This window comes from Podarcis gaigeae, assembly GCF_964106915.1.
Source record: "Podarcis gaigeae genome assembly, chromosome: 11".
NCBI lineage: Eukaryota > Metazoa > Chordata > Lepidosauria > Squamata > Lacertidae > Podarcis > Podarcis gaigeae.
This window is the reverse complement of record NC_139687.1, coordinates 35,885,148-36,093,906: the sequence shown is the minus strand read 5'-3', so window position 1 is coordinate 36,093,906 and position 208,759 is coordinate 35,885,148. Positions and strand designations below refer to the sequence as shown.

At 41.5% G+C, this 208,759-nt stretch overlaps 4 protein-coding genes and 2 long non-coding RNA genes across 17 annotated transcripts; 4 read left to right on the top strand and 2 right to left on the bottom strand.

Annotated features, from left to right (window-relative positions):
* The first annotated feature begins 65,605 nt into the window (after positions 1–65,605).
* POC5 (POC5 centriolar protein) lies at positions 65,606–100,936 on the top strand. 7 transcript variants are annotated; one of them, XR_014556283.1, is made up of 14 exons: positions 65,606–65,722; positions 68,029–68,129; positions 71,589–71,691; positions 75,870–75,980; positions 76,828–77,024; positions 79,187–79,363; positions 81,181–81,297; positions 81,902–82,081; positions 82,954–83,116; positions 87,581–87,786; positions 88,414–88,527; positions 89,188–89,364; positions 92,308–93,090; positions 93,250–94,895. XR_014556283.1 is itself a non-coding variant. In XM_083703221.1 (14 exons), the coding sequence occupies exons 2-14, from the start codon at positions 68,046–68,048 to the stop codon at positions 100,630–100,632; spliced, it is 1,779 nt and encodes a 592-aa protein (XP_083559347.1). In that variant the 5' UTR covers positions 65,606–65,722; positions 68,029–68,045; the 3' UTR covers positions 100,633–100,936. The 7 variants fall into 7 exon arrangements, 5 of the variants coding, with proteins under 5 accessions (XP_083559347.1, XP_083559344.1, XP_083559346.1 ...); XM_083703221.1 differs by lacking the exon at positions 93,250–94,895 and adding an exon at positions 100,618–100,936 and having other exon boundaries at positions 92,308–92,442; XM_083703218.1 differs by having other exon boundaries at positions 92,308–92,442; positions 94,525–94,895.
* On the bottom strand, positions 93,583–123,215 carry ANKDD1B (ankyrin repeat and death domain containing 1B). Its single transcript, XM_083703228.1, has 15 exons — positions 122,791–123,215; positions 119,472–119,575; positions 117,448–117,546; positions 116,279–116,377; positions 116,080–116,184; positions 114,763–114,861; positions 113,537–113,635; positions 113,253–113,351; positions 112,111–112,209; positions 108,151–108,249; positions 106,482–106,580; positions 102,205–102,300; positions 97,891–98,089; positions 95,729–95,860; positions 93,583–94,708 (listed from the first exon to the last, which is right to left on the bottom strand). The coding sequence occupies exons 1-15, from the start codon at positions 122,972–122,974 to the stop codon at positions 94,650–94,652; spliced, it is 1,671 nt and encodes a 556-aa protein (XP_083559354.1). The 5' UTR covers positions 122,975–123,215; the 3' UTR covers positions 93,583–94,649.
* A 2,221-nt stretch (positions 123,216–125,436) lies between these two features.
* Positions 125,437–156,642, bottom strand: POLK (DNA polymerase kappa). 3 transcript variants are annotated; one of them, XM_083703200.1, is made up of 15 exons: positions 156,487–156,642; positions 147,253–147,422; positions 146,372–146,491; positions 144,347–144,499; positions 142,615–142,734; positions 141,151–141,304; positions 139,172–139,294; positions 137,567–137,691; positions 132,730–132,896; positions 131,716–131,748; positions 130,508–130,601; positions 129,515–129,686; positions 127,409–128,281; positions 126,914–126,965; positions 125,437–126,603 (listed from the first exon to the last, which is right to left on the bottom strand). In XM_083703200.1, exons 2-15 carry the CDS (start codon positions 147,385–147,387, stop codon positions 126,519–126,521), a joined length of 2,406 nt encoding a protein of 801 aa, XP_083559326.1. In that variant the 5' UTR covers positions 147,388–147,422; positions 156,487–156,642; the 3' UTR covers positions 125,437–126,518. The 3 variants fall into 3 exon arrangements, with proteins under 3 accessions (XP_083559326.1, XP_083559324.1, XP_083559325.1); XM_083703198.1 differs by having other exon boundaries at positions 142,603–142,734; positions 156,487–156,628; XM_083703199.1 differs by lacking the exon at positions 156,487–156,642 and adding an exon at positions 153,583–153,605 and having other exon boundaries at positions 142,603–142,734.
* Positions 156,643–157,154: 512 nt separating this feature from the next.
* CERT1 (ceramide transporter 1) lies at positions 157,155–208,318 on the top strand. 4 transcript variants are annotated; one of them, XR_014556285.1, is made up of 19 exons: positions 157,155–157,290; positions 165,618–165,752; positions 177,231–177,347; positions 184,630–184,737; positions 184,974–185,112; positions 186,411–186,494; positions 190,892–191,049; positions 191,883–191,975; positions 194,018–194,104; positions 194,626–194,718; positions 195,252–195,329; positions 199,208–199,303; positions 200,104–200,236; positions 200,340–200,410; positions 202,139–202,267; positions 202,516–202,645; positions 204,945–205,099; positions 205,144–205,460; positions 205,875–208,318. XR_014556285.1 is itself a non-coding variant. In XM_083703223.1 (18 exons), exons 1-17 carry the CDS (start codon positions 157,195–157,197, stop codon positions 205,070–205,072), a joined length of 1,875 nt encoding a protein of 624 aa, XP_083559349.1. In that variant the 5' UTR covers positions 157,155–157,194; the 3' UTR covers positions 205,073–205,081; positions 206,261–208,318. The 4 variants fall into 4 exon arrangements, 3 of the variants coding, with proteins under 3 accessions (XP_083559349.1, XP_083559350.1, XP_083559351.1); XM_083703223.1 differs by lacking the exon at positions 205,144–205,460 and having other exon boundaries at positions 204,945–205,081; positions 206,261–208,318; XM_083703224.1 differs by lacking the exon at positions 205,144–205,460 and having other exon boundaries at positions 204,945–205,081; positions 206,189–208,318.
* LOC310827409 lies at positions 168,192–174,811 on the top strand. Its single transcript, XR_014556357.1, has 2 exons — positions 168,192–170,392; positions 170,910–174,811. It is a non-coding gene; the product is annotated as an uncharacterized lncRNA (long non-coding RNA).
* LOC310827408 lies at positions 198,104–198,890 on the top strand. The gene is made up of 2 exons (XR_014556356.1): positions 198,104–198,304; positions 198,679–198,890. It is a non-coding gene; the product is annotated as an uncharacterized lncRNA (long non-coding RNA).
* Positions 208,319–208,759: the final 441 nt, after the last annotated feature.

The window sequence follows — 208,759 nt, the reverse complement described above, 5'->3', positions numbered from 1 at the left end:
GTTAAAAAGATGTAATTCCACATTTCCTTCCTACTGACACTTCAGGGTGTACACTGCATATTCTTGTTATCTCTTGCTATGAATACTGAAATCATGAAATTAGTAACTCCATGGTATAAAATAATTCTCTCTGTGACATTGGAATAGGGTTCCTTATCACCTGCTTCTTGTTCATTAAGCAACACAGGCATAGACAATCTGTACACTTTTTGAAATTGGTAGCATATATATCCTTTTAGTAGCCTCAGTGAAACATTTTCCTATAGCTTAGATTCTGGGTGGATTTGTCTTAATCTTATATGTGATAAATATGCTAATCTAGGCTAACAATCCTATGAGATGGAGCAAAGTCTTCTTTTTAGCAGAAGACGTGAGACCAATTAGAAAGCCCACTTTTTATTGGCGTTGCTTTGATGTACTTAACTCTTCCACTGAAACCAATGGAAGTAAAAAGCGCTTAACTTTGGTCAAATCATTAGCCCAACAGCGTAGAAAACTCTCTTCAGAATTCAAGGATTCTTCAATCAGCAGAACTGTCAGAGTTGAAGTGATGATGGCAAATCCTGTAGCGTATCTAGTACTACATTTATAAAATAGGACCGTTCTCTTCTCAAGCTGTTTCTCTCACCCTTCCTTTAGACATGTCCATTTATCTTCCTACAGTTTTTGCTGAAGCTAAGCAGGTTGGGATCTGGTCATTACCTGAATGGGAGACGCCTCGCAACCGTACCTTCACTGATTCAAGTTCCATCAAGGCAAAATAGAAATCTACTGAATTAATAAGTAAATGAATGAAAAGAACAGAACAGAATAATTGGAAGGGACCACAAGAGTCATCTAGTCCAACCCCTGCGATGCAGGAATCTTTTGCCCAACATGGGGATTGAACCCATGACCCCTGAAATTAAAAGTCTCATGCTCTACCAACTGAGCTATCCAGCTATTCTAAATGGACTTTTATTAATTTTTTAAAAAGAAACTTTCATTCTGCTCCCTGCACTAAAAAAAACCAAAACCTGGAGTTCAACGTTCCTAATTGCAATTTTTAATATAAAAATCATTTAATACATAAACCAGTCTAAAAATACCACCCACATTTTTATATTAATTCTAGCTGAAATGAATTAGAGCTGTATTAAAAGCAACAATACTACCTTTTATGTGGTGTAGATAATGCTCCTGGCCTTCATGCATTTAGGATGCAATCCTGTAACTACTTACTGGGTAGTAAGCTCCCATTAAACATAGTGGGATGGGCTTCTGAGTAAACAGGTATAGGATTACACCATTCCTAATCTCTCAGCAGGACGAATAGGAAGTTGATCTGAATGGATGGAGGATAAGAGAAGCTCATAAGTACTTTGACGGAGGTCTGTATTTTTCATTGCATTTAATCCATTGTTTTTCATAGTTTTGTGAATACTCCACAAGGATGCCCAATTTTTAGCTTGCATGCTGAAGGACATACTGGAGTCACAAATTAATAAAACCCAACAATATTTTCTACCTTAGGTTGGGGCAATTACCAGATCTGTGCTTCCTTACAAAAATGGGTGTCAAGCTGCTGCATGCCAAAATTTCCAAAGGGCAGAACTTTCAGTGGAAATGTATTAACCACATTCTAACCTTCTTATCCTATTCCTTCTCTGATTATGTTTCCATCTGAATGTACACCTAATTTGCATGTCCAAAACCATAAACAAACTGAAATGCAACTTTCCTTTGAAATTAACGTTGGTCCAAGTGGTGCAACACAGTTCTCCAGCCAAACATAATGCATACCCAAAAACAGCAAATAGTTGTGAAAATAGCATACCAAACAATGCATTATATATGGGGAAATTGCTTGCAAAATGTGTATATTTGGCAGATGTGTGTACAAAAATATATTAGCAAAATGTCCATTCCTACTAGTGAGGATAAACAGGCAGGGATACACAGCAGCCCTGATCTCTCCTCTCTCTTCCCGAGGGAGTTTTGCCAGTGAGAAGGGCGCTTTGCATCCTCCAGTTGTACTATAATGTGTACTTTGATTTTCCCTAAGATGATTTTGCACAGACACTTTAGCTACTTGCTGGTAGCTTACCCAAGGGCCTATACAACAATTCCATAGACTAACAATTCTTTTCCAATCATCTACAAATATTCAAGAGGCTTTCCCAATGACTGTATTTTCAGAGATGGCTGTGCCTTCCCCTAAGTATGCACATAGAAAAACAATCTCAGAATCCCACAATTACATGTGCTGTAGCAACGTTATGTTTCTGCCGGCTTGACCTAGCTACAGAGATATGCACTTCAGGCTCATCATGAAGAAGGGATCTGCTGCATAAAATAGCCTTCACCAGGAAGCCCTGGCTTACTCCGAATCTATGGGCACTTGATATCTGTGTTGTAAACAGGCCATTCATTGTGTGAGGGCACTGTGCCATTCAAACATATTGTGATGAACATCACTAGCCAGAGAGTCCTGCTATGAAACACTAGACTGTTGGCTCGTGGCAGAATTCCCAGCCAGGAAAGACTATCGGCCATCTGTTCCATTGGAATCAGTCGGTGTCTAAAGAATGGCCTGTCACTCATCAATTACTTGACGTGGGCACAATCCCTTGAACAACCCCCATTGAAATGAATGAGAGGTATGCAAAAGCTGTTACTACTTTTTTGCAGCTGGCATTCATTTCAGTGGCATTCAGTGGAAAAGGAGAATTGCTCAACAGCTTTCACCTTATCTGTCCAAATCTGCTGATGCATCATCTGTTGGATATTGTGTACTCAACAATGTATGCAAAGGTGTGTATTAGGAATGTTTATTAATATTGTCATTGTTCCACCTCCTTTCTCCAGCAGTCTCCATTTCTTTGCACATTGCATTTTGGGATTTAACAAGTCATAGGGAAAGACATTTGCAAATGTTCCTTACCAACATTAAGAACCTCATCTATTCATAATTGTCATCAGCTCCACTCAGAGCAGCAGCAGCTTGGCTGAGCCAGCACCATTAGATGCAGAAGCTCCCAGGCTCCAAAACCACACCTAGGTAGGGATGTAAAATGCACTGGGGTTCATCAGTATGCGGATAATACCCAGCTCTACCTCTCTTTTAAATCAGAACCAGTGAAGGCGGTGGAGGTCCTGTGTGAGTGCCTGGAGGTGTTTGGAGGATGGATGGCAGCTAACAGATTGAGGTTGAATCCTGACAGGGACAGGCAGGTGTGGAGGACTCCATGGTCCTGAATGGAGTAACTTTGCCCCTGGAGGACCAGGTGCACAGTCTGGGGAGTCATTTTGGACTCACAGCTGTCCATGGAGACGCAGGTCAATTCTGTGTCCAGGGTAACTGTCTGCCAGCTCCATCTGGTACACTGGCTGAGATCCTACCTGCCCACAGACTGTCTCACAAAGGTGGTGCACGCTCTGGTTAACTCCTGCTTGGACAAAGGTGACTCAGAAACTACAATTAATCCAGAATGCAGCAGCTGGATTGGCGACCGGGAGTGGCTGCCAAGACCATATAACACCAGTTCTGAAAGACCTACATTGGCTCCCAGTATGTTTTCGAGCATAATTCAAAGTGTTGGTGCTGACCTTTAAAGCCCTAAACAGCCTCGGCCCAGTATGGCTGAAGGAGCGTCTCCACCCCCATCGTTCAGCCCGGACACTGAGGTCCAGCTCCAAGGGCCTTCTGGTGATTCCCTCACTGTGAGAAGTTACAGGGAACCAGGCAGAGGGCCTTCTTGGTAGTGGCACATGCCCTGTGGAATGCCCTCCCTTCAGATGTCAAGGAAAAACTACCTGACTTTTAGAAAACATCTGAAGGCAGCCCTGTTTAGTGAAGTTTTTAATTTGATGTTTTATTGTGTTTTTAATATTCTGTTGGGAGCTGCCCAAAGTGGCTGGGAAACCCAGCCAGATGGGTGGGTATAAATAATTGTTGTTGTTGTTGTTGTTGTTGTTGTTTGAATGATTGTATTCACTTGACTGATTTCTGTTCATGAACACAGATAATTATGCAAGCTGCTGCACTTCCCACTTGCTTGTCCACTTAGTGTCGAATTCTCTGACTTCCCCAACCTGGACTTGTCAATCAGGGGCCCTAAGCCAAAAATCTCTACAGTGAAACCTCTAGTGATTCCCCTAACCCCTTAGGAAATAGCCTCCTCCACACCAGGCTGACCCTTCCCCCATGTCTGCCTGTTAATGTAGGCAACAATCCTGGAATGAATTAAGAAAAAGGAGGTGAAGGACTAGGCTGCTTTGCGGCTTCCTCAGGGAAGAGATGGAGCTTGGGAGGCAGGGCTGGCCTGCCCATGAGGCAGGCTGAGACAGCTGCCTCAGGTGGCAGAACCCCAAGAAGAAGCACCCCCATGATCACCCCACCCCCTCTGCCAGTGGAGAAGCGGTGGCAATTCCCAGTGAGATCTCATGAAATATTGCAGAGTTCACAATATTTCCGTAAGATCTTGCCAGAACCTGCTGCCATCGCTGCTGCTTCATGGGTACTGCCACACAACCCAGGTAATGGAGGCTTCAGCAGGGGCAGGGTAGGGTGGGACAGCACCTTCCTGTTTCACCTCAAGTAGCAAAACAGGGTGCACCACCTGTTGGGAGAGTTGATTTGGTTAATATGCCTCACGTCATCTGCAAATCCTGTTGGAGCAAGCTGCTCATTTGAAGGTATCTGAGGTCGTCGACACATATCCCATTGTTTGGGTGGCCATGTGTCCTATTTTAAAGAGTGTACTTTTCTATTTGAAAGGGGCTTTTATTTTAAATGCTGACTGATCCAAGTCCAGTTTAAAGATATAGAACCTAGGAAGGAAGAGTAAGATGCTCCGAGCTGCCCATTGAAAGCTTGCACCTGGGAAACAGACTGAGCAGGAATACAGCTCTCCTGGTCACATCGCTATTGTGAGATATATTGTATTTCTATTTAAATTATAGTAATTGTTTCTAAATGTGCATCCACACATGTGTCAATCAGCATAAGTAAATTTGTGTCCTCTTTTGTTTTCATTTTTTTAAGGTATGAATTTTCTCCCTTTGTTTTGGTAGTACATAAGTGGCCACTCTACTCAATGAGGTCAGAACAGAACAATACTGTAATGAATAATGTATACCTTATAGAACTGAGATAAAGTTAAGAGACATAAATAAATTTTCAGTGGGGAAAAATGTTATATCTTCTTGATAGCAAAATTATTCTTCAGATCCCATTGTGGGGGCAAGAAAGCACACTACAGCATGATGTTTTGCCAAGTTTCTGATTTTCCCCATTCCTGCTACATTTTAAAGCAGAGCAGAGATCTCTAATTATCTGTAGCTGCTTTCCATTTGCACTGTGAATCAGTTTGATGAGAATTGTTTAAGAGCATAATCATTTCATTGAACTGCCTCAAAAACAGCACACACTGTTTCACAGCTAATGAAAAAGGAACTGTGTACACTCCTAGTCTGAGTCTTTCTTATTTGCCATGACTATGGATTAAAAAATATTTAACTATGAAGCATTTAATTAAGTTTCAAAGGTATTATTTGAAAACACAATACAGAACAGTACCTGGGTCATTATCAAACTGGTAGATGGTGAGGAAGGGAGCATTGGGACCTTGTATGACCTAAAACTAAATGCCTCCGATTATTTCACTCTTTGCACTTGGAACACTTCCAAAAACTATCCTAGGCCTACACAATACAGTTAAGCAGTCATGGCTTCCCTGAAAGAATCCTTGGAGTTGCAGTTGGTTAAAGGTGCTGTTAGAGAGTTGTTATGAGACCCCTATTCCTCTCACACAGCTCCAATTTCCAGAGTTTCCTAAGAAGGAGGACCAACTGATAAACTACTCTGGGAATTATAGAAAAGGAACAACAGCTTTAGTTTTTGTCCTCTTTTTCAATAGTTTATATCATCTTTTTGGCAATGTGTAAGTATCCCCCCTTAATTCCATATATATATATATTCTCCCAATAGTTACTCTGCATTTTTCTTCAATTCTCCATCAGTTTTTTCCACCTCTTTTGTTTAAAAAAAGATTTTGCTGCTGCTTGCATTTCTTTCACTCTTCCCATCTGTTCCCAGATACACTGTATTCAGCAAAGCCAAGATATATACATCACTGAAGTCTAACAATGTAAGTTTTAAACAGTGGTGGCCATCCTTTTTTTCAAATGTTCCGTAAGTCAATTGTTATTGGCATCTTTCAGTCTTGGGAGACAATGGAGGAGTATGCCTTTGGGGGTTAGGTCAAACTATTGGAAGGCTGCAGCGCCTGCTGTGTCTGTAGAGACTGATACGGGAGAGACATGTTTTGTTGCAGCTGGGGCAGATGAGGGAGTCCATTTGTGCTGCTGCAGATGCACTGTGGCATTAAGTCAATGTTGAAGTAAAAAACTGCTTACCATGCAGTACAGTATACTGTAATGGACAAGGCTAGGAAGACTGTTGCCCTCTAGATGTTATTAAACTCCAACTCTCATCAGCTCAGCCAGCATGGCCAGTGACCAGGTATGATGAGAGTTGTGGTCTGGCAAAATTGTTGTTGTGATGCTCAGTCCACAATTATGCACTGTGGGGTGTGTGGGGTGGGGGGAGAGATACCACTGAAAAGGTCTGCTATTTTGTTGTCATCCTCCACACCTCATTTTGAGTGGACACATGGAAAAGTACTTCAGATGACAGAGTTTTGGTTAGATTCATATGGGAGAGATGATCCTTGAGGTAATTGGGTCCCAGGCTGCACAGGTCGAAACTAGCACCCTGAATTGGGTCTGGAAGCCAGCTGGCAGCTGGGCCGGAATTGGTGTAAGAAATAGGTACCCCTCCAGCGGGAAGGTAAACTGCGTTTCCGTGTGCTGCTCTGGTTCGCCAGAAACACCTTAGTCATGCTGGCCACATGACCCAGAAGCTTTATGCCGGCTCCCTCAGTCAATAAAGCGAGATGAGTGCTGCAACCCCAGAGTTGTCCGCAACTGAACCTAATGGTCAGGGGTCCCTTTACCTTTACCTTTACTCAGACTACCTAGTCCCAGTCAACAATCTGGCTGCTAGATTCTGCTTTAGCTGCAGTTTCCGAACCATCTTCAAAGGTAGTCCTATGTATAATGCATTGCAGTAAACTAACCTAGAGTTTACCAGACCACAGACAACTGAAGCTAAGCCTTCTCCATCCAAATAGGCCACAACCACAGTAGTGAATATAGAAGTATCCTTAATCTGCACACCTGTTCCTAAACGGAGGGTGGTCCCATCCATCTTGAATCCCAGTCATCCCATCCAGGAAACCACTAACAGTCCTTGCTGTTGCCTCACCCCTCTCTCTCCTAGTAATATGCAGCAACGCCATCATGGGAGGCCAGGTAAAGGCTGTCACTCCACCCCACTGACCACTGCTGTTAGTTGCTATAACCCTTTACTTTCCAAAGACATTTAAATGTCCCATTTGCAATGCACACAATGTTGTGATGCAAGGTACTATGATGCACAGAGTGGGGGGGGAAACCTTATTAGGTCCGTAGCATTTCCAAGATGCACTTTAGAGATAAGGACCCCTGACCATTAGGTCCAGTCGCAGACGACTCTGGGATTGCGGTGCTCATCTCTCTTTACTGGCCGAGGGAGCCAGCGTACAGCTTCCGGGTCATGTGGCCAGCATGACTAAGCTGCTTCTGGCAAACCAGAGCAGCACACGGAAACGCCGTTTACCTTCCCGCTGGAGTGATACCTATTTATCTATGTGCACTGTGTGCTTTCGAACTGCTAAGTTGGCAGGAGCAGGGACCGAGCAACGGGAGCTCACCCCGTCGTGGGGATTCGAACCGCCGACCGTCTGATCGGCAAGCCCTAGGCTCTGTGGTTTAACCCACAGCGCTACCCGGGTCCCACTTTAGAGAGCTATGTGCAAAAATGTGAAAGTATTTCAAAAAGTTATGATTTCTTTCATTCACAATTATAGCATTAAATTTGTAACTCATTTTGAATTATGATGGGTTCAGCTTGTTCCATATGTAGTTTTAAGACCCATTGTAGGCTTCATTCCTCATGGATACTCAACCAACTGTATGTTTTAATCTCTTCCCACCTAACACTCCACTTGAGTCAGGATTCTTGTGTTCCTGCTGTAAACAAAGGGAATGTTTTCTCTCTCTCCTACCACTGACATGGACATTTTAAATCAGTAGGGGAAGATTATTATTGCCTTATGCTTATTTTCCCCCCCTTATACAGCTAAGTCTTGTTCTGACTGTGGGCAGCCCTGTTCTGTTTTCGGAGGAGATAATTCTGTCTTCCTGTAACGATGAAATGTTTTACCTAACACAAATCCTCACTGGAAAATGGCTGAAGCAGAAATCTAAGAAACCAACCATCAGGTCCTGGCTACTAGCCAAGGAAACATGTGCTCCAGTGCATTAGGCAGAGAGGTTCTCATTGTGTATCTGATTAAGTTAGCATGGCTGACTTCAAGCTAAAGAGGGAAAATTAGTATTGCAAAGCATATTGGTATAAAGGGCTGATTACTGGTTGTGGGATGTAATTCACAGATGAGAGCAATATCCCGTTGTTGTGATACAATAATGGTTCAACAAACCAGTATTCACAGAACTGGAACAATGCAAAAGCCTTTTCTTTTGAAATTAAAAAGCAACAAGGATGTATTTGATTTTCAAAGGGGGGGGGGAGAGCTGTCTTTCTACCAAAAGAAAGCACTAATCCATTCAGTGTACTGTTCCTTTCTTGTCCCAGAGGATGGGTGAGCAAAAGAAAAAAAGGCAAATTAACAATATATTAACTACTGCACATGCACTGCATTTTGTAAACTCTGGGGCAATGCATGGATTAAATTCTAAATACCACTATCTCCCATCATCTGCTCTAAGACCTGATGCTGCAACACTTCTCAATAAATCTTATTGCCATTGGAGATTGCCCCCTTCTACCACCCTTCAGCATAAAGAAATGCCCAAGGAGTCAACGCATTGCTTATGGGAAAAGACATTTACTACCAAGAAAGAGACTTGGAACCTTTAACAGACATGCACCTAATAAACTCAATAGCTGATACTTATTATTCAACATCAGCCATGAGGGAAGACAATGATGAATCTGAAGTGTCAAGTAGATGTTAAAATCAATTCTTAGTGTTGCCCGAAACAAACAGTCGTATGCAGTTCAATTTATTGCCACAGGACACTCAAAGTCACCATCTGTTGGCTCCTACTGGAAAAAAAATATTGCTGGTTGAGACAGTCCATAAAACTGATAAGTTTCCTTCTTTTAAAACAACTGCATTATATTTTAGCCCCCCAAAACAATTTAATGTTTTAAATAGGCACTTGTTAACTTACCAAAAAGCACACAGCAGTGGGAAACGAGTACTCAGAACTCATTTCACTTTTCCTCTCAATATGGTAGATGTAAAAATGAAATAATTTTATTTTGTAGAAGCTGTTTTTCCCCCCTTTTCCATTACAGAGTTAAAAATGTTTCTCAGCTAAAGTATTAGCTGCTAATGGAAGCTTTTAACACTCAGCCCTGGCAAGCTTCCTAGGAGACAATAATGAGACATGAAAGCTCTAAGATTTATTTGAAAGGAGACTTTAGAGTTGACTGCTGAAGACCTCTTTGCTCAGAATAATGGAATAAATAGCAATGCAGTTTCCCCAGCTTTGTTTCAGTCACGTTGGACGCATTCCAGTAAAGATATCTGCCTGCATAAAAGCAGCTGACATACTGAATAAAACTAATGATCTCCATATCTTATGGTGCCATCTATCAGCTGCATTACTTAACATTTTACTAGCACTGGGGGAAGTGGAAACTCCCATTCACTTCAATAGGAACTTTTTTCTCTATGCAAATTGCAGTCATGGTGCCCTTAATTTGAACACAGGTTATGGGGGTCAAATCCAAATGCCCTTTACCCTCCACTTTAGGCTCCTGATCTGGAGGAGGAGGTCCATAGCTCTGTGACAGACCATCTCCTTTGTATACTTAAGACCCAAGGTCCAATCCCCAGCAGCTCCAGTTAGGGCTGGAAGGGCCTCCTTTCCCAAATCCCCAGTAGCAACCACTAGTCAGTGTAGACAATCCAGAGCTCAATGGCTCATTCATCAAACTCGGTATAAGGTAGCTTCCTCTGTTCCATGCACTGGCAATTTGTGTCAACCCTACTCTCTACTATGCAGCTATTCTGACATGTCATTTGGCCCTCATCCATTGCTGTGCTCTGTGATTTTCCATGCACTGCTGCTAAATAAACTCCATTGATCTCGGTGGGACTTGCTTCCAAACAATAAGGTGGGAGACAGTGGTTTATATGGAAAATGTTTGTATCAGTGCTTTCTTCCAGACAGGATTGTCCCTGCACTTTAGAAGCAGGCTTCTACATGCAGACCTCCTTGATTATTTGGGTAGCATAGGTAGGAAGGAGGAAGTTGCTGCTTAAGATAAAAACTCCATGTGCAACAGGTAAACATTTGTGGCACTACCAGAGCTTCATTGGGCTTACACCCACAGTCCCTTTGCATGGTCAGTGAAATATACTCGGATTCCTGTAGTGATTTCATGCTCCACCTTTGCAGCTTGTAAAACAGTGACTGAATTGCCCCCCAAACCTCAGGCTTTTATATACATTATTTACACAATGAGTCCTGTCTGATTGGCTGATTCTGCTTCCCTCCTGGAGCCTGATTTGTCTTTTCCTGTAGGCCAATCAGTTGTTGCATTCTACGATCCTACCAGCCTAATAGGCTGATTAACTTCCTTCTGGAGCCTGATTTGTCTTTTCCTGCAAGCCAGTCAGTTGTTGCATTCTAAGATCCTACTTGCCTATTGTTCTAGGATCCAAGCTTAGTACGTATCAGTCAGGTTTTGACAGCACTTACTATCTGTGCAGTCCAAACCCAAGATCCACCAGGATGATCAAGATTGGAACAGGTGGATTTGGGGCTGTCCCAGCTGAGCTGGGGCTTAGCCAGGCCTACACCCCAATGACTCCTTCAACCTGTCTGAGGCATAGGTCCAGAGGTCCTGTGGGCAGTGCAGGGCCAAGAGAGCCTTACACAAAACCTATTTCAGCTCCGGCATGTGACCTAACAACACAGTGGAACTTATGCCAGCATAACAAGGGCTGCAAGTCAAATTCTATTTTAAAGGTTTGTTTTCCCTCTGTGTCATGAACTGGCAGGAGAGCAGGGATGAGGAAGAGGATTCTGGTGAGGGCTGTAGCCATGACTGAGGCACACCAGCTGGGGATGGAGAAGGAGAGGTTGGTGTAGAAAGTACTCGCAGGCTGATGGAGGATGATGTGGGTCAGTGCACACACAGGAAGCAGAGCAACAGGACCCCTCACCAGAGCCAGAGGGGCCCCCTCTCCTCAAACACAGCAAGCTCTGAGGTGTAAGGAGCAGCGGGGGGAGAGGGCAAGGCTCTGGGAGGCTGAGGGCCACAACCCTGCTCATTAGCTGGCCAGATGGGGCTCATTACTTCCAGCAGGAGGTGTGTGATTCCTCAGCTGGAGGAGGCTCAGAACAGGTGAGGGTCACCTGCTACGTCAAGCCCAGATGCTGCAATCAACATGCAAGATATGATAAAAGGGAAGCAGAGCTGAGGTGCTGTGTCTGCTCAACTGCCCATGTTGGTTGGACCACAGCCTAGATGTTCCAGGGAGCTTTTTGGGACTGTGCATATATGAGGTTGACTTCTGGATCAGCAGCAGAGATGGGAACCTAACCCTGGCAAGACTTTGGATCCATTGGCCTGCCAGACTGCATGCTAGCATCTGCTGTGGGATCGTGCACTCCAGCAAGAGTTGCTGCCAGGTACCCTGTAGTTCAGGACCCTCTATCAGGCTGAGGCTGGTTCAGTGGGTAGTAGCCCTGCTCCTGAATGGAGCTTGGAAATAAGGATAACTTATACCAGTTTCCTATACTTAGGAATTGCTCTGTAATGGTTTGGGGAATAATGGCTGCTGCTAAAGCTGGCTGTGTGTATCAATGGGCACAACCGACTGGTGTTTGCACAGATGTGAGGATTGGGACCCATGTACTTGGATGTGATATATATTCACTTGGGGGGGAATGCTTTAGTAATAACAAGACAAAATAAAACAATCTTATTTGACCTGAAACATTTAAAATGTTTTGCTGAAATGATCTGGCACCTCTATATGTTGGACATATCTATTGATATTTGACAGAGGAATCATGGAGAACAGGTTTTGGTTTCAACTATCCTGTAAGAGAAAAAAAATCACTAAAATTTGAACCTGATAATAACACCCTTCCTGCAAATACAATCTATTTAACTGGTTCTGTGATGGTTTGCTGTTACTGAGACCATGAGCAACAATTAGAAACATTTATTGTACAGTACTAATCAATTCAGTTGACTTAAAGCTATGAAAATGTAAAGTTTCCCCTCTGTTTAGTTCTGTATGTCAGCCATATGCAATCCATAGAAGATGCAGTGTGGACATCAATCTTCCGTCTCACTTTGCAGTGAGCAATTTGACAGCTAGTCTTTTGAAACAGTGCAGCAAAAGAGATTATTCTTGTTTCCCTTGTATAATCGCAAAGGTAATCTTCCAAGCGCAGCAGAGACCGAATGTTCCACTCTTTGTATCCTTAGCAACACAAGTTCAGTCCTCTGCATCAGAGTTCAGTGGAACCCAAATGGGTCACATATTTCCCAAAGGGAAAAGTATTGGTGAGTCAGCCCTACAATATAGCGAACACAGGAAGGAGGTGAAGGAGTTCAGCAAATCATTCGAACCGTGCGCCACCTCAGGAGAGAGAACAGGAGGTACACTCCTCAAATCTATCAAACTGAGACTCCATGCATAACCTATTTGGTGATGTCATGACAGCTGCTGGTGAATAATACTCTATTCAAGTTTGACATAGAGGTGTAACACATGATATGCATACGTAGCTGTCACCACGAGGGATTGGGGAGAAATTCTGTTCAGTTTACACTTAAAGGTGATTTCCAAAATAATATGCAAACTGACAGTCATCCTTTGGAACTTGCACTTCTCTGAACTGGGCAATGCCGTTTTCCAGCAACGTTGTGTATAAGAATGTATATACTAAAGTGTGCATAAAAATGCATACAGTATATTAGTGATCACTGCAGATGGTGACAGCAGTCATGAAATTAAAAGACGTCTGCTTCTTGGGAGAAAAGCAATGACAAACCTAGACAGCATCTTAAAAAGCAGAGACATCACCTTGCCACAAAGGTCCGTATAGTTAAAGCTATGGTTTTCCCAGTAGTGATGTATGGAAGTGAGAGCTGGACCATAAAGAAGGCTGATCGCCGAAGAATGGATGCTTTTGAATTATGGTGCTGGAGGAGACTCTTGAGGGTCCCATGGACTGCAAGAAGATCAAACCTCTCCATTCTGAAGGAAATCAGCCCTGAGTGCTCACTGGAAGGACAGATCCTGAAGCTGAGGCTCCAATACTTTGGCCACCTCATGAGAAGAGAAGACTCCCTGAAAAAGACCCTGGTGTTAGGAAAGATGGAAGGCATAAGGAGAAGGGGACGACAGAGGATGAGATGGTTGGACACTGTTCTTGAAGCTACCAACATAAGTTTGACCAAACTGCAGGAGGCAGTGGAAGACAGGAGTGCCTGGCGTGCTCTGGTCCATGGGGTCACGAAAAGTCAGACACTACTAAATGACTAAACAACAACAACAACATATTAGTGAAAATGGCATTAGAAATGCATCATATTGGGGAATATATAAATATTAGGGGAAATAAGTGTTGCAAAAAAATGTGTATATTGGGAAAATCTGCATACAGGTATTTATTAGGAGAAAGTCACGCTAAAATATTAATAAATTTCCGAAGGACTTTTAATGCAAACCAATGTGGAAAGGTGGAGAACTGAAGACAGGAAAAATTAGACAGGTTCATCCATCTGAAGTCACCACATAGCATCCTGGGGCAGCTACCAAGGCCTCAGCAGCTCAGCAATGCCCACTGCAGATATCTTGCCCGTCAACTCATTACAGCATGGAGGAAGGGTAGGAAGCTTGCGGTTATGTTTTGCATATTTTCACGGAATGTTGATATTCCCATTAAAATGTCGTTATGTGGCCATTTTTGCAATTAGACAGGAATTTTCTTCCATCAAGAAGTCTCATTTATACTCAATTATCTCAAGGAATAAATTAACATATGGGAGAGAAGGAGAGGTAACAGCCACAGAACAGGTTCTCTGGTTAAGAAATAAGCAATATTGCCTAAAGCGAACAAGAAGGAAGAGCTTTTTGACATTTGTGGTTTAATATTCTTTCTGCATGCTTGGAATACTGGCAGCACATAAACAAAAAGCTATGGATGCTTTGAGCAGAGTAGAATTGTTTTCTTTTCTCTTCCCATATAAAAAAGTAGGGTGTATAGGCCTTAACAAAAGGGAGACCCAAAATAAATATGGATTCTAAAAGTTCTGGGGAGTAACTTCAAAATGAACCATTTCTTTTCTGGTCTGTTTATTCTAATTAATTTTTTGTGTTGGACATAATAAAAAAAAATCAAATAAATGCACAATAGCAATCAGAGACCATATCCAGAAAATATAAAGATTTAAGGGGAAGGAATGCCATTGGTCAAAAGGGATATTCTGAACCTTCCTTGTGGAAGCGGGAGTGTATGTGATACAGATAGTAAAAGAGGAAAAAACCATGTTAAAACAATTTAACTCATTAATAATTATCTAATTATGAGCCTCCTACCGAAATAAAATAAATAAAATGTAAAAAGATGGGGGAGCAATGTAAACCAATCTGATTGGTAAAATATAGGCAGGTTAGGCCATAGTTGGCCACAACTGTGTACAAAAAATAAGGTTTAACCCAATCTCTTGACAGTTAACATTTGTGGGTCAGTTTCTCCAGCAGGACCAGATGCCACACACTGTGAGTTCAGCTCCCAGGGTTCTTTAAATGCATGGTCTGGATGTGACCAGGATACTAACCCTTTAAGCAGTGCTCTTTTTCTAGACGAAGAGCCGCTGGAGCTCACTGAGAATTTCTCCCTTGTTCTCTTAGGATGGCAATGGCACCCACATGAGAGATGCTGGAGCTGAGCTCCAGTGAGCTCCATTGGGGGTGGGGGCATACCTATAAGTTGCATGAATTTGTCACTTTCAAAGCTGTGCAGTTTCCAGTGTGGTGTTGTGGTTGTGCAGAGCCAGTGTGGTGTAGCGGTTAAGAGCGGTGGACTCATAATCTGGTGAACCGGGTTCGGTTCCCCGCTCCTCCACATGCAGATGCTGGGTGACCTTGGGCCAGTCACACTTCTCTGAAGTCTCTCAGCCCCACTCACCTCACAGAGTGTTTGTTGTGGGGGAGGAAGGGAAAGGAGGATGTTAGCCGCTTTGAGACTCCTTCGGGTAGTGATAAAGCGGGATATCAAATCCAAACTCTCTTCTTCCAAGCATGCAGCAACCAAGAGGGAAAATTATAAGATCCTCACATAGAACCATTTTGTTCACCAAAAATTCACAGGAGCATGGATTTAGGAATGGGTATAATGATTTGTTGAATCATTTTAAATACTTACCAATAATGCTGATTCTGAAAATTTGAAACTGCTTTGTACCTCTACAACATCTACAAATAGAAGCCTCTGCCATTAAAAAACACCCTCTGTCAAGTCCTGGGAAGGATGAGCCACACGAGTCTGCAGGAAGCAGGTCAGGGAGACAGAGCAGAGACTGACAAGCAGAGACAGTATTCATGCAAAGGTCAAAAAACAGGGTTAGAAAGCAAGAGCAATCAGGTCCTTCAGAAAACTAGAGTAGCAAACCCTCTAAGTGTCCCTATTTTCCAGGGACGTTCCTGATTTAGAGAAGCCATCCTGGTTTCTGATTTGATCCTGGAATGTCCCTCTTTTCCTTAGGATGTCCCTATTTTCACCAGAGAATTGTTGGAGGTTATGGACCCCCGAGCCTTCTGAAGGCAATCCTGTTTAGAGACGTTTTTATGTTTAGTGTTTTATTATGTTTTTATATATGTTGGAAGCTGCTTAGAGTGGCTGAGGCAACACAGTAAGATGGGGGGGGAGGTATAAATAGTAATATTATCCTTATGGAATGTTACATCCCTATTTTCATCAGAGAACTGTTGGAGGGTATGGAGTGGTCCCAGGGAGGAGCTGACTTACCGTATTGGCCTGATATAAGCCACACCTTTAAAATTCAAGGTGGGGGGAGAGAGACAAAAAGACAGTACCTGAATATAAGCCACTCCCTTGAAATTCCACAGGCACTCATACCTGTTCCATTTTACTGTATATCTATTTCAGCAGTGATATTGCAAAAACCAATTTTTGTAAGGTCACAAATTTAAGACACACTTTAACTTTTCACAGCCAGAATTTGGGGGGGTGGCTTATATTCGGGCCAATATGGTACTCCAAAAGTGTTGAGTGCAGTAACTACTGGTAAGTCCTTACACAGTCCCTTGCGTTGACTAGGCTTTCAGGCCCCAGTGGCATAGCGTGGGGGGTGCAGGGGGGGCCGGCCACACTGGGCGCAACATCTGGGGGTTAGGTTTAGGGGGCGCAAATCCACAGGTTGGGGCGCAAATTACTTGCCTTGCCTCGGGTGCTGACAACCCACACTACGCCACTGTCAGGCCCTGTCCCCTTGCTGGACATCAGAGCTCCTTAAAGAGCTAGGTCCTCTGACCTAGAGCCTGGTGATCCATCACCTTTCAGTTATCTCTTGCTGGGCACACCACCAGCTGGTGAACAAACTCAGTGGGACATGAGATCATTGGAGTTGAGGATGCTGGTCCCTTGATGGTGTCTGGTTCAGAGGTTGCAGAAGCTGGGAGTTCAGTGTCTGAGGTCTTGCTTGAGGGTGCTAGACTCAAGGTTATTATCAGGATCAAAAACCAGCATCTCTGTAGGTTGAGCTGCTGGGTCTTCTGACTTGGTGGCCCCCTCTCCCTCTGAGTCACCATCCTAAGTCACTGCTGGAAGCCTGATCATCATGGCACCCACCAACAGAGTAGGAATGACATTGTGCTTATATGGCTTAAGGTACAAAAAAGTACATGCATCAATAATGATTCTCTTAACACCCGTGGAAATGGACCTGAATTCCTGCTTCCATAAGAGAGACCAGCAGGTGGGTTGACACATAGGCTGGATATTCTCCCACCACCGTGTAGGTTGCTAAACTGGACTTTAGATTTATTTGAAGTTAAAGTGCTTGCTGTAGTATAGTCTGGTTTGTCATAAGGCGCCTGATTATGTGTATCTAAAACCAATTCATGCTGTGTCTGATAGACTTTTTCAGAATTTGGGCCACGGTGAGTGGGTGTCTAATCACAAGTTGCAGGAGACCACCCACAATGCAGAACTTGAGTTCCATATTGTGCCTGTGAAGCATTTTATTCACAGTGATGACCCTCATATGAAGGTTATTCCTAATGGCTATTGCCAGTGACTCAACAGAGACTGCAGACAGGAGCAGTGAAAAAGGCATCCCTGCTTGGTGCCTCAGAACATCCTACGTATAAGCTTTGAGAATTATAAAAATGAAAAACCAAATTTAGGAATCTTGGGTTATCTCATTTTTTTGTATTCACATCAGCTAAAATGGCCATTTCAATTTATCAAATGCTGGAATGTTTGTTTCCAAATTCAAAAAAATTATGATTAAACAACACCATGGACCTATGCATTTGATAATATCTGTACCTCCAATACTCACTGCTGCCCCAAAGGAACTCTGTAAACCCTGGCACACTTAGCCCTTTTGTGCCTGGCAATATCATTTTTGAATGTTTCCCTTGCTGCTGTATGTTTGTATTTTATAACAGCACTTGACTCGTTTATGCAATCACCTCTTAGGATTATCTTCCTAGCATCCTAAATTAAGGCTTGCAATAAAGTGGGACAAGTGTCGGTATTAAAACAGTCCTGGATTTCTTGTCTACCACTATCTGCCTATATAACAGAGGAGAATTCAATCTCCAAATAAAGGTGGCAGGTTAGGCATCGTGATTTTTAGGTGAATGATCTGAAACAGCAATCAAGCCAGTGTTTGAGTCCATTATAGTCTTGGACAAGGTATACAATGTCGGATGTAATCTTTTTGGAAAGCATGTGCCAGACCCAGCTGGGTGGAACATAAAGCCCTGTACTTCAGAAGTAAAGAATCTCTAGGCATCAAGAAAACAGTATTTGCCCAGGATTTGGGAGAACTGCAAGGAGTGAGGTGGATGATTGTGGCTATCCTTTCTCATCCAATTTGCTGCCCAAAATAATGTTCAAGTCTCCCTCATTCTCCCAGCAACTGCTTTCCCAATTGAAAGGTATCCAGTTGTCCATGTTCATTTCAGTAATGGTAGCTGTGCAATAGATAGATAGATAGATAGATTATATATCATCTCCAGTGTCCCTTAAAATATATTTAATCTCTAAGTGGAATTGCCTAGCTAAATTTTTTTCTGTTCCATGTGTTTGAGGGTCAAGCTAAACATGGCATAATTTGCACAATTATGAATTGTTTGAATGTTTCCTTAAGCAGCAGTTGGGGGGGAGCAATGGATTTAACACTTTCCCCCATACATCCCAAATATAGATCAAGTTCCATTGAGGCACTGACTTCACCCCACCCCAAATTTTAAATCATGCACACAGTTGTAATTGCATGAACAGCATCTTCTTCACCCCCTAGCAGGAGCTGGGGCTGCCCTCCAAACTATGGGTGTATTAGCAGTCTAGTAGCTATCCTACAAGACAACTAACATTGCTGGAGAATTAATCTGAGTCAGCAAGGATCTGTCCTCTCCTGGTCCCAACAAGGGGCCCATAAAGCAACACAGTGGGATAGTTCCTAGTGAGCAACTTGTTCTGACAAAGACTCACCTGAGACCTATAACTTTGGGTCTCCAGTCAACTCATCCCACAGTCTAACCCCTTTGCTCAAAGAACAGACGCCTGGTCTGAAGATGGGCACTTCATTCCACAGCTCCCAGCTGGCATGTCCCAGCACAACTGGAGAGAGGAATTGGGTTTCTTCATTGCAGGTGAAGGCGCTCATGAGGATCTTGGCATAGGTTTGGCAGGCTCTGGTTTGGCATCATGAGCCCTGGCCCAGCTCTTCAGCTAACAGCGCAACTGCTTCAGGCTGAGCCTGTCCAGGCCTCCTCCTCCTCCTTCAAGTTTGTGACTGGGGCTGTGACATTATCTTCTTGTTTTATGTTGTAAAAGAACTTTACCCAGTTAGATGGCCTTGCCTTCATGTTCACACCAGAAAAATGGGAAAACAAATGGGAACAAACAGTGGTGTGTGGCACAATGGATCAGTGCATCTACCTCTTAATCAAAAAGTTGGTGGTTCAATCCCACCCAGGGATGGCTGGAAGCAGGATTTCTGCATTGCAGAAGGTTGGACTTAGATGGCCTTTGGGGTCCCTTCCAACTCTGCAGTTCTGTGACTCTATAATTCTATACCTATTTTTGGGAGGAGGGACCATTGCTTGCATTGCATAGCTTCTAATCGAAGAAATGTGAAGATCCGTTTTGACTGAACTGTAGATAATCCAAACTTTAAGAATGAATAAAACTTTTACTGAGATCCAAAACAAACAAAAAAACAACAACCACCCTCTACTTAAAAATGCAATTGTAAATGAGTATACACATTTGGTGTAAGTTTAGCCAAATGTATTGAAAAATAGTATTTCTCTCTACTGCATGCTGTCCAGAAATCAATACTAGACTTTCTTTGAAATCAATATGTATTATAGTAACCCAACAGAGTAGACATTTATTCTGGAATGGCTCCATCATCTTTTAATGTAATTCAAAGAAGGTTCATTGATTTTTTTTTCTCATTATTATCATTCTGTAGTTAAGGGGTGAATTTCAGTATCTCTGTGCATTTTCTTTCTCTTGGATGAATAAATGAGCGAAACACGTAGTGTGGACACATTTGTGAAAAATTACAGTGTGGCATTTCTAAAAATGTGAAGTTAACCTGTGCAGCATAATCTTCTATTGTATGTCCTTTTCGGTTCTGCTCTAAGGTCCAACCAAGGAGGAAGAGGCACTCCTTTGGATTGCAAGCTGGCACATCAAAATCACTGGTGGAAATTCAATTAGGAGATGATGTGCAAAAGAAACAAAATTTGTTGCTGGTGCTTAAGACAACTACCCACTCTTCAGCAAAAGTTTCATGTGTAAAGAGTAGCACTAGTACAAGTACAATTGTACATCAGATTGATGTGGAGTATATTCTGTGCTATAGCAAACACCATTCCAAGAGGACATCGACACCAAGTACAGTAGCTGGTCCAGAATGAAAGGTGAACCCTCTGCTAGTGAGAACATCACTTCCAAGCAACTGGAAGAATCCTTTATAAGGGTGGGATGATCTGTCCATATCAGTTCCCTGCTTCTCATTTTTCAAATCCAAAAGTCAGTTCTTCACATTTCTACAGTGCTTTGCAATTAAAAAACAACAACACTCGTGACAATTCTGCAGCATTCTAATGTGCAAACTCCTCCTAATACAGTTTTGTATGCAGTTTTGACTAATGCACAAAATTTTGCAAGCCATTTCTCCTAATGTAATGCATTTTTGTATCCTATGTTCACTAAAATGCTCATTTTAATGCACGCTTTCACTTGTTGTTTTTTGAAAAGCTGGTTGGAGAACTGCAATGCAAAATTCAGCTAAGTGTGAATTTGAAAGGATGGCTGCCTTTTGTTCCTCATATTGTTTGACATTTAATAGATTCAGCTTTAAATGCAAAGTGAATCATATTCCCCCCCCTCCCCCAGTACTGTACAATAGGTTCATAGCCAGTCTTCAATAGATTTTTCTTATGATTTCAGCAGCAATATTAAAACAATTGAATGGGCAGTGAGTAGCCTGGATTATAGAAAATTGTCTCCAAAGCATTTAACTATGTTAAATCAGTATCATTAAGGCCAGAGCCACCCCCCACCCCGATGTAGGATGAAGTGCCCACCTTAGGCAATGGAAGTGCAAGAGGCAGTGCTCTGCCCACCTGCCCCACTGCTGCTGCCACCGAGAGGGAGGTGTTCCAGTGGGTGCCAGTGCCACTGGCCTTCCCTGCCTCCAGGTGGATAAGCCAAGCAGCAAGACTTGGAGAAGTGTCCTAGCTCTTGCTAAGAGTTGGGGCACATCAGTACAGTGGTACCTCGGGTTACATACGCTTCAGGTTACAGACTCCGCTAACCCAGAAATATTACCTTGGGTTAAGAACTTTGCTTCAGGATGAAAACAGAAATCGTGCAGTGGTGGCACAGTGGCAGCAGGAGGCCCTATTAGCTAAAAGTGGTGCTTCAGGCTAAGAATAGTTTCAGGTTAAGAACGGACCTCCAGAACGAATTAAGTACGTAACCAGAGGTACCACTGTAGCGGAATTGCAGGGCAGTAGGGGGACCAGAAGGCTACAATTCCATTTTCCCCCTCTAGTGATGAAACAGGACAGGTCGCCCCTGATTAAGGTACCAATCCTATTTAGTTACCTGGACACAATCCATATTGAAAACAGTGGGGCTTACTTCCAAGTAAATATGCATAGGCTTGCACTGTTAGGTTCCAACAGTGTAGGAGTGTTAAGTCCACTCCTAAATAGGTTTAGTAAGACTTCAGTGGAATTTGGGATTGCAGTCTTATCTGCATGCAAATCAGTTTTACACACTGAAATTGAGACTGTATACAAAATATATGTGATTAGGAGTGAGCATCTAACTTAGCAGTCATTTCCATTGGGGGGGGGGGCATAACATGCTTCCAAGAAAAGATTGTTAGGGTGATGGTATCAATGCACTGCCTTCTTAAGTGTGGTAGGAGAATGTAATCTTTTGTGGAAACACTCCAAGAGTTCAGTGATTAATGACTTCAGAATTTCTTGGACCAGGAGAGATAGTACTGTATATTTTGCAAACTGAAATACCTTTGGGGACTTTCGTTTCTCATTCCAGCAGAGCTGTACTCCAGATCATTTCATTTGACATACTTGTTGCCAAAGATGATTCATGAGCAGTAGAACTAGCTAAAGGTTATTTCCTGGAGTTTATGGTGCTCAAAGCATCAGATGGAGATAGATTTTTACACTGAAACTCCTCGTATTATTATACAAAGGAAGGTGTTTTTTATCCAGACTTCAGTTATGCCGACTTCAGTTAGCTGTGCTTCATTTGGACTTGACACATATGTAACCATGTACCAAAAAATAGACAAAGATCACGCCACTTTTAATAACAATAATTTTGTTGGGTTTTAGAAATAAGGAACATAAGAATCATAAATGACATGAGAAGACATGGTCTGTTTATTTGTATCATTTGTTGATCACATAGTTCAAATGGGCAGCTATCAGTGCAGGGGCATCACTTTAGTTTTCACTGGATTAACCACCAAACCAAAAGTCTTTTAAGAGATAACAGAGGGGAAATGTGAGAGAATCCTGCAGCTGCCTTAAAGATTTATATAGTTTTACAGTGCAGTTTGATTAACGGTGAAGTCCTCCTTGGGCTCTAGCTGGCTGACACTCAAAGCTGTCATTATGGGAACTAAATTAATAGCCAACACTATGATTGAGAGCTCCATAGCATGAGGCTGTAATGCGCGCACACAGGTGTTCCATGGGAATTTGGGTTGACCCATCCCCTTAAGCAACAGCAATAAATCTGCTAGCACATTTGCAAAGCTAAGCAGGGTCCAGTATGGTTTCAAATTCGATGGGGGGAACTGTATGTTGAGATCCCTGCATTGTAGGGGGGTGAACTTGAAGGACCCTTCCAGCTCTAAAATTCTATGATTCCACCATCAGAAAGGATGTAAGTAGGAAGAACAATTTGGGCTGTTACTCAGTGGGTTACAGCTGAGCCTGTGGGAAAGCTATTCCTTGAATTAGCTGAATACTTTTATGTACCAATATAATTTCTGACTGTTTAAAAAAGCTGTGACCTTCCCTGTACCTCTGACATAGGTTACAGTAAACATGCTGGTGAAAATAGAAGTACAATACTAGTCTACTGGTGCTTATATTTACTTGGGAGGCAGTAATATGTAGCAGGCCTTCTTCTAGTAGGTGTAAATTGTGAGCTGTTAAATGATTGGCATCTGCTGAGACTTTGATTGCTATTTTGACACCATTAATGTTTTATGCAATGGTGCATAAAGTGGCAAATGCTTTTGATGAGACCCATTCCTCTGCTTATACATCTTAGGGCTTGTCTTGGATTAGCCCAATGCAGAGGTTTCCAGGGCTGAACTGATGAAGTGAAAAAGGAAATGAATACAAAAATGTGTTGTGATTACTTGACATGCACCCTTAGAACCTGACCTCCCAGACGTTATGGCATAATGGAGTGGACTGCATGGGACACTCTTGCAATCTAGTTTAAAGCAAGGGATACAGATAGTGAGAAAGCAGTTCTGGGAATCGCAAGTGGAGAGAGTGCTGCTACACTCAGGTCCTGCTTACAGGTTGCCCAAAAACATTGCATGGAAAGGACTGAGGCATAGGGAAGGACTATAGGCTCAGTGGTAGAGCTTCTGTCTTGTAAACAGACTCTTCCTGGTTCAATCCTTGGTGTCTCCAGGTAGCACTAGGGAAACCTTCCATCTGAAACCTTGGAGAGTCAGAGTAGACTTTACTGAACTAGATGGACCAATTGCCTGACTCACTATAAGACAGCTTCCTATGCCCCTATATGGCTGGCCACTGTGAGAACAGGATGCTTGACTAGATATGTCTTTCACCTGATATGGCTGGAGAAAATAGCATATTGGGGTCTATATGGTGACTCCAGATCTATGAAATGCCTTCCCAAGGGATATACCGTGTTGGTGTAATGTGAACAATGGGTTAAATTACACAATGCCTGGTCTCACTTCTTGACTGGGAGCAGGATATCTCTGAATTATAGTAAAAAAATTATTATGTATACCCCACCCATCTGGTGGAAGACTCGGTTGGGGCTCTGCATATTCAGTCGATACATCACACTAGCTGAGGTGCAGTGAACTACCAACTGACTTCCACAAGTAGCTTGTTAAGGGTGCTGGGAATTGCTGCTGTGAGATCAGTGCTCTTAACAAACCACAGTTCCTGGGACTCTTTGGGGGAACTCATGATGCAATATGCTGCATAGTGGGTTCCTTCTGAACATTATTCAGAAACTGCAGCCAGCAGAAAACATTGTTGCTTCAATTGCCCCTCTCCGCTCCTCTTTCCAATACACTTCTTAATTCTGAAAATGGAAAATGAAGTGATCCTTGAACAATGACTGACTAATAGGTTAATTTGAAATTTCTTGTCTAAAATATATTTAATCATTTTCCATGCAGCCCATGGTGCAGTCCGTGAGAATCTATCTACATCACAGAACTAATTAGGGAAATCATTGATTCAGCAGAAAATCCACAGGAATCATTAGTAATGTCAAGTCAGGCGCAGGCCTTTGAGATTCACATGACACAAGCAATGGGACATCCTGGCTGGTAATGAGCCGCCATGGTTTTATAATTTCAGAAAAGAGTTTACTAACAAAATACACTGAAGCAAGATTGCATGGTGTGGCTGAAGTACAACAGCTATAGAAAGTGTAAGAGACATTTGGAAGGAAAACACAAGTGCTTCTTTGGGTGTCTGCCTGTACTTGCAACAGTGGGGGCAAATGGATGCTAAACACCATCTAAACTGAAAGCAACCTCAATGCAAATCTACCAAAACATGGTACATTTTCATGCTGATATTATGAAGACTGTTTTTGAATTCACCATCAAAAAGTCAAGAATGACGATATCCGAATATTATTGGTTGTTCTGTTTGTTGAAGCAGTGAACTTCATTGTCCCTCTATATTATATTTTTAAATATATGTATATTATCATGGCTGCCAGACTGCTTTGTTGTTGAATTCTTTCTAACATAAAAAATCCATGCAGAAATGGGGGACAGGATTGTTGTGTCCTCTTCACATAATACACATCACAAAAGGTTCTGTAAAAAATACCTACTTGTACTGTCAAACCTGGCTTCTTGTGGAAGCCACCTGAATGTTGAAGAATTTCATTGTTGACTAATCTGAAATATTTATTGTGAAATTCCTAATATGGGTTTTGTATATGCAGGTATACACGTTTCCAAGATTATTTTGCTATTTGAAACTCAAAGAAGCATCCTTAGCTAATACAATGCTTTTGCTTCCTCAAAACAAGTGGTTTCACTGAGATGGATGCCACTCAAGCTTAGTTTGGGTTTTGTTTCTAAACTGGGCTCAGTTTGCAGCATCAAGGCCAAAGTGCTCATGTCCCATTTATGACAATGAAGTGAAGATGTATTTGAGAAAGCTTTTGTGGTTAGAGACTCCCTACCAGACAGCAGCTGTGTCAAGATTATTGTTTTTCAGAAATGTGAAGGAGTGATGATTGAGCTAATGTTGATTGTGAATATTCACTTTCATTTATTTTCTTGTCCTCTGATTGTCTCAGAACTAGAAAAGTCTACAAAAGCTGTTTAGCCAGAGATGACCACAATAGTTCTATTATACTTCCTCCAGGTTTCTGAAAAAGGTAAAGGTAACGGTAAAGGACTTCTGGACAGTTAAGGCCAGTCAAAGGCAACTATGGGCTGCGGCACTCATCTCGCTTTTGAGGCTGAGAGCCAGCTTTTGTCTGCAGACAGCTTCTGGGTCATGTGGCCAGCATGACTAAACTGCTTCTTCTGTGATGGAAGCCAGACTGCATGGGAACACCATTTGCCTTCCCACCACATTGGTATCCGTTCATCTACTTGCACTGGTATGCTTTCGAACTGCTAGGTTGGGAGAATCTGGGACAGAACAACGGGAGCTCACCCCATCGTGATTGGCAAGCCCAAGAGGTTCAGTGGCTTAGACCACAGTGCCACCCGCATACCAAGTGGTGCTGTGGTCTAAACCACTGAAAAAGTATGATTCAGATATACCCAGCCTTACCATAGAGCTGGTGTTTAGTATTAGATAGGGATGAACTTTAACTATTCATTTCCCCAATCCTTCAACTCTCCTCCAGCCATTCCCCTACAAGTCTACATTTCCAAATGTGTACTGTCACTGCCTTCCTGGGCCAGTAATAATATTATTTATTAGATTTATTACCTGTTCATCATAAGGTCCCAGGGCTGGTTTTAAAAATACAACATTAAAACCAATTGAAACAAATGACAGTGAAGAGAATAGGGTGGATACTATAATATTTTTGCATGCTACTCCAATCTCCAAGCACTGTGAGATTCCAGAGGTTCCAGGCACTTCACTTACCCACAGTTCAGAGATTGTGGTGTCTTTACGATATATGGTTTGTTTACACATATATGCAACCTGAGCCTACGATGGAGGGGCTCACAGCATTAACACCCCAATAAGTCTTGCTTCTCCCATAGCCAGCCTTGGATTCCAGCAGGAATCAGGCATGGCTCTGTCTCTCAGCTGCCCAGCCTGCAGCCTGCTTCTAGCTTCCTAGCTCACATACCCCACTCTCACCTTTTGACTTTCTAACTACCAGACAGTTGGGGGGCACTTATTTGTCCTGTTGTGCAGAGCCGCTTCCTTTCTTACCTTAACGACCCATACTGGGGGGGGGGGGCATTATGGTACTTGCCTGGCTAATCTAACAATTGAATCCATGCTGGATCCAGGAATTAGAAGGGACTCAGGCAAGACAGCCTAACCCTGAACCCCTAAACTCACAATAACATTTATTTGAATTCAGATTCTGCCCTTCCTCCAAAAGGGACTCAGGCTGGCAAACAATTAAAAAATAAAAGCAGATATAGATGAAAACATTTAAAAAACAATTACAATTAAAAAAACACTTCTCCCCAATGATCTTGAGGTTGCCAGAAACGATATTCTTCAGCAACAAAAATGCTTGGGTAAACAGGAATTGTTTCCAAATTCGACCTGAAAATTAATAATAATGGAGGCAGGTGCACATCACTAAGAAGGGCATCCCATAACCGAGGAACCACCACTAAAAAGGCCCTATCATGAGTCAGCACTAACCAGGCAGCCCCTGGTGGCAGCACCATCAACAAGGCCTCACCTGCCAATCATAGGCTCCAAGATACTTGGTACTGGGAAAGGCACCTTTTTAGATACTTTGGTCCCAAGCAATTTAGAGAGTTAATTGCCAGAGCTAACACCTTTATTTTGGCCCAGTAGCACACTGTCAGCCAGTGGAGTGCTTTCAGGGCTGCTGTCACATGGGCCACATGGACTCTTGAAGTGGTGCAGTAAGGTTCAGTTGGGCTGCTCTTACGTTATTATAACTGAAGGAAGAAAGAAAAACCTTCTCTATTCTGAACCAAGTGCATGCAGACAAAAAGCTAAGTGAGTCCATTTAGAACTTCCATTACAATCCCATGTGAACTGGGGATAGGCATGAAAAACTATTCAAAGCCAAAGAGTTGAATATAAAAAGCACCTTGTAACCAATAGCTCTCGCACTGCTGCTATAATGCTATGCTTTGATGAAATAAATCTCGCTGAGCCCAAATCATGTACCTGTCATTTATACTATGGCTTAGAATCACTAAACTATTACAAATTTGTGCCTTTGCTTTTAATTGACAGCCACAGATACTACTACTACTTTCTTTAAAGCCAATGCTCACAATGCACTCCTAGAGCGAGAGATGAAGATCACAGACGTATCCATACACTTCTGGCAGTTAGCTACAATGGCGTGTTGAATAGTGTGCTTCGACTCCCCCTAAAATGAAGTTTCCTCACTCTTTACCATTCCAATTCTTATCCTTTTCAGAAAGGATGAGAAAAGATAGAGCTTGCCAGTGAGAGCTAGGTAACAATGGAACTGATCAATTGTCACAATTAAGTTATTCATTATTCACATATAGTGTGGAATCTTAATAATAAAAGTTTGATTCTGAGGTTGGCACACCTGGTAGGCAAAGAAGAGAGAGAAACTAGTTTGTTTTGTATTTTAATCTTGTCAGCATCCGTCTGTCTCAAGAGACAATGGAGGTGTGCCTCTGGGGATGAAGTCAAACTGCTGCCCTCACCCAGTTTAGCAGGCCAGTCAAAGCTGTTCTTGTAATGTGGCCGCTGTCACATGCTGACAGCTTCTAGGAGCCACCTGTGAGAGCCGTGTGCAATGCTGGACAAGGTACCCCAGAAGGGGAATGGCATGTCCCCCACCAGAGGTCCCCCACCCGTAACACCCCACACACCCCACACACTCTACAGTTTAATGTAAACTTACCTAATTTTTACTTCCCAAACCAATGTGTGGACCATGATGAAGGTATCCTTCAAAATTAAGGTAAAGGTAAAGGTACCCCTGCCCGTATGGGCCAGTCTTAACAGACTCTGGGGTTGTGCGCCCATCTCACTCAAGAGGCCAGGGGCCAGCGCTGTCCGGAGACACTTCCGGGTCACGTGGCCAGCGTGACATCGCTGCTCTGGCGAGCCAGAGCCGCACACGGAAACGCTGTTTACCTTCCCGCTGGTAAGCGGTCCCTATTTATCTACTTGCACCCGGAGGTGCTTTCGAACTGCTAGGTTGGCAGGCGCTGGGACCGAGCAGCGGGAGCGCACCCCGCCGCAGGGATTCGAACCGCCGACCTTTCGATCGGCAAGTCCTAGGTGCTGAGGCTTTAACCCACAGCGCCACCTGCGTCCCTTATCCTTCAAAATTATATGCATGCAAAAAAGGTATATTTTCAGGGAAAGTGCGCACACACACACACAAATTATTGGTGAAAATGGCATTCAAACATGCAATATTAGTGGAATTTGCTTGCCAATGTGCATTAAAATGTGTACAATTATTTTGCGAGGACTCTTACAAGGTGATGCAGAAATGGGGGGAAATGAACTTATGATGGGGGAAATGAGGAAATGAAACTGGCAGATTTATCCATCCCTACTGTTATATAGAGGGACGCGGGTGGCGCTGTGGGTTAAAGCCTCAGCTCCTAGGACTTGCTGATCAAAAGGTCAGCAGTTCGAATCCCCACGGCGGGGTGCGTTCCCGTCGCTCGGTCCCAGCGCCTGCCAACCTAGCAGTTCGAAAGCACCCTCGGGTGCAAGTAGATAAATAGGGACCGCTTACTAGCGGGAAGGTAAACGGCGTTCCGTGTGCTGCGCTGGCTCCGCCAGAGCAGCTTCGTCACGCTGGCCACGTGACCCGGAAGTGTCTCCGGACAGCGCTGGCCCCTGGCCTCTAGAGTGAGATGAGCGCACAACCCCAGAGTCTGTCAAGACTGGCCGTATGGGCAGGGGTACCTTTACCTTTACCTTTTTACTGTTATATAGAGGGGTGGGAAGGGTCTCCTGTAAAGCATTGGCTTCCTCCTTCTACAGAGAAACTAAAACTCTTTTCTGAACTTTCTGGTCTCTCTCAATTTTCATGCAGCAGGGACTGCATAGCCTGCCAGCTAAAGTTAGCTGGAGTTTGTGAAAAAGCAGTGGAAATAAAAGCAGTGGAAATGATTTTCAAGGTTTATCTGTGCACAACTGATTGTTAATTTTAGGTTAATGAAAACAGCCACCCCTCCAGCTGGTCTGCCTCTGTCCTTTTTCCTAAAGGAAGGAAGCACTTACATTCTGGAACCACTTTGAATAAAATCTTAGCAATTTCAGGTTCTGCAGGCCAAGTTTCTCATAAATAGGAAATTTAAATATTTCAGCAGTAAGTCAAGGAATTCACCAACTATACTCTAAAATTGCCACTGCACAATATTCCAGGAAAGAATTGAAATCTTTCTCTATTTTGCAGAATTGGGCAAAGATAAATTACAGTCTAGGAGGCCCTGCCTTATAACAATAAGAGGGTCCAGAATTAATGGTAGCAGCTGCTACTTTTTCCATGATGAGCATGTCAACCTTTAGTTGTTAGAGGTGATTCTAGAAGACCTTTATAGCATTTATTCTTCCATTAAGGCACTGCAGACAAGGACTCTGGAATCAAATTAGAGTTTACTAATGTCTTTATAACTGTTCCACACAGACCTGGATTCCTGCAAAACATCTGACTCTCACTCCTCTAATCTTTTGTGGATTTGTAAAAAAAACCTGCAAAAGAAAAATAACTATTTCAAATTTTAAAATGCATCAGAAACTTTGAACAAAGAGAATTAAGAGGACAAAAGAGAATGGGTGAATTACCAGGAGGATGGAATGGATGAAAACAATCAAGACAATTTATCGTAGGTCAAAGAAATTTCCAACAAGCAACAATAGAGAACAAGGTATCAAGAGAGCAGTCTTTCAATAGACTCAGTTGCAACACATATTGTTTGACCTTCAGATTGTTTCATTTAGTGGATCAATGGATACTGTAGAAAAAGATTGTAGCTACCTGCTCCAAAAGAAGCAACAAAATGTCACAAGAAAATGTGATCTGAGCATGGGCATGAAAACGTGCTTTGGCATAACCCAATGCATATGGAAGGGACGTGGGTGGCGCTGTGGGTTAAACCACAAAGCCTAGGACTTGCCGATCAGAAGGTCAGCGGTTCGAATCCCCCCAATGGGGTGAGCTCCTGTTGCTTGGTCCCTGCTCCTGCCAACCTAGCAGTTCGAAAGCACGTCAAAGTGCAAGTAGATAAATAGGTACCACTCCGGCGGGAAGGTAAACGGCGTTTCCGTGCACTGCTCTGGTTCTCCAGAAGCGGCTTAGTCCTGCTGGCCACATGCCCTGGAAGCTGTACGCCGGCTCCCTCGGCCAATAAAGCGAGATGAGCGCCGCAACCCCTGAGTCGTCCGCGACTGGACCTAATGGTCAGGGGTCCCTTTACCTTTCCCTTTACTACATATGGACACTGGACATATTTCAGAGAACAATCTCTTCCTCTGTTATATACATGAAGGAAGTCCATTCATTGAAAGGGGGAGCAGTACCATTCCATGAGCCCCTCTCCAGTTCCCATCTCCATTCTCTTGTATCCCTGCATTGGGCATGGGTGTCTAAGCAGCAGAAGCTTTCATTGATCACTACAGGGTGAGTCTTTTAAAAGAGGCCCCGTGGAACATGTGTACTCTGTATCCACGGGGCCTCTTTTAAAGGACTCACCCTGTACATGCATAGGCTTCCAAGGGAGCTGGAACCTTGATTGTGCAGGGTTCCAGCTTTTGTGAAATCTGAGACATATAGAGGTCTATGTATTGCAGTTCTGATGAAAATCACTTCCCCCACCTGACCCCAGCTGCTGCACATTCGGAGAGGAAAGCTGCCATAGTCAGTGCTAATCACTGACCATTAGCAAGCAATTCAGAATGCAAAACATGGTCAAGTAATACCTTAAGTCCATTAGGACAGTCTTCTAAATTCTAGTGCCATAGCAAAGCTCCAGGAATAGTACAGTGCAGTCCTACCTGGGAGCCAGTGTGGTGTAGTGGTTAGGAGCGATAGACTCGTAATCTGGGGAACCGGGTTCGCGTCCCCGCTCCTCCACATGCAGCTGCTGGGTGACCTTGGGCCAGTCACACTTCTCTGAAGTCTCTCAGCCCCACACACCTCACAGAGTGTTTGTTGTGGGAGAGGAAGGGAAAGGAGAATGTTCGCCGCTTTGAGACTCCTTCGGGTAGTGATAAAGTGGGATATCAAATCCAAACTACTACTACTACTATTCTTCTTCTTCTTCTTCTTCTTCTTCTTCTTCTTCTTCTTCTTCTTCTTCTTCTTCTTCTTCTTCTTCTTCTATTCTTGCTCTACTAAGAAGTAAGCTCCAATAAGAATACAAGAAGAGCTCAGCTGGATCCACCTCGTCCAGCATCCTCTTCTCACAGTGGCCAACCAGATGTCTAAGGGAAGCCTGCATGTCTCAAGTGAGGGTAGTGCATCCCCTTTTGCTGCTTGAGGCCTCTCTTACATGAGCAAGATCTTGCCAGAAACCAGTGCTGCCATCGGTGCTGCTTGTCCACTGATGGTCAAGGCAAGGTGCATACCATCTCTTGGGGTTCTGCCGCTTGAGGCGGGCATCTCACGTTGCCTCATTAGTGGGCTGGGCCTGCGTAAGACTTGCTTCCTGGTATGGGATTGCAGCTTTAGCGCCACAGATCTCAGACAATATATGGAAATACATTGCATTCACTGCACAAGTAAGTCCTTTTGAAAATGTGCTTAAGTTCATGGTGGCAAAATTACTTCCACTTGAAAGAGCTACTTGTGCAATGAAGTCTTGTATTAACACAGATCACTTCTTCTGTGCATTTGTATTGATATGAAGTTGGGAATATAGCAGGGCATTATAAATCCATTATGTTGGGTCAATGGGACTCACAGAAGCAAATCGAGGTCAATTTCCTCCTCTCCCTCCCCGCCTCCCCCCTTGCTTTCAAATGAGCATAAAGGATTAAGCTTGGCCACACTAACTTTCTATTGAATTATTAATTCTGCCTACTCGGTTGGAGTAGGTGAACAAAATGTCAAGGCATGAGATAACAGTAGAATACTGTATTGAACAGCGGCGCATACTGGGAGCCCATGCAAAGATGGCTCAGTGATAATTAACCACAATTTAGAAATTACCAGGGAAGTCCAGCTACAAAAGAATTCACATCCATTTGTGTGTGTGTGTGTCCAAAAGTGACATTTGCAATTTTGCCATTGTTTTTTTAATAACTCAACAAAATGACAGCCAGTAAATTACAACATTGTATTTTGATAAATTACAGCCAGCTACAATAATGATTATAATTGCATCCCATCAATTGTGTCACTCGGGAGCCTGTGAAGAATGAGCCAACTTAACTGGAAATGTTATAAACGTACCATTCAGTGTATATCTGACATCCCAGCATACCACTTCCCACTACAACCAATGGGCACCTGCTCCCTTGGTTGGAAGACAAAAGCCACAGGCAGCTAAATGGTCCATGTTGGTTCCTGGTGATTATGATTATTATTATTAGCTGCCCTTTGTCCATAGATCTCAAGGCAGTTCACAACATAAAAAATAGTAGATCAGGCTTCATGATTCTTCTGTCTTGCCATATTTTAAAACAAAGAAGAAACTGTATCTTTATTAGAAGAAATTTAAATATATGAACTGTTCTCTTCTAATAGTTAAGATCACTCTTACTGAATCAGAATAGAGTGGGTGGCGCTGTGGTCTAAACCACAGAGCCTATTGGGCTTGCCAGTCGGAAGGTTGACGTTTCGAATCCGCGTGACGGGGAGAGCTCTTGTTGCTCTGTCCCAGCTTCTGCCAACCCAGCAGTTCAAAAGCATACCAGTGCAAGTAGATAAATAGGTTCCGCTGCAACGGGAAGGTAAACGGCGTTCCCCTGAGTTCTGGCTTACATCATGGTGCCCCATTGTGCCAGAAGCGGTTTAGTCATGCTGGCCACGTGACCCAGAACCTGTCTGGACAAACACCAACTCCCTCGTCCTGAAGTGAGATGAGCGCCGCATCCCATAGTCATCTTTGACTGGACATAACCATCCAGGGGTCCTTTTACCTTTTTACCTTTACTGGGGTTCAGCTGCCAGCCTAACAAGAACAGATAGAACTGCTACTGTCACTGAAGAATAGGTAACTTGTGAGGTTTTAATAATGGCTATAGAATTCAGCTTTTATATGACGCGATTTAAAAAGTTTGTGTGAGTGTAGATGCGACATCATTTGTGCAATGAGCAACTGCATTGATAACTTTTGAGTGCTGGAGCACCAGTTCCTGTGACTGAGCTGTTTTGGAGCCCCTCAATATTTTTGGGGAAGGGACCGGGGCATCCCAATGCAAAGGGAGTGGAGGCGGCTGAGCATGGAGCTGAGTATGTTCCCGAGTGGGGCACAGCTCCCATGGCTGGCTCCTTCTCATCCTGCTGCTGCTGCTGTGGAGATGAAGGAGGTTAGAAGCAGTCTCCCACCAGTGGCACTGCCAGGAGGAAACAGAGGAGGAGCCACTGGCCATTGAAGCCCTGCGGCCACCACGTTTGGCTCCGCCCCCAGCACCTCCCAGCACCCTGACATCACACGGGTGACGTTGGCCCCCTCCCAATCGCAAGCTGCCACCTCTGTTTTAGTGACTTTCTAAAAGTAAATTGCAAGTGGGGGGAGGGTTTAACCCTTTGCTCTCCACTGCAGTCCTGACTCAGACTGGGAGACCCGTGCATGTTGTTGTATTGGAAAAAGAACTTTCATTCTCTCCAGCAGGAGGTGTCCCCACCCCACCCAGAGGCCTGATTCAGACTGCAACGTGGCCCTTAGCATGTGGTTCCTTAAGAGTCGCAAATGTAGTTTAATAAATATGGGTTCATGGATGTGAGTTTACTGTATGAGTCTGTATGACAAGTGTGAGCCTATATGACAAGTTTTTGGTGGTTTTTTTGAAAACATTATGCTCTTTTGTGGTGAGACACTTGCTAGGCATCCCTTCCCAGTTCACCTGATCAGCTGTGCACTGCAGAGGCAGACTCCATCAGTGCTCTTAAATCATGGAAACCTTGAAAGAAGCAGAGGTTTCACAGAAGAAATATGCTATGGATTGTCCTTTATGACAGTGACAGCAAGAAAAACCAACAACAGTTTTTAATCAACATAATTTTTATCTTGCTTTTCAGATGAAAAGATTGCTAAATAGTAATAAATCTTAAATATGATTAACAAAAACAAAGCCTGTGTTAATTAGGTTTTCAAATATTAAACTATGTATTCTCCTGATAATTTGGCTATATAAAATGACCAAAGGGAGCAAACGTTGCAATTATCAGACAATTCCCCACTTTTAAACATGTATTTTGGATTCACTAAAAGAAATAATGAAAAGGTAGTATTTCATTGGCTTTATGGCACCATTAATAAATGCTTGACTTTTGAGAAAGTGGTAATTTTGGAAATGATAAGTGGAGGCTGCTCACAGTTTGTTTGTTTGATTGCACTACAATTGCTTTTAAGCTATTGAGATCAAGCTGTGCATGATCGCTTTAATTCTCATAATAACAAATAATGCATTATTGCTTTGCTAACACAACGTGGTATAAAGCTAACATACTCGTGTTAGTAATAATTGACCATAATATTAGTTCACCATAATCATGGAGTTGCATGAGCTACCTTGGCTAAAATAAAATAAAAGTTCTCTTATGGAGCAATCCTATACACCAATTATGCTGGAAGAAGATATATGCTGCCACAATGGCCAATGGAATGGTTGCTGCATTGTGTAATCAGCCAGCCTGGGAGGGAAAAACACACAGCTTGGAAAACCTCCCAATGGTAGAAAAATGGTTGATGGGCCTCCTTTTTACATAGAAACACTGCCAAAGCCCACCAATCAGGAACTGTGCTGAGGAGGCTGCCCACACACAATACATTTGAAGCTTTCCTGTACCACTTTAAACAGCCATGGCTTTCCCCAAAGAATTATGGGAGATGTAGTTTGTTAAGGGTGCTGAAAGTTATCAAGAGGTCACTGTTGGCATTTGATACTTCTTTGTATCTGAAGAAGTGTGCATGCACACTAAAGCTCATACCAAGAACTAACTTAGTTGGTCTTTAAGGTGCTACTGGAAGGGGAAAAAAATTTGTTTTGACTATGGCAGACCAACATGGCTACCTATCTGTAGCGTTTCTGTAAACGGTGTTTCCATGCACTGCTCTGGTTCGCCAGAAGCGGCTTAGTCATGCTGGCCACATGACCTGGAAGCTGAACGCCGGCTCCCTTGGCCAATAAAGCGAGATGAGTGCCGCAACCCCAGAGTCGGCCATGACGGGACCTAATGGTCAGGGGTCCCTTTACTTTTAAGGTTCAGAAGCTCAACTGAAGCAGGATGTTTAGCATCATTGGCCGCAGCAGAGATTCAGCACGATCCTCACTGCTAACTTTCTATGAGGATTCCCCCCCCCCTCAAAAATGCACTAAGTGCTGTACAGTGGTACCTCAGGTTACAGACGCTTCAGGTTACAGACTCTTCTAACCCAGAAATAGTACCTCAGGTTAAGAACTTTGCTTCAGGATGAGAACAGAAATCGTGCTCTGGCGGGACTGCAGCAGTGGGAGGCCCCATTAGCTAAAGAGCAGACCTCCAGAACAAATTAAGTTCTTAACCAGAGGTACCACTGTAGGAATGGAAATAAATTAATTTTAGACTGGAAAACTAAGTAACAGAGAGAACAAAAACTGACATTGCATCCATCCCCATGTACAACTTGGAGGATGCATAATAAAATCCCATCCCGCCCCCATCTTGATTTACGATTTCTCTCTCATGGTTGTCTTTCTGCTAGGAGACCAAACTTTCAAATAACAGAAGAGAAGGTTTAGTGATATGCTGCAGTGTCTGTCAAGAGTACAGAGCAGAATAATGGTACATATAATTAAACTCTGTTTAATGGTTGCTAATTCCACCCACAAAGGACCTCTGGGGAGGATCTCTTTGTGTTGTTATCACAAATGCAATCAGTTTCCAACTGGGGTTTGTTTCTGCAAAATGTCCACCCACCTAATGCAGAATCTTTGCAGCACTTTCCAAATGAAAGTTGGCGGCTCTAAAAAGAATTTTGTGGAGAATGTAAAGCTCAGAAAATTTCCCAGTAGACAGCATCACGAAGCAGCTGATCACTGCAAATGAAGCACACAGGAGGTGTGTGGACCGACATTGTTCTGTTTTGTATGTCCTGCCGGTGGAAATGGGAGCAACTGCATAAATACACTGCAAAGTGGAAGAAAGGATTTTGGGGTGCAGCCAAGTGTCTACTCCTTGGTCTGTTTTCAGTTCAGCGTAAGGCAGGAGAGCTGAGCCTATAACAGAACATCTGCACAAACTTTCAGAGGGCAATTATGTGAAGGAATGGGGTCAGGGAGCATTGACTGGCCCAGGGCTGAAAGTGCCTCTCAGGGACTAGCTGGCCTTATGAGCACAGCAAAAAAACCACTCTGAGATACTCATATGGGTTACTTGCTTTAGACTTTGTTCCTTCGATGGTGTTGGTTCAGAAACACGTATCAGTGCCTAGAATCGTAATACCAGGTTAGCTAGTTGTTTGGTTGAGTTTGACATATTGAACTGTTCTTCATGGAGGGAAAATGTAATTGAAACAACAACAAGCCTTCTTCAAGCTCAGCCGGTTTTATGGCATATGCCAAAGCTTCTTCAGGATTTGTCTACCAGTAATTTCTGAACTCAATATGGAACTAGGGACCAGAAAACAGACACAGAGTAATCATGTAGAGCTGCTTTTGTGGACTCCACTGCAGGGGTAGCGAAGGGGAGTAGATCAGTATGGCAGAGGACCTGCTTTGCATGCATTTCTGAACATGGCTGGGAAATATTTCTGTGTGGAACCTCAGAGAGCTGCTGCCAGTCAGTGCACACAATACTGGATCAGATGGACCACAGATATGTATCTATATAAGACAGCTTCCTGTGTGCCATATTTTCATTCTCCTTCAGGTTAGTAATTCTGCCTACAGTAGTAAACTAGTCAATCAAAGGGAAGGATTCTAGACTGATCTTCATGGGATAAGAGGATATCATGGTTTATATGCATTAGAGCCTTCTTGATATGTCTCCATATGTACTTTGAGAAGCAGGGTACAATATTCCTGTGATCATACTTTATTTTAACTGTTTTAACTGTTTTTAATATTGAATTTTAATTCATTGCAACCCACCCTGGAACCTGCTGGTGAAGAGCAGGTAATAAAATGAGTAATAATGATAAGTTAATATACATAAATGAAATCAGTTTTAAGACTCACATGTCCCCATCATGCAATTATCATTCATGTTGTCCAGAATAACAGAATTGCAATGCTGCTGCAAAGTCAAACCTGACTCTTCCTCCAATTAAGAAAACAGAGAGAATAAAATGGTCTACTGTGCAGCTCTCCTAAACATGTCAACTCAGATGTAAGTCCTATTGGAGTTAATGGGTGTTTTATAACTACTCCAGGCTGACTAGCAAATCAATCAGCATTCCCCTTGTCTCTTCCCCTATCTTTTACCCATCCTGATCCAATGCCGCTTATGTACTTATGCTTCTGCTCTTCTTCAAAAGCACACTGTGGACCAACAGCATAGAGGTTGCAGACTGCAGGTGGTCCACAGAACAAAATTTGGGACCCCCTGATTTAGAAGCTTGTGTTTAACTACTACTTCTTCTACTAGTAGTAGTAGTAGTAGTACTTAAATCTACTTAAATACTACTTAAACTTAAATCTTCTACTACTAATAGTAGTAGTACTAGTACTACTAGTAGTAGTAGTAGTAGTAGATTTAAGTTTATGTCCTGCACCATCCTCTAAAGGGCAGAAATTACATTCGTACTTCTACTACTACTAAACTTAATTAATTAATTCATAACAAAATGTTAATCTAAACCTACTTTTTTTTAAAAGAAAAGCACAGAAAAAGACACTCCCCCATTTTTTTTTTAAAGCTAAAAGCTAAAAATGTGAGCAAGGAGGGAAAAGCATTCATCATACTGTCAAGCTTTATCCGGAATATGCTGGTGGCACCAAAGCTCTGCCTTGAGTTATCAAGCAGAAAATTATAAAATGCATTCTGTTTGTTTAGCGCCAGTAGGGAATCACAGTTAATCAGCTCTGAATATGGCCCACTTTAATTCATAGGTATTTCTACAACAGTATGTATAACTTAAGCCATGATTCATCTCTGAAATCTCTCCTCCCTCTTGCATAAAGAATAGTGAGGTAAGCAGGGCCAGTGCCAGGCATTTTGGCGCTTGAGGGGAAATGCCTGCTGCCACCTTCACAGCCTCCTCCATGGCTGTGACCCCACCCCCCACCACAGCCACAACCCCCATAGCGGGGAGCCCGGCTGCAGTGCAGAGGAGCAGGAGGATGAGGCAGCAAGCATCCAGCCACTGCGAGTGCCTGGCGCAGTGAGCACCACCCCACACTGTTCCCCACCACCACTTACTGCTCCTCCTCTGTATCCATTCTTTCACTGCCGCCAGTGAAATGGGGCTTCCCAGCAAAGGGGGGAGAGCTGTGGGTGTGGTGGCTACAGCAGCAAACATCTGGTGGGGGCAAGCAACTGGAGAGCCAGTGCAGTGTAGTGATTAAGAGTGGTGGACTCGTAATCTGGTGAACCGGGTTTGCTTCCCCGCTCCTCCACATGCAGCTGCTGGGTGACCTTGGGCTAGTCACATTTCTCTGAAGTCTCTCAGCCCCACTCACCTCACAGAGTGTTTGTTGTAGGGGAGGAAGGGAAAGGAGATTGTTAATCGACTCCTTAGGGTAGTGATAAAGCAGGAGATCAAATCCAAACTCCTCCTCCTCCTCCTCCTCCTCCTCCTCTTCTTCTTCTTCAATTGGCACTGTGTGATAGATACATAGCAGGCATGCAGTGGTAGCAAATCATGGGAGGTTGCCTCCCTGGGGCAACTCATTGGCAGGCAGGCCCTGAAGTTAAGACAGGGTGATGAAGAGTGACAGGCTCAAGCTAATACAGAGAGGAATCTCTGGCCCATCAGCCAATTCTGCCGGGAACTCACTGGTGAAGCAGACACTTGCAGCTTAGCAGGATTGAATCCTCCACTCATCAGTTGGTGAGCACAGTGTTTCACCCAGCTGGGTGCTGCTTTGCTAGTACAGTGGTACCTTGGTTCTCAAACTTAATCCGTTCTGGAAATCCATTCCAAAACCAAAGCGTTCCAAAGCCAAGGCGTGCTTTCTCAAAGAAAGTAATGCAAAATGGATTAATCCGTTCCAGGCTTTAAAAAACAACCCGTAAAACAGCAATTTAACATGAATTTTACTATCTAATGGAACCATTGATCCATAAAATGAAAGCAATAAATAATGTACTGCAGTCACACCATCAATCAATCTGTAGCTGAACTGGGTTCCACACAGTGACACACCCAAAAAAGAACTGCAAAAACAAAAACACAAAATAAATAGCAAAAACAGACAGACATCAGCGTAACACTTAAAATGGAAGTGTGGCACTCAAAACAGAAATGTGGCATTCAAATTGGGAGCATAACACTCAAAACGGAACACGTTCGGTTTCCAAAAAAAATGTGCAAAACCAAAACACTTACTTCTGGGTTTGCAGTGTTTGGGTTCCAAGGCGTTTGAGAACCAAGGTACCATTGTACATTCCCTGCAGGGAATATTCTGGCAAAGCATTCCCACCCAATCACATAAGTCAAATTTGACAGGTGGGCAGGAGCACGCACCTATCAGTCAGCATATGATTGACAGTTGGGTGGTCAGGTCCACCTGTTAAAGTTGGCCCATGGAGGTGGGCAGGGAGATAAAGATCTGGCTCGCTGGGCCAAAAAAGGTTCCCTACCCTTGAGGTGATGGAAGTATGAGTGGAGATTTAATCTATTTTCTGTCTTTACCCACCTCTTACTGTCAATTCTCATCCAAGTCAACTAATAGCCTGTTTCTCCCTGTCCCCCACCTCAATTTATTACCCGCCTTCACACTAAGGTCCCAGGGCAGGTTTCAACCATTAAAACGCAACATTAATATTCAGAAACACAATATTCCACAATATGTAAAAGATCTCTCCCCAAAGGTGGACAAACTAAACCAGAAGAAACATGATGTGTCCCCTGTTAGAGGTACTACCCCTCCCCTAGGACCTCATACACCCTACTAACATGTTATATGAATGAAATTCACTGTTGCTGCATCTATCCAAGTAGCAACTCTGACTCTGTGCTCTGAAAGCGCTTTACAAATGCTAAGCATTACTTGGACGGATGTTGAAATTCTGATTTCATACTCCAAAATCTATAACCCACAAGTGATATACAGTACACATATGTATAATCCAAATGACCCATTGCCATGTTTTTCTCTCTGCAAATGTGGCCAACTAATGCAGGCTCAGATGGCTGATTAACAACAAAATTTGGATTCAGCAGTTAAAATTTATCAAATGAGATGAGTTATGTAAATTTACACCCCAGGTGGCATATTTTTATAGATTCTTCCCAACTAGCCTTGCCAGGCAATGAGAAATGGGAATTTTTTCAAACAGAAGTACACAAGTACATTTTACTGCATATTGTGAAGGATCCAAACTGCAAAGTTATTTTGGAAAGCTAATTTGAACTGAATATAATTATCTCTTAGAAATCGCCCCCAAAGCCAAGGTATAATAGCATCCCACGCTCTTTCCACACCATTGAATATTAGGTAGGATGGTTCAAAATGCCCTGAAAATTAAATAACGTTGAAGGAGGCACTCTCAATTTGATTTATTGAGATGCTATAAAAGTTCAATCCAAATTTGTTGCCTTAACATTCAAGGAAATTTAACTAATCGATGTTTCTTTTGCAAAGAGGCAATTACATTTAAGAAAGTTTTGAAATCTGGTTACCAAGCAACTGTATCCAGCCTACGTGTATTGTCTATTCACAATCTCTCGAAAAGAACAGAAAATGACAGGCTGTCACGGTGCAATGGAGACACATGGAATTATAACATGTCTCTGTTCTAGTCCTAGTCTGTGTTCCTCCTGCAGGCAAAAGATCCTCCATATAATGGTTAGGTTAAATACCACAGTAAGTATAAAATGTTAGGGTGTCCGAGACAAAAGCATGAACAGTGGAGAAAAGCTCTGAAGAAAATAGCCAGTATCAGTACAACACTTTCACTTCCTGTGTTATTTTGATGGCACAATGTCTCAAGGGTGGCTTTTACTAGTAAAATAAGCTAAGGATGCCTGCAACATGCTAAGCCAAATATTCCCTCTGAAAGACCAAGTCTGTAGCTTGGAAGTCTTTCTAGACCAGTGTTTCCCAACCTTGGGCCTCCAGCTGATTTTGGACTACAACTCCCATCATCCCTAGCTAGCAAGACCAGTGGTCAGGGATGATGGGAACTGGATGTCCCATCATGGGACAAAAACAGCTGGATGTCCAAGATTGGGATACACTGTTCTAAATGGAACAGTCTCCAACAGCTTAAGCTGATATGCCCACTGTGACCCTTTCAGGAGATGGCAGATTCTGCTAGTGATCTATGCCTTGGCTACAACCAGCCTAGACTGTTGCAATGCAACCTCTGCTCTACTGGGAGGTTGTGGGGAGGGGCTGGCATTCTTGTTCCACCTTCCAAAGTGGGTGGAGTTGAGGTACACCAGGGAGAGCCCCCTCCTCTAACCACCGTCAGGAGCCGTCCTACTCTTGAGTAGGACCCTGGTAGAGACACATGCCCAACTGGCATGTTCTCTCCCTCCTGGTCGATCGTTCAGGAGCTTCAAAAGCTTTCTTCTGCCCGAACATCACAGTGATTGATGCCAACAAACATCAGCACACTTAGAGATCCACAGAGTCTTCGCAGCTTGCATAACAGACCTCCGCAACTCAGCATTTTGGCTAATCTACTTTATTTACATATAAAACACTCGGAGCATTCTGACTTAGCTCCTTCCTCTTTCTCATCAGACAGCAAAGAGAGAAAGAACAAAGGACAATAGTCCCACTTCACGGAACACAGTAATACCAAAACATCCTGTCTCCGTCACTTCCCACACTGTGGAATGAAAACATACACCGTCGTGTGATAGACAACAATCCCATGACTGCAGACATGGGGAATGAATCTCCAACACAATCCCTCACTGTTTCTTCTTCCTCGTGCATCAATCCACACCCAATCCCAACAGTGCTGCGGGGCTCATGATTGGTGCTGCCCTTCCAAATAAATAAACTTGGGCAGAAAAGGGAATTTCAGCAGGTGTAACTTGTTATTCAAGCTGCTGCGGAACTCCACTTTTCTACAAACTATGAAAAGTGCAGGGACCCTGCCTTCTCTTGTGCCTGGCCACCTTATTTAGGGTTTATAAAATTGTGCGTTGTGTGCAGAAAGTGATGAGATAATTTCCCTTCCCCTCCTTTCTCATAACACCAAAATCTGGTCTCACCCATCAAAGCTGATAGGTTAGGGAAGGCAAGATTGATAAATCTTGCTTCAGACACTGCATAGTTAAGCTGTCGTGTTGCTGGCATAAGTGGAGGGGAGACCACTAACAGAGATGGCTTCAAAAACAAATTAGAGAAAGTTATGGATAGATATAAAATGGAACTAGATGGTTTAGAAAAGGGATTGGCTTAAAGAATGGCTGTCAGCGGCTACTAGTAGTGATGGCTCTTTAGACTCTACATGCTCTAAATACCAATTGCTGGAAGCAACAGCAGGAAAGGAGAATTGACTTCACATCTTGCTTATAGGATGCCAGAATAGATAGGCCTTTTGTCTTACCCAACAGGTCTTTTCTCGTTTTCTTATCATGGAATTTAGTGCAGAATGCACTACCATCTTACACACTTCCGTAACAAAACAGTTGTTCCAGAAACTACAAGCCTGCACACATTAATATACACAACTAATTGCACAGTGTTCTGTCATTTATGTATTTATTTAGAATTGCATACCAACCTGTACTCATACATCTCAGGGCAGTTCACAACATAAAATTACATTTTTTTAAAAAACACCATAATGAAAACTAAAACAAGGACATCCCAATACCCCTACCTTCCGCAACACATTTAAAAGGGCATTGATATCAATCAGCCAATGGCCTGGTTAAAAAGGAACGTTTTCTCCTGACACCTAAAGATGTATAATGAAGGCATGAGCTGAACATCATTCCATACAAAACAGCTAAAACAGTCCGCCTTTTTTACAATGGTGTCCTTAACTGGTACCTGGGGCAACAAGAGCTTGTCTGTGTACAGTTAAACTCTCTTACAAATCCTGCAGTATCATGTAAAAAGTAATTGTATGCAATCTAGGATGATGATTGCAGTGTTCATTGACTGTACCACCCCATATAGCTGCTTATAACATGGTGGTGCAGTCAATGAACCCTGTAATCATCATTTTAGATATAATATAGCAGTTCAATAATTACAGAAAAACCTAGGGCTGAAGCAGTTTAGGCCTGCCAGTTTTTTCAAATAGTATTTTTTTTAAAAGAGGGCCAAGGTTACCTGGCTATGTGCCATTGTTATCTGCAGCTTTTGTCAAATAACATGCAGAGAGAGAGAACATACTCTCTGCATAAGCATGCCCACTGCTCCGCAAGAACATATGAAGAGTTCTGCAGGATCAAACCAACAGCATCCTGTTCTCACAGTGGCCAACCAGATGCCTGTGGGAAGGACACAAGCTGGACCTGAGCACAATAGCCCTCTCCCCGCTTGTGTTCCCCAGAAAGTGATGCTCAGAGCGATACACCTTCTGATACAGGAAGGAATACACAACCAATATGACTAACAGCCATTGATAGTCCTATCCTCCATGAATTTGTCTAATCCTTTTTAAGATGGTCCAAGTTGGTGGTCATCACTATGTCCTGTGTCAGCAGATTCCACAGTTTAACTATGTGATGTGTGAAGAAATACACCCTCCATTGCATGCTCCAAAATTCTAGCACTATGAGCGGGGGGAACGACTATTCACTTTCTTCACACCAGGTATAATTTATACACCTCTGTCATGGCCTTTATACTCAATTTTTTTCAAAACCTTTTCTCATAAGGAAGTTGTTTCAGCCCCTTCATCATTTTGGTTGCCCTACTCAGCATCTTTTTCATCTCTCATATATACCTCAAGTTAAGAACTTAATTCGTTCTGGAGGTCCGTTCTTTACCTGAAACGGTTCTTAACCTGAGGTACCACTTTAGCTAAATTGGCCTCCTGCTGCTGCCGTGCCGCCGCCATGCGATTTCTGTTCTTATCCTGAAGCAAAGTTCTTAATTTCAGGTACTATTTCTGGGTTAGCGGAGTCTGTAACCTGAAGCGTCTGTAACCAGAGGTACCACTGTATATATATTATTTCCAACTGCTTTCCTAATGATCCCTGGCATGTATCCTTCATCTGTTTTACAGCATCTTCATTGAACTATACCCTGAGACCTCAGTGTCTTATTCGTGGTCAGTCACTGCTAGTTCAGACCCCGATAAGTTTACATGTGGGATTAGGATTCTTTTGCCCCAACGTGCAATGCTTCACACTTGCTGACATCAAATTACATTTGCCATATAGAGAGTTCCTTTTGCAGCTCTTCACAAACCCTTTCATTTCAACTACCCTAAACAATTTAGTATCATCAGCGAATTGTGCTAGTTCACTACTCATCTCCAGCCTGCAGAATAGAGCTTTCCAAACTTTCCATGTTGGTGAGACACTTCTTAGACGTGCATCATTTTGTGACACAGTAATTCTTTTTTTACTAGCAAATCAGAGGTTAATTTAACCCCTTCCCAACCCCAGGAGGAGCGTGGGGAACGTTCGTGAGGCACACCTACACACTTCAGCCAATACACACTAATGTGTCACAACACAGTTTGGAAAGCTCTGCTGTAGATGTTGAGCAGGGCTCAGGGGCACAGCCTGCTGCAACAGAGCTGAAGAGAAGGGAGGAGACTCGCCCTCCCCCCCAGGAAAAAAAAGTGCATGCTTCCAAGTCAGGAATGCTCAGTAGCTGGGAGCATCAGTAGCTGAGCCTTCTCATCTCTGCTTAGGAGCTTTGCAATAAGGCAGGGAAACTTGCTGGGACAATGCTGCAGCTCAATGCAGTCTTGGACTCTTGGGCTGGATTTATTGTTGCTATTCCTCTGTCCTATAAGACCACCAGGACTAGATTATGCTCTTTCCTAGCAGCTGTGTTTGTGCTATTAGACTGCCAAAACAATAGTTTACAAAAGTCATCTGGTTTGGGATGGGAGCCAGGACAGGGACAGTAGTCAAAGTTGCCTATTACAATTGGTGTTCCCTCTTTCGGATACCTCCTTGAGCTCATTGCTCCTAACAAATTCCCCATCCCCATCTCACTCTGTTCTCTGAACTAAGCCTAAGTAGGGTTGCCATATTTCAAAAAGTGAAAATCCGGGCAGAAAAGCTTGGGGGGGGGGGGGACAAAGTTGTTGAGCTGCTTTTGCCCCCAAAAAATTTTTTAATGGTTTCCGATGACCCTAAGTAAGTCCCAGGGAAAAGGGGGTTGTTACAGAGAGCTGAAAATGTTGCCCTAGCTAAGCCTAGCCCAATCTATTGCCTTTCCTAGTCATACCAAGATGAAGATCAAAAATGACCAGGCACAGATCTCAGTTCCTATACTGTCCAAGTAAAAAAAATGGACAGGGGGCACCCCAAAACAATAAAACAGCTGAAGAAGAGTTACATTTTCCAAAAATTCCTTAGCTCGTAGAGAGCAGATAGCACACACTGAATGAGCCTTTTGTTCACTCAGTGCTGATCTTTTCTTTTTAAAGGTTGCTGCAGATTTCAATTACAGAGAAAGCCTTTTCTCCTCATTATGTGCAAGTTAGCGGTGTGCATCAATAGCAGCTGCTACAGAAAGCTTTTTTCTTATTTTTTATTAATGACTGTGCAGCAAGAAGAAACATGCTTCCCAGAACAGCCTTCCTTGTTTCGGATGCCCCCTCCCCCTTTCTGTCTATGGCTTGGATTTAGATGTAGAAAGTGAAACTGTCCTTTGCTTATTCATGTGTAATGTTAGCCCTGACAATGATCACTGAATTCAAAGGAACATTCTTCTGAATGGATATGGTTAGGATTTTAGATTTAAAACATTTGTGGGATAGGAGCAAACGTTTAAGGCTGCTGTCTCAGCCATGCCTAGGATTGTATTGTTAGGATTGCAGCTAATCATACAATTCTTCGAAATTTTACAGTGAAGAATTACTGAGCGGAAAGAGACCAAAGAGGTCCTCTAAACCAACACCCAAAACTTACAATAATACATTGTTGGAGCATGACATTGAAACACCTGCTGTAGTCCTCTTATTTCAATTGTTTTATTGTCCATAACTTAGATGTGATGGTTTTTCAGAGGATAATTTCAGTCACCACATATAAATTTGCAGGGGTACCAACTTGAATAATCCCTGGAACCAATTGCAATGAATGTGATCCACACCGATTTTGAAGTTAGGCCAATTTAACTATACCAGTTTCCAGTTTTCTAAAGTCCCCCAAGTCCCATTTTAAGAAACTTGTGTGCTGGTGTGTGCATATTTAATGTCCTTGGGCATTCATGTATGCATTTGAGACAAATTTTAAACTACTTTAATCTCTTTCAACTCTCATGTGACCTCTGAGTTCCTTTGCAATAAGCCCATTTTCTTTTTAATTTGAATGCAATGCCTAGATGTTTGCAACCCTTCAAGTCTACCCACATTAATTGTTTTGCTCTACTTACTGTACTCATAAATTGTTATTGTGTGTAGGTGCAGTAGGGGAATAAAGAAATATGTGGCATCCACAGTGGAAACAGTTGATAGAAAACTATCATGAAATATTTTTAGGGCAATGAGCTGAGTGGATGGTGCAAGATGATATCTTTTAATGTTTTAGGCCCTAAAACAAGCTATGCAGGGAGAAGAACGGTCAGCAAAAGATTGAAAAATAAGAAGCTGTTGTGTACACAAAGCCTATGGACATTTACCACTTGTGAGCAGAGCAGATGGGGTGGGGTGGAACCTAAAGAACACCATCCAAAAATAGTGTGGAGGCACCTGGGCAAAACTGCAAGACCTGCAGAAGGTAACATGGCTTACTTAATTGTTAACAAATCATATATAATATGGTGGTGGATCTCTGTGGGCTGCTGAACATTTTAGGGGTGAGAAGAGTCACCCCACCTCTCCCCAACCTTGCTACTCTTGTGGCTTCAGCCAGCAGTTAGGCAAGTTGGCAACTTCATGGTGCCCATGTGTGACATCATCTGAGGGTGCCAGAGTTGGGCCACACCATGGCTGGGAGGGAAGATGTTGGTGCTCCCTAATGGCCCACTATACTCCCATGTTTCTGCATAATTCTGTGAAAGCCATTTCCCATCCCCAGGGAGATGACGTTGCAGGCTGGGAGCAAGCCCTCCCCACGAGCATGGGGCAGGATAGCCCCTGCGCCATTGGTTGGTCCTCAGACATGTCATCCCAAGGCTGTCCAATCCGGACGGTTCAGGGGCGTGGTGCAGGCTATTTAAACTGACATGTTCCTTTTCTCCCTGCTCGGTCTGTTCTCCTGCCCTCCCTCCCTTAGGTTAAGCTCTTTTTCTCCTGACCTCGCTATTGACTTCGGTCGGTCGCCTATTTTTTAACAGGGGCCTGGTAGGAATTTTTTCCACTTGGCAAATTGGCACCGACCATTTGGTTTTTCACCTACATTGTAGCAAATCATCACAACTTTGTAAGGTTTGGTGATTAGGCATTGGAGTATTAGGTTGAAGGTGAGGGGAGGTAGTGGCCATTATCTACCCCTCCTATTTCAAGGGTATTCTGTTAAAGGAATCCGAGGGGTGTGGTCTCTGTCAGAAGCCGCAGACAGGGGGCTAGGGCCCTGGCACGACCCCTAGCGGTGACCCTGGGGGAGTTCCTAGTTGATGTGCATCAGCAGGGCTCCCCCTTCTGGTGGTTAATCCTTCCAAGACTCCTGCAGACGGGCAGGAGTCAGATATAGTTGTGTGGTTTCCAATGCCTAAGCCAATACCACTCACATTATGTAACCAATAAAGTTGTGGCCTTTTTTGCCCATTAACCTCAAATACTGTTTCATGTGTCTCTATTCCACTTCACTGGTGGGTTTGGGACCTTGCTAAGCAAAGAAGTTGCAATAAGACAGATCTAACTACTTACCTCTGTAAATTGTACCCACTTCAGCCTGAAGGCCAGCTCTTCAAATCTTGGCTCATTCTTTCATCAAATGGAATTATGTTATACCTTTGTGTTGTCCAAAATATTTCACCTTGTGCATTCTCCTTCTGCTGAGCAGACAATAAGAAGAAGCCTGCTACATTTAAAGTTGGATAATTCATACCCTTCCTGAGCAGAGTGTCACCTAATGTATACACAAAAGAGAGGATTAATGCCCTTTCTAGTCCTTGGGAAGTAACTGATCATGAAAACAATTCACTTGACAAAAGGAAAATGAAATGGTACCATGCAATAAGATGGCAAACTTGATTAAGAAAAGAAATGTCATGTTAACCTTCTCCAAAGCTGTTATTTTGTACTCAAGGGTCAATACAGAGCCCAGCCAATAACAGAGAAGTGTCGTGGGAATGATGCCACAGAAATAAAAGATGGGTGTAAAGGCCAGAGATAAAAATGAATTGATCCAGCATTATAGAGCTCAACCATGACAATACTATCAAATGATATTGTAAATGATTATATAATCCTAAACATCTCTTATTGGAAGTATTTTTTTGCCAATGGGAGTTTTACCCAGGTACACTGGTGCCAACTCAAGGGGCCTTGGGTACCTGGGCACCCACAAAAAAACCTTCTGGGTCCTGTCCGAAGCCTTGAGGGGCCTTGGAAGCAGCATCCTAAGCTCTGTGAGGCCTTCCAACACCACTTATGGTTCCTCGCCAAGAACCAGAAGTGGTGTCGGAGACCTAGGATGCCACTTTCAGTGCCCTGCAAGGCCTTGGGTACTACTTTCAAGGCCACACTGGTCCTAGGACACTGCTTTCAAGGCCTTCAAGGCCTCGGATAGGACCTCCAGTTCCTTGCAAGGTCCCATAGGTCCTGCCTGGGGCCTCACGGGGCCTTTGATGTAGCGTCCAAGGTCTCAGGGGGGCTTGAAAATGCTGTCCTAGGCCTCGCAGGGCCTCTGATGCCACTTCTGGGGGTGATGTCATGTTACCTTGGAGCCGCTGGACACCCATGATCTGGGGCCCCATTCAGCGCCCCTGCATTATCATATGAATTTGTTCTTTGACCTATTTTCCAGGTCAAAGACCACATTCCCTTAGAGGCAACCTTCTGTGGGTTGCATCCTAGCAGTGGGTGTGGCCATGGGCAAAAGTGGGTGGAGCAATGCATATGACTCTTGGTACAGTAGGCTACGTTGCAGCTCCACAAAAGCCAGAGGTTTCTTCACATACATCCTCATTCTCCATCCAGACAAGCAAGCAGCTTTGTCACAGTTCAGCCAGACGAAAGGACCAAGTGGGCACAGGGCATAGCCAGTGAGGGGCGTGGCCTGAGGAGTTATTGGTTGCAGCTCATGGTTAGTCTGGAGAGAGCTTCTTCATGGACCCAGGCATGGCTGAGACACTAAGACATGGTTTGGCTTATATCAGTGAAGTGTGGCATCCAACCTCCACCAGGAGGGAGCAAAGCAGCTGTCGCTCCTCTCCTGAAGTCCACATGCTTGCATATGCACACTAAACCAGAGCTTGACATGTGAATATGGCCAATGCCTCAAAGCCTTTTGTCATGCTCTGTCACGCCCTGTCTCCTCCTCAGTTACTTATCAAATAGGCTGTCAGTTTGGAAAATTCTGGCAATGGCAAAAGCATATACGATTTTTAAGGTTCAGGTATTGAAGAACATTGGTGATTCTTTACCAATGCCTTGTACTCTTTTTTGCTAAGTACAAGAGAGTTCAGAGCTATGAGCCTGCTTTCCCTCAGAAACAGATGACACTTATCTGCAGAATCTGACACATATTAATGCATAGCCGGTCTCACTGTGAAGCTTTATTTTTCAGCAGGGATGCCAGGGTTTCCCTTAGTTTCCATGCAGCCATCCTGAGGAAGAAATATAGTTTTCTTTATGCTTGTGCTGTACACATAAATCAGATTGCGAGCTCTATTTCAAACTCAAATAATATCCTATGACGAACTAAAGGCATTCGCACTTTGAATGCTATAACTGCATTAGAAAAGAGTTTCTCCTTTCGTTCAAAGCAGGAATATATTTGGCTGACTTCTTTATGATGTTTCCTCCTTACCTTTTCTTTCCCCCCCCCCACCCATATCCACCATTGCTAGTACATATTTTGTGCCAGAAGCTGAAAAGGAAGCTTTCCATCAAGAAAATAAAGATGTCAGAAATGCCAGCTCTCACACTTCATGAAGTTAATCAATAAATTTCATGTGCCTGAATGCAAATGATGAAAAGGGCTGGGATTTATATTCACGACTAATCCGTAATGCCCTCGATGCTGGTGTTGGAAGATATTAGCCAACACATGAAATTTTGTTGTAATTTTTATGTTTAATTCCAGTTGAATTTGTACGCTTTAATCTAACATTATTATTTTTTTAAAAGAAATCCTGTTTATTTTAATCTCCCTTTTAAGTTTTTACCTCCTTTATTTTACCTCCTTTATTCCAATTAAGAATATGACTACAGCTCTGGGATCTTTAGCATGTAAGTCATGTTGAATATGTGAGTTGTTCTTACCATCTCAATTTGTATTTTTTCTTTTTCTTCTTTTCTTTTTGTTGTTGTTGTTTAGTCGTTTAGTCGTGTCCGACTCTTCATGACACCATGGACCAGAGCACGCCAGGCACTTCTGTCTTCTACTGCCTCCCGCAGTTTGGTCAGACTCATGTTTGTAGCTTCAAGAACACTGTCCAACCATCTCGTCCTCTGTCATCCCCTTCTCCTTGTGCCCTCCATCTTTCCCAACATCAGGGTCTTTTCCAGGGAGTCTTCTCTTCTCATGAGGTGGCCAAAGTATTGGAGCCTCAGCTTCAGGATCTGTCCTTCCAGTGAGCACTCAGGGCTGATTTCCTTAAGAATGGAGAGGTTTATCTTTTTAGCAATATTTAAAAGTTGGAAGTGAGTAATAATTGCAGTAGTTGGCGTAAGAGAAGAAAAAGGAGTCAGAGAGGACCACATGGTTCAGAAGCTGCATCTTACTTCACCAGGGATTACCTCCACTGCGCAGGAGAGTGGTAGGTCAGCCCTCCCCACCCTCCAGCATCTGCCGACTGAGTTGTTCTGACACTGCCCAGTGGTAGACCGGGTCCTATTAAACTACCCTGTCACCAGCCCAGGTCGGGCTGGCCAACCCAAGAGGCAAGGTGAGGTGAGTGTCTCAGGCAGCAGGATCCACAAGGGCAGCAGATCTGGCCTCCAAGGAATGCATTGCCTGTTGCTGCGGTGCAATGGCTGTAGCGCACTCCTTGGAGGCCAGAACTGCCACCTACTTGGCAGCTTCCCCATGCCACAGTGGCCTCACAGCAAATAGGGAAGTGCTGCTGATCTCCTCCCACTCCTGGGGAGGAAATGGTGGGGGCTGACTTCTGGAGTCTCCTGGGTTCTGCACCTGCCTGGTGTGATGATTCAGAGCAGGCCCCTTTCCCTCCAACAGCCTTTCATTCCCAATTCAACTGCTGGGTAAGTTTGGTTTGATTTCCACCACTCCTTGTTCCCGATGTAGATCTTGCCTCCCCTCTTGTTCCTGATGTAGATCTTCACCTACACCTTCTTCTCTGATGGAGGCAGGGGGAGCATTTTGTCATTCGCCTCAGGTGCCAAAATGTCTTGGGTTGGCTCTGAGCCCAGGGGAATCATCAGTGTGGGTTCAGGAAGCCCGGTGTTGCAGCAAGCTATCTTGTAGAACTACTGCTTTCTGCTGGGTGATAAAACAAGCAGCAGGAACAAAGGATTTCTCAGATGCTTGTGAGGCTCTACTGTGTATATATAGCATGCTTAAACTAGACTGGGAAGCCCTAATGAAGAAAGACAATGTGCAAATATTATTCTTATTTCATCTGTGGGACTATTTTAGAGATAAGTGTATCATGCGCAAGAGATAAAGATGGATTTAAGACCCTCTACATATGTGTAGATGTATGCATGCAAAATTCATATCGAGAACAGGGAATGACACAGAGTGGGGAAGACAGCTTTTGTTCCTTCAAGTTGGCTCATGCTGTTTCAATCAGTACCGGCATTCATTGTACACACACACACAATCACTGCTGCAAGAAAAGCACTTAACAGTCTAATATGAGTAAGGAGCAGACCAAACTTGTTGGAGATGAAATGTTTGTTTGAGAGTTAACAGTCATTCTTTGTTCTTTATCATTCAGCCACAATGGCAGTTCATGGTCAAGGTAAATGAACCATTATCTGCTAGGCTCAAACCATGACAAAAGGTTGAGCTACCACCAATGCCTCAAGCATTTGGCACCACAGAGAGCTTCTCCCCACCACACCGCATTTTGCGGCCCCCTGCCCCTTTCCACCCAACCAACCATTCTGTATTGGTCCCACAGCTTAAAGTAGAGGTGGGAAACATTGTTCAGATGAAAGGCTGCATTCCCTTCTGGAAAACCTTACAGGGTGGTGGAAGGAACATCAAATGTGAATTTTGCAGTACGCTGGTTTCGACACATACTCACACCCCGCTCTCTATTCTCCATCCAGACAAGCAAGGGACATTGTCAGAGTTCAATGACACATTCCAGCCAGGAGAGGAGGACTGGTAAGAGGTTTTGGCCTGGTTGAGGGTGTGCGGCTGAGAAGAGGATGTGGCCTGGGGACAGTCCAGAGGCCAAACAGAGAGGTCTAGTGGTGAGTATGAGGTTCCCCACTCCTAGCGTAGGGTGAATAGTGAGTCTTCAAAGTGGTCTTCCAGATCTCAGCTTCTGCATTCCACGGCTACCCTATTGTCTCAGTAAGTTATGGGCTGTAATGCCTGAGGCGCCAATTGGCTATTCATTCCTCCATCAGAATGTAGTGCTGTTCTGATCCCAAGGGTTAGTTAGGTACCCTGCACCTTTGGAGACTTCTAACAAGACACCCTGTTACCACGGAGGGCATAATATATTTAATATTCTAAATAGCTGACTGTCATTAAAAAAATGACAATGAGAGTATCAATTAATAGAACAATTGCTATTATGTGTGGAATAACCAGCCTCATATCGCCAACATGCTTCTATCTAAATAATCCCTGAAGGAGTTAAGACCATAGAGTAAGCTATCCTGCCAGGTTTAGCCCATATTGGGATGGACTAGGCCAGGCATGTCCAAAGTCTGCTGTCTGCTTTGGGGGCCTAATCCAGCCCACCGGTTGGTTTAATTCTGCCCCTGTGGCAGTTTATTTCCTGGGGTAAAATCCTAAAAAAAACTCAACAACTTCAATCCTAAAAAAAGGTCAGCCCTTTGGTCGGCCCTCACGCATGTTCACTTCATCAAATCTGGCCCTCTTTGAAAAAAGTTTGGACACCCCTGGCTAGGTAATCAGGCCTTTGTTCCCCTTTCAGTCTACCCAAGAAGTTTAATATGTGAGCTGGTTGCTCCAAGCTCAGACCGCATGGCTCTTAAAAGCCATTATTTGGTTCCATATCAATAATTTAGGAATTTTCACCACTGTAACTAAGCCTGTGTTTTCTGACTGTTGTATGGAAAAGCACATGAACTTTAACGATGTAGCAACCAAGATGTGTACTTTTCTCACATAAATGTTATTAGCACATTTTTACATCCATTCATCTTGCCACTGACACATGCAAGAACATCTGATATTCTAATAACACCTTAAATATCTTGGTAGATAATGCACACTGAACTAAATTTAGCTCGTAGTTTCTTGCCTCCAGTTGATAGAGTAATGCATCTCAAACCAGGCAAAGTTCCAAGAGCCTTTTATTTCCCTCCCCAAGCCCCAGAAACAGTTGGTGCAGCAAAGGTCTAGTGAATGGATTGTTTGTGTTGTCGTTTTTTTGTCATTACCTACCTCAAGGCTGAATGGATTCAATGCAGTAAAATAAAAAATAAGAACACAGAGAACAAACAGAACCAGGACTGAGAAAGCATTTATTCAGGTTCACGGTAAGGTAGTATTGTATATTAAATGCCTTGTGGTTAAAGTCTTCACTTAAGTAGACGTAGTCAGAATATTATTTGCAAAATGTTTTTTGCTCCCTTTTGTTCAGAAGTGGCGAATTAAAGTCAGAAATTGAAATCTATTTATATATAATAACCATAAACTAGGTATTATTCTGATACTGCTTTCTGGTAATAAAATACATATGTTCAGTCATAGTCACTGGACTCAAAGGAGCCCCAGGAAGTTGTCCAACTCAAATTCTAATCCCATGTTTATACCAAGGCCAAGCAGGAAACCCTCAACCCAAGGAAATGGCAGCACATCCATCAAATTTAAGGACTACATGCACCAATTCTGAGATCAGAACAGGATAAAGTTCTGATCTCTTTCAGGATAAAGTCCAAATTGCCTTAATTTGGATATCTCCTTTGCTCCCATGGGGTACCCCACTTGTACATATATTTGGCACATATTTGGAGCCAACTTTTAAAAACACACTCTTGAACAGACAGCTGAGTAAACAACCCAGCCAATATAAAACTGGTGTTCAACAGATCTGAGAGTCAGTGTTTGTGATGTGAAGATACTTCCCATCTTCAATTCTGGCTACGCTGAAGCATCAAAGACAATTGTAGACAAAAGGTGGATGATTGGTTCTTTTATGACTGTGCCTCAGGCTTGTCTCCCACATGATAATTTTCCACAAACCACTACCCATGACTAAAATCCCATGATGAGATGGATTTGTGAAGGAGTGACTTTGTCAGGTTTGCCTTCTGTGAGCCCCTCCAATGCTACAGGGGAAATCTGCAAGACCTTAAGGAACTACTCTTATAAAGTTTAATATTTATATGTTTCTCAGCTTGCTTTTTCCTGGTGAACAAGTTTTACCTATTATAAATACCATGATTAAACTAAGCAAATAGGCAACAGCACTGGATAGTAAAAAATCATATTTATGTGAAGCTGCTTAAATGGATATTTAAGATGAAATATCTCTCTCTCTCTCTCTCTCTCTCTCTCTCTCTCTCTCTCTCTCACACACACACACACACACACACACACTCCTACAGTATCAAATGTAACTGGGAACAAAGACTACAGGGAACAGAATTTAATGGATTGTGATTACTGTTCTGGAACAGAGTGAACCTCTTTATAGCCCATGAGAAGATGATGTGAACTGAATTCAAACAAAGGACTGATAATGGATTTTACTGCATGCTACATGGTGTTGGTTTTTTGTTTTTTGTTTTTAAAAAAGATGTTCCCATAATCTCTTTATCTCTTTCTGTTAACAGAGACTGGAGGTTTTCTTAAAAAAAAAAATTAAAATAAGAGCAGTGCTGTTTGGAAAAATACAGAGGTATGTTTTTCCATTTCTTGTTGTTTTTTATCTTCTTCCTGTGTAAGAAATGCTGGTTACCTTCCTATTTCGGTGAACATTGTTATGTTTGGATTATTTGATGTTAATTTAATTTCATCTTGTTCACTGAAGTTGCTGCTCTTCCTTCCTCTACACACCTTCCTATTTCATAATAAGGCAAATCAATTGTACCTCAGCCAATGATTTAAAGAAGAGGCTTAATCTGTGTTCCCTCTACATCCTGTTATTTTTCACCTCACTCCAAATCAAATGTTCAGGCATTATGTTCTTCTCTAATCAACAGGGTGATGATGAAAGAAAACATGATTGCCTTATTGCCTCCCTGACCTCCCTGAGGGCTGGTGGAAAACATGCTGGGTTGAAAGGCCCATTGGCCTGATCCTTCAGGACTCCCCTGGTGCTCTAACAATGCATCATGTAAACATGCCTACTTATTTTCAATATTCATATACCATGCTGTAGCAGAAGGTTTGCATGAAAAAAGAACAGAAAAACAACAAATTATAAAAATGCGACGAAAGGGGGGGGAAATCTAAAACAACAATTTTTGCAGTCAAATAAAACCAAAATAAAAGCAGCAGCAAAGAATAACAGCTTTAACAAAGTACTAAAAATATTTAAGATTGAAAATCTGAAAATATTTAAGGAAGATCGGGTGAGCCTCTATGGGAAGGATATTCCAGGACCTGGGTGCCAACTCTAAAAAGGCCGTGTCTCTAGTAGCCAGTTCAACCTCATTTGGCAGGGTACCCAGAGAAGAGTCTTAGAAGAAGCAGTAGCTCTGTGTAGGAGAAAAGCAGCAGCAGTGGCAGCCCTCCAGCAGTGCTGAGTTTGGGTGGAGCATGGCAGTGGCAAGGTCAGGGGAGCTCCCGGTTGGCTGCCTTGGTTTCCTGTAGGCATGCATACATCTGCAGGATGCCAATGCCACTAATCTGGGACTCTTCCCTACCTTTCCACCAGCCTGTCTTGACAAATGCCACCGCTGCCACCGCTGAATCTCTCTGCACTCTCCTTTATTGCCATTGCTGCTCAGAACATATACGTGAAATGAGGTGATCCTTCAGGTAACCTGGCTCCTGAAGGAACTTTCAACATGTGGACAACAACGTTTGAATATTCTCCTGCCCATGATACCTTGAGGTATGTTTATTACTGAAGACTGCTTTGGTTGTCTTCATAGGTTGTTTCTGAAATAGAAAGATACATATTCCCCTAAGCAAACATGATAAAACGGACAGGTGCACTATGGGGTTTGCACAAGAGATCTTTCTGATGGATTGTGCTTATTGATAGATTGAGTAGGAAAGAGGCAGAAGATAAATTATTTCAGGCCATGGTATCTACCAAATGTCTCTCCTAAATAAATCACACGTACATTTTTCTTATTGTGATATTATTGTTGCTAAGCTGGGCGTTTTCTGACTAAAATAGAACTATGGTATTTTGCTATTTCCTGAGTAGCCATCTGTGTTTCAGTCAATTACTATAAACAAATTAATTAAGCACTCTGTGCTGAAGCAGGCTGCTTGGTGAGCTGATGACTCCCAGTAGAGACCACACCACAATATCTCTGTAATGGTATCTTCTTGACAGAAGCTGTTCATGGCAAATGGTTCTGGAGCAGTCACTCTGTGACTGTGTTCATGAATGGCTTGATCAGTTTAACCCACCAGATTCAGGATAATTGTGAAGAACTTGGTCTCTCTTTCTGCACAGCTTTGTATATGGGGAATAGTTACAGCATGGTCGACAAAGGCAAGTTAACATTTTTATCTACATAACAAAGAAGGATAAACCATCGGCCCTTCAATCAGCGTCCCCAACATAAACAAAACCAAAGTTCTTATAATTGCACTTCTACACATGTATTTTTGCACACATTTATCCTTCACTATTTTCACTTCTTTCCCTTCCCTTCTCCCTGCTTCCTTTCTCCCTACAATCAGGAACTCCGGATTGCAAGTGTCTCAGGGCAGAGATCTTCCTTTTGCCTGGACGCTGGTCTGTGACCGTATTAATAAATTCATTCATTCATTCATTCATTCCTTTTGCCTGTGTACGGTATAAAATGTCATATACCCTGGTCATGCTATAATATCTCAATATCATATATATGCACAAGGCTTTTTTTTAATGCTGCACAAGATGAAAAACCGTATCTGTAAAAAGCAGCTGTAGTTTTTCATAGCGTCATGTGTTAATAAAACGTGACAACCCAAATGATGGTGAATTTGTCATACTCGTTGTCACGTTAACATTTTTCTCTTACAACTGGACTAGGTATATCTCCTTTTCCCTTGAGTCTGCATGCTCTTTCACTGACGCCTACACTCCCTTAGATTATTCTCTCTTTTTTTGTACTCTGCCAGCCTAACAGACATTTCTCGTAGAAAGACTCATACAATTACCTAATGGTGCAGAACAAGCACGACAGTCCTCTCTGCTGCGTGCCCCATTTCAGCAAGGATATGTTCGGTATGACTCAGAATGAATCAGACTGGAGAAAGAGAACTGCAGCCTCACAAACAATGGATGGCAGTCTACAATTTAGAGCCAGAATACTGCACTGCCTAATCAGCGTTGCCCAACCGCCAATTGTACTGTTCACTGTGCGTCCGTAATAGAATTTGTGTGTATACCCACCGTGGTGCCCAGGTAAAATAAAAGCTGCTGATTAACAACAGCAAGTCCCAAATCACTCCTAATCTGTGGGTATGCAATTGTCTGCGCAACTGAAACCAAATATTAATTATATAAATGAAATCAAGTTCTTTGGGCAGCCTTTAGGACACGGATTCTGAATGAGCAGGGGAAAGTTGAGAGGGGACAAAAAGGGTCTTTGCCTTCACATGTCACAATCGGCATCAAAGAAGCACCATCCTAAGAAAAAATTAAGTGTGCCATTGTAAGGATACGCTAATCCCAGTGTTTTTAAACTCAACTCCCATGAAGCGCTGTGATCAACAACAGAAGGTCCCCTAGCATAGATGCCAACTCTATGGAGCCCTGGCCCCTTCGTCCCCCTAAAAATATTTTCTGCAAGTTGGTGCCTCCCTCCCTAGGGCACCCACCTTCCCAAAAATCAAGCACACACACACAGACACCGCTTTTCCTGGCTTACCTCCTGACTTTCAGCACCATTTTGGGGGGAGGCAGGCAATTAGGAGAGGTGAATTGTAGGGGGGGCAGGAGGTAGGCAAGCACATGGCCATAGCCAGGGGGGGCAGCTCCCCCTAGATCCACAAATATTAGTGAAAATCATTTTGTGGGGGGGGGTGAGAGGTGAACGGGGCAGGAGGGAGGGGAGGCCCGTGTCCAGTTGTGTGTGGCAGAGAAAGGTGCAGGAAGTGGGGGGAGAAGTGTGGGTGGGGGGCCCCAATATTTTGTCTAAGTTGGCGCCTATGTCATTATTGTGGTTAACCAGACCTACAATAACATTTTATTTTTTCTTTTGTGGTGTATACAATTTCTTTCTTGATTCTGCTTTGTTTTCTACTATTTCTTTCCTTTTCTTCTTTTTCTTTCTTATCTTACTCTGTGCCCTTGTAATTATGTACTTTTTATTTTTCAATAAAGAATGTAAAATAAAAACAGTTGGCACCTATGCCCCTAGATACTCAGACAAGCAAGCAAGCCTGATCCAGAAATTTTATTGGGTTTATCACTTGATCTGTGGATCAAGTTGCAAGGACCAAAAACTTCCATCATCCCAAAGCAGCTTAGCCAATCACTACAGATGGTAGGAGTTGTAGTCCAACAACATCTGGGCTCCCTGGAGGGCTGCTGCCAGTCAGTGCAGACAACACTGGGTTACATGGACCAGTGGCCTGACTCAGTCTGAAGCAGCTTCTGGTGTTCCTAATAAAATTGCACCAGAACTCTGTTAGATCTTCTGCTGACAAGACCTTACAAGTGCTTTACAACTACATTAGCTAAAATAATCAGTCCACAAATCGGAACTTTTAATATCAATTAGTTTCTCTGCAAGGAACATTAGCTACTTATCTTTATCAAAGCATTAGCACAGTGAGCCACTGTAGGAGGAGTTACAGAACTGCTATAAGAGGTAGTACTTTGATAGTGTGCAAAGCAAAGAATAAATTTGCTTCCCTAGTTAGTATTTGTTCTTTTTTTAAAAAAAGGAGCCTTGAATAAAAATAGGTTAATCTACATCAGTACAAAGCCATATTGCACATGTTGATAGAAAAGGAAATGTTGTCCACTGTTTATTTATTTTATTTTATTTTACAAAATTCATACCACTTGAAACTCTAAAGTGGTCTACAAGAAATATTAACATATATCAACTGAAAACAGTTTGAAATTATTTTTTTAAAAAATTAAATTTAATTAAAATTAACTGTAAAAGAAACTAAAACGCATCAACGTCCGTGTGTCTGCATAGGCCTTCCTAAATAAGTGTGACTTAAGGTACAGGTAAAGGGACCCCTGACCGTTAGGTCCAGTCGTGGACAACTCTGGGGTTGCGGCGCTCATCTCGCTTTATTGGCCAAGGGAGCCAGCATACAGCTTCCGGGTCATGTGGCCAGCATGACTAAGCCGCTTCTGGCAAACCAGAGTAGTGCACGGAAATGCCGTTTACCTTCCTGCCAGAGCAGTACCTATTTATCTACTTGCACTTTGACGTGCTTTCAAACTGCTAGGTTGGCAGGAGCAAGGACTGAGCAACGGGAGCTCACCCCGTTATGGGGATTCGAACTGCCAACCTTCTGATCGGCAAGCCCTAGGCTCTGTGGTTTAACCGACAGCGCCACCCACGTCCCTTAAGTGTGACTTAAGTGGATGCCAGGAAGAGTACAGGAAAGCTGTCGGCCTGACGTTAAGAGGCAGGGATGCAATGTGGAATAAAGTCGCTTCTGAGGCCCCTCTTGGATTAGGGGCCCTGAAGCTTAAGCTTCACTACTTTCATAGGAGATCTGCCCCTGTCTAAGCTAGTTAGCCTGATGATAAGGTGAGAGAGGGTGGCTTCTTTTGCAATGTTCCTCCCGATTCTCTTGGAAAGCTGTTCTCCTCCCCCACCTGCTGGCCAGATCCAAAAGTGGACAGGACTGCTGCATCTTTTAGTTCTGCAGAAGCGGAACCTTCAGTAGGCACAGCTTGCATGACACAACTGTTAAATGTGTGGGTGTCCAATCCTCTTTTTCACCTAGCTGTGTGGAGAAGGACAGGAAGCATGTGGGAGAGTTAGGCAAATGGGAGAATTCGAAGTTGTGTATTCTCCCACTGCCTCCCTAGGAGCAACCTGGAAACCAAAGGCCTGATTCATTTAGCATTTGGGGATCTCTTCTGCATTTTATTTGTGCTGCAGCTACTGCAATATACCAATTTGGCCGCAGCCTTCCAAACAAAGAGGGCTTGTGGTCTGTTTTTATTGTGTGTAGTATTCATGGCATTATAGACTGAGAAGCTTTTTACTGCCATCCATTTAGCTTTCCCCCTGCTTGCTCTTTATCATGTTCTGGATCTTTACACTGATTCACATCCCTTATAAGAACAATGTCTGTTTGACACTACTCAGGAATCTTTATTACCTCCTAGTAAAATCCAGTTTATAGCTGTTTCCCCTCACAATGTCATATGTATTCCAGTCACTCCTCCAGTCTTCACAAGTGATCATCTGTCAGTTCAGTGGTGCCTGAACAGTATTATACGTTGCCATCTGCTGTAGAAGTGATGGAAATTTCTTCAGAGAAAGAAAAGTAACACAGTGGTGTATGTCCAGCTCAGGCAGTGACTAAATCAGTGTTTCCCAACTGGGATACTCCAAGGGGGGCACAGGTGAAAATTACGTAAATGGGGGGGGGCACAACATGATGCTAGGGGGCCACAGAGGGAAGTGAGAAGAAAAAAAATCTTTTTAACAAAATCCTGATTGGCTGGCTATCTGCTTGGGCAGTCACAAGCAGGTAAGGGGGCAGCCCAGCGCTTACCTTTGGCACGTTCATTTTCTTTGAGCATTCCTAGGTTGTTTGCAGGTGGAGAGAGTGATTGCTGAGGCTCCCAAGTGCCTGGCCGAGCAGGGGTGTCTGGACCTGCTGATTTGCATCTAGTAAATAACTGTTTACTCTGTCAAAAGCTGCACTGAGTTCAGTGGGCCTTACTCCCAGGTAAAGGTGTATGGGGCTATAGTGTTTTATCTAGGCAGCCAAGGCTCCTCCGGTTGACAAGATCTTTTTATACCAGGTCAGTAAGGGCCACTTGCTTTTTTAAATTCTCCTATATATAAAGAACTCTCTGTGCTCCTTTTGCAGACCCTCCAAGTATCCCTATTTTCCAGGGACAGTCCCTGATTTACAGAAATCACCCCAGTTTCTGATTTGATCCCGGGATGCATCGCTTTTCCTTAGGACGTGCCTATTTTCATCTGAGAAATAGTGGAGGGTATGGTAGGACGTCCCTATTTTTATCAGAGAAGTGATGAAAAGAGATTTTCAGTGTGAGGGCCGTATCCCAGTAGCTTCACTGCCTACATAAACTAAAATAGCCATACTTACTCACACATGTGTTGGGTTCTGCCCAATGGGGGGGGGCAGTGTGCATGTGTGATGTCACACAATGGGAGGGGGCCTGCTGGGGCCCACCGTAGCCACGGAGAGGCCCGCTGCAGCTGCAGAATATTGAGGGGGCCTGGCCCCCTGCTTGAAAAATTTGGGGGGAGGTCTCGGCCCCATGCCCCCACCTATATGGTGCCCCCACTTACTCATGTGTGAAATCCAAATGGGAGGGGCTACTATCATAGGAAGAGTCCAATCAGAGAGCACTTTGCTAGGGGACCCATGAAACCTGAAGCCAGTCATCATCTGTCAACATCCATCTCTTTGGAGCAAGATGTGATTTCCATCTGGCAGCTCCACTGTCTACTAAGTGCACTTTCTAGTGGAGACTCAGTTCTGCGCGCTTAGTAGTTATTTATAAGGATAAGCTTCATAGTAGTTCTGTAATTTGCATTGTGGAATTGTCCGTAGGCTGCCTTTAAAATGGTACATCATAGACTGCTGCAAGCAAGAATGGGAAAATAAAAGGCTTCATTCCTCACAATTTTGAATAATAGATTTCAGCAGAACCCTCAGTTCTAGCATGAGAGATGCCTGATAATGTGCACTTTATTGTTCTTTACCTCTGGATGCAGTGGAAATTCATAGCGCTGGAGGCAAACTATGTCATCACAAATATGTTATTGGTGTACACATTGCCATTAAGAGATCTCTAGAAATGCTGATCTTTTGAACTCATTTCAGGAGGCTTAGCTGATTACCTGATCTCTTTCATTTTGACAGCATTACTTTTACCTTAGTACAGTATTAGTCATTTGTCAGCTGATCAGAGATATTCCACAATGATCTTTTATTGAGAAGGTTAAACAAGGGGGTGGAGAGGCAGGGAAGTCTTCTTTCTAACCAAGTAGGACCTGCAGGAAGATACTGCAGTGTGGAGTGCAACAGTGTTCTGGACAGCCAGCTCAATCCTCCTTATTGGACTGATTTTGAATATGTGCTTCACTTATTATTTCATTTAGTATTGTAGCTTCCCCAGGCCTTTTGACACCTCCCCTCTTGTGTGTAAAAATTATGCAGTTTTGGCTGCACAAAAAGCCAAACGTGTATAATGATGGTTGTTAATATGTACAGGGATGTGGGTGACGCTGTGGTCTAAACCACTGAGCCTCTTGGGCTTGCTGACTGGAAGGTTGGCAGTTCGAATCCACGTGACAGGGTGAGCTCCCATTACTCTGCCTTAGCTTCCGTCAACCTAGCAGTATGAAAGCATACCAGTGCAAGTAGATAAATAGGTGCCACTGTGACAGGAAGGTAAATGGCGTTTCCGTGAGCTCTGGCTTCTGTCATGGTGATCCGTTGTGCCAGAAGCGGTTTAGTCATGCTGGCCACATGGCCTGTAAAGCTGTCTGTGGACAAACTCCAGCTCCCTCAGCCTGAGGTGAGATGAGTGCTGCACCCCAGTCACCTTTGACTGGACTCGTCCTGGGGTCGTTCACCTTTTAAAAAAAAACCAAGTATGCTATTATTGTAAATCTTTTTTTAAAAAATCCCTTTAAGATTAAACATTAGCATCTTTATTTTTGTAAATGTGCTGAGTAATTTAAGTTGGAACTGTTCTTTGGAAATTAGTATTGAAACTGATACTCTTATTGTCAAATGCAGTGTTGTTCGCAAGTCCTCATATTTTGTGCATATGGGGACCGAAGGCTGAAGAACAATGTCCTAATTTGTCATAAATGCTTTTAAGATTTGTTTAAAGCAAATCTTAGTGGCTTTCCATTTTGGAGGTTTAAGTTATTCACATGGGCTTTCCACTGGGCTAATGTCACAGAATGGAAATTCACCTTCCTCTGCACTCCCCTGGAACTGTCCATGCATCCTCAAAATGTGTTGATTTGTACACCGTAAGAACGTAAGAGACTGATGGATCAGACCAGCGGCCCATTTAGTCCAGCATCCTGTTCTGATAGTGACCAACCACCAGGTACCTATGGGAATCTCTCAACTGCACTCCTAATTATTATTATCATTATTAATTATTTATTATTTATTCCCCAGCCACTCTGGGCGGCTTCCAACAAAATATTAAAATACTACTAACTCTTAGCAAGTACTTCAGCCTCGCTGGCATTTTAAGTATTCCCCAGTGTCTTTACTATAGGAAACTCCATTATTTGTGAGGAGAGGAAAGGCAAACGTAGCTTAAATTTTAGTGAAATAATCTGCTAAACCTCCGCAGTACAGGAGCGACTCTTGGTCATTATGCAAAGCAGGAGAATCCGGAGAATGCAGGTGCCTTCCTGTCTTCCTAGGAATTTGTTTTCAATAATAATAATTTATTATTTGTACCCCGCCCATCTGGCTGGGTTTCCCCAGCCACTCTGGGCAGCTTCCACAGAGACCAAAAATACACTAAAATGTCATACATTATAAACTTCCCTGAACAGGGCTGCCTTAAGATGTCTTCTGAATGTCAGGTAGTTGTTTTATAATAATAATTTTTCAATCCCACAGCTTGGCTTTCTTCAGCCTAATTTTGTCAGGGAAAGTATTTTCGTTGCTGCTGCTGTTACGCAGCTGGGAACGAGAAACCCTTAAGAACTAATGCAAATCATCAAGGGATCTTCCAGAAGATCTTTCTGCCATCCCCTAGACCAGCCGGAATCTTGATCAAATCAAACACCTCCAATTCCCTCTTATCATTTAGACTGCAATCCTCTGCACCCTCAATTCGGTACAATCCCCGCCTCGCTTAAAGGGGGCTCGCGCGGTGCTTCTGAGTAACCACAACAAACCCTCCAGCTCCGCCCCGCCCAAGCTTCGTCCCTCAGACGCCTTCTCCCGCCCTTGTCACGTGGCCTCCTTACCCCTCAACTGCCTTCTCGCTACCCGCCTCTCGGGCCCGGGCTCCCATCAACGAACCAATCAGCACGCGGGAGACGGCCCGGTCTGTTACGTCAGAACTCACGCTCTGGAAGCCCTTAAAAAAAAAGAAAAAATCCCTAGCCTAGCCGAACTGCCCTTGCTTCTGGGGTTTTAATTGGCCTTCGTAACCAGCAAAGCCCCGCCTCCGAATGCGTGTTCGGAGTGCCGATTGGCGATCAAGCGGGCTGCGCGACACTACCCTGTCAGCGGGTCTTTAACAAGAGGACGGGGACCAATCACAGGCGCCCTTTCTTTCCGGGCTGGCAGTTTGAAACTGTCAGGCTTCTCTTGCTGGGGAGGTGAGGAGCGGAGGAGGCTGCTCAGGTGAGGGAGGCGGCTTTCGGGGGAAGGGGCTGCGGGGACCTCGAGCGAGCCGGGGGCAGGCTGGAGAAGCACCGGGTCGCGGAGGCGCGTCACTTTCCTCGCGTCCTGACGCGCAATAGGCTCCATTCTAAATTCTGCATCTGCCGGTTGCCTAGAGGGGCGAAAGCGTCTCTTCCCTTCTCTCCGTGCAATGCACGCTTCGCAGCACTTCCTTCTAATTGCACGCTTCTGCCTGGCGCCTTCTAAGGCCTGTTGGCCCCTTTCCGACTCACAGTGCATGCACTTGTTTGTGCCTACTCAGAAGTAAGCCCCGTTGAGTACAGTGGGACTTTACTCCCAGGTAGGTTTGTAAGAACTGCGGCTTTCCTGTACTAGTGTCCCTAGCGACGCTCTCTTTTGGGTTGCCTAGAGGAAAGCAGGAGTTAAAGGAGATGGTGAGCGTGAGAATTGAGCCCGTGTGGTTGGGCTGTACAGGAGAGCAGGCTTCATCATCCCGACTCGATGGGTGGCCTTGGTCCAGGCATAGGCAAACTCGGCCCTCCAGATGTTTTGGGACTACAAGTCCCATCATCCCTGACCACTGGTCCTGTTAGCTAGGGATCATGGGAGTTGTAGTCCGAAAACATCTGAAGGGTAGAGTTTCCCTATGCCTGGTCCAGTCACTCACTCTCTCAGCCTAACTTGCCTCACAGGATTGTTGAGAGGATGAAATGAGGATGGGGAGAACCATGCAGGCTGCTTGGATATCTTTGGGGGGGAATGGCGGGGTGTTAATGTAGTGAGAAATAAATAAGTAATCAAAAATAATGTTGCCGCTGACTGAAGACCAATACAATAAAAAGAAAAAAACCATATGGGTGTGATTGTCAGTCCAGTAGCCTTACTGCTACAAAATGCTTGCTAACATGCCTTTTACACTACTGTTGTTAATGCGCACAACGTATGTTTTTTCACAGCACTTTAATTCACATTCCGTGAACATGAGCAGACCCATGCTTGAAGGTGCATGTGTGTGTTTTAAGTCTGTTGGGTTGCCTAAGCAACCTGGTTACCTACTTTTCCCTCATGGTAGCTCCGTCGTTTCTTACTCCCAACCTAAGCCTAAGCCATATGAGCTGACTTAGTGACTATAGAAAAGTTGCTGTCTCCCTCTCTTATGCCCTTATTTGAAATTTGGAGATGAGCTTCTTTGCAGCCTTCTTGTTACTGTGCGTGATATGCTTTAAACACTCTTTAAAGTGCTATAAATTGGCTACTTTGCACATTTTCAGGACAGCTGGATAAAATTGAAATATGTCCGCCTTAACCTCCTGTGTCTGCATCTGTTGTGCATTAGCCTTAAGCAACACTTTAGAGCTGATTAAGATAAAAGCTTGATTGAAATAGCAGCTGAAAGAGTATTTCTGCATGGTGTTGGTACCTTTACTTGAGTAATGCTTCCCCAAAAGCAGTAAACTACTCCATTTGTCTTAATCAAGACCTGCAGATTCTGCTTATGTGACCTTAGAAGACTCTTTACAGTTATTTAAAACAGGTTCTTGCCACATAGGCTGGATCTGTCTTATAACCTGAAAGAGTTTCTGGCAGGCTCCATATTTGGAGGGTGGAAGCTTAGTGTATGGTATAAAGAAGGTGATTATATAGACCAAATTAGGTTATTCTGCAGTGCAAGCTAATTTGCTTCTAGTTTATCTGTGAATATGTGTTAGAATGTTTTATGATGGTCTGTCTTAACTTGTACATTGAATTGCAAAAGAAAAAGAATGGTATAGAGACAAGGTGTCAGGCCATGTTTTAGATTTTTGTTTTACTCAGTGTTCTAATCAATATTATTTCTAGTGCTTATTTATATTTTATTGAATAATCCCACTTTTCTTTTGAACAAAACTCCAAGTCGTTACCAAACAAATAATTAAAATCAATATCAAAACCTATGAACAGTAAATCAATAGTAACAAAACAGCAATATCACTCCCCAAAAGCAGGGAAAGCAATAAAATCCCTTATGATTTTATTCAATATAGTATTCTAGTTAGTGTAAATAGGAAGTGCAGATTCTTCTGAGAAAACCAGCCTTATTACACTTTTTTGGAAGAGAGTAGCAAGTAAGGAAGTACTCTGCTTCCTAGCCTAAATGAACCACAAATATTGAACTAGAACTGGTTATGGAAAAGTTTGTGACCCCGTAAGATTACCTGCCTCAAGTTTGGAGCCCATTAATGATTTAGAAGAACGTTTGGCCAATATGAAGAAAAGTGATTTGGATAAAAAATGAAGTTCACCCTCTGGATTTTTTTTTAAAATAGGTATACCTTAGTGTGGGATGTCATCATCTGAAGAGAACAGCACAAGTCCAGTTTTGCCAAAAGACTCTGATCGAGGGAGCTCTGTTTCTTCAGAACTTCAGGTAGGCTAGAAATAGTTTTTGGAAATTGTGCAATGTTTTTTAAAAGTGCATGTCTTAAGAACTGTTAACTTTCATTTAGATCCTATTAACCAGTAAATCTAGCAAAATGAAACAGTACAAAATGTCTGCAGAGAAGAATAAGTGTAGTACAATGTACATCTCCGTAAATAAATGCAGCATGTCGACCTTTTATAACGGCCACAATCGGATGCTCAAATTTCTAGTCTTCTGCTATGTATTTTCATCTAAGGGTGGGCACAACTCTGCCACACTAGGCTTAGGTAAGGCTGGCAGGTGGACCAGCAGCCAGGGCTCTGAGTGGCACTCTGCACATGTTTGTTCAAAGCGTGCTGTTAGGAACCAGGAATGTTGGCACATTTGGACTACAGATCAGTGGGTCTAATCCTCCTGATGGCTATGCACAGGCCCAAGTTAGCATAATTTGAATGCTGGCTGCTCCCTGACCGTAGCTCTCCTGAGGAAACCAGATCCTTAGCCCATCAAGAAGGCACACTTTCTCAGTCATGAGTGGGCGCTTGGGTGTCAGCCCTTCAGAGAGGGAGAGCCACCTTGTTGATTCTGAGTGTGAGTACTTGGGTGAAAAGGTTGTCTGTTTCAGGATGATTGCTGAAGTGGCTTCTGAGTGGCAATATTGCAGAAGCTGTGTCATAAGTAATATTATTAAATTTCTGTCCCACCCTTCTTCCCAAAAGAACCCAGGGTGGCAAACATCAAAATGACTGAACAATACAATTTAAAAATAAATAAATAAGAAACATATAAAAATATTTAGAACATCTAAAACATTTAAAAGCTATTGTATCTCACAGTTCCTAATGTTAAGGTTGCCCTGGCCAGTATCTTTTAGCCATCAAATGTTGGTAATAAACAGGAATGTTCTAAACTGTCTTCTGAAAGTCAGTAATTAGGGAGGTGGGTACACCTCACCAGGGAACACATTCCACAAATGAGGAACCACCACTGAGAATGCCCTGTCACAGGCCAATTCCAACCAGGCAGCAGCCAGAGGCAGCAGCACCAACAAGGTTTCCCCTGCTGATCATAGGCCCTGAGGTGGTTGAAGTAGTTACCGTAATAGTGTTGCCTTCTCTCAGTAGCTTTGCTATCAAGGACTAAGCTCAGCAGCAACAATTTAGAAGACTTGTGAGACACGTCTTACCATCTGCTTACCAGTTGCCACCACCAAAGAGACAGAAGCCCTGTGAATCCAACCCTCCCCCTAGGTATTATTATTACAATTATTACTCCTACTATTAGATATTATTGTCAACATCCACTGTTGGGTGCAAAACCAGCAGTGATGTCCATTGCATGGGTATTTTCCATGAAGCCACTGCAGGTGGCGGGTTCTTTCCCTGGTGGTTGAATGAAGGTGAGGCTCTGTATTCTGATCCTTGTCATCAGATCCCAGAGCCCTCACTTTTGGGATAGCTAAGAAAGGACTTAGGTTGGCCCAGGTAAGAGAGGAGGTTGAGATGCTGGCCCCACAAGTGCACTGCGTACTTCTTACGTCATATGAATTTCTTGGCAACTATATTCTGTCCTTTTTAAATGTGCTGCTTTTCTGGTGCTTGATACCTAGTAAGTGTGCTTATGGTCACAGTATTATTTTTTTGTGTTAGGTGAGATATGTGTTTTACCGTATTTTTCTCTCTATAACATGCAGATTTTTTCTCCTAAAAAGTAAGGGGAAATATCTGTGCGTGTGATTGAGCGAATGTGTGGTCCCTGGAGCCAACTGGCGCGAGTGCAGGGGCAAAAATCAAATCGCGCGTCAAGGAGGAGGGAAGCCTGAAGAGAGGAAGCTGCTGCTTTCCTGCATTCTGCCTCAGGGTCTTACTGCCCACCCACCTCTGTTTCCTTGCTGTGTTTGCTCAAAGGGAACAAAGAGCAGGGAAATCCCCTGCCCTGCAGGCAAGCAGAGGGGAAAGGAAAGGATCACGTCCGTCCTTCTAATTCCTCTCCGTGCTCTAATGCTTTCTAGGGACTCGCAGGCAGCCAGAAAACATGCAGGTGGAAGGGGGGGGGCTGGCTTGGGTGGGTGGGGGGAAACTTTTGCCTTCCTTTCCTCCCTCCCATTAAACCCCTCTCCTGCATTCTTAGCCAGCTGCTTCTCTGCACACCCCTCTCGTGCTCCTTGTTCCTTCTGTGTTTTTCCTTCCCTCCCCACTTAAAACGTTGTTACAAAGCACGGATCCATATGGATCCTCAGGATCTTTGCATTGCGTCACCCCAAATTCACCATCAGATCGCATTACATGTCCATGGCTAAAGCCTGCACCAAAAAAATCACGCACCCACTGTTGCCTGGGGCCACAATGGTGCAAAAACGTGGTTACAAAGCACAGATCCACATGGATCCTCAGGATCTTTGCACATTGGGTCACCCCAAATTCACCATCAGATCACATAGCATGTCCATGGCTACAGCCTGCACCAAAAAATTCATGCACCCACTGTTGCCTGGGGCTGCAATGGTACAAAAACGTGGTTACAAAGCACAGATCCACAGGGATTCTCAGGATTTTTGCATTGTGTCACCACGAAATTCACCATCAGATCACATGTCTGTGGCCACAGCATGAAGCACAAAAATGATACATCCACTGTTTCATTCAGAATCCCCCCCCCCTTGTTTTCCTCCTCTGAAAACGATGTGCGTGTTATGGTTAGGTGCGTGTTATAGAGGGAAAAATACGGTAATTAGTTCAGGACTAAGTTTTTACTTTCAAAATACTCTTATGGTGTGGTAATTATGAACCTATTTATTTTGAGATTGGTTTTTCATCAGTTACATTTTGATGAATTGTTTAATGGGCTGTTACCATGTAATGCCTTAAAGTAGTACCTAATTTTGAATTTGTTTGTGTGTTTGGTGATGCTGTGGTTTTTTTATATATATGATTTTGTCAGTTTTGTTGTAGTCTTGAGCATAATATGTGTTAATACAGTAACTCAATTTAAATATTGGGAATGTTTGAAAAACCAACAAGCTATCACAGTGGGGGGGGGGGATAGGAGGGCTGAGCGGTGGCAGGATCCCAGAAGCCATGTCTTTCTCCATTCAGCAACTAAGAGATTTGGCAAGCAGGGAAACCTTGAGACCAGTAGCCTGCTTTGTATGGGAAAAGCAATGAGCAAGGATGGAAATAGAAAGAGAGCAAGTTAAACTTCCCGCATTTTGAACTTTTGATTTGGCATCAAATTTTGCAATTCTTTGCGTTACGTTACGGCCCCCTAAGTGGTAAACAAAATATTAATGCATAGAAAGATACAATAAAACTACAATGAATACATTAAGACAATTTCCCAAACAATATGAGATAGCAAAAGCAGAAGGCGTGATAATAGCCTTCCTACACAGTAAACTGGCACAAACTGTCGCACTCAACCCAGTCGCTCCCTTTGACATTCAGTCTTGTGGTCCTTTTATGACAGGATGAATATGAAGAGCTGCTTCGTTATGCTGTAGTCACCCCAAAGTTTGAACCAAGTGTATTACGGCAGTCGGATCGCATAGAGGTTCGCCAGCAGTCTGCAGGTAACTTGTGATAGAAAATGGATATTTATCAGGAGATAAGGAGAGATTTGTTGTTGTTTTTTATGAAAGGAAGTTATCTCCAACTCTCTGGAATGCCAGTGCAGGAAAGGGTGTTACTAGTGATTAGAATGAAGGCCCTCCCATGCCTTATACAGTGGTGCCTGGCAAGACAAAATTAATTCGTTCCGCAAGGCTTTTCGTCTTGCGAGTTTTTCGTCTTGTGAAGCACCGTTTCCCATAGGAATGCACTGAAAATCAATCAATGTGTTCCTATGGAAACCGCCTTCAGACCAAGTCCGGGGACAGTCTGTCCCCCGACCTCTTCTGAAGGCCGGCGGGGGGCGAAAGTCTTTGCTTCCCCCCCCCCCGCCTGCCTTCCCGGGAGAGCGGAGACTTCTCCGCTGTCCCGGGGCGATCTTAAAATGCTGGCGGGCGGCAGCGAAGGCTTCGCTGCCGTCCCCCAGCATTTTAAAAGCCCCCGGGACAGCGGAGACTTCAAAAGCCATCCGGGATAGCGGGAAGCGCTTCCCTGCTATCCCGGACTGCTTTTAAAATGCTGGCAGTGGGGTGCAAAGCCTTTCGGCTCCCGCCGGCCTTCCTGGACCTCTTCTGAAGGCCGGGGGGGGGGAAAGGCTTTGCTCCCCACTGCTAGCATTTAAAAGAGGTCCCCGGAGATTTCCCTATGGGCTTTCTTCTTGCGAAGCAAGCCCATAGGGAAATTCGTTTTGCGAAGCGCCTCCAAAACGGAAAACCCTTTCGTCTAGCGGGTTTTTCGTCTTGCGAGGCGTTCGTCTTGCGGGGCACCACTGTATTTTGAAATGGATTACCTTGACTGGTATGTGAGCATATTGCAAAGGTTGGCAATGCTTTATTTATCTGCACTGTATTCCCAGGATTAAACCTGAACTCTTTTTCATGCTCAAATGCTCTGCTACCAAGTAAACCTCATAACCCAGATGAGGATGACTTTGTGTTGTCCCACATGAAATATACCTGATCTTCATATTTTACCTGATCTTCAACGAAGCATTCTAAAATTATTCAGAGTTTCCCATTGGCATGATATCTAATTCATGGTAACATGTTAACTCATAATATGATTTACTTCAAGGAGATTTCATAGCACATATTCATTTGTCAGTTTATATATGTGCTATATTTTTATACGTTTGCCAAGCAGAGTAGACTAGTTCTGGCCAAGATGAACATTTAATTCTTCCTATCTAGTCATTATGTTCCTATAATCTGGCGCCTTGTGATATTTTTCTTTCTTGGAAGACAGGAGTGATTGACTTTTAATGATTTGTTTCAGACATTGTTTTTAGTTAACAATATATATCCTGAGGCATTTTGAAAAGTAACATTTGCATTAATATTGTTTCCTTTTGAAAATGTGAAATAGTTTTAATTCATGTTAATGCCTTTAATCTTTCAAGGCATTCAGAAAGTATGACATCCCTATAGTTCCAATTTTTACAGGCATTTATTCAAAATTACAAAAGTTTGTTTATTTACTTTGCAAGAAAAATAAACTAGGGCAGTTTGAAGTGGCAAGATTTATAGAATCTTAAGAGATGCAGCAGTTCTTACTAGGACTTGGTTTTACTCATATATACAGTGGCTTCAGGAACTCTTATGATTCTTACGTCTTCAAATGGATGCAGTTCTGCTTCACTATCAGCTTGACTAGTGATATGAAGGTCTGGGGAAAAACTGGGAAAATAGGGGGTGGACCTGCCCCCTCTGAGCTGAGGCAGGTTCCTGAACTTCCACAGTTTCATTTCATAGACAACAAAATAAAAGGTTTAGATAATGATGCCGTCTTGAGTTTTTACTGCAGGGTCTGCACGTGGAAACATATTTTACTAGCCTTGTATGCCAAGCGAGGGAGAAGCACTTGAGGGTAAATTGGTCCTTTTGTCTCTGAGCAAGCATGAGTCTGAAGACCTTGCACAAAATAGACCTTTAAACAACAAATTATGTACAGCAGCAAAACTGCTAGAATTCAAATTATTGCAAGACTCTAGAATTCTACAGTAGTTCTAAGAGCAGTTGTAAGATGGTCTGCTACTGGATATGTACCCACATCCTTAATGGGGAGGGAATACTTTTGCAAGCTAATATCAGATTAGCTGCAGTTGTAGTAAGCCCAACCTGTATGACGAAACACCGTTAGGAATTTCTCCTCCTCCTCAAACCATCTGGAGATCACAGTGGCTTTCCTACTGCTGAGCTGCCATTGGAGCCTAACAGCGTCTTGCATGAGCCCAGCTCATTCTTCTCTAGTGAGTGTGTCTAGTAGGTGATGAAATTTCTAGTTTTTGCCAGCAAGACAATTACCAAGCAGGCAGCCTTCACATTAGATCATGTTCATTGAAGAAGGAACTGACAAGAGTTTATAATAGCCATCTAGTTCACAGGTGGAGTTTAATTTTGTGGCTGAAGTACATTCTTGAATGCGTATGCAAAATGGCCCCTTCTAAAATATGTAGAACAAAACCCTGGGTTGGATCCAGTGAAGTCACTGAGGGAGTGAACAACTTCAGCTTCCACAGCAGAATTTCCCCTCACCCACTGCATCCCCCAAAATCTGATCGGGGTTCCCCAACACATTGGGGAACCAGTATGGTGTAGTAGTTAAGAGCAGTAGATTTGTAATCTGGTAAACCGGGTTCGCGTCTCAGCTCCTCCACATGCAGCTGCTGAGTGACCTTGGGCTAGTCACACTTCTTTGAAGTCTCTAAGCCCCACTCACCTCACAGAGTGTTTTTTGTGGGGGAGGAAGGGAAAGGAGAATGTTAGCCGCTTTGAGACTTCTTTGGGTAGTGATAAAGCGGGATACCAAATCCAAACTCTTCTTCTTCTCTTCTTTCAAGCTCTTCCACTCATACAATGACTCGGCTAGATTCAACCACCTGAAAGTCACTTCTGCAGTCCTCTCCTGTTTCAAGGGCCCTTGTGTCTGAGAGTGTTTAACAAAGGCATGAGTATCAAGCATAAAACCAGTCTTGAAAAGGATGGCCATATTCCCTTATCATGGGATGTCTGTAGGTGGAGTGCTTTTGTGAACTCCCACAAATAAATGCATAGAAAAAGGGCATGAATTCCCAGGGATTTGGGCATGTAGGTATGGATACTGCAACCTGGACTGCCATATTTCCAGCTTTATGGAGCCTGGTCATCCAAAGCAGCAAGTATGTAGAAATGTTCTGGGAAATATTGACCTCTTATTTTTTATCTGCCTGGTTTTACCCAGTACACATCTGCTTTTCATTAGAATTATGAACTCTGCATTTGGGATTGCCATCGTCTCATAAGCTGTAGAGTTTTAGTACTGTGAGCATCCAGAAGAGTTGATGCTTTTGCAAAAATTTCGAACTGAAAAACCTGTTTTGTGGATTAAATCTAGTATGCTTTGGTGGGAGAACTCCAATTACTAATAACAAGCCTTCCTTTGAAATGATAGATCTAAGGATAACAATTATCTTCAAAGAAGCTTCCTGTCCTATAAAGAAGAAATATCAGAATAAAACAGGCTGCATTGTTAAATCTAGCATTTGAATGGTTTAAACACTAAAATTTAATTTCCTGTCCTGTGTTATCTGCTTAGTTAATTAAATCTGAAAACTTGTAAGACTAATGCAATAAATTACTGAGCAGCAGTGACTCATCTCCAGGCGGTTAAGTGCTGGTTTCTCCTAAGGTGCTGGTCCTCCAGTATTGAACTGTTGCACTTCAGTGGATCTGTGTTAAAGCTGACTTTATCTCTTGTCTTTGAAAATATATTGCCAAACTTTCTACTGTGTTGTTAGCAGCCCCTTGTGATTTTCTAATGCTTGGCATTTATTTTATTTTTCACCCAGTAAATCTAGCATTTAGTGAAATTTCCCTTTCAGCGGGAAGTAACAGACTTTGGAACACACACAAATAAATTGCTTGTTCTTCTTCCTCAACTCAAAGGCTTTGGGGAGCTCTAGCGCATAGTTAGTTACACCAAGACTGCAGTCCTGCTACTGCTTGCTTCCATTCTAACAGTACTAGGAGAGCATATTGGGACCATTTTGTTAGTGTTGCAATCCTAGTTTCAGCTTCCAGCATAAGATTATTTTCATTAGTGGTGTTCTGAAGTGCCCTATACCAGCCTATGCAAATCTGGTCAATCCTCATATTTGAAACAGGAATAAGTCCAGTAATGGATGAGCGCAGACATGAAACTGCAGCAGTGAGACGGAGGAAACAAGGGAGACCTTCTGATTTTGCTACATCTACTCGGACAACAAGGATAGAAGGTATAACTTAACTGGGATGAGAAATAAAATGTTGACTCGTGTATCTACTGCTTAAAAACTCTCATTAAGGTTCAGTTTACAGATACGGCACATAGGGGTTTCATGCTTTTCTTTTTCAAATAAATGCTGTGGTTATGCTGAAATAGTGTCTGGCCCAGGCTAACTTGATGGGTGCCTAGGGGTTTGAACTGACGGTTAACACACAATTTTACCTGCAAGTTTGCTCAGTGTCCAGCCTATGGTCTGTCGAGTGTATGTATTTCTAGAATAGCTACTATGTAGAGAAGCATGAGGGGTGGTCCTTACATGGAATGGAGCATTGCCTCTTCCACCACCACCCCATGATAAATATCCCTTCCGCTTAATCTCAAAACTGCCTCCCCCCCATTTTTTAAATAGTTTCTGTTACCATTGGGGGAAGGTGTAAGAAATGCTTTGCTGTGGAAACCATCTTTGTTAAAGGGGTTCTTTATATTGTGGTTCAACTATGTACAGTATATATTAACTATGGTTTAGCAAATGGCGACTTCCCGGGGTGGGCTTAAGGTATCAGTCTCTTAAGGTCAAATAGCTTGCTTACAGTGACCAGCGAAAGCTTTCCAAGCAACAACTGTGCTAGTCTGTTGCTGCAACATAAGGTACTAAGGCATCTAATGAAGTCAACTCTAGTCCAGGAAAGCATACCCTGTAATAAATTTGTTTTCCAATTAAGATGCCACAGTACTTTTTGCTGTGTTGAAAAAAGCCAACACTGGCTTTGTAAACCTTTTGTTTGACTTGCACCAAGTAAGTTGAGTGATAGGATGTGGAAAATCTAAATGCTCTCTTCCTTTTTTCATTTTTTCAGTTTCAACAGCAATAAAGGAGCCGGCTCGTACGAACGTGGGGGGTCTTTGTCCAGTCCGTTCAGAAGACAGCTCTTCAGAAGGGTCCTCATCTAGTCAAAGAGATATTCAAGAGTCAAATGTGACTGATTTAAGCCTTTCGGATGAAAGAGTGACCCAAATAGAGAGCATACTTGATCTCTGGAGTGGAAGTCTTAAGGTATTTAACTTTGCATTAATTATAAAATCATCTTGCAGATAGCTTTGTCTTTTGCAACATTTTGAATATTTAGTGACAAAATGTGCATGGGAAATGCATGGTGAGTGCTTTGGCCAAGTAAAACAAAGTGGTGTTTTCAAGAGGCTCTAAGTCAATCCTGTACTGTTTGCAGGGCCTTGACCTACCTGAGCAGTACTGAGCCACATGGCTCAGGTGGCAGATTGGGAGGGGTGTGGCTCATGCTCCTCCCCATATGCCACTACCATGGCTACTCCTCCCCACTGGCCACCACTGCTGCCTATCCACCCAAGCCCCTCTTCATGGCATTGATCTTGCCAGTCCTGTGTGATTGCTTGTGAACACTCTCCGCAAGAAATGCCTCTGCTCACTCAGAGATACATATATACAGCCTTTATTTTACATATGTACAAGCAGCACGTTACAATCATGCATCCGAATCCTCCGGCTCAGATTCTTGGAGTGTCTTACACCCGCCCCTTCTCCAACAGAAAAGACGTGGAATTTTCATGTGATGTCTCTGTCCCCTCCTCTTTAACACTCTCCTTTCCTGGGCGGACGGAACAGGCATTGCTTCACTGTCTGTGCCAGAACTTCCTGTGCGGTGTTGAGGCTCTGTTCCAACATCTGTGAGCTGTCCCTCCTCCTGGCTTTCCCTTCTTTCCTCCACCGCCACTTCCTGCCCCCCTTCCTCTGCCTGTCTCTCCTCCTCCCCTTCATTCTCCTTCAATACCATGACATCCTGCTACCACTAACACAGTGGCGATGCAAGGTAAGCTGGAAGCAAGAAGAGATGGTGCGGTCTGCCCACATCAGCTTGTGCAACTTCTTGTGCCAGCCCTCGGAACAAAATCCCCTGTTCTAGAAATGTTTCCTTTTATCACTGTTTCTGCTGGGTTTTTTAAGATTAAAGAACCAACCTTGATTGAGTGGCATTTGAACATATCTTTCGTGTGGAAAAAAAAGATCTTTTGATTTCAAAAGTTAGTCATGTCAGAAAGGTTGTTCCAAAAGGAAAGCAACTGAGAATCTGTGTGTAATAAACCCCAACGAAAGATATACTGTGCTGTTTTTTTAAATAGCAAAACCGCTTCAGAAGCAGCAAATTTAGACTGTAGGAATAGGTGGGGGCAGGACTTTTTGCCTACCCATTGTTTCGCTGTTCTAAGACACCCAGCCCCAGCTGTTCTTCCCCAGTGGAGCTTCGCGTGCAAATAGACAAGAGGACTCTGCTGCTCTAAATTCTTCTTCTAATATTGCTTTTCTGCTACCACTTTTTTTTTTTTAAGTGCTGTAGTCTCAGTGGCTGTGCATCGTGTCTAGTTAGAGGAAGGTTAGTCAATATGATATCCTCCTGATGTTGTGGGCTACAGTTCCCATCATCCACTTGATCACTGGCCAGCCAGCTGGGGCTGATGGGAGTGGTATTCCCAAATGGCACACATTGATGTCCGCTGAGAATAGAGCCTAAGGCTCCAAGTCCCTCTGAACAGAAAACAGCCTGAACTGCAGATTAGAAACCAAATTCCCTCCACTTGGAACTCTGAACAACAGCTGTCAAAATATAATTACACTCCTGCTTTCTTAAGATTGGATTACCTGAGTGAAACGTATATGAAAAAATTGGCATTTGAATGAGCTATTTGCATTGGACTCGCATATCAAAGCAAGTAAAAAAACAAAACCATCTGCCTTGTGTTTCTGTGATACTGGGCTCTTGTGGTCCAATGTTCTAATTTAACTGCTCTTCAGAGAAGGCCCTGCATAGGTTCTATGGATTCATGAATTTAGATGTTCAAAGCTGACACCTAAAAGTGAGCCAGCCATTTGAATGATTGTTCCATACTGCTTTTATATTGCTGTGCATCACCCTGATATTTTGCGGAAAGGCAGTATATAGATACTTTCATAAACAATAAATAAATGTCATGTACCAAAGAGCCTGAATGTGTGTTGTGGCATGTGAAAAAGATATGCTGTCCTCTTTCTGCTCGTACATACTTCTTAATGAAGCATTATCGTTTAACTTTTCTGTGGAATGTGGAACTACTTTCTATAATAGCAGTGTTACACTTCATTGTATGTGTTTGATGGGCTAGGGTTAGTTCAATTTCTTCACTAAACTTCCCCCTTTAATTCTTCAGACCAATGTTCTGACTGAACTGAGGAAGTGGAAGCTTCATTTCATTGAACACCACACGCTAGAATTGAGACAAGAAAGAGAGAAACATGCAGCCCATGTGAGACAACTGACCAATCAGATGGAGAACCTGAAGGAACTGCTGCATACATATGAAATTTCAATAGGGAGAAAAGATGAGGTAACACTTTTTGCTAATTTATTGTAACAATTCCTACAGTGTTGCAGATTAGCTGCTGGGCTAAGTTCAAGGTGCTGGTTTGGGTGCATAAAGCCCTATACAGCTTGGAACTAGGAATCTGAAAGATCGCATTGCCCCTTATATACCCAGTCAATCACTCTGTAGGTGAGGGTCTCCTGTGGACACCATCCTTTATCTTTATTCATTCCTTCATATCCTGCCTTTCCCCCAGAACTAGGACTCAAGACAGCTCACAAACACTAAAACAAATACAGTCGTACCTTGGAAGCTCCTGCAGCCAATCAGAAGCCGCGGAAGCCCTGTCAGGCGTTCAGCTTCAAAAAATAGTTTGCAAACTGGAATAGTCACTTTCAGGTTTGCAACGTTCGGGGCCAAAACGGGAACTAAGCTGTTTGACTTCCAAGGTACAACTGTACAGATAAAACACACATGGCTAAAAACATATAAAAGGTTATCATTAAAAAGAAACTATGTGAAAAAACCCTTTTAAAATGCAGATAGAAAACATGCATATTCACACTGAAACAGCAACAGTACAGCACACTATCAAGAGTTCTTTCCTTAAGAGCAATTGATTCCCCAAAACCTGCTGGAATAAAAGTCTTCACCAGCCAGCGGAAGGACAACAAGGAGAGGTCTAGCCTCTCTAGGAAGGGAGTTCAAGGCCTGGGAGCAGCCACTGAGAAGGCCCTCTCCCACGTTCCCACCAAACATGCCTGTGGGCAGATTCATGTGAGAGAATATGGTCCTTCAGATTGCCTGGACCTGAGCCATATAGGGCTTTATAGGTGATAAGCAGCACTTTGAATTGTGCCCAGAAACAGACTGGTAGCCCTCAGAGTTGTTGCAACAAGGGAGTTGTGTGCTTCTATCAGGTCTGTTCCGCCCAATGCAGGAATCAGGCCTTTAGTGTTGTGGCCCCTCCCCTTCAATATTGTACAGGCACAGTCTCAGCCCCTACTGAAGACCTTCCTCTTTCAACCAGCCTTTTGAGCTGAGATCTTTCTTGGTCTGCCTCAATATTGGAATTGATTTTAAGATGTTTTATCAATTGTTTGACACCCTGGCCTCCTTTGGGAAGAAGAGTAGAGTAGAAATTTAATTAATTAACAAGGAAAGGTTTACCTTTAGGCTGAATCCCTTTTTCCTCCTTGGCTGCTGAGATGATTCCTAACACCAAACCATTATGTCTTGTTCAGTTAATGTATTTGTGGGTTGCCAGCCATTTTCTTACTATTTGCTTATGCCACCATTGAATGGTGATTGGCATTGGGTGAGATGCCTGCTATGAAAGGGAACTGCAGGTAGTGCTTTAATGGCACTGTCTGTCAGATTTTTTTGGATCAATTTAAGTAAATTACTGTGTAAAGTAAAGGTAAAGGGACCCCTGACCATTGGGTCCAGTCATGGCCGACCCTGGGGTTGCGGCGCTCATCTCGCTTTATTGGCCGAGGGAGCTGGCGTACAGCTTCCGGGTCATGTGGCCAGCATGACTAAGCCGATTCTGGCGAACCAGAGCAGCGCACAGAAACGCCATTTACCTTCCCGCCGGAGCAGTACCTATTTATCTACTTGCACTTTGACGTGCTTTCGAACTGCTAGGTTGGCAGGAGCAGGGACCGAGCAACGGGAGCTCACCCCATTGTGGGGATTCGAACCACCGACCTTCTGATCGGCAAATCCTAGGCTCTGTGGTTTAACCCACAGTGCCACCCACGTCCCTAAAAATTACTGTGTAGCAGCTGATAAATGTCCTCTATGCATTTTTCCCATTTTCTTCACTTTGCTTTGTTTAGATAATTGCCAATTTGACACATGCAATTGAGAAACAAAAGGACAGAATAGAGCTAATGAAGAAATTCTCAAAGTGGCGCCTTCAGCATTTCATGGGCAAACAAGATGCCAGACATGAGGTAAACATGAATGTTGATAGTTGAATTTCTAAGGATTAGAACTCCTGCAGGGCCTGTCGATGAAGAATGTCTTGATTCTTTTAAACAAACAAACAAAATCCTTCCTTTAAAGTAAGATGAATAAAAAAACTGAACAAATCTGCAGTTTTCAGTCTGTCTTCTTGGAAACTGGTGCCCTCTTTTCCTTGAAGCAACTAACTGAGCTATCGACAGGTGGGGCAATGCAAAGGTAACATCTTGCACTGAAAAGATTATGCTTGGATCTTGTTCCCATGAGGCAATATGCATGGAAAAATTAAAAGGTATTTCATTAACCCTTTTTGCTACTCAGTAGCAACTAAGCATCTTTGTCTGAATTCTAACATGACTTAACACCAGCACATCCACTAGCCCAGCACTTGTTAGGCAACGCTGTGGGTTAAATATGGCAATATATATCCCAAAAACCTCTATCTTGCTTTTACTGCACTAGAAGAATGCTGGAGTGATTTAATCACAGCTTAGCCAGAGCAGATGAAAACCTGTTTTGTGCCCTGTTGACATAAGGCAGCTGACTAATGAATAGGAATTTCAGACCTGACACTGATTTTCACTCCTTCTCTAGATGTACACAAATAGACTGGCTGATCGGTTATATGAAATGGGTTTATTGAAGAAAGCTTGGGCAACTTGGCGCTCTCGCATCCATGTAAAATGGAAAGAAACTGTGGAAAGGGCTTGTCAATCAAGTGCTGAATCTGTACGTGTTTCGCTATCCAATACCTATGAAAGTCAACTTCAAGAGGTAAGGAAAATTCTAAAGGACTATTTTCCTGATGAACCAATTTTTAAAAAGGCATCATTTCTCCAGTGGAGCAGGAAGCAGTGTTTGTCCATACAGTGAAAGTATTTTAACTATGAGGGTTTACTATTTATTTTTAAGCCTTTGTTATAGTAAGCAGTATTGATGCCATAATAAAGTCAAACAGAAATTGGTCCTAGCTTTGGATTTTGTTATGGCTTCTGGTGCTTTATTTTGTTCAAAAGCAGATCTGATGAGACTGAGGAATTTAGCTTCAAGTGAGTTGTAGTAATTAAGTGTGCTGAGATTTCATAACATCCAAGTAGTGAGGAAAAGTTGAGTGATCAGCCTGAAAATCAGAGAGGCTATAAGGAATGTAAGAGAGACTTTGCTACCACAGAAGCATATATTCAGGGAGTTCACTGTAGTGTTTGTGGTCAAATGCTCAAAATAAACAGCTATTTGCTGTGTTGAAATGTTGTTAGTCATTCCAGGCAGTGTCATTTCACAGCTTTTAACACCAGCCTTGAAATGACAATTCAGAGCAAGGTGGTCTGCTCCTATGTTGAATGCCTATAGCCATCTCTCCCACCCCTGTCTCCATGCCACTTCTGTGCTATCGAGTTGCCTCTTCCAGCTATTTAAAGCTGCACCTGGCAATGTGAGTTGCACTCCAGTCCTCACTGCAGTTTCCGAGCATTAGCCTATTTTAAGTCTCTAATGGTGGTGGTGATATAGTTCTCCCATCTCCTTTTTGCCACAAAGGGGCCAGTACCCTGCAGTATATGTACCTAATCTCAATATCTCTCAAGACTTTCTGTAAGAGAAATGGCCCCCCAAATACACTTGTTAGACATCTTTTGTTTCCTTGCTAGTTAAATATTGCACTGGAGAAGTCGAAATCTGAGCTCATGGAAATGCAGAACAAAAGACATGATTATGAAGATGCTATGAAGAAGGCCTTCATGCGTGGAGTCTGTGCATTGAATCTGGAAGCAATGACCATATTTCAGGGCAAAGAGTTCAAATTTGACCATGGTAAGCATAACAAGGAAAGCAAATACTACCAGCTAGCATCAGCATGCTAGCATCAGGAAAATTAAAACAAAAAAAATTCCTTCCAGGTATCTGAAGAAGTGTGCATGCACACGAAAGCTCATACCAAGAACTAACTTAGTTGGTCTTTAAGGTGCTACTGGAAGGAATTTTGTTTTGTTTTGACTATGGCAGACCAACACAGCTACCTATCTGTATCAGGAAAATTAAGTTGATTATCCAGTCATACTGGAGGATAAATGGTTGAATCAAAACTGCAACACTGCATCAGTTCAGTTATTTACTATTGGAGGGCAGTGAAGGGAATGGGAAAGCCCATGCAGAGAGAAGCTCCATGTTTATATTTGATTATAAATGTGTAAACAGTTTAGTCCTTAAAGAATCAGTTCTCTAACAAAATGATCCTGTCTTAACAGCCCATAATTTCTGTTTTCCGCTTTCCTTTCCTCTATATGACCACTTCCTTCTTGCCTCCTTGAAATGCATTTGCAAAAAGCAGTGACTCTCTTGCTTCCCTCTCACCCACCCCTGGTTATTCCAAAGGAATTACTGTTTGCTGTGCTTCTAGAAGAAACAAATGTTAAGATGCCGTGATTGCACGTTTAAATCATCTTAAGCTAGTAGTGTGGCTATTAAAAAGTATTGTCATGGGACACAGTGATATCTAGGGCCTTCAAAAAGCCTGCAGCCACTGAATCAAGCCCTTTTTGTTATTCCACCTGCCATTGGCAAGGAAAATGAAGATCTGAGGGAGGTAGGGCCTGAGACACACCTTTGAAAGAGTGACTAGTGACTGGGTGCATTGAAGGGTCTGGAGCAGGTATGGAAAATCTCTTTTTTGGTCAAGGGCCAAGTTCCCACACAGGAAACCTTTTGGAGAGGGGTGGGTCACATGGCAGTGGTAGGCAGAGGCATAAGCAGATGGATCAGTAACTGTCTCTCTTAACTTTTTTTTTTTTTAATAATATTTATTAAAGTTTCAAAGAATTACAAAAAGAAAACAGAAAATACAAAATACAAAGAAAAATAAAAACAATTAAAAACAAATCAATCTTTCCATATCTTATCTTTCATTTACTTGTTTCCCTGACCTCGTCACACCTCCCTTTTTTGTATTATAATTCAGTTAGTTATTTCAGCAAATGCTTTCCATTTTTGCTTTTATCTTAATAATTTATTGTATCTTTACATTCTCACCTATTCTTTATCCAATTTCACTTAATTCTATAACATTACTGCAGCAGGAACAGTGGGGAGTGTGTCCTGGAGAAGGAACTACTGAGAGTCCTGAGGGCCTGATGCAGAAGCTTAGAGGGCCAGATTTGGCCCCCGGGTCTAAAGACTGTTTTGCCACCCACTTTCCCCAAATGAATTATGAACAGACTAATCATGAGCCTCGTGTTGGTTCCTAATGTTAATCCTCAGATTCTCAAAATGTGTCAGCTTCTCCTTTCCTTGGTTTAACAGAGCATATACACAACCCCTGATTACAATGTTAATGTAAAAGAGGCAAGGCTCATCCGTTCCTGGGTCATCTGACAGCTTCTTGTCCAATTTCAGACGGTTGCTGATGACCCAAAGGGGTTGGGTAACGTCTCTCTCTTCACATGACGGATATACATTCCTCCTCCTGCTATTTCTTGTTGCTAGATTTCCTTAAATAAAGGAGGTTGCTGTTTTCCTTTTCTTCTCAAGGACCACCATCAGAATACAGTCATATCTTGGCTCCCCGAATGAGAAAAACCGGAAGTGAGTGTTCCAGTTTTCGAACCTTTTTTTGGAAGCCAAGCATCCAGCGCAGCTTCCGCTGTTGTTTCCGGCTTGCCTGTACAACTGGAAACCAATTGGAAGCCGCACCTTTTTTTATTGAAATTTTTTATTGAAATTTACAATCACCAAATGTTCCAAACTTCCAAATGTTTTGGAAGTCGAACAAGCTTCTGGAACAAATTCCGTTCGGCTTCTGAGGTACGACTGTAGTAAAGGTAAAGGTAAAGGTACCCCTGCCCGTACGGGCCAGTCTTGACAGACTCTGGGGTTGTGCGCCCATCTCACTTAAGAGGCCAGGGGCCAGCGCTGTCCGGAGACACTTCCGGGTCACGTGGCCAGCGTGACATCGCTGCTCTGGCGAGCTAGAGCCGCACACGGAAACGCCGTTTACCTTCCCGCTGGTAAGCGGTCCCTATTTATCTACTTGCACCCGGAGGTGCTTTCGAACTGCTAGGTTGGCAGGCGCTGGGACCGAGCAGCGGGAGCGCACCCCGCCGCAGGGATTCGAACCGCCGACCTTTCGATCGGCAAGTCCTAGGTGCTGAGATAATTGAAATACTGTAATTATTTTTAAATCTGATGTACCTAGCTTGCCACAGGGTGTCACTCTAGTCCTAGAAAAAGCTTTATGGCAAGATTAACCGGAAACATTGCGTGTGTCTGCGGACACTTTCCAAGGTCCTCACCAGTGCTGTTTCATTTTTATGTGTCCCTTTGTCTCATGACTGCTTTATATATTAGCATTGGCCATAGAGTGACTTCATTTCTTGCCACATCTGTTTTCCCTCTGTTGATATTGGCAAACGTATACAGCAAGCAGGAAAGCCCAACAGCTCATACTACTTGCAAATGAACTTACTTGTGGGAAGGCATGCAAGTTTGACACTTCATTGGTGAAGCTTGAAGAGGACAATGCTTTCTCATATTCCAGATATTATGAGGAATGGGGGTGGAACTTAATTTCCCTGGGTAGTATGGTTTTGAACTGAACTTCTAAATAGAAGGCACAACATAACACAAGGTGTCGCTGTTTGTGGAAATATTTCTCAGGAAAAATAGCTGGTTGCACGTCCTTGAACAAGAGCAACTGTATTTAATCTTCCATTAGTTCCATTTCCAGTGATTAAAGGCATAGTTGGGAACAACTGATGGCCTTTTGATCCTGCTGAGTTCTGGAATAAGTTAGTCTGTAAAGTATATTTCCAATAGGTATGACGGCTCTTGCATTAATGTGTGTGTCACTGAACAAAACTCTTTTACTTCCTTAAATTTAAAGAATAGTTTCTGTCCCTCCCTTCTAGTGCCCATACACCACTTAGAGATCACAGGTAAAAGAAAATAAACCTAGCTTAACAGGCAAAAGTTTCCTTGCTTGCCCCTTTTGTTGGGATGTCTCTCAATAATTATTGCATACCACTGCCTCTCTCTTTGTTGAAACCCTCATCACAAAACCTTCCTCATATTTGAAGCAGCTACCATGTGAGATCATCATAGAACTATAGAGTTTGAAGGGACCTTATCTAGTCCAACCCCTTGCAATGCAGGAATTCTGCCCACTGCTGTCCCTGGGTGGGCTCAAACCACCAACCTTCTGGTTAACCAGACACCCAAGCCCATTGTGCCACAGAGCCCTTGCTCTTAATTCTTCACACACACCCCTGAAACTAAGCCTCAACTATGTATAACTACATTTTTATCTAGATTCAGGTAGGTAGCCGTGTTGGTCTGATGCAGTTGAAATAAAAAAATTGTCCAGTAGCACCTTATAGACCAACTAACCATGCACACAAAAGCTTATACCAGAACAAACTTAGTTGGTTTATAAGGTGCTACTGGACAATTTTTTAAATTTTTATTTCAACTTCATATTTATCTAAAAATAAATATTCCACCTTTTGGCCAAATCTGTTCTGAAGGCATTTTTACAGTTCTTAAAAACAATTAACTACTGTATTAAAGAAATACAAAATGTACTTCAGAATATAAAAGCAGTTCTACAAAGGGGAATGAGCAAACAATATACTTGGTAGCAGAAGGGAAAGGTAGGGGAAATTAAAATGTCAGTTTGATATGCCAAAAAAAGTTACAGCTTGGTTGTTGAGGGAGTTCTATAATCGGGGTGCCACAATTGAAAAGGCACTGCCCTGTGATTTTTGCCAACCTGATGGGGATGGTACCAAAGAAGGCTTGCACATTTTCTTTCCCTTTGCTTACTTCTGTACTTTCCCCTTTGTTCAGCTGGTCTGCAACTGTCATGGGGACCACTTAGAAAAGCATTTACCAATTGTGACGGCTTATAGCTTTTAGCAATAAAGATTTCATTCATTCAACTATCACGGGGAAAGGATCTGGATTTTTTAATGTATTGAAGTTGCTTGGTAAATTGCAATATTTATAGAGATAACAAATGATCAGCCTCTGTCTTAGAAGATCCTTCATCATATAGTTTTGTTGACAACGGAAGCTAAACTGAAGTAAATATGCTGATCTCTTTTTGCTGTGTCTCTAAATTGAATAGCACATATTAAGCAGTGTATGTAGTTTTTGAAATCTTCATACAGCTATATGGCTTCTGTTGAATTCAGTACAAAATGCAAAAATAAATAAATCACAATTTGTGATTTAACTCTTTCTATGCAATTCAGTTCTGAATGTTTGCATGCAATTTGTTTATAGTGGTTGAGCTATCAGATAGAACAGAACCTGGTGCTGGCACTGGTAGTTCTGGTGGTCCTACAGCAAAGCTTCCTACATCTCACTTTGATCGGCATTTACCCCCATCCTCCTCCTTGCCGCCGCCGCCGCCACCACCACCTCCTCCTCCTCCTTCCACTCCTCGTCCTCTAACTGCAGCTCCAGGCTCTGCTCCTGTAGAGGATCTGGTAAGTAAGGAAATGCAATCTATAACTTTGCGCAGGAGCAAACTCCTAGTTTCAGTAATTTTAGACATGTTTAAAATTTGGTGGACAATATAGGAAAAAGATCAGGAAAAGAATCAATCAGGATGGGTTATGCTAAGGTTATGCTGGTGATACAGGGCTAGGTAAAGGGTAAAGGGACCCCTGACCATTAGGTCCAGTCGTGACCAACTCTGGGGTTGCGGTGCTCATCTCACTTTATTGGCTGAGGGAGCCGGTGTACAGCTTCCACGTCATGTGGCCAGCATGACTATGCCGCTTCTGGCGAACCAGAACAGCGCACGGAAACGCCATTTACCTTCCCACCGGAGTGGTACCTCTTTATCTACTTGACGTGCTTTCGAACTGCTAGGTTGACAGGAGCTGGGACCGAACAACGAGCGCTCACCCTGTTGCGGGGATTCGATCCGCCAACCTTCTGATCAGCAAGTCCTAGGCTCTGTGGTTTAACCCACAGCGCCACCCACGTTCCGATACAGGGCTAGTCTCCTACAAAACAGGTTAATACATTGTGGAGATATTTCGGGCTAGGAAATTGGAGATACAGAACTTTTCATTGGACGGTTGCAACTTTCTCCCATTGCTTTGCAGTTTTCTTCTCACCACGGTCATGCAGTCACCTCCCAAACCAGATTAGACTCCGCTGCTATGGTATTGGCCTCTGGTGCTGCTACAGGGTCAGGCGTGGTGTCCATTCCAAAACTGGTAAACAAACCACATTATTAACAACAGAATGTACACTTTGAATGTAAGCTTTATGTTTGTATGTTTTATATTTGACTTTCTTAAGTAATATTTTATTTTGGATTGTTTAATTTGATGTTTTAAGGTAGGTTGTTAACTGCTTTGAGATTTTTTTCTTAAAAGTACAAAGTGGTATAGAAATGAAATGTATTATTTTATTATTATTTATTATCACTAGATATGCCAACTCAGAAGTGAGTTCCTTTGAGTTCAGTGGAACTGGGGGGTGAAATTCAGGAATATTAAAATACCCAGTGGCAGGCAAGAGAGGTGTGCCCTATTGCTAGGGCAATGCCCAGCCCTCTTTTTAGTCCTGTGTAGTGTCTGCCACACAGCAAAACAGTATGTGCCCTGTTGAGGCAGCATGGCTGCCTTTGAAATAAATTTGGCCCCAGACTCATGTAAACTGACAGTGAAACATTGAAGTCATCAGGTAATCAACTCTGGTTGGCTTTGCCACACTATGGCATCATGCTTCCTACATGAGATCAGATATTCTGGGGACCAAGCTACAGGGTAATAGTGTTTTTTGATGCACATAGCTGGTAAATAGTATCTGACTGTAAAAAGCACTGTGCACTATTCCCTGTGTAATTAAGATTTGTGTGTTGTCTGTCATAGTCCTCGGGTCGAGTTGTAACTTCAGCACAACAGAAGGCTGGAAGGACAATCACTGCTAGAATCTTCGGCCGGTCTGATTTTGCACTAAAGAATCGGATTTGTAGTAACCTAGACGTGTTGGGCGTTTCTCCTCCCATGAATTCTGTTGTTGTGGAAAAACATCATCCAGTCACTAAAGTAAGTCATGTAAAGTTTAAGTAATGTGTGCCTTTTTCCTTTTTTTTCTTCTGTGATTTAAATTTGGATTTCCTGTGTTGGTTTGAAAGATCAAGTACAAAATGTAGCTAGAGTGATCCCGTACACAAGCATAGATTATTTTAAATTTTGTATGGGAAGCAATAATATCCCTCTGTTTGTAGACACCTGAGTTTTCTTGATTTGGAAGCAAAAGGGACCACTTTCAAATAATGGTTTGTTACATAATTCAGGGAATACCCCAGGTACTCGGAAGTATGATTCTGTATATTAAAAGTAAAGGTGGGGATTAAAAAAAACTGGTAATGCTCACAATGAACAATTGTTTTTTCAATGCTCTTCAAGTAGATGGCATTTCTGATCTCGGTATAATTTACTTCTAACCCTTCTGTCAAGAGAGAGTGGCATGATCCACCCATTCCAATCTAAGCTATACTTTGCATCTAGTGCCTTCCCTGCCCCCCCACACTATATGCTGGTTTTGAGAACTATTCCTCTTATATTTGTGGTAATTCGAAGTAGCTGTTTCCTGTCTCTACTAAAAGCTAGAGGCAGGACTAGAATCTGATTGTTAACTGCTAGAGGTGACCATATGTTTGTTTGGTGTCTGGTCTGATTAGTACACCAGCAGTACTATGAGCAATTGTCTTGGGACATGGCAGTCCCTCCATACCTGTCCTGAAATCTTGTTGAACTCATACATACTCCCATTAAACCAGCTGTGTTTTTACTATATTTTAATCCTTCACCATGGACAGCAATCAGTCAGCCATGTTCTTGCATGATCAAGAGGTGATCCATAATGGTTCTGGTGAACATCTTAAGCCTTGTTTCCACAAGCAGCAAGAAGGTGGGAAGCCTCTTCCAAAGTGCAGGTGGGGGCTTGCATGTTGGAATGCTCCACAAAACCAGCGTTTATAATGCTGGTATGTCAAGAAGGCTAGGACTATTCTCTTTATATCTTGTTTGCTATGCCCAGGGAATTCTTGTTTTATAGGAGAATGAGCAGTTACATGAGCCCACTCCTGCAGCTGAAGCTGTTAGAGCCCAGAAAGAGGTGCTGCTGAACTAAAGACTGAGTTTTTGTTGCATCTTGCAAGCGTATCACTCTACAGGGGCCTTTTTGGAGTAGGACTAAACTATGGTTCTGTGTTACATGCAAAGTTCTTAGGCTTGTGTGCCGTTGTCTCTCCCCCCCCCCCCCCCCGACATAACCACAAGATGTTTGGGGCACAAGGAAGTCCATAAGCCTGAAGCTTGTGCATATACCATTGGACCATAGTTTAGCAGTATGTATAAACCAGGCCTTTGGGTTATGCTTTACAGCAGAACAAGCAGAAAATTGGGGGAAAATGGAGGAGGAAGTCCAAATGAGATAAATATTAAATATAAGGCCTTGAAACTGTAGGAAACCTTGACAAAGTTTGTTGGTTCTGAGATACCGAATGCCTTTTTTGCCGTAACTGATAAGAGACTTGGTATAAACTCTGAAGTTTTCAAAGGTGATTCTTAATTCCTTTTGGAGCTTCATGTTTGTTCTCTATCCTTTTCACCCTACTCCTTACCTTTCAGTACGTCGAAAGGTCAAGATGCCATTTGGACTCATGTTTTTTTCTCCTGCCAGTTTCCTTAAACTACAGCTTGTAACAAAGGTCATCTAAAGCTTTTTGAAAGCAATGTTATCTTGTCAATCACTATGTATGTTTTTGCGTTTAAGTGGACACATATAGGCAGGACCAAAGGCTATAAGAACAGGCTTGGCTGTACTATGGTGCTACTTTTCCTAATGATAATCTGTCAGTCAGACTGCTTGTCTGAGAAGACAGCAGGAGAGGAACATACTCCCATTTCTGCTGGAATCATTACTTTTTTTGCAACTTTTTCACTGAAGAGACTGTACAGCTTGAATACAAAGAAAGAATGTGAGGGGTGAGGGAACCTAGCTTACCTACTGTAGAATACATGAGGAGGGATGTTTGACTTGAAATTGAGAGTTCAAAAGTTTACAGTGCTTTTTGATGGGGAGTTTGTGAACAGGTGTGATGCATCATCTGTGCAGCCGCAAACCAGAAAATTCCTGGATTGAATTTCTTCTTGACTATGTGCTCTCCGTGTAGTGTTATTATTAATTTGTCCATTTATTAGATTTCTTACCTTTTCTCATAATGTCCCACATTATGGAATACACAATTATGAAAACAGCTACAGCCATAAAACAAGAAGGGGATAAAAGCAATTAAAACAGCTCCATTTTTGAAACAATCAAAAACAATTCCATATGTTAAAATAGTTAAAAATTGCTCCAATACAGATACAGACTGGGATATAATCCACTTTACAAGCATATGGAAAGAGGAAGATCTTCAGGAGGCACTGAAAATACAATGGAGTTGCCATCCATCTAATGTGTAAAAGGTTCCTGCCGCCACAGTAACCGTTTCTGCAGAGAGCTTAGAGAATCCACATTCTCCCAAAGTGACTTACATCAATAATAATAATAGGCATGGGCCAGGATCAGAGGCAGTATACTTCTAAATGCCAGTTGCTGTGGAGTGAGAAAATGGCTGCTGAGTTCATGCCCTGCATATGAGTTTCCCTCAGGCATCTGGTTGGCCACTGAGAATGGAACACGGGACTAAATAGGCTTCTGCAGTCTGATCCAGCAGGGCTCTTCTTCATTCTTAAAGCTTTTAAGTTGCTAGGTAGGACATTTGACTTTCCAATTTACAGAGAACAAATAGAAAAGTTACTAGTTGAGCAGTTGCTTTACTTTTTATTTGATGATCTACTGGAAACATTTTTTTAAATGGAAGTATTTTTAAGAAGTCTCTTTGAGTATCTGGTTTACCTTGCTAATGTTATGGACTTGTTTGAGATCATGAGATGGGACAGGAAAAATAACTGCTTCTTTCTTGTATGTTTCAGCAAACCATACCTCAAGCTACTGCTGCTAAATATCCTCGAACTTTGCACCAATTTTCTAATGCTATCAGCGCAAGGCCTTCAGGACACAGTGCGAAATCTCACTCCCAGACCCACAGCAACGTCCAGTCAATAAAGGTGGTTGACTAGGTTTACAGGTTAAAATGCTTGTATTTTACCTTGAAAACATGGAGGCAAATATTCTAGGTTACAGTTTAAAATGCTCCCTGATGTTTATACCCCAAGGATGCATCATGTTTTTCCTTTCACTAATAATAATATGTAAAAATGTTTTGAGGCTTAAATATAAAGCGCCTGAGTTAGTGCAATGTAGTTCTTTGTAACTGCAAATAAGGTCTACTTGAAATTCTTATTTTCTTAACTATTTTCTTAATGATTATTTAATGTTTTTAATAAAAGGATAAACTGAACTCTGTATATTTTAAGAAGCATGAGTATTTCTACTACATAAACATGAATAGTGCCTTACGTATATCTTTTATTATTCTGAAGCCCTAAACTGTTGATGTACCAATCAGACTTGAAATTCGAGGTGGCGGGGATGTTCCTCCATAATTTTTGCTGTCACCAAATGAGAAAACAGGGCAAAATACAGCCATGAGTAGTAGTACATTTATATACGTAATTTGAGTGAAAATGAAGGCTTTTATAAAGTAGTAAGAGAGAAGTAACGTCCCAGTCCTTTGTTTTCATGATAGCATGTTTTGGTTCCTCCCACTTTTAAAGGTCTCATAATGCACGCTTTCATGATGAATTTGATTTTTAGCAAAAATCAAATTCTGAAGAAGTGTGTATCTGAAGAAGTGTGCATGCACACGAAAGCTCATACCAAGAACTAACTTAGTTGGTCTTTAAAGTGCTACTGGAAGGAATTTTTTTTGTTTTGACTATGGCAGACCAACACGGCTGTAACTTGATTTTTAGCAGTTCTACTGGACCGAGGCCGTTTAGGGCTTTAAAGGTCAACACCAACACTTTCAATTGTGCTCAGAAATGTACTGGGAGCCAATGCAGATCTCTCACGACCGGTGTTATATGGTCCCGGCAGCCACTCCCAGTCACCAGTCTCGCTACCGCATTCTGGATTAATTGCAGTTTCTGAGTCACCTTCAAAGGTAGCCCCACGTAGACTGCATTGCAGTAGTCCAAGTGGGACATAACTAGAGCATGCACCACTCTGGTGATACATTCTTCCCTGTATGTGTACTCAGTTTCACACTTTTATGATAAAGACACAAAATGGAACATCTCCCATTGTTGTTGAACATCAGCTTCCATCAGTCCTGACTCTTGGCGCGGCAGATAGGAACTAGATTCAATAATAGTAATAATTTATGCCACCCATGTGACTGTAACCTAGTTTGACCATCGTTATTTATTTAGACACCACCCTTGCATATAAAATAGACATATGGTATACAAAAAATTTTACAGGTTCAATAAAATAGAAAATACCTTGAAAGCAATACAAAATATTAATAAAATGATGGTCTCATCTTGAAAGAAAAATGGTTGGACAGCTAAATAGGCCTGTTGCCATAAAAACATTTTCAAGAAACACCTGAAAATTAGTAGCTGAGAGTATTTCACAAAAGTGGACTGGCGACACCAAATGCCTGACTTCTAGGAGGACAAGAAATTGTTCTCCTCCAGGTGATCTCTGGTCAGGCTGGGATATTCTTGGCCCAGGATCCAAGGAGGCTTTTGTGGACATCTAAGGCACTGCATGCCAGTTTCCCTTCCCAAAGCTGACTGCCACTTCAAGCAGCAGCATTTTGAAAAACCACAGGAGGTTGCATTGAGACATAGATGGTTGCAAAAGCTTGGGTATGTACAGCTCTTTCAGCCCTAATACACAATTTGTATAATTTTGTACCATCACGCCATTCTGGGGGAAAAAAATTTGGTTTCCAAGTGTCTACTTGCAAAAATAAGAGGGAGGAAACTTTAAACTTTAGGAGGAAAAAATTATGCTGAAAAACGCTTTATACTGAAGGAACATCAGTTGTTCCTCATGTTAGAACCTTCAGATTATGAAGTTTAGATAAAATTCATGGCATTAAGTCTCAAGATTCTGTTAAGTATCTAGCGCAAAGTTTTAATTCACATGTCCACTATAGAATTGTTTGCCGCAAGAAAAATACATCGTATTGTCTTGCCAAAAAACCAAAAACCTTCTGTCGTACAAATATGTTTCAGTGCACTGAAATAGAAGTTTGGGGAACAAACTGGCTGCTTTTGAAGAAGCATCTTCTATTGAAAAATAAAAATGGCACCTGTAAATTCCAGCATATATGTAGTTTCCAGCTCTTTGGTGGATGAGTTCATGAAATTGCACATTTCTTGGATTCTGTGCCAGCATTATTTTCTGCTCTGATCTTCTCTGTAAGAGGAAATATTTGTGAGATTCCAGAAAACATGACATGCCTATAATATGTCAGATGTGAACGATTCATGTTCGTTTCTGCACAACGCACAATATTCAGTAGCCACCCAACCATCTGCTGTTAAAGTGAAACCAGAGGCAATTAAAGAACTTCTGAAATAGAAACAGGCACCCCCAAAAGAAAGTTGTTTGGCTTGCTTTCTTTTATTTAAAATGCTTTCAGTATGATTTTTATACCAGCTTCCTGCCATCTTGTTTCCTCTACTTGTCTTATATGTACTGATGATGTAGCTATAGCCACACCATGGGTATTAACCTTTTTAATTTTAAGAAATTGATGCTGCATGGGAATTTTTCATCTTTTTCTCACAGCCCAGGCTCCAGTATATCCCATCATTTCATTTTTAATTTTTTTTGCTCACGACTGCAAGCTCTTTCCCTCCAACACTGAAGCATTTAGGGCTCATCCACACGGCTGCTTGTTTTCTGCCTAGAAAGCAAGGGTCCAAGTGGTTTTCTGTTTGCCCCTTTGCTTTCCCCAGGAAAAGCCACTCTTAATAGTGCTCAATCAGAGCAAATGTCAATCCATGAAAAACCCAGTTGATGTTTGCTTTGATTCAGCAGTTAATAATGGGTTTTCCTGGGGGAAAGCAGTTGGACAAGCAGAAGTCTGGATGAGCCAATATTTTTGTTTTGTTTTCTCCCCAAGTAACAACCTTTTTCTCTTTAGAGATTAATACAGAATCAGAGAGGCATTCATGTTGTCAGCTCAAGCATTTCACTTTGCCAGATGGAATGACTGACCCTCTCCTCCCCCTATACACAGTTTTCGGGGTTCTTGTGACACACCCTTAGCCATTTTTGGGGTGTGTGTGGAGGAGGAGATGGGGGAAATCTCCATGGTGCATGCAGAAGACCTTGCACAAGGTTCTTGCTGACAGGACTTGTTAGGTAAATCCCACCCAAAGTCTTTGCTCTTTCAAAGACCAGATAGAATATCTTAATTTGATTGCTCACCAGCTAAATCTCTGAATCCTCCTTTTACCAGATCTTCATACAAATATTTAACTGGATTCTGGCCAGCCATTAGGACGCCATGCAACCAAATAAGAAGCATTCTGTGTCCATGTTCCTTGTAGCTCTTTTTTCCTAGGCAACAACATATGTAATGTTAACTATAGTTTTAGAAAGAAAAATGTTTTCACATGGGATGTTATCTCCCACTGGTGTAGGGATGCTTGCTTGAATGAGCTTGATACTCCAAGGCCCTCTGTTCACAGGGAAAGAAGAGGCTCTGTTGGGAGCAGGGGTTGTATAAAGGGTCTCTGTTTCAAACTTGCAATTCTTAGAGGGAGTTATCATTAGTCTCTTGTCAGCCAAAGATTCTCCAAGCACTGGAAAAGATGTATATAAATGTACTATGCCATAGGGAAGAAAGGGATTGATATTCCATACAACAAATTAGGGGAAAATACACTCCCGTAACCATGATAGCATGCTGCCAAACAATGAAGCAAGCAATACTTCCACCCCCCTAACCAGCAGATAAAAATAAAAACTCAACACCAACACCCCAAAGGCCAGAAAATTTGCACTGAATATAGAATCACCAATTTGCTGTGTGGGAGGACTGAGAGTTAAGGTGGACATTACGTGGGAGATGTAAGAACAGAAAACCCTTGCTCTTCTTTTTAACTGAAAAGTAGCCGTGGAGACTAAAAGGAAGGTGCTGCCTGACTCTTTCGTCCACCATTTGTCCACCTAAATTTGCTCTCCCCAAACTGCTTCACTGTCTGTATGGGGATCCTGTATCTTCTCCCATGTGGGAGAGAGAGCAGCTTCAATTTGTGTGGTGGGGTGCCCACCCCCAAAATGGAATGAAATGGTTAGGTATTCCCTCCCCCTTATTGTTCTTCTCAGAGATGCAAACGCAAATCTCATGTAACATCCAGTTTGGCTCTGGGAACGGAACCTTTTTGCATACTTGCTTCCACAACTTGAAAGCAACTTTCTTGCCACAAAAAAGAGCACCTTCTGCCCATCCCATTTCCACTTGGGATTTTTGTAAGCTACCAACATTCTGTTTTATTCCCTATCTCTTCCCAAGTTTATTAGACTAGGTGCTAAATGACTTACGGGGCTAACCTTTCCTTGTTAGTTACAATTTAGACATTACTCAGCGGTGAGAGGAAAATGCAGCTTAAGTGTGTGTTTGTCTTTTCATTTCCCCAGCTTGATTGCAGAGGTTGCAGGGTTCACATACTAGGAGGAAGAGTGCTCCCTTTCCTACTCATAGTTGAAATGGTTAAAGAATAACTTTTCCCACTCATGGAAATTGAACAGAGATCCTACTACATGTTTAAGTGGAGAATCATCACGTAATTGCATTAGGAACATGGCTTCACAATTGTCTACCCTTTTGCCAGATTGACGGGTGTTAAGTAGTAGATAAACTGCATAAGGTGACCTTGGGCATGCTAGAGAAAACATCAAAGGGCTCCACATTATGGCTGTGTGGAAGAGCACAGCTTGTAATCGAAGAGTTCACTTGGTCCCAGTTGGCTGAACCAACAAGGGATCCTTATCTGTTTTTAACACACCATTTACTTATAAATGTAAATATTGAAACAGTAACATACTACACAATGAGCTGGTGACTGAGCATGAAACAGTGCTCAGTGGGTGGGGCCAAAATCAAATTCTCTCACACACACCCCTTTCAAACATTGACAGGTATGAGAATATGTATGTTGACTTATGAGACGACGACTTGTAATTCAATGTCTAAAGACAGAGTCTTGCTTTAAACAAATACACCTACAAAATTTGAAAGACGGGCATTTATAGAATCCATTTTAAGACCTAGTCTATGCCAGGAGAACATATATAGCACAACAACAACAAAAGTACATTCTGTATTTTATTATGTACAGAAGAACCATATGATTACATTTTCTATGCTCGCTTTGGAAACAACTATCCAAAGTTGGCAAGACAGGTAGCAGCTATTGATTGTATCCTGCATTTAAAAATCAACAACCATACAGCTACATTTAATTTTAAATGCTTAGAGCCAGAGAAATAGAAATTTCTCCATAACTCAAAACCCATAGCTCAGGCTTATGTGGACTTTCCTATGTCTGGAATTAGGACACTTCCATTTCATGTAGTATATTTACCTGTCCACTGTTCTTCAATAGCTTTGACTTGCTCATCTGTAAACTTCCAAAATTGTGCCAGTTTTGTCCACTCACGCATTTTTAACTGGTTGTAAGCGAGATTCCAAAGGGAGGAACGAATCTGTTTGGTCTGCACACTGTGATCTTGTTTAAAAGACAGGATATCATTTTGCGGATCATCACCACTTTGAAGATGCTCCTGGAATGAAAGTTAAAGATGAAGCCATGTGGTTCTTCCAATAATAGGGCTCCCCTCCCCCCAATTATTAAAAATATCCCTGGCTTTGAATCTTAATGATTTTCCAAGGCTAGCCCTGATATTGATTGCATCAAGAAGCATGACATACTACACCCCCAAAGGGAAAGAATTGGAGGAGGACACAACAACAGATTGTAAAAACAAATCAACCAATAACCAGGGTTCGCTGATACAGGGAAACAGGATACTAGGCTCCTGTTTCCAGCATTTCTCATAGCAAACACTTCTACCTCTGCTCTGCCTATTCAGAATTACTGACATGATTAGCCCCCAACTTACTTTATACTGCTATCCCCCCTAAGGCATTTGTTTCCAGGAAGCAAACAAGTGAGACATTCATAAATGCTACAGCTTTGACAGTGATAGCAGAAGTGAAGCAAAGAACATCAGAGAGTCACTCTCACATATAGCAACTAGGTAGGCAATCCAAACCCCTCTCATCTATTTATATTCTCAAGGAATGGGCAGAAATCAAAACACATTGCTAGAGGCAAGATACTGCCAAACATACACTACACATAAAATATATAGTGTAGACTCTTCAAGATTGTGTGAGGCCTCATGCCCAATAGCACACCTTAATTTATGCATTCATGAGCATGGCCAAAAGTTTCCATGCACCAGATCTTGCAGACCTAGATTAGATTATAGCCTATTCTGAGTTCACAGATGCTGGACCATGTTGCATGGTTCATTAGATACTAAATTAATAGACAATTTCAGTATCACACTTCTAGAATATTAATGACGTTAGAGATTCACGTGGATAGCCTTGACATTTTAAATCAGGGCTGGGAAACCCTTTTCAGCCTGAGAATCGCATTCCCTTTCAGGCAACATTCTGGGTTTGTCGTCTTGTACAGAAGGGCCGCACAAAAAGTTGAGAGGTTTCTACATTCACACATCTCTGCATCTTGGCAAGTGAGAGACCCTTGTTCTGATTAAAGACAAAACACATTTCTGCTCCACCTCTGCACAGCACTGAATGGCTGGCCCTTGTTTCAATCTTGAAGCCACTTCAAGATAAAAAGTTATTACTTTTTCTAGGAATAAGCATTTCATCAGACATATATACAATGGTTTTTGTTGTTGGCTTTTAACCAGCCCAATGCAGGCAGAGTGATTGAAGCATTAGAGGCATTAGAGGAGGGGCAAAGAGGAAGACACAATCTGTGTTCACGGTGGAGGCCGTGCTTTGAGGTGTGAAGGTGGGGGAAGCAGAATTCACCCCACAGTAGAAAAACCTGCTGGTATACCTGATGCAGCCCCAGTCAGTTTCCAGGTCTAGTTTTCAATAGCTCCCTCAAAGGCAAACAGATGCAACTAGAAATAACATGCTGCAGTTTAGGAAACTGTAAAGGACTGGACTAAGCCTGAGATGCTGGAGGAGACTCTTGAGAGTCCCATGGACTGAAAGAAGATCAAACCTCTCCATTCTGAAGGAAATCAGCCCTGAGTGCTCACTGGAAGGACAGATCCTGAAGCTGAGGCTCCAATACTTTGGCCACCTCATGAGAAGAGAAGACTCCCTGGAAAAGACCCTGATGTTGGGAAAGATGGAGGGCACAAGGAGAAGGGGACGACAGAGGACGAGATGGTTGGACAGTATTCTCGAAGCTACAAACATGAGTTTGACCAAACTGCAGGAGGCAATGGAAGACAGGAGTGCCTGGCGTGCTCTGGTCCATGGGGTCACGAAGAGTCGGAGACGACTAAACAACAACAACAAAGCTTGAGATACTAAAAAAACCGAGCAGTAATAGTTCATTTTCCCCTCCTGCCCTTCTGCACAAGGGTATCTCACTGCACCTTCACATCATAAAGGACAGAATTTGAACAGGACACAGAATCCTGGCCAAAAAAAGACCTCACCAGACCCATCTGTATATTTGGCTGAGATGGAGCACACAGAATCCCAGCTTGCCTATGTTGAATGGATGTTACAAGAGATGCCATTATGGATTTATTCAGAAACCCAGACATTGCTCTGCTTCCCTTGACCAGCAGCTGTTTGCTGTGAAATGTTCTTCTGCCCTCCTTTGCCCATTTCTGTTGCAAACGTCTGCAGACAAATATCCATCTGATTATCACCAGACTCCAAAGCCATTCTCTCTGGTAAATAACACAGCCTCCTCCTCCTCCCAGCTGAACCTTGTTTCCCCATATGGAAGAGAACTGTGAAGACCTGCACTTAAATAAGCATGTAATTAACCTTGCAACACATTATGAAAGCCAGCTAACTCCAAACTAATCTAAGCTGAATCTGTACTTTGTGTTCCCTTCCTGCCCTTTCCTCCATTCTCTGTTTTATTTAATGGAACAGAAAACAAGAGCTTCAAGTACACCAACTCCATAATGGAGAGCTCTTTGTTTCTGAAGTAAAAGTGTGCATTCTGCTGGCATTCCTTTTCCCTCAATCAATATGTTTGCTTATTTCCCATATTTCTTTTTCTCATGTCCTTTCACAGAGCTTGGCAGCTTGATTTTATCCTCAACAACCCCTGCGTGGTACAGGACAGTGCCTTGCTGAAGGACATCAGTGAGTTTCATGGCTGAATGAGTTGCCAACGCCTACATTTTAGCCACTGCAGCACACTAGTTCTGTAAAAAGGAGCACACCAACAATACCCTGATTTTTAGGATCTGTATCCCAGTTGGAGCTTCATATTTTATCACTATCTTCTACTTCTGTTTCATAAGCTGCACAAGGAGGACTTGAATGTGCCCATTCATGCACAGTATTTCCAAAGTCCTGTGGCATCATGGAAGTTGTAGTTTCCAAGAGGCATGTGATCTGTCCTGCGGGATCTCTGAGCTTGCTGCAGGCCAAACTGTTTTCATTGGGCCCATGTGGTTCCACAGGGGCAATGGGAGGGATGAACATAATCCATATTATGTGGCTAGCCTCAGACATGAAATAAACAAATGGAGCCCAATCACCCACACAAAAAGACCCCACAATTTCATTGTGTGGCCAGCCAACACACCATGTTCACTTTAAAAGGTAAAGGACCCCTGTCCATTAGGTCCAGTCGTGGATAACTCTGGGGTTGTGGTGCTCAACTCACTTTATTGGCCGAGGGAGCCAGCATACAGCTTCTGGGTCATGTGGCCAGCATGACTAAGCCACTTCTGGCAAACCAGAGCAGCGCACGGGAATGCCGTTTACCTTCCCACCGGAGCGGTACCTTGCACTTTATCTACTTGCACTTTGACGTGCTTTCAAACTACTTAGGTTGGCAGGAGCAGGGACCGAGCAACGGGAGCTCACCCCGTCATGGGGATTTGAACCGCCAACCTTCTGATCGGCAATCACTAGGCTCTGTGGTTTAGACCACAGCGCCACCCGCGTCCCATATGTTCACTGTAGTCGCTGCCAAGAATGCCACTGCAAATATTCTAAACATGTGCTGTGACAATGCCAAAACATGAGTGTGTGCTCACCTTAATGAACCATTCATACAATCAGACTGTAACATAATGCAACTTGGGCAATAAAAGGTGCATGAGTAGGCAAATAATTTCCCCAGTGGGGAAAACCTCCCCCCACCTTTAAACCCAGCCACAGCAGAAGGTAGACTGACCTAAAATAGAGAAGTCTCCAAAGCTGCAATCTTAAACATATTTACAAGGGAATAAACCCCAACAAACACGGCGGTACTAACTTTTAAGTAAATATGCACCAGATTGTACTGTATGGAAAGGATCTTTGGGTAGGCAGAACATACTGATTTTTTCCCGCCATTTCCCATACAGTCCGTTAAGAATAGGAAGCACCGTGTTCATCAGGATGCCAAGAAACTTCAGGAAGAGAGCTCAGCATCTAACTCAACATGCTGTTGGATAACAGTGAAGACATAAACAAAAGATGCAATGGAAATAAGAAAAAGAAATGCCCACTTTCTCTCTAGCATTTTCTAGCCCCTTTACAAGGAAGCCCACCTTAGAGTTTGGGTATCCAAAGCCATTAGATTAACATCTTTTGGGGAAATGGTTTCACTTATTGGATAAATATGTGTTAGCAAAAGGATAAATAAACCAGAGTTTTTTCTTACCTGTTTCCAGGTGTAATACCTTTCTGCTTTTATAATCATATCTACAATCAAGGCATGATTGCTCCTGGAAGCTACAGCTAGTGCAGTTTTTCCTTGCTGAAAAGGCAAACAGTGAATCAATTAAAGCTTGAAAAAGGCCAATCTAAAAGAGGTTAGCAGCTTCATCTTTTTTCAATTTTTTAAAAACTGAATTTTGAAATATTAACAAACACAAAAAGGGGAAACGCATACTAAAACTAAAGTAAGTAGAAGTCATTAGGATTTAAGAGCTCATCCAAAAAAAAAAAAATCTCTCTTCAATATCAGGAACTAATGGTGTACTAATACCAGGCAAATGATAATACATTTTTCCATTAACGGTGCAGTGTTTCGCTTATTACATTAACTTGTTTACTGTCAGTGTTACAGGATATGGATAGTGGAAAATCAAAGCAACAAGAACAAACTGTTAGCAGGTTCTATAATTATGTGTATGACTACTATCCCAGAGCATGAAACACAGTATCCAGTCATAAAGAAGAGCACAATATAATGGGTATTTCAAATTCATAAAAATTAAAATTATTTCAAGTATTTATAGGCTGCCATGTGGGGTCTAGCTCTCATACAGCAGTTTCCGCTATAGAAATTAATCACAGTAAGAAAAAACACACATAAACATAAGGAATTGTTCACACAATGACCATGTGCAGACCCACAAGCAGGACTTGAGTACAATAGCACAGTCCTGCTTGTGATCCCCAGCAACTGGCATTCAGGAGCACGGTGGCTTATCTTCCATTAAGTTCTCCAATTCCCTTTGGAAGATTTATATTATAATCCAAACACACTCATTTTAAGCTTAGGTTTGGCCGCCTGTCACGATACCGTTGCCAGACTTGGCCTAAGTGTTCCAGAGGTGGTGATGGTGGGAATCTTCACTGATGTTCCGATGCCAGGCACCATTTTGAATCAAGATGGCTGACTGAAATATAATTTTGGCATGGCTTCACCTATTTTTTGGCATAACGGGTACAAACTATGGTGGTTTGGTTCCCTCTGAAGATATTGTTGCTGCATTTGGTGGGCCTTTGCCAAATCCGGCATGACAGTTCCAACCTGCATCAATCTGGATGCCTCTTGAGAAACCAAACTCAGCATGAGGTGGAGGCAGCAGACTTCGTTTACATTTGGATGCCAGGTGCCATTTTGAATCAAGTTGGTGGACCAAATTAACCCTAATTAAATGCTATCTCCTCCCTTCCATCAAAAAGCAATATAATTCAGGGTCAAGTGCTCCCCGGCTTAGGTTGGAGCCCTGGGATGGGGGGGGGGTCTATAGGCATGTGCATCTGCACAGCTCCCAAACTCACAATCCTTTTTAAAAGCACATTTTTGGGGGTCCTTCGACTTCCCAGGGAGCACCAGCACTCTCTGCTAACATTATTCTAAGCCATGGTTTAGCACAATGTGTGAGTACGGCCATATTCTCCTGTCTTATATGAGGCTCTAAACCAATATAATAATTATTGCATAGCTTGAATTTGTTCTTTGCTTAGCTTTAAGTAATATTTTAAAAATAATAGATGATTACGTTAAACGTAGACATGGGGCTTCAATATCATGGTAATGTGATTGTTCTGTCAGAGCAAGCATTTCAGCTAGCCAGACAGGATGATCTCCCCCTCCTCTCCCCTTCCTCCGTGTTCCAGGGGTTCTCCCCTCCCCCAGCCAATTGTGGGAGGTGGGGGCAGAGGGGTGAGAAAAGTAGGAAAGCCCCATTACACAAGTGGAAGTCCTTGTGCAGGGCCCCTGCTGATAGGACTTATTAGCTCAGGGGTAGGCAACCTAAGGCCCGCAGGCCAGATCCGGCCCAATTGCCTTCTAAATCCAGCCCGCGGACGGTCCAGGAATCAGCATGTTTTTACATGAGTAGAATGTGTGCTTTTATTTAAAATGCATCTCTGGGTTATTTGTAGGGCATAGGAATATTTCTTCCCCCAAAATATAGTCCGGCCCACCTCATGGTCTGAGGGACAGTGGACCGCCCCATGGCTGAAAAAGGTTGCGACCCTTGCATTAGCTGAATCCTGCCCCAAATCACTTGACTTTGCTTAACAGTCCTGATAACACAAGTTCGTAAAAAAGTGAAATTCTTCACTAACAACGGCTGCTTTCACAGTGCTGCACATCCATCTCTCCTCAGCTAGCCACTGGCTGTTCTGTAATCCAAGTACATCCCAGCTACTGACAGTTCAAGGCCACACATAATTCTGTGACTTTACTGGGTTATCTCAGTAATCCTTTTATGTGAGTGGATTTACACTGAAAACAGCTGTCCACAACATAAATCTTCCAGAGTTTCCATGTGCTAAAGAGCTAAAGCCGTGTGAGAGGGAAATTCATTCCATTGCGTTTGGTGTAATCTAACCTAGACTTACGACAGCAGTGCCGGTGGCAGAAACGGGGGCAGAGAGAAGGCAGGTGTATGCCTCACCAAGGGACAGAAGCATGCTTCAAGTGCAGTAACACAAGAATGAAGACGAGCCTGTTGGATCAGGCCAATGCTCCATCTACTCCAGCATCCTGTTCTCACATTGCCCAGCCAAACACCTCTGGGAAGCCTGCAAGCTGGATGGGAGCATAGCTGCACTTTGCCCACTGGCAACTGAAGCCTTTGCTCCACAGAATGAGGGTCACACTAATAAGCAAAACAAACTTAGGCATATTTGCTTGGAAGCAAATCCCATTGCAATCAGTGGGACTCACTCTTTGAAAGTGTGCCTGAATAACATTTCACCATTTCAAATCTAGGATTAGTCCCTAGTTTTACATTAAAGGTAGAGGGACCCCTGACCATTAGGTCCAGTCGTAGCTGACTCTGGGGTTGCAGCGCTCATCTCACTTTATTGGCCAAGGGAGCCTGCGTACAGCTTCCGGGTCATGTGGCCAGCATGACTAAGCCGCTTCTGGCGAACCAGAGCAGCGCACGGAAACACCGTTTACCTTCCCGCTGGAGCGGTACCTATTTATCTACTTGCACTTTGACGTGCTTTCGAACTGCTAGGTTGGCAGGAGCAGGGACTGAGCAATGGGAGCTCACCCTGTTGCAGGGATTCGAACCGCCGACCTTCTGATCGGCAAGCCCTAGGCTCTGTGGTTTAACCCACAGCATCACCTGCGTTCCTGTTTTACATTAGGTCATTCCAGTCTCTTATTTTTGAAAAATCATCATCATCATCATATATTTATTTCTATCCCACCTTTTTCTCTGACAGGGACTCATTCCTTTGGTACCTAGATAATGTTCAGTTTGCTGGATCCACGTCACAGAAAGCACAATGCACGAAAGAATTAATTGTGGGCCAAAAGAGTTATTGCCGAGTCTTGGTTGGGCTACTCCAGATTTTTTACTTAAGGCGCTGCATAATAAATTCATGTAACATTCTCTTCTCAGACACTCCACCAAATTACTCCTCTTGGGCCTGCCTTTTAGGTCAGTAACTTAAATGTGAATGGATAGGTTTAACTTCCACAATAGAACTTGACTAATGCAGCTTTGATAGCCTGGGCCTTGGCTCCCATAGAAGCATTCAAAGTGGCTCAGACATCTATGCATAGAATGAATTACGTGGCTTCATCCATGCAGACATTGATCTGGGTTATTTTATTTTATAGCATTTATAATATTTCAAAAATCTCTAGGTGTTATGTATGATTCAGGGATCATGGATTATTTTGCTCCCAGGAAGCCACAATCTGTACCTAAGACTTGTTCTTAGCTTACTGATCATGATTTGTTTGTCTCCTTGACATAACACAAAGCCAGGGACCATGGTTTTTTCCTCCCCATGTGATTCTGAGGAGAAAACCCATTAACTATAGATTACCATGACATGTGAACTGGGCCAGTGTGACTTACTTTGCTTTGTATTTCTTTATATTTGGGGAATGCATGTCCCAATAGAAAGGAAAAGTTTAGATGCATCAAGGCACAATTGGATGAGAGGCTTCAAAATGGCTGCTAAATGGAACCCAATGAATCAGAATGGGAAAGTGTTTCTCTGAAAAGGAGTATTTTATATCTCACTCAGCCTTTCAAAAAGAAAGAACAGTAAGCACTGTATGTTAGATCTCACAGATTGCTTACTATTGCCATGCACTTGCAGGTTTTAAGAGAGAAGTTAAATCAAGAGTTATATATATATCAGTGGGTGATATTTGAAAAGAGCAGCGTGTTCTACAGAACAGGACATGTGGAGCAATTGCATTTTCACAGAAACACGAACAGAAAGTACCTTGTCCACAATTTTCAAGTCACAACCTGCCTTTAGCAGCATTTCAATTACTTCCACATTTCCAAGGTCTGCTGCCAGGTGTAAAGGTGCTTGATGTCTCTTGCAGAAATAAGACAAAGCAGAAGAATGTTATCAAGGAACGTCCTCCACTAACAAAAACATGGCAAAAAAGTCAGTTGGTTGTACAAAGCTAAGTTCAACTCAGAGCAGACCCATTTAAATGAATGGACCCATATTAGTAATGTCCGTTGCCTTCAATGGGTTGTATTCAGCATAGTGCTAAAGAGAACGTTGCAACATCAATGGAATGTCCTCCCTGCTCTCCTCCCCCCATGATTCCCTAAATCTGTTCTAGGTAGACTTGGGGATGGCACAGGACACACACTATTCTTCATGCGAGTGCTAAGAATGGAAGGACCTGTCAATTCCACTTGTCTCACTTTCCCCATTTTAAATTTAGTTCTCCACATCCTGCAGCAATTTGTGATTTATTTTTTTAAATAAAACCTTATGAAAATTCATCAACATTTTTGTGTGAATTTCTCCTAACACACACAATTTTGACTAATGTATACATTTTTGCAAGCAATTTGTTCCAATAGAATGGATTTTTGTATGTTGATTTTCACTGATATCTTCGTTTTTATGCACACTTTCCCCTCAATTTTTTTTGCATTCTTGTAAACGTAGTTTGTTTGGAGAACCGGACTGTAATATTCAGATAAGTGCAAATTTCAAAGGATGGCTCTGTTTTGGTTCCCATGTTCTTTCAGAAAGTGCAAATCTGATACATTTTGCTTTAAATGTGTATTGAATTCCTCACAGCAAAGAGGCCTTGCCTGAATTTAGCTTTATATGGTGTAAATTGGGTTCCCCCAAAATTACTCCATTATTCATTTTATAATGCAATCCTATGAATGGTCTACTCAAATGTTCTAATCCCTTTGGGTTCTTGCAAGAACATCTCTTCCCCACACCAATGATCCAGCGGATATTTTGATATATTTTCTATCTGGGGTCTAGGAATGTCTAAAATAAGTTATTGATCTCAATTTAAAATGATAAATGTGATGCTGACCCATTGTTTTAAATACAAATTGTGCATCAAAGCACAGGGTTTCAAAAGAAATGAGGGGATTTCCAGAAACAGCAAATAATTTGGGGAGGGGAACCTAGCTTTCCCCCTGGCAAATGTAATTATACTTAATTGATGCACAAAGAGAAGATGGTGCACCTGTAAGGTAGAAACTTATGAGGAAGGTAGGCAATAAATCCTGCAATCTTCACAATAAAACAGGCTGGAGAAATTTCCAACAATGGCAGCTGGAGGAGGGAGGGGAAGATTTCTAAGGAAAGGTAAGATACAGCCTTGCATATATACTGCATACAAATATTTGCTGGCTGGGACTGATGTAGTCCAAAATATCTGGGGGCACCAGGTTGACAAAAGCTGTTTTAGACAGTCAAGGTCTATGCTATTAAAACAGGCAAATGTGGTGAGAATACAGAATCTAAGTGCATCTGTTGACATTATCAAAATAGTAACTGTACAGAGTAGTCACTTGTCATGTATCAAGCCAACTGATACCTTCCCCATCTTATTACAAAGATAAGAATGTAACGCAGGTAAGAAAATACAAGAGTTCATCTTGTAAGCACAGGTTCTCACCTGATCGAGCGAGTTTATATCATGGTTAGCTTCTATTAAACTATTTACCACAGGTAGGTTGTTTTTTAAGATAGCCAAATGGAGTGGAGGACTCTTTTGCTGCAGAGAGAGGAAAAGTTTGTTACAACAGCATGATGAAAATGTCAAACCCAAGTATTCTTGTTCAGAAGAGATATTGCTTGACCACGTGTCCACACTTCAGGAAAAAACAATCCTTTGAGTAGAAGGAAGCCAAATTATTTCTGCCAAGAGAACTATGTTTGCCAAGTGTGCTGGCAATAAAAAGGTGTTATTTATAATGAAGTGCAATGTAACAAGGCGATAAATGTGATGATAAATGTATGTATTTCAAAAGGAAGGCCCAATTAAAAACTGAACTCTTGAAATCCTGCTTTAAGTGTTTTACCTAAAGGTTTTTTAAATAGTGGCTGGCCAATTGGTTCTTTCAAAGAGCTTTTGACAAAGTACCTCACCAAAGATTCCCAAGTAAGCTTAGCAGCTCACAGAATAAGATATGGGGAGAGGTCCTCTTGCAGATCAGGAACTGATTACCGTACTTTTCCGTGTATAACACGCCCCTTGTATAATATGCCCCCTATTTGGGGGGACTCAAAATTAAGAAAATAGGGGGAGATTGCCCAGAGTTGTTGAGCTTTTTGGGGGGAGGATTGCCAAGTTTTTGGGGGCTACCCGTGTATTTTATAACAACCCCAATTTTATAACATTATTTTAACGGGGGGAAACCTTGTCTTATGCATGGAAAAGTACGGTAAGTAGCAGGAGGGATGTAGAGTGTAGAATCCTCTAAGGATCTGTAAAGGAACCTGTGCTTTTAAACTTGTTCATAGAAAATCTAGACTTAGGGATGAGCAGTGAGATAGCCAGGTATGCTGAGTGTATTAAATTGTTCAAACAAAACAAAAATAACTCCAAAAGGAGTGAATGGGCAGTAAAATGGCAAATGCAATTTAATGTAACCCAATATAAAGTGATGCATGCTGGGGCAAAATAAAAAAAATATTAGTATCACATTTTTTTATTATCATGAAGTCTGAACTGCTTGCTCTGCTTAAACTTCTGCCATTGTTTTAAACCACTGTTTTTCTCTCACTGTACCTCCCTTCTTGCTGTACTCAATCTTCTCCCTCTTTCCTTGGCTGCCTTCTTTTTTGCTCAGCTTGGTGAAAGAGTTAAAGGATGCAGAGCCCTCAAATATTCCACAGTACTTTCACATAATGTATTTAATTTCTGGTGTTATGTGTTGTTAATCAACAAGAAGCTCCAACATCCATCCACTCAGTCTCCAGCTGAACAGGCTGACAGGCTTGCTCTTAAGATTCTATTGATCTAAAAAACACAGTAACATATACCAGCATGGGGGTTGTGTGCAAATGCATTTGCAGAATTAGAACAGGAGGGAGGAGAATGCATGAAAATAGGTATAATGGGGAGTTGTAAATGGGGAGTTGTAAAAGGAAGAAAGAGATAGGAAAAAGGGGGTGAATGTGATAATGAGCTGCAAAATATGAGAGAAGCAAATGGGTGCAGCCCCTAGTACGTACATTCATACATACATATATATTTAAAGCAGGGTTTACAATGTTCCTTTTTTTACTTGTTCTATCCCCTGACAATACAATAAGAAAAACTCTCTGCTAAGGATGCAAATATGATAAAGGACAGGATATAAATGTAATAATGATCTATCAGCAAAATATAGACATTTTAATGTAGCCTAAAAGGGGGGGGGATAAATTAGGTAAAATGTTAATTACCTACATAAACTAAGTTATCTTCTCAGTTTTTTCACTAAAGTTTCCAAGTTTTAACACACTCCTGAGCCTTTCCTCAATTTAATAAAAATATGTTTTCATGTCAGTGATACATACAGTACGACAATTTTAGATTCAGTCTCAACATATTCCCTCTAGGAATGAAACCTGGATGAATTTTATCTACCATTAACAGCTGGTGGGAAATTAAGTAAATAAAATTGTACATCGGGGCTAGCCAAGATTTTAAAATGTGACGAAAAGCTTTTAATAACAAACAAAATATGTTTCTCAGATGATACCAGCAAGAACTAAATGTTTAACCACAAGAACTCTATGAGAGTTGAATCTAATGCTGATGACTTTGTATATAATCTCAGCTCCAAATGTGTTGGAATACAAACATATTTCTCTTTCGTTGATAATAAACGTGTTGATCGTACATATACAACTGGTTGTAACAACAGGACAGCAACATACGGTCCTTTGCATAACAGTATCACTCTCCTGCAGGAAGCTCTGCGTAGATATTTCATTTGGAAATGTATGTGTTCTGATTTTTTTTATTAAAAAAATGTTGATGCTATTAGACACAATCCTGACACATTTAATTTTCACTGATTTCCATGAAAGAGTCAGACACATGCTAAACTCATTCCCACTGAAACCAACAAAGCCTAAGACGTTTTAACTTTAATTGGCTAGTTCTCATTATTCATAGGATTTTCAGGAGAAAAAATAAACTTCAAAGGGAGACTGCAGTTTGAAACCATTGAAGTACAATTCATCAACAGCCTTGATGTTGTCAACTGTGACTTATCACATTATGGCCTAGTTTGCACCTAACCCTAAGGCACAGTTGACATTAACCATAGTTAATAAACCAAATATTTAAGGCTGATGTATCTGGCAGATGTCCGCTTAAACCTTGGTGTATTAAGTCACAAAACAGTTAAAATCACTAGCAAGAACAGTCATGCCTTTAAATTTTCCATCGCTCCTCACCTGTGGCTTTGTAGCTTTGGGGCAATGACAGTTCCTTAACCAGATTGGCACATAAGGCTAAGCTATAGTTAAAATTAACTAAAGTTTATAAACTTGTTTATATAACATTTGGCTGTAAATGATCTGGAGCCCCAAGAAGAGCCCAGAATAAAAGGTATGGAGGATCTAGAACGGTCGGGGGGAGGGGCTGACAGGGATCCCTCCTTACAGAAAGACAGCTCAACATCTGAAAAAGAGGCAAAACGACCCCTGAGCCCCAAACGAGACCAGTCAGGATGAGTGCTTTGTTGCAGATGAGAACTCCTTGTGAGTAAAGGACTAATCAGGAGTAGGGCCATCCTCACAAGGATTCTCTCTGCAGAAACCTCTAAGAAGTTGCAGCTGGACCCTTGGGTGTGTGGGCTGGCAGTCTGGAAGCTGTGGAAGATTTGATGTGAGCCTGAGAGAGCTGCTGGAGCAATGTCTTGCTACTAGCACTGTGTCCAAGCCTCTGGTGACCTGCACCGCTTTTCTCTTGTCTGAACCCCTGTTAGAACAACTGCTTGCCTGGATTTAGGATTTGGATTAGCCTTGGATGTTGCTGCTATATGTGCCCACAATATCCTTTGTTATTTGGAAGGTCCCCTGCAATCTGGGACCCAACTGTAAAAGGGCACTTAACCTTTAACCATAGTTAAGCATCTGGGCTTGGCTCCCACATAATGCCAAGCTGTAGTTTAATAAGCCATGCTTTAGCATTATTTGCAAACCAGCCCTATCTGTGTTAGTCAGCTTACCAATGTCAGGATGTCTGTATTATCATCTGCAACTCCTTTGTCAATGACCTACCGTCAATAACGTAATCATCACTGCCTGAAATTTCTGTATTTTATGACCTTATTATTTAAAATGCACCACCCCACACTTAGATAAAGTTAGGGTTAACTCAGAATATGCTGCAGCTCAGGATAACACTTAATCATTGGATGAAGTAGACTTCTAACACAGAGAAGTTTGTGCCAAAACAAGCTTGTAAGTCTTTAACGTGCACTAGACTTTATCTATACTGGCTATGGGCTCTCTTGTTTTGTATCCTGGTTTAGACATAGCAAGCTAACACTACTTTCAGAGAATCTTGTCAATAAATATCAAGAAGTGCCTGCAAAATAAAGGGCATAACCTGATTTTTTTTTTAAGTACTCACCTGAGGATGCACTCCCAGATCTATATTTTTATTGATAAGAAATGTGACCAAAGCTGTATGTCCATTCTGGGTTGCTATTTGCAATGCACTGGTATTGTGCTAAAGGAAAGACAATGAAGAACAGTTTCTATTTCAAAGTAATTTAAAAAATAATGTTCTCTGAAGATATTTCAAGAAGCAGGTGAAATTATTAAGGAAACCAGTTTGCCACCATTCAGAAAACATGTTCTCGGGCTACAATCCACAAAGCTCTACCTCCATTGGCAGAGGAAGTAAGCCTCTGAAAACTAGCTGCTGAGAATCACAAGTAAGCAGAATGTACTCAGGTCCTGCTTATAGGCTTCCCATAGGCATCTGATTGGCCACTGTGAGAACAGGATGCTGGACTTGATGGGCCTTTAGTTTGATTAACCAGTGGCTCTTTTTAACTTCTTAATGGCCTGACATAATATTATTTCCTGTTGTGGCTACTTCATACAAACGCCTCACCATATTAACATGATGTAATACTTCACAAAGCCCGTACCACTTTCTTATAACAGAAGGCTAATTGGTAGAATGAAGTCCATGAGACTTATGGATGTCTAAGGTGGTGGAATGGATTTGGCCTGTGGTTCGCTATGGTCCAGTTAAGGTATCACAAGCTTGGCTCAAGAAACCATGGACCAAGAATAAGCCATATGCTCACAGGCTCCCTTCTTTCTCCTCCCCTTGTGCATCTGGCTTGAATGAAGATGCATGAACATGCATAGGATTATTCTCTATGACATGGAAAGCAGAAAAATCATGATTCAAGAAAGACAGCCATTGCTTCTCCCCTTGGCAGCTATTCCACACCACTGATTTCAATTAGAATGTGAATGCTTATAACTAAGAGACACCATTAGCAAATAACTGAGCATTCCAGTTTACATGCTTTTTAAATCTTACTAGACCGGGTGGGTGGGGGGTTTCCTTTCTGTTTCTGCCAAAAGAAAGCCCGGCATGTTTTCTTGAGCTTCCACAAGATGAGAGATTAAAAAGGCTAAAGTTTCTTCAGTTATAGATTATTTAAGCAATCTGTTTATATATTTTAAAAGTCTCATTGTATTTGGTGAGGTTTACTCTAAGATTGATGATATAGTCTAAGAATATCAACTTACTTTGTTGGAGATATTGATGTCACTTCCGGCTTCCAATAACAGATCGGCACACCCTTCGTGGCCTCCTTCCACAGCTAGGTAAAACGGGGTTTCACCATTCTATAACAAAACAATACAAAAGGTTTGCACTTGTATTATAGACAATGCAATGGTTCAATCTCGGATATGGCTGAGAGGAAAATGCTTGATTTGAGCCACAATGGTTTCCTCCGGTTCCTTTGCAAATGGCACCATGCTCTTGCAAATTGTGACCACGTGCTTTGTTTTTACATCTTTATGTTTACCTCATTTAACTCATTTATTTCTTTCCACTCTTGAAGAAGAACTTCTACCACCTCACTGTGACCATTTTTAGCAGCCAGGTGCAATGCAGTGTTTCCTTCCTGTAAAATAACACATACAGAAATAAATTATACACATATAATATTCATTATCACCACTTAAAGCAGATATCCTTGGAGTAAACAGAAACTCTAGAGCACTGCTCACAAGTCTATATGGGCACTATGCAATCTGGAATAGAAGACAGCATTTTGAGTGCAGGTTATAAAAGTTAACCTCAATTTTCCCACCCTCCTTTTATCTATTCCTGTGTCTCTAAAGGACTGGAAAGATTTAGGGATCATGGAAAGAAGAGTGTGAAGCAAGAATCAAATGCCCTAGCTAACAGGGGCAGGCAGAATCCAAGCTAGTTAGATACATTTTATTTTATATATAAAAAAAAAATCCAGGTGGAAAAAAAATACTGTTTGAGTTACAGAACATAATGTTCCATATTCCAAGGATGGGAATTTGTTTTCAGAACTAGAAGTGAACTAAGCTTTCACACAAGAGTCCACTCCTGGTTAGCTTTATTCATTTCAGCAGTCCAATTTATATAGTAATTGTTGTTTTGCTGTTGCTCTTGTTAAACAATTGGAAGTTAGAAACCCCTGCTGTTGTACTGCAAATCAGCTAGAGATCTGACAGCGGATGCCAATCTACCATATGTTTTCCCCCTGCCCTACCAAAGTTGGAAAAAGGGTAGAAACACATATTTTAACCAACATTAATTTTGCGTACTATAATATACAAAATACTAATCATGTTAATTCAATATATTTCACCAAGTAGAGCCTTTTACATAAAATAAATTGGTTCAGTGCTTATCAAAACGAAGCAATAATTCTGAGCAAGATAATTTAGAATTAAGTTGATATAGATACAATGTTTTCTTACATAAGTGTGGCTACTAATAAACTTAAGTTTGGTGTGAAAATTGTAAAAAGGAACAGCGGCATACAAATATTCTAAACAGATGGATAAATGTAGCAGCATGGTATATTAAGTGGCAAAGTGAAATTAAGCACTGTTCAATCTATCCTTTCCCCCTCTTAATTGCCAGAACTCACAGTGTTTTAATACAGCATTTAACATGGGTAAGAAAGTACAGCTTTTAGTTGGAAATGCCACTCATTGCAAAATACCCAAAGGCAATAAGTATTTATTGGAATTCTTGTGATAAACTTACGTTGTCCTTTTCTGAGGTGGATAAGTTAAGGGAAATCAACTCGTTGGTCATTTCTACGTGGCCCATTTCAGCTGCGACAAGGAATGGCTTCCTACCTTTCTAGGAAACATTAAATAATTAAGATGTCAGTGTGGAAGTAAAAAGCTCTTGTAGAAATTTTATTAAGTATTACAGTACCCTTACAAATGCAAACTCCTATATATGTGGCTGCAAACACCTATACAATTAGTGATACGTAACTGCTAAATACTTGGGTCCTAGCTCCACCGCTCCAAAACTTGTCAGTACCAGAAACAACAGAGGAGAAACTGGGCAACTAACTATCATGGATAGATATGATGTGGCAACATAATGTATAAATGATGTAGTCTCTCTCTAGAAAACCTATAATGAGTTGGGAACCTGTGATCCTCCAGATATTGTTGGTCCTCACTTTGATCAGCCCCAGTCACCATGGACCAGGGCCGTCTTACCCATAGGCACTAGGGGTGCGGGGCACCTGGGCGCCAGGCCGAGAGTCCAGGGCCCAAGAGTTGAGTCCAGGGAAGAGCCTGCCCGTTGGTCAGAGCACTACGGCAGGCTCTTCTGCTGCGGGCGGCTCTGCACCGCAAGTTCGGGGGCAATCAAACCAGCGAGACACTGATGTGGCCAGCCAGCTCCGCCCTCCTGTGCGCCTGGGACTGGGCAACCGGGGGGGGGGGACCAGGCGGATCTTTGTACCCTGGCACCGCATATGCTTAAGACAGCCCTGCCATGGACAATGGTCAGGGATGAAGGGAGTTGTATTCAAACAACATCTAAAGGGCCACAGATTCACCACCTCACCATAGGCAAAGAGGTAAAGGAAGAGAACTTTAAGTATTGATTACCAGAAGCCCATAATTGATATAGAACATGATACGGTGCCCGTAGAGAGACTTAAGAAGATGGGCAGCATCATCATGATGTTAGGAGAAAAGGATAAAAAGAGCAGCCTCGACCCAGTATACCTAAAGGACTGTCTCCACCCCCATTCTTAAGTCTGGACACTGAGGTCCTCCAAGAAGCGAAGTTACAGGAACCAGGCAGAGGGCCTTCTCAGTAGTGGCACCCTCCCTGTGGAACATCCTCCCTTCAGATGCCAAGGAGATAAAGAACTACATAACATTTAAAAGACATCTGAAGGCAGCTCTTTGACAAGCACCACAAAGGAAATTTTACTGTGACTATATGCATAGTTATCCTAGATTTTTTTAAAAAAAATATTCACAAAATTTACTAATGCTATCCAGAAATATCCACTAGCAAATAACCCATAGTATAGTATATGCATGGTACCTCATCAGACTTATTAAGATCCATCAAGTGAAGATCTTGGATAAAATAATCCACTATTCTAACATTATTGTTCCGGGCTGCAAAGTGCAGGACATTCATTCCCTCCTAAGGAAAAGACAGAGCAGATTAGTAAAATGGAATAAAACATTCTTCTGTTGTGAAAAATCTTAATGCTGTTTTATACCCACCACTAACAAACCTTGTTCTTAGCTTTTTGATCAGCGCCTGCTTTAATCAACATCAGCATTATGTCCTGATTTCCAGACCACGCAGCAAGATGAATTGCAGTAAGTCCATGCTCCAAATTTTTAAAAAAGAACAATTAAAATGCAGTTAAGTCGCAATGCAATTCCAAACTGCTCTTTTCAATTTATACTTTGCGGCATTATATAGCTAACAGACATGATAAATGGGGATTAGCTCGTAAATTCTACAGAATTCGGACCACGCCACTTAAACCTGTGAGGCTGGGAGCAGTGTGTGGGTTCTTTTGACAGCATGTATGTAGCTCTTTTTAAGTATTTCATAATCATTTTAATAAAGCTGTACAGTAGGTCAGCACTGTTTGCATAGGAAGCTGAGGCTAAGAGATGGAGGCCTCTCCATGTAGGGAGTTCATGTGTGAGGTGACATTTGACTCAAATACTTAACAATTTTTATTGCACAAACCATTTTTTAAGTTCATATATTATTTGTAGAGCTACCCTTAAAAAGCACTCGCTGATCCCAACAATAGTCTGCTTACTTAATTCAACCACAGAAAAGTATCTAATAGCAATGATGCAGCAATGAGTGCATTTTTTTCTAATTCTCCCGATACTACTATTAAAAAATAGCTACTTCTAAAGACATTATAGGTTAAAAGTCAAATCCATCTTGTTCTCTCTCAAAAAAAATATAAAAAAATCTTAGTACACATAGACCTAACTCCCATGTTATTTGACATCATTTGCAAAGCATCTTTCAAAATGTAAATGTAAGTGGGACAATTTTAAAAAAACTAGTACGGTAATTTCACTGCACATCTAGGTTTCCCATTTAAAACTGAGACAGCTCTTGATTTTGCCTGATATAAAGCAACCTTTGACATTTTGTGCTTCTGTATCTTGCTTGAGTGTGTTTAAACTAGCAAATATATGCAGAACACTTGAAACAAAAAAGTTAAATAATTATTTTTATTTCTCATTTTTAAGGAAGATGTTTCTGAGGAAGATATTAACATTTCAATATGTTTCTATTTTAAAAAATGTCTCTTTCCCCCTTCAAATACTGTGAGCAAAAAAGGACAATCTATCAATGCCAGCGTTCCTACAAAATATTCCTATTTGTCTGTGTCAACAATAAAAAAGAACTTTTTTTTTTGCATACCTTATCTGCTACATCAACTCTGGCTTTGTGATGGAGGAGAAAGTCTACTGCAGATACATGATTTCCTGCAACAGCAAAATGGAGTGCTGTGCGCTTCAGCTAAAACCAGAAAATAAAAGTGACAGAATAACACTGAAGAGCTTTAAATCTTCTGGTCAGTAATAAAAGCAAAATGTTCAGCATCTAGACAATCCCAAATTTCAATTCCTTCTACTACTGGTCAACAAATATATGTGAACGATGATACAGTGCTACCTCGGGTTAAGAACTTAATTAGTTCTGGAGGTCTGTTCTTAACCTGAAACTGTTCTTAACCTAAGGTACCACTAATGGGGCCTCCCACTGCCACTGCGCCACCACCATGCGATTTCTGTTCTCATCCTGAAGCAAAGTTCTTAACCCGAGGTACTATTTATGGGTTAGCGGAGTCTGTAACCTGATGCGTCTGTAACCCGAGGTACCACTGTACCTTTGAATATAAAGAGTAAGTACAATAAACTCAATGGGCTCTGCCAAGCAGGTAAATATTTGTAGATAACAGTCTGTGGAAAAGTGAAATATTTGTTCATAAGGACGCTAATTAATATATGCAAATAACATTGTTTTCACAGGCTCCACTGCCAGATGCCCAGATAAAAATAGAGGTACCAGCAAACCTTCTTAAGTGCTGTGCTACCATTTCCGCGTAAGTGTTGACATTGCATTGTGTGTTTATGACATTGCTCTTAGCCCAAGCTGCTCTTATAACCCAGTGCCTTTAACAGTTGTATGGAAGAGGGAATTTCAGCTGGTGCAGCTTGGGCAACAAACTCCTCCTCCTCCTCTCTTTCTTTTCAATATTTTTATTCCGCTGTATCATACAACAACATCCCAGCAGTTTACAACAATCTAAAAAAATCTAAATCCGAAGAATAAAATCAGAAGAAGTTAAAAACAAGTTAAAAGCAAAAAGGAATTAGAAACAAATAGGAATAGACCATTGTGGATGATGCTCAAATTCTTGCTCAAATTCCATGTTGTACATGAGTATTAAAGGTGCAGGTGTCCTATGCTGTTTGTTTTTTTTACCTCTCTACTCTTAGTTAATTTATGATCCCTCCCTTAGGGGGTTCCCCCCTCCCGAAACTGAGGATAATCAAGATCACAAAGATTAACCCCCACTTTTAACACTAGAATGAAGAAAAAATTGTGTGTTTCTGGCATTGGGGAATCAGGACAGATTAGGGATTCTGCTGGTTTACCACCTGCCTCACTGCTCAGAGGTTTCCCAGCCTGAGTTGACAGATCTGGTCTCAGAGGTGGTGCTGAGGGCTCCCAGACTACTGGGTCTTGAGGACCTCAACATCCATGCATGGACATAGCCAGGATTTTTGTTAGGGGGAGAAGGACTTTGTTGGGGTGGCAGAACCGACGAGATTGGTCAGTTAGTTGTTTCTATTGTTTAACTTGATCTGGGGGGCAGCTCCTCCCCCCGGCTACGCCCATGCATCCATGCCAAAGCGACTGGCTATGGGGTGGCTGCCATAATGCATAATCAGAGTCTAAATTGGTTTATCTAGATGTCAGAAATCCAATAAGCCCTCATGTGAATTGGACAAGAATAAAATTTAATGTCTCGTTTAAATTTAGGAATATCCAAGTGGCATATACTGGGCAGGATCACTTTTATAGAGTAAGCAGAACGCTTTGATCAATGAGGTCCATGGAATTTGACATGAATTTAAGTACGGCCTGAATTCTTAGTAGTCAATATGGCAATGCACTTTTGCAGTCTCTTGAAATAAAAGTTGTTTAAGGAAATAAGAATATCCTTACTGGATCATAGCAAAAGCTAATCTAGTCCAACTTTCTGTTTTCACAGTGTCTAACCACTAGACTCTCCTGCTCCCCTCTTGTGATCTCCAAAACACATATTTGAAACATTCCCTTTAAGAGCAGTGTGTTGCATTTAGGTAATTTTAGGCTTTGGAAATGATGGTGTTGTGGTGGTTCCCTGTTCAGATGGTAATGTGTATTATACTTACATTATTTACAGCATTAATATTAATTCTTTTCTTAAACAGTCTTTCCATCGTGTCCAGATTATTAGTTTTAGCAGCATGCTGAAATTCTTCTTCGTCTGGTAGCACTGCAAAACAAAAAGCACGGGACATTTGAAATATTAAAAGAAATGATCACAAAGTTAAATTTATGTGCTACATTTTTATCCCACCTTTCCACAGAGTGGTGGACAGTGGTCCTTCTTTCCTTCTTCCCATTTTATAATGGGAATGGCCATAGCTCAGTGGAAAAATATTTGGTTTGAACACAAAAGTTCCTGGGTTCAATCCCCATCTTCTCCAGGAGCAGCATTGAGAAACCCCTGCCTGAAACCTTGGGGTGCTGCCAGTCAGTGTGGGCAATGCCAAGCTAGATGGACTGATGGTCTCACACGGTATAAGACAGCGTATTATGTTCATCATAAATCTGTGAGGTGAGTAAGAATGACTGGTGCAAGGATATCTAGTGAGCATAATGGTGGAATGGTGATTTGAACTCAGGTCTCCGTGATCCTAATCCAACATGCTAGTGCTCATGCCACATACCACTGTTATATGTGTATATTTCATGCAGTGAAAATTAAATATATAACAATTATTTAGTATATAATAAATAGTTTATAATAAATAAGTGAAAAGGAGATTCAAAAGAAAAGAGGTTTTAAAAGCCAGATATTTGAGTGGACCTGTTAAATCTGACCACAGTACAGAAAACAAAATAGCACATACATTTTTATTTAAAAAAATGCTCCTATAAGAGAAAGAACAAGACAGAGTTAAGGCTGGACCACAATCACAGAGGTGGGCTCTACTGGCACAGCAGTGCTTCTGTTACTAGCCTGTAAAAACATTCATTTCCACCCTCACTAACAGCAACCAGAACCAAATTGTTAAGAAAACAATGGTTGTGGCTTTACAAGGACCTCAGTTTAATGCTCTGCTTTATCGCATTTATTTGACGTGTTTCATTAATGCAGAGAGCGCAAGAGATCACTTCATATTCTATTGATATTGCACACATGAAAGAAAAGAAAAAAGGGGTGTTAGCCTGATTCTGGTCAAGGAGGGGAAAGGCAAATAGACCAGACAGACTGGTACTTCAGCATTCTCCCTTTCATGATGAATTTGATAGTGCACTTTGGCCTACATTCCCTGCTTTCAGCCCCATCTCCTATTTGCAGAAATAAGCCAGAGGAAAGAATAAGCAGGCACAGGTAATTTAAAATATTCTATGGGAATTGTTTATATTTGAGGTTTACTGCAGAGGCAGATGAATAATAAGTACTCTGGCTTGGACAGAAAAAGTGCTCCTAAGAAGCAATATTCCAAAAGCCGTGAGTTTAAAGTATAATTTGCTTACTACTATAAGGATGTATTTGTTTTGGAGGAATGGCTGAACGCCGCATCAGTATTTCCTGCATCCTGGGTTGTCGTCTAAACCACAGAGCCTAGAGCTTGCCGATCAGAAGGTTGGCAGTTCGAATCCCCGTGACAGGGTAAGCTCCTGTTGCTCAGTCCCAGCTCCTGCCCACCTAGCAGTTTGAAAGCATGTCAAAGTGCAAGTAGATAAATAGGTACTCCTCCGGCGGGAAGGTAAATGGTGTTTCCGTGCGCTGCTCTGGTTCACCAGAAGCGGCTTAGTCATGCTGGCCACATGATCCAGAAGCTGTCTGTGGACAAATGCCGGCTCCCTCGACCTATAGAGCGAGATGAGCATGCAACCCCCGAGTTGGCCACAACTGGACCTTTACCTTTATCTTTACCTTTATGAGGATGTATTTGTTTTGGAGGAATGGCTGAATTCCACATCAGTGTTTCCTGCATCCTGGGTTTCCTGCATCAAGCAGAATGTAAGACTAATGGTCCTAATAAGGTCTCCACCCAGCTCTATGATATGAATGAATACAGCCCTAAAGGAGCCTTGTAAGAAAAAATAATGATGCATTGCTCTGAATTGTTTAAATTATTTGATCGAGGTATAGGAAACATCAGGGAGGACTGGGGTTGATTAAGAGGGAATCAAAGCAGTTTGAAGGAAAGTGTTCTGGCTGGAAACTTTTTTTTAATAAAAAAGCCTTCCAGAACAATAATATGCCTACTTATCAACTAGGAATAAGCCCCACAGGTCACTGACTTCAGAGGGTGCATTCAGAACCATGTTAAAAAGGAAATCTGGATTAAATGGGAAATGTTTTTATGTCTACAATGCCATGTGTGGAAATATACAACCAAACAACCATCTCCACCTGTATTTGGCTTAAGGAAAAGTGAGCTGTGGAACTCCTTGCCACAAGGGAAACATCGCAGGAAATAATTTAGCAATTTCCAAAGATAATAATAATAAATTTTATTTATATGCTGCCCTTCCCAGCCGAAGCCGGGCTCAGGGCGGCTAACAACAACAAATAAAAGATCAATTAGGTTATCAGTAGAAAATGATGTAACGGCTGCTTGATTGTGCCAAACTGCCTCCATCTGGTGAAAGTTCTGTTCCTGCGTGACCAGTGGGGATCAGAAATGGTCAGCCACTTTTTGGCTGCTTGCAATGTCTATTTATCTGCCTTATAGGATTATTATAAATATTACTGAAATAATGTCAGTGGAGCACTTTGAACTATATGAAAGCGGAATTATTACCAATTTTCAGCGGGAAAGTGGTGGAGGGAACGCATCCCAGAATATGCTGACCTTTCCTCTGCTCTTCCGGTGTTCCAGGATTGATCCCTGTTACTGAAAAACTTTTCAGGATTCGACTCCTGCTTTTTATACCCTACAGAAGGGAATTTCTGAAATGGGGAGGAGGGAGGAGCTACCATTCCTTCCCGCTCCAGCTGGAATTGATTTATGTCGTTCAACCACGTAGATGCGTAAAAGCGCACTATACAGGAATTGCTGCTGCCTGTTTTAAGTTGTTTAGAGACACACGGGGCCCCGAGAGAGAATTTACCAACATAAAACCAATCCTCTCCTGGCGCTTAGTAGAAATTACGGTTTTTGTTTGTCTAAAAACAAGCCCTCGCGAGCTGCTGCTGCTGCTGCTGACAAAAAGAAGCGCGCTTTCTCAGCCAAGGGCGCCTCGACGCCCGTGAAAAGCGCAGGAACCAAAGGGCCCGTCTGCGCCTCTGGTCTGCCTTTTCCCGCCTTCCGCGGGGTGGGAAGGGCCGCCATCTTCGCGGGGCCGGCTGCTCGGCTTCCAGTCATCATAATAACGCCAGGGGCTTGTCGGCGCGGTGCCGAGCTGCGCCCTCGCCCTTCCCCGGCGGGGCACCTCCTGAGCCACCCGCTACACAACAGCAGCACTCACAAGTCCCCGCGTTCGCCGCCTCCGCTGCCGCCGTCGCCTTCGGGCTGCTGCTTTCTTCTTTGGGACCCCGGTTCAGAAAGCCCATAAAATCAGTCAGGCCTTTCACTGCGCGGTTCCAGTGTTCCTCCATGGCGCTGGGCGAGTGTGTGTCGCTTTCTAGGGGCGACTCCCTGTCCACAAGCATCAGCTGTGTGTGCTTTTCTCCGTCAACTAGATAAGAAATATGGGCTACCGTCAGTCCTAGGAGCTGGCAAACAAAGGAGGACCTGAGAAGTAGGTGACGAGGGTGACTAAGAGCTGGTCAGGTTCGTAGAAAGTTTGTTCCTGCCCTTACATTGCCTGCCCGCAGCCAGTTGCCGTGGTCGGAGGAGGGGCAGACTTTGAAGTGAGACACGAGTGTTGCCAACTGAAACAATACTGTAAAGTGGCAAGATTCATACACCTAGGTGCTAATGAGAGGTAGGCGCATCCACTGAAATCCAAAAGCAGGAGGAATCAGTTCTGGTCGGACGAAGAGTCCTGAGAGATGTAATTAGAAACATTTTTTTTTTTTTTGCTCAGGACCAGCAAAGGCGCGCTGCTTGTTTTGCATTGGGAAATGGGCATATTTAATATTGTTAGGAATTGGGGTGGGGGCGGGGCGCAGACTCCACATTCTAAGTTTAGTAAAAGGTAGAATTTAGCTAGTATTTGTCAGGGCAGTGAAAAATACAGGCTGGACCAGTTCTCCTGTTCAGAAGATCACTGATAGTGATGGCATTAAGAACACAAAAAGAGCCAAGTAAGAACAATTGGCCATGGAGGTGCTGACTTTGCCCACAAGAAGTGGACAAAAACAAAAGAATTGAGGTGGGGAGGTTGCTAGGTTTAATGGGGTGTGATGTCAACAAAGAAAAAAGGTGTCCTTTTAAAACAGGTTTTGAAGCAGGGTTTTGGGAGGAGGAAGAGGGAGGGGCCAGAACTCCACAGGCTCTGACTGGAGGAGGCAGCATGCAGAGGCTGGGGAAGCTGGCTGGCTGCTGCTTTGGAGCCAAGCTTGCTGAAGCAATGAGAGAAGTCATCAGAGGCACTCTTGGGGTGTAATGTTCTACACTCCTTCCATCAAAACTCAGGTTGTAAATGTGTAAACTATACTGTACTTCATAAATACACGGCAATCTCCACCCTGTCTCATTTCCAAGGAACACAAACCCTGCTTAAGTGCCAAAACCCCTGCAATCTCACTACTGCTCAGCAGAGATTAGGGTTGCCTGTTTACCAAGCTAGATCTGCAGAAAAAGTTCATTGTAGTTCCTGACATTACATTGCTAAAAAGGGGGTCACATGTTGGACTTAAACACTCCAGTAATCCAGCAAGGTGTTTTGTAACTGTGTTCTTGAGTATATATGTATTTTTGACAAGGAGAAGAGTCCTAAACACACTTCCTAGGAAACACACAGGGTTGGACACAGTGAAACTTAACTTCTGTTCTAAGTAACAAATGCATCGGATTGCACTGCAAGTGATGAAGAGCAATTTTCTATTGTACTCTGTGTTGTGTTTTTTACAAGCCAGTGTGGTTGGAGTGTTGGACTAGGCCCTGGGAGACCAGGGTTTGAATCCCCACTCCACCATGAAACTCACTGGGTGACTTTGGGACTGTCACTGCCTCTCAGCCTGACCTATCTCAAAGGGTTATTGTGAGGATACATGGGGGAATTGGAGAACCATGTACACCACTGTGAACCCCCTGCCATATGGGAAATATCAGATGTTGGATTAAAACTTCATTCATTCATTTATCTTCTGTGTGGAGTCATGTGGTTCAAATGATCAGCCCTATGTAAGACAGCGCAAGAGTAAAAAAGTTATCCTAGCACTGGCCTGAGTTGAGTTGTCAAATGTGACCTTCCAGACCTCTCTATCTACTCCTTGACATCGCCCCTAGATCACAACACCTCCCCACCCACATCTATTACTGGCCTTACTTCACACCCTCCTGGAGTGTTTTTCCTGGCTGGAATTGTATCCTTGAACTCCTTGTAACATGTCGCTGAAGCTCAGTTAGTTAGAGCATGGTGAGGACAACGCCAAGGTTGCAGGTTCGATCCCCATATGGGACAGCTGCACATTCCTGCATTGCAGGGGGTTGGACTAGATGATCCGCAGGATCTCTTTCAGCTCTACAATTATATGATTCTATTATGATTCTTGTTTGCCTGGATGGAGAATAGAGGTGCATGTGTATAAACAAGGCTACTGTACCAAGGTAAAATTTACATTTGTTGCCCCACCCACCTTTGCCTTTGGTCCCGCCTGCCACTATCGTGTGCTTGCCTCAATATAAAAAGGTCTTGCACTAACCTGTGTTGATCCCAACTCTGTAATTAAGCAATAGAATGCCATTTCCCCACCATTTTTTATGGTGGGACAGTAAACTATATCCCCCCCAGATTGTTTGGAAGGGGAAGGCAGAGCTTTTTCCAACTATCAAATAATGGATGGCAATTTCACAGCAGTTTGCATCAAAATGATCAAATCTATTCCACAGGACTGAGCTATTAAGATTAAGGCACAGGTTGGCTATGTAGAACTGGAGAAGCTGAGACCAGTCTTTACTGCTAAAGCAGAGAAGTTAAAAGTGTAGTTCTAATAATGAACATACATTTTACAAAGCCACTTTATTTTGCATTACAGTGAGAGTAGCAACTTTATGATAAACTTGATAGAAGTCTGACCAAATTGTTTTGGAAAATATATTCTATATTAGATTTATTTTGGAAGATATATTACATTGTGAATATACTATGTATAAAATTATTTTAAAACATTTGATAATTTATATAAACACAAACATATATACCATTTATAATGTTTGGAAAATGTAAACAAATGAAATTAACATTTCTCTTCATAATCTTTAATATTTGATTGGTAAAATTCCTTCACTTAAGAGCTAAATATAATTTATCATATCTTTATGAGATCAGTTATTGGAGAATTAGACACACAGGCTGGATTTATTTGATTATACAACTTCCTACCCTGTTTTTATTACAGTGAATCTGTTACACTGCTCTAGTCTTACTGAATTAGTCTAGTTGACTTCACTAAGTGCATTGCCTTCTTAATCATTAATTCGGGAAGGCAGAGCCTTTTGGACAATTGCACTGAAAACATTTACTACAAAGGCACAGAACAGAAAATGTTCCATCAGTACAATTTAGGTCTGACCAAGGGCTCTTGGATATTGATAACCATAAACAAGTTAAAAAAATATTTTTCTTCTCATTCAAATGAGGCATAGTAGTTACAGAGTTAGTATTATAATTTAGTCTAGTCTAAATGGTACATGAAGTACTGACTGCCTACGGGGAGAGAGCAGATCTCCTGTTTAAATTAACAGGAGTTTGGATTTTGGTGTGTGTAGTTGATACTTCAAGTGTTTGAATGTAGGGTGCTAAATATACTACAACTTCATCACTGCCTGCAATAAACTTTTTGTATAGCTCAATCCTTCATTTTTTCTTTTCTATCAAAGAGCTATGAAAATGACTTTTAAAGAAGTCAGAATATGAAGTCTTATTGTAAGACAAATAGTTGATAATAAAATAGTGATCTGAATAGTGTAAAAGTTTCTATAAAATGTTTTACACAAATTTAAGCCTGCATAATCCTGAGCAATGTACTTCATATGTAAAGTATTGTACTTCAACAGTGATGAAAATTTCCTTAAAATAAATAGTATTCATTTGAAAAAACTTTCTATAGTACACTTAGAATTATTTGACTTGGCTTTTTTAGATGTCGACTGGGGAACCAGTGTTCCAGACCTGAAATGAAAGAAAAACACATACCATTAAATTAATTAAAGTCTCGCCATGCTCCTGCTTTAAACCTCTGAGCTCAGGAGTTTAAAGGGAGAAAGTGGGGAGACTTGCAAAGTTGTGCAAGAGTTTTTGACAACCCACCAGTCAAGCATGTGACACCATAGAGATGTAATGCGATTGGCAGGTGAACATCTCAGCTCACTTGTTAAATTTGGTCTGTGAAGCCAAACCTGATAAGGGTTTGGTCAGTGGCATCAAAAAGGGTCCCCACCCCTGTTCTAAATACTTTAAGAAATGTTTACACAGAGCTTACCGTTTTTTTCCTACTGTGGAATTTGTACTATTCTGTCCTCTGTCCAAGATTCCTGAAGAAAAATGAGGAACATTCACAATGTTTTAATTGAAAACAATAATAGATTCTGCAGGAGGTTTGTATGATAAGTGGGAACCCGGGGTTTGGGCAGGGGAACTACTATACTAGGTAGTCTTAAGGGTTATTCATAATGAATGGGAAGCAAGGTTCCCATTCTAGGTGGTCCTCACCCAAGGTAGGATTGATGTATCATATAACTTCCAGGGGACATGGGCAAATCAATAACCTGGCATAATTTATTTTATATCTTTATATATCCTAAGTTCACCAGAGTTCATGAAGTAGCTTTTATTTTTTTCTGGAGAAACATAAGCCCATTTCTTCATAAAACAGGACATGGCCAACTCCTTTGCAAACACCTATGTGAATTAGTTTGCTGCACCATATTTATGGTACTAATGTGTTCAAAAAATGAGTGATAAACAGAATACTCACCGAGGCTTTTTGACTCTTCTGTCAACTGCTTGATAATTCCTTTGTTCAAACAAACATCCACATGCCTGTTAAACAGAGCAAGGTCTGTTGTTTTTTGATCTAAATTGCAGACTGGGCAAACTAAAACCTTTTTTTCAGTAGCATCAAGAAATGATGGCAACTTAATTTCCGAAGAACTGGGTTCTTCAAAATATTCTTCTTTTTCCACAGATAAGACATTAGAGGAAAAATCCTGTTTTGCACATGTATCAAATCCAAAGTTACTAGAAAGGCTACACTCACTCTCCCTACTGTGTTCATCATCTTGCAACTTAGGAAAAATATCTGTGCTTCGGTTTGTAGCATTATCAACTATATCTGCTGACTGTACTTCAATCTGTGGTTTACTTGTTTTATCTTTCTGACATTCTTTCTTTTTCATGTTTACAGACAATTCATTTGAATTCTCACATGATTTGCTGTTATCTGTAATATCTTCTTCCAAGGTTCCACTAAGACACCTGTCAATATGCCTGTTAAATGCCTCTAACGTGCTATCTTGATGTTCTTCAAAGCAAACAGGACAAATGAAGATCTGATGTTCACCATTATTCTCTGCTGGTTCAACTGACTTCACCGATAACTTCATATCTTGTAGGTTCTGCTTGTTTGGAGACATGTTTAAAGAAGCTGCTTGATTAGTTTGCTGTCTTGTAGCTCGCTTTTTATTGAAAAAACTCTCCTTCTCAGAAGCATTTGGAAAAATTTCCTCTTCCGATTTCCTAAGAAAGAGCCCGGTAGTACTGATATGTTTTCCAGGCTCTAGGAAATTAACAATGCTCTTTTGTTGATATTTCTTTTCTTCTTCATTTAGAAAACCTGATACCCGTATACCTGAATATGATAAATATGAAGCATATAGTTTAATGGCAACAGAGTTTAAAATCTCATCAAAATGAATAGAACAGTGGTACTTTGGTTTACAAACTTAATCCATTCCGGAAGTCCGTTCTTAAACCAAAGTGTTCTTAAACCAAGGCGTGCTTTCCCATAGCAGCGGAGGACTCAATTTACAAATGGAGCACACTCAACAGGACGTAGAGCATGTTCTGCTTCCAATGCAAAGTTCACAAACCAAAATACCTACTTCCAGGTTTGCAGCATTCTTAATCCAAGTTGTTAATAACCTAAGCTGTTCTTAAACCAAGGTACCACTGTATATGCAATTTGGACCAGAATTACAGTCTTGATCCGCTATATAAATTTGAAAAAAAACTATTGCAAATAGATCATTTTAATAACCCTCACCATGAAAGCCTAAAATCTACATGCTATTCAAAATCATAGATTTTAGAGTTTTTGAAACATTGCTGCACTTCAACACATATGATGTCAAAGGAACATTTCTTATCAAGTAAGAAGGTTCTCTTGCGATCTTTGATTTTTAAATTTTAATCAATATTTATGACTCAAAGATTAAAAGTCAAAGTGCTCCTGGTGCCCACAATTAGGAAAGTCTTATGCAGCAAAAATTAATAGAGTCTGGTAAGTTAGCATGCCTTATTTGGAAATCTAGTGTTTGCATTTATGTGTTATTGGGAAATTTTGGCAAGTGACAGCAGAACAAGTTACATGGTAAAAGGAAGAAGAAAAGTATTATAACAAAGGCCATGAACAATAGACATGAACCTATACAATTTCCTCATCTCTTGAATTCTGTAGCCTTTTTCTGACACTGTCTGAAGGTTTTCAGTGGCATCTCCTTAAGCATGATGGTATACTTTCTAATTTTTTTAAGTGAAAGCTGAGGTTCAGGGAAATCCAATTCTGCATAAAAATCCCCTTGCATACATTGGTTGATTCAATTCATACCCATTGTAGCACCACGCTTCTCCCTTTTAGAAAACCAAGTAAATCTGTTGCCAATGTTGTTTGAAAGGAAGATGATGTATATTTTAAGAAAATATACAATGTTATATATTTTAAGAAAACGTTCTAACAATTCATTTTACTACAATATTGGTACTTGATGTTTTCCAACAACAACATTAAGAAGATGTTTCCATCCAATACCTGTGTTGCACACAGAATTCTGACCATCAGTAATAAAATTAAAGTGATACTTACCCATCAGTCGCAGACGCAAAGGTTGTGGGGCCACAGCCTCCGTTTCTGACCAAAGCAAGTCTTTAGCAACAGCAAATATTTCTTCTTCAGTAGAAACTGCCGACATTACTGTAGTAGCTCTTGTTTTTACTTCAAAGTTTACATTCTTCAACTTTAAAGTTACAGTTCTAGCCTATTAAAACCAACAAGATTTTAGGACTTCTTTCTGAAATGGACATACCCTGAAATTATAGATCTAGCTTAACAATAGGGCAATCAAAGCCGTTGCAGTGAACTTTTCACAATTATATATAATGAACTTTTCACAGACATTTCATGTTCTTTTTCATCTTATTTGGGGCTGCCAAGCAACTGATCATTCAACTGTCTTAATTTTGTTCAATCATAGAAATAAAAAGAACTATCTGCGTTCCTCTATTTGCCACATTCTAATATGACCAAGGAATAGAAGCTAGGGAAGGGCTGTACAAACAGAAGTAGGCTCGATTCCTAGTGGGCTGAAGTAGGGTTTTCATTCCTTTAAGCATATAGTACCACTACGACAATTCACTTTTACTAGACGCCTCTGAATGTTTCTCCTTGTGGTGCCATAAATGTCAAGATTAGGCAGGGTAACTGAAGTTCATACAGTATACCAGTCTCTTCAATGACAATGTTTGCCTTGGGCGGCATCTATTATGAATTAGATGAGGAGGAATAATGGTATACCCTTCAAATGTTTGAACATTATATGCTTGGCCAGAGCAAAACCACAGGCAATCCATTACTGTTCCTTCTTCTGCTAATTAACAGCTTTTACTATAATATCTGTTCTATGCAAAATTACTTGGTGAATTGATTTTAAGAGACACAAGATTACTTTAGGCTAAACAAATTCTTGCATAAATAATTCATATTACCAGAAAAAGCTAAAACAAAAATACATCCCGTGTAAATACTGTAACAAGGGATGCAGAAAATCTGAGTGCTGACATTTTATAGAAATTTACCCACTTTAAGTCCTTCCTTTTTCAAATCCTGAGCAAGGTCACTGCAAAGTTCTTGACATAAGCTGTATTGTTCTGCAGCACTTATTTCATTAAATGTCCTGTGTGCCAAAAGAAAAGTAATCATAATCATAGCAATGACTAGTAATAGTCTATCCTCAAATAGCATAGAGAAACTTGGCCTTTTTTACTGATCCATGTAATAAAAATATTAAGGTTTAAGCTAAGCTGCAGAAATTTGCACAAACAAACATATAAACACCTACTGAATAATAAAGGCTTAAGAACGAATGGAGTGTCAGAAATGATGTTGGGTTGGATCCTGACTAAGGATTGCAGTGGAACTTCCCCACTTTTTCTCCCCTGCACCCACAAAATCTGCTCCAAAGGGTTGGAGGACCCCCTGGAGCAGATGTTGGCACTGTGCAAGGAAAGGAGAGGAAGGGGCGTGCTGTTGTGTGAACAGAACATTGCTTCTGCAGCACTGAAGATAACCCTAGGTTGCTCTCAGTCTCCTCTGAAATTAGTGGGAATCAAGTTAATAATGACTTAACAGTTTACAATGATTTCAGTGGCACCCAAGTACAACTCCATTGGCCTGGATCCAACCCATTAGGGTAATTTTCTCTTAATTTTTTTTTTAATCTTACGAGATTTTGCACAATTATTCTCATAAGGCCTTATGAATCATGTTTTATAAATGCTTGAACAGCTTAAGGAAAACTAAACTTCTGAGAGTTTTTATTATTATTATTATTAAAATGTGATTCTAACATAATTGAGCATTTATCTACTGGAGACCTAGGCATTCTTCTGGAAGACTGTTCTTTCTACCAGATTAGAACTGCAAACCAAATGCTCGTTACTGTTTCAATAAAATAGAGGGAAAACAGCTCAATAAGTTTTCTTGGAACAGTAATGAGCATTTTATGTGGCATTACTAATCTTCAAAAGAAGATAGCTTTCAGTACAGTTCTCAGATTCCCTAATTGAAAAAGACTTGTTTATGCTAGAATCACATTTTTATCGCCAAATAAATCGAAAATTATTTTTCCTCAAGCAGAAGAAGCTCCACATTTTGTGTGGTAAGCATGTTAGTTCTATATACCCTAGTGGGTTTTTAATCCTGCTCTTCCTCCCAAAAGGAGCTTGGCATGGAAAACAACAAAACAGTGAAATCAATACAAAGGTTCTAAAAGCCAATTGAGCACATACCTTTCAGTGCTCATGCTTTTTCTTTCTCCATCCCTTTAAAAAGAAAAAAGAAGAAGTGTGAGTGTCCAGGTGTGTTTATTTAACATTTATATATAATGATTTATCACCATTATTACAAATACAAATATACAGAAACCCACGTCGCCCCTCCCCCCAAAAAATTCTAATCACTATAGCTGGATATGATCCAACAGGAATAAAAACATCTGTAATTTAAGTTTCACCAGTTTTGGTAAGTTGTCAGTTTCATAGTGCTCTTGAAAATGCACTTAGAAGAGCACAATAAAATTGAAAACATACGAAGACTCACCAACTAAGTTTCGTTCATTGAAAGATGCTGGGCAGAATTCAACACTGTGTAAGCAGAAATCACCATCCTCTCCCCTACTCTGCAGCCCCTTGCACATACCCAATATTTGCTCCAGAGCATGGGTAGGCAAACTAAGGCCTGGGGGCCGGACTCCAGTACAATCGTCTTCTAAATCCGGCCCGCAGATGGTCTGGGAATCAGCGTGTTTTTACATGAGTAGAATGTGCCCTTTTATTTAAAATGCATCTCTGGGTTATTTGTGGCACATAGGAATTCATTCAGCTTTTTTCCAAAATATAGTCTGGCCCCCCACAAGGTCTGAGGGACAGTGGACCAGCCCCCTGCTGAAAAAGTTGCTGACCCCTGCTCCAGAGGTTCCTCCAATCCTCTGGAGCAGATTTTGCGGCTGCAGGGGAGCAGGGAGGAGGAGAGGGAGAGTCCCACTGAACAAGTGGAAATCTGTTCTGCTTGTGCATGGACAGCATTGGACACAACCCACTGTTTTAAAAAGATATAAATGTATGTTGCTATTTTACAGTTAAGGATCTTAAGCAGGGCTGTGAAAGACTTCAAGCTCAAGAATACTGTGGGAACGGTTAGAGGAAACATATTATTGGCTTTGTTCCTTTTATGTAACAATGTAACAAGCTAACAAAAGATTTAGAAAGCATCTAAAATGAACACAACCCATTCACATAAAGTACCTTTCTAAATGGGTGGAACCCAAACCAAGGGAGATTTCCAAGAAATTACGCCAAGATGTTTCAGAGAAGAGAAGAGAAATTAGTGCCCTCTGCTGGTAAAGTTCTGAACAAGTCACAATGTTCAGAGCTTTAAGCATTTTTTCTGTTACTTTTCCTATGCCAGGCACCTGGAAGAGAGTTAATGCACACTAATAAAACAATGAACTTCCATGAAAACAATGAAACCATAGTTTACAAACATTTGCTCTGGAAGTGAGAATATTCATCAGTCGTAGTTATTTTCAGTGATTAAAGGTGGACAAGGTTCTGAGATTTGGAGCACTTAACATAAATTAGAAAAGGGCAACATGTGCTTAATTCATTAACTTAAAACATAACAATAAAAAAAAAGAATAATTATATGGCCCTGTTGAGTTCTGTCCATGGGTGGCGAACCTATTACATTCTTCTGCATTGACATTTGGACAATCACCAATATTCAAACAATTAGAAGAGCGGCTACCAACCTTTTTGGATCCATTGGCACATTTTGCATTTTAAGAAGATAGTGTAGGCACCAGTCACAACATGGTTGCCATGGGGTGTGGCATAACATAAAACTAGCAAGCACACTCATTGTTGCTTCATGCCCCCCCCCCCCGAACAACCGCCTGCACACAGTAAGTTTGTTCTGATTACACAATATGGATTTCTCTCTCTCACACACACACGTTTTTGCTGCTAACAACGTTCCCAAGTACCAGAAAAGATATACAAGGTGGCCAAACCAAACTAACTCCCTCTCACACTGACACACACCAGAAATACATCCGCCTGTCTCTCACACATACATGCAGACACCACTCTCCCTCCCTCCCTCCCTCCCTCCCTCTTACACTCACAGAGACACAGAGACAACACACACATACAGACTGAACATATATGAACATGGGCATAGCCGGGGGGGTGCAGCTCCCCCCCAAAAATCAAGTAAATAAATAAAAATACTTAACTAAAAGTATCAAATTGTAGAAAGAGTTTGACAGATCTTTCTGAGCACTTGTGGTTAAAAGAAATTAATTTTTAAAAACTATTGTTGAGACATCTCATTCTGAATCTGCTAGACAGAGCCAGACAGAGGATGATGACAGGTGGGTGTCCTGCCCACCCCATATAACCCGTATAAATCCTGGCTACGCCCATGTATATGCAGACCTCATCCCCTTTCTCTCTCACACACAGAGCACACATCACAAACTTCCTCCTTAGTCTCACACATGTACAGACTACAGATATACACACATGTTATTTACATACTTGCCTTCTCTCTCTCTCTCTCTCTCTCTCTCTCACACACACACACACACACACACACACACACATTGAGGAATCTACTGAGTGGACAGGACAATTTCTATCACTCCTACCCACCACTTAAATTAAAAATTTTAAGCCACTCTGCAGGGATAAGCAACTGCCTGTTACCAGCTCCATGTGGCTGGTGGGAAAGAAACTGCTGATGAGGAATCCCCGCCATCCCTTTTCTCCCCTCACCCCTTGTTGAAAAACCCTCTGGGGGATATGCAACTGCCCGCTCCACTTGGCTGGTGAGATAACATTCCTTGAGCAAACAGGGTGATGCTCATTGCTCCTTCTCTCCTCACCCCAAGATTTTGCAGAGGGAATCTCTGTGGGGCTAAAGCAACTGCACACTGCAACCTTGATGTGGCTAGCAGGCAAAAAATCACTGAGCAAATAGAGCAATCCCTGTTACTGCTCCCAGACTGTGAGGGGGAAAAAGGTCTCTGCCTGCTCCACAAATGGCCATTGTTTCTTCTGCCACCACTCCCTCCCTCCCTCCCTCCCTCCCTCCCACAATCAATAAAGCCACTTCACAGACTGAAACAAAGAGAAGCAATTTAATTTACAGACACCCCAGGTTGCTTCGGAGACCCTAAAAAGGCCTTCGAATATCCTGCATTGGTGACCCCTGAGCTAGAAGATTCAGCTGAACTGTAAAATGTGCATTCAGATAGTTAAGAAATTTTATGCTTTATAAAATGCATATATTCTACTGTGTTCCAACTCCAGCATAATTCCAAGAGCAATATTAATATCAGTGCTTAAATTGAAAGGGAAAAAAAGAGGTTTCAGGGCTACAGCTTTCTGGAAGCTGAATATTTTATAGAAGCCCTTGATCTCTATTGGGGCTTCTTCAGCCCTTGATCTCTATTGGGGCTTCTTCAGACTGAACATTAACCAAAAACAAATGAACAGACAGCTTGGGGGAGACACACACAATACTGTTGAGCTTAATGATAATAGCCCAAACTTCAGATTTTAGTAGACTATGCTAGTACAGTGGTACCTTGGTTCTCAAATGCCTTGGTACTCAAACACCATGGTTCTCAAATGGCAAAAACCCAGAAGTGTTCCCGTTTTCGAACGTTTTTCAGAAGCCAAACGTCCGATGTTTATTTTATTTTATAGTGTTTATTTTATAGTGCAGTACATTGATTATAGCTTTCATTTTATGGATCAATGGTCATGTTAGATAGTAAAATTAATGTTAAATTGCTGTTTTAGAGGTTGTTTTTAAAAGTCTGGAATGTATTATTCCATTTTGCATTACTTTCTTTGGGAAAATGTGCCTTGGTTTTGGAGCGCTTTGGCTTTGGAATGGACTTCCGGAACAGATTAAGTTTGAGAACCAAGGTACTACTGTACATATATCTGATGACGGCACCCAGCATGGTCATGCAAATTCTAGGGCCCACCAAAGCCCACTGACATCACTTTTTCTTTTTTTCAGGGATGTTATAGGGAAGATTATGATGGGTGGCTGCAGGCTCAGCCTGTGCTTTGCAGCACACTTCCATATAAAGAATAAGGAAAAGGGTCTTGCCCACTGCTGTTGGGGAGGGGGTAGGCACGAGGGAGTCCACAACTCAGTCTGCCTAGAGCCCTCTCAATCCTGTTAGCATACCCTTCATCATTTCAGATGAAAACAGATGCATTCCACATGCAAGGTTTATTTTGCAAGCTGCATCCCTCTGCTATGAGCACATTGCAGAAGGCTCTTAAATGCTTGCAGTGTTCATTTGCTCTGCACATTTTTATCCTCCACTGAAGACAAGAGGATGATTGTTACTTTGGTTACAGTTGTACTAGGAAAACATAATGGGTTGGAAACAGAGAAACACATTTGGAAGGAGGAGAGCAGGTGATTTTCCTGTCCTTCCTCTCAAGCAGTCCTCCAAAGCCTTGCAGCACATTCACTAAATATTTGTTCACCTCATTTTTCAGTGATTCCCCCAGGCCACTTGTGTTACAGCCCCTGAAAACAGCTTTTCAGGGGTGTTGGGACAGGGTGGTGGTGGCTGGAACAGAAGGAGGTGCAGAAAAAGACATGGGCATTTATTTCTCTGGAGCCAACCTAATACATTAGCAAAAGCACTGCACTGCATAGTGTTTTCGTATTCCATGTGTATGCTTTCTGTGCCCTTAAAAATATCTATTTCCAATTTTGGGGATTTAACTTCTAGAGACTTGGGGGAGGGAGCTAAATCATGAAGAATGACAACACGAGTACCTCCCACTCACATTTTAACATTTTTGCATATGTGCCAAATGCAGAAAAGGATCTGAGGTTACATCAAAACTACTGGGGCAAAAAACAACAATAATGCAGCTCTCTCTTTGGCAGCAGTTACTCTAAAACTAATCGGAACACAAAGGTCCTTTGTAAGGTAGAGAGCAAAGGAAAAGAAAAAGTGGTAATCTTTATATTAGCAAAATCAAAGTTTAATATAGCACATTGGGATAGAATAACCAGAAGCCAAACTAGATAGTATTACATGCTGGCAGAAAGCATATTTAATAAATTTCACCTATATGCAAAGTTATTTCACAGCTTGATCACTTTGTAACTTTTTGGCTGATCACATAAAAGGTATTATAACTAGCCATACCTGATTCTTGTTGTTTTGAGCTACCCCAAATGTTTGTCTTATTTCATATTTCTCAGATTTTTATAGCACTTCCTAGCAAAATATTCAATGCAGTTTTTGAAAAGTCTAAGTTCATAAACAACAGAACCATAATGAAACAACAAAATTAAAATATTAACAGCTCTGATTTTCTTGGTTCATGCTCTCGATAGAGAAAAGAATATAACATACAGATCAAATTATTAAATTAAAAAAGGGTCCTCAAAATCACAGCAAGTAAGAGGAATCTTACTCTTCGGAAGATATAAGAGTATTAGTCACACTGTGATGTTACAGCATAGCATTTCAGTGTCCAAGTGTAAATTATTACTTAAATTTCAAACCCAGTATACTGTGTTCTTCATCTCTAGTGATGTTATGAGGACCAAGAGTTTTCCAAGACATTTACTATATTGTTCACCAAATAGTAGTAACAGAAAACACTACGGGTGTTCGTCACATTTCCCCAGCAGGATCCACACAGGCATCTTCAGGATATTCCTGATGTGGGAAGTCCTCAGCCAAAAAAGATCTAACAAGAAGCCATCCATGGATGCCCCATAGAAACTGAGAAGTTTTGTATGTTCACTCAAACTTTGGCCTAAACCTCCACTTGCTCAAGTCCAATACAACAAACGGAAAGGGATACAAAAATTAAATGTTATCAGTGTATTTTGGGAGCACCCATTCCCTACTCCCAGAAAGCATTCAATTTTACAACAAAATGCACACAGTTTTATATGGGAGTTCATACTTCATTAAAGTATAAAATAGTAATTGGTTAAATTTAGATGCAAAGAGGGTTTAAGACAGTAAACAAATCTACCAGCAGTAATAAGGAACACTGAATAATAAATAAATCAGCTCACCTTTCTAATGGCTAAATCTTTGATGAAGTTCATCACAGCTTCTCTTTCTGGGGGGATTCTATATTGACCATTCGGTTTATTTTTATCACTGCACATTTTTGCTAACATAGTATTTGGAGCAATGCCTAAGCAAGCAAACAAACAACAAACAACAAACGTCAAACAAATATGAAACGCCAACCTGCTACTTCTGCTCCTAATGATTTTAGAAATAGTTATGATGAGGTTTGTGTAGTAAACAATATTCATTTTGTTTTTGGTTGAATTTGTTTTTAAATATATATGCAGATCCTAACAAGTTTGACTGTAACAGGTCCTATGGAATTAAATATGTATGCTGCCGTTCATCCAAAGACTATTGAGCAGTTCACAACGTAAGAAAACATAACTGCAATTTTTTCTGCTGTCATTGTAAAGTCTCTGGACTAAAACTTTCCTACCCACACCCAGCAACACACAAGAATGTGAAAGGAACAGGAAGAAGAACATTAATATATGGCTCCCAACCACCTTAATCTGGCCTTGAACAGTGTTAATAGGTTGTTGAAGTGTGTGTCAGAGGTGCAGCATATGCTACCACCACTCGGGGCAGGCGCACAGTGCATGCCCCTGAGAGCACCAGGGTGGAGAGGGAGCCTGCTGTGGCTTGTCTTGCAAAGTAGCGCAGAGGGTGCACTTGCATGCTGTAGCCCAGCCAGGCGAGGATGGGAGGCAAAGCTGCCACCAATTCTCATCTTCTTCGCTCCTGGGTCCAGCCTGACCTGGGAATGGAGCTGCGGCTGGCTGACAGCGTTGGGTCATTACGCAAGGAAGCTGTCTCTACAACTCCCTTGCATGCCGGAGTCAGGCTATGATGCACAAACCTGTCATGGTTGTGCCTGGTCATGACCCCTCAAAAAAATGTGCCCCAGGCCGTGGCCTCCCCAACCACTCCACTATATCACTTTGTATGCCATTACAAAGTAAAGGTAAAGGTAAAGGGACCCCTGACCATTAGGTCCAGTCGTGGCCGACTCTTGGGTTGCGACGCTCATCTCGCTTTACTGGCTGAGGGAGCCAGCATACAGCTTCAAGGTCATGTGGCCAGCATGACTAAGCCACTTCTGGCGAACCAGAGCAGCACACAGAAACGCCATTTATCTTCCTCCTGGAGCGGTACCTATTTATCTACTTGCACTTTGATGTCCTTTCGAACTGCTAGGTTGGCAGGAGCTGGGACTGAGCAACGGGAGCTCACCCCGTCGCGGGGATTCGAACCACTGACCTTCCGATCGGCAAGTCCTAGCCTCTGTGGTTTAACCCACAGCGCCACCCGCGTCCCTCCATTACAGAGTAGACCAAGTTTAATAGCAAGGCTTTTATGTTGTTGGTTAAAGCTTGAAGAGTTCAGAACTTTCATTTATTGAGGTTTAGCACATGACTCTGATACAGCAGTTTTAGCAAGTTATTATGTTTAGGCCAGTTAATTTTTTCTGTAAAAAGAACCTGTGCATTTCTTCACATAACAAGGATCTTGTGAATCTACTTTTAAGCTCTTGAGATGTACTGGAGAAGTATTACAGAACTTTAAAATATTTCTAATAATATAAATATAAATTTGTTTACCAGCACTGGCAGTAAGTCTTGTTTTTTGTTCAATCCTAAAGCGAATTTCCTCCACCACTTCCTCAGCTGATGCTCCAAAGACAACTGGCTTTATCTGAGTTGTTGACTGTTGGTGTTGTTGTTCTAGGTGCAGCAGAGAAGGGTGAACAATCTGCTTATACATCAGAGTATCAACATCAAACAAGACTGGTGAACAGTCATGTGTATCTTCACTCAAATTTGATTAATCATGTGTTGCTATATTCTGCTTGCCTCAGAATAAAAAGGGTCAGAAGCTATCAGAATTCTATAAGCAAAACTAATCTCATTTGCTAGTTCCCTTACACAAAAGGTAAATGCCACCTTCCTTTTCCCTCCATTTTCCAAGCTCTTGTAAATATTTTTTACAAACAGGACAAAAAATTCTCATTGTTATTACTGTACTGCTAATTACCCCAAGGCTGGAAAAACCAAGTCCTGCTACTGCCCAAACAAAGGAGTACTGTATGTTTACTGCATTTAAATGAGCAACATAAAAAATTGCATGGATTAAAACTGTGTACATTTACATAGATAATACTTCTTTAGATTTAAAAAAAAAACACCTTTCAGCATTTACTTCTTATATGGTATTAGTCACTTTCAGTTCAGGTTCACAATGGGATTCACTCTAAGCCCACATATTAAAAAGCATCATCATGCATCTGTATGGTGCTTTCTCTAGGAAAACCATGCTCAAAGTGGCTCACAAAAACACTGGAATGGTTTACATAATAACATGCTTCTCAACTGTTTTGACCAGTTTACCTGTTGTAAGAAAACTTTGTAAAGAATTGATTGAGTACCTGCTCATCAGTTATAACTGAAGCTGTTGGGCAACATGATACATTGTATACAGTTGGAGTGTCACCCTGGTAATTATTAAACACTTGGTTGATGCTCATCAGCTGCTTAGCATAAGCAAGAATGCAGTGAGGAAATAACCTATTCTGAATGAATTAGGCCACCAACTGAAATGAAATGGGGAATCTCGCGCAGAATAGCATAAAGAATTCACTTGGAATTCCAGGCTGTGACATCATGATCCATAGCTTACTACTTGTCTCAACTGTGATAAGAAGTTCATAGGGCAATGTGGGGCCTGACAGCTGCAGCACTGTGAAGAGAAGCATGTGAGCAACTTGCTCCAATGAATTCTAGGACTGGACTGAAGCTTTGTACTCCTCCAGTGCCAGGTTTACCTCTCCCAGACTCTGCTCCTTCGTTGAGGAATGTAATAGCTTGAAGGAGAAGACCTTTGGCCTGTAGCCTAATATTTCCCATTCTCTCAGCCAATTCCCTACAGGTTCAATGACTGTGTTGACAGGTCAAAATGCGGATGTGCAAAGTCCCTAGTGTGGAGATGGATGTTTCCTAAGGAACAAAAGCTTCAAGGGTACAGACTCTGGAAATTCCAGTTCAAAGGGCTGTGACTCAAAGTATCACAGTCCAATACTCCCAGGTCTGGTCATGGTGCTGGGGCCTGTATCAGTTTCCAGCATCTCCTCCTCCTGCTGCTGCTGGTCTTATTAATCTGGCCAGGCCTTCCACATCTGAACAGAAGTCAGAGCCCAGGCAGCTGCTCTGGATAGGGGTTGTGACATTTGCTTCTATGCAGTGTTCACTTGGGTGCCAACACTGTTTTGAAAAAGTGATACCCTGAAAATTAGCACCATGAGACTTGTCGGCAAACTATTGCTCTTTTCACGATGGCTGCAACTCCCCACTTCTGAAAACATTAATTCCACTAAGTTTAATTACAATTGCAATATGAAAAAGGAAACTTCACTAGTGATTTCCTAAAGTGTTTCAACTAAATTGCTTCGAGATTAGCATTACATGCAAGTAGCTAATAATTACAACTAATATTTAGCCACATGATTTCCTGACTTAGCAAGTCATAATATATAAAAGCAAGGTAAAATGTTCTTTTGGTCTGGCAGTTCCAGATAATTGCTTACCATTTAGAGCAGAATTGTATGTTTTGATGAAATGCTGCCTTTTGTCTTCAGGCCAGTTCTTTCTTTCTTCTAAGTACTCTGTTATGTTCAAGTAGGCTTCATCAAGCCCCATGGGCATAAAGTGGGAATCATATTCAGCAAGTATTTCCCTAACCTTGGTAAATATAATTTTAAAAAATGCAAAGTTGTGCTGCTATAGCAAAAAACAAATTTTTAAAAAATCATTTGAAGTACCATGCATTCAGTCAATACCAACACTGTATCATTCATTCTTTTAAAATTCCATTATGACTGATCAATACTAGAAGAATTTTAAATCATAAATAATTTATTGACTTTCCAAATTTGTACTGCATATGGTTCACAGTTAGAGCAACCTCGCTAGAAATAAATGTAAAGTTATTTACTCAGATGTGTGAATGTAATTATTTTACTATGTGTGAACCTCTTTTTATGATGAGATTTATATACCAAAGATAAAGTGACAGATACTGGTTGATCTTTGCTACTTGCAAAATCAAAACAATTTTTCTTCAAATTTAAAGGAAGAAAATGGTTTCCGCACATTTAAAGAGAGAATAGGGGTATGTTAAGCAAGCATCCATTTCTTCTCAGAGTTTATATAGGTTGACAGAAAAGAATGCTAATCTCAAATGAGAATGCTATTCAATACAACATTATTAGGAGGTGCTAATTGAGGAAATAAATTTCCTTATCTTAAGGCTAGGTCTGTTAGAAGGAATTCATCCAATCATGAAGAGGGAAGAAGTACCTTTCCTCCTCCTTCCCACCAAACTATAAGGTAAAGGGTAGGTAAAGGACCCCTGGATGGTTAAGTCCAGTCAACGGAGACTATGAGGTGTGGTGCTCATCTCACTTCAGGTCAAGGGAGCTGGTGTTTGTCCACAGACAGCTTTCCAGGTCATGTGGCCAGGATGACAAAACTGCTTCTGGTGCAATGGGACACAATGATGAGTGACAGAGAGCACAGAAACGCCATTTATCTTCCCGCCACAGCAGTACCTATTTATCTACTTGCACTGGTATGACCTTCAATGATAGAAGCTGGGATGGAGCAACGGGAGCTCACCACCATCATGTGGATTTGAACCTCTGGCCTTCCGATTGGCAAGCCCAAGAGGCTCAGTAGTTTAGATCACAGCGACACCCACATGTGCCCCACCAAACTATTATGTTTATCTAACTTTAAAGCCATTTTTAACACTTTACTTTTTCAGAACAAACTTAATAAATTAAAACATGAAGCTTAACAATCACCATTTGCAGTTCAAAGAATACGTGTAACAAAATAAAATCAGCAAGGCTGATATCCTAACCATGTCTACTCAGAAGCAAGTCCCACTGAATTAAATGGGGCTTATTCCTGGGTAAGTGGGGTTAGGATTGCACTCTAAATCTATGTGCATTCTGCTGTGGGAAGAAATTACGTACCTCTTTACTTACTTCTTCATATTTCTTAAAGTTTAATGGCACTATAGTAAGATGTGGGCAGAGTTTCTTGGCAATAAACCCAGGCATGGCTGCACGTACCCCAAATCTTCTGGCATGATAATTTGAAGTGGACTTAAAAAGACAAGACATACTTTAAAATCATGCACTGAAGCCATTTTAAATGGCTTGCACATTGCGGTCAAATACAGTAACTAATTAGGCATGCTGAGTGGAATCTACACATATATTTTAAAAAAGCTGTGAAAATATATTTTTTTAAAATGTTTTGAAAAATTCATTGATTTTTGCATAGCTCACTTTCACCATCTAGTGTCACATTAATATACTGCACTTTACCACACATTTAAAACGTCTTATTTGCAGCTGTATAGCTGAGTTCCTGGGCAAATGTAGAATCACCAAAATCAGTGCAAAAGAAAAAAGATGGCCAGTTGCAGCTGACCTGGAGATCTAACTAAGCATTTTTAGAAATATTCTGTTAGTATCTTAGGATCTGGCCTAGGTAAGTTCAACTCCATAAATGCAACAGTTTCAACCAGTAGTTCAATATAAGCTCAAAGGAGGCGAGTTTACCTACAGATACCAATATATTGAGCCAGTATGGGAAACCTCATTCCTGAGTGCCAAATGTGGTTCTCCATGCCAGTGTGGTGTAGTGGTTAAGAGCAGCAGTCACATAATCTGGGGAACCGGGTTCGTGTCTCCGCTCCTCCACATGCAGCTGCTGGGTGACCTTGGGCCAGTCACACTTCTGTGAAGTCTCTCAGCCCCACTCACCTCACAGAGTGTTTGTTGTGGGGGAGGAAGGGAAAGGAGGTTGTTAGCCGCTTTGAGACTCCTGAAGGGGAGTGAAAGGCGGGATATCAAATCCAAACTCTTCTTCTTCTTCTTCTCTGTTTGGCTCTCAGACTACTCCCCAGGCCACACTCCTCACAGAATCTATTTTGCACCTTTAGTATTTTGGCCTGGATAAAATGTGCCCTTGAACATGCCTCTTGCTTGTTCAGCTGGAGGACCAACAGGGGCATGTGGCTTTGTATAGAAACTAGCCCACCATATAAAGGTAAAAGTGACATTTGTTGCTCTGCCCACTTTTGCTGCTGGCCCCACCCACAAATGTCTTGTGGCCTTTGGAAGGTTACCCAGAAAGATTTGTAGTACTCAGGCTGAAAAAGGGTTCCCCTGATGCAGTTAGACTGTTTGACTACGGCTATATACACACTCTTGTTTATTATGCATTCAGCGTACTCCCACCACCGGTTTGCCAAAATCTGCCAAAATCCACACCTATCCTGTATCTGTCTTTTCGTTCCTTAGGAAACACTGTGTTTTGATGTGTTTTTCCCCCAAACCAGCAGCAGTCCAAACTGAGAAAAAGAGTGACTTACCTAGCTATGTTTTAAGCCAGTATTATGTACACTGCCAGGTTCAAATCCCCACCCGCCATGAATCTCACTGGGTGTCCTTAGGCCAGTCACTATCTCTTGCCTAACTTACGTTACTGGGTTTTCATGAAAATAAATGGTGGTGAGAGAACCATGCATGATGCCTTAAACTTACTGAGGTAGAATGTGAGATTAAAATGTAATAAACAAACAAACATAGTTTTCTGAACTAACTCTTTAGCTTGAATATCTCTTTACCACAAGTTTAGAAACAAGCTACTTGGAAATATCGGGCGGTGCGGGGAGAGAATTGTAGCAAATGTTATATTCCACCTTACCAGCATACTCATTGACCCCACTGCTATGGGCTTGTCCCTCAATTCAGGATTGTCTCTCAGTTCAACAGCTGCATAAAAGGCATCCATGTCAATGTGTACAATGGTACAGCTAAGATCACGGCTCTGATCTAACTTCATTGCAAGCTTATCCATCTGCACATAAGTAAATATATACCATTAGATAGAATTAGATAAATTTTCTTGTGGCATACAATGATTCTTATCAATATAACACTCTAAAGGAAAGTAATATAATATACAGAGACAAATGGAAAAGATATTTCGGTAATCTTGCTGTGCGGGAAAACAGTATCTGATTTGGCCAAGACTATAAGAATAGCTTTGGCACTTTAGACGTTAACTATTTTAGGAGTGCTTTACAGCTTTACACACAAAGATAAACAATGTAAAGACATAATGGGCCTTGCTTCATGACCTCCCCATGCCATTACAAATCATTCAGTTTGCAATGATGTGGAATAAATGACATTACAGCTTCTAATCAATGTCCCAAGTCACTGAGGTTTGTCTTACGAAGCAACCACCACGTGGCTTCTATGCTACTTTTTGTTCGTTTATCTTGGCATGGGAAAATGGTGCACATACATATGGTAATTGTGGTACCAATCTTGCACTCTGTGTATGGGGAAAAGAAGGGCTCAGAGTAACTCATATGAAGCTCTAATATAAACTTAGTATGGCTATTTTATTTATTTAAGCAATTTATGTAATGCTTAACTACAATGGTCTCCAAGCAGTGTACAAGAAATACAGTACAGAACGGGGGGGGGGGTTAAAACTTCATCTAAAATGCCTGCAGAAACAAAGAAGGCTGCAGTAGGTGGCAGAATTTCAACAGGAAGAGGACCTGTCTGACCTGAATGGGAAGGGAGGTCCACAACATTGGGCCCACAATACTACATGCATGGCTCCCATGTGAATATAAGCCATGCATCTGAATTAGGCCTTGGCGGTGTATTGATACAACATCCAGAACCAGTATGAGGGGCAGACCATGATGGTGGCTTCACCTTACGGTATATTGGGGGTGAAACCGACACCGCTTCTGAGTCCCTCTGCTCCCAGTGCCGCTTTCAACATTGGGCCGCTGGTAGCAGAGGGACTCAGGAGCAGTGGTGGTTTTACCCGCAATCTTTAAACAGCTCCCAAACACCCAGCTGAACGAGCCCCAATGCCTGAAGTACAAGCTGGAGAGGTATGGGGCTTGCTCAGCTGGGGGGTGGGAGCCTTCCTGCCCCCCAAAAGAACCTTACAAAGAAGCTCCGAGGTCCTGCGGGTGAGCAGCAGGGACCTTGGGGCTTGCTCAGCTAAGGGGCGGGAACCCTCCTTTTCCTATCATGGACTTTGGGTGATTGGAAGATTTATACATAAATCTACTTGTTGATAATATACCTTATAACATATATTTAAAAACCAACAATATGTATATGAGAATAAGATCTTGAATATAATTACAGGTACGGAATAGCTTTTGAAGTAAGGAGGAACAATAATATAAATTTCTCCCTCAGTTTTTCTATTCTGTTTTCCTTTTGAACTACCAAATCATTATATTAAATCCAATTCCAAAGTGCTCCCAGAACTGCATAATAAATAAAATTAAAGAAAGTAAATTTGAATCTATTTTTTCTGTATCTAAACCACTGGTGTTTACAGATTTTTTCCCTCACTCATAATGGTCAAGATTGCTGGGAAGGTATGCACTGACCTCATTCCTCACTCCCACCATGACAAGAATAGAAATTCAACAATAGCTTCTGAGAGCATTAAAGCTGAAGGTTAGCAGACTTGAAAGACGAGTTGAGGCACTTCAAAAGTATGCACATTGAGTTTGGTCAAGAGATTGCTTCACATATCATTCAGGTTTATCAAACAAGCTTTTATTTATTTAAGTGGTAATGCTTTGTCAAAAGTAATCTTAACTTCATGTTTACATAAGAGGCTAATGCCATGGGTTGCCTAAAAATACTTTCCTCTCCTAAATGAATCGTTTATACATATTACCTTTATCTGTGCTTTCATAAGCTGTTGGTCGGTTACTTTACTTTTTAATTTCAGGATTTTTTCAATTCGCTCATTAACTTGTTGATCCTTCTTCAGCTCATTTTCATAAAATTTAGAACCCTGCAAAATAGATTTAAATTATTTAATATCCATCATTAGCCTTATCTAGTCTAGTACAGTTTGATATAATTCTTACATAATTATTTTTAAGTTATAGAGAACATTAAAAACACATTTTAAAAATTTAGTCAGCCCCAGTATTTGTTACACCAGCTTTCAGGATGCCAGACATCACAGCAGTTAGCAGCAAATGAAGGTGGAAGTGGAGTCACTCAATAAAAATTATATGAAGATACACAGAGCACCAGCAAAAGACGCTGCCTGAATATTAATTTGCACACACATTTTGTTTGTGTGATGATGCGTTATTTTTGATAAGCCACTGAGCAACATGGTAAAATGTTATAAATATTGCACTAGGCTAGCATAATGTTACCAAACACAACATTTCATAGGCATTGCAACATTACATCTGTGTTACATGCACAATATTCAACATTTGCACAGAAGGCAGCAATTGTAAAAAGCAATCAATTATTTGGCATCTCACACTGATTAGAAATAATAATTCAGCTTCATTTTAATTTACAGCGTGCCTAAAATTTGATAAGCACTGCACAGAGATTAAAGATGAGTCAGTACTTGCCTGCAGACATATTCTCTTAACACAGATACACATCCCCCCCAAAAATAGATGTGGCGGATACCTTGCCTTCTTCACTAAACAATAAAGCATGCTAGTAAAAACCCTACAGTTTTTATTGAATGTAATCAATACCTGTGAATAGCTAAAGCATTTGTGAGAGTTTATACAAACAAACCTTGGAAGCTTCCATTATGATTTTGTTGATCTTCTCCTTATCCAGCCCCTGCATTCCAGCTTTGTTATCATTGAGGCCCAGTCTAAGCAGAAGGTCCTCTCTGGAAGAAGCATTGCCTTTATCTGCATTTTCCATTGCACAACCAACTGAACAGATTCTCAGTTCTTGCCCTGAAAAAAACAAACTGCATAATTTTGCTAGATGTACTACAGTGGTACCTCAGGTTACATACACTTCAGGTTACATAGACTTCAGGTTACATACGCTTCAGGTTACAGACTCCGCTAACCCAGAAATACTACCTCGGGTTAAGAACTTTGCTTCAGGATGAGAACAGAAAACGTGCAGCAGCGGCATAGCGGTAGCAGGAGTGGTGCTTCAGATTAAGAACAGTTTCAGGTTAAGAACGGACCTCCGGAACGAATTAAGTACTTAACCCGAGGTACCACTGTACTGACATTATCACATCATAATGCTACAGTACAAGAGAGGGGGACCTTTTTATGTGGCCCGTGGATGCCCTCCCTGTTGGCTGTGGCAACTCCTCTGCTTCTGTGGCAGTCTCAGCAGAGCTATCAGTGCTCTGAAGTCTGGCCCTTTCTTCCCTACTATTCAGCTGTGGTGAGCAGTTATTAACATCAGGAGACAACAGCCTCGCTACAAAGAATTGTGGGTGTGAAATAGTGACTGTTGCTGCACTATGGATGCTCAAAAGTGTATTCAGTGCTGTAATGATTCGGTTCTACAGCACACATTAGGAGCTGGATTCCCGCTCACTCCATCTGCCAGCCCCCTGCTATTCCCCTTGAGTTTCCCCTTCCCACCCCATGCAACTACCAGGATTGCTTTTCAACTTCCCAATCCCATATCTGAAGCCACTTATCTTCTATTCTGCAGCCCTGCTTTCCACCCCATTTCACCTTCAGCCCCCATCTTCATGCTTCCCCACTCCTTTTGTGCAATCCCCTACACACAAACCACCCCGTGGTAACCTCCCACAACATCCTCCTGTCACACAATGCAACTGCTAAGCACCCTTTTCACCTTCTACCCAATTATGAAGCAGAAGAAGCGTGTCTCGTATCTCAGGGTGATGCCAAGATTTCCCTTTACAGTATATAATGTAAATAACTGTACTTCATATTATTATAGATTTATTTTACTTTTTGAATGGATTGTACACACCTTTAGAACCATAGCCCAAATGATAAAAAATAAAAATAGGAAAAATAAGTCAACTGCATTGGAAGATTTTCAGTACATGAATTTCGATCTGCTAAATTTCTATGGTAACAACCCAGAGCACAGGCATATTTTCTATACTACCAAAGTTGGTAAAATTCAGTTATGATTATGTTATTTAAGAATGTTTATACTAAATGTCTATCCTTGCAAATTCTTTATTCTACTGAATTCAGATTCTTTGACTTTTCTTCCAGTGGAGTACTAATCTTTATTTTATAAAGAGGTATCCTTAAAGCAGATTTTAGCTAAATATTAAAGTGAAACTCAATTCAGCAAAAGGCATTCACCAAAGCTTAAGGATCATCAAACCACCTCCACCCATATCTGGGCTCCTAAATACAAGAATCCTAGAGAGGCACTGTTTGTATCCACTCATAAAATCCTTTGGAACAATCAGGAGCATTCTTTCCACTCAATACAGCTTTTGCAATTTTTAAGAGCCCTGGTGGAACACAAGATTCTTGTCAGTTTCAAGAATAGTAATAATGTCAAGGAGAAAGTGTGATTAGCTTGCATGTGCTCAGGAACTTAGGATATTTGGTTTGCCTTAGGCTCTTTCAGATGAATGGCTAAAACTACAGCATTGTTATAGCCTTCATTTAGCAATGAGAGCAAGCGTAAGCATCTTAAGCACAGCTTGTAATGCACAATATATTATAGTGTACAACTGAATATTTTTAAACATAGAACTAGTAAAACTGAAATTCTAGGCATAATTTCCTTCAAATGGTTGTAGTTCAGAGTGATCTTTTGATAACATTAATCTAGGCTAGCATTTTTCAATTATGACAGGTTATTCAGATTATTTTGGTTCCATCAGAGCTGACAAGAACTTGAATACAAATCCTTTAGGCTTCCCCCGCACCCACACAAAAAGCAGGCTAACATACCATTTGGCATATACAAATATGGATGGAGAAAATCTTAGCTTGAAGCTATAGGGAAAGCAAGGCTTAAAATCTTTAGAAATAAGATTATGTTGAAGCATCAACAAATTAGCAACTGTAACTTATGAGACAAAGAAACATGCCGAAATGTAATATAGGTTTTTCATTTGTTTTCTAAATGGTAGTAACATCCACAGACAATGGCCTGTATACCTCCTCTTCTCCTTAAGCTATAAAAGTATCCAAAGTATCTACATAGTTTGAATTTGTGAAGTCGTGGAACTGAAAGCCCTTTGCCACTGAGCTACTGCAGCCCAGCCAGTAGCTTTGTGCCACAGAAGTTAATGGAGAGTTTATTTTACACCAATCAATTTAATGGGGACTATTTATCCTTACTGTAAAAACAAAATACTGTAGACCTGATGTGAGGCACACTGGAAAGGAAAGAAACTGAAAGAGGGAGGAATGTAAGAGATACACTACCCCTTTCCCAGCAGCCCCTCCAATATACTTGCTCTTCCTGGTTGTCATAATTTCAAACTACTCAGTACCATGTATAGGATGTGGAGGGAACAGAGAAAGCCCTGTAAGTGCACACCTTCAAGATAAGCAATTATGTAATTTGCTCAGTTAATTGTCAAGGGTAAAATTGTAAATCCAACCTGTAATTAGCTATATACCCAGGACAGTGTTGCAAATTACTATTACTGTGGGAAACACACCTTTGTTTTCAGCAGCAAAGATGCCAAATGGTTGGACTAGATGGCCCCTGTAGTCTCTTTCCAACTCAACAATTCTATTATTTCCATCTACATTTGCCTATAAATGGTCATGTATGTATTTCTGAAAACCTGGCCCAATCGAAATGGGCAAGGCTTTTTTAAAAAATTATTTAACTTATCTTATTTATTTATTAAAAGAGATTAATTTGCCTAGATCAGAAACTGTTGGGTATCAGACCTAGGCTACCACCTATACACGGAAAGCTTCTACAGTTAGAAGCAGAGGGTGAACAGTAATCCTCCCACAACTACAAATCTCTTGCTCATCATGCATTACAGTTATCAAGCTGGATGTGTGTCACAATACAGTGGTACCTTGGTTTACAAACCTAATCCATTATGAAAGTCCATTCTTAAATCAAAGCGTTCTTAAACCAAGACGTGCTTTCCCATAGCGGGGGGGGGGGACTCAATTTACAAATGGAACACACTCAATATGTTCTGCTTCCAAGGCAAAGTTCACAAACCAAAACACCTACTTCCAGGTTTGTAGTGTTCTTAATCCAAGTTGTTCATAAACTAAGCTGTTCTTAAACCAACGTACCACTATAGTGCTAAAGGGGAAATTATCCCCACAGCTCTTCATCTGTAAGCAGCCATGGTAAAGGTAAAGGAACCCCTGACCGTTAGGTCCAGTTGCGGACGACTCTGGAGTTGTGGCGCTCATCTCACTTTACTGGCTGAAGCAGCCGGCTTACAGCTTCCAGATCATGTGGCCAGCATGACTAAGTTGCTTCTGGCGAACCAGAGCAGTGCACAGAAACACCATTTACCTTCCCGCCAGAACGGTACCTATTTATCTACTTGGACTTTGATGTGCTTTCAAACTTCTAGGTTGGCAGGAGCAGGGACCTAGCAACGGGAGCTCACCCCGTGGCGGGGATTCAAACCACCGACATTCTGATCGGCAAGCCCTAGGCTCTGTGGTTTAGACCATAGTACCACCTGTGTCCTGTAAGCAGCCAAAGGTTTGTTTAAAAAATAAATACAATGGACACTCGGGTTGCGAACACGATCCGTGTGGGATGCACGTTCACAACCCGCAGCGTCCGCAACCCACAGTGGTGCTTCTGCGCATGCACGGGTTGCAATCTGCCGCTTCTGCACATGCGCAAAGTGTGATTTAGCGCTTCTGCACAAGCTCAACCACCGAAACCTCAAAGTAACCAGTTCTGGTACTTCCAGGTTTCGGCAGTCTGCAATCCAAAAAAATGCAACAGGAAGCCTCTGTAACCCAATGTATGACTGTAAATAGCAACTTTATTTACATTAAATTGGGAATTAAAGTGTCAGGTTACATACTGCAACAGGAAACATATTCCCTAAAAGATGCTTTTCCAATCTCTCCAAAATAGAAATTTAGCAACATTTCTAGGCAAAACGTTATCCTTGGTTTGTTGGCTTTGCACTGGAAATTATCCTAAGATTTCTAACAAGGCAAAGGGCAGCAAAAAGGAGAACAATTGTTCTTCACTTCCTTATGGCAACCTTTCTAAAATACCTTGTCATTAATACTATTTTCACAAGGCAGACAATTCTTCCTTTCCTATTTCTTACAGCCAATTTCTCACATTCTTATCTATTTCTACTCTCCTCTGAACTGTCGCCAGTTTGTCTGCATCCTCCTTAGGTGTGGCTATCAACACAAGAGAAAATCGTTCCAGCAAAAGCATGATCAAAGCCAAGCAGAAGACGGTTACTCCCTAAGTGGTGGATGCTGCGTTTCTATTAATGCAACTCAAAACAGTATTTTATGTCTAAAACAATAGATCAGGCTATGGTTTGCTATGCTTATTTTTTTACTGTCATTTAAAAATAGGCTTGATATAATATCAAATCTTCATCTACCCTAGATCAAGCTTAATAAATAATTCCCAAAATTCCTACTTTCTGCAACAAGATCCCTGCCACCAGATCTTCCTGTTTCTTTGAGTAATACTGTTTCCTCTTCTACAAAGACTTGTTCTAATGCAATCTTGCAAAGAAGCCAACAAAAGTTAGTAGCCTACAAACATATTTACCAGCCCTCTTAACCACAGGATAGTTACAAATAAAATAAAAAGAACTTCTATCAGAAAAGTCTTGCACCAGCCTATTTAGTTCCTGTGCTAGATGTGCATAAAGGGGCTTTCCTGCTCCATGGCTAGTATGGAGACCAAATAAATATATCACGATTCTACCAGGTCACTCACTCATCTGCATGGAATTCCTGAAGCAGATTCTTGGCAAGGCTATTCATTATCTTTAATACCAGAGGTAGTTTGTCTCTGAATATCAGTTAGAATCATAGAGTTGGAAGAGACCACAAGGGCCATCGAGTCCAACCCCCTGCCAAGCAGGAAACACCATCAGAGCACTCCTGACATATGGTTGTCAAGCCTCTGCGTAAAGACCTCCAAAGAAGGAGACTCCACCACACTCCTTGGCAGCAAATTCCACTGTCGAACAGCTCTTACTGTCAGGAAGTTCTTCCTAATGTTTAGGTGGAATCTTCTTTCTTGTAGTATGGAACCATTGCTCTATGTCCGTTTCTCTGGAGCAGCAGAAAACAACTTTTCTCCCTCCTCTATCTGACATCCTTTTATACATTTGAGCATGGCTATCATATCACCCCTTAACCTCCTCTTCTCCAGGCTAAACATGCCCAGCTCCCTTAGCTGTTCCTCATAAGGCATCGTTTCCAGGCCTTTGACCATTTTGGTTGCCCTCCTCTGGACACGTTCCAGTTTGTCAGTGTCCTTCTTGAACTGTGGTGCCCAGAACTGGACACAGTACTCCAGGTGAGGTCTGACCAGAGCAGAATACAGTGGCACTATTACTTCCCTTGTTGGGGACCATAAATAGGGGAGAACTGCAACATTTATCTGCAATAGTGGGCTTCCTACAGGCATCTGGCTGGCCACTGTGAGAACAAAATGCGGGGCTAGATAGGCTATTGATTTGACACAGCAGCTACCAGGCTGAGTTGTTGGAAACAATATATTCTAAATGGTTGGGATTTTAAAAACAAAATACTTTATCCATCAAAATTCAAAATATTTTAACAATTCATATTCTGCGACACTGAAAATACTCCAATTAAATTTTGATGCAAAAGGTTGGTATTGTGAAAAGAGACATGAAGTTTTAATCTTGCATAATCTTAAATGCATGCTTAACTAAACTGTGTACTGCTAACCCAGCATCACCAATCTAAATGGTATTCCTGCTGTTGACTTTTTTTTTTTGCCCTCCTAGCCTACAACTACTGCAGTGATGTTACATGATGAATGTTGGAGAAATTAGGGGACAGAACCCCAACAGCTCCTAAAATTGTAATCTAGCACATCAAGTGTGTCCACTCCCCAACCCCTCTGGCTAACTCCCTGAAACAGTAGTAATGAACATCTAAAACAACAACAACAAAGCAATCCTACCATATCTACACAGAAATAATTTATACTGAATTCAGTGACTTACTCCCAGGTAAGCAGAGGTTGGAATCTAGCCTAATTTACATAAGGAATGCAGATTCTGAAGAAGTGTGTCATAATAGGAAGAAATCAGGAGTACCAAAGTGGTAGAATGTTGCAAGGGGGCAGGAAAAATGGAAGATGGTTACAGATGGAGCAAAAGTATCAAAGAGAGCTACTGTCCAATATCCTGTGAAGGGGCCATCACACATTATTTGATTTAATTGTTTGCAGACTCTTTTTCTGTGCAAGTCAATGAGATGTTTATATTTGCTCCTTTGACATGTACCTTGAAAATGTAAGAACTGCATTCCTGGCTGATATCAAAGCCTACATGTTGCCCAATAATTCAACCTTCAGTTGTAGCCAGCCAGATCATCATGACCATGCCTGTTTGCTAAAAAAACCACTGGCTGAGTGTGCCCTTCCCTTCTTAAAAAAACCAAAACTTATTTATTTCAACAACTTACATACCGTTTAACACCAAGTTTCAAAGTGGTGTACCATTGGATTACAAAAACAAAAAATGAAGTTTTTAGGAGGTGTTATTTGTTTGACCGGGGGTGGCCTACTTTTTTGTCTGTTTTATTTGAGTTGTGCATAGTGAATTTGCCTCTTGTTCGACAGGAGTCGGTGGGTCTCAGCATAAAAAAAAAATCTTGTGAAATGGGTATTTTGTGATGGCCACAATTTTGTAGATTTCTAAATGTGCTCTCAGGTCTCAAAAGTTGGGGACCTGTTGTAGAACCAAGTTGGCAACTACAAACCCACGAACTGCATACAGATCCCCAAATCAATTATATTTGCTCCCTGGCATATTTTAAATGCAAGGTATGGAGTGTTTGCTCAGATTCTGTAAAGTGGTCTCTTTGTGGGAGGTTTTACTGTACAGTGGTACCTCGTGAAACAGTGGCACAGCGGCAGCAGGAGGTCCCATTAGCTAAAGTGGTGCTTCAGGTTAAGAACAGTTTCAGGTTAAGAACGGACCTCCAGAACGAATTAAGTTTTTAATCTGAGGTACCACTGTATTGGTTTAGAGCCTGTTATTAACCCAAGGTACCACTGTATATGGAATGCCTGAACTACTGCTATACTTAGGTACATATGTTCTGCTGCTATATCCTTAACTAGTGAACCTTGGGGCTACCACAGAGCCTACCACAGTGGCATCAGAGTCGCAAAACAACCTCTGCAAAGATGCCTCTCCAGTCCCTTTTTTACAGCCTTTTTGGCAACAGGGGAAGATTTTCTGAGGTTTTTAAGCAGTTTCTTAACACCAGACTGCAAACTATTTTATGCTTTTTCTAGGTAGTTATTTTGTTTTTTAAATGTATGTATTAAATTTCCAGATATACATCTTCCATCATTAAATACACAACAGTACATCCAATGACTTCCCTTCTTCTCCTTCCATGGTTCCTTGTACAGTGGGACCTCTGGTTACAAACTTAATTAGTTCTGGAGGTCCGTTCTTAAACTGAAACTGCTCTTATCCTGAGGCGTGCTTTCGCTAATGGAGCCTCCCGCGGCACGTGCACCTCCGGCACGTGATTTCCGTTTGCAGCCTGGGGCAAAGTTCGCAACCAGGAGCAGCTACTTCCGGGTTAGTGGCACTCGTAACCTGAAGCGTTCGTAACCAGAGGTACCACTATACTTCCAAAAGTAACTGCATAGTCTATTTCCTCCATCTAGTTCCCTCCTTCAGCGGTGGTGGAAGCCTCTCGGGCACCTGGGGCAGAGCGCCCAGGGGCAGGGCGAACCGCCCATAGGGGCGGAGGGTGCAGCACCCATAGGGACGGGGGGCACGCCACTCTTAAAGAGGGACAGGACGGGGCATGACACAGGGCCTCAGCCGCCCTACAGCTGGGGGTGGGAGGCAGTGGGAGGACAGCGTGGAGCCTCTGGGCGCCCGAGATGTGTGGCTCTAGCGCGCTGCAGGCCTCGTAGTGAGTGCCACCTGCCATTTTGTCACCCCCCTCAGTAGGGACACCCAGGGCAGATCACACCTACCGCACCCCCTTGCTACACCCCTGCCCTCCTTTCCTTTATATCTTAAACTACTTTATACTGTTGAATGTAGATTAAGATATAATGGAAAACGGGAAACTAGCTGGATTATATCAAATATGCAGGTAGTTATTTTGGGGCAGGGGGTTGCTGCCTTTTATTGTTGATTGCTAAGCTTTAATTATTACTGCATACGGTCTTGTGATTCTAGTATGTTTGCTGTCAGCCACCCCAGGCGTGTTTATCGATAGGTGGCTATAATAAGTCTAATAAACAACTTCGTGTCATTGGTTACCTGTGAAGAGGGCAGCGTATACTGCAAGATGCATTTTAGTTCCTTAAGGCTGGATGATTTTGCATGCTCCCCCCAAAATGAGAAATTGCTTTTCCCTGCTCTAGCCTAGCCCAAAACCAAGCACGTTTCTCATCCCACCACAATTAGCAGCACCACAAAATGCCATGGTAAAATAAATAAAAATCTGAAATCGGCTTCTGTCACTTGGGAACGAACCATGGCAACAGAGGCGTCGCTGCCTGTCTCTTACGGAGCGAGCCTGCTGTGCATGTTTCCTCAGAAGTAACTATTGCAAAGGACTGCAGTTTCCCCTTCCTTCGGTTTAAGCGTTGGTTATGCACACACTACATATGCACGGCTGCCCGGAGCCACTAAAAACCCTCTATATGTTTTTATCTGCCTATATGTGACTACACAGGCAGCTGCCCCATTGCTGAGAAGGAACTCCTTCGCTTCCCTTCCCATAGCTGTTCCTAAACGAGGTGGGGAGAGAAAAGTTCCCTTTCAGGGGAGGCGAGAAGAGCAATATAGCAGGGGGAGGGAAAGCAAAGCTCAGGTAGACACACCTCAGTCTCTCACCAGCCCCCGCTTCCGCAACAATTAAGCCGCGCCAAGATGGCGACCACCCGAGGCTTTAGAAAAGAGAACGGACGACGGCCGGCGTCTTGAGAATCCCGCGCCCAAGAACTACAGCACCCAAGAAGCCCCGAGGAACGCGGCGACTCGCTGGTTCCACCGACCCCGCCCCGTTTCCCAGAGGGCAGCGCGCCTCCAGAAACCAACCCCTCAGCGGACTACACCTCCCAGCATGCCGTTGACCCAAAAGCGGGTAGGGCTTGGAGAATTATAGTGGCTGAGGGCGAGTTTCTCGAGTAAGATGGCGGCGGGAGCGGTGGCGGCGGCAGCAGCAGCAGCAGCAGCAGCGTCGCTTTGAGGAAAGAGAAGAGAGAGAGAGAGAGAGAGAGAGAGAGAGAGAGAGAGAGGCGAGAGCTCGCTCCGCGGCGTGGCTGCCTCAGATGGTCGGCACTATTATCTACCAGCGTGCGCTGAGCGGGGTTGGGGGTTAAGTCGGGCGCTGCGGTCCCGGCGGTGGCCAGAAGGGGACAAGCAGAAGGGCTGGGGCGGCGTCGGCGACAGCAGCAGCGAGAGCGAGAGCAGCGGCAGGAGCAACAGCGGAGCCTCGCGGAGAGAGGCGCCAGGCAGGTAGAGCGAGCTCCCGCGGCGGCCTCGTTGCTTCGCTGCCCGCTGAAAACGGCTGTGAGGGAGGCGCCTCCATGTCGGACAACCAAAGCTGGAATTCCTCGGGCTCCGAAGAGGATCCCGAGACCGAATCCGGGCCGCCTGTTGAGCTCTGCGGAGTCCTCAGCAAGGTAAGGAGGTTCCTTCCTCTCGCCGCCACGGAGCGGTCGTTCTAGGCTTGGCTTTTCACCTGAGCTCCTGAGCCTCCCCCCCCCCCTTCGTCTCCTTCGTGGTCGACGGGGGACATGCGGGGGGCGCCCCCTGCGGTAGGGGAGCCTGGCGCCAAGTCCCCCCTCTCCCCGCAATAACTGGCCACCTCGCCTGGTAGGGTGGCGGCCTAGGAGCCTCCTGCCCTCTTCCCCAGCTTTGAGGGAGGTCTCCGCACATCTCCTTCCCCGCCTCCCACTGGGTGTTGTGGCTTCTGTTTTTGTTATTATTCCGGTTTGGTGGTGGTGGCTTCACCTCCGCAGTCTTGGAAACCATTTATCCGGGTTGGGGGGCGGATTGCTTAGTTTCAGAGAGAAGCCTTCGCCCTTTCTAGGTGGAAAATGTCTGTGAATGTCACTTTCTCTATTCCCCAGGAGCCCACCCGCCGCTGCCACCTTTCCTTGATGATCAAAGTATGAGTCTTGGTTTGAGGAAGGGTGACTTGGTAAAATAATATTCGTGCTCATTGGAGTGGGACTTTTTATTATTTAGAGTGTGTGTGTGTGTGTGTGTGTGTGTGCATGTGATGCAGCGGAGAAGGGAAAAAGATCAATCCGTTCCATCAGGTTCTTCTCAAGAGCCTGGTAATCCTGACTAGATTTCACTTGTAGCCACAGCTTGGCTGAGTAATGCTGCCTGTATGGGGAATCACTCAGGGCGCTTCCACTCGTTGATTCTGCATGACTGGAAAAGCTAACTTCTTGGGCCTGCGAATCGAAACCTTACACGGTTTTCTCCCTCTTTTAAAAAAACGAAGGAAACAAAATCATGTGATATGCATGAACACATAACGCACAATTGTACCATAGAGAAGAGTGGTGTGACCTTTGCTCTAAACAGTGCAGTAAAATAGACTGACTGGAGGGACAGTATAGGGAGTTTAGGAGAAAGCAACTGTATACACAACTGGAGGACTTTAAGGCTTCAGTCCCTGTATTATTTCTAATTTTTAGTGTGAATCCTTTGCAGTTTTGCTATTTAGAAATTGCAAAGGAGTCATTATTCAGACAGAAAGCTAAGTTTTTAAGCAAGACATCAAGTTTTAGCAATATGATTAAGTCCTTCAGAAACTGAATGGTAATTTTGCTTTTTGAAGCAGTTTCACTTGCACTATGTTTTTGACCCTGTTTTGTGTACTGAAGCAAGCAGTGAAAGCACAAGCTGTGAGATGCTCGAGTTGGAAAACGTTATTGCTGAAAAAGCTTTTGCAGTCCAGTTAGTTTTCACATATTTATAGGGAAACTAAACATAAATTCCCAAGTATTGTCATTTCTGAATTAGAAGGTAAATAAAGGTAAAGGGACCCCTGACCGTTAGGTCCAGTCGTGACCGACTCAGGGGTTGCGGCGCTCATTTCGCTTTATTGGCCGAGGGAGCCAGGGTAAAGCTTCCGGGTCATGTGGCCAGTATGACTAAGCCGCTTCTTAGCTGCTTTCGAACTGCTAGGTTGGCAGGAGAAGGGACCGAGCAACAGGAGCTCACCCCGTTGCAGGGATTCACACCGCTGACCTTCTAGGCTCTGTGTCCTAGGCTCTGTGGTTTAACCCACAGCACCATCCACCTCCCGGTAGAAGGTAGATCAAGTGCTGCAAATGGGGACTCTGCATCAGGTAACAAGAATATGACACATGGCGTGCTGTCCAGATCTCAGAGATTGGAAACACATGCAGCCCTTTAGCCCAGTATGACTTTAGATGATAGTTAGCTGCCAGAAGGAGTTTAGGCATCTTTGTTACAGCAAAGATTTGGATCAACTCTCTGCCATTTTTCAGTAGGCATGGAGACTTCTGGGGTTGAGTCTAGTGCAGCTTTCTTCCACACTGAATATTCCTACTGGCTTTAGCTAAATGGCCTGATTTTTGCTCTAAAGTATAAGCACAGAATGCTCACCTGCACTCATCTTTGAACAGAATTGTAATGCTCACAACCAGTGTGGCTTTAGACTGTTGCCAGGTGCAGGTACTGACAGTTGTATACAGTATGTAATGTAGCAATTATTCAACATCCTTGAAAACTTTCTTTTCTTGTCAACTGTTTAGTTTTAGTTTTAGTTTTAAACTCAATCTGAAACTTACTGCAACTTTTATTATTAGCCAATGTACAATTTATACCAACATTATTTCAGCTCCTTGTCATCATGTGACTTCCAAATGTTAAATCTCAAGGTTGAAATGCATGTTGCTTTTACAGGCTACCCACCCCTGATGTTAGCCAGGATGCCTTTCCTGTTCTCATCTATACAGGAATAAATGAAAGGAAATCTAAATTGCAAAATGTGATCTAACCTGTTGCATATTAAAAAGCTGAGCTACATTATTGCAGTTTTTAGAACTTTCTTTGTGATTTGTGTCTTCATTAATTAAATGAAATAAATTGAAATTAGTAGATTTGCAAGGATTTAAAAAGCAACAATACAGTCTTCTGCTAAATATAAGGTACAGGAACAAAAAAATCATTTGTTTTCTTATAGAATGCCCACTTGAATGGGAACTTATGCAAGTGCATATTATGCATGCACATATATTATCGCTGTAGAATTCTATACAAAGAATAATTTTCTGTATGTTAGCTTGTCAAGCTGCGAAGCCTGCTTCTATCTTTAGTACAATCTTTTTCTCTTTATACAATTCTAATTTAAGACTTTCTATATATTTTAACTTATAGAATGAAACTCATTGTTGTGGAATGGCTTTTGATCTAAGAGATGTCCATTAACATAAGGGAATGGCAGATTGTTTTTGCCAATCCCCTCCTACTGCAGCCCCTGAACCTCGCAAAAACAAGTTCCAGAAGTTTGGAGGACCCTTCAGAAGAATGTGGAAGATGACATGAAAAGTTCAGGGGACAGCAGCTGGAAGAACTTTAAAAAATTTCTTTCACTCTTAATCAAATGCCGCTCTACAAGGTTATTGCCCATTGCATATATATTTTAAGATATGGATTGAATTATTAAGATACAATTAGCATTAAAAGTGAAATCCTCAGTTCAGTGCTTCTACTGAACATTAATTAAAACTAGATTGTAGATGATCCATTGAGGAAGGGTTAACCAGTGACTGTTCTTTTATGATCTTGCTTATCACTGGTGGAAACTTTATTGCTATTTAAGTTTCTTTTATTTAATATTTTAATATTATGTTTACTTAGTTACTGAAGTAACTTGAAGTAACTAATTCTCTGGGTTATTCCTAGTATTTTGTTACAAGTTAAGAATAATTTGAAGAGTTCCAGCTCAGTTGGTAGAGCATGAGAGACTTAATCTCAGGGTCATGGGTTGAAGTCCCAAGGGCAAAAGATTCCTGCATTGCAGGGGTTTGGACTAGGTGATCCTCGTGGTCCTTCCAACTCGACAATTCTGTGATTCTAACCAGGGCATCTTTACATTTTGATGAATTTAATCTGGGACAGTGGTATGGATTTTCTGGAAAAGTTTGAGTGGAAAAATTGTTTACCCTATATCAGCTTGTTAGCATGCTAATTTAGCATGCTTAGATTGTATAGTTGGCTCGGTGTCTAGGGGATAGTAGTCTGAAAAGGTTAGTTGCAACTTTGAAATTGCCTGTATCCATTCATGATGTTGCAAATAAAATTTAGGTAACAATGTACTTTTAAAACAAAATTAACTGCAAAAAAGGGGTGATACCAAACAGTAGGCATACTATAAGTAGACCTACTGAAAACAATGAAAACATTTATCTCAGTTAGTCAACTCTGACTTGAATGCCACCAATTGTAGTGGCAAATCTGCTGTCTCACTCACATCATTACTATCTGCAAACATCTGTCTATATAAAAAGTGTAATTCATGTTATGCTGCAGTAAATTCACTGATCAATTACTGTATTTTTCGTGTATAAGACTCTGTTTCCCCCCTAAAAAATAATGTCAAAAATTAGGGGACGTGTTTTACTCAGATACATCTCCCCCCCACTTTCTCAAATCTGAATCCGCCCCAAAATATGTGGCGTCTTAAACATGGGGGCGTCTTATAGATGGAAAAATGCGTTAAATAACTTTTCATTTTAGTTTCAAGACTCCTCATACTGGTAGGGAATGAGTTCATTTATTTGGGAAAGAGTAAGTTATTTTCTCTTCACTTTTGCCATGCAAATGTATAGGATGATATCTGGTCATACTTGGAATAGACGCATCAAATCAATGGATTTGGGTAATTTAAGTTGATTGGTTTCAGTGAGGCTATTCATGAGTATGAATAACACTGGCTATTACCTATAATCTTGGGTCCATCACATGACCTGTGAAAATTGCGGTAATGATGTCTGTTTTCAGCAGTAAGTAGCCATGGTTCATTAGAAAATCTCCAAAATTCCTAAATTGCTCTCCATTGACTCTTAAACTGACACCTCCTTCCTCTGTAACAACTGTACACCCACATAATCTATTCCAGATGATTGGGAGAGGAAATCTATTCCACCATCAGTGTCCATTCTGCCAGTAGATGAATTCCATTGAATTTTATTCATAATAAATTGGTGACTTATTAGGGCTATCTCAGATGTCACAAAGTAATGAAAAATCAAAACTCTCCTCAATACTTTGTGACACTTTAGATGATTCTAATAATTGCATTGACCCACTGATAGGGGTTCCTTTCAAATATGCCTAAATCTTGGTTGCTCTTTGTACCTGCTCTTGCTTGACTGCAGATGCCAAGAATTGAACTCTGTATTCCAAGAACTGCACTATGGCTTTGTCTATTCATGTTGTTTTCTATGCTGTGATGAATAGTTCTATTTGCCTTTTGAGCAGTGAAATGTGCAGAACTGATTATTGTATTATTGGAAATAAATCCTAGTGGCTTTTCTCAATTATAATGTTTACTTAAGTTAAAAGAATTGAAAACTTTTTTAAAACTAAGAAATGAATACTTTTTTATTTCGTGTGTATGTATAAAACTTTGCGTTTGTTTCTAATTATTAATAGATTGTACTTGCCAATTTGAATTGTTTAAAAATGCAACTATACAGGCACAAAGGCACGCTTCTGTAATTACCATTTTCATTCAGTATGACAATCCTATGAGGACACAATGGCCTGGTTCAGAAATCATAGTCAGACAAACTATGACTTACCAGGATTGTGTGGGATTCCAAAGAGAAACTTGGGGTCACATGGCTCCTTTCCTGGCTTTATTCCAATGCTAAGTCAAGGTTTTACTTCAAAATGATTTCTGAAACTCCGCCCTTTTATAAAACAAAAGAAGAACCCTTGTTAGCTGGAAAAACTCAAGGCACTGAGTGTTGCCCAGACCCTTAAAACTGACTGCTAGTGGTCCCTAAGAATTCTGACAGTACCCCATACCTAAATAGGACTGCCTATTGTTGATCTAAAATATTTTCCTCAGCTTGCTGTCAATTAACTTGCAGTCCTCTGGTACTTAAGTTGAATTAGCTATTGAATTCTCAGAGTTCTGCTGTCTCATATGGGTGTCTGCTTAGAATGCACAAAACTGGTTGCTTACTTCGGTTCAATCTCTTTGGTTCAAAAACTGAAGTGCTAACCCATGAAGCATATATGTGACTATTTGTGCTTAATTATTCATTAATTTAACATAAAAGTTGGAGTTCATTGTTTGACCTCTGAAAAGGACCTCTAAGGTTCAGTGTTGAACCAGTGAAATAGTTTAAAGAACTTTATATTTATTTTGGCAGGCATTTAATCTGGTTAGGGACACGGGTGGCGCTGTGGGTAAAACCTCAGCGCCTAGGACTTGCCGATCGCATGGTCGGCGGTTCGAATCCCCGTGGCAGGGTGCGCTCCAGTCGTTCAGTCCCAGCGCTTGCCAACCTAGCAGTTCAAAAGCACCCCCGGGTGCAAGTAGATAAATAGGGACCGCTTACTAGCGGGAAGGTAAATGGTGTTTCCGTGTGCTGCGCTGGCTCGCCAGATGCAGCTTGTCACGCTGGCCACGTGACCCGGAAGTGTCTTCGGACAGAGCTGCCCCCCGTCCACTTAAGTGAGATGGGCGCACAACCCTAGAGTCGGACACAACTGGCCCGTATGGGCAGGGGTACCTTTACCTTTTTTAATCTGGTTAGTTTTTATGTACATTTTATCTACTCCTGTGTTTATGTTTTAGTATTCAATTGGCTTTTAACATGTTTCTTAAATTGTGCTTGGTTTAATTGTTAGCTGCCTTCGGCATCTGTTGGACAGAAAAGCAGATTGTTTAAATAAAATATTTCATATAGAACTAAAACCTAGGGATATCAAGCACATAGCAACAAATTGGCAGTTTTAAAAGCCAGGAAAAATTTGGTCAGCTTTTCCCCATACCCCACTACTGTATGCCAGGTATTTTAGAACTCAAGCAGCTAGTGTCTGTAGATTCCTATTTTGATACAAGTATTATCTGCAGCAAAATGTTGCAGTATACTCAGCTCCTGTTCTTTTTAGTCTTCTGTAGGCAGAGTTCAGGAGGATGGGAAAGAATGAACCCTCTTTCTAATCCATCTTTGAGGCAGTATCTACTGTACTAAAGAACTGGGTGGCAGGTAGTAGAAAAAGATTAAATAAAAGCATTTTTCATTCCATTTATGAATTGCTTCCTGTGAAACAGCTCAAAGCAATCTAACATTAAAAAACACAGGCATTTTTTTAGCTATTAAGCTTGGATGAGAATTCTGGAGAGTAGTAAATGGAAAAATCAACTTTATTCAGTTTCTTTTCACCTCAAACATCACTGTGTAGTCTAGGGAATAAAGGGCTTTTAATTTTTTTGAAGAACACATCACAACACCTGCTTCCAGAATGCTTTTTCTAAGCTGATAGGTGTTTGAGCTGGCTAATTACCTCCCCACCCCCATTGTAAACACACCCCATGCCAAACTATCACCTCAACAGCATTCTGTCTGGAAGCTAACAGGTGCTTGTCAGGTTTTGGATGTGAACATTTTTTTAACTTACAGATGAATATATTTATATACATGCAAGGAGCCCCCAAGAAAAAGTAGACAGCTCTGTCTTATTTTGCGGTAGTGCTATTCCACCTCACCTCGTTCCCAGTGGAAACCAGTGCTGGCAGTTTCACCAGCAATATCCCTTCCCTAAGTCATTTCAGGAAACTATTAGTACTCATCATTCTGTGGGCCATACTCAGATTTGGTACTCCACCCTTGCAGAGGTTACAGATCGCCTGAAGCTAAAATCTGATAAAGTCTGATGAAGCTAGTGAATCCTTCTGTACTTACGACTGATTGTATGAATCTGTTTTCATAGACGTTAATGCAGTATTACCAGTAGTATTTATTTTAGGAACCCAAAATCCATTGCACAATGCTAACGGGGTGTTAATGCCAAATATTAAATGTCATTTTATATACTTTAGTTTATTGTGGAGCTTTGTATTTATTAAATGTTCCTTTCAAGCACATGGAGATCACATAGTGATCTACTCATTGAGCTTTCCGCCCAGGTAAAACACGATAGCTCTTCTGAATAAACTATGTGCATCAGTGTACATTTTAGTTATATGTACTGTTTTATTGTGCTACTCTCATTTCACAGTGATGACTGTTTTGACAAAGAGATGAGAGAGCAAGGAGTTTAATATATGTGTGGGGGGGAAATAGTTAAGTGTAGGCTAGCGAATATAAACATTTAAAATCTGTGTCCAATTTTTGCTTTTGTTTCTGAGCCTGCAACATATTTATTCTGAACAATCAGTTTCTTCATGATGAGGAATGTAGACTAGCCTCTTCTTAAAAGGCAGCCCAGATTTACAGGAATACAAACCATGTATTTCAGTCTAGAGCTTATAGTTGGTGATAGGACATAACCACCTAATGCTTATTGTGAATTGTGGCAGACCTGCTGCTTCTGAAATGGTATTGTTATGATTGTCCCTACTACACCTGACCTTGTTTATTTTGAACACTTATTTTCTAAGGAATTGGCATTTCATTTTCAGATTGTCTGCATCAGAACCATTTTTTACTCTGTGTTGTAACTTTTGATTAAAGCACTATACATTAGCATATAAATTGTAACAGTTCGTTTATTTTTATGGGGGAAATTTTTAAAACAAGATTTGGAAAAACTATGGGTGGTGTTTGATGTTAGCCATACTTAGAGTGTGTATAGCTATTGAAGTAAATGAATTTAAGTAACTTTGATTTCGCTGGGTCTATTTTCTGAGTATGACTTGGTTGGGTTTCACTCGTAAGAAAATTATGCACAAATGGTATGGAGCTTTGTTTGATTAAAAAATGTATGTGTTTGTTTTCTTTAGTGGACCAACTACATCCATGGGTGGCAGGACCGGTGGGTGGTCTTGAAGAACAATACTCTAAGTTACTACAAGTCTGAAGATGAAACTGAGTATGGCTGCAGAGGCTCAATCTGTTTGAGTAAGGCTGTCATTACAGTAAGTGTTTCTTTGTGCCCATGCTTTATGTACATTTTTAGACAATAATAAATACAAGCGAATATGGTAAAAAAATGAATAATTTTTAGTGTAATCTTCTGTCAGAGCAATATGGTTTGGAAATACTTGCATAAGAACTGTCAATATTTTTTAGTTAGCTATAGGAAGAATAGAAAATCTTTGCAAGATTTTTTTTTACAGTATAATATTCTGAGATGCACAGCAATCAAGCGTGTGCATTGGATTCAGGTGAATCCCAATTCTAAGTGGGGTGCCTCATAGGGTTTTGGGGATCTGTTAGAATTGAAATGAGAAGTATAGGAGAGAGCGAGACAAAAGCAGGGACACTGAAGCACTTCACGGTGCCTCAGCAATCCAGACATCAGAACAATTTCTGCTTACCTGTATCTGTCAAAAATTAAAGTAGCATCTTTAAGCTACAAGGAATAATACTGGGGTGGGTTGATGAAGAAGAGAGAGCAGACACCACTGAAAGTTCAAGCTTACAATCAGGGGGAATGATACTACCCCCAAAATAAATCCATTTTAGTTATTTGTGACTCCCAAATCAAATTTAAATATTCCTAGCACAAAAGCCCCTGGACCTATTTGCCTATTGTTTGGCAAGCTTTATCCATTCTGGCGGGGCTGGTATGTTTCAGAATTCATCCATTTATCTTGGAGGGGGAAATGCTAAACTACACACACACACACACACACACACACTCTTCTAATAGTGAAGGGTGGGGAGGACAAAGTAGACCTGGTTGGCCTTCAAAGTGAGTTAAGCAATAAAGTGTGTTGGACGCTAATGGACTGTTTTCTAGAGCACCAGATTATGGTCTGAACTGAATCTTGTGACCAGTGTACACACCTAAGAGCAATACTGCAATAATTCTGAAACCATCTTAAGACCAGCATATCAAGTGACCACATGATTGTTTCCTGATTCATCAGCAGATCTGTATGGAAGCACCCATGCTGTAGCAGCTCTCGTGCTCTTGGTATTAATGTGTGATTCAGGCTTCAGGTGGCTTCATCACATGTTTCTTAAAGTGTATCATGGGGCTTAAAAAAAAAAAAAAGCCTTGTCCAGGCCAGGCTCAAGAGACCTGAATCGCATGTGTAAGAACCACATGTACAGCTGGAGCTTGTTTGTTTTTTAGTGCAGTGTTTCTGCTGCCAAGGAGACAAGCCACTTTTGAAACAGCAGCTTGCCTCTTTTAAAAGTGGGAAAGGTATGTTTTCTAAGAAGATTTTGCCATTCATTAATTTGTAAATATTTGTGTTAACAAAAATACTTTAAAATGTCTTGTTGCCCCATTTATTGGGGTCTTCTTGTACATCAGGGGTGGGGAACATTTTTAAACTCCACAGACCAGATCCTTACTGTGACCAGCCTAAATTGGCAGGTGGGTGGCCATGAAACAACATAATTATGATTTCGCATGGTTGACAGATGGGCAATGTCTCAAAATTGGTTAGTATTGAACCGTAGTCATTTGATGATATAACAGTGTTTGCTGTTGTGGTTTCATTAACTACACACTACCAAATTTTATGATTTTGCAAAAACAGTCATGGAGTTTGCGTCCTAAAATATATTCGCTAGGTAGTGTAAAGTTGCAGCAACAGCTACCTGTAGCATGGCAGTAATTTAAAGCAGTTTAATAGTAACCCTCTTCTTTCCTGAATAATCCCTGGGAACTTGTGAGGGGACAAGAGAACTCTAACATAATTCTGTGCATCCTTACCAGACTAGCACTCCTAGTTTTGAGGGAAGGCATGAATGTGACCAAGTTAAAAATTAGGACTAAAAAGTTTAGTTAATTTTAAAAAGGGATGGGAATCCAACCCAGTCTTGACCTGCCAAGGGGTTCAGTTTGGCCTGAAAGGCCATTTTTGCCAAACCATGCCCATTAGATGATATAACTGGTGACTTCAGCTGATGGGCAGGAGGGCAGGGTTCAATCCTGCATTGGATATGCACCCTGTTCCCACATATTGTTTAGGACAAAAACCCAATAAAGAGGCTCCTGTCAGTTTATCTCTTTGGTTCCTATGTCTTTGAAAGCAGGCGGATCCCATATTTGATTATATGCACTGCTAGTTAATAATTAGCTTCAGCTGTTCCTCCATTAGTACCATAACAACTTTATATGATACTAATCTGTACTGTTCAGATTTGTCATTTAGAATGTTAAGTGAGAAAATTATTGTAGCATAGGATTTAGAAAACCATATTGCTGCAGATTCACTGTCCAGACATGAAGAAAATGTTTTAAGTTAAAATTACATTTTAAAGACCTCAGATTGATATGCTAGAGTTACACCATCCCTCTTCCTGATACTGAAAGAATTTTTTTCACAGATCTTTATCTGCTGTTTATAATAAAATGTAATATTTGTGTCATAAATTGGTTAGTGTTGAGCCATAGTCACATATAGCAGTGTTTGCTGTTGTATTTTCGTTAAGTACACACTACAAAATTTTATGATTTTGCAAGAACATATAATCTGGTAACATTGCAACTACATCTTTTAAAAATCAGAAACCCTGTGTTGCATCTTCTTAGATTATGACTTAAAAACGCTCCAATCCCTGTAACTTTGAAGCAACTTGTGAAACTACCTCACTGGTGGAACATGCCCTTCACAACAATTGTTCACAATTGTGAACAGATGTACGGTTTCTGATTCTCTTTCCTTGACCTGATTGTTTTCTGATTATTTAGAGAAGGCTTGGCAACTATTGTTTAGGAACTGCTGTGGAATCCGAGAGGAAGTGTAGTGGAAGCAGTAAATCTTCTGTATAAACACAGTAGATGTTGCACTACACATTTATTTACAGCAGAGGCACAGGTTTGCTTCCTTTATAGGCTGGGGAAATAGCTGTGAAGCAATTGCTTTGAAAGTTTTTAAAGGAAAAATGTAATTTATAATTTCAAACTCACCTCCCCCCCCTCGAAAAAAAGAAAAATATCCTTTTAAATTGCATCTGTTCTACTAAGATGTAGATGCCAAATGCAAACCAACTTTGTGTGGCAACTGAATCTCTGAAGATAACCTGTTGGCAGTGATATGCCCTCTAACATTTCAAATGTGAAAATAGGGACCCTCCCGCTCATGAGTGAATGGTACAAAGCAGAGTGTAACAGCCCAATTAAGATTGTCCCCAGTGGTGACTTGGCACTAGTAGAGGCGTCTCCACTTGTGAAAGGAAGGACACCTATTTATTACTGATTCCTCCTACTCAATGCAGCCCCTGAAAAGCTTATCTTGAGTATTGGGAGGATATTGGGCTATACCATAGATAGCTATAGTTTGCAGTGCCTCCAGTTGCCCTGTAAATGAAGATTTGAAGGGGGGAAAAGTTTATTTAAAAGGGGAGACGGGTCAGGTGATCCACACCTTGGAGCATGAATCTAGTGCCTCCCCACCCCCCACAAATAACATTCCTCCCTGTCTGGCTGCTGCATTTACAGACACCTTAGTCAAGAAGCATCCAATCTCCCATTCCTTATTTTGTGCAGCAGTTGCCAATCAGGTTGCTGCTTGGTCATGATACTCCAGTCACCTTAACTGGAGGCACCAAGGAGACTCTCCCTCTCTGTTTCCCTTTCATTTCTGGAAATCTTTCCAGTTGGTTAGGCCTTCATGGTCAAGGCATTCTGATTATAGTAGACAAATCACCTCCATCCTTCCTCCCCACTTTAGAGCCAGGGAGGGGCAGGGATCATTGCACAATTGCCAGGGTGGTTTCCACCCTCTCTGTCATTTCCAGATTGAGTACAAGGCTCACTCTCCGTGGCAAGCAACACTGTGGAAACCTGACTTTGAAACTCCTGATACAAGCATAATGTTACGGCTGCATTTGGCTGTAAAAGCACTGTGGTGTTTTTACAAAAATTTGCTTGGGTTGAGTGAACATGGTTGCTGGGTTGTAAAATAGAAGGGTGGGGGGAGTTGTTGGTCTGTTTGCCGTTGCAATACAGCCAAAAAATGTTTCCCTCCAGTAGGTTTTTTTTTAATAAAAAAATAACATATTGATAGAAAGCATTGAAAAATAAATCCATGGTTGCAAAATGTTGCCTCGCTGAGTATTTGTTGTTTAATGCTAAAACTGTTTTTTAGTCATGTGTGCAGAATGAGAATGGGAAGGTGCATGGTTCAGTATTTAAGGCTTATTGGAATAAGAAAAATCACATACTTCAAAGCAACTATGATAATACTTAACAATTGTATAATTCCTTCGAGTGCTCAAAATGTCTCACATATGTTATGTAGCTGCAGTCCTTACAACAGTGCTGTGAGGCAGTGGTAGGGAACCTCTGGCCCATGGGCCAATCTTGGTTTGCCGTGGGTTCTAGTTTTGTCCTTGAGGCTGGTTTCTTTTTTTTTAAGCACACCCACTTGTCCATCAGCTGACAGCACTCCAATTAGCCAGGGTGGGAGTTTCAATTCCTCATGGAACTGGCATGTGTAGTCATGGCAGCAGGATTTAATCTCCCGTTCATCAGCTGAGAGGAGACTTAAATTCTGCTCAGTTCGGCAGGATTCAGTACAAGCCCCTTCTTGATGACAGGGGTTTGCACTGAAACCTATACTAAAATGCAGGGGCAACCCTTCGTTTTAGCTAGGTCAGGGGTCTGCAACCCGCGGCTCCGGAGCCGCATGTGGCTCGTTTACACCTTTGCCGCGGCTCCGGGGTGAATACTAGCGAGGGGAAGAGCCGCATTGTGTGCCCCGACACTCCCCACTGTGGCGGGCGCTGTACTGGCTGTGACGTCGCATGGGGGCGGTGCGTGTGTTAGTCACGCACCGTCCTGACGTCACCTTCCCGCCCGCCCGCCCGCCCGCCCGCCCGCTACATTGTAAGGGGCATGTACGCTGGTCACTGCATTGAAAGGGGGCATGTACGCTGGTCACTGTTTTGAAGGGGAGTGAAGAACACACACACACAAAAAGGTAACTTGTTAATTAAACGTTTATTTCTATGAGGAGGAGTAATTCTGAGGGGTCAAACAAAGAAAAAATAAAAAAGTGACAAAAAAGTTATTTTTATAATGACGAGTTTTGCGGCTCCCAGTTTTTTTTTCTTCGGAAACGGGTCCAAGTGGCTCTTTTTGTCTTAAAGGTTGCAGACCCCTGAGCTAGGTGTTCAGTACACACCGCTTGTCATCAGGAAGGGGTTTGCCTTTAACTGCCTACTTAAATTGAGCTTTCATCTTCTTTTTTAGCAAAGAGCTTTGAAGTGCTGCCATAGTGACCTCAGGTGATTGATAAGTGGATAGCCCTACCCACCTGTCAAATTTTGTCTAAACCTAATAAGAACCTGGTCCATGGAGCCAAATGTTTTCCCACCCCTTCTGTAAGCCACGTCATATTTAAGTCATATTGCAGATGGCAGTGTCTGAGGTTGGGGGTGGGGGAGCTTTAGTAAGGTTCACCTAGAAGTTCATGGTAGAGACAAGATTTGAACCAGGTACCTTCTGATGCAAAGTTCAGTCTTTTGACCATTCCATGGTACAAAGAAGACAGTCTATGTCTTCTTTGTCTGCACCAGGACTTTACAACCAATCGCTTCCTGCCCATACATCTCACAAAAGCTGCCCTTACAACTTAGGGGACCCTCCAGAGCAATATTGCACCTAGGGGCTGCTGTTGGAAAGGGAAATTGACTGAAGCAGCAACAAACACTGAGTTTGTAATAAGGTATTTGTACAGAAACCTCTCTGGATCTCTGATCAATGTTTTGAATGAAGAAGGGATTCCAGTAAGCAAACTGAAAACTTTATTGGAAGAATGACAACATTTTGGCCAATGCACTGGACTTTAGTGCAAGATTATCTGATCATTAAGTAGACTGGAAAGCTATCTAAAACTTGCTACGAGTGTCACACACAACAAAATGTGGTGTGGAATGCTGTTGTTCAAGCTAGGATTCAATGCACACTGAGCATTCTTAGTGGGCTGTTTGAGTCCCCCTACTGATATCTCCCTCTTGTGCGTGGATGGGTCTGCTTTTGCTACGTAAGGACTGCCACTCAGAATTGAGATCTTTGTTTGTATATCTGATAAAGAAAGCAATGTTGCTAAGAATGCATCTTTTAAAAGTTAATCTCAGTATTGCATATACCTATGTGGTTATAAGTGGGCCAGAATTATGGTATCAGTGCAAAATTCTCAGCAGTATTTTCTGTAGCTAACTAGGTTTGCATCTTATCAGTGCTTGGATGGGACACCTCGGAACCTCAATGTATGTCACTTTACGCTGTGTTTAAGAAATGTTGCATGTAAATGTGACTAATAGTTGCAGTGATAGACATTGTAATGAACTGAAAATAATAGCAATGAAATGTCATCCCATGTCACCCGAATGAGCTGTATGTACCTCGTGAAAGCCGTGATTGTGATGTTAATAAGGTTCTTAGTTCATAATTAATTTTTATCCTTTGAATTTCTTTGTTCCTGTAGTGTGTTTGACCTGATTAATAGAGCTAAAAAGAGTATTAGCAAAAATTGAACTTTTATAACCTGTGGTGTGCTTTGTGCATCCATTAAAGATTTAAATACTAAAAGAAGAGGAAATTAGGTGCAGTTCATTAGGTACTTTAGTACCTAATGGTATTGGTAGTAAGCTTTAATAACTATTCAAAGGAACTAATATTGAAAACAACCCTAAATCTCTACTAGTGACAAAAGAACAACAACCTAGGGAGCACATTAAATACCAAGCAGTGTTGCCAGCTAAAATAGTTCTTGATATGGAAATTCAGGGAACAAAATTAACATGTTAATTTCAATCCAAGACTTGTAGTGCCTTCTTGAGTTTGCTCAAGTGCCAGAGCTCTATGGAAGGGAAAGAGAAAGAAAGAAAAAGAACACTAACATGAGGAAAATATGTGCTTCCTAAACAGCAGAGGCCAACTGGTCACTGAGCAGAGGTGCAAAAGGGCCAATTTCTCTGGAGCAGATTAAGCTTGAGGAGAGGAGGAAAGAGGAAGGAAGAAAAGGTTCTGCATTCATCCATTTTTCTACACACTCCGCTAGGTCAGATGCTCAGAAGAACTAATTTCATTTGGTCTGCTCTGAGCATGACTAACATTGGATACAATTCCATGCAACTTCTTAACAAATTGAATCACACACCTTTGTCTTTTATAAAATGGCTCTGCATGACATGTGAATGCAGGCAAAGTCTAAAATCCAGTTGTAAAATATTAGTTTTAGCAATATCTTTTGTGTTCCTAGACCTGAATAACTTTGTATCATCTATTTTTAATATTTAATTTAGATGGAGCTGTGTTTTATAGACTCTTAAATATTCTGTCACCTATAGGGTTTCCAGACTCTGAAACAGACCTTTTTAAAAGATAGAAAGAAGAAAGGATATTCTTTGGGGACCATTTTTCAGACAGAAAAGTAAAGTTAAACATCTCAGCTATGTGCAGGGGCCTGTAAAATAAGCTCCTCTGAAGAGCAGCAGTAATTGTGTTTGAATATGAAGTAAAATTCTGACAGTATGCCTGCTGTGTTTATTGCTGGTTGAACAGGAAATCAGTGATTAATCTGCCTAGCAGAATCATTTCCCAACAGCATTGGTAATCCACCATACAAAGCTACTAGCTTCCAAAGAATACAGTATCGGAAGTGGCAGGACTGCTAGACAAAAAGTGATGGAATTATATATCCCTTGGGTAGAACATGGTCTCAGAGCCTTCAACTGGTGAATTTAACAGACAGTTGCCTCTCAAACTAGGAAGTTTGAGCAACAGTACTCCACTGGGCAATAGGCCTGGGCAGTATATCAATATATCACCCAGGACCGGTATGAGGAACAGGCCATGATGTCAGCTTCACTCAGTGGTATATTGCTGGGGAAACCGCCACTGCTCCTGAGTCCCTATGCTCGCAGTGTTGGCTAGAGTTCCTTCCTCCAGTGGGCGCTGCTAGCAGAGGGACTCAGGAGCGGCGGCGGTTTCACCAGCGATATATCGCTGAGTGAAACCACTATCCCACTCTGCCCTCATACAATGCAAAGGTAGAAACAAGCTGTATCAGCAAAGTGCCAATACAACTTGTTCCTCCCTCTGCATCTTTAAACTGCTCAGCTGAGGAGTGGGCAGCTGCCCTTACCTTAGTCAAGCAGTTAAAAGAGCCCCAGGCCAGCCAGTAGCAGGGTGGGGGCTCAGTGAAACTGCTCAGCTGAGGGGAGCCTGGTTGCTGCTCCCCGCAACAAATAGTTAGCACCGAGGCTGTCTCAGCTGGGGAAGGGGAACATTCCTGATCCCCAGCTAAGCAGCGCAAACAAGCTTCATTGTCCTAGCCCACAAGTGCCTGAGTGAAACCACCAGAGCTGGGGAAGTTTCACCCAGTGTCTTGTGGGCAGAGACCAATGCATTTTGGTTTTTTCAGCACTGTGATATATCGCCAGACCACAATGTTTGACTAGTGATACACTGCGATGTTGAAAAGCTGGTATCGCCCAGCCCTACTGGGGACTTGACCTGTATGTTTCTTGTAGCCTTAGTCATGATTCTGCAGTAACTGACAGTGGTGTCATAAACATACTTTAACTTCTGGAAAAGGAGGAAGAAAGGCTGTATGAATTAGCAAGTTCACTGGCCCTTCAAATAGGGCTGATGCTAAATGGTAAATTACAAGTAGCATGTAATGGTAGGCTTATTGCATGTTGAGCTTGTAAAAAAGAATGCCATGTGGTGCACTGAGATTTTGTTTTCTGCTTGGCTTTGATAGTCATTCACAGGCAGTTTCAAATTATTTGTTGATCTAAATGCTGTCTCTCCTGTGTTTGTCTAGATTAAGATTTACAAATATACATCCTGCTTTTACAAACTAGCAACTCGTCCTTTAGAGAGGCATCCTGGAAGGCCTAGAGCAGTCTATAGATAGACAAGTCTTTGCAGTCAAAGATTTGGGTAAAGATAGTCATACAGCACAATCCTAACCATCCCTAGTTGGAAGCAATCACCAACCTTGTTCCATTGTGAAAGTTCCATTGTAAAAGTTACGTTAATAAATCTATTAATGATTCACTTCAATTCTCCTTCAGTTGAGGGAAGGCAGAATCTTCAACTCTGAGGCTGTTCCTCATTCTGTTACCTGACCTGTGGCAAATGTCTATTGTGATGTTGAAATTCTAAATAAGCAGTGCTCATTGTTATGAACCTGTCAAAGAAACAACTGCATTACTAGTTCCATGAGGTTTGAATGAGACTTAGTTCCAACAATGATTTGTAAGTGAACTGGTGCCAAAAATGCTTTCAGATTTTCTTTTCATGGAAGGGGAATTGGAATATTGCTCGGCTTCTGGCTTCCATATTATGGTGCTCAGGCAAGTAGACAGTTTGCACAAGTAGTTGGGATGGCATTTCATCTCTGACAAACTTACAAGAGATTTTGTAGTGCTTAGGCTTCATCTTTCAAAATAAGTATTGGCCAATTGTATGGAAATGCGAACTATGACACGTGAGTGTCATCTTCCAAGCAGCCACATTTAAGCTTGCATGAAACTCTGCGTCTAAGAACCTGGCTTACAACACTTCCTGGAGTTTTCATGAATCAGAAGCAATCTGTGCTGCTACTATTCAGTCTTCTGAGATCTGGTGTCTTCTGTACCTCTCTTACCACAGTGCTACTGTATCTAATTATACTGGGTTGTTCCCCAACCTCACAAGTTGTTGTGTTTTTTTATAGAAACCTTCACTGGTGAGTCTTGAATAATCATGGACTTCAGGGCACATATAAGTAAAAGCTCTTAAGGAAGCAGTAGGTTAGGTGAAATATGGGAAATAACCTTATAGAGAAACTACCATTGAGGAGGACATTCTGTCCTGGTCCACAAACAGATCACTGACATGTGATGCAATTAAGTAAAAGGAGGTGGGAGGGGGCTATTGCACCATTGGCTCTTACATGAAACAGACTACAATCTTTTGTATTGTATGGCATGCCAATTTGTATAATACGGTAGCTATAATTAATCATTCTACTGCTGCTTACCCTTCAGGGTCTTGACCCTGAGTGAGAACCTGGAGGCTGAGAGGTAGGGTGTGTCAGAAGGAAAAATCAATTAATACTGATTTATATATAGTTTATATATAGTAGTAACTTTGTGTTAATGTAACATTTTTATATGTTTTTTATGTTTTTTATATGTTTTATATGTTTTGTTTAAGATATCTGTTGTTGCTTCAGTTAAGATATATTGTTAATGTATTAAACAGTATAGAAATTAAATAATCATCAGAACAAACATCACTGCAAGGCATAATTATTATGTTCCTGCTCACTCTAGTGCAGCCTTCCCATAGCCTGGTCCTCTCCATATGTTTCATATAGCAACTCAAATCATCCCTGGCACTGGCTATGCTGGCTGGAGCTGATGGGAATTGGAGTTCAAAACATCTGGAGAACACAAGGTTCTGCTCTAATGAAAAGTTGCATACCACTGATTTAATACTTCCCTTCCCATGATGGTCTGAAGGGAACATTTTAAGCTTTGGGGCTGAAGGAGTGTTCCGCGTGAATCTGCTGTATGCTGAAGTCCATCTGCTTTCATCATAATCAAGAAATACTAATCAAGAAATACTAATTTTAAAGGGAAACCTCTAATGTAATTGGTTTCTGCTGCTTTCATTGGTTTGGTGTTGTATGTTTCTATGCACTGGTTTTTAATTGTATTCTGGTTTTTATTGAATTGTTGCTGCCTTGGAGATTGGTGTCTCGGTCAAAAATACAGGATATTAAATGTGTCAATAAATTTTACTGCATTCTCAGTAGTAATTCTACTCATGCAGTTAACTTATTTTGTAGATCTTCATTAATGTTCAGAATTTGCTTCATTAACCTTTCTATTTCATAAAGGTACTATATTCTGATTTTTCTTGGTTGGATCCTGACAGTGCAACATTAATAATCATAATTATCTCAGTTTGGCTGAATATAGCAACTGATATGAAACATAATGATTAACTTTTATTGGGTCTTTTAGTGTGAATTGTCATCTGCTGTGATATCTATGATAAAGGCTGGATATAAATATGAATAAATGAAAATACCTGTGTGGTGTGTGGTGTTGTTTTTTAAGATTAAAGTAGCAAATTATGGAAAAGGCTTTCTCTGAGATTTTAGAGAGCCATTGCATGTCACAGTAGTCCGTACAGGGGTGCATAAACTGATGGTCTAATTTGGTATATGGTAGCTTGTTAAAGGACTGCTAAGACTGTCACAGAAAATGAAGCTGGTGAAATCAGGTTTAACATGATTTGGGTCCAGTGAATGGTCTGGGAGTATCTGGAGCGGCAGCATTGCCAAAACTAAGCAGGTATGAACTTGGTTGGGAAACAATGAGGTCCGTCCCCCCGAAACATGGCAAATGACAAGGTGCCACATGTTATCTCCTTTATGTATAATTCTTATTGTTATAATGACCTTCCATTTTTCCTTCCACAGCCCCATGATTTTGATGAGTGCAGATTTGATATTAGCGTGAATGATAGCGTTTGGTATCTACGGGCTCAAGATCCAGATCATAGACAACAATGGATAGATGCAATTGAACAGCACAAGGTATAGTTTCTGTTCCTTAGCAATTAATAATGGTGTGTGGTTATGGATGAGCCTCCAGGGGCTTTGCTTAAACACTTCTGTGACATTTCTATGCCAAAACAGATGCTGATGTCCTCAAGAACTGAAAATCGCATTTAAGTATTCTAACCTGTGATATAAGAATGGGTATAATGAGTGAAATGACAATTATGTAAGACTTTGCACTTGACAAATGTAGCAGTAATGAAAGGCTTGGTGATACTTGGAATCAATGTGTGGCAGAAAATACAGAAAATAAGCAACATCAATTATATCCAGCAAATAAGAGTTTAAACCATTTTGAGCAAGCTATCATATGCTAATGGTAAAGTTTAAAAATAGATTGTTACAAGGATTAAAGTAGGAAAAACTTATAGTGGTTGTTAAAAATACAATGCTAAAAGATGCTGTTGGATTGGTCTTGAAGATAATGACTGGATGTGATGTTAGTTTTCAAAGGTTTTTGAAACTAAAACTGAACTATGATTTGGTTTTTTTGTGTTCTTGTATAGTGGTTAGGCATAAAGATAATGTTCCTAATCAGATTAAAGTCATATGGTTAAACATTTAATATTCTGATTTGGGTCTGAATGATGGATCTGGTGCTCGTGTGGCAGTATAAGCAACCAGCTGTTGATTTTTCAAAGGGTATTATGAAGTTACAGGAGGAGTGAACTTTCCATTAAACATCTTTCCTGGAAAATCAAATGTGCTTTTCTTTATTCAGAACATTTATAGAATGCATATTTTGCACGCAAGCCAGTATTAAATAATATACAATAGAATGAAAACACTAAAAGTATTCTTTCAAAAGGCTATAGTGTCAACAAAGCCAAAAACACACATAGCAACCTCTAAAAGAGCCTCAGCAATTGAACTTGGAGAAATAGGGGGGGGGGGGGAATGCATGTGACCAGGCTGCCTGTGTGGTTGGGATATACCTGTGGCCCTTCAGATGATGGACTTCAACTCCCATCAACCTTAGTCAACATGATTAATGGTGTTGGATGTTTAAAATCATAGTGTTTTTGGTATCTGATGAAAACAAAGAAAGTAATACAATAATCCAGAACTGTGTGTGAAAAAATAATAGAAACAATAATACGAGTCTAATCATAAGTCAAATGTGTTTATTTTGTTTCTCTCTTTTTAAACTCTTAACCCTTTTTTCTTTTTCTTTTCTTTTTCTTTTACCCCTTTCCTTTTCTTTTTCTTTTCTTCTATTTCTTTTTTCCCCTCCATACCCTTTTTCTTTGGCCCTTTTCTTTTTGATCTGCTAAGAGCCAAAGAGATAAAAGTTAAATATGAAAATTTGAGTAAGTTAAAGTGATGTTCTATAACTTGTCAATTATTGTTAAGGATGGGCAATTGTAATGAACTGATGTAGTTACTGTGCTTTTTCTTGTTATCGTTGAATCTTAAATAAAGTATATGAAATTCAATAAAATAAAATAAAATGTTGAACAAAATCAGGGTGCAGGGCCAGGAAAATGCAGCAGAGGAGAAAACTCAAAACTGGTCAAGCATTATATCAAAGAATTAAGCATATATGAATATATGTAGCGAGCCAAAAAAAAACTACCAAAATAGCTCACACAGCACTAAAATGGCTCCAGTTAAATTAAGGTGGTGAGTTGTTGTAGTTTTTTGGCACTGTACTTTGCAGTGTGCTCAACTATCCTGTAAGCAAAGCTTAAAACAAGTTTTCAGTTATGTTTAAAATAGGGAAAGGATATCCAGTGCCCAAACACCAGAGATGGGCACCTCCAGCAAACACACCTGCATTTTCCTGAGGGGGCAAACTACATATCATATGCAAGAATCTCATTGCACTTTTTAAAATAAAAATAAAGTTGCTTTGGAAGTGGGAATATAACACAAGGAAGCAACATAATACAGAGAAAGTGGTCGTCCTTGTCCCCATTCTAAACTGTTTCTCTATTCCATGGGCTTTCAAATGAGTATCTGTTCTCTCAAATGGGTGTTTTGAACTTCACATACATTCAATCAAAAATTGAATGCTTAAAAAAATTGCTTAACTATCCCATGAGGTTACAGCCCAGAGACCTCTGCCCTGTTTGGTAACGAGTGGGCAAGCAACATTAACCCTTTATTATGTGATTGAAGAACTACTTTTCTCTACTTGTCCAGTGGAGAAATTCCTAACTGATGTTGAAATAAATGTGTTTTTGCAATTGAGCCCTGTAACATGGGCTGAAATCTTAGCCATGTTGAAGGAGTCAGTCCAGTGAGATACTATCTTTGCCTCTCCTTGGACTTTGAGTTGTGGCAGATAACTTTCTAGAAATACTGTATCCAGGACTTTGTGTACTGTACTTTGCGCTCTCATATCATTTTTTAAAAAAGTAAATCCACAAACAGCACTTAGAAAATCAAGCACTTTATTTTATTTTATTGGCTGCTTTTCTACTAAGATTCCCCCAAAAGGTTTCAAGTAAAATGTGTGTAGACAATGGAGATAGAAAACACAAAGGGCTAATTTCAAACCTATCTGATGTGACTACTCAAAATTAGATTGCTCTGCAAGAAGAAATATAATATATGATATCCTTCATGATTAATCAGATTATACCATTAGAGCCTTTGACAATACTACTAGGTTGTGTGGATGGCAATTAGAGTTAATACAGAATCTTCCAAGTGTATCTAGAATTCTAGCAACTCACCACAGCTTGTCAATAGCTAGCTAGAATTTGGGATATAGCAGAGATTCTGAAAAAATACGTACTTTGGAGAGATAGAAGACAGAGAAAAAATTGAATTAAACATTGATTCCCATTTAGTACCTGTATAAAATCCTGATGCAGCCTGGAAAAATTGCTCAATGTAGAAATTTATTCCTGCTGTAAAACATATCAATTTTTACATAATTATATTTAAGTTACGTATACCTTTTCTACTTTCACATTTATATATTGATTTAAGGTGATTGTTCTATGTCTGCTTAAATATAGTCTGTTCTATTTCTTTATACACTATTCAAGTTTTTTAGATATTTGAAAATGTATGGCTAGAGAGCTATATGCAACTTGTTAAAAAACAAGTAAGCAAGCAAACTTATTTTCATATGCCTATTTCAGTACAAAGCTTAGTAGTAGAGCACATGTTTTGATTGCAAACCAAAAGGTGCCAGTTTTGCTCCCTGTCTGAAATGCTGGAGAAGCATTTCCAGTCTATCTGGCCCCAATAGTCTCACTTGGTGTAAGCAGCTGTCTATATTCCTATTACCTATGGTATGGGGCAAAGTGCCACGGAGGGTATAGAAGCCCATTTGCTTCTGACTCTGGGATCTGACACTTTGCTAGGCAGTACAACTTTCAAGACTAAATCTGGGGTAGGCAACTGGTGCCTTCAAGGTTGTTGGAATACATTTTCCACCAGCCACTGCTTTGGGGCTTTCCATAGGCAGCTGGCTACTGTCCGAAAGGGGATGCTGGACTTGACGGACTTTTGGTTTGATCCAGCAGGGCTCCTCTTACTATTTGATCCATAGCAATTTTTAAAAGCAAACTTTTATGCAAGCTTTGTTTATATGTAGAGCAAGCTGAGAGTTAGGATGCAGAATTCTGTGCCTGGTGAAAAACTGTATGGTGCAGTTGTCACAACACAAATAATGAGGGTGCCCTTATTATATTCCATAAAGAGATGCAATAAAGTCAATAGCGAGTGTTTCAGAACAATAGAATTGGCAGGAGGGGGTTAAGCATTATCCTTTACAATGTGTCCAGAACCCTGAGGTCTGCCTTGTATTCAGGTTTTACTCTGAAGTAGCTAGGTCTGAACTCTATAAAAATAAAATCTAACCTTGATTTTAATTTAAGAAACCTGAAGCTGTACAGGCTTTTTCAGCTAAAGCCAGACATGTATGAACCTTTAATCATTTAAAATTAGGCTGTTTTGAAAACATTTTTAAATGCAGAGTAACCGGAATGTAATAAAAGCATGATAAAGGTTACTGTTGGACTTTGACCAATAGTAACCTTAAGCAAAGTCTTCATCTTCTTTTTATTGCTTCCATCTAGTGGCCACTATTGTTCATGACATGTCATTCTTAGTCATTATTTTCTTCCCAAGATTTTAGTTTGCAATCTGGTGTAGTCACTTCATCTAAACGGAATGGTTATGATTTCCTGTTTCAATATGAGGAAAGAAAATAATAACAGTAATTTTATTATTTATACTCTGCCCATCTGGCTGGGTTGCCCTGGCCACATGAAATTCAGAAGTCTCATGTGATCCATGTGAGTGTGTGCTCACATGTAGATATGCATAGTTAGATCATGTGTAGGCGAATTGCTTTCCTGAAGTCAGTATCTTATCATTAAACCTAAAGACATTTTCCTAATCTATCCATCCAGTTTGCTTAAGAAACTGTTTCTAATCTGGTCTCATAAAGTATTCCTGCAGCCTTGGTATTTGATGATTGTACCAGCCGTATGTCAAAACTCTATCTGAATGTGGTCATATGTGAACAACAAAATACATTTATTTCAAAGTATTCCCCATGCCTCTTTTGAGAAAGCAGGTGCCCAGTTTTTGTGGTTATGAAATGAATTTTTTCTTTACAATTCTTTGAACAGTTTCCATTTACTACCAGCTTCCTCACCCATATGTGTCTCCTCAACATCCCATTGAGATCTGTTTGTGGATTTGTTCTAAGGAGTATGGCTGCTCTTCAGTGCCATCAGTCCCTTCTCAGCCAAGACACCCTTCTTGAGCAGTTCCAAAGGATGTCCTCTGTTCAATTCCTGTCTCTGCCATTTTGGGTGGAACAGTTCCCCCTAGTGAACTACCCCTTTATGTTGTCTAACATTTTGCCCAATTCCTCTTCACCCTCTTGTTCTGAGTTCCATCAGATTCTAGGTGTATGAAATACTATTGGTGAACTTGTGTTTTAAAGCACCTCTCTTTTAAATCATTCAGCAGTGTCTTTGGTGATATGTGTGTGCATTCTGTGAGAATAACAGCTTTCACCAGTCTTATTTTCCTATGCCTGCCTGTTTTTATTCTGTTTTCATTCACACATATCTTCCTCTTACCTACTTCAATGTATTATTTCACTTTGATGCTGCTTAACTTTCTATCTCCTTTTATAACTTGATTAATAAAGTACAGGTCAAGCAAAGTGGTATTTCACATGTAAAGAGTGTTGCATAGAATTAGTGTCAAGCATCTGTAGTGTTTTATCCTGCTACTTCCCAGTTCCTAGGTGTGGGTTTCTAATTGGAGAAGAATAGCTATTTGTGTGTAGCTGTTATGCAATATGTAGGCCAGGATAAAAAGAAGTCAGTGGGTGAATACATTAAGCTTCATGAGGGGTTAAAGTAAATTTATCTAAATATGGGAAATCAGGGTGTGGGACCAGTGATGCTTCCTAGGAGTCTGTGCTTTTTCTCTCTGAAGCATTACTGACCCACTTAAGGAAATCCCTATCGGACGATTGAGTCAGCAGTGAAGGTCTGATGTGATTGAATACTTAAGCTATTGTGTTGCTGGATGCTGTTTCACTGATGGTGTGCTTTGCTGCTACTGCCTGCACCAACAGAATATTACACAAGGCTTTAGGATCATGTGGCTTTCCCCTCCTCGACTGTCAACCTATGAAAGAGCTTTCTGAAAGGAATAATGGAGTCTATTCAGAGATGCAAAAAGCTGGTGAAGATGTTGCAGTGTGCTTTGTTAGTTCTGAGTATAGCTTTGAGGCTACACCCATGCATGGATATTTGACAAAATGGCTTCTGGATGTTCAGCATGGTAATTGGCGTTAGGGTTTAATATTGTGCATTGATTGCTACAATAAGAATGAGCAATTCCTTTAATTTCAAGGTAGTGACTGTCAGCTTTTCTGTTGAGTAGACTTTGGCTGCCTCTGTTTTAGCAACGTGGATTATTCATACTTAGGGTGGAAGACGCTTTTATCAACATTTTTCATCTTGATTATAACGGAGTTATTCCTACAGTGAATTACTAATGATCTGCTCTGCAAGACATAAAAAGTTCGGCATTGAACTGCTCCGCCTTAGATGCTGCAGTCATAGAATGGTGGGGCTTTGCATGATGCTTGCTTTGTTTTTCTTCTTATGCTTTTTGCATGTGCCACTAACTTCTACACATATATCTCTATGCACTATTAATATTCCTTCCTTTTCTGAAGCCACACTGCAATTTCCCCCCATATTTAGCTTTATCATCCCCCTACCCCACCGTGGTAACTAAAAATAATTGTTTTTGTAATTGTCATTAATAGTCTCAAAATATGCAGATGTTGACACTGCACATTACTCTCTTGTCCGTAGTTGTTGTAGCAGATAAAATTGTACAAGGAGTGCACATATTGTAAGTCTTAAGTACAATTAGCAAAACCTGACTCCAATGACACACACCTCAGTTGCACATCAAGAATGAATTACTGCAGTGCACTCTGCACTGGGTTATCGCTGAAAAGTTTTGGGAAGCTGCATTTGGTTCATAATGCAGCAGCAAGGATGTTATTGGGCACACACCCATGGGATCATGTTACTCTTATCCTACAGTGTCTGCATTAACTTCTAATTTGCTTCTGGACACAAATCAAAGTCAAGGGTGGGAGCATGATTGATGTCCACAAGAGTTAAGGCCTTCTCAGTGACTGTATCAATACTCTGCCCTGTCTTTGTAAAAAATAATCCCTTCTCTCATGCTGACAAAGACATTTTCATTCTGGCAGGTTCTTCCCTGCTAAACTTCATCTGTGGTAGGCATTTTTATCTGTGAACTCTTGCTTCTTTAAAATGTATTTTAATGTATTTTACTATTTGTGTATTGAGTATTTTACTGTTTTGGAAGGTCAGGGAGGGTTAATATATGTATGCATACTCTTGACTTCTGGCAAACTCTTAATGACAGTGACTAGTTAAAATCCTGGGGATCCACAAGATACAGGTAGGGAACAGAAGACTTCTTAATAGGCTGCTCCAATGAAATACGCTTACTCTTGTGTTGAATTTACATGAGGTCTTGGCACATCATGCCATATATTGATACATATACTGGATCACCTCCATTCTTCCGTCCTCTTCGGCTCTCCTTTTTCTGCTACACCAAATCAAGTCTTGCATGCTTGAAGTTGAAGTAGTATATATTAACTTGGCTGCATTTCTCTAAGCACTATCCTGTTTAAAGAATATCATTTTTGAAAAATCTCTTTGATGGGGATTTGCCTCTTTACATTTCATAATTAATGTATGTGTTCCTCTTTCTTCAGACTGAATCTGGCTATGGATCAGAGACGAGCTTACGGCGCCATGGCTCTATGGTATCCCTTGTGTCTGGAGCGAGTGGGTATTCGGCAACATCGACCTCCTCATTCAAGGTAAGTGACAAAGAACGTAAAGGTCTTACAAATGATTCCTCATCCATACCCCAAGTTGCATGCATCTCCTGTGATAACCTCATAATGATGTATTTTTGTCTACTTAATTTTTTATTGATTTTGTTGTTGTTACATTATTGCCTTGTGAACTGCCTTGGTATTTCTTTTGATATAGAAAGTAATATAGTAAATAAAAATAAATAACAGCTGAATGGTTTTAACTTCTGGGTTTTCAGAAGGGCCACAGTTTGCGTGAGAAGCTTGCTGAAATGGAAACCTTCAGAGACATATTGTGTAGACAGGTTGATACGCTACAGAAATACTTTGATGCCTGTGCTGATGCTGTCTCCAAGGATGAACTTCAGAGAGATAAAGGTATTCAGCTTAAGTTAGTTATTTAAACAAAAGGCATCACATTCTAGGGTCTGATAGGAAAGTAACAAGCGTTACAAACTGTCGTATTTGTAACTTTTGTTTAAAAAAATTGACAAGTCTTTCAGCTGTCTAGCACAGCACTGCCCAACCTACTTCATTAGAGATAATTGTATACTTGCTTCCCATACACTTCCTTCTGCTCTCTTCAGATCCCCATCTTCTCTTCCTCTTCCCACTAATGCTGTTGATATGTGTGTTTTTAATAATTGCTCTTCCACTTTACCAGTCATACATGGGATGCATAGGGTTACCGCAGAGTCATTTGTAGATGAGCATTTATGCTGAGTGCACATACACAATGGACTTGGGTTACTGGTGCAGGAGGTAAGGCCTTCTTACACTGATGTAATACAAGTTCCCTGTGACTATTCACATTCCATCATAATAGGGTTACATTCAGAAGTAACCCTGCAGTATAACGCTAATACAGTCATATTCACGAAAGCAGAAACTTGTGCATTGCTGCTCTGAAGTGAGACCCTTTGTCGGGCAGGCTTGCTCCAAAGTGGTAGTAGTAGTAGTAGTAGTAGTAATAATAATAATAATAATAATAATAATTTATTGTTTATACCCCGCCCATCTGGCTGGGTTTCCCCAGCCACTCTGGGTGACTTCCAACAAAATATTAAAATACAATAGTCTGTTAAACATGAAAAGCTTCCCTAAACAGGGCTGCCAGTAAGTGTGAATTAGATGCTGCTTTAGTGAAAGCAGTGCTAAAATGTCTCAAGTTGGAAGGAAATGTCACTACTTGCTTTGATGCGCATTTTGCTGTACCTGGCCAAATGTTCACTCTGTGTTTTCATATTTCACAGCAAAATTTAATAGAAATGTAGCAACGAGGGTAGCCAAGGGTTCTTTTGTTTCCATCAAGAATCCAAAGCTACAGAGTTACTTTGAGTGATGTCACAGAGCACATGATGAAATATCACCTCAATTGTTTTGCTGAACAGATGTGTCAGAATAGCCCTCAGCGTGGCTGAACCACCACTACCCCCAGCATTTGGATCCCTGCTAGCCTTAACTTCCTGTTGCTTGTACATGATAAAAAAATAATAATTTATGACCATGTTGCAGTGTACACTGAAATTATACACTGAAATTACACACACGTAAGAGTAGTAGTAGAGTATGTCTTGTTGACTCTCCAGATACGACTGCGCTGGCAAATTATTTTTCTACTGCTCTTTCAGTTTCCTCCAAGGCCCAGTAGTAATCAGTGCTTCTCTTTGTTGTAGTGGTAGAAGATGATGAAGATGATTTCCCTACAACACGCTCTGATGGGGATTTTTTACACAATAGTAATGGAAGTAAGGAAAAATGTGAGTACGCTTAAATGTATGGTTGTCAAAATGTTCTAAAGATGTAAGAACAGTGATCCTGAAGCTAATTAGCCACAAAATAACTGTTCTTCAGAGACTTACAATGGAACCCTATGCATGTCTTCTTAGAAGTAAATCTTAGTAAGTTCACTGGCACTTACACCCAGGTAAGTTGGCATATATTGCCGCTACAGAGTTCAAAAATTCTTCAGGGTTTCAATAAATGTGCTCTGGTAATAAATTCTGTGTTTCACTAATAAATTATATGTACTGATTTGTAGTTTAACCAACCTTCAGTCGCTGAGAATTATTGCATCTCCTAGGTTAGCCTTCTACAGAACTGTGGGGAAAGGATCTTCTCTATAAAACTAGTTAACAATCACAAAGTTTTATTTCTAACTTGAAATACTTCCCCATTGGCTGAATCTCTTTAATTTGAAAATAGATAGTGACTAATTCCCATGTGATCAGATTTAAATAAAAGCTACCTCATCCCAGTTGATTGTGCACAATTATGTTTAGGTGGGCATCTTCAGCTGTCACTTTGAACTCTCCTTTTTTCTTTTCATTAGCATTGTAAACTACACGTACATCTTGTCATGAAATATGACACAGGTATTTTAAACCACTCAGCCACATGTTTGGGGGGGGTTAGTTTGCTTTCTTTCTGACTATTGATCTTGTACTTGGTTGTGTTTCCTTGCCTGAAAAGACATAGAAACCTTCATCTTACTACTTCCACCGCAAGATGATGTGTTGAGAATTTATGCAACCATGTATAGAATCCTATAATTGTAGGGTTGGAAGGGACCCTGAGGATCCAAACCCCCTGTAATGCAGAAACATGCACCTGTCCCATGCGGGAATCAAACCTACAACCTTGGCATTATCAGCACCATGCTCTAACCAACTGAGCTACTGTGTTCTGTTCTAAAAGAGGGGCAAGAGCTAGGCTGCTCACGGAATTGTACAGATGAGGGAAGTGTGCTTTAACTCCCATCAGACCAAGCCAGCATTCCAGTAGTCTGTGATTATGGGATTGGAGGCCAACTAGGTGTTGGGCTGCAGGTTTTCACTGGAGCCAAGCTGAAAACAGGTTTTCTAAATTTATACCTGGAGAGCAATTTCTCTAGAGTCCCTCTTCATCAGGCATAGGCAAACTCAGCCCTCCAAATGTTTTGGGACTACAACTCCCATCATCCTGGTCCTGTTAGCTAGGGAAGATGGGAGTTGTAGTCCCAAAACATGCCTGCCCTTCATGGATCTTCATATGAAGACTTTGATGCAGAATGCTACCATGGAGCTGCCACTTTGCCATGGCTTCCCTGTTCAGTGGTGTTTCAGAGGCAACTTCACATAGAATCCCAGAACTGTAGAGTTGGAAGGGGACCAGAGGGTCATCTAGTCCAACCCCCTGCAATACAGGAATCACAGCTAAACAGGAGATATACCAAAGGGCAGGGAACCCGTTCTGTATGTGGGCACAAAGGGATCTTGTGACCCAGGACAAATTTTACCAGCATATGGTCACAGAAAAAACTAATATTACTTCTGTGTACACAGAATTAAATAGATAAATAAAAAAACAGAGTAATGACTAATTTTTAATCTCTTTCCCATTAAAAAAATATATATCCAGAGCTGTAGAAGTGTACTTGACTAGTGGGGGGGGGGGTTGGAATGATGAGGTTTGTGAACTGCTATCCTTCACTTTAGCTTTGGAAGATTGAGTGATTATGAAGACACGACCATTCTGTGCATAGTCATCTTGATTCTTCTTGTGTGGCACTTTCTGTAGCTTTATTATTATTATTATTATTATTATTATTATTATTATTATTATTATATTTATTTTCTGGTTGCTAATATTTATTTAAGCCTCTTGTATAATGCAAAAACTTTCAGTAATGTGTCTGAAAAAATATAAGCTGCAAGAGGACTTGAAGCAGCATCCTCTGAAAGATAATAATAATAATAATAATAATAATAATAATAATAATAATAATAATAATAATTTTATTTATATCCCGCCCTCCCCAGCCGAAGCTGGGCTCAGGGCGGCTAACAACAATCAAAATAATCCAACATTCTAAAAACATTCATTATAAAATTAATTAAAATCAAATTAAAATCAAATTGATGGCAACCATTAAGCAAAATTCTGTGCAGATTGCCAGAGGAGGGGGTCAGGCTGCGCCCTGACCAAAGGCCTGGTGGAACAGCTCTGTCTTGCAGGCCCTGCGGAAAGATGTCAGGTCCCGCAGGGCCCTAGTCTCTTGTGACAGAGCGTTCCACCAGATTGGAGCCGTGGCCGAGAAAGCCCTGGCTCTAGTTGAGGCCAGCCTACCTCTCTGTGGCCTGGGATCTTCAGAATGTTTTTATTTGCAGACCGTAAATTTCTCTGTGGGACATACCAGGAGAGACAGTCCCGTAGGTACGAGAGTCCTAGGCCGTATAGGGCTTTAAAGGTTTAAACCAGCACCTTAAACCTGATCCTGTACTCCACCGGGAGCCAGTGCAGCTGGTATAGTACCGGATGAATATGATCTCGCAGCGAAGACCCCGTAAGGAGTCTCACTGCAGCATTCTGCACCCGCTGGAGTTTCTGGGTCAGTCTCAAGGGCAGCCCCACGTAGAGCGAATTACAATAATCCAGCCTGGAGGTGACCGTCGCGTGGATCACAGTGGCTAGGTCAGGGCGAGAGAGATAAGGAGCCAAATGCTTAGCTTGGCGGAGATGAAAAAATGCCGCCTTTGTTATAGCTGTAATCTGCGCCTCCATAGAGAGGGAGGTATCGAAGATTACACCCAAACTCTTAACGGACGATGCTGGCACTAATTGCACCCCTGCAAGAGATGGGAGTTGCCCCCTCAATCCCATATTGCTCCGTCCCAGCCAGAGGACCTCTGTCTTCGAAGGATTTAACTTCAACCGGCTCCCACATAACCATCCAGCCACAGCTTCCAGACATCTGGTCAGTGTGTCTGGGGCCGAGTCAGGATGGCCGTCCATCAACAGATAGAGTTGGGTGTCATCGGCATACTGATGGCAACCCAGCCCAAAACTCCGGACAAGCTGGGTGAGGGGGCGCATAAAGATTATGCTTTTTTTGTATCTCTTTTCATTTTTAAAATGGTTTTGATCACTTAAGATGACTCCAAAAGCGACAGTAGGGGAGCAGACATTTTGGCTGTTTCATGCACATTCCTTGAATAGAACAGACTGAGCTGAAATTGTCAATGCCACCACTTCTCTTTGTCAAGTAATGGCAAGTCTGGAATGTTACCTTGATCCCTGGGCAGGGGAAAGGCTTAATGCGTCAGCTTTTATCGGAGCAGATTCTTTTGACCCAAGGTCTATCCACTAAATTTCATAAGCTGCCATTAGCAGTTCACCCTATGATAGCTCTTAGAGCATGGGCTGGAAAAATCTCTGCTTCAGACCTTGTCTCAGCCATAAACTTGCTAGATGACCTTATCTTTCAGCCTCCACTCCCCGCCTCCCCACTGTTTCTGATAATGCTGGCAACAACCAAGTAGCTCTGGTAATCACTGCAAATGTCTGTGAAGCCTTTGGCGCAACTCTTTTAAATGCTGAATTCCAGCCCTGAAAGGGGCTAGTTTCAGTTACCAATTAAATTACTGATTTAGATTGTACATCTGATTTGGATGTGGTAGATGCTCGTGAGTACGCCATATATTGGACCATGCCATTCCTAAATGCAGGCTCCTAGCAAGCAGCCAGCTCCAGTCTTAGTGTGTCAACACATGATTGAACAATATGTTTTGCCACTGTTAATATATGTTGATGTATTTTTATAACATTCTCTCTCGTATACTTTTAAATAGATCACTTTTTTTTTATTTAAACAAGCTTAGCAACAGATGGCTGATGCGGTATTCGAAACCACTGTAACTAAGGAGAATTCATTTGTTGAGGTATATTCAGAAAGTATCCTTCCACTTCAGAGGACATCATTAGAAACCTGAACACTTTTTCTGAGGGCATTTTTCACAGTTCATGACAAGATTCGAGTTCACGTTAATTATTGGTTTTTAAATGCTACATCTGCTAGGCTTTAAGGTAGTTCTGTTTTAATCAAGCTGTCAAATTGGTGGTATTGTTACAAGAGTATTACCACTTCTGCCACCCACATGGCTTTTTTCCCTTTCAATGCTGCTATACGGCACAGAAGAACTGAGAGAATACAGTACACTAAAGATGTAGCTGAAGAAGGACATTTCTCCTGTTGAGTTTCCTCTGTGCTTTCCAAATAGATGAACTCTAATGGCTTAAACTGCGCACAAGCCAAGCATGCAGTAAATGCTTTATGAGGTAACATGCATTTGAGCAAAGCACGGTTTGTACTGATAAATCTCTAATCTGTTTGTTTTAGTGTTTCCACATGTAACGCCCAAAGGAATAAATGGCATTGACTTTAAAGGGGAAGCTATAACTTTCAAGGCAACAACTGCTGGAATCCTTGCTACGCTTTCCCATTGCATTGAGCTAATGGTAAAACGTGAAGAAAGCTGGCAGAAAAGATTGGATAAGGTAAGATTTCACTGCCTTTTGGAGGGTTTAATGGCATGGCTTTGGCTTCAGGTAAATTAAGGGTGGTAACTTGTGCTTACGTGCAGTTATGTACCTTAAGGTTGTTTTCGACATAATGGTTTAAAATGCCAGCACTTCCATCTATTGTAGGCATGTTATTTAGCAAATATCACATGTTGCTTGTTGGTTCCCCATCCGCAGACCTGATTGCAATCTGTTAGTGTTGTATGTTTGAAGTGTGCTTCTTACAATTTGGTGTTTAAGAAGCTTTATCAGGATTAAGCTTTTTTTAAAAAAATATTATTAATATTTGTGCTAATTTTCCTCATGCCCTGTGTTAGCCATATTGCTTGTTTGTGAGTAGTGCTACATAACTCTGCAGTATGTTTTAACTCTGTGTCCTGGGGTGAGAGTCTTCTTCTTTGGCGATCACTCGTAGCCGAGTAAGATTGTCTTCCATAAACACAGTTATTAACAATGAGTCCGTAAGTGACTGTGGAGGCCAATTCTGGATCCACACGTCCTTCCACAGTGGAGACATAGGTTTCCGGGTGGAAGTTGATCAAGGTGAACGTAGCCTCTCAAAATCTGTTTTGTTTTCAATTGCTATATTTTAGTTAAAGGCTAAAATTCCAGTTGCTCCAATAGCTTTCATCTTGAGAACTTTTTTTTGTTGTCTATTCCTTTTATCATTTGCAATAACGCAACAGTTTGTTATGCCTCTGCATCTTGTGATGCAATATAGCAAATTATGAAGATGCTATCACAGTGTTCAATTCTTGTTCCAATATGAGATTAGAAATAAACTTTTGCCCTTGTGTGTATTCTTACAGGAAATTGAAAAAAGGAGGAGAATAGAAGAAGCCTACAAAAATGCTATGACAGAACTTAAAAAAAAGTCTCATTTCGGTGGGCCAGATTATGAGGTAGGAACTGGTGATACGTGGTAGCTCTTTCCCTAGGTCATAAGCAAAAGGTAGTCCTGAGGGAAATCTTAGAATACCAGGCAATGAAGTTCAAATATTTATCTTTTTTCAATATTTACCCAGGACCATGAATACCTGGAAGCAAGGCTTCAGTGCAGACTTCCTGCGCATCAAGAAAGGGTTGTGACTTAGTAGATTTGAAATCACAGTAGCTTAAATACACTTCTTGCTAAAACCTTTCCCTTACTTTTTTATCGGTGAATAATCATAAGGGCGTATCTATTGTTCTATTTCTCATGCTAAGTCTCATTAAATATAAGGAGACTGAAACATTTGTAGCTTTTCCAGATTATGGACCTAGTTTGAAAGAATGTGGAATGCAAAAGACCCCACCTGTCCATTTTATCAGACATGTATAAACTAAAAAGCTTGTTTGAAAGAAGTGGCAGCGGTTGAAAGCATTGTAATTATTCATTTATACTATGCAGATGAACCAATACTTCCCAGTCATGTGGTGGTAACAAATACGACTAAAAAGTCGACTTCAAAGAGTTTGAAGAACCTTTGTTATAGTGTAACGGTTTTTACAACTAAAATCTTGAATATAAACCCTTAGCTAGAATAGTAAGAGAGCTTAGGATTGTCCATCTTAAATCAGGATTCTGTTCTCATTACTTAGGACATGTACTCTTATGAACAGCCCAGCTTTCCATGTATGTGCTTAAGCATTATTCAGATTTGCTCTTGGTACTGCAACTCCTTCAGTTTATTATGCTGCTGTGTAAGAAAGAGGACTGGGGAATGTGTGTGTCAAACTCCAGAGTGTGGGTAGTGCCAGACATATATTGTATAAAAATGCATGGGGAGTAATAGATGCAAAACTAGCCCAACTGCTTCATGCTGCTTCATGAACTTTGTTCCCCAGCAGTTTTGTGACTAAAGATGGTAGCAGAGACTGCAGCAGATACAGGCACTCCAAAACTTTGTGGGAGTAGGAGGACATTGCTCAGAAATGAGATATGGCCCCTCAAAGTGCCCTTGGGGCAATCCAGTCAAGGTTGAGCTCTTTAAGAACCATTTATTTCAGTAGTGGAGATTTTAGCATTAACTCCTGTGACACTTGTCTATACAAGATGCACAGCGTGAATTGATATCAAATAATGCCAGCTGAGAAACAAAAGTTCTGGACTTCAGAATTTCTAACACATCACCACCAGTTTGCATTTGATATTTGCTTGCTTAGTGGCATTTTCTCCCTTCCAGTATCCTTGATGTTTACTGGTCCTTGTCCTTTACTCTTAGGTCTGTGTCCTCTTAAAATTGTGATTATCAGTGCTCACCTAGATCTAGTCTTGTGATCCCTGTATGGTACAGTGGTGCCTCGCAAGACGAAATTAATTCGTTCCGCAAGTTTTTTCTTCTTGCGAGTTTTTCGTCTTGTGAAGCACGGTTTCCCATAGGAATGCGTTCCTATGGAAACCGCCTTCAGACCAGGTCTGGGGACAGTCTGTCCCCCGACCTCTTCTGAAGGCTGGGGGGGGCAAGGGCTTTTCTGCCGACCGGGGACAGGAGGGCTTTGCTGCCGACCGCCAGCATTTTAAAAGCCCCCAGGACAGCGGAGACAGCCCATAGGGAAATTTGTCTTGCGGAACGACTCAAAAACGGAAAACTCTTTCGTCTTGCGAGTTTTTCGTTTTGCGAGGCGTTCGTCTTGCGGGGCACCACTGTAGCTCTCTTGCTTAACAAGCAGCTTGAACTACTACCTTAATATGGGAAGACAGTAATAGAATCCCATGTTCTCGCCACCTTATTATAAATATGTAAAAAGTCTATATATCATTAACTTTTATGCTTAAAATTTAAACAGATCTGTAGAAAATTGACCCAATTGCTTTATTTTTATTTTTAATTGCCTAAACAGCTTTTTACATAAGCATTTTTAATGAAATACTTTCCCCTTAATGAAGAACTTGGAGTGCATTTGGTTTATTAAAAAATGTCATTTTGTACCTGCTATTGACCTTTACTCGTGTTTGTTATAGGAAGGTCCCAACAGTCTGATTAATGAAGAAGAATTCTTTGATGCTGTAGAAGCTGCTCTTGATAGGCAAGACAAAATCGAAGAACAGGTAATGGATGTTTTTCTAATTAAGTGAAGAGCATGTATGCTACAGTGGAGTTTAATTAAGCCCCTTTAAGATCACATATTAAGCTCTTGTCAGAAGTATAACCTTGTCTGTTGGTTCATGCAGCCAATATAACATTTCAGTTCATTTATTTTAGAACCTCACTTTATTATGTAAAAATATGTGTTCAGTGCAAATATTCAGAGTAGTATTCTGCTGTAGCTTGGCAAAGTGCTATACATGTGAATGTGCTGCAATACTTTTATTATGAGCAGAGTGAACTTAGGTCAGTTTGCTAAGCTCCCTGCATTGTAACTTTTCTGTTTTGTTAATATTACAGACAAGAGACAATTGCTGTCTGTTTGTAGCACGGCCATTATCTTTAAGGCTTTGCATTCTTAACTTACAGGCTGGAGTGCCATGTCGTGCCTGCCATAGATAGATAATTATTTTTAGCATTTCTGTGGTAATTGTTCATGATACGTCCAAAATGACAAACTAATAATTATACCTTGTTATTTTAGTCCCAGAGTGAAAAGGTCAGATTACACTGGCCATCATCATTGCCACCTGGTGATGCATTTTCTGGTGTGGGGACTCACAGATTTGTCCCAAAGGTAAGATGTTTCCGAGGCTCTCCTTGATGGGAAATCATTTTGTTGTATTCCAATGTAACTAGAATTAAATGCTTGTGATGTAATCCACTGCTGTTCCTAATAGGTCCTTGAAATTGCTTTTAACTTTGGGGAAGGAAGCTGGCTTGACCTTGAAACACTTCTGTTAAACTTTTGTGCTTGGAAATTAAGCTTTAAAAATTCACAACTTGGGGAGAAAGTTTCTTTTTTCAGATTTCCACAAGCCCTTATTTTGCACCCTGTTGATGATGGTGCATTTTGAGCCAGTGAAAATTTATTGTGCATCAAATCTAACCATCATCATTTAGCATCAGGGAGAGAGAATTATGTACAGGGCAGTGTTGGGAGCATAATACATAATAGGTGCATGAAGTCAGCATTTGCTGCTGTACTCCCTGCTTATGATGCTTTTGTTCTTCCTTTTCTTCATTATCCTGTGCTTGGAAGTTGGTACTGAATGCTCTGTTGTGCTTTTGTTCTGATTACTTGGTTTTTTCTTTGTCTGTCCCTGTTAGCCCTATAGTCGCTCTTCCTCCATGTCTTCCATTGATCTAGTCAGTGCCTCTGATGATGTTCACAGATTCAGCTCCCAGGTACTGTATGATTACACAGAGTGGCTTTACATATCTTTATGCTGTATTTCATCTTCTTTATTGCCTCTGTTTCCCCTGTTATATTGCCCATTTGTACTTGTTTTAAACAAGTTGCAAATGAACCCATAAAAAGGAAGTGCATATTCCAAAACTTTATATCGTTTCATTGTTTCTACACTTAGCACTCCATGCCAAGGTCCTCTTCTGGAAAACGAAGCAGTATTAATTTATGGAACATAAATTAAACATGTTAGCTTTTTCATATCCTGCTTTCTGGATATGAATAACTTACCATTAAAGCAGCAGGACACCTGGTCTGTGTAGGATGCAGAGGAATTTGGTTTCAAAATAGCTACTGTTGTATATAAACCAAAGATGTTCCCAAATGTATTTAAATTCTCCATTTGCAACAATTCAGTGCTTCTAAGTTAAGCAGCACCACTTTTCCCAAGCATCTGTGCTCAGAAAATCCTAATTGTTAAATTTGTAAATTTAGTTAAACTTAAGCCTAAACTGTTCTAATGAAATTTACCATGGGAGGTCTGCAGTTAGTATCTTCTCCCTTGTTTGGAAACATCAGAACACTGAATATTTTCAATCTCTTAAGTAGTACCTCAAGTTGGAGATATACTAGTGGTCAGTTGATTTTAAAATGGGATATCAACACAAACTATATTTGTAGCAGGCTCAAAGACACTGACTTCCTCTGTCTTGTCCAACCCTGCTTTTTTCCTTGCAAATGAGTTTTCTTTAGGTGCTCCAAATTGCAGAAGACTTCTCCCATCAGTTAGAAAGGAATACGGCTGTAAAATGTTTATTAAATTCTATGTAGTGGTTCTAGTAAAAGTCTGAAGATCTTTCACTGTTCTTTTTAGATAGCCTGTTGGTTTGTAGTTAGAATTCAATTGAGAATTATGCACCACATGTTCCATATTAGAAACCAAGCCATATGGGAAACCAAACCAAATCTCTGTTAACTGTTGATGATGCACCTTCTTAGACCAATGCCTATGGAAAGTATTTTGGGTGTTCTGTGTAGACTAAAACAGTGCTATCCATTGGACTTCCACTTATACAGCCAGAGGCCCTAGACACTGAAGCCCACCACAAAGTGGCCCAAACTAGTGTTTGAGAAACACTGATCCAGAATATCTGTTACGTGTGTGAATGGAGGATCACACTGCTTACATACTCTTAAATTGGACTGAAAAATGCACATACCTTGCTCTGTGAACCCTTGTTTTCAGACTTTGTCATTTTGGGAGTTGGCTGTTTTATCTTGCTTGACATCTTCAGTTTCTAGATGTTAATGCAATGTGTAAGCTACATAGTGATTAGATTAGATTATTTAAATTTTGTACTGCTTAATATATTGAAAATATCTTAAAGCGGTGTGATGTAGTGATATCTTCACACGAACATGCACTAGTTTGAGAGGGACATTTGAAGTGTGCAGAGGTAAGGAAAAGTCATTCTGCTTGGTCTGTTGCACATAATAATAAATTGTTGGAATTTGATGGCTGTTTCAATAGGCAGAGCTACCTTTGTTTCTTACTTACTGTGTCTCTAGAATTATTGCTGTCACACTTGACATAACTGGTGAATGTGACCTCTAAATTTCTAGGTGCTATGCAGCAAAGGATAAAATTTAGAAGTAGACTGCTTTCAAGACTAGATTGGCATTCCAGAAAGAGTATCATGGAAGTTTAGTTGTCTCTATATAGCTGTCACTATATAGACAAGTAATATACAGCCCAGCATAAATTTATTACAGTCATTATGCAGTCACTGGTTGTGATACTTCTCTACCTGGTGGCAAAGGCAGGAGTGAAAAGCTCTCAAGGAAGTGGGTGGCCCCCTTCCATTATTTATTCATTTTACTTCTGCCTGACGAAGCAAACTTCATCTTCCCCAAATCAGGCTAAAGATATGTGATGGTTAACTAGTAGAATATATGGTTTACTGACCAGGGGGCTAAAGAGTTTTGAATACTGCTGTGGACAATGCTGTGTCCTTTTTTGTGATTCTGGATGAGCCCAGAAAAGGCACATAATTCACAGGAATCTTGGCTGATTGTTTTAAAAAAATGTTTAACCCTTACAGCTACAAGGATATATTTGAAATCATGTGGAAGATGCCTGCAAAGGATCTCACAAACCAGAGTGGTGGTATTTGTAGAAAGGGATTCAGTATTCTGCATGACCTTTTGCCCAGCAAAAATAAAAATTTTAAAAATGCAAAATAGTAAACATTGTGAATGAATTCTGCATGAAAAAGAATTCAACTTGCATAATTCATATTTGTTCAACCTGCATAATTTATAGGGGCTTCAAAATTGAGTTTTCATTGTTGTGACGGAAGTTGGGCAACCACCGCACTCAAACTGGGCTGGCTGAGAACCTCCCTGGCTAGGAGTCATTACTACTGACTGGCTTGGTTTGCACATAATGCTTTGTTTGATCATCCAGACCCAGTGGCTTAGCTTATTTACTGCCAGCTGACTAGAATCTGAAACAATTGTTTGTTGTTGGCTTACAGAATCTAGTTTCATAAATCTGGGGGACAATGAGTTAGCTTTATGTATGAAACCGGGCACTCTAAAAGAGAGAACAAGAAGTATGAGATAGAAATTCACTATGCTCTGTCTGGGTCTGTCTAATAATAATAATAATAATAATAATAATAATAATAATAATAATAATAATAATTTTTTATTTATATCTCGCCCTCCCCAGCCGAAGCCGGGCTCAGGACGGCTAACAACAATAAAGATGCTCCAGGGACTGCAGCTGCACAGGTGCCGATGTGGCCTGTGAGCAACAATTCTAAAGCATCTGCATTTGATGCCTTTATCTCACTGAACCCAATTTAAGTTGTTGACTTTGACATATAAAAACCTAGCTGCTTTGGGCCCCAACTACCTGAAAGAGTGTCCATCCCAATACTAGCCAGCCTGTTTATTCAAATCTGTTGTTGTTGTCATTTAGTCGTATCCGACTCTTCATGACCCCATGGACCAGAGCACACCAGGCACTCCTATCTTCCACTGCCTCCCGCAGTTTGGTCAAACTCATGCTGGCAGCTTCGAGAACGCTATCCAACTATCTCGTCCTCTGTCGCCCCCTTCTTCTTGTGCCCTCCATCTTTCCCAACATCAGGGTCTTTTCCAGGGAGTCTTCTCTTCTCATGAGGTGGCCAAAGTATTGGAGCCTCAGCTTCACGATCTGTCCTTCCAGTGAGCACTCAGGGCTGATTTCCTTCAGAATGGATAGGTTTGATCTTCTTTCAGTCCATGGGACTCTCAAGAGTCTCCTCCAGCACCATAATTCAAAAGCATCAAATCTGTTAGGGAATCCTTATTAGAAGCCCCATCACTGGTGTAGGTCTGATCGGCTGGTATCTATAGCAGGGCCTTCTCAGTAGTGACGCCCCAGTTCTGGAATGCCCTCCCCCCTGAGATTAGGCAGGTATAGACACTGGGAGGTGGTTAATGTGCCTTTCCTTAACAGTGGTGATTTTATACATTTCAGATTAAGGGAGATAGCTGGTAATGATTTTTTTTTTTAATTTACATTTGTATTGCTTGCTTCTGTTCTGTTACTGCATTGTATCTTACCCAAGTGTAACCTACTCTAAGATCATTAGGTGAAACAGTGAGATATAAATAAATCTTCATATCTTATTTTTGGAAGGAGATCCACCTTTGTCTGAATCCTTTGTGGCATGTGCTTGCTTGCTTTCAGAAGTTCGTTGGTCCAAATCCATCTCTTTCAGATGTTCAGCTATTGATGCCTCATTGAGTATCCCCCACAAATCCCCACAGTGACTGATATTTTTTCATAAATGTGCTTTTTCTTTTTCTTCTTCTTTTTCTGAAGGTGGAAGAAATGGTGCAGAACCACATGACCTATTCATTACAGGATGTGGGGGGAGATGCTAATTGGCAGCTGGTGGTTGAAGAAGGTGAAATGAAGGTTTGTAGAACATTGCAACGCTTTATATTTTGGAAATGTAAACTAACATTTGTTTTATTGCACTAATGCAGTAGATTGAAATTTTTCTTGTATCAAAGTGCAGTATAGGGGGGGAAATTAAGTAAAGATAACGTTATAAGATTGCTGCAGTTGGTGATGCAGTAGATTGAAATTTTTCTTGTATCAAAGTGCAGTATAGGAAAAAAAATTAAGTAAAGATAATGTTATAAGGTGGCTACAGTTGGTACAGTTCCTTAACAGCAAACAGTATGTGAGCTAGATATTTCTGCAAATGACAGGTTACAAGTTTTGTTCCTTTTTGAGAAAGTTGTCTACTCACCACCATTTCATTCTTCATTTGGATTTCCCCCTCCATACATGTAATCAAAGTCCTTATTTTCAACTGAATATTTCAAATAATACCGGATCCCAGTACTCTTGTGTATGTCTTACTGCCTTCCTGTTTCCTAACATGCCTTAGGCTGCCTGCTAATTTGAAAGCAGGGTTTGGATTTGAGCACAGGCATCCTGCTGATTCTTTTTGGTGTTCTGCCTCTCCACAGCTGTGCAGGCTAGGACTGATGTAGTCTTAAACATCTGGAGGGTGGCAGGTTGGAAGGCTCCACTGTGTTGTGCTTCAGGTTCCTTTTTTTAATATTAATATTTAGAGGTAGCATTACAGGATATTTATATTTAAATAATTCAGACCCTTCCTGGACATAAAATTATTCATATCGCTGCCTTTAGTTTCCAGGATGAAACCAAGCAAATGTTCTCAAACATTTTACATTTATTCAAAGGTGTACAGGAGGGAAGTGGAAGAAAACGGCATTGTTCTCGATCCTTTGAAGGCCACACATGCAGTCAAAGGCGTCACAGGGCATGAGGTCTGCCACTACTTCTGGAACGTTGATGTTCGTAACGATTGGGAAAGTAAGTCACCCTGCTAGTTGCGTCTGTTGATCTGGATAGCGTACAGAAATCTTAGCTGTTTGTTTAATTGTTTGTTTTGATTATATTTTTCCTTCCTTTCCAGCAACCATTGAGAATTTCCATGTAGTAGAAACTTTAGCAGATAATGCCATCATAATCTACCAGACGCATAAGGTAAGGCGTAAGGCTTTGCATTTATACATGGTAGCTTTTTCATAGGACTGCACAGTACCATGTATGCTATGAAGAATGATGTATGCTATAAAGAAAGGAAACAAGCAGTCTAGCTGGTTTTTTTTTAAAAAAAATCAACCCCTTCTGGTGTGGTTTAGCCTATTGAAGCATTGCCGAACTCTTCATAGCAGGCCAGATCAGACAGTGAAAAATTCTGTGTCTGCTGTTGCTCTTTAGTGGCAAGGATTTTTTTTTTAATTCCTTTTCCTTTGGCCCCCATTTGTCCAGTCACAATGGACACCTTTCAACTTGCAGAACCTGAAGTTGTGGAGAGGTGAGGCCTATCGCATGTGTTTCCGACCCTTGCCTGTCCTGGCTTATAAAAGAAGTTGTGAGGGGGACTGGTGGTGTGGATAAGGGTGGGGGGTGAATGCCTGTTTAAATCAAGACAGAGTCCCACCATGCCTGAAAGAGGCATTGGTTAGACCTCTTCTTTTTCAAAAAATACCAACATCTCTCTCTGAATCCCACGGTATAATTGTCAACCAGTCACCAATTTTGCATTCCTTAGCAAGGTGTTAGGGCGTGTGGCAGCCTCTCAGCTCCAGGATGCAACCAATTCTCTAGCTCCATTCCAGTCAGGCTTTAGGCCTCATTATAGAAAGGAGACAGCTTTGGTCACCTTGGTGGATGATCTATGCTGGGAACTGGACAGGATGAGAGTGTCCGTGGGCCAACTGTACCCATTTATTGAAATGTCAGATTTTGCCACAGTGATGCACACATGCCTCAGTTACACCCCAGTTGGACCACTGTAACACACTGTACATGTGGCTGCCTTTGAAAAGTGTTTAGCAGCTTCAACTAGTCCAAAATGATCTGACCAGACTGATGACTAGGGCCAGTTAACATGCTACTTCCCTGATAAAGCAACTTCACTGGCTACCAGTTCATTTCCAGACACAATTCAAAGTGATGGTTATGCCCTATAAAGCTCTATATCTGGCTTGGGCCCAGGATACCTGGAAGCTCATATCTCCCAATGCAAACCTGCTCAGATGCTAAGATCCTTGGCTGAGCAACTTCTCTTGGTCCAATCAGCATTAGACAGAAGAGAGAACCTTTTGTCCGGCAGCTGCTGCCATATTGTGGAATTCCCTCCCAAGAATGGTTAGATTGGCTCCCTTTAGGTATTTAAATCTGTTTTCCTTTTGATCTTCAATAATGGTGTGTCATACTTGGGAGAGAGACAGTAGTCCAGTGATAGAGCACAAGCTTGGCAAGTCTTCAATTCAACACTCGCTCTGCGTGTGTGATCAGTATTATGTGATCTCGATGATCAGGACATAGCTGACCACCACACACTCCCATGGTAGCTATTTTGTGACTGGTGCCCCCAACACTCTCCCAAAGCTCAAAATGTTCCCATCATGTTAAGCCAAGCTATGGCTTAGCTCAGTAAGATTACAGAAAAGGGAGATAGAAGCAAAGGAGCTTGAACATTTGCCATAACCCATGATTCCATTAACATGATGTGTAAATCAGACCTATCAAAGCTCATGTCACAATAAATAAATATTAGTTGTGTTTGCTGCAACAGGCTAACACAGCTTACCGCTCTGAGAATTGTTATAGGGTTGTTGTAAGATAGCAATAAGGTAATGTGTGTGGAGTGATTTAAGTGCTCTGAAGTACTATAAATATGCTTACAATTTTCTTTTCTTCTAGAGAGTGTGGCCTGCTTCTCAACGTGATGTGCTGTATTTGTCTGCTATTAGAAAAATACCAGCTTTCAATGAAAATGACAGTGAAACATGGATTGTCTGCAACTTCTCTGTGGATCATGATAGTGCTCCTGTAAGTGTATATTCCAGTTCTGAGGGTGTTTCTTGCTTTAACCATGTAATCAGACTTCTCTCCAGATTACCATAGAATGCTTTTTTTTTTAACAGTGTACGGGCAAAAGGGAGCTAAGAGAAAGGATAATTAAAAATGCAGACTGAATGAATTGTAGTGAAAATGGAGGGACTGTGTTTGTTGTAATATTTCATCCTAATTCATATTTTAGCAATATAACAGTCTTAAATGTTTGTATTTCTTGACAGTTGAACAATCGATGTGTTCGTGCCAAAATAAATGTTGCTATGATATGTCAGACGCTGGTAAGCCCACCAGAAGGGAACAAGGAGATAAGCAGAGACAACATCCTATGCAAGATTACCTATGTAGCAAATGGTAAGGCATGTCTACACATTTCGTTGCAAACTGAGTTTATGCAAAAGCCCCCCTCCTTTTCTTAATAAAGCACCTAGTTGTAGGCACTATATAATAAACTGAGAACTTAAAAATAGGAATGCTATTTCGTTTATATAAATGAGGCAACTTTGAGCCAATCTAGTCAAAGGTTTTTTTTTTTTTAAGGACTGTTGAAACTAGGGTTGAGCGCTTGGGGGGGGGTGAGCTTTTCTTAGTTTTGCCAAAAGTTGTTGAACAACCATGCCATTTTTGAGCTATTTTTATGGGAAATCGGCAAAAAAGGCACTGCCGTCATGGACTGCCATCGATCTGGATTTTCCCAGACGTATGGCAACCCTAGTTGAAACTGAAGTTAAATCCAAGTGGTACTGACATTTTAAATGTCCACTTCCTTATTTTGAGATAAGGCAGGCAGGCGAGACACTAGAACAGGTATTTTCAACCTTTTCAGACATAGGACTCACATGCATTTGGAGGCCATTAATCTTTTACCTTATATTTGCATGGTGGCAGTGCTCCTGTTGCAACCCACCTTGGATCAGGCCACTATCCACTAGTGGGTTTCAACCCACCCATTGAGGACCAGTAAGTACACTTGACTAAATGCCTTCTGTCCACTTCACATATCAACAAGACTAGGTTTCAGACAATGAACAGTGAAGCCACATTCAGACCTTCTCTCTGATAGGTGTGTATCCGTTCGATGCATTTACACTTCACTTTTTTTGCACTTAATATCTTGGGTGCAATGGATGAAGTAGCTCTTAGGTTTCATAGCCTAGTCGCTACCAAATGTCATACATATATTTAATCTCTTTTCCCTATAAATACTATACTTTAAATTTACAAAAAATGATACATATATTTCTGTCTAGGTTATTTTAATTTTTTGCTGCTCTTATATTTGTACATAGTTGCCTTTGCTCCACCATGCAATATTTTGTTCTTACATTGATATTGCTTCTTATGCTGCAGCCAGGGATCATGAACCCTTTTGGACCTCCGAACACATGTAATGAATTGTGGGCACCAGTTACACTTCATCTGTTGTTGTTGTTGTTTAGTCGTGTCCGACTCTTCGTGACCTCATGGACCAGAGCACACCAGGCACTCCTGTCTTCCACTGCCTCCCATAGTTTGGTCAAACTCAAGCTGGTAGCTTCGAGAACACTGCCCAACCATCTCGTCCTCTGTCGTCCCCTTCTCCTTGTGCCCTCCATCTTTCCCAACATCAGGGTCTTTTCCAGGGAGTCTTCTCTTCTCATGAGGTGGCCAAAGTATTGGAGCCTCAGCTTCAGGATCTGTCCTTCCAGTGAGCACTCAGGACTGATTTCCTTAAGAATGGATAGGTTTGATCTTCTTGCAGTCCATGGGACTCTCAAGAGTCTCCTCCAGCACCATAATTCAAAAGCATCAATTCTTTGGCGATCAGCCTTCTTTATGGTCCAGCTCTCACTTCCACACCTCATCTAGCTGCAAATATATGTCCAGCTCCCTACACAAACCACACATACATACAGGACACATACTCTCACATGAATGTATGAGCACACACTCACATAATTTCATGCTATTTCTCTCTCTCTCTCTCTCTCTCTCTCTCTCTCTCTCTCACACGCACACACACACACACGTTTTAGCCATTCAAGGGCTCTCTGATCAGGTCTGGAGTGTCCATTGAATCTGAAGTGTGGGAGGATGAGTAATTGCTGGAGGAGGATCCACATCTCAAGACTGACTTTTCTTCTTATAATATTTTTGTGCACTTTTGGCTAAGGCCACAAAAGCACTTTCTTCTGGTCCTGCACCACCTGAAGGTGAAGCTGCTCAGGCATCAAGGGTAGTTTTTGCTCAAGGACCCCTGAAACCCCACATTGTTGCTTCCTTAGATTCCCCCCGCCCCCCGCAGAGTACACAAGACAGAGTGGATCAACCCTATGCAAGGGAAATCTTTGCTTCACATAGCTAATAAACTCTACATTTGGACGCAGTTCTGTGCAATCCCAACCAGGGACTAAGACATCTGCCACTTTCATCAGGTGTCAGAAGAAAACTTTGCTGGGTTGTTGTTTTTGTTAATTGCTGCTCTCAACCTCTGTGCCTATAAGTTCAAGTGCAGTATTCAGATATGCCCAAAGACTGAGGCAAACTGATGAAAAGCAGGCCTTCTTAATAAAATCATGTGTTCTGCATAAAAACTGGTATATTGCTCTAGTTGCATTTTTATATATGCAATGTCACTTTTCAGTGTATACATCACTCTCATCTTTATTTGTAGTGAACCCTGGAGGTTGGGCACCAGCTTCTGTGTTACGGGCAGTAGCAAAGCGAGAGTATCCAAAATTCTTGAAGCGGTTCACATCGTATGTGCAAGAGAAAACGTCAGGAAAGCCTATTTTGTTCTAGTGTTAACAGGTAATGCAGTATTGTTAAGTCAAAATTAACATTTGCTGCAACATTATTGCCATTAGAGACAGCCATTGCATAATTAAGAGATACTGAGATTCTGGGAATACAATGTTATTTGGAGCTTAATTTTAAAATGGTGCAGTAAGTTTGAAATCTACCTGTGGTTTGAGGCAAGGAAGATGTTTATTTGTTGCAGGGTAAAATTTGAGAATCAACATTATACTTTGGGGGGATTGCTTTTGTCACTGAGATACTGTGAAAACTGAAATTGCAGTGTTGCTGCCTTGAAGCATATCTGAAGTTTGGTATAGTTTGATTCCTTGTGTTTCATATAAAAGAAACATTAGGGGCACATATTTGTTTTTGCCCCTTATAAGGCTGTGGGGTGGTGTCAGGGAACTGCCATCGGAGGGACAGGTGGTGGAGAGGCTCCAGGAGAATAGGAGAGACTCTACAGCAGAAGAAGGAACCAGTAGGGGGAGAGCAGGAGTTCCAGCGGAAAGGGAATCGGGGGAGAGGCTCTGGGATACTTCTAGTGAGAACAGTGAGGAGGTAACAAGACCCCCTTTAGCAACCCCCACCCCTTGCCGGAAGCTGTCACGCAGAGAGTCCAGGAGGCACATGTCTGTCAAACAACTTTTATGTTGGAGTAAGTTCCGTAGACGCCCACTGTCGGATTCTACCAGCGACTGACGGAGTCATGCTTTGGGGGGCTCCGTTAGTGCCTAGGTTTGGGTGACCAGCCAAATCCCAGAGGGATCAAGCTTTTACGCACAAGCAGCTCATTATCCCATCACAGGTGGGTTTCTTCAGCTGCCTAGAATGATCAGTTAAGAAATCATGTAGCTAGGAAACAGTAGGAATGGGTAACGTAACCTTGCTGGCAATCTGTCTGCTAGTAAATGCAGAAGGAACAATAAATAAAATGGCAGGTGGTGCTTTCATTATTAAGCCCTCAAATTAAGGCCCCCCCTTCTATCTTTTCTGTGGGTGTCACTTATTGTTATATAATACTCAACAGACTCTCTTCCTTCTGAACTGTCAAATGAAACCATGAATGGGGAATATATAAGAAAGACATTATTGTGCTTTCCACATTTTCATGTTTCATAACACCGTCTTAGCTTTGTTGGTGGTAATCAGAACTGAAGTTTTCATCCATTCCCCTCCCTCCTCCATCCCCAGTGATCGGAACAAGGCTGTGTGAACATTCCACATGGAGAAATGAACCAAAATGAATGCTCCAAGCTGGAACGTAGGATCTACAGTCTTATGACCCAAGTCCTGGATTCTGTACTCAACTGAAGAAATACTGCAATGCCATGACGCTGATCTTTCACTGTCTTTTGCTAGCTCACCTTGCTGAATTGGTGTGTAATTATAAACAAAACACAAAATACATGTGTTGATACATGTATGTGGCTCTACTTTATTTGCTTGCTTTAGAGAAGAAAAATACAACTTTTGGGTCACCAACTTGGTTTATTGCTTTAACTTTTGAATAATTTGAAAAGCTTTTGTTTACTGTGGATCTTCATCATAAGACACTTGCACAGCTTCCATTTTGTGTATGTCTAAAAAAAGCACAAAGGACAAATGCACATATAACATACTGTATGTGCTTTATATACACAAAAACCTGTGTGTTGTAACTTTTTTTCCTTCAGGTTTTCAGTAAACTCTGTGTCTTTCGGGGGGGATTTTTTGTTTGCTTTGTATAATCATAGTTCATTGCTGCTGGTTTCTATGATAAATCATATTGTTATGTAAGACATCTCTTAATATGAGAGGGTTGTCGAGATCCTTATGACTGCCTTTTCTATGGTCTTGCTCCTATGAAGATCTTCAGGGTTCTGATGGAGTAAGTGTGAAAAGCTTTATTTTCCCCTCCCCCAGATATCTTTATATTTCTATTGTATTTTTTAGTTGTGTAAAATGTGCTACAGAAATTTAGTTATTGAACATGATCCAGAATTTCTAAATAGGTAGAGTACGTGAACAAGAAGGTGTGAGCACCCGAAAAAGCTAGAGAAGTGTCCTGCCCAGGTTGTGTGTGATGGCCTTGCTTTCTTGCAGTCTGATTTCCTGAAGCTGCAAGAAGTTGACACTGTGTAATATTTATTAAAGTAAATTGGAATACATAATATAACATTCCCAGTCACAAAGAAAGAGCAAATATGCTGTTTTCTGGTCCTGCATGTTTGTTTGTTTTCTGTTCAATAAAGCTGTGTTATGAAGTTCATACATACAACCTTTCACACATGTAATATTTGCCCCCCCATCTGCATTGTAAAATGTAAAAATCTATAAAAGCAAAAAAGCAAAGTTCCCCTTAGTTGCTGTGAGAACTTAACTTTCAAGGATATGCCTGTCTGTGATGCCAACAAATAACATGAAAAGTGTACTGTGACAAAAGACTGGTCGTCCTTTTGAGGAAATGTCTCACTTGGTGGTTGTGCTTTTAAATGGAGATTATTCAGAGGATTTGTTTTGTTTTTTTAGCTGTTAGATCAACTTGTGTATATATAAAGAGAGAGAGACGAGATTTGGATATATTTTTGAAAAGAGAGCAGAAAGTCTTATTTCGTATAGAGTAACTGATGCCTGAAAACAAAGACAGTACTTTTTAATGAAGATACAGCTGATGAAAATCGTTGAGGTTGGAAGCAAGTTTTCTTGGTTATGGCTGGTGTGTCATAGATGTGCTAAGGTAGACACACTATGGTTGATTTATACACATGCACACAGATACCATGTTTTTTAGTCTCCTTTATTTGCCTTTCTCTAAATAACATGCATGGAATATGCCTTATTACAGAGTAATTCTGATCATGAATTGAAAATGTAGAAGAGAAGTGCCTATGGGGTAATGCCAGTAAGGCAAGTAAGTTGAGAAATTTGATCTGTTTACTATATCACCAGTAAGCATTTTATATACAGTTTCTTATACCTCAGATACGTTTAATCTTTTTACAATCAATTGAAGGATAAAATTGTTTATTCACCATAGCCACTGATGGGAACTTCAACAATGCTTAGCCCCCAAATGCAGATTTAACAATTTGCCATTTCTGGTAATGATCATGGAAGACATGCAAGTAACTCTAATTTAATTGGATAGCTTTATTATACAAAGAGATGGAAAGTTTACAAAGCAGTATATAAATCTTAATATCATTAGTTGCATTTGCACTAAATGTGATGTATTTTGCAATTCTGTAAATAAAAATTACACTAAATATACTATTTGTAAAGAATACATTTTACTTTTAGACAAGCGGAGTCACTTTATTAGAGCTAGCCCTGCCCAGCTGATAACTGGAGGCTTCCTGGGATATATGGCAAGAGCTTTAAAAAAAATAACCCAATGATGACATGGAAGCTTCCCCTAAGAAACGGACAGGCTCAGTCAGCCCATGCAAAGAACCTTTCCCCCAGCAGAGAACTCTTTTCTTCCCCATCTCTGGCCCTTCCAAATGAGTCATTCCATCAAAACCCTCATTCTGCCTATCCATATCCTCCTTTGTCATTGGCAATAGCTGGTGAACACATGCTTCAGTCCCTTTTCCTTGACTTCTGCACAAACATGACAATACAGTTGCCCTCTATGTATGTGGAGCCGTCCCCAAAGGTGGCTTTGCCTCCTCAGTGCCTGTTTGTTGCATTGAAAGCCTGACTTTGCCA

Excerpts from the sequence above, each read along its gene's own strand:
- POLK (XM_083703198.1), bottom strand. The coding sequence starts at position 147,387 with ATGGAAAATGCAGATAAAGGCAATGCTTCTTCCAGAGAGGACCTTCTG. Across the intron at positions 146,492-147,252 it reads TCATAATGGAAGCTTCCAAG|GGTTCTAAATTTTATGAAAA; the intron begins GTTTGTTTGTAT and ends TCTATTTTGCAG. Across the intron at positions 142,735-144,346 it reads TGGGGTCAATGAGTATGCTG|TCCACTTCAAATTATCATGC; the intron begins GTAAGGTGGAAT and ends TGTCTTTTTAAG.
- CERT1 (XM_083703223.1), top strand. The coding sequence starts at position 157,195 with ATGTCGGACAACCAAAGCTGGAATTCCTCGGGCTCCGAAGAGGATCCC. Across the intron at positions 157,291-165,617 it reads TCTGCGGAGTCCTCAGCAAG|TGGACCAACTACATCCATGG; the intron begins GTAAGGAGGTTC and ends TGTTTTCTTTAG. Across the intron at positions 202,268-202,515 it reads TGGATCATGATAGTGCTCCT|TTGAACAATCGATGTGTTCG; the intron begins GTAAGTGTATAT and ends ATTTCTTGACAG.
- POC5 (XM_083703218.1), top strand. The coding sequence starts at position 68,046 with ATGTCATCATCTGAAGAGAACAGCACAAGTCCAGTTTTGCCAAAAGAC. Across the intron at positions 79,364-81,180 it reads CAATAGGGAGAAAAGATGAG|ATAATTGCCAATTTGACACA; the intron begins GTAACACTTTTT and ends TGCTTTGTTTAG. Across the intron at positions 82,082-82,953 it reads ATGAAAGTCAACTTCAAGAG|TTAAATATTGCACTGGAGAA; the intron begins GTAAGGAAAATT and ends TTTCCTTGCTAG.
- ANKDD1B (XM_083703228.1), bottom strand. The coding sequence starts at position 122,974 with ATGCTTGTGGACAGGGAGTCGCCCCTAGAAAGCGACACACACTCGCCC. Across the intron at positions 112,210-113,252 it reads ACATCAATATCTCCAACAAA|CACAATACCAGTGCATTGCA; the intron begins GTAAGTTGATAT and ends TCTTTCCTTTAG. Across the intron at positions 102,301-106,481 it reads ACTTGAAAATTGTGGACAAG|CAAGGAAAAACTGCACTAGC; the intron begins GTACTTTCTGTT and ends TTGCCTTTTCAG.